The following is a 224,661-nucleotide window of genomic DNA, read 5'->3' on the forward strand; positions in this document are numbered from 1 at the left end:
AAAGAAGGAGAAAGAAAGCATCTTTTGTTCTTTCCAATGTCTGAATTTATCTATATCTATTTACCTGTAAAAGTGTGGATCACTCATTTGTTTTCCGATTGTGAAAAGACACAAATGTCTTCTTATTAATATGAATTCAAAAAATCATATAAGGATATATATGTAAAATTGTAACAAATGCTAATAAATTGTCATTACAACATACATTGATTGTAGTAATTTATATCATTTCAATAATAAAATGTAAATCCTACATTAATTTCATCATTATTAATAAAATCTTTGTATGTGACAATTGTATATTCATTATATAGAGCCTTATAAATAATATTCAAAAATTGTTGTTAACCTTTCATTCAAAAATTGATATTACCCTTTCATAATTGTCATTTAGAGCCTCTTGAGTGTCACCATTGGATTAAAGATTTTACTCACTCTGAATATTCTTTTAGCAATCATTATTACTTTTAAATTAAATAAGAATTGAAAATAAAATTATTTTTAATCAATTCAAATTGATTTAAAATTATAGTTTGACAAAATTGATTTAAAATTTTGATTAAATATAATTTTATTTTCAATTCAATTTTTGTACAGTTGCTAAAATGAGAAAGAAATATATAGAAAATCAATCGATTTTTTCATTAGTTTTTTCCCACTAATATTGATAATAAATAAAAATAAATTGAATTATTAATTGTTTTAATTACTCTCATAGATTCTATTTTATTAAAGTCTCCTCGTATTTATATATTATCAAATAGTACTCAATCATAACAATAACGACATGACATTTTATTTGTATTTGTAGAGTTATTTACATAAAAGTATATTATGAAAATTATATTGACAAAAAGATAATCAAACATTAAATAAAAAAATCAATAAACACTTATTTGAACAAAAAAAATATCTTGAACTTATTCACATATGTTATCACGATTGATACTTTTTCAGCTTATTTCTCTAAAAAAAATCAATGACAGTATCTATTATATAAAGAAAAAAATATAGTCAAATGGTACATAGATAAAATTATTATGAAATTGTTTTAAAAATGACACAAATGAGTCAAAAAGGAGTGAGAGCAAGATATTCCTACAAATAATTGTTAGTATAACGTTACCATAACTAAATTGGAAGTTATGTTGGTGTAGAGTAAGTCTCTTGTGAGACGATCTCACGAATTTTATCTGTGAGACAGGTCAATCCTACCGATATTCACAAAAAAAAAAGTAACACTCTTAGTATACAAAGTAATATTTTATTCATGGATGACCCAAATAAGATATTTGATCAACGAAATTGATCTGTGAGATCATCTCACAAGAGATTTTGTGGTTGGTGTAATGAGAATTACCAGTTATGCAAATAATATATACAAATTAAAATTTAAATGAGAGGGAGAAAATAATCTATAATTAATTTTCTATATTTTATGTTAAAATTCTAAATTTCTATTTTTGTGATGCCTTTGAATTTGTACAGAGAAATATATAATTATATCTATTTACAATTGTAAAACAATTAAGTTAAGACAATTATATCACTTAAATTAATATGATATAATAAATTTTAAAATATGAAAAAAAATTAGACCATTATAAATATGACATTATCATCATTCATCTGGCACCTCTAAAATATTTCTTATTATCATGAGTCGCGATTTGACCATCCTGATTAATAATTAATAAGAATTGATTATCCATTGTTATTACTATCTCATTATTATTTATTATCTCATGCATCACCATTTTGTGATGTTGAATTTAATTGTTTTTAATTAACAAAAAAAGAAGAAAAATTTGAAGAAGTTAGGCACGATATTAATCTAATTTATTGATAACATTCTAATAATAATCAATTGAATTGAAAAATATTATTATATTTAAGTAATTATAATTTATTCTAATTCAAATTTATTAATGTAATACACTTGTCCCACATCTGAAAAATGAAAGATTTAAAATGAGTTTATAATGACTTACAATGGACTTCTATAGCAACTTGGGTTAATCATTTTCGTAAAGCGAGGACGAATACGAAGTAGTTGCTATAGGGGTCCGTTGTGCAGTCACGCATCCGCGGGCCCGGGCTCTGGGCGTGACATAATGATATCAGAGCCGGTCACCGGCATGGAACACCGCGTTTGACTATAGTAAGAAACTAAAGATTTTAGTAGCACTTTTAAAAAAGATTATACATACGACAAATTTATAAATTCAGCACACACAAATTTGGTGATATTCGAAATATCTACTAAGATTGATTAAGATTTAGACATTAAATTAAATGTCTAAAGCTAAACCTGACAATGGTTCTCAAGAACAGTAGAACCAAAATCAGACTAAATTTTTTCTTAGTCTCAATTCCAAAATCAGTTATCATAATTTTGTAATTTAAAAATTCTTTAATAGAAAATTGTAAAATAAGAAATTTTGAAAATAATATTACATAAAAATTGAATAGATATTCGATAATAAAAAATATATTAGAGAAATAATATTTTCTTCGTACATAATTCTTACAAAAAATATTAAAAGAATAGCTTTTTTTAATAAAATATATATTTTTATTAAAAATATTAAAAGAATATATATTTAACTATTATACTTATAAAAGTGTAAAAAGAATAACAAAGTTTTTCATTGTAATTTTTCTACTATTCTCATAAATTGTGTGTTGTTAGATTAATTGTATGAAAAATTTTCTACACAATCATTAAATACATGAAGATCATAATAATATTTTTATTTTTTAATAGAAATTTGTAACAAAATAAATTTTGAAAATAATGTTACATAAAAATTGAATTGATATTTGATATAAAAATACATTAGAGAAATAACATTTTCTTGATACATAATTCTTAGAAAAAATATTAAAAGAATAGATTTTTTAATTTTAAAAAATAATTAAAAATATTAAAAGAATATATATTTAACTATTATACTTATAAAAGTGTAAAAAGAATAACAAAGTTTTTCATTGTAAATTTTCTACTACCCCCTTAAATTGTGTGTTGTTAGATTAATTGCATGGAAATTTTCTACACAATTTATAGGAAATCTATGCATTAAAAATGAATATATCTTTGATAAAAAAATATTTTTTTATCTATATACCTACAAAAGTGTAGATCATTAGCCATGTTTTTCAATTGTCAAAAAATAAAAATGACCTCCTCATCAATACAAATCCTAGATTCAATAAAGATATATTTGTAAATTTCTAATTGTTGCAAGTGTAAAAATGAAATATCAAAATTTTTTATTTATTCCGCCTAATATATAATTAATTAGTAGCCTAATTATTCCACATAATATATAATTAATAGTCTAACAAATGCTAATAAATTATCAGTACAATATACATTGATTGCAATAATTTATATCACTTCAAGAATAAAATGTAACTCTTATATTAATTTTCTCAAATATTTCATCTTTATACTAACTTTAAATATTTTATCCTTTTAATTTTCTTTCTACATGTTATTTTATGATTTTAATGCAATTTTGTTATTATATTTTAATGTAGTTTCTGATTAAATAATAAATCATAGTATCACAAGAAGATATAAGAAAAAATAATTATATATGCAATAATACAATAACATGATAAGTATATAATAATATAAAATTTAATAATAATAATATATTTATAATTTTTTTACTAAGAATTGAAAATAAATAATTTAATAAATTTTTTAGTATAATTTATATCAATAATCATGAATGTTAATATACTAATAATATCATAAAATATGAATCTGATAGAAAAATTAAGAGAGCTAGCTATAATAAAAAATTTAAATATTTTAGTAGCAATTTTTTAAAAAAATATATATATCAGACAAGTGTTTTAGTGGAATCCTTCCTACAGAGGAAGAAGGGGTATGAGTGTTTTTCTCCGAACATCCATAAAATTCTCGTGTCTTTACTTTTCACAAGTTTTTACATTTCAAACTATATCTTGTTGTTTAGATTGCCAACCGGTTGAAAATATTAGAAATATTGAATCGTCTTTCACACTTTTCACGTGGTTCATATTCTAACCGTTTGAGAAAATCTTTCAACCGCCTAAAAACGATTGAAGACAAATTTTAAAAGCAAATATTTTTAAAAGAGTTTATTCACCCCAACTAAATTCTTTTCTGATCCCAGTAATATACAATCACTAAACACATACAAATACATAATATATATATATATATATATATATATATATATATATATTTGTAATTGATGGCTTAATGAAAAATATAAATTATATACTTTTAAAAAAATTATTTATTAACTAATGTATATGAAAATTAATTTATCTATAATATATAATTCTAAAGCAAAAGGTAAAAAAATTCAGTATGAGGTTAAATAATATTTAAATTGAATATTATGGGTTATATTTTATTATCAATATTATTATTTCATTAGTTTTGATAATATTTTGATGAGTTAGTCACAAATATTTTAAATTGATAATTATTTGTCCTTAGTGTGCTTCACTTATATAAATTATTATATATGTATTTATAAAATCCATAATTTGATTGATTTTTAGGTTATTATAACTTATACGTGATGCTTAGATATATATTTTTTCAAAATTTGTTTCAGTTAAATTCGTTCTATATATTATACTCATTATAATTTATTATATAACATAAAATCAATTGCTTGAATTTTAATTTGAGAAACAATTTTGAAAATAAGGTATATACATTCTTAATTAATTTATTCGTCTAATATGACAATAGACTAAACCAATATGTTAAAACTCATAAGAACATTTCTCAGAAAATGAAGAGGTTTCATTGTTCGGTTTACCACGATAAATGAGCTTCCAAAATTGTATCCAAAGGAAGAATGAACTATTTATACTAAACTAAAAATAAGAAAAATGTGTTTTACTAAAAACGTGTTTTGTGAATCTTATTCTACCAACACAATATAAATTTTAAAAAAATTATTCAAATTATTTTTTAAAAAAATCAAATTTTAATTTTTATTAAATAATTAATATTCATGTGCATCGCACGTGCTTCTTGCTAGTTTCTGTAAAAGGCCAAATCATTAACATACAACTATATTTACTTCGTCTTTTGGGAAAACAATGCTGCAGTTTCATGAAGGAATAATTTATGGTTTTGATAATTATCCTAGTTTCCAATGATTCATAAGTATTAAATATTTAACTTTCTGTTTCCAAAAATAATAATGGTGGTGATGTCCTGGAAAGAGCACGGGTTATCTTTAGATTCGGACAGAAACGGAAGACCAAAACACAAACAATCCAGAGTTGGTCTCAGGAAGCCAAGAGGAGACCGGGTGGAAGTGAGCCCAAGTAAAGAAATAGTAACATGTTTAAACAACATCGAGCATTCAGCAACTCGAGAAGCATATCAAACCATTGTGGACTCATATAAGACCAGATCGGTGCACATGACAAAACCAAATACAATATGGGTCTCCATGACTACTGTCAGAAGGCAGGGCATAGGTAGATATCTAATTAAGAACATTGTCCAGGCGCTGCAATCGAGGTCATTTTCTTCACTATAAATACTCGGGTTTGTTCATTCATTTGAGACATGAGATATTGCATTCTACTGAATTCAATAAACTCTCCCTCTACTTAGTGTACCATGTACTGACTTGAGCGTCAGAGTGACCACGCCGGAAACTCTATCGGCGCCCACTGACATTTTTTGTTGAGTGTGTGCATATCATCTGACCTGAGCTCAGCCTACCCGGTAAAGAGTACTCAAAGTACAGGTTAGGTCAGGTCACCCGAGCCCATCTTACCCAGTCCAGAGTACTTACAATACAAGCCATGTCAGGCCACCAAACTCATCCTACTCATTAAAGAGTACTAATAGTGCAGACCAGACCACCCGAGCTCATTTCATCAGGTCAAAAATATTCACAAGAAAAATACACGTATATGCCCGATAAATTGTTCACCCAGCTCACCCAATCAACTCAGACATCATCACATAACAATAATGATCTTTACTTAACTTTCTTGAAGGTTCCTAATTTTTTTAAACAAATTAGTTCAATAAAAAACAATGCATAATTATGCTAAAAAAATATGCATCATTAATTCTTACGACCCCGATACGAAATTGTCTTCTATGTTTATTTCTATATATCTTCTTATGGATTGTTTGATTCATGTGATAAAGATGATAAATGATATATAATATATGGATGATAAATCAACATATATAAATAACATAATGATGCATGAATCTAATTAATTATTTGTGAAACTCAAGTCAAACTTTAGATGAAATAAAAGAGGATGTGTAATAATTTAATGTCTTTTCATTCATACCAATTAGTTAACTTTAGTTGTGTTGGGTTAATAGTACATGAGTGTGAGTGGTTCAGAGATGAGTAACCTCATGAGACGTTCTCGTAAGTCAAGCTGTTGACGTTGCGTCGTTTGATTTAGTTGGCTATGTGGCCGTAAACAAAATGTATCGGATTTTAATGGATAATATTGTCTATGTTTGAGAGAGGGTCAGTGATAGGGAAATAGTAAGACTGTTCTCTAAGGGAATGAGACATCGCCAACAGATAAACACGTATGTCCCTGACTAATGAGCCTAACAACCCGACTCATAAGCACACAAGCATGTGCACTCTACGCTTGTGATTTGGTAACATTTATAACTTTTGGCCTAGTGATAAGCATTTGATCATAAAATTTATATCATAGACAATGTCACGAGTTCTATTCTAACTGATGACATATATTGCAATTATTGAGATGAAGATCGTTAGGGTGAAAATTGCTCATGCTGGGAGAGCAATCGAGACGTGACGTTTGGAATGATGTATAATTTAAAATATTTGAGTTACACCGTGACTGCCAGATATAGTTTTTGGTAAAAATACAAGTGTTAGCTCATGCAATTGGTATTAGAACTAGATTGTGAGTTTAAATCTCCCAATAAGCATATTTCTATATTTCTTAGGTTAAAAATGTATGAGTAAGAGTAATACTGATGTGAATGATATCTTTGGAATTTCTCATGTGTCAAGCTGTTGATATTGCATCTCTTGATCTGGTTGTCTAGGAGGGCCGTGAAAGAGTGACGACAAATCTTAACGGGTAATACTGTTTTTGTTGAAGATAAGGTCGTCGGTAAGGAAAACGACAAGACTGAATATAAAAGATATGAGACAATACTAGCAAATAGACACATACATCCTTGGACTCATAGACCTAACAGTTCGAATAATTGACAACCAAATAGACGCACTATGTGCTGTCATATGTATAAAAAATAAAGTTATATTTTATATAACAATTATAACTTTTTATCTAAAGAGAAGCGCTTCATCTAACATGTCAATATAATATCTTGAATCATAATCAATCCGAGCTCGAACATAATATTGCTCATCTCGATCTCAATCTACTCATTTACATCCATAACTATATACTCATTATATTCCTTACACAATGCTGATCTTCCCCCACTCATATATGATGTAACTTCTGGGTCAATATGTTCTGATTTGCTCTGATTCCATTTTGTTTATCCGGCCCGTGAAGCAAAGCCTGCGAGAGAGTATTCACATAGTGAACATCGTAAACTACATACCCATCCTTTCTACGAGTAAATGATTAATTCAAGTTTTAACATAATAAGAGTCAAGTTTTAATATAGTTTAACAAATACGAGTATCGTCCCACGGATATTGATATACATTAAATTTATGTTAAATATAATTTTTTAGTTAAATAAAACGATAAGTGAATAAATTAAGGGTAAATTGCTCATAAATCCCCAAACCCAAACTCAACTTTACCCAAACTCCCTACACATCAAAACCTTTCTTTAAACTCCCTAATACTTTAAAATGGATAAAAATACCCTTATTTCTATTTTAAGTTTAATTGATCCCCGAGCTTTCCAAATGGTATCAGAGCTTAAGGTTGATTTATTTTAAACACAAATTTTATTTTTTAATAGTAACTAATTGTAAGAGAAGGAGAATTACGAAAAAATTATGAATTCGAACTTAGGTTCGAGAAAAATGATTTACAAGATTTATTCCAATATTCTGGAATATACACAAGTTAATCTAACTATTGTTAGATATCAGAAGCAGAAAGGGAAACAACAGCACCCTCAGGTAAACTCTCAGGTAAACTTATGATTCAAGCAAATAAGTTTCTGGATATAGTACCAGACTCTTCTAAGCTCTCTTTAGATCTTAGAGAGATCCAGAAAACAGTACAAAATTATGGCAACATGCTATACTTTGTACCCCAACGAGTTGAAGAAATCCTTAAAACCCAGGAAGAAATTCTTGGAATATTAAAGGATATTCAAAAAAGAATTCGGAAACTAGAACAACAACCAAGTTCTAGTAGAAGAACTTCAGGAGGTTGGTTACCACCATCATTTGGCACCGAACCTTTGTTACATCAACAAGGGAAGGCCAGAGTGGTGTTAAAATCATTAACTGAAGAAGAAAAGATGATCAATCTAATTAAATCTGTCTAAAAAAAAAAAATTTATCTGATGACAACTTTAGAAAGGATTGGTCTAGAGGACCTACAAGAGCTTGCAGAATCTTTCGCAAATCTCAAAGTGATAGATCTAAAGATGAACACAGCAGGAGGAGAAATATCTGCTATAACCTGGTCATCTTCTCAAGAACCACCAAGGGAAAATGTTGGATCTTAGAATGTAAACATGAGAGAATCTCAATCTGATTTCCATACTGGTGGAGGATCACACCCTGCGAGAACTAGGACAAGGAGAAATCAAATTTTCTTGCACCAAACACCCTACGGGAAGACCGTTTTAGATCCGATACATCATTACAAGGTTATGCTTAACCTTGATGTATTAGATTTCAAAAACAGGGAAGATCTCATAGATGACTGGACATCTGCTATGAGAATCGCAGCAGGAACACTTGATTTCAACAAAGAAGGATTCATTAAACTTTTAGAAATGAGTCTAATGGGATCAGTGAAGATTGCTTGGGACATGACTTCATTAGAAATGAAAGAGTCAGTCCTGGCTGGAGAATCTCTGAGCGAGATAGCCGGAAAAGTGGCTACCCTATTTAAAGCACAATTTATAGGGGTAGACTATTTTAATAGTCAGGATATAGAGAAGAGGAAGAAATATACTCAGGCTCTGTATAGTCTTGAATTACACGATATATGTTTAGTGGATGAATATATTATGTTATTCACTAAATATCGATGGAATTCAGGAGTCGAGGAAGACATAGCTATGCAGCTTTTCTTCGTAAAGATGCCAAGTCCCTGGAGAGAAATGCTCATAAGGGAATACGTACCTGGAAATCCAGATACGTTGGCAAGAAGTGCTTTTTTCCTTAAAGGAAAATTGGCAGAATGGTGTCACATGGCAGCATTATAAAAGAATTACAAACGCTTAAGGGGTATTAACAAAAGAACTCCTCTGTGTTGTAAAGAAAATGATCTTCCAACAATTATTGGAAGTAAACCACAGAAGCATAAGAGGAAAAGTTTTAGGACTCATCCTTATGCTAGAAGCGGAAGAAGTTCTTGGAAGCCAAGAACTGTATGGTCTAGACAGAAAGCCAGATCTTATAAATCTGGACAAAGAAGCGGACCATCAAGGAGTAGGATATCATCCCAAGCATCGAGTACATCTAGAAGCACAGGAAGAACACCTACGAAGAAAACTTTCAGAATAGCTCATACTCGAGCCAATGAAAGTTTTAAGGATTGTAATTGCTGGACATGTAGAGCAAGAGGTCATATTTCAACCAACTGTCTAGAAAATGAGAAAAGAGGTATTAAATGCTTCGATCCTACCCCGGATATTGAAGAAGGAGTTTATTACCAAGATCTAATTCAGGTATACAGATTCGAGGACATTGCCTCGGATGAAAGTATATATGAAGAAGAAGTAGTCTTAAGTCAGGAAGAATCTGATGGAATAGAATCGGAATTTGACTGAGGACGAGGTGTTTCGACACGAAACACATGAAGATTTGTCTGGGTTTTTCAGTCAGACAACAATCTCTCATAATATGGTCCAAAGGATCATGAGAGAAAATCCTAGCCTACAGAGATATCAAGGATTCTCTGCAAGACAGGTAGAAAAGTTCTTAGGAAGTCTTGGCTTAAGGAACAGAAAGCATCATCTAATCTATAAAGTTTCTAGAAGGGAAATGGCAATCTCGATGGAACTTACAGGAAATAGAATGGAGATACAGTTAATTCCTTCCGAAGAAATTAAGGAGGAATTACAAAAACTCAAGATAGAAGTAGCAAAGACTATGTCCTGGATTCATATTGGAGCAATCCAAATTATGATAAAGGCTACTTTCAAAGAATGGATAGATTCACCTATTGATATTGCTATATGGGATAAAAGAATGGGGAATCTACAAGATTTAGTACTGGGAACAATCTCAGGAAATCTCTGTGCAGGAAAGATTGTAGGAGTAATCTATCCAAGGATAGCCTACAACCTGGCAGATCGAGATTTCAGCCGAGCCTTGACATTGCATCAGAACTTCAAGGAAAAAAAGTTGATGAAAGAAGTTAATATGCCATATTCTATTACCTATCAAATTTCATATGCTCTATCTAAAACACATCATTCTGAATTGTTTATTAGAAATGAGTTTATTGAAATCCCTGAGATATTCGGAAAAATTGCTCAGGCAATTTATCCAGAAAGAGTCGAGTTTCCTTTAATACAGGAAACAGATATCCAGATCCAAGACAAACCGATTCTACAAAGGAATCAAAGCCTTAGATTGGAATCAAGAAGACTATCTTTTCAAGGAGATAGAATTACAAGTTACAGATGGGGAAAAACGCCTGTCATAGAAACCCAACAGGAGCCGAAAAGTTTTTCTATAATGGGAAAACTTAGATGCCCAGAAGAGTTGAAGGAAGTCGAAATAGTATTTGATATTACTAAGCAAAGGAATCAATTTTCTTGTAATTCAATATACTATTTGGAACAACCTATGATAGGAACTTACCAATGACTGATTAATATCGGAGAATTGGAAGTTCATATTCAAGGAATTCCAGGGAAAGAATCAAATCGACTGATTCTTGGACTGAAGTTTCTCGAGGAACATAAACCTTGGAGACGTCTAGAGTATGGAATGGAGTTTATGGCAAAAGATAAGATGTGGAAAATCCAATGACCACAAGTCCATTTTCCATATACATTCCAGTACGAATGTTGTATGAACAATATAAGGCAGAATACTTTGCTGCTTATATTGATTCAGGTGCTTGAATCTGTACAGCAAAAAGAGGTGTTTTTCCAAATAATTTGGAAGAAGAGTTACCTAAGATTGCTGGAAGAGATTTTTCCAGAAGAATCTTAATCTTAAGTAAAGGGATTAAGATGACAGAAATCATGATTGGCGGTGCTGGACAAACACCTTGGTACAAGGTAAAGATATCACCAATTTATCTTCATGATACAGGAGCTGACATTTTGTTAGGAAATAATTTCCTACAGATGTTAAAGTCCTATACTCAAGAAAATGAAACTAGAAGATTAATGTTCACAACACCATGTGATCACAAAATCATAGTCCCGAGACTAAGAGAGGCATTTTACAGAAAATTGCCAATCCAGTTTCGCAGCAAGCGTGGTGATTCATGACAACTTCTGAACCCAAAAATGAAGGATTCTAGACGATTTGGAGAAACAATGCTCCAGTTAAGAGCAGATCAAGTACTCCAACAAGAATATATAGAATGCCTTAAGATAACTCTACAAACAAATGAAGTAGAGTTTGAATCTAAGGTATCATTGGAAGATGTCAAGAAAATGATCAAAGAAAATTGCAACGAAGATCCCTTGGCATGGTGGGACAGAAATCAACTCAAAGCTTGCCTTAAGATTAAGGAAAGCAAAGAGTATGAATTTGTCCGTTGTAAACCTATCCCAATGAATATCATTGATCAAAGGGATATGCAGATTATAATCAAGGAACATTTGGACCTTGGTTTAATCAAAGCAGGTATGTCACCATATAGTAGTCCAGGTTTCCTGGTAAGAAACCATGGTGAGATAAAACGAGGAAAACCCAGATTGGTTATTAATTATCAAGAAATTAATAAAATTCTGGAGTTTGATGGGTATTTTATACCAAGCAGAGAACATCTAATCAGTTGCATACGAAATGCAAAGATATTCTCTAAATTTGATTGTAAGTCCGGATTTTATCAGATTCGGATGGAGGAAGGAAGCAAGAATTTTATAGCTTTCTCCACACCTCAAGAACATTATATTTGAGAAGTGTTACCAATGGGATTGGCTAATTCACCTCAGATATTTCAAAGAAAAATGGATAATCTTTTTAAAGATTATTTTAAGTTCATGTTTGTTTACATTGATGATGTTTTAATAGCATCTAAAGATATGAATGAACATGTTAAGCATTTGGAGATTTTCTCTAATGTTTGCAAGAAAGAAGGACTGTTTTTATCTGAAAAGAAAGCAGTCATTGCTACAAAAAAGATTGAATTCCTCGGAATTGAAATCGATTAGTCAGGAATAATTCTGCAAGAACACATAGTGGAAAAGGTGCAGAATTTTCCAGAAAGTCTCAAAGACAAGAAACAACTTCAAAGTTTTTTAGGAGTTGTTAATTTTGCTGGGATGTTTATAAAAAACCTAGCAAAATACAGGAAGTTGTTCAGTCCATTATTGAAAAAAGATACAAGATTTATATGGACAAAAGAACACACGGAAGGACTTGTCCAGTTGAAGAAGATTTGTAAAGATCTTCCAAAAATGGCGATTTCTCAAGATGAAGATGATCTGGTATTATACACAGATGTCAGTGATCATTGGTGGGCAGCAGTTCTTACTAAGCTCACCTCAGATGGAGAACAACCATGCAGATACTGCAGTGGGTTATTCTCAGATGCAGAAGCCATTAGATGACATATCAACGGAAAAGAATTTTATGCAGTAAAAAAGGCTTTTGAAAAATGACTATTATTTTTAATTGCTAAGAAATTTACTTTGAAAGTTGATAATACACAGGTGAAAGCTTTCTTAAGGAATATAATTGAGTCTAAACCGGAGAAGGCTAGATTATTAATATGGCAGGCACTATGTCAGAATTATATTTTTGATATTGTGATAATAAAATCTCATGAAAATGTTCTTGCAGATTTTTAACAAGAGATGGACAACATTGATATTAATGCTATTATCAAGATGCAGAGGCATTTGAGGGAACACCTTGAAATGCTTCAAACCGAGTTCAACAAGTTGGCTGTTAACGCAGAAGTTGCGGGAAGGTTACAACAAGCCGATAAGAGAATTGTCTCTGATCGAATTACAGGTTGTTTACAGGCATATACTCAGTTATGGTCTGTAATGCAAAGACCTATCCTCCTAGACATTGAGAAGCCATTGGTTTCCCAAATGAAGAGTTTTCGAGTACAGGACTCTATACCTGTAGTGGGGGATTCAAATACCCCTTGCACAAGTGTTAAGTCGGGATCATCACTAGATGAGTCGGCTGAAACAAAAATTGAGACTCCTGATCCTTATCTTGAGCCTTCAAGTCAACCCTTCACCTCTGGGATTGAAGAGGGAGATATCAACCTTAGGTCTCGTATTGACAAAGTCAAATCTAAGGTTGGTACTAACAAAGCAACAATTTCTCCATTTCAGGTTTATCAACAGAATTGGGAGAAATTAAAGACAAGAATTGGCATTAACCCAGCTACCAACAGGGTTGATGTTTCAGGAAAATATCCCAGGGTACGGATGAAACCAAATTCATATCCAAAGGAGATTAAAGCATGGTATGAATTCGGGGCTCTTGCCTCAGTTTATACTACGTCACCTAGCTTTCCAGAAATCTCAGGTCTACCAAAATGGATCCAAGAAGCTGTTCACGAGACTTGGGCGAATAATGATTATTTGTCCAGAGGAGATGTTTTGGAGCTATACTTCTTTAGTGCAGCACCAGAACCAGCAGGAAAAGACTCCCATGAAGCCTTTCATTTCATTAAGTTAAGGAGGCCGGATACAAATGTTCAAAAATTTATCAAGGACCCTCCGACAGAAGAAACACCCCTGGTTGCTTCAATTTCTGAAGACAATATGTCTACCAGAAAAGCTTGGGGTCTATGGGTCTGTCTCACTGAGATGGACAAAGTCAAGTTCCCGTTCAAATTTTATAATCATTCGGTGAACGGATCATTCCTGTTAAACACTATGACAGGAAAAACCACAAGTTTTGCAGAAGACTTATTCGAGAAAAAGAGAAATCTTTTGTGGAACAGCAAGCTGCCGGCTAGTAAAGAGACTCGCCGAAAATTCTGTAACATGGCACATATAGGAAGATGGTCAGAAAACATCTGCCTTGAATGCCAGAACCAGAAGGAACCTGAATTCGGTAAAGGATTCAAACCGAGATCTGATCGGAAACACTTTACCGACACAAGCACAAGTGGGGATGGACCACCTTCACGTTTTCCTCGATGACAACGAAAACCAAAGATTCCTCGACAAAATTAAAGGTGTACATGTGATCAGCCCACTAGCAAAAAGAAAACCCACCATGTGAGTTGAAGGACAAGGACCACCAATAATAGGTGGAAGATGACACAAAAAACCACTAATAATGAGTGGTAAAAGATAAGGATTATTGAATATCTAATCTAAAAAGGGAATCCAATGAATAAAAGCAAGATAACTGGTCCCGAAATTTTCGTCTATAAATAAAGATAGATGGGAACCAGTAAAACACGACAGACTTAAACCAAAACTGGAAACAAAAGATAATGTATTTTTCATATCTCAAAGTTTCCAGAAGAAGGATTAAGGCAACAAGAAAAGAGCTGAAAAATTCCAAAGATTATTATAAACGGCTCAAAGAAACAGGAAGGGAGATACAAGCTGATCTGATCCAGATGCATATAAACTATTTATGCAGGCAGATAAAAATTCAAGAAATGACTATCTCTAGATTGATGATCTAGAAGAAGACAAATCAAGAAAGGTGGAGGGACCATTCCAATGGACCACTCAACCACCATCTCAATGGACCACTCAATGGTCCCCAAGCAAGCTGTAAAGGCTTATGAAGATTTGAAGTCCGAGTTTCAAATCCGAAGGAAGCCTTCTATAAATAAGCAGGCAGAAGGAAGATGAAGACATCGATCAACCTCTTCGTTTTTTTTCAAATCATTTGTAATAATTTTCTTTCAAGTATATGTGTGTAGTGAGTTCAGCTATTGTGAGTAGTTAAACAAGTTTCTCCTCCTCTACAGAAGATTACTATGTATTAATAAAATGTTGGTGTTTGAATAAAGAGATCTTCGCTCTTAGCCCCTCTCATGTATTATTTTCAAAATTTTATCTTCTACTGTACACTATAAGGTAGGAAACGAATTAGAGTTATGCCAAGTACTGTTGAAGGAATCTACGTCGGTAACCATCGGTTGCAATCGCGTGGTTGGGCTGTGAGGAGCAGTCTGTAAAATACGGTGGATATAACCCGGTGGTACTCCGGTCAAAGAGGTAAAAAATTTAATTTATTTTACGGAAGCATGATGGGCCATTATTTACATAAGAAAAACCAATTATTCAAAATATAGATATAAGGGTAAATTTGGAAATTTAAAAGAAATGGGGAGTTGAAACAAAGTTTTAGTAGGGTAGGGAGTAAAGAGAAAGTTAAGAATGGGTATAGGGATTTTTTGACAAATTCCCCGTAAATTAATAAACTAAATTAAAATAAATTAAAAACATGAAACAAATACATATAAATAATTTAAATTAAAACGATAAGTGAATAAATTCAAGTCTTCTACTGAGATCATATCGACAACTTTAATCGTGATATAAAATCATATTTTTTAGCTCGTATTTATGGCGTGAACAGAAAACTTTATCTTACAATAAAATCACACAAAAATGTGTCAATTAAACACGTTGATGTGTATTTTATACCAAGCAGAGAACATCTAATCAGTTGCATACGAAATGCAAAGATATTCTCTAAATTTGATTGTAAGTCCGGATTTTATCATATTCGGATGGAAGAAGGAAGCAAGAAATTCATAGCTTTCTCCACACCTCAAGAACATTATATTTGAGAAGTGTTACCAATGGGATTGGCTAATTCACCCCAGATATTTCAAAGGAAAATGGATAATCTTTTTAAAGATTATTTTAAGTTCATGTTTGTTTACATTGATGATGTTTTAATAGCATCTAAAGATATGAATGAACATGTTAAGCATTTGGAGATTTTCTATAATGTTTGCAAGAAAGAAGGACTGTTTTTATCTGAAAAGAAAGCAGTCGTTGCTACAAAAAAGATTGAATTCCTCGGAATTGAAATCGATTAGTTAGGAATAATTCTGCAAGAACACATAGTGGAAAAGGTGCAGAATTTTCCAGAAAGTCTCAAAGACAAGAAACAACTTCAAAGTTTTTTAGGAGTTGTTAATTTTGCTGGGATGTTTATCAAAAACCTAGCAAAATACAGGAAGGTGTTCAGTCCATTATTGAAAAAAGATACAATATTTATATGGACAAAAGAACACACAGAAGGACTTGTCCAGTTGAAGAAGATTTGTAAAGATCTTCCAAAAATGGCGATTCCTCAAGATGAAGATGATCTGGTATTATACACAGATGCCATTGATCATTGGTGGGCAGCAGTTCTTACTAAGCTCACCTCAGATGGAGAACAACCATGCAGATACTGCAGTGAGTTATTCTCAGATGCAGAAGTCATTAGATGTCATATCAATGAAAAAGAATTTTATGCAGTAAAAAGAGATTTTGAAAAATAGCCATTATTTTTACTTGCTAATTGAGCATGTAGGCCGGCAATGGCCGTTCACGAGATATCAATACTAGAAATGTAGGATTCTTCGAGTTATGGAAGCTGAGTATTGAAAAGCTCGAGTGTATCAACATTACTTCGAGAAATAAGCATAAAAGAAGATTTCGAGGGAGTGGAAAATTCAGGTGCACACCGCAATTAGAATCAGCAAGCAATTGTTTCCGTTCCCCTCAGCCAATTGCAATGGCGATAAACTAAAACAGGCTCTCTCTTTTTTTTTTCCTGAGTAACGCGAAACGTACACAAATCGATCAGAAATATTTTTTTTTTAAAAAAAAAAACTACTGGGAATTTTCCACATTTGAATGGCAATTGCCAAGAGAAGCTAATCACCATAATTACTATCAGAGGAAAAAAAATTACTCCACACAATCTACTTCAAATTACAGCCAATAATGAGTTGAAAACGACAGTACGAATATAAATTCCAAACAAACACACCACGAGCTGTATCCTTCTAAGAACAAAACGCCAAAAGAAAAAAAAATCCGAATCATGAATGAACAAATAAAAGATATGTCTCACAAAATACGATCTGTGAGATCGTCTCACACAAGTTTTTACCATAAACAAATTGAATTGAGTCGAATAAAAAAATTTAAATTCATATTTGACTTGAATTATAGTTAAATAATCAATTCAAACACGATTCCGATCTATTGATAAAAAATAATATATATATTTAATATAAAAATTATATTATATTAATAAAATATTAAAACTAACAAATTAACGAATAAAATAATTTGATCGATTTATCGAGTGGTCTCGATTTGCTTATCTCTCTGATCATAAGCCATTTGGAAGACTGTCGCTTTTACATGTAGATTATAAAATTATAATAATAAAGGAAAATTGGTGCTCGGATGGTGGAAACTAGCGCCGATCTCTGTGTCGATCGACATGGACAGTAGATCTTCCCTGTGTTAAGATTGAAACTTGAACCTAACTCAACCCCAAAAGCTAGCTCAAGAGGAGAGGATTGTCCAAGCCCATATGTACAACTCTCAAGTATTAAATGCCACCGATATGAGACAACTAACACATCCTCCTCACGCCCATGAATGAACATCTGGAGCGTGAAGTTTACAAATGACCCAATTATGGGCAGAACGGGTGTCCCAACTATGGACAAACACACTCCTCTCACGTCCAGGAATGAACATCTGGAGCGTGGAGTTTACAAATGACCCAATTATGGACAGAACGGGTGGCCTAATTATAGGCGGTCCAACACACAACGGTGGAACCCGGGCTCTGATACCATGTTAAGATTAGCACTTGGACCTAACTCAACCCCAAAAGCTAGCTCAAGGGGGGATGATTGTCCAAGCCCATATATACAACTCCCAAGTATTAAATGCCACCGATGTGAGACAACTAACACCCTGTGTATCGACCTCTATTCTTTTTCTTCTTCTTTGGTCAAAAAAGGAATATTGAAAACAAAATTAATAATCTTTATTAGAAATTAATTCTGAAAACTTTAATTTTGTAGAGCATTTATTAATTTTGCCCATCTCACAACTATAGGTGTGTGGTCTAATGGTTGATATTGACCACATTCAAACCATCTCAAACTTGCTTAAATCTGTTTTTTTTTTATATAAAATAAATAAATTTGCTCAAACTTTATTTTTTCACATGACCGCCTTCATCTGCGCCATCACTCTGCATCACCTCTCATTTCTTTAATCCAAGCACATGCATACATATATACACACGCTCTCACTGTGTGAGAATTTCACGGCATTCTTGTGGTTTTCTCTAATTCTCCATTTCTCCATTTTCTCAAGAAAGTAGAAAAGAAAAGAAAGGAAAAGAGAAGAAAAGAAAAAAAAAATCTACAGCTATATTGAATGAAATAAAGGAAACCCACGAAAAGATCCAACCTTTTTTGCTGAATCTCGCGCATTTCTGTTATGTATGTATGTGTAATAATGATACACATGGAGAGATACCCACTTTAAATAATTGCACACATTTCTTGAAACCAAATCCTTTGATCTTAGTGCACGCAGTGCGTGTTGTAAGCAGAAAATGGGTCAGTGATCGAAGTTCTTGTAGCTGAATTGGATTTATAGCGAGGATTAATAGAAAGGTAACTGAAATCCCAGCTGCTGATTCGTTTGTGGGTTCGTCCTTCTTAGCGTGAATCTTGAATCTGTTATTGTTTTGTGGCTCATGTTTGTTAGATTTTTCATCAGATCTTGTTCTTTGTGTTGTGTTCAGATTTATTTATTGATTCAAGTGTGATGCGTGTTTGGGATCTGGGGTATTGATCAGTTAGCTCATAGCTGTTCTTCAAACAAGATTGGTTTGATTTTCAGATGCTCAAGGGAGAAAAATGTAAATTTAGCTACGGGATCTTTAGGCGGCAAGAGTAGAAGTAAATGCAGTCTGATTCCAAACAACTTTCTTTTTTGTTTTGTTTTTTTTTAAATTTTGTTTGTTTTGTTTGTCTTTTTTCATTTTCTCACATTTGTGATGATTTGATCTTGTGATGATGTGGTATTGCTCTCTCTCTTTTTTTTCTTTATGTAGTCTATTAATATGGTGCAATATATACTGACTTGCTTTAATGAGATCATACTTTCTGTCAGGAGTTATAGTCTCATTTTATGGAGAATTTTAGTTATGTCATTCACACTTAGATTGGTAATGTTCCGTCTCAAGCGTGATCTGCCCCTGGTTGTGTGTTTAAATCATAGAAAAATATCATACAGATCACATGTGATGGCTTTTAATCCTTTTCATTTCGTCTAGCAAAACTTTTCAGACTTGATTTATGCAAGGATACTTTCCTTATTTGGACACACCTAGTGATAACTAATCTTGTAATTATTACGAATACAAGATGAGATCCGATCTCATGATTTATTTATGATACATACAGGTGTAGAATAAAACCGGGTGATTGACACGTGCAAGTTAAATAATGGCTTTAGGAAAATATTCTAGAGTTGATGGTCGAAAATCGTCATCATTAGGCTACTGTTCAACTGTCACAATAGTAGTTTTTGTAGCCCTTTGCTTTGTTGGGGTATGGATGATGACATCATCATCTGTCGTCCCTGTTCAGAACACCGATGTTTCAAAGGAGAACAAGAATGAGGTGAAGACAAATGATGTTGAAAACAACGTTGATACTAGCAATGAGAGTGGTAATAATTCAGGTGATGACAGTGGGGCAACTGATGCGGGAAAGTCGAAGCAGTTTGAGGACAATCCCGGTGATTTACCTGATGATGCAACTAAAAGCGACAATGATGGGGGTTCAAACAATGAGGAAACGAATAACAGTCAGCCTAAAGATAGCGAAAAGGTGATTGAGGAGAAGCGGGAAGACAAACCGGAAGAGAAGTCTGCCGAAGAAACCAAAGAAGATGGTCGAGAAGATAATAAGGATGACGGATCGAATAAGGAGTCGGATAATGAGGATGAAAATCAAGAAAATAAGGAATCTGAGACTGACAATAAAGACTCTGAAGCAGGAGAGACTGATGAAAGTAAATCTGATGATAATGAGAAAAATTCTGAAGAAAATTCAGGTGGGAACAATGATAAGGAAAATGAAGATGATGAAAAGAAAGATGAATCTGATCAAGATTCCGTTGAGAAGAAGGATAAGCCAAGCGAGGTGTTTCCATCAGGAGCTCAATCTGACCTTTTGAATGAATCAGCAACTCAAAATGGGTCATTCCCAACTCAGTCAACTGAGTCAAAGAATGAGAAAGAAGCTCAAAATTTGTCTCAGCCAGAGAATCAAAATGGTTATAGTTGGAAACTGTGCAACACAACTGCCGGGCCGGATTACATTCCATGCCTCGATAATTTGTTAGCCATCAGGAAACTTCCATCAACAAAGCACTATGAACACAGGGAAAGACACTGCCCCGAAAATCCTCCAATTTGCCTCGTTCCACTTCCTGAAGGATACCGACGCCCTATTGAGTGGCCAATTAGTCGAGAAAAGGTAAAGTGGCAAAGAGTTTGTGTTCATTTTGTAGTTTAGGTTCTGGTCATTCTTAATTATTCTTCATTACTTCGTTTGACAGATTTGGTACCATAACGTTCCTCATACCAAGCTTGCAGAAATTAAAGGACACCAGAATTGGGTTAAGGTTAACGGTGAATACCTCACCTTCCCAGGTGGTGGCACTCAGTTCAAGCATGGCGCTCTTCATTACATCGACTTTATACAACAGGTAAGATGCTAAAAGTGTCCTGGATCTGACTTTTGTTTGGAACTCTGGTGGCTGCTACATTGTCAGTTTTATTCATGGCCTTTTTTGGCTGTTTTGTGAAATTTTTAAATGACTAAATATATCTTTGTGGCATATGTTTACCGTGTTCTGTAGTCCATGTGAAAAGGTAATTCAACGACATTCTACCCTCTTCTTCTACTGTCTCAAATATTACAGTTGTCAAATTTGTTAAAATTAGTCATTGTATGATAGATGAAATGCTAATTAGTATAAATAAGTTGTCTCATTCTTGATTATTGATTGTTGTATAGTCTGTTCCGGATATCGCATGGGGAAAGCACTCCCGAGTCATATTGGATGTTGGATGTGGAGTTGCTAGCTTTGGGGGATTTCTCTTTGAAAGGGATTCTCTGACCATGTCATTGGCTCCAAAAGACGAGCATGAAGCTCAGGTTCAGTTTGCACTTGAAAGAGGAATACCGGCTATCTCTGCTGTTATGGGTACAAAGAGGCTCCCGTACCCGGGGAGAGTTTTTGACATTGTTCACTGTGCACGCTGTAGGGTCCCTTGGCATATCGAAGGTACTTCAGATATTCTTGCTACTTTAGTTTAACAAAATCGGACTATTCCACGAGTATTTGACTTAAAACTAGTAAGAGAAGCGTTACTTTGATAATTAAAGAACCTTTTTGATAACTATGTAGTTATCATTAGTTTTTTCTTTAACATGTTACATGTTTAGGTGGTAAACTTCTCTTGGAGCTGAATCGTTTGCTAAGGCCTGGTGGTTTCTTTATTTGGTCTGCAACTCCCATTTACCAGAAACTTCCTGAAGATGTAGAGATTTGGGAAGGTACTATCTCCTGTTCCTTGATACTTACATGGTACATTGGTTCTTACATATTATACACTTTTATGGTGATATTGACAGCCATGAAGAAATTGACAAAAGCAATGTGCTGGGAAGAAGTTTCAATTACCAAAGATACAGTGAACGGAGTAGGAGTTGCAGTGTATCGGAAGCCTACTTCAAATGAGTGTTATGAACAAAGGCCATCCAATGATCCTCCACTGTGCAAAAACTCTGATGATGCAAACGCTGCCTGGTATGTTCGAAGCTCTTAATTCTTCTTGAAAGGTTCTAATCATATAGCTTGCTACTGAAAATTGAAAATGATACAGTATCATCATTAGAAAATCTTACAATACTGCATAAACTGGTAATGATTCATTGCTGTCAAACTTAAAACTTGTCAAGCTCTGGGCCCATACACTACTAAATGTGCTTCACTAGCAAATTCCTCTGCATATATTTATAAACCCCTTTACTCAATTCCCGCAATTTGATGTGGGATGAGTATTACAACCCATCTGGACTTCCTTTGTATGCAGTAATTTATCAATTACCATTCTGGCACACCCAAATCCTGGGATTCTTGCAAAAGAGAGTATTCAAAATATGCTTTAGTAGCAACTATTTCGCAATCTTTCTTGCTTTACAACATGATTAATTAAAGTTGCTCAAAGAGTCCATTCATATATTTATTAACACCTATATATACTATTCCTACAACATGATACAGGGAGAAGTGATTACAAAATAGTGGTTGGGGATTGTATATGGCAAGTTTGATTTTAGTTTATCTTGATATGTTCAGGAATGTGCCTTTACAAGCTTGCATGCACAAAGTTCCTGTTGCTCCATCCGACCGTGGGTCTCAATGGCCGGAACAATGGCCGGCGAGGGTGGAAAAACCACCTTACTGGTTGTTGAGTTCACAAGTTGGAGTTTATGGAAAACCGGCTCCAGAAGACTTTGCTACAGATTTTGAACATTGGAAACGTGTCGTGAGCAAATCATATCAAAATGGACTTGGGATAAATTGGTCTACTGTCAGGAATGTCATGGACATGCGATCCGTCTATGGAGGGTAAACAAAAGTATCCATTTCTTGTCATTTTGTCGAGGAATGATAATTCACTCCCTCCCCCTTGTAATCTTTTAAAACATATAAACTCACTTGTTTCACTGCTGACCCTTTTTTCAAATTAGCCATGGCTTGTCCTCATCGATGACTTGTTTTCAGATTTGCTGCTGCTATGAAAGAAATGAATTTGTGGGTCATGAACGTTGTCTCTGTAGATGCTCCTGATACACTACCAGTTATTTACGAACGAGGGCTATTTGGAATTTATCACAATTGGTGTGAATCATTCAGCACTTATCCAAGATCGTACGATCTTCTCCATGCAGATCATCTTTTCTCCAAGATCAAAAAGAGGCATGTCTCGTATTCTATATTTCCATTGATATAATTTGAACACTTTCTGTCCTCTTACCTTTCTTCATCTTGGATCCAACAGATGTAACTTCATGGCCTTGGTAGCTGAGGTTGATCGGATTTTGAGACCCGAAGGAAAGATTATAGTCCGAGACACAGTTGAGATCATTACTGAACTTGAGAACATCTTCAAGTCCATGCAGTGGAACATTCGTATGACGTATTCTAAAGACCAAGAAGGATTATTGTGTGCCCAAAAGACCATGTGGCGTCCTAAGGAAGCAGAGATGGTTCAATATGTCATTGCTTAAAAGAACTAGAAAAATACATGGGGTGAATTCTTGAACTTATGAGCCGCCAGCCATGGAGTTTAGGTATTGTTTTGGTATGGACACACATATATAGATGCGTAATATCTGTATTTTTCCTATTGTTTTCGAGCAAATTAGTGTAGTTGTGCTCCGCATTTGTTTTTAGAGGTTTGCTTCATTGTGATGTTGTATTACTAGTAGATCATTATAGTCATTCACACACACATTTCAAAGTGTAAACACTCCAGAAATCAAAACTGCTGAGATTCTCTATACAGACATGTCTTCCCATTTTGAATCTGCAAATGTTATCTCAAATACTTTAATGTATCAATGTCTTGGTTGCTTTGTTTGGCCATCATATCGCGACCTGGCGGAGGAAGTTAAAGCTAGCTAAAACTTGGGTATCTCAATCTGGGTTGAACTTGGTTAGCATGTAGAGTCTCGTTTGCATGGAGATTCCGGGGCATAAAATCTAAATCAGCGCCATCGAGTGACCTCAGGTTTTAGTACCAAAAAGTCAAAAACTGATAAAATTAGTCTTTGGCCAGGATAATCTAGTTATATATATGACACCTTTAGTGATAGTCAAAAACTCAAAAACATGCAAACATATTTTGAAATTTAAGAATTTTAAACGCAAACAAAATAAGTAACTAGTTTCTTTTTATTACAACATAAGGACAAAGTTTCGTTGGTTTCTAAATCCAAATGCATTCTGTTACAGTATAGAAATGCCATTATATTTTATCACTTCACCTTGTGAAATTACTTGAATACCCTTCATGGATGAGAGCGAGTCAAGGGGACTCGTTGTTAGAAATGATACAAGCCATTTACCTTGCTATTATTGTGCATATTTTCATGCTTCTCATGCCATTTATCTCAACCCTTGTAATAAAAAAAAACCCAAAACTTGGAGAATTTATTTTAATCATCCTCTAAAAAACATGAAAAGAGTTAGGGACAACGAATATGAGAGCCCTCCAAATAGACCCTTTAGAATCAACCAAGAAACGACAAATTCCAACACTCAAAACATCACCACTTTCCCCACAAATATCAGTAGTAGCAATGTTTCAAATGCCAACAAATCGCCTAAAGACACCAACAACATCAGCAACGACAACAACAATAACAAAGAACAGGACCGATTCCTCCCGATAGCCAACGTAGGCCGCATCATGAAGAAAGTAATCCCCGGAAACGGTAAGATCTCTAAGGATGCCAAAGAAACCGTCCAAGAATGTGTCTCCGAGTTCATCAGCTTTGTCACGGGGGAGGCATCCGAGAAATGCCAACGTGAGAAGAGAAAGACCATTAACGGGGACGATATTCTTTGGGCGATCGTGACTCTTGGATTCGAAGATTATGTAAACCCTCTAAAACTATATCTCACAAAGTATAGGGAGATCGAAGGAGAGAAACTTAACGTGCCTAAACAACAACGTTTGGAACAACATGATCCAAAGTCAAATGTGGCGTATAATAACAGTGTGTATGGTTCGACAAATATGATCTCTCAACCTCCATTTGTGTCGAATGATCCTACTTTTCCCCTGTCCTTCTCTCAAAATTCGACGTTGCCTCAACAAGACAACATCGACGGCCCTTGGTAAATTTCATGAAAGAACAGTTTTGTGCTTTGATTTTTTGTATTTTATGACATAGGATCTGAGAATGTTTGATTTAATACAATGTAGTATATACATACAGGACAGTATATAATATAGTTGATTCATTTTTATCACATGTGTTTGTGCACAATCTTGCTCCTCTTTGCACATTTTTACGAATGAATGCATGGAACAAATACTTGGTATGAAGAATATGGATTATATAATATAATTCATGCATAGGAATTTAATTTATTTTTAAATTTTAAATAAATATAATATACATGGATTGTAGAATATAATTTGTCGATTCTTGAGGCAGTTTCAATTAATTAACAATGATAGATTTTGGATTCTGGTCACTAATTTGGATAGCTTTGATTTTGAGCTCCATATAAGTTATTATCTTTGATTGAAATTGGCTTGAATAATTTATTTTATTTATTCAAATTTCTACCTTTCCATGTTCAGATTGTCATGTAAACTGTGTGATGCTTCTGTCCCACGAGTTAGAAAAATATGTTGAGAATTTTGCCTATATTTATTTGTCGTATTTGTGCATATATACTTGGATTTATTATTTATTATGCTATCTTTTCAAGAAAATTGACGATTGACCTATCGTATTCGCTAGTCCTATTGAATAATCCCGACGACCAAATTCTCGACGTTTATAATTCGTAAAACATAGCTATGCCAATGTAGAACAACAATATGTCACAAAAGTTTAACTTGAACCAATATTACAAGGAAAATCCATGGTTGTGTTGCGAAATAAAAGAGAAAATAATCAATTTAGTCTTCTAAATTGTCGTGTTTCCTGTTTTGGTCATCTAATTTTTCAAATTTGTGAGGTAGCTAGTCATGTTTGCTTATAATACGTCGCCAGACACATCATCAATTTTCCAATGTCGCATCAATATTTTACAATGTCACACCAGCACATTATAATTTAGAAGACTAAATTGATTATTTTCTCGAAAGTAAATTTATAAATGCGTTATTTGACATGAAAGATGATGTTTATGGTTGGAATGGAGCCAATTGATGAAGTTTTGGAGGGTAGTAGTGTCCGCCCTATAATGATTTTGTGTGAACTCTCTCAAATCCGAGCTTGTGAAATCTGGGTATTGCCTTGCCTCATCTCTGCGAATCAGATCTTTCGGGGGCCTCACAATTTTGTCCTCTCTAGGGTTCACAAAGAACACTAACGATCTTCTCGCTCTCTCTTTGTTCACCACTGCCCTATGCAGGCAACTCTTGTATCTTCCATTACATAAGGCCTATACATACATACAGTACATAATGAATTGGTTTAGGTACATGCATGCAAAATATCAGCACAAGTTCGTGTTCTCATGCATGCGAGTACAGTCGATAGTCGATACATAAAAAAAATATGCAAGTGTACTTGGAGGTTAACTAAGCATAGCCATAGAAATTTTAGTAAGAAACATGACTCAAATGTATTTTTAAAGAAAGTAGAAGAAATTTATTTTTCAAAAATACACACATTGTGGATTAAAGAATGGACAAAAAGCACTATATAGATCCATTTTGAGAGGATGGCTGAATATTCTAAAGCCCTCAATGATTCAACATAACTAGCTAGCTAGCTAGCCAGCCTATTTTGTTTTATTTTCGAAACTTTATCGATATATATATATATATATTCTGTTATTGATTATGATTATGTTCTGTCTTGTTTGATCAAAAGAAATAAGCTTGTTGTCTGTTGTTTTCATATCACATACCTAAAAGGATGTCGTTTGGTGTAGAATTAAAGCATTAATCGTACAAATATATGGTGGGCTTTATTTTCTTTGGTCCTTTCAAAATTATAATGTGTAATCATATATTGTAATAAAAGTTAAGTGTAGATGGTCCCGTCCCATCTTTGTTTTTTAGCATCTAATAATACAAGTTTGTTATATATACGTATATGTGTGTGTGTGTGTGTGTGTAGTGTATATGACAAGGAGATTGCAATTTCAGCGGGCCAATATTTTATATGAACCTTTTAATCCCCTGATAGAGCATATGCATATATACTATACACATGTTGAATAGAATTCAAGATACGATAGTAGGATAAGTGCTTACCATGAAAGTGTCGCCGATGTTGACAACAAAGGCGTCGGCCCTAGGCCGGACGGTCTGCCATTTGTTGTCTGCGAAGATCTCGAGCCCTCCAACTTGATCTTGATGAAGTATTGTTATTGAATTTGGATCAGAATGAGGCCCCGTGCCGAAGGTGAGGTCAGCTTCTTTACAAGGTGGGTAGTTGTTTCCCCTCATTATAGAGTTCCCGTCTTCGAAAAAATCGCGATAGTAAAACCCTTCTTCTAGCCCTAAACTAATCGCAAGCAGCTCCAAGATTATGAGGGACAAGTTTTCCATTGCCTCGCAGTATTTCTGATAAACCAACCTGAGAAAGAAAATGATTAAAAGAAGAAGAAGAAGAAGGTTGTAATCCATTAATATATTGCTATATATATCATGCAAAAACTCATATATATTATATATATAAACTTATCTAAAATCTTACCCTGCTTCTGCAAAATCTTTTCCCAGTGCAAAGTTAATATAGCTGACAACATCACAGCCAGGGCCATTTGCATGCTTATATTCAAAAGAGAATGTCTCCTTCCACGGCAACTTGGTCGAATACCTATCGGCATGAGCACCCGAGTATCCGCAAAATTTACCTTCCTTTCTCTTTACACTTAGTTTTCTGCTCGAAGGGAGCTTGAAAAAGGCATCCATATGTTCATACGTCGCTCGAATCAGACGCTCGTCGACTCCATGGTTGATGACTTGGAAGAAGCCGTGTTTCAGACATGCTTGTCTGATTTGTTTGGCCATGAAACCGACCGATTCTTGATCATGATTGAAGTAGCCATTCAGGTCTATCGGTGGATCTTTGAGTTCATCTTGAGAGGCAAAGGCTAAGTCTTCATGTGGCCAGAGGAATTGTCTGGGGAAGTTTGGTTGTTTTTCTGAAAGGGATGTGTCAAAAAGTAGAGCTTCATTTTCTCTATTAATGGTTTTGAGGCTTAATGGGGGAGTGAGAATGAGGGTGGAGGCACTTGAATCCATTTTGGCTTTGTTTGGTTCATAAGTTGAAGTTGGAAAGATTGTATTTATAGTAGGAATATAGGTTTTTTTGGAGTTAGATTTATTTTAATTCTCATTATTATTATTTATTTTTGCATTTTTTTTTAAAAATGCATAATATCAAGGAGCCGATTGGTGGGGTGAAAATAGTAGCATCAGTCGGTAAATTAAAAAAAAAATCGATTTGAAATGTAATTTGAGCTAAAATGGATCGACTTTTTTCTCCCGTAACATATAAAGTTATTTTATGAAAATTGTTTTTTTCATTAACTTGTCTAATCTTGAGTTTCGATCTATTGAAAATTGCATGTCAGCAATTTGATTAAAATAGTCGAAAATTAAAAGTCAGTGTACCGAAACAAAATTTTGAAATTTTAATAAATCAAACCCCAAAATTGAACAAGTCACTTGAACTAAAAAAATTATTTTTATTTATTTTATACTTACACATAAATAACGATTAATATTATGTCATTATCCCTATTAGCTAGGCCCTACTTTGGCACAATATATACACACAATTGAGCATGACTCCCTTAATCATTTTTAGTGGTGACAAAATTGAGACTAATAATTGAAATCTCTCTTATCCAAAAACCAATATTACGTATTAAATTAGGATTTTAGTGAAATAGAATGAGGTAGACAGGGAGAGGACTATATATATACACACACACACAAAGTAATGCCAAAGGCCGTCCATTGGGATGGTCGAAGATTGTGTTGTGAGCCAACAGCTGAGACGAATGAGGCCTACGTCTCTTTATCCCTTCCCCTTGTGTCACTTTCTTCAATATAAATTGAATTTTGTTTTGCATGAAGAAAGTGACACAAGGGATATATATATATATATATATATATATATATATATATATTATAATATTCAATTATTACAAACTTTTTTGACAATCAATGATATGCAATTTTTTTTTTACGATGTTGTTTGATTATTATTCTCTTTCATGTAAATTGACAACAATATCTACTGGATGCTTTTACTTTCCTAGTCACCTTTAATTTATTAGACATTTATACTTGATAACATATAAACTACACATTATTATTAGGGGTGAGCAAAATTTTGGTTAAACCGAATTAACCGACCGAACCAAGTCAATTCGAAAATTCGGTTCGGTTATTTCGGAAATTCGGTTTTCAAATTTAAAAAAAATCGGTTATATCGGTTAATTCGATTCGGTTATAGTTTTCTTAATTTTGAAATCGGCTAACCGAATTAATCGATATAATAAATATATTATTTAATAATTTTTTATCATTTATCATTTTAATATATTTTTTAAATTTTAATATTAAAATCAGCCCTAAATTCTAAAGAAAAATTTGTGATGTATGTGATTTTTGTTTTTATGCATTTGTGTAGACTATAGTGTTAAAAAAAACTACATATGTAATTAAAGTCAAATCACAATTTTTTTTAAAAAAACTAATCGGTTAATTCAGTCACCAACCGAATTAACCGATTTTAATTCGGTTCGGTTTTCATCGGTTATGAAAATTAATTCGGTCAGTTCGGTTATTGCTAAATATTTCGGTTCGATACGGTTATGACTAATTCGGTTCGATCGGTAACAAAACCGACCGAATGCTCACCCTTAATTATTATAGCAATCTATCATCACATAAAAAGTACTGATAGATTGATTTGATGATAGATTGATTTTAAAAAAATATTGATTAAATGTTGTCATTTATTTGCAATTTATAATAATAATATTTTTGACAATAAATCATGTTTTTACTGACTTTTATGACACTTTTTTTAATATTTCATATTAACTCATAAGTATAATTAGCACAATCAAATTACTAATGTCATATTGGTATTATCTCCAGAAAAATAATATATTTAATTTTCCTATTTGTTTAAATATCTTAACGGGAACATTTGTATACCCTTATCTTGAGAAAAATTTATTGCATTTATAAAGTCGGTAAATACATCTTTATAGAATACATTTAATTTGGAAACTGAATTCATTGTATGATAAACACTTCTTCCATTTCTATTTTTTTGTGTAACCCAAAATAGTTAATAATTTTTTCTCTTTTATTTTCTCCAATTCACTGTAAAAAGTTCTAAAAAAATATTTATATCTGGAAAAATATTTTTATTTATTGTTTTTCTTGTATATATATTTTTTTATACGTGAACATATATTATACTTCATTGTATTAATTTCCATATATCTTTACTATATAATTTGTGTACATTGAAGATGAATAAGTTCATTTTGTAGTTTTTTTTACCTGGACTTAGGTTGATATATTAATATGTGATGTACATAGATATAAGAATTTTCAAATTCAATTTATTCACGATGAATTTTCATAACAAAGACCAACTCAAAATAATAAAAATTAGGATTCATAATTATTTTAAATATGATATAAAAATAATACGTGGAAACTTTTTTTGATATTTTAGTTGCAAAATACAGTGATAAATACATGTAGGTGTACTATTTCATTGTGGCAATTATAACTTTATTTAAATATCTTATTTCTCACTCATGGATCAAAATTTGTTTATTTCTTATTTTGATTATCGACAAATCAACATTTCATTTAAATGTTTTTGTTAATAATTTTTACATGAGTTTTATTGTAAGCAAAAACTTGTGTGAGACGGTCTCACGAGTTATCTTTTGTGAGACATGTCTCTTATTTGGGTCATACATGAAAAAATATTACTTTTTATGCTAATAGTATTAATTTTTATTGTGAATATCGGTAGGTTGACCCGTCTCACAGATAAAGATTCGTGAGACCGTCTCACAAAAGACCTAGTCTTTATTATATATTATCCAATTTGAAATGGATAAATTATAATTCAATATATAATAATAATAATAATATTTGAAAACTGTAAAATGCTTCTAAATTTAAAAATCGAGTAACATGTAAGGGATCAATTCAAAACTAAAAGTTGATGCAACATGTTTCTTCTAACTTTACAATCGAATAATATAAGATGGAGCGTTTGTCGCTTTACCAAAAGCTATAACTGATGGTAACTATATAAGTCAAATCTTTAAATCATACAACAACTCAAACGTCTGACCATCGTGGACAATTATTGTACCAAACAATTTATTTCCTAATAATTGCACCAATTGCAATCAATGAAAATCAAAGTCGCGATCTTGGCTCTGATACCAATTGTAGGCTCAAGCGTTTACTGTTTTATCAAAATCTATAGATTATGGTAACAGTGCAAATCAAATATTTTAAATAGTACAACAGCTCAAGCACAACATTTCAATTACTCTACCTAACATGATCAATTATTGTACCCAAACAAATAAGTTTATGCAAGTAACATTTTATTATATCATATGAATTTATAAGTCATTTGAGTAGAATATATAATTGATATTCTACATAAGTAGTAGAGAAAAAAAATCATTTTTCATTTATTTGAAAATTTATATTTTAAAATAAAAGAAAAATCATAATATATATATATATATATATATATATATATATATATATATATATAGACACACACACACACACATAGCATGTTGACAAAATCCCGAGACCTAAATTGAAAGTTGAATTAATACATTCATATTCATCATTAAATTTTACTGTTTAATTTTAATAGATTTAACATGTTTATCTACTAAAAATATTGAAAGAATTGTTTATACAATTTAATAAAAAAGTCAAAGTACATCATTTTTGATTCCGAATAACGATCACATTATTATTACGTTATACTGATAAATTAATTATTATTTTTAGTTTATCATCATAGTCTTTACCTCAATAAACACATTTTCGAATGTAAGATGTTAAATTTAATATTGACATTAGATAACTATAGTATTAATTCTAACATTCCTTTTTTATTCTTCTCAATACATTATTTTTTTTATCTTAAATATATTGATCTATTTATTATTGTATACAAAGTATAATAATTATTTGGTTAATTGATCACATTTAAAATTATATTTTTAGAAAAAATTCTAATATATCTTTAAAGACCAATAAATAATGAAATTAAATTTGAAATCAAGAGAAAAAATAAAAAAATGTAGAACACTACAGTGCATAAACTTTCGCTTTGTACAGTGACAAAACATAAGGTGAGACTAAGTGAGATATTTATATATATGAGTCTCATTCAACTTAGCCCATTATAATATTTTTATTAACCCACTTTGTCTTTCGTTTTTAATTCACTAACTTTGCAGTGTGACTCATGCAGGCATTAACTTTTTATTTTTTTAGTACATAGTTGTCTTCACTCTCACCGACTTTAATCTTTAGAAATTGGTATTAGTAATTTATAGGTAATAGACAATTATTTAGTTTTTATTTTCTTTTTTTGATTAAATGTGTAATTTTTATGTTCTACCTAATTCATTTTTAAAATTTTTATTGAATTTGTATAATCATGATTAGAAGTGTTGCACGCATACAATATAAAATTAATATATTTTAAAATGTTAATATTGAAGTGTCGAATAAATGTATTAAATCATTATTTAAGAACTTTTAGAAAAACAATATACATCATAATTCAGATTTAAATATTAATATACAAATAAAAAATTGCGATGAATATCTTATAAAGTAAATGGTGAGCCCAAAAAAATTAAATATGATTATTGTAAATGAATTTTTGTTAATTAATTAGAAAATTTTCAGCAAATGCACTGAATTAATAAAAATGTTTTCAATATAGTATGTCGATAAATGTTTTTCCATGTAAGTTAGTGATTGATTCCTTATGAACATTTTTAAAAAATGTGTATTTAGTTATAGTAATGGTGTCTTATAATTTAAAATATTAAATGAAACAAATTATCAAGATAAAAAATTAATTAAGAAATTCAGGAATATGTGATTACTCAATTAGTTTAATTGACACGCTCTTTAATTTGTTGATTTAATAGATGTTAAATCCACAATCATTGAGTTTGACAAGAATTCTTGTAGAATAAAATACAATTATAATAAATTACTTGATTATATATGTAATAAAATTTTGTATATTTCATAAATGTTTGATTTATTTCATTTATAAGGTTGAAATTTTATATATTATGATATAAGATTTGTTATACATCTTAACATCGATAAATTCACTAAAAATTTATATATTAATTTCTGCTACCATATAATTCTGGTTTCATCTTAGATCTTTGTGTATTCGTTCGTTTGAATTTATTATTTCTCATTTTACCAAGACTCATATTATGACAAACATGAAAGTGAATATTAATTTAAAGAGATGATAATATTTATATATTGTAATAAACATATTACCCTCATGATACTGATAAAACTAACTTAAAAATAATATGTTGACGGACATATTGTCAGGAATCCAAAAATATAACTCAAATGTCAACTTTGACACTCAATTTTGAGTGACTGCCAAAATATCTCAATAACCCATAATTTTTGGACAAGATAATAACATCACAATTTTGAAATCAAACTGATATTTTCCATTTTATATCAAGAATTCATGATTGAAAATCGATAATATTATATATATAGATATTTAATATAAACTTGTGCGAACTCATTTAGACTCACATTTTAATGAGTCGACAAAATTTCAACTCAACTCACTTAAACTGTTTGGCGGTGCAGGCCAAACCGACAGACTCAACCCAAATTGACGGCTCAAATCACAACGATCTTTTATCGTGGTTTATTTAAATTAATTATAATCACAAACAGCAAAAAAATTTCGGTTGCAAAAAACTTTAATTTAAACACATAAATTCTAGCAAATGTCTGTCACTTGAGGACATTAAAAAAATTAATAAGACACCAAAGAAGTTATTTCTAAATTTTAATTAATTTAATTTAATTTACATAATGAAAAAATAAATAAAAAATCTAAATAATTGGATTAAAAATAACATATTATAATGTGGGTAGGCATAAAAATCAAATACTAATTTACATAATGAAAAGATATCATTAAATAAAAATAACATATTATAATGTGGGTAGACATAAAAAATTAAATACCAATAATCACATATATTTAAAATATGAATAAGTAGAAAGAAAAGACACAATTAAAATAAGCAATTAATGTAAAGTAAGTCATTAATAAAGAGAGAAATGAAAATTCACGTATAATATATATATATATATGGATAATACATAAGATATTCTTTGGAGTGTTTATAGGTTGTGTTTCCGCGAACGATCATTGAATCCTTTTTTTTGTTGTCGCTGGAAAAAAAAAATACAACGAGACTTGCTGAAACTTTGTTGTGAAATCAAATATGTGAACAATTTGTTGTAATATTCAAAAAGGATATCTTATGACATTTTGATTAACCTACAAATAACATCATTAGATTTTACCATGAAAAAAAAGTGACAAATTGTGTTAGAATTGTGATCCAATTAATATACATGTAAAAATTACTCTATACAATATTATTTTTTTTTAGTAAAAAAAAATACTACGGGTCATATTCTCTGTGGCTGCCGGCTGTATTTCAAATCCTGTTCTTTTTAATAGAAAAAAAGGGGATAAAAACGTAGACAATATAGTACCATGTTATATGATATATATATCATCTATTTGTCTCTATTAACATTTCTTTGATTTTTTGTTGTCTTGATATGATATATATACTCCTAAATCTACATTTAGGAGGGATGTTGTATGTGTTCAAAAGGAAAAACAACCATTTTGATCATATACGTTTATTGTTTGGCAATTTTATTCATTTATGTTGTCAAGTTTCAGTTAGGAATGAATTTTTTTAAAAAAAATTGTATACTGAACCAATATCGAATTGTATGAGGCCGGGCGTGCAACCGTAACTACAACCTTATAATTTCATAGTCTCCCTCAATAAATCAAATTATCAGGAACAAATTGTTTTTCGAATGATTATTAGACAAATAGGGAACCAACTAAGAATTTCTTTTGTTGAGTCAACTGTTGGAGGCCGGGTGGGGAGAAAGTGGCCGTTGCACTTATAGGCCTTAGTAGACTGTAATTGGATCAAAAAGAGAAGGGCCCCGATGTCTAGTAGAGTAGAACCGAAGCGTGAAACTCAATCGAAGATAAAATGCAAAGGTCCATCGTAGATTTCACCAACTTCAATTGAAATATCCCAATCACCTTCCGGAAAGGAAGCCATATGATGAGAAGAAGGTGGGCCACCCTATTTTGCCCAAGTTGTTTCGCAACCGGAACTTAGTTTCCATCACAAAAACTAGGGAGGGATGGTAGACTTGGTATTATTGATCGAGATCATCTTGAATCATTATCACTCTGACGCATAATTTGGTGCAAGTATTCCACGGATAAGAAAACATATAGAAAGTGAATTGTAGCTAAATCATCTTACGTTGACTTGTGACGTGTTTTAAACAATTTCTCTTCTTACCAGTGTTTTATTATGAGACCTCGCTCCTCTGTGGTGCTGCAGCAGTTTCCACCACCATGATTTTTTCAAAGTCTTCTTCCTTCCCAGTTGCTTTGTAGCAATCTTAGTAATGGTCTCTTTTCTTGTTTTTTGACTTATTGGAGAGCTCCAAATATGCCTCAAGAAACCTCCTACAAGCCCATGGAAATAATCCTTCAGTTTTTTTTTTTCTCATGGACCATAGATTTCCCCATCTTCTCAACCACCCTTTCGGTTATAGGCTTCGTAGACGCTTCTTGAATGAATTTTTTTCCCCTTTTTCCTCTGTATAAATGTGTTTCTGCTCGCTCCTCTTCGATCGACGATTACCATTATCGCCTTCATTATTAGTAGGATAGTGGTGGTGAAAATATATAATAGCCAACCTGTCAGGTTCTTCCTCATTCCATCACCTGATTTTGATATCCAACTAGGAATATATGTGATCAGATCCATTCAGTTATTGGAGAAAATCTCATTGGTTTACAACGAAAATCACATAATGCACAAGATACGAGCAAAATAATACGAGCGAATATACCTGTTGCAAGTCTGGTAGTCATCTGCAACCAAGGATAATTTCAAATCATTTTATATGAAGCAAAGTTAATCTTGACAGGTGGCAATTCGTTTTTCGGCACACCCTTGGAGATTTTTATCATTTCCCTTAACAACCATATTACTGGATCTGAATTTGATGAAGATGAAAGTGACGCAGATAGTTCTGTTTGAATACCGTGGAGTAAAACCTGTGAATTATCTGCAACCCATTTTATGTGTTCTGATGCCAATGCAGGCTCTCCATTGTTGGCCAAGTATGTCAGCAAAGTCACATGGGACTCTATACATTTCACATCACATATAAGACCACACAGTAACTTAGACGCTTGATTACAAAAACCTGCAGGTGAATTTTACGATATTAAAGGAAATGCAGAATTATAACATAAAAAGCACATGACTTTTAGTAAGCAATCATATTTCAAGATGGCAAAAATTTAGTGTTTATACAAGTCTAGATCACCTTCTCTACAAAGGCAGAAAACAAATGTATTCAGTAAGGTAGCTGCGAGTGATACATCCTGTTCAACTGACTTGTTGAAGACTTCAAGAGCTTTTTCAAGATCTTTTGCCCGGCAAAGGCCTTGTAGCAGGAACAAGTACGCTGTAGCATCAGGAACCAGCCCTTTTCCAAACATGTGGTTGAACATGTGACACGCATCTTCAATCTGGCCAATTTCTGAGAACTTTCGAATAAGAATATTATAAGTCTCCAGGTTACCACCACAACCACTAGTAAACATCTCGTCCCATAGGCGTTTAGCGGGACGAACTAGATCCTCCCTGCAGCACGTTTCGAGAAGCAAATTATAAGATGAAACATCCGGGCAAAAGCCTTTCTTCTTCATCTCCTGCAGAACCGAATAAGCTTCTTTAACCCTCTTAGCCTTGCACAGGAGTGAAACCATAATATTGTAACTCTCAAAACTCGTGAAGTACTCTTTTCCAGACAAGAGTTGGAAAATATCAACCAATTCATCTCCTTTTTCATGCTTACCAAGATTCTCACTCAAGTTTGTCAAGGTAAGTAAAGTTGGCATTCTTCCTTTCTCAAGCATGAACTTTAAAAACGAGACAGCACACAGAGGGTCGACAGTTGATACAGATCCTATTAAGACATTGAGGACATCATCCTCGATTGGAAAGTTCCCATCTACAATTACTTCCCCCAATTCCTTTGCTTCACGGATCAACCTTTCTGAAACCAACCTAAAAATAAATTCTTTGTAGTCATCAGCCCTTGGAGCCACTCCTAATTTACGTTTCTTCTTTAAAACCATATGCACATCTGCCACACTTCCCATCTCACGCAACATCTCAGCAGCAACCCTGTAAGCCATAAAATCAGGCTTACACTCTCTTTTCCTCAACTCTTCCAAAGCATGAACGGCATCTCTACCTTTAAACTCTATGCACAATCCATGAACCACCAACAATGCAATAACTGACCCATTAATCCCTGAAAAATCAACCTTTTTGACTTCATCTAACAAACTCAAAACCTCATCCAATCCATTTTTTCTAGAAACCCACCACACAAAAACACCAAAACCAAGAGTACACAATCCAACACCTCCCTGAATCATTTCATCAAACACTTTTCGTGCACTCTTCATACTCCCTTCAGAAGCCAGAGCCGCGAGAAGTGAGTTACAAATTTCTGGTCCCACCAACAAAATGTCAGGAACATATTCGCAGAAAACCGTAAATGCCAAGTGGACTTTCTTCCCCGCAACAAACGAAGCGATGATCGAGCCATAAACAGACGGCTCAAGAGGGACTTTCTGAACTCTGACCTGCTTCAAAACCTTGTCGATTGAATTGAATTGCCGGGAAATGGAGAGGGACTTGAGGACTGATTGGTAAGTGGCGGAGGTATGAGAAAACCCCGGCTGTTGGGAGGCCCAGTTGAAGAATCCGTAAGCAAGAGAATGGTGATGTAGGAGAAACGGGTCGATGACCCTTGCCACTAGCGTCGGGCTGAGTGATTCCCGGCAACCGAGTCTGTGGAGGGTTTGCTCCAGAGCGGGAGTCCACGCCTGCGACGAAACCTTGTGATCTGATGAGGTGATAAGCGCTCGGCTTATTACAGTCGCCAACTCAGAAACCGAACGCCTCATAGGTATCGGGCGGTGGTTAGACTTCTAAAAGAGGCGTCCACATCCCGCCATTGCCCAAATACGACTTCTATAAGAAATTTGAAATCTCTACTCTAAGCTTTACAAAACCGACTCACTCAGCTATATAAAAAAATCAACTCTGCTATGTTTTCAGGGAAAAAGAAATCTGCATATGAAATTAAAAAATCCTTCGACTCAATAAATAATAAGCAAACCCAACATCATTAACTCAAGAAAATGTGATTATCATGATCAAAGTTCTGTTTTTTATGTTGTATATGGTTCAACATGTTAAAAGTATGTTTGGTGCCTGTATGAAGTATAAGCAAGTTTCTGCATATTTTACAATTGTCTCTATATAGAAGAGGTTAAACGACTTGAGAAATAATTAGAACCTTGATTATTGAATTTTCCTTAAAATATTATCTCCTATTAGAATAAATATTGGTTACCCAATTCCAAAATTCATGGAGCTACTGGGCCACCAAGTGCTTATTACAATGGCAGTTCTGGAACACGAAATCACTGGTTTTTTGCCTGCTTTAACTTGTTATTTACACCGTGGCACATCACATCTTGTTTCCCTGGCAAGCAATTAGCATGAGTGCTGAATCATCCCTGGTACAGTGTCACCTTTTAGCGTGCTTCAGGTAGACCAACACGCAAACACCAGTTAAAACGATCGCCCCTGCAAAAATGCCGGTGCGCAGAGCGATAGCTCCAGCTTTTTGTGCAGTTTCTGCATCAGAAGAGGGATTCCCCTCACTTGCATTGGAGTAATCCACATGCAACCTCAAAACCTGGGAAATTTTCAGATTGGTTCAACTATGAGGTATAACCTTAACGCATAACTGAAAGGATTAAATAACAAACAAACAAATCATCAAACTATGAATACATTCTCAGTTTTTAAACAACGAATTTCTTTTTACAAAATGTTCCAGGGAAGGTACCATTCTCGCACCTTTAGTCCGGCTGATTTCGCGTAGTTAACAGCATTAACAAGATCTCCATCCATGGTGAGCAACACTTTATCGCCTTCATCATCCTCATACTAAAAAAGAATTTAAAAAGAAGACATCGAGAACAATATTTAAAGCAAAACAATTATGGGAATCATTTAACGTATTTGCACTCACCAAAAGTTGAGGGCGACCATGATCGTAGGATTCATCCACACCCATCCTTTGCATAATAGCAGAAACAAGATCATATAAATTATCTGCACCTGAATCAGTAGAAAATATAACAAGAAGCCCTGGTTCTGCGTTTCAACATGCCATAAATTTCATTTACTCTCTAATTTAATTGAAATCTAAAAAACTCTGACAGACCACCGCCACTTGATACTGATATTATTAGCATTATCAATCCAACTTAAAAAGAACCGATTTAAAGCAAATTTTTTGGTTTACACAGCTAACAGATGACATTAAATATCTCATCCGAACAGAGAAAAACTTTCTTTAAACAACAGACAATGCACAACAAATCCAAGTGCTTGAATTTTAGATTTTTGTCAAGATTGGAGCTCAAATGCCAACTCATGTCTCCGAACAGAGAAAGACTTTCTTAAAACAAGAGACAATGCACAACAAATCCAAGTGCATGAATTTTATATTTTTGTCAAGATTGAATCTCAAATGCCAACTCATATGTTTGTCATCCTCACCAGAATTCAATCGATGTACATGTCCTTGTTGATCCTCGAATTTGAAAGAAAATGAATTTCCAAGACCAAGAGATATGTATCTAGGCTTTACTTGTTCTATTCCATCTGATGCCATATAATGAGACATTGACGTCTCACTGTATGAAAAACACACAAGTGTAGCAGCCATTCCTATGGGTCATTCATACAACGGGTTTAATCGAAACCATAAAGGAAGACCTGTGAGTGTCATAATCATCTGGTGGCTCTAAACTTAGGGCTGAATCCCAGAACTTTTGCATCACCGTGTTTGCAATGTCATTGGCAGCACCAGAACCGGTGTTCGCCTTCATAAAAGATAAAACTTTTTATTATCTACACAATCTGAGAGAGCATATTAACACATTAGCATGTTCACTAATTCTAGTTTCTACTCATTTTAAAAATTGCATTCTCACTATTGATAAAAGTAAGCATATTCAAGGAGTTCTAAAATTCATGATGACTATAAATATCCACTTTCCACAGGCATTGAGAAAAAAAGGTATAAAATGCACTGGAAACAGCAATGACTCCACACAATTCAGAGAGAAGAACTTTACCAGAGAAATTGCAGCATGAGTTATTTGCAGCACATCTAAGCATGCAGCAATACCTCCATCTGACCCAGAAAAATAATATTAAAAATTCAAAGGTGGCAATAACATCACTGTCGTGAAAAGAGGTGATCACCTTTTTCCACCACTGGAAGATGTAAAAATTTCCCATCATGCATTACACGCAAGGCTTCAAGAATTGTAGTCTCCAGAGTTGCACATTCGGGGTTCTGGGTCATTACCTTGAGAAAGAGAAGTAGCATAAAACAGGATAAGTCAAAAGAAACAGACACTCAAGAAACACATTCCACTATTAACTATTACTTTTTATCGGACGACATAAGAAGAGTCCCCAATCAAGGACTTACTCCAAGAATAATTCAAACACAAAATTCAGGAAAGCAAAAAGTAAAATCAATTGACCGAAGTTCGGATATGAGTCTTTTGTTCATCGTGTGTTTCGGTTACTAATTTAAAAAGGGTAACAAACAAGACACCAGTTGAAAAACTAGAAGAACCGGCGGAAAGAAACTTGACCACACTAACTCTACATTACTCTCATTGATATCTTTATAACCAAGGAGCAAAAGGTTTCTCATGATATATGTAACATATTATGATAGTTTTGTGTGTGTCACTTGATATGAAACAAAGAGTACACTATTTAAATTATACAACTTTATTAAAATGAACTTTTAACCTTTTCCACCTGGGTGAGATCCGATGAGAGATTTCGAGCCACAACTCGCTTGAGTATGTCCCTTGAACTGCAATAAATACCCAAAAGTAACTACGACGAATGATAAAAAAACTCGGTTCAATTATTATCTACACCACATGTTTCTTCGATGTTACAAAACAAATTTTATTTGCGACACAAAAAGGCATACGTTAGTATTCCCTCAACTTTTTCTCCTGTCATTATAAGAACAGAATTGACATGAAATTCCTGCATCCTTTGAGCAGCATCATAAACAGAATCTGAAGGAGATACTGTTGCAACCCTGAAAAGTGATACTATGAAGTTAGTACTTAGTAACTTCAAACCCAGTGTCAACGAAATAAAAAAGGATGCTCTACAAGTTCCATCCTACCTATGATTTTCGGAAATGATGGTTGATAAAGAAGGCTTGAACATGAGCTCCTTCAATGTTTCTACAAAAGCTAATGGCATAGAGATGCAGAAGAAAGAAAAGAACAAAGAAACTTCTGTCGACATCAAGTTGGTATTGAAATCGAAAAACATTTCAGACAAGTAATGCAACATAATTAACAAGATGTGAGAAAATGTTCTCTGAGTTGATCTTACAAAACTAAATGGACATTATTTCAAACACCAATAGCTGTCATCTTGGGTTCAAGCATCAGATGTAGTGATAGAAACAGACAAAAAGAAAATTAAACAAGTAATGCAGTATAAACTAACAATTATGAAGTACAAATGACTATATTTCCAAAACCCATACCAAAATGGTTGGAAAAGTTAGTGTGAAATGATCATAGGATCGTTTCCATTAGGTATACTATCTTCTAAATGGGAGATAAGGGCTTAAACATTTCGTACTCTCAGTTAAGGAGTTCAGCTCTAACATATACAAGATCAGATAACTAGGAACAAGGTTGTTCCATCGGTCAATTACAAAATCTACAAAAACCTTAAATGTTGCATAGAAATCCCAACTGGGTGACACTGGGACGATTACAGACTTGTGAATGCTCTCATAATGGGCTAGACTAAGGACGTCGCCATATTTTTGGAAGGGTTTGTTGGAACCTGTGCATGGTCTTTGACCAAGTAAATTTAAGTTTCAACAGCCACAAACTTCACAACTTGGACTTAATTTTCTCAATGCCAAATTCAGAGTTCATTGGCCAACTGCCACATGATAAACCTAATTAGCCATTAAATAACTTAGTCAAACACCCCAAGCAGACAAACTGCTTCTTCCTAGTGTATCAAATATACTCAGCCGTAGTCATAAGCGTATTCTAAAAACTGGTAAATGAGTGTAGCACTCTAAATTTTGCTTTATCAACATTTTCTTACATTGACTACATGACCCTGCAACAGAAATACTAGACACTATTTCATTGATGATAACCAATTCATAATTCCACTTTAAGGATTAACACTCACTGCAATAAATGGAGATAAATGGCAGAAGATATTTTCAGATCCATGTCAACCTTTCTATGCAATGTCAGAAACTATAGACATGTAAACAATAATTAGTTTCCTTACACATGATTATCGATATGTTACAACTATTAGATACGGACCGATAAACTAACCAGAGAAATCACATCCAAATTGATGTTCAACTCCTTCGATTGCCGCTGCAATGGCGCTTCCCTGCTCTGCAGCCTTCTCCATTCTTGATATGGCATCATAAAGGCATTTTGTGATATCTAATAAAGCTATAACTTCCCCATTCTCAACAACAGGAAGGTGCCGGAACTTCCCTATTGAAGGAATAAAGGACAAAACAATGCACTTAGAATTAACTTGTAAGAATAAAGACATAAAATGAAATAGATCAGGAAGATCATTGAAGCACATCCAATGTTGATGAAGAATGTATTATTCTCTAAGAATAACATTTTTCATAAATCTAGCTAGAAAGACAAAATAAAAGAAGTCTAACAATAAAAACTTGGCAAATAGTGTAAGAAATGTAACAGAGTATATTAGATAAAAAAAAAAGAAAAAAGAATTAATTTGGGTTCTAGAAGAAATGAAAACAACGCAATGACATTTGAGGACTTAATGTAAGACAAACTTACAAGTTAGAGGGGTAGCACCATTACTATGTGATTAAGAAAGTAATTTTTATCTCGTGATAAGTCTAAACATCATATTTTATCCCATACAATTACAGATTTCCCATCGCTGAGCAAGATTGCCTTTTGCCTTCTTTATTATATTACAATAAAACCTTTGTGCAGCTGAAACAGCTTTCGTAAATCCCCAATCTAGTACAGTAGAATTATTCTGCTAAAGCTGCCAGTTCTTTATGCGTCATGTCAGTTATTTATGTAGATTGTCCATAAAGCTTCAAATTTTGATTTTTGTTTTTTACCAACAACCAAGGCAAGCTGGGTGCATGAAGAATCCAACGAGCTAAACAAATTGCACAGAAAAAGCAACCTTGCACCATCTTCTGAAGAGCATCAATAGCCAACGTATCTGAATTCACAAATATTGGGTTCCTTGTCATCACTTTTGAAACCATTGTCTGCTCTGGCCTCAACTCCTCAGCTATGACCTTAGTCACAATATCCTATGCACAAAAGACCAACATTAGAATATAAAAAACCACGGTCACGATAAAATGCAGCATATCACTAAAATTTTTAGGCGCGGAAAGATGATTAGTTATGTGACAAAAAATTGCAGTACTTCAGCAGTATTGCATTATAATTTGCCTTCTTTCAGAAAGATATTTTCATTGCAGTGATATCAAATTACATATTAAAAACCAACCTAAGGAAATATCTGAACAGAGTAATCGCAAATTCAATGCTGGTTACATTAGGACCTTATCAGTTAGGATTCCCGAAAGAAGGCCATTAGCATCAGTAAGCAGCACAGCATCGACACGCCTCGCTGCCATCCTCTTACAGGCATCTAACACAGTGGTCCCTTCAGAAACCGTAAGTGCCTTAGATAACCTCAGTTTCTTCACCGTCCTTTCCCCAACAACAGTGCTACATATATAAATGTACATAATCAACAAGCGTATAAGCAAACAACAGTCTACCCTGCAGTAAAAGAAAATGGAGTCGCAATAAAAAAAAATTGCACCAGAGTTAGTTGTTGTTTAAAAAAAAGGATCGAAACTCATTAAAACACAAAAACATGAAAAAAAAATCAAAATTATTTAAATTTGACAAATTTCAACTATTTGACAGCAGGGTTCCAATTTTTTTTGACAAAATTCCCCAAACATCACAGAAGTGACTAAACTGTGGCATTTTCGCATGCATGTACACTGTCGACTTCCATAACCGGAAACCAAGCTGCAGCAATAACCCAGGCTATAACTGCAATTCGGGATGAAATATACCACGTGCAATTCAAGCCTTCGGATAACTTAACATGCATGGATCCGGCTTAAACTTTATTTGATATGCGTGTAATCAGTTGATAATCCAAGAAGTATCTTTTATATGGGAAATATTTAAATTCGTGAAGCATAACCTTAATAGGACATCCGTTGATACCTTAAAAAGAAAAAGAAAGAAAGAAAGAACCATCATTTGATCAAAAAAATTATAAGACATCACGTGATCCCGTTTGAGCTCAAGCTGAAGAATCCCACCTTCAAGATCCAATTTTTACTCTTTCTACATTCAACAATCCATATCAATTCTTAAATCTGAAGCAGCATGCAAATGCAACACAAGAACCCAAAGAAAATAATAAAATAAAAATGCAAATTTGGGGAGCTTACGCTTGTGTTGGCGACGTGGACTTCGGGTAGGACCCATCGGTAGCAGTTCCGTTCTCCGATGGCTTAACGGGGGACGAATGGCGCTTTTGAGCCGCAGTCTTGCGTTTCGGAGCTGGAGGATCCTCTTGACCACTCATTTTCCTCAATAATAATAATTATTCTCTTCTTTTCTCATCTGAATATCAGCGCTGATTCACCAGTTCCATCATCGAACACTGCAATACATCACCAGCCTCGATGATCTGTCATGGGAGAATTTAAATTTCAATACTATAACATAATTTTTTATAAATTTTTATAATAATTTGATAAACTTTTAATATAACATAATCATGTATAAATTTCGATTCATTCAATTACTTATTTTCTAATAATACTTCAAATAGTTTGAAGTATGTTCAAATATTTCGAACCGAACCGAATTCGAACTCAAGAGTTAATTCAAACTGAGTTCAAATCAAAATTTTTAAACTTCGAATCGAGTTCAAACTCGAATAAAAATAATTCCAACCTAAGTTGAATTTTCAAATTTTCGTTTACATCCCTGTCTATTACTCTTAAACGCCACTTTTATTTTTTGAAAATTATAATAACTTTTTTTATTAAAAAAATATCATTGTATAATAAATTTAGGCATGTTTGATATGAAATATAAGACTACGTGTTCTTTCTACGGTTCTCTTTTTTTCCCGAAACAATCCTAGATCCTTAGAATTCACTTCACAGGCATTCCATCTGCCTGGGAAAAATATACAGAAGTATAATAATATAATATTAATATGCTTGGTAAATGTGAATGACTGCGGTAACAAAATAAGAATAATACTAAAAACACAACAAATATTTCGTATAACCATGTTTAAAATAATTACATTGTAAGATTTTGTTATTATATAATAAGATTTTATTATTATAAAATGAGATTTTGTACTGAATTTATATTGATAAATTGAATTTTGCATTAAATTTTTTATGTTGTAAGAATTGTTGTACAAATTTGATTGTACATGTAAAATTAAATATTCCTAACTTCATTCTTTACAAGGTGGTACACACATGAATAATGCTAATGAAATTATATGAATAGTCATTCTATTTTGTTGATATCAATAACATAAATAAAATAAATCAATCATTGATTCACATCTTTATTTCATTTCGACATATATTTTTTATTCATGTCTTATTTTATTGTTAAGTACCAAACCATGACCTCTTAGAAATTTGGTGTCATGAGCCCCATAATTACGTGTTGGACATGTGAGACTTTTTCTCGGCGCAAGTGTGCATATTGAGGGAGATTTTCACAAGTGGATCTTTTGCAAAACTAGACCTCTTAGATTATACTCCATCCCTTCTTCCGTTCCATAGACTTGAACGACTTTCTACATATATTAAAAAAATTATTAAAAAAGTCAACTTCACAATGGATTTTTTAATAGAGAAATTAATACTTAATATGAAAATCGCAAAATTCCTTTTAAATTAATAAGGTATATATCCATTTTACAAATTGTATCAGCACCGAACACCGCTGTTCTGAATAATTACAAAGATTAGACCTTCTTGATATCAGAAAATCATGCAACTCCGGACCCCTCTTTTCTGTTGAAAAACTGGCATGCAATGATAACCGAGTGATCCACATTCGTAGCTTTAGTGCATACTAGCAAGAAGCACGTGCGATGCACGTGAATATTTAAAATATTTGTGACTAACTCATCAAAATATTATCAAAACTAATGAAATAATAATATTGATAATAAAATATAACCCATAATATTCAATTTAAATATTATTTAACCTCATACAGAATTATTTTACCTTTTGCTTTAGAATTATATATTATAGATAAATTAATTTTCATATACATTAGTTAATAAATAATTTTTTTAAAAGTATATAATTTATATTTTTCATTAAGCCATCAATTACAAATATATATATATATATATATTATGTATTTGTATGTGTTCAGTGATTGTATATTACTGGGATCAGAAAAGAATTTAGTTGGGGTGAATAAACTCTTTTAAAAATATTTGCTTTTAAAATTTGTCTTCAATCGTTTTTAGGCGGTTGAAAGATTTTCTCAAACGGTTAGAATATGAACCACGTGAAAAGTGTGAAAGACGATTCAATATTTCTAATATTTTCAACCGGTTGACAATCTAAACAACAAGATATAGTTTGAAATGTAAAAACTTGTGAAAAGTAAAGACACGAGAATTTATGGATGTTCGGAGAAAAACACTCATACTCCTTCTTCCTCTGTAGGAAGGATTCCACTAAAACACTTGTCTGATATATATATTTTTTTTAAAAATTGCTACTAAAATATTTAAATTTTTTATTATAGCTAGCTCTCTTAATTTTTCTATCAGATTCATATTTTATGATATTATTAATATATTAACATTCATGATTATTGATATAAATTATACTAAAAAATTTATTAAATTATTTATTTTCAATTCTTAGTAAAAAAATTATAAATATATTATTATTATTAAATTTTATATTATTATATACTTATCATGTTATTGTATTATTGCATATATAATTATATTTTCTTATATCTTCTTGTGATAATATGATTTATTATTTAATCAGAAACTACATTAAAATATAATAACAAAATTGCATTAAAATCATAAAATAACATGTAGAAAGAAAATTAAAAGGATAAAATATTTAAAGTTAGTATAAAGATGAAATATTTGAGAAAATTAATATAAGAGTTACATTTTATTCTTGAAGTGATATAAATTATTACAATCAATGTATATTGTACTGAAAATTTATTAGCATTTGTTAGACTATTAATTATATATTATGTGGAATAATTAGGCTACTAATTAATTATATATTAGGCGGAATAAATAAAAAATTTTGATATTTCATTTTTACACTTGCAACAATTAGAAATTTACAAATATATCTTTATTGAATCTAGGATTTGTATTGATGAGGAGGTCATTTTTATTTTTTGACAATTGGAAAACATGGCTAATGATCTACACTTTTGTAGGTATATAGATAAAAAAATATTTTTTTATCAAAGATATATTCATTTTTAATGCATAGATTTCCTATAAATTGTGTAGAAAATTTCCATACAATTAATCTAACAACACACAATTTAAGGGGGTAGTAGAAAATTTACAATGAAAAACTTTGTTATTCTTTTTACACTTTTATAAGTATAATAGTTAAATATATATTCTTTTAATATTTTTAATTATTTTTTAAAATTAAAAAATCTATTCTTTTAATATTTTTTCTAAGAATTATGTATCAAGAAAATGTTATTTCTCTAATGTATTTTTATTATCAAATATCAATTCAATTTTTATGTAACATTATTTTCAAAATTTATTTTGTTACAAATTTCTATTAAAAAATAAAAATACTATTATGATCTTCATGTATTTAATGATTGTGTAGAAAATTTTTCATACAATTAATCTAACCACACACAATTTATGGGAATAGTAGAAAAGTTACAATGAAAAACTTTGTTATTCTTTTTACACTTTTATAAGTATAATAGTTAAATATATATTCTTTTAATATTTTTAATAAAAATATATATTTTATTAAAAAAAAGCTATTCTTTTAATATTATTTGTAAGCATTATGTACGAAGAAAATATTATTTCTCTAATGTATTTTTTATTATCGAATATCTATTCAATTTTTATGTAATATTATTTTCAAAATTTCTTATTTTACAATTTTCTATTAAAGAATTTTTAAATTACAAAATTATGATAACTGATTTTGGAATTGAGACTAAGAAAAAATTTAGTCTGATTTTGGTTCTACTGTTCTTGAGAACCATTGTCAGGTTTAGCTTTAGACATTTAATTTAATGTCTAAATCTTAATCAATCTTAGTAGATATTTCGAATATCACCAAATTTGTGTGTGCTGAATTTATAAATTTGTCGTATGTATAATCTTTTTTAAAAGTGCTACTAAAATCTTTACTTTCTTACTATAGTCAAACTCGGTGTTCCATGCCGGTGACCGGCTCTGATACCATTATGTCACGCCCAAAGCCCGGACCCGCGGATGCGTGACTGCACAACGGACCCCTATAGCAACAACTTCGTATTCGTCCTCGCTTTACGAAAATGATTAACCCAAGTTGCTATAGAAGTCCATTGTAAGCCATTATAAACTCATTTTAAATCTTTCATTTTTCAGACGTGGGACAAGTGTATTACATTAATAAATTTGAATTAGAACAAATTATAATTACTTAAATATAATAATATTTTTCAATTCAATTGATTATTATTAGAAGGTTATCAATAAATTAGATTAATATCGTGCCTAACTTCTTCAAATTTTTTTTCTTTTTTTGTTAATTAAAAACAATTAAATTCAACATCACAAAATGGTGATGCATGATATAATAAATAATAATGAGATAGTAATAACAATGGATAATCAATTCTTATTAATTATTAATCAGGATGGTCAAATCGCGACTCATGATAATAAGAAATATTTTAGAGGTGCCAGATGAATGATGATAATGTCATATTTATAATGGTCTAATTTTTTTTCATATTTTAAAATTTATTATATCATATTAATTTAAGTGATATAATTGTCTTAACTTAATTGTTTTACAATTGTAAATAGATATAATTATATATTTCTCTATACAAATTCAAAGGCATCACAAAAATAGAAATTTAGAATTTTAACATAAAATATAAAAAATTAATTATAGATTATTTTCTCCCTCTCATTTAAATTTTAATTTGTATATATTATTTGCATAACTGGTAATTCTCATTACACCAACCACAAAATCTCTTGTGAGATGATCTCACAGATCAATTTCGTTGATCGAATATCTTATTTGGGTCATCCATGAATAAAATATTACTTTGTATACTAAGAGTGTTACTTTTTTTTGTGAATATCGGTAGGATTGACCTGTCTCACAGATAAAATTCGTGAGATCGTCTCACAAGAGACTTACTCTACACCAACATAACTTCCAATTTAGTTATGGTAACGTTATACTAAGAATTATTTGTAGGAATATCTTGCTCTCACTCCTTTTTGACTCATTTGTGTCATTTTTAAAACAGTTTCATAATAATTTTATCTATGTACCATTTGACTATACTTTTTTCTTTATATAATAGATACCGTCATTGATTTTTTTTAGAGAAATAAGCTGAAAAAGTATCAATTGTGATAACATATGTGAATAAGTTCAAGATATTTTTTTTTGTTCAAATAAGTGTTTATTGATTTTTTTATTTAATGTTTGATTACCTTTTTGTCAATATAATTTTCATAATATACTTGTATGTAAATAACTCTAAAAATACAAATAAAATGTCATGTCGTTATTGTTATGATTGAGTACTATTTGATAATATATAAATACGAGGAGACTTTAATAAAATAGAATCTATGAGAGTAATTAAAACAATTAATAATTCAATTTATTTTTATTTATTATCAATATTAGTGGGAAAAAACTAATGAAAAAATCGATTGATTTTCTATATATTTCTTTCTCATTTTAGCAACTGTACAAAAATTGAATTGAAAATAAAATTATATTTAATCAAAATTTTAAATCAATTTTGTCAAACTATAATTTTAAATCAATTTGAATTGATTAAAAATAATTTTATTTTCAATTCAAATCGTTTTATTTAATTGAAAAGTAATAATGATTGCTAAAAAAATATACAGAGTGAGTAAAATCTTTAATCCAATGGTGACACTCAAGAGGCTCTAAATGAAAATTATGAAAGGGTAATATCAATTTTTGAATGAAAGGTTAACAACAATTTTTGAATATTATTTATAAGGCTCTATATAATGAATATACAATTGTCACATACAAAGATTTTATTAATAATGATGAAATTAATATAGGATTTACATTTTATTATTGAAATGATATAAATTACTACAATCAATGTATGTTGTAATGACAATTTAATAGCATTTGTTACAATTTTACATATATATCCTTATATGATTTTTTGAATTCATATTAATAAGAAGACATTTGTGTCTTTTCACAATCGGAAAATAAATGAGTGATCCACACTTTTATAGGTACTAGTATAAAAGCACGTGCATTCGCACGTGAACCCATATTCTAAATAACTAAAAAATAAATTAATAATAAAAATATTTTTAATCCTTGCATAACGTGATTCAATCTATCAAACAACATTTAATTCGGAAAAAGATAGATTAAAACAAATTATAAGAATTTGGAATAATGATTTATCAGATTAAGTAATAAATTAAACTAATATAACAATACAAATACAATGATATGAAAGGATTTGAATTGATTAAGCAATATAAGAGTGTACATAGAATTATATGAATATATTTTAATTAATTACTTCGGAGATTAAAAAATACCCGATCCCAAATCCCAACCCGAAAAAATCGGGGTTCTCGTCCCCGTTTCGGGTTATCCCCGCAGGCCGCAAGGTCCCAAACCCGTGGGGAAAGTTGTCATCCCTAACTCCTTCTATGTCCTAGATATATTTGCTTAAAGCAGTGAAATAAGAAAACTTCATTTCCAACAATGTTATTAAATGGAGATTCATTTCATTAAATTAATAATTGAAATATCACTATTCTATCTCAGAAAAGAGAAAAAAATATCACCACTCTAAATTAATCTTCAGTGTCATGTATCATCATAATCATTATCCTCTCATTTTTTTAGAATTACATTTGCTAAGGTTCGAAGCTATTAACTGAAAATTTGAATTCGTTTTCACTATATATTTATATTTTAAGATGTTTCTTACTATCGTTTGAAAAGTAAAATCATGTACCCTACTAATGAATTCTATATATATTGGACATTAAAAAGTTAATAAATTTGAATTAGAATAAATTATAATTACTTAAGTATAATACTATTTTTCAATTGATCAATTGATTATTATTAGAAGGTTATCAATAAATTAGATTCATATCGTGCCTAACTTCTTCAACTTTTTCTTCTTTTTTTGTTAATTAAAAACAATAAAACTTAACACACAAAATGGTGAGACATGAGATAATAAATAATAATGAGATAGTAATAACAATGGATAATCAATTCTTATTAATTATTAATCAGGATGGTCAAATTGCGACTCATGATAATAAGAAATATTTTAGAGGTTCCATAAGAATGATGATAATGTCATATTTATAATGGTCTAACTTTTTTTCATATTTTAAAATTCATGATATCATATTAATTTAAGTGATATAATTGTCATAACTTAATAATTTAAGTGATATAATTGTCATAACTTAATTATTTTACAATTGTAAATAGATACAACTATATATTCCTCTATACAAATTCAAAGGCATCACAAAGATAGAAATTTAGAATTTTAACATAAAATATAGAAAATTAATTATTGACAATTTTCTCTCTCATTAAAATTTTAATTTGTATATTATTTGCACAACTGATGATTCTCATTACACCAACCACAAAAACTCTTGTGAGATGGTCTCACAGATCAATTTCGTGGGTCGAATATCTTATTTGGGTCATCCGTGAAAAATATTACTTTTTATGCTAAGAGTATTACTTTTTTGTGTGAATATCGGTAGGGTTGATCTGTCTCACAGATAAAATTCCGTCTCACAAGAGACTTACTCTACACCAACATAATTTTCAATTTAGTTATGGTAACGTTATACTAAGAATTATTTGTAGGAATATTTTGTTCTTACTCTTTTTTGACTCATTTGTGTCATTTTTTAAAACAATTTCATAATAATTTTATCTATTTACCATTTGACTATACTTTTTTTCTTCATATAATAGACGACTTCATTGATTTTTTTTAGAAAAATAAGCTGAAAATGTATCAATTGTGATAACATATGTGAATAAGCTCAAAATATTTTTTTTGGTTCAAATTAAGTGTTTATTGATTTTTTTATTTAATGTTTGATTACCTTTTTGTCAATATAATTGTCATTATATACTTGTATGTTAATAACTCTACGAATACAAATAAAATGTCATGTCATACTGTTATGATTGAGTACTATTTGATAATATATAAATATGGGGAGACTTGAATAAAATTGAATCTATGAGAGTAATTAAAACAATTAATCATTCAATTTATTTTATTTATTATCAAAATTAATGGGAAAAACTAATGAAAAAATTGATTGATTTTCTACATATTTCTTTCTCATTTTAGCAACTGTACAACAATGTCATGACATTATTGTTATGATTGAGTACTATTTGATAATATATAAATATGGGGAGACTTAAATAAAATAAAATCTACGAAAATAATTAAAACAATTAATCATTCAATTTATTTTATTTATTTTCAATATTAGTGAGAAAAAACTAATGAAAAAAATTGATTGATTTTTTACATATTTTTTTCTCATTTTAGCAAATGTACAACAATATTTTTCTAGTATCATATCATCCTATGTATCTGGATGAACAATTCATTTGTCCACACTTTTATAGGTTATTCTGATTCAAATTTATTAATTTTTTTATTAATATTATTTAAATTCATAATTAAATTTAGATTTATAATATCTTATATTTGTTCATGTATTTAGAAATTAATTGTTTGACAAAATAGATTTAAAATTTTGATTAAATATAATTTTATTTTCAATTCAAATCGTTTTATTTAATTTAAAAGTAATAATGATTATTTTTTTTAATTTTTCATTTGTCAATATTTAATTTAGAATATATTTGAATGACTCTTCGTTCAAAGTACGCAGATACTTTATCATGGGTCCTTTATATATATAATTTTTTGAAGTTTTTTTTAAAATCTAATTACATTAAAATTTATTTTTAATAATTCATTGAATGTATTCAAATGATAGTGAAATAGAACAATAAATAAAGTAATTAATTTAATTTAGAATTTAAATGAAAGTCCAAGAAAATTATTAAAATGGAAAAAATAATTGATATTAATATTGAGTAAATTTAATAGTATATTTTTTAAAAAGTAGTTCAAACATTTAAGAACATGGAGATGACTTGTTTGCTACATATAAATTAAAATATAAATATAACTCAATTTTATTTCTCACGCTTATTTACAACAATTAAAAAATTTTTCTATCATCCACATTTATATTTATATATATAATGAAATAATTTTTGTAAATGAAGTATGACTTAATTAAATATTATTAGAATGAAAGAAAGACAAGGGAAGAAAGTCAAAATCACAAAATCATAACCATAAAATGTGGTTAATTAGTATTAATTATTAGACTAAATGTGAAATTACCACATATGTTACTTAATAATGAAAATAAGTAAGCATGTAAATGATAATTATGCCCGTTCACAATTGGAAAAGAAGCTATTAACATAAAATTTGAATTCATTTTCACTATATATTTATATTTTAATTTTTTTATTATCATTTGAAAAATAAAATCATGTATACTACTGATGAATTTTATATATATTGAACATTAAAAAATTACTAAATTTGAATTAGAATAAAATATAATTACTTAAGTATAATAATATTTTCCAATTCATTTGATTATTATTAAAATGTTATCAATAAAATAGATTCAACTTGTGCCTAACTTTTTCAATTTTTTCCTTTTTTTGTTAATTTTTTTAAAAACAATAAAAGAAAAAACTAATGAAAAAATTGATTGATTTTCTACCTATTTTTTTCTCATTTTAGCAACTGTACAACAATATTTTTTCTAGTATCATATAATCCAATTCATTTTTCCACACTTTTATAGGTACTTCTTATTCAAATTTATTAACTTTTATGATTAATATTATTTAAATTCACAATTAAATTTATTTTTATAAAATATTATATTAGTTCATGCATTTAGAAATTAATAGTTTATCAAAATAAATTTAAAATTTTGATTAAATATAATTTTATTTTCAATTCAATTCAATTCGTTTTATTTAGTTTAATAGTATTTTTTTAAAAAAATTAGCTCAAACATTTAAAAACATGGAGAAGAAAGTCAAAAGCACAAAATCATAACCATAAAATGTGGTTAATTAGTATTGATTATTAATTAATAGATTAAATGTGAAATTACCACATATGTTACCTAATAATGAAAATAAGTAAACATGTGAAGGATAATAATGTCCGTTCACAATGAGAAAACATTTCTATTATTCACACTTTTACGGGGATATAGATATAGATTATTGCATAAGTAATGGATCCCTCGCCGCTTATTGCAAATGCTCGAGGAATGGTTTCCTCGAGGGGGGTATGTCCACCAAGTGGTTGGCAAAGAACCAGCTGTACGCCTGTACCTTTAGACTTCACTCGCCGCCATGTCATTTCCGACCAACAGCAGAGTATACGTGGAGAATGCACTCAGAAACATAACCCAAGAATGCGATAATTTCCAAAAGTTTTTCGAGTATTGGCTCGTCGAGCAAAGCCAGCATCTTGAAGAACTTGTCTCCGCCTTGAGGGAGTACGAGCAGCGAGGGCGGGGGAGAAATAACCCACCAGGAACGGGAGAGGGACGACGAGAGGATCCTACGCCCAGTTATCGAAAGTGTAATCCAGCATTACGAGCATTACTACAAGGCTAAATCGATATGGGCGAAACTCGACGTACTGTCGATGTTTAACCCCTCGTGGAGAAGTAGTCTTGAGGATGCTTTCCTATGGATTGGCGGGTGGAGGCCCAGTATGGCCTTCCACTTGCTGTACTCCAAGTCCGGGCTGCAGTTTGAGGCCGGGCTCCAAGAACTGATGCGAGGACTCAGCACGGGTGACTTGGGCGACCTTTCGCCAGGTCAGCTATTACGAGTGAATGAACTGCAGCAGGAGACTATACAAAAGGAGGAGATAACTGAGAAGCAAGCTAAGCTGCAGGAGACGGTGGCTGACTCGACTATGGTCGAGTTAACTCATTCTGCTACAGAGCTGACGAGGAAGGGGGAAGGTGCATTGGATGAGGGGTCGCATTGATGCGACTTCGATACAAGGAGGCAGGCCTGGGCAGACTCCTACAAAGGGCAGATAATTTACGGTTGAAAACTCTGAAAGATATAATGGGCGTTCTGAGTCCTAAACAGGGTGTGCATTTCTTGATTGCTGCTGCGGAGTTGCACTTGAGGGTTCATGAATGGGGGAAAAGGCGGGATGCAAAAAATCAGCAGCAGAGAGAAATTGGTAGCAGCTAGGGACACTAGGCGATGATAGCTAATAGATGTAAGGATAAGTAATGTGGCTAGTAGGATTCACAGTTTTTCCCTAGAATGGTAATAATCTACAGCAGAATGTAGTTGTCGAGGTTGTTTGCAGATGGAGTATTTGGTTGCCGTTCTACTGTTTTGGCGAATATGGAGATCTTGGTTTTTGAATAGCACTTAACCCAGTAACGTGAAACTATATTTGCCATGTGAAACTATGTTGTCTTTTGAATGGTCCTCTGCCCGGATTTCATCTTGGTCGAGTAGTGGTTAACATAAACCTTTTTTCCAATAAAATAAGCCTTCTATTTTAAGATCCAATAAAAATTCGAGGATACATAGAGTTTCTTTATGATGGAATAATCTGAAAATTGATGATAAATTATGTCCCATTACAGAGATGGTACATGATGGTTAACCAGAGAACACCGTAGTTCTAACTTCTAACTTCCACTAGCAATACAACTACTTAGCTCATACCATTTTATTTAAAATAGAAGGAACCCGCCGAACAAAGACATCATCAGTCCGCCCCCCTGTGGTATAGTCCTCATCTTCGCAAACCCTGGCGTCAAGATAGCCTAAGATTTCAAATACAAGAACTTCCTTCAGAATTAATCAAATTCTCAAAACAAACGGAGTCTAGAACACTATGAAATTTAATGTTTTTTCCACTGAAAATGCATTGCTTGCTTAATGAGGAACGAATTTGCTGCAGAAGCATAACATTATGTGCTTTTGGTTTTGCTGCAGAAGCAAAACACGAGCCACCAAGTTTACAGAATAAGTACCTTCTCATAACTCATCCTTGACAGAAGCTTCTTTTGTTGACTCAGATTTGATAGTCTCTGATTCAGTGGAGGTCAATCCGGCAGGCTTATCCCTATTATTTTGAATAAACTGTATTATGTCCTCTTTTGTTCTATCCCCGTCATATTGCGACAGGTTACCACTTGCTGATCTGAAGTAAATAGTAGGGAATCCTCTAACTTCAAAGGAGTCATTTGGGACATCATTAACAGTCGCATCCTGAGAAGAGACACCATAAATGAATCTATTTTAGTTGACGTTGAACTATATCTTCGCCATTTAAAAGGGTGGAGAAATGTAGGAAGTGTTTACAGAACGAGCAAGTGTGAAAACACATTTTTCATACCTAGTCGAAATGAACTTAAAAAAACTTTGATTGAAACCACCAATTTTCCCATGGTATATTGGCAAGTGACTGCCAGCGAGTCAGTGAAATCACGCATGCAACCATTACACTACTGCATGCTTGGAAGAACAGGTCAGGAAGACGGGGAATCTTACTAATTTAGCAATCAGAACATCAGAATCCTTCTCAAACGAAATAGCAACTTCTTCCAAAATTGGCGCCAGCTTCTGGCAGTGCCCACACCAGGGTGCATAAAACTCGAGCAGAACTGTATTAAAAACCGTAAGATGATCATGATTTCCGACAACGTAAAATTGCTTCATTATTGCTCAAAGGCATTCTTTATCTTCCCAGGAGATTAGTTAAGTGTTCAAACTATCGAGGAAGGTATTTCCTCATGAATCAAAAACCCAAATGACAGAACTAGATGACAAATTTTTCGAATTTCTTTTTAAAGACCAAATACTGAGTAGCAGAGCTAGTATGAAACGATAGAGGTATGAAAATCAATTTAGATGCCGATAATTAAAAGGTCATATACAAACCATTCTTTCCAGAATTAAAAACCATGTCCTCTAGACTGGCGGTAACAACCACCTTGACTGGTTCATCATTGACTTCAGGGATAGGTCCTGATTTGATGAAAGGCTTCACTAGCCCATTCTGTCAGCATTGGAAGAAAAAAAAACACAAGCATTAATTCAACGATTGATTTAATGATGTATATGCGAGGAGGTGGAGATCCCCAATCCAAACCAGATTTCTATCACTATAGGCTACCACCAAAAGGCAAAATAAATACCGCATAATCTTTCACCCATGACCCAATTTGATCGGGCTTTATGTTTGCGTTGAGATACTTCTGTCCCTTGGCTTTCTGTATGATAAGCAAAGGTGCGTGCTCCAACTTAAGCCCAAAGTACTGCCATCCAGAATATAATGATAAATACATTTAATCTTTAACTGCTTATGTAAGAAGAAAAGGAGAGCCAAAAGGTGTATGGACAGAGTGACCACCTCGAAAGCTCCTTGACCAGCATCAATGTCCCCCAACAGAAAACTTATGCCTTTTCCTTTGTATGAGGCAGCAACATCCTTGTAGATTGACTGGAAAGCATCATGCTCTGTACTGAAGTTGACAAACAGCATGGCCTGTGCACATAACATCGCTTTTCCATAAACATAAAACCTTCGATAATGTCCAGAAATTGATCTGAAGCAGCAGAAGATGCTTCCAGGACAAATGAATTAGCATGTGGATAAAATATTACACAATATTCCCCGTTGACGCTTACAACAATAACTTTGGATGAATACCACATTTCATTCAAGTATTAATTATGGAGAGATTTTTTCTAAGTCAGCCACATCGAGGAAAAAATTTCATGCATATTATCAATTATCAAGCCGCTATAAAAAAAAGAATTTTACCTTGTCGTTGCCACCGTTGAAGAATTTGCTAACATAGGTGTGACTGTTTGGATCACTAGTCCAGAGAGTTACAATTGGAATGGTAGATTCTTCAATGAATTTCTCCATACCATCAACTTGAAAATCCTGCAAATCGTGATTGAAAGAATATTTCACCATTGAGGAACTCTAATGAAAGTCCGGCGAAAAATCGTTTACTGGAATTACAGCATAAAAATTACCTGGAAATCAACGACTAGTTCATCAAATGGCTTAAGCAAGCGAAGAGTTGGCTTGCTGACGGATTCACCCCGCGGAATGAATTTAGAGGACAGAGTATGACCAAATGCATAATCAGAGCGCAGCTTCTCGGATAAAGCCGTGAAATTCTCAAATTCCTCCCCAGAAAATTTGGGAAACACCCCGACCTGGTAGACGACATTAACAAACTTATAAGAATTGGATCGTAAACCCCGAAAAAAGATGTTTTTAAGGAAAGGGTATATACAATGAAAACACTCTGGTCATCGATAAGACTTCCAGCATCTTCCACTGAATTAATTTCAGCAGATGCAGGACCAACTTGTTTCTTCAAATAACCAACAATGCCATCTGCCTCACGCGGGCCTTTATACTCTTGAATGCTTTTCCCACCATTTCTTAAGATTTTAATGGTAGGAAAACCTTGGATCTGGTATTCAGTGGCTAATTCCCTGTTTGATTCCTCACTGGCATCGATTTTAGCAAGGACAATGGGTGGTTCATGGCTGCTCAAAACAGATGCTGCTTTTTCATACTGAAAAAAAGGTCATCAACAAGAAGACATTACAAAAATTAACTAAAAATTCAGCATAAAAAAATAGAAAACAGGAGGCAAAAAAAAAAGCGCGACAGCAGAAATAATTACCTCCGGTGCAAGAGCCTTACAATGTCCACACCTGTTACAGAAGTAAAGAAAGGAAATTATTATAAACATGTAATCAAAGCACACAGATACAAGCATCAGTCCGAAAAATGCCAAAAGCTAACGTTGAAAAATCAAAATGTGTCCCACAATATGTATATATGATTTCTGCTCGACCAAAATTAAGATAAAGATCCCTTGCTATTATAAAGGGAGAAGATAAAGATATTTAAACACAACTTCAGTTTTTGAGATTACAAAGAACAAGCGCCCTTCTGATTTTGCACAGACAATTTTTTACTGAACACTCACTGAAAAGATTTGTACTCAAAATAACGACAAACATAAAAAAAAAAGTACAAATCATCAGTGAATAAACAGAAAAGTGATCTATCGCTGAATTCCTTTTTCTTCCGATGAAAAAACAACAAAGTTAACTTCTTTTCTCCACATAGTCAAAAACGATGCAAGATCCGATTACATAAACAACGAAAAACAATAATCAAGATCAATATAAGAAACACAAACAAAAACACATCCACGCGTATGATATACCAAGGAGCGTAGAACTCGACGACGATGAAATCGTGTCCCTCTACGACGTCAGAGAAATTCGAGTGGTCCAGAGTCAAAACTTTCTCCACTTCCGCCTCCACCTCCGCCTCCGCCTCCGCCGCCGCCGGAGACGAGCACAAAAGCACCACCAACGAGATAAATAAAACGCAAGCCCAAACCCTAGCCTCCATCACCACCACCTTGTTTGTCAATTCCACGGGCAATTCTTGCGTGAGAATGTGGGGAAGACGAGGAATGGAAATTTCATGACAGTAGGAGACTGTTATATAGAGTTGGCACGGAAGAAACCCACGTGTCAGTATTCATGACGTGGACGTAGATGATTGGATAAAGGGACGTAGAGATTTTGAATATTCGTAGGGAAGATGCAATATAATAATAAGTAAAATGGATTTCCTGGTATTTATAGTCAAGATTTTATTTTTGACTCTTGTCCGATTAATTTTGGTAATTTTATTATTCATATTCTCACAATATTATAAATATATGTATATTTCAGTATATAATATTATACTTTCCATATGAATTCGCATTCTTAATTTTAGGGAGACATACAAAATTATAAAAAGTTAAATTGTCTGGATTTTATAATAATTTTCCATCTATAAATTATGTATGTATATGACGTAAAATATAAGCATAAAAAAATTTGGTACGATTGGGGTAGAATTCCAGTTTGACGTGGCGAGGGGATACTAGTCTTCTTATTGAACTATTCGAACGTGGAAAATTGTAGAGTATTCTTTCGTGAGACGGTCTCACAAATTTTTATGTATGAGACGGGTCAGTCATACCGATATTCACAATAAAAAATAATACTCTTAACATAAAAAGTAATATCTTTTCATGGATGACCCAAATAAGATATATGACTCACAAAATACGACTCGTGAGACCGTCTCACGTAAATTTTTGGCGTGAGACAGATGGCTAAAGCTATAGAATAAGAACAAGGTTGTAATATTAAGAAGTAACATAACTAATAAAAAATAAATTTTAGACAAAAAAATTAATATTTTTATAGATAGGTCGGGTTGAATCAAATATCAAGTCTGACATGAGTTTTTATGTTATTAACAAATATCTCCTCCAAAATTAATATTTTTTTACAAAAAATCAATGGTGGGTTTTATACCAGAGAATTTTTATTTATTTGAATTTTTATGAGTCAGCTGGAGCAAAACAATTTTTGTGATTTATGAATGGTGCTAATTCTGCTTGTCACGGTAGTTCTCTATTGGATTTTGTTAATCTCTGCCAATGACAATTCGAGCTGACTGTTAGTGTTCATCTTGACAGTTGGCACTCATCTTGACAGATTAATTCAAGTAGTATTAGTTAGTTTGTTTTTTAACTTGCACATATAAATAGGTCAACTCTTGTATTTTTGGGACAATTCATTTTTCAATAATATCAGATTCATTTCCTTCTTCTTCCCTTCACGGCAAGCTCCTCATAACCGTCAATGGCAGATTGATTCAGATTGGAAGCATCTTCAAACATGGTATCAGAGCTTTGATTGCTTCCGCACCTGATCGTCTTCATTCATGGCTGTGAATCCGCTCAACATTAGCTTCAATGATCCTCTTTATTTGCATCTTTCGGACACTCCTGGAGTTTCTCTTGTACAAGATCCATTGATCGCTAATGAAAATTATGGTGTGTGGAGTCGTGCAATGTTACTTGCATTGCGTGCTAAGAACAAGCTTGGTTTCATCACTGGATCTTATCGAAAACCAGCAGAAAATCACCCTACATTGCATCAGTGGGACCGATGTAATGCTATTGTTCTGTCATGGATCATGAGCTCTGTTTCAAAGGAAATCTTCAGTGGTATTATATACTGTACAGAGGCTGATATTGTTTGGTCGGATCTACAGGAGAGATTTGATAAAATTTGTGGATCAAGAATTTACTCGCTTCATCGTGAAATTTCACTTTTTTCACAAGGTGCTTCCAATATTTCTACGTATTTTTCGCATCTGAAGAGGCTATGGGATGAATATGCTTCACTTGTTACACTACCGTCTTGCAGCTGTGATACTGCCAAAGCTTATGTTGAACATGATCAACATCTCCTTCAATTTCTCATGGGCTTAAATGAAAGCTATGGACACATTCGGAGTCAAATCCTTCTAATGACTCAATTACCATCAGTCAATCAAGCTTATTCAATTCTCAGCCAAGAGGAATCACACAGAAATGTTCTCTCATCTCCTGTTAATATGCATACAGCAGCTTTTTATTCCTCATTGAGCAGGGGGAATGACTCAATGAAATGTGAGAATTGCAAAATTCCAGGTCACACAAGGATCAGTGTTTTCGTTTAATTGGCTATCCTCAAGGACATGACTCGGTGAAATGTGAGAATTGCAATATCCCTGGACACACAAAGGATCAGTGTTTTCGTCTTATTGGCTATCCTCCTGGCCACAAGTTATATAAAAGGTTTCCACAAAATAAAAATAACAAATTCAACCAGAAACCTTTCAAGGCATCTGCAAACCACACTGTTGCAAGTCCTGCTGCTTCTGATGTCTCTCATGAATGTTCTAAGGATGTATGCACTATGGCTCATACATTTACTGATGATCAGTATCATCAAATCTTACGGCTACTAAATCATTTTCCTTCGCCTACGGAACCTACAACAAACTTGGCAGGTAACTTTACTAGTCTAATGACACTTACTGAACCTGATGAATGGATTTTGGATAGTGGTGCAAATGCTCACATTACAGGTACTTCAAGTGTTTTGCAAAATCCTAAGCCATGCGATTCATCTACTAGTTCTGTCAGACTACCGAATGGTAAAACCACCATCATTCTCTCTACTGGTTCTGTTAAAATTTCCCCTTCTTGTACTCTTCCAAAAGTTTTACATGTCCCTGACTTTAGCTTCAATCTTATATCCATCTCTCAATTTACCAAAGACCATCAATGCTTTGTTGTATTCTACCCAAATTTTTGCTTATTTCAGGACCTCTTAACTGGGAAGATCATGGGGACTGGTAAACAAAAGCATGGATTATACTACCTTGATCAATTCCCAGTCAATATAGCTTCTGTAGCTCACTCACCCTTAAGGCCCTGTATTAGTTCTTGTAATAACTCGTGTCTGTCAAATCCTTGTGTTTTTTCTGCTTGTAAGGATGATGATATTGATACATGGCATAAAAGATTTGGCCATTTGTCTATTTCGCGTCTACAATGCTTACCTTTTATCAAAGACAAATCTCTTACAATGCATTGTCCTATTTGTCCACTAGCAAAACAAACCAGAAATCCTTTTCCTACTCGTGAACGATCAAAGTCTACCCGTATCTTTCAATTACTCCATGTCGATATATGGGGTCCCTATAGAACTCAGACTCACAGTGGGGCACGTTTTTTCCTCACATTAGTTGATGACTTCTCGAGATGCACATGGGTTTTTCTCATGCAATTCAAATCTGATACCCTACAGATTTTAAAAGGCTTCATGGCCTTTGTCTCAACTCAATTTAACCAGCAAGTTCAGATTCTTAGGACTGATAATGCATTAGATTTTTTTAATAATGATTGTAATTCTTTTCTCACCTCATTGGGGATCATTCATCAAAGCTCTTGCCCGTATACACCCCAACAAAATGGCCTAGTTGAACGAAAACATCGGCACATTCTTAACATAGCTCGAGCCATCAAGTTTCAAGCCTCAATACCTGATCCCTATTGGGGTGACTGTGTTTTACATGCCGCCTACTTGATCAATCGAATTCCAACACCGTTGCTAGGTAATCGAACTCCCTTTGAAATATTATTCAACAAGTCTCCTTCTTTTGGCCACATCAAAGTGTTTGGATGTCTCTGTTATGCTTCTAACCCCAAACCAATTGATAAATTTGATGTGCGTGCAAAGCCTTATGTCTTTCTTGGCTATCCCCTTCACCAAAAAAGATACAAGCTTTTAGATAAATCGACCAACCAATTTGTTGTGTCTCGAGATGTCATCTTCCACGAGGATATTTTTCCTTTTTCAACTGCTCATTCACCACTTCACAATGTTCTCCATCCATATTTTTTTGATCATGATGATTTGTTCTTGTCCTCGTCATCAAATTCTCCTACTGTTGATGATCATCCTTATGTTCCCATGCCATCTCCAAATTCCCAGGTTGGCATTCCATCTTTAAGACAGTCTACTCGAACCACCAAACCTCCTATTTGGACCAATGATTACATATGCTCCACTATCTCCTCAACCTCATGTCCTTCCACAGCTCACAACATCTTTAAATATCTCTCTTACAACAAGATATCCCCATCATACCGATCCTTCTTAGCCTCTGTTTCTAATCTCACTGAACCACAATCCTACCACGAGGCAGCTTCTGATCCGAATTGGCGTGAAGCCATGGCTAAAGAGATTGCAGCCTTGGAGACTAATAACACATGGGAAATTGTTCCTTTGCCCTCTGGCAAAAAGATGATCGGTTGTCGATGGGTTTATAAAATTAAATACAAAGCCGATGGGAGCATTGAACGTTTTAAAGCCCGCCTTGTCGCCAAAGGCTATACGCAACAGTACGGAATTGATTATGAGGACACTTTCTCACCCGTAGCAAAAATTGTCACTGTTAGGTGTCTTCTTACTGTTGCAGCAGCCAAAGCATGGCCGTTACATCAAATGGACGTAACAAATGCGTTCTTACAAGGTGATTTGGATGAAGAGATATACATGTCCATACCGCAAGGATTTGATAGACAGCCGGGGAATTTTGCTTGCAAGCTTCGTAAATCGCTTTATGGTTTAAACCAAGCATCTAGACAATGGAATTCAAAATTTACTCAAGCACTGATACAAGGTGGTTTCACTCAATCCATGTATGATAATTCACTCTTTGTTCAGCAGCAGGGGTCCTTGATCACTGTACTTTTAGTCTACGTCGATGACATCGTTATTACTGGAAATAATGAGGATGTCATCGCAGCTCTTAAGAGTTATCTTCACGCTACTTTTGACATCAAAGATCTTGGGCTCCTGAAATTTTTTTTGGGCATTGAAGTGGCTCGTTCTAAGGCTGGAATTTGTTTGAATCAACGCAAATATGCTCTTGAATTACTGTCGGAGGTGGGCATGACTGGGTGCAAGCCCTTTGACACTCCTATGGAGCAACACCTGAAACTCACCACACTTGAATTTGATCACTCTAAAAAATCTGCTGGATCTTCCTCTGCATCTGATCCACTATTATCTAATCCCTCAAGTTATCAGCGCTTGATTGGTCGACTTATTTACCTCACCATTACTAGGCCTGATATTTGCTATGCTGTGCAAGTTCTCAGCCAGTTCATGCACGCCCCAAAGAAATCTCATTTGCTTGCTGCTTACCGCATTGTTGGATATATAAAGCGAACTCCTGGATTGGGTTTTTTTCTATCATCTACCAATGACCTTCAGTTGTCTGCATTTTGTGATTCTGATTGGGCCTCTTGTCCCATGAGCCGCAAATCAACTACCGGTTATGTCATCAAACTTGGATCCTCCACCATTTCATGGAAGACAAAGAAACAACACACTGCTTCCCGTTCATCAGCTGAGGCAGAGTATCGTTCCATGGCCATGACAGCGTGCGAAATCGTTTGGATTCGAGGCCTTCTTAGTGACTTGGGAGTTATTGTGAACACAGCTACGCCTCTTCATTGCGATAATCAATCTGCTCTTCATCTTGCTGCCAATCCAATTTTTCATGAAAGATCCAAGCACATTGAAGTCGATTGTCACTTCATTCGGGAAAAGATTAAGAGCAATGTAATTCGTGCTGTTCATATCTCCACACGGGTTCAACCAGCTGATGTATTTACCAAAGCTTTGGCCTCTGATCAGCATCATTTTTTGATCTCCAAGCTTGCAATGCTCAACCTATTCCAAGCTTGAGGGGGGCTGTTAGTGTTCATCTTGACAGTTGGCACTCATCTTGACAGATTAATTCAAGTAGTATTAGTTAGTTTGTTTTTTAACTTGCACATATAAATAGGTCAACTCTTGTATTTTTGGGACAATTCATTTTTCAATAATATCAGATTCATTTCCTTCTTCTTCCCTTCACGGCAAGCTCCTCATAACCGTCAATGGCAGATTGATTCAGATTGGAAGCATCTTCTAACACTGACCGCCTTCTTTCTCCTTTCTGTCTATTATTTTGCAGAAAGCTGCCAAGAATGGCCTTCATATTCTTGTCGGAGGCATCTGTGCATTGACAGTGGTGGTTTTCTTTCGTTTTGTAAGTTCATGTACCTAGGATTCCCTTGAATAGAGTTACTCTTTGAGGAGTCATTAAAATGCATTGCATTTGAGATATATTCATTATTCTGCAGTTATCATCTGGCCAAACAATGAAAACAAAGGAATAATCGAATCAAAAATAGAAAAAGAAAAGGCAATATCATTACTTTTACTCCCAAAAATGGTACTTTGGTTTATGCGATGTATGTGGAAGAACGTGTGATAGAAGCTCAGTAATGCTAATGTAATTGTCCGAATGTTATTACCTCCCTGTCCCTTCATCTGAACCCTTCAAATATGGGATCAGTGTGGCATGCTTACTTTCTTCTTATCCATAGCTTGATCAGGTTAAAAATGATCTGGTACTCCATCGGACTAGCGTGTTAAATTTGCTTTTGGGCACCGTTGGCAGGACATAGTTTCCAAACAGACAACTTCTGTAAAATTATCTTGGAAATGAATATGTTCAGTTAATACTGCTGTTTGCAATAATTGGGAGCCTGAATCAGGCCAGTAGATTCAAAAATTCTTGATCATAGCAAAAAAATATGGCAATGGGTATTCGTATATCCATGTATTTGTCAAATTTTACAGCTTTGCTTCGATTGTTGGTAGTTCAGCAGTTTTTGTGTCTTCAAGCTGATAAACATTCTCTCTTCTTACATCTGCAGTTTGTGCTGACACGAATCAAATATGGGCCTGCACGTTACTGGGCAATCCTGTTTGTTTTCTGGTTTCTTGTCTTTGGGATATGGGCTTTGCGAGCGCATGACGCTCATGCAAAATGATCTTCATTAGCCCCTTGTTGCATTTCCCCTTTTGCCTTCGAGTGAAATGCATTCCTTTGTATTCGTGTATTAGTAAATATAGAATCTAGTATTGTATTTGTTTATGGAAGTTGAAGATTACATGTCACCTATATTTCATTATTGTTATTGAAATCTAACTAACTTTAGTCACGGCTGCATGCAAATCACCACCATAAACATGATAATAGGCAGATATAAAATATACCAGCATATAAATAAGGAGGCAACAGAAACCAAATAACTGTGAATACAAAATAACCCACTCACCTAGTTAGCCTAGGCAAGATAGAAGATATCATCAGTCATTAGAATAATGTACTGCAGAATTCTTAGAGGTGCATTTCTGAAATCCAACGGCGGCAGCCTCAACTCCCTGACTCTGCAACTCTCCCGAGAATCCCCATTTACACTCCGCTGCTGTTTGGCAAGACAATATTAACAGCACAGATATGGGTGCACGATGTTAAAAGTAGTATTCAAAGCGTGCTTTTAACTGTTGATGACATACCGTGGAAAATCATTTTTCCTGTAGTGTCCATTCAAATCTGCCTTCCTATACAAGTAAACTTCCCTGTTCAAAGAAATTTGGGAAGAATTTTCATTATTATTAATCTTGAAAAGGGTCCATCCCATCCAAAGCAACGTCTTAGAAAATCCATCCTCGACTCTATTTTTTCACCTGTGCGTGTAAAAATCAGTGAGACTGAGGTGCAGTGCCAATTACTATTGCTCAAAGACTCGACTTTTTCAAGCGGGCAGCAATCATTTTTCAAGAAAACCAACTTGAAACAGCCTTTAGAGAGATTGGCGAGGAGGAGCAGGTGGGAGAGGAATGCAGTAGTGAAAGAGGGAAAAGGTAGTGGAACACTATCATTTGCCAATGACCAACAATGTGATGATGATGATGTCGATGCACATGATGAGGATGATGACGAGGAGGATTGAGATGATGGTGGTGGTGATGGTGCTGGCCATGAAAAGATTACGTGAGAGATAGACGGATTAAAGTTGAAATCCATCCCAATGTTTCTAGCAATCTTGGCCAATCTGTAAAAATATCTTTAACCAGTTCTTGTGTCGGAACAAATAGCATCAATGGGATTCTATTTCTCGAATGCGCTGAAACGTTGGTGTTACTGGGATCATCACCATTATCATCAAGATTGAAATTTTGAAGAAAAATAATGGTTTTGGCTTGGAAGAAGAGGGTTGTCACCGAACACTATGGATCTCACGAGTTTCAGCGGAAACATCTTCACTCGAGAAATAAGGTCAAACCCAACTTCAGCTCTTCGAAGTTGAAACATCCAGAACGGAAATGAATGAAAAGCAAGGAAAACGCTAGTTAAAAAACGCGACTTTGCACCAAGAACAAAAGTTGGAAGTCGCTCGATTTAAGTTAGTTATTTAAACTTTTTTAATAACAAAAATAAAAATCCATTATATTGTCTTGGAAGTTCAATGTAATTATTATTAAAATCTTTTCATTTGATATAAAAATGTATTTAAAATTCATTTCAATTTTATCGATCCACACAAATCAAAGAATTGAAAACCGATAAATTTGAAATACATCGTCTCAAATCCATCTTTCTGATGATATAAACTTAATTATTCAAACTTGAGAAAGAAAATGGAGCAAAGGCCAATGACTCCTAGGGGGCAAAGTTTCTAAGAAAGTGGGAATGTTCACACTGATTTTTTATTCTTGAAGTTGATGACACGATTAGCACAAGTAATATAATAATAATAGATCGGCTCAATAATCATCTAGATCCAATTTTGTTTTTTAAATAGAAAGAAATAAACTTTGTACATACACGAAATTATGATTTAATTTAGCTCACATTATCGTTTCATGGTTCTGTCGTCTAGATTTTGTTCTAATCTTTTCGTGGAACGGTCAGACACATCTATATTTATGAGATTGGTCGATCTGATTCTTATTTGGACTAATAAATAATATTTTTGATGTAAAAGTAATATTTTTTCATGAATCAGATCGAGTAGAAAATTCATATCACAAAATTGACCATAAGACGGTCTCATAAGATCTTTTGTTTAATACGATTTAAGAGTTACAATCGTAAATCAATTAACACTTTACACTTTTACCAGCCCATATCTAATTTGATTATTTCCTTTTATAATTTTAAATTATGAACAACAGCATGATTTCTGGTGGCTCTCCAATATTATCAATTGGACTCAACAATTTTGATCAAATAAGGTATGTCAAACTACCATGTAAAAGTAAAATTTAATATTGAAAAACACTTCCAATGCTCAACATAGATTATTAAATTTTGAAGCCCCTTTCGAATTCACCGTAACAAAGATCCATTTCACTCATGTCTTGACTATTTTCAACTAAAATTATATTTCAAATTTCTTGTGCCAATAAGAACACCAATTGAACAATTTAATCAATGCATAAAACTAGAGCTCATCATTGATTTCTCTTCACTTCACACCATAATATATTCCAACTTGACAATACATTTCCTTGATTATTCATTACATGCTGAAAATAAAGCTTTTAGCAGATAACTTCCATCTCTAATTATTACAAACAGCCAGCATTTGCTACATCTACTAAGAAGGATGGAGTTTGATTCACAAGTTTTGGTTATCTGATATCTTCATCCTCTTCACGTCGTAGGCAGGGACATTTACGTCACTTATGTTGTGGCCAAATAGCCCAGCTTGCTGTTCTTGAACCTGCACAAGAATGATACTCCCTCAGAAACTATTTTCATCGTCCAAGAAACTCTAGGATTTTCGATTGTGTATCCAGTTGGTGCATTTTTCTTCCATGTGTTATAGTGTGAAATAGGATTTCTACACTTTTATGACCAATGCAGTTCCAGGTAATTTAACACCAAAAAGATATTCATGTGACTTACATTTTCATCAGGAACAACTGCATATCTCTCTGTTGGGGAAACCCAAGATTTTTCTGACCAAAAAACTTTGGTTACTACAAGATTATGCAATGGATGAAAAGATAATATACAATGAGGTACAAAACAGGAAGTGCATACGGCACCTGATGATGCGTCGACTTTTGAGATTTCTAAGTGTTGTCCACTTGATCCATCTCTACTTAAGGCCACTAAAATTTTTGGAATATTTCTACAAATTTCATATGGTAGCTATGAATTTCAAGATTCAATCCATTTTGTAAGTTATGAAAATCTCAGCAACGGAACATAAGTTAATAGAAGGGTGGATGATATGATATTACAAGTCAACAGAGTCGCCATGGCCGAGTTGACCATTAGTACCCCTTCCCCACGAGAAGACATTTTGCCTTTCAGTGACAGCAAGGGTATGCCTCCAACCGCATGAGATTTTCTCAACTTTCTGCAATGATCAAGTAGAACGGGAAAAGTCAATTAAAAGAGAATTTGAAGTAAAGCTTCACTGTGGAAAGAGTTCAGGAAAATCGCAAGGTGAAAAGTTGAACCAGTGAATATTGAAGGAATTGAGGAACAAGAAATTAATATATGCCTGATCAAGTGGAAATGTGACTTGTACGGGTGAGCAATGGTCTATATTGTCGCCAACGCCAAGTTGTCCAAACTGCGAGGCAGAGAAGTATAGCTACGCATTTAAAATAATTCCAAAGACCATGAAAGTTCTGATTTACTAATTATTATTAAGATGAGAACTAGAGCCAAATACTATTATAAAAAGTGAAGTCACATAACCAATATGGATTTGAGTGTCAATGTATACTTAAGCATACTAGCAAAAAAGCACGTGAACCCATATTCTAAATAACTAAAAAATAAATTAATAGTAAAAATATTTTTAATCTTTGCGTAACGTGATCAAATCCATGAAACAACATTTCGTTCGGAAAAAGATAGATCAAAACAAATTATAAGAATTTGGAATAATGATTTATCAGATTAAGTACTAAATTGAACTAAAATAACAATACAAATACAATGATGTGAAATGATTTGAATTGATTAAGCAATAAAAGAGTGTAAATAGAATTATATGAATATATTTTAATTAATTAAACAATATAAGAGTGGAAGAAAACATTTTAGTATATGATGTTGATATTTATCTACTCATTAAATCAATTAATTGGTAAATATGTTCCTAAAATGTAAAAATTACATCTTGAAAATCTAAAATAGTACTTGCTTATAATTTGGAATAATTAAGAACATATGACAACAATTTTTCATTTTAAGTTTTATTCTAAGAATATTAATTTTTATTGTGAATATCGGTACGGTTGACTCGCCTCACATATAAAAATCGTGAGACATTAATCCACACTTTTATAGGTTCTTTTTTTTCTTATTATCGTTTTCATTATATATTTCTATTTTAAGGTTATTTTTTTTCTTATTATCGTTTGAAAAATAAAATCGTGTACTCTACTGATGAATTCTATATATATTGGACATTAAAAAGTTACTAAATTTGAATTAGAATAAAATATAATTACTTAAGTATAATAATATTTTCCAATTCAATTGATTATTTTTTCAAATTTTTCCTCTTTTTTTGTTAATTAAAAACAATAAAAAAACTAATGAAAAAATTGATTGATTTTCTACATATTTCTTTCTCATTTTATCAACTGTACAACAATATTTTTCTAGTATCATATCATCCAATGTATGTGGATGAACGATTCTTCGTCCTCACTTTTATATGCACTTCTGATTCAAATTTATTAACTTTTTTTATTAATATTATTTATATTCACAATTTAGGTTTATAAAATATTATATTTGTTCATGCATTTAAAAATTAATAGTTTGACAAAATAAATTTAAAATTTTGATTAAATATAATTTTATTTTCAATTCAATTCATTTTATTTAGTTTAAAAATAATACTGATTATTTTAATTTTTTTGTTTCTTCATTTATTAATATTAAATTTAGAACGAAAATTATTAAAATTTGAAAAAAATAATTGATATTAGTATTAAGTAAATTTAATAGTATGTTTATTTAAAATTAGCTCAAACATTTAAGAACATGGAGAATAAAGTCAAAAACACAAAATAATAATCATAAAACATGGTTAATTAGTATTAATTATTAATTAATTGAATGAATGTGAAATTACCACATGTGTTACCTAATAATGAAAATAAGTAAACATGTGAAGGGTAATAATGTCCGTTCACAATGAGAAAACTTTTCTACTATCCACACTTTTATAGGTATATAGATTTGTGAATAAGCTCAAATTTTTATTTTTTTTTTTCAAATTAAGTGTTTGTTGATTTTTTTTATTTAATGTGTGCTTATCTTTTTGTCAATATAATTGTCATTATATACTTGTATGTAAATAACACTACAAATACAAATAAAATGTCATGACATTATTGTTATGATTGAGTACTATTTGATAATATATAAATATGAGGAGACTTAAATAAAATAGAATCTATGAGAGTAATTAAAACAATTAATCATTCAATTTATTTTATTTATTATCAAAATTAGTGGGAAAAAACTTATGAAAAAATTGATTGATTTTCTACATATTTCTTTCTCATTTTAACAATTGTACAACAATATTTTTCTATCATCACATCATCCGATGTATGTGGATGAACGATTCATTTGTCCACACTTTTATAGGTTCTTTTTTTTCTTATTATCGTTTTCATTATATATTTCTATTTTAAGGTTCTTTTTTTTCTTATTATCATTTGAAAAATAAAATCATGTACTCTACTGATGAATTCTATATATATTGGACATTAAAAAGTTACTAAATTTGAATTAGAATAAAATATAATTACTTAAGTATAATAATATTTTCCAATTCAATTGATTATTATTAAAAGGCTATCAATACATTAGATTTATATTGTGATTAACTTTTTCAAATTTTTTCTCTTTTTTTTAATTAAAAACAATAAAAAAACTAATGAAAAAATTGATTGATTTTCTACATATTTCTTTCTCATTTTAGTATCATATCATCCAATGTATGTGGATGAACGATTCTTCGTCCTCACTTTTATATGTACTTCTGATTCAAATTTATTAACTTTTTTTATTAATATTATTTATATTCACAATTTAGGTTTATAAAATATTATATTTGTTCATGCATTTAAAAATTAATAGTTTGACAAAATAAATTTAAAATTTTGATTAAATATAATTTTATTTTCAATTCAATTCATTTTATTTAGTTTAAAATAATACTGATTATTTTATTTTTTTTGTTTCTTCATTTATCAATATTAAATTTAGAACGAAAATTATTAAAATTTGAAAAAAATAATTGATATTAGTATTAAGTAAATTTAATAGTATGTTTATTTAAAATTAGCTCAAACATTTAAGAACATGGAGAATAAAGTCAAAAACACAAAATAATAATCATAAAACATGGTTAATTAGTATTAATTATTAATTAATTGAATGAATGTGAAATTACCACATGTGTTACCTAATAATGAAAATAAGTAAACATGTGAAGGGTAATAATGTCCGTTCACAATGAGAAAACTTTTCTACTATCCACACTTTTATAGGTATATAGATTTGTGAATAAGCTCAAATTTTTATTTTTTTTTCAAATTAAGTGTTTGTTGATTTTTTTTATTTAATGTGTGCTTATCTTTTTGTCAATATAATTGTCATTATATACTTGTATGTAAATAACACTACAAATACAAATAAAATGTCATGACATTATTGTTATGATTGAGTACTATTTGATAATATATAAATATGAGGAGACTTAAATAAAATAGAATCTATGAGAGTAATTAAAACAATTAATCATTCAATTTATTTTATTTATTATCAAAATTAGTGGGAAAAAACTTATGAAAAAATTGATTGATTTTCTACATATTTCTTTCTCATTTTAACAATTGTACAACAATATTTTTCTATCATCACATCATCCGATGTATGTGGATGAACGATTCATTTGTCCACACTTTTATAGGTTCTTTTTTTTCTTATTATCGTTTTCATTATATATTTCTATTTTAAGGTTCTTTTTTTTCTTATTATCATTTGAAAAATAAAATCATGTACTCTACTGATGAATTCTATATATATTGGACATTAAAAAGTTACTAAATTTGAATTAGAATAAAATATAATTACTTAAGTATAATAATATTTTCCAATTCAATTGATTATTATTAAAAGGCTATCAATACATTAGATTTATATTGTGATTAACTTTTTCAAATTTTTTCTCTTTTTTTTTAATTAAAAACAATAAAAAAACTAATGAAAAAATTGATTGATTTTCTACATATTTCTTTCTCATTTTAGTATCATATCATCCAATGTATGTGGATGAACGATTCTTCGTCCTCACTTTTATATGTACTTCTGATTCAAATTTATTAACTTTTTTTATTAATATTATTTATATTCACAATTTAGGTTTATAAAATATTATATTTGTTCATGCATTTAAAAATTAATAGTTTGACAAAATAAATTTAAAATTTTGATTAAATATAATTTTATTTTCAATTCAATTCATTTTATTTAGTTTAAAATAATACTGATTATTTTATTTTTTTTGTTTCTTCATTTATCAATATTAAATTTAGAACGAAAATTATTAAAATTTGAAAAAAATAATTGATATTAGTATTAAGTAAATTTAATAGTATGTTTATTTAAAATTAGCTCAAACATTTAAGAACATGGAGAATAAAGTCAAAAACACAAAATAATAATCATAAAACATGGTTAATTAGTATTAATTATTAATTAATGGAATAAATGTGAAATTACCACGTGTGTTACCTAATAATGAAAATAAGTAAACATGTGAAGGGTAATAATGTCCGTTCACAATGAGAAAACTTTTCTACTATCCACACTTTTATAGGTATATAGATATAGATTATAAAAGACTAAGAAGTCAATAAAAAATGCAAAGAGTTCTTTGAAGCTAGTTGGCGTGACATGATAATGTTCTGGCAACATAAAAAAGAACTAGATATCCGACCTTATTCCAACCCCAACCATAGAGTTTTCCATCTGTTGCCAGTGCCATCGTATGTCTCCAACCTCCCGATATCTGAAAAAATAACAGCCACCAGAGAAACATATAAACAATAGTATAAAAAAAATATCCACCAGTTGTAGTTACATATTCCTTGAGCTTTGTTGGAATGAGTCCATTTTAAAAGACTATAAGAAACAGTTTGTTTCAAGTTAACCGGACGACCAAGAAATGCGAGGAACCTACAAGGATCCACATCGGCTGTTTCCATTTTACATTGGATTAAACGAAACAAAAAAAATCAACAAAAAGTTTTTCTGCTTCCTAAATTATGGCAAAGAGAAAACTTACTTGAGAAATACAATTTCCACCCAAGGATTCCAGCTTATGAGGGATTAAATGATCCTCAAAATCCCCGTGTCCGAGTTGTCCATATTTGCTCCATCCGTAAGTATACAAACTACCAGAAGAGGAGACTGATATAGTATGTCGCCATCCACATGCTACCAAAACCATCTTTTCACCCTGCAACATGGTACTACTATAATGGTGAGGGAAAGGAAGAGAAAAAACAGTCAACTAAACTTAGAATTAAAAATGATATTTGACCCACGATTAGCGACAATACAGTAGACCCCCTTTAAATGATGAGCAAAAGAGACTTCTTTGTGCATGCAATTATGTCTCAGGCACTTTTCTTTATCAGCGCAACATATGAACCTCACACGACTTTGATGGGTTTGTCAAGTATTTATTTATTCTTACAAGAAGTTACGAGGAAGGACAAATTATCAAGCCTCCAAGACTTTCAGGAACAAAATATATGGTGCCATAATTCCAAGCTTCCTTGCAACATACATACAGGTATTAGCAAGTGACTCTTAAATAACTAGATGTCAGACTTATTTCCATGGACAAGTTGCTCACTCACTTTCCCAAAGCTGAAAATCTATGTTGAGTTACATTGGGTACATTATAAAAGTTTTCCTCTGCTAGTTCACTTCCTTTCAGTGATAGCCTTCTTTGCGAAGCAAAAACTCAGAAACTGGGAGATAAAAGTATGCCCTTTTCTGTCCTCCTAACATTTTGCATGAATAGGACTAAGACATTAAGGCAACATCTAATTAAGAGTCAAGGTTAGTAAGAACCGGTTTTCTCAACTTACACATTCTCATACTCTTTACACCTTCAACTGTGAGAACATGTGCATACATAGATATTATGATACTAGAATGAAAAAAATTATGACAACATTAGTCAAGAGCAGTAACATACCTCCACAGATGAAACTATCCCTGGTACTAAACGGTCATCTCTATCACCTAATCCCAAATTACCGTATCGACCCCAGCCCCAACCATAAAGCTCACCCTCTTCTGTTACTGCAGCTGTATGTTCAGCACCAGCAGCAACCATTTTAATAGATATTCCCTACAAAATGCGTAAAAGTTTTCTTTTATCTCTAAATGAAATAATCAAAATGTTTGCAACATTAAATATATTAATTTGGTTTTTCCCAAGATATAGTTTGAAAGGAATATTAGGAAGTGAAAAAAATACATATATGCACGAGTCCTAAGATCATGGTGCATTTTTCGTTAAGAAGACCAACAAAGGAGGAACAAACAATTCCATTTTGTAGTTAATACATAATATTATTTAATTAAAAATACCTGGAAAGCTTCAATCTTCCTGGGTACAAGTGAATCCTTTGTGTTCCCGAGCCCCAGTTGACCATTTTGATTCCTTCCCCAACTGCAGTTGAGCGGAAGTAAGATCCAAGCCCAAAACTAAGATATAAATAAATCTTTGTAGGATAAGTACTTTAAACTGCATATGGCAAAATTTTTTGCAAATCGTATAACAATCCTTAAATAATTTATGATATTTTCATACGTTTCATGGAATAATTTAATATATGACTTACCATGCCTTGGACTGTATCTCACTCAAACCTTTAACCCATTGCCCAAAAGATTATTCCCCACTTGGTAGATTGATAGTTTTAGAAGAGTAAAGTGGGAACAAGCATTTGCTTCTAAACTTTTAGAAAGTAAAAGAAAGATTTTGTTCAAAAGGAATATACAAAACATTATCATCAGTCATAGAAATTCTAACTTTGTCATCTCATCCGGGACGAAAGCGACTCCTGTATAGGAAATTGAGCATCTTAATATCATAGAGGTAAGTGACACTAAAAATAGATATTCTGAAGTTAATTGTAACTCATCAACATTTATGAATTAAGCTTTCTGTAATTTTAGATTCTTATCGAAGCTCATAAGAATTTCGAGCAAATAAAATATATCTGGCTAGTGAATAAATACGAATGTGAAAATGCACAGAGTCCACGGCATTGGAAACCAACCTCTGAACCTCGCCTTCCATTGTCACCGCCAAACAATGGCTGTCCCCACAAGCAATTTGCTTGATCTGTAAGCCTTGTAAGGCTTTGATTGGTTGAGGAGAAAACAAGTCGCTCGAGTTTCCATGGCCTAACCTTCCAAAATCACCCCTACATTTTGTATAGTGAATCAGTACCAATGCAATCATTTAAGACAATTTAGAAGCATTCTTGGTCTCAAAACTCCCAAGAAACCAAAGATTGGGCAGCGAGTGAAAGTAAACTTGCTAACAACATTAATAGTTGACTACTAAGTTCCATTGCAAGTAAAAACTAAAAGACAGCATTCTTGCACAAGTCAAAAAAATCTTTTAAACACAAATATTTTGCTCAACAGAAGACATACCATCCCCAGCTATATACTTGTGTTTGTGACTCCGAGTAAGCAGTTGTATGGTCAGCTCCACAAGACACAGACACAATTTCCTTACCATCCAATCCAATCAAGTAAGTGGGAGAAAACCGATCATCTGCATCTCCATGCCCTAACTGTCCATCTTCACCTCTTCCCCATGAACAAACGGCATTACCAGCTGCAACATATGAATAAATTAATTATTTCACTGCATTCAGCCCCTACCATCAAGACTGTTAATTTAATGCAATATAACCAAGTTTTTCATCACTTTCCAGTCCCATGATCCAAATTCAACAGATAAGAATAACATGAAAATGCTCACCAACTACTAGCAACGAAGTTCATACGTGATCCCTCAAAGTTATATTCACAAGGGGTAAATTAACATATCAAATCCAGGACTAGCCAAATAAACCAACTCCTTTTATCAGCTTCATATTTGAACATTTCTAGTCCACGTCTGTTGTTCCTAATATCAAGAAATTCAAATTATCCGAAATGTTCATTCTGAACTTCTCAAGCACACATCGAAAGGAATTCTGACATACTTGAAAGTTGCCGTACAAATAACTTGCTTTGAATTTTTGGAATACTGTTAATATAAATGCTATTACAGTTAACCGAGTCTGTGAATAAATTGTCAAAGGCATACATATAAATCAAATCTTTTGTCAGTAATGTAATTATAAATCAAGAAAGAAGTTGTACTTATGATTCAGTCAATCTGAGAAAAAACTATAAGAATCCACCAAAAAATTGGAATCATAAACTATTATAAATATCTGTCACTACAATCCAGAAAGATTATACCATTTTAAAATTATATTGTATATCATACAAATCCAACAAGTTGCAAAGTTTTTAATTAAAAATTGAGAAACAATCTCCTCAAAATTCACCCCTGGTCCAAGAACAGCATTAAGTGGAGTACCCAAGTCCATGAAGAAAAATATCTATGAATTAAATAAGCATTTACATCAAATCAAAGTCTTATCTTGTATTAAAGACTAAATAAATGAAAAGCCAATGTTCAACCGAAGATTAATAGCAGACACAAACCTATGTACATCAATTTATCAAGTAAAGCCAAGTGGGGACCGAACCGGCACATTTGTCGACTGGTTGTCCTCTTAACTGTGTAAAAATGCTAACAAATTCTACATACAATTGTTCCAAATACATTTCGAACATGAACCCAATAATGTAAATTTTTTCATTGATTCAAACATGGATTTAGTGCCAACCATCTCTTAGATGGATTGGCATAAACCTCTCCCCGAGGGAGAGGCCACGTTAATAAAAAATAGTCCCCACCCCATCCCACCTCCAATTAATTGTAATAGTTATACTAAAAAAAACATGGCTTTATTCCCCGTTGGCATGAATCATCTGCAGAATCGTACAAGATACTTGAACTTGAAATAGTAACCATTCATAAACGTGTCGCCCCAAAAAAAAAATTCAATTTTCCCCCTAAAAATACAAACTTCAACCCAAAATACACCAAACAGCTCAGTAGCCTGGTTTTACATATGAATATGAACATACACATACCGAGTACAGAAACAGAGTGACTTGCGCCAGCAGAGATGAGAACAACCCCGAGAATCGGCCCAGAGATCTCCTCATTCCCAGAACTACCGCCACTATGCATTTGCCCGTCTTCTTCCATTTCTCCAAAAAGAATTTTACGCGTGGGTCTTTTTCTGTTTCTGTTGAAACGCTTTCCTGGGATCTTGAATGGAAGAATTTTCTCCAACTTCCACGCAAGAAAGTCAAAGAAAGTGGGAAGAAAGAAAGTGTAGGGGTGTGCTTAGGAGTGATGAAGTCAGCATCTGACAGTGAATTTGAAAACGAAAGAGATAACTGAGGAAGAGTGCGGTATGGAGTATTTATAGTGATGACTGATAGTGATTGAATGAATGCATGTGCCCCAGCCAAACCTCTCTTGATACATTAACATTTGATGGCACTTGAATAAATAATTTGAATATGATTTACCAATTAGTGATATTTTATCTACGAATATGGATACGATCACGATAAATATATAACATATCGAAATTATTTATATATTTTTTAAAATAAATTGGTGTTAAAATATTTTGTTAAATTTTTTTTCGCAAACTTTTGGTTACAAGATTTACAAACCGATAAAAAAAATCACCAGACTTCTCAACAAAAGAAATTTGATGGATAATAGCAAAAGACATCGGTGAATTTACAAAGACGTTCGATGTACATCGACTATGGTTTAAAGTGGTTTTGCTATATTGATTCAAATATCTTGTGATATGTAAAGTATATATGATAGTATTAATATTATTTGTTATATTATCAATTATTTTGGTTCTGACTTGGTCTAAAATGACAAATTAATAGAATATTAATTTTTCTATAAACTCTTGTTTGACTCCATGGTAGGTATTATTTACTAGTTAATTAATTAATAGTGTAATAAAGATTATAAAAGTATTTAATCTAATATTTTTAATATACTGAATCATTATTACTTAATTTTTTCCCGTAAAATTTGATCTAATTAGATTCCATATCTAATTTTTCATATTACATTTACAGTTTTTGGAGTTTAATTCTCAAATTGTGACAAGAAACAATCGAAAAAAATATTGTTTGGACTAACAATTATTTCAGTCAGGAGAACAAAATATCAAATAGAAAAATTTAAGGATTTGTATTATTTTAATCGGCTCACAAAAAATTTGCAATGAATTTCTAACAGTATGAATGGTATAATTCGTATTTTATTATTGAGTAGGTCTCTTGTAAGACGATCTCGTGAATCTTTATCTGTGAGACGGGTCAACCCTACCAATATTCACAATAAAAGTAATACTCTTAGCATAAAAATTAATAATTTTTCATAGATGACCTAAATAAGATATTTGTCTCACAAAATACGATCTGTGAGACCGTCTTCCACAAGTTTTTGTATTTACTATTCTATGGGTTAAATCGGTTATTAAAATGGTAATTTTAATCTTTATTATTGCTGTCAATTCATATATTGTCTTTTCTTCGTCTACGTGAGATAGATGGAAAACAGACTTGTTTTCTTTTGTTTTTAGAGGAGAAAACACATTTTTCAATATACCTCAATATTAAATATGTATCATTAAAAATATATATATTTTTTGTCAGAAAAAAAAAACCAATAATTTTTTTTATATAAAATTGTATCTTTGTTGAATATATATATTATATACAAATGTTTAGGTATTTAATGATCTGACATCAGTTAGTTTTTACGAAAATACAATGTACATTTAGACAAACAATATTTTTCATATAATTTAGTCATAATTATAATATCTAATTCAATTTACAATTTTAATCATTTACATATTATCTCTCAAATTATTTATTTAATATAAATATATTATTTTTATCTAAATAATAATTTAAAATTATAATAAAATTTTTATTAATCAACGTGATTTATTAATACTCATGGTAATGATTCATATTTTATACACGCTTATCTTGACAAAAATTTGTGTGAGACAGTCTCACAAGTCATATTTTGTGAGATGGATCTCTTATCTGGGTCATCTATGGAAAAATATTAATTTTTATGTTAATAATATTATTTTTTATTGTGAATATTGATAGGATTGACTCGTCTCACATTTAAAAATTCGTAAAATCGTATATTTATTTTTGTACGTTTGACCGTTAAACAATTTTATTCAGAAACTGTAAACAATTAATAGCCTGCTGCCTGCATATGCGGCAGTAAGGTTGGTACACTTCCTTGATCCATAAATTTATCGTACTTGGTTAGGTTAGCTTCTTAAAATTTCTGAAAATTTAATTATAAAAAAAATAAAAATATTGAAAATAGAGTTGAGCTTTGAAAAAGGATTTTTTTTTTCCTTCAGAAAAGCACCAATTTTAAGTTTTGATCGTAGTTGTAATAGTAAAAATTTAAACACAAAAGCTTTTACGATACAATCTCAAAATTTGTCATGAAACATATATCTTACTTAAACACAAAAACTCATATGATATCGTTATACAAATCAATTTCATGATACAAGTCTTTTATCCGTATCGATCAATTAAAAACATATTATTTTTTTACTTTATATATGAATCCAGTCGAAATAACTCACGGATAAAAATCAATAAAATCGTGTTATAATATAGAGTGTTAATTTAAGTATATCATCATGATATTTCAAAACATTTATGTCAAAGAACGTCCTTTTCATAAAGGATGACTTGATTGTTGCTAAGTTAATATAATTTATGTTTTCCTTTATAAAAAATAAAACATTTGAAACAAAGATATAGTAATTGTTGGCGAAATAAATAAATAAATTTTGGGAAATGGTACAATATGAATTCGATGAATGGAAGAGGAGTCACGTGGGATACTGCTAAATTGTAGTAAATAGCTAACCCAGGCACCAACAATATTTTTGTAAGTTAGTGTATTGAATATTCAATGCATGTAGTAAATAGCTAAACCTGACGTCAATAATATTTTTTCATCATTCAAATAGAAGATTTGTCTCACAAAATTAATATATAATATTGTCTCATTGGGATTTTTTTGTCAATGCATGTATTGCACAACATAATTATTATATTTTGATAAAGTTTTTTCATATATATGAAAAATGAAACAATTGTATATAACGAAATGATTTTATGTAAGAAAAATAAAATCGGAATAATTTTCCGACCCACAATTTTGATACCGGCAAATGAACTCCGGTTGACGGTAAAATCGGAATCGAACTACTTGAAAGCAATTCCTGAGGGCCTTGATTATGGTATCTCATGGCATTAGGGAAATTTTCTCTTTTTCTTTTCCTTTTTTCATTTTATCTGTTTATTTTTTTGCGATTTTGATCGATTATAATATTAAGATAGAGTGATTCATGTAGAAGGACGAATGGGTCGGGTTATACGGGCAAAGCTGGGCAGTTGCCCGGCAGGTTTTGCCCCAATCTTGTAATACCCGTTAGCGTTTTGGTTTTACTGCACGGCTACACCTCCACCATTTTTGTATTTTCCTTTAATTTTTCTGGTGTTGGTTGAATTTGCATGTGAAACATTAAATGCTTGTTGCCCGTGTAATTAATTACAAGCAAATTTGTTCATTTTTTAATTAAACTTCAAGAAACAAAATTAAAATATGTTGGAATATAAAATTCGAGAGCAAAGTTTAGAATAATATATTGATAATACCGGTTATAACATGTATTTTTTTATTTTTCGCTTAAATTTAATAAAAAAATTAGGTTACTATATTAAAGACAATATAAAAACAAAACAATGCACAATATTCAATATATATTAGAATTGATTAATAAGATCAAATATGTTTAAAATGATCACTAAAAAATAACTAATATTAGAGTTTTAGAGCTAAAAAGACTAATCAAATTATTAAGTAATTTTTTTTTTCAATTAAAAGCATAACCAATGTATTCAATATTTTTTTGCGGTATTGTTGATTGGAAAGAAATGTTTTGATGAACTTCAATTTTGAAAAACTTCGTTTTGCGCTTACTGCTTTAACCAGAAGATTAAAGATAGCCAATAAGAAATTATAAGCAATGTGAGTAGTTAAGAAATATTCATCTATTTTGTTCAATTAATTCACTACAAAACTCCTATGAGTAAAAAAAATATGTTTTTATATTGGTCTAATTAAACTATTATGTAATAAATTTATGAAACAAAAAGTTTTTTTTTTGTTTGTATTAAATTCAGGAAAAATAATTTTAGTTACTATCAGAAATGTAATACATCTAAAAAATAAAACACATAAATTATTTGAAATTTCGATTATTACATATTTTATTCCTGTTATAAATGTATGTAAAGTTAAATTTGTTTTTTATTATATGTTATATATATATATTCACGTGTTGCCAGACATGTAGTTCTTGCTAGTAAAAAAGAAAAATATCCATTTTGTAAAATTTTTTCTTAAAAAAAAAAAGCATGTTACCCGATCACCCCCACTCTCGAACATCTAACATCTCGAAATTAGCAGACACAACAAATCTATCGATTTCTTGAGATTTTTATCAAAATTTTGGATTCGACGAACTTTGAAAGGCCACTGAGGTGGCATTAGTCTGCTTGTGAGGATGAAGCAGAGGCACTGGTTTGTTTCATGCACGAGGATCAGGACATAGTAGAGGAATCAGATGCGGAGTCGAGAAGGTTTCGAACATCATCAAAGAAAAGCTGGCTAGTGACAATAAACTAACATTCAGAAACAAGTCACCAAACTTGGAAAAGAAAGAACGAGATTGCTGAAAATGATTAACAAAATAAATAAAGTAAAGCAACTCTTAGAAAATAAAGGGTTGTTGGACACACTGAATATCTGAGCAAAGACTTAAGTTTCAGCCTGTATGATGATCTGCTCAAATCCCAAAATGGAGATCGAACTGTGCTGCGGTTTCCTAGCTTATCTCTTTCTTGGATTCAGCTACTTCGCTGTTTTGACTGAGGCCCAATACTTTTGGGTACGCAACATGCTGTAGATGTCAAATGTTTGCTATATGGTGGCTCAGGCATGGATTGTTTTGGACCAATCTTCCTGTTTCCATTCCAGTATTTCTGGGGGCATTATAGGATACTCGAGGAGTCATTTTGAAGCTTCGTTTGTTTCTTCAGCCTCAGGTAGTGTTCTTTCTTGCAAGCCTTCCTTAATAACAACGTAATTCTCACTCAAAAATGTGGCATCATCTCTACTGGATATTCTGCATCTACTAGTTATGCTTCCTTTCCTTCTGCTTTCTTCATGTTTGCAGGTTGACTTTTAATCCTTCTAATTATCAACTCTTCCCACCCGTTTTGACTCGCCCTCACTATGAACTTTGTCCCTAGAGTTTGTTTTCATGCTTCTGGTGAAGTCAATTACTTCCAAATAATATCTATATAATTCGACCATAATCTCTACAATCATAAAAATTGGGAATTTCGGGGATCTACAGAAAAGGAAATCGCCATGCTGTAATCAAATTATTTGCATGATAACTTGAGTGCCAATGTTCACCTTATGAACCTCGACCCCTCTTTCTTATGTTTGGTTTTGTAGCAAGCTTATGTGCTCTTTCAAAAACTGGGATCCATGAATACAACTGGATAACTGTTTACTCCAAGTAGTCAGACAGCGGCACCTCTGGTCAGCAAAATAACAAGGCAGACATGATAATGCATGTCTAGCTGTTAGGACAGTGAATACATTCTCTCTGAACCGATGAATCGATGATGCTAATTTCATTCAAATTCAATTAAGTTCAAATTCAAATAATACGATACAAAAACAAAAACCCTTGGCAGACAAGAAAGAATGCTAATTCAACTTTAACCAAGTTGCTCAACCAAACCGAATTTCAATAGAAATTTCTTCTGGTTACAGTCCAGCATTTCACTCAAGGTACAATGTACGTGCTTTTGCTTCAAAAGTTTTTGCCTCGACTCTAATTTCTTCTTCAAACCGTGCCTAAAGAACTCAGGATAATCAGCAATTTCGCTAATTTGCCTCCCCATCACCTGCGCCAAGAAATTGATCCTTGGTCCTAAAGAATTACTGGCGCTCTTAACCAGAACTGGAGGATAACCGGCCACCAATGCTGCTATCTGGCTCGAATTGAAACCACATGATTTGAGGTATGTGACATTAGGTCTAAGAGTCTTATTGGCGTCCCGACACAGAACCTCCGGGAAATTAATTGCAAGCCTTTGGAGGTGAGTTTCTGTAAGGCCTAATGATTTCAAGAATTCCGAAGTTGGACGGAGACGTTTATCAACACTGTAACCCATGATAAATGAGTGTTTGACCAAAACTTTACCAATAATCCCATCTTTGGATAGACCGAGGCTGGCTAGAAAATCCACTATCTGTGATAGCTTGAATTCGATGCTATAACTGATGATTCTGGGGTTTAACAATATCATTTTTCCAAGTAGCTTCTCAGGTGCACCAAGAGCTTCAAAAAAAGCAAGGAGCGGACAGAGTTTCTCCTCCACGCTGTGCAAGAGTATGTGCGGAAATTTGGTTATGGCAGAAGCTACCTCATTTGGTTTTGTCTCCAATGTTAAAAGGCAATGAATCACTGGAATAATTCTGTCGTGCAGGTCAAGAGTAAGAATTTTGGGGCACTTTCCAACAAGGGCAGGAAGTTTCCTCTCTTGAATACCTATACTTTTCATGTAATCCCAGTTTTCTGAGGCTTTTTCCCTTTCAACACCCTCAAGGCGCTTGCACTTCTGAAACATTTCACGAATACTTTTGTCATCAAAGCCCCTGTCTTTGAAAAACCACATAATGGAACTACTATGGCAACTTGTTTCCATGTCTCCTGACAGAATTTAGAAAAAATCAGAGGGAAACTTGAAAAAATTAAGATAAATCGTCGGGCAAGATGGCTAATTTCAGATTACTCACACTATATAATAAAAAATAATTCATTTGACAAAATATCTCAAGCATATCCATATCCTCTATTTTTCATCAGTCTATCTTCTAAAAATATTACAAAATACTCTTTTTTTTTTAATTTTCAAAAAAACACACATATAATTATATAATTACATTATGTATTATATAACCGAACTCAATTAATTCGATAAACATAATACAATAAAAAATCGACGTTTAACTTTATTGTTGTTTGTGTTTTTAAATTGTTGGTGATGTCTTTTAATTGTTTGTGATGTCATTTAATATTGTCTACTGTTTATCATCTAAAAAAATCGCATGTTTATCAAGTTAAATAAATTAAATAGACAATAAGTGTTTCTAATAAATTATGTTATTAATTTTTGTGATCATTATCTTGTTTATTATTTCTATTTCATGATAATAATAAACAATTAAAATAAATTAACTAAGTATAAAAATTATTTAACATTAAAATTAATTAATTAAATAATTTAAAATATAATAATATAAAATGGAGCAAAACAAATACATAAAAATACAAAAGAATTATTTTGCAATTGTTATGATGGCATTTCAATAATTTGGTACAATCTCTGTATGGTTGCAATCTCCATCATTTCGAGTTGGGTTGGAGCACCAACCCGTACTCTGTTTTGGAGATTTAGAGTATGGGTGCCAAAAATGTTGAAGCAACGGCAGCCTCCTGAGGAGGTAATTCTTATTTCAATTCTAAAACTTTCTGCTTAAATCCTTGACAACACGAAGAACAACACTCCAAAACTTTAAATTAATCAGACCAGCATTCTACTCTAGATAATCAAATTATCTGTGACAAACTCAATACAAGTACAGAAAAAAATATATAAAATAAAGCAAAAAAACTTGATCGCTCAAACATAATCAGAGAAGCATTCAACAGAAACGAAAATAGAAAAACTAGAGAAGGAATCAAACCTTATGAAATTTGGTTCGGTTTTCCAAGTGCAGTAGAAAATTTCCCGAAATATCACCTAAAATCTCTTATCTTTCTTTATCCACGCTCGTTTCTCTCTCCTATCCATTTTCATTCCCTAAGAGAAGTCGCATTTCAAAGATTTCACACACATAAATCGTTTTCATGTTTGCTTAAAAGCGTGTGGAGAGACCGAAGGGTTAGTCCAGTGGGCAGATGAACTAAAATTTGCAATTTTGATACATAATCTTTTCATTTTTATATATTTTAGAAAATAACATTTTATTAATATATATTATATATAAGAAATAAATAAAATAAAGTAATAAATGATACGGATTATTTTAAATAATTATTGATTGTTACTTCTTTATAAAGGAGATAAAAGTTTAAAATAATAAGGGCAATTTAGATATGATAATAAAAATTTACAACACACACCAAAATTAATTATTCTTTAAGAATCTATCACTTGATAGATAGATTTTAAGAGGGTTGATGGTTGTATAACGAATTGGACAAGTCCATTAATATGTGTGATGTTGTTTTTTTAGAATAGATTGGTCTATAGTTGATCGTGACCATATGGAGTAAATGTTCTATCGAAATCATGTCAAATTAAATAAATTTTCTAATTTCTTTAATCTTTTTTGCATGATTTAAATGGAATAATCAAAAGCTAGCATTTTGATCAACATGTATGTGTGATGTGTATAGAGACAAAAACATCAATCTAAGAAAAATAAATCTACCACAAATCTCGTATAGTTCGTTCGATATCGATATAAGATAAATATATTATTTTTATTTAAAATAAAACTGTTGGATGCAATAATTATCCCTGCTTGGTAGAGCGATCGAACCGTGGTGTTTGAACTGCTGTGCGGTTTAAAAGATTTGAATTGGACCATTACCACCAGTTATAACATTTGGTAAAGCGGCAAGCGCTCGGTCCTACAATTAGTATCATAACCAAAGTCACGAGGTTCAATTCTTATTGATTGCAAGGAGTGCAATTATTGAGAAGTAGATTGTTGTGTGCAATAGTTGTTCATGCTTGGTAAAACTATCGAATGATGGTGTTTGAGTTGTTGTGCGGTTTAGAAGATTTGAGTTGCACTGTTACCACCAACTATAATTTTTGATAGAACGACAAACGCTTATAAGTTATTCTATATTATGATTTTTGATAGAACGACAAACGCTTATAAGTTATTCTATATTATGATAGTCAATGGCCTCAATTCCTAGCAAAAAAAAAAAAAAGAACAAAAAACAATCATCATGTCATTAGAAATACATAATTTAATATACAATATATCTTCAAGAAAAAATCAATATACAATATGTTAGAAAGGGTAAAAAAATAAAGAATAGTTTAATGTTGTCCGTGTCAAACGTTTTTCATTATACTTACGATAATGACTCGAAGGTTCCAAGTCAAAGCAAGTTGGTAGCATGGATGACGCAACCACCTCTTTCCGGCTTCCCATTCTTCATTTACCTCCTCAGCACATGATTCTTGCACAAGTATTTGTAATGTATTCGCTGGCAATTGTTTTTGGGTAGATAAAAATCGGTTCTTGGCTTGGTGTGGACTTTTGGCGCGATCTGTTTCCGGGTATTTTCTCAATTTTCAAATGCGAAATTCGTAAACCCATCTTCCCAATATTGCCGTTTCTCATTGCGGATCAACAAAATCATTTTGGGAAGGTTTTTTTCCCCTGTTGAGTTTTTCTGTAGTTTTCGTGAAATATTTTGCTGTGGTTTTTGTGATAATGTATGAAGTTTTGTATTGGGTTTTGCTTCAATAACAGAAGTAAAGATGGGAGGGCGGAGTTCAAAGCAGTCTTCAAAAAAAAATCCTTACGCAGGCAGTAACACAGGTCAAGAAAAGCAGTATTCTCTGAGGCAGAAACGGCGAAATACAATGGAGGAGGGTCAAATATTAGTGAAAGAATCCGAGAAATCGTCAGCTACACATGGAAATGTCAGTAATGAAGATTTTTATGATGGGATTCCCCAGTATAAGAGGAGTAGTTTATCCCACAAATCAAGATCATTAAGGGTAAATAATTTTTTTTGGTTTCTGTTACTATGAGTTGGATCAGAGTTGATAAATTAAGCTTTTCTTACTTTGTTTCCCATTATAGTGATGAGGGTGAATGTTGAATTGTCACGCTATGCGATAAAGCTTTCGTACATGAGAGCTATGCTTGACGTGAATTGATTGGTTCTAAGCATGTTTTGATGTATAATATTAGAATTCTGGAAATAAGCTACCTGTCAAAATTTCTTGTTGGCTACTTCCATATGGGTATGCCGGTGTGATGATTTGTATAAATCTTAGTCATTTAGTTTGTCCAACGCAGTGAAATAATTGTTCAAAAGATCCTACTTTTACTAAGCTTATCCATAAGAAAGTAGGCGAAGATGATGTTTGTTCATCGTACTACTGTGTTTAAAAGAGGAGGATTCAAACTTACCATTCCTGTGCTTCAAGCTTTTTAGTGCAATTTTAATTTTTCTGAAACGAACAAAAAATCGCAATTTTCCGAAACGAGAGGATAAATTAGTTTAAGAATTGTCCTATCTTGTAATATTTCTTTCTCTATTAAGGTTATCAATACCAAACGCAGGTTTCAGAAGTGAGTTCTCTTTTGGGTAGAGCAGGCAGTGTTGGCCTTGGAAGGGCTGTTGAAGTTTTAGACACACTAGGAAGTAGTATGACCAATTTTAACTCAAGCCACGGTTTTGTTTCTGGAGCATCAACCAAAAACAATGAACTCTCAATCCTGGCATTCGAGGTTGCCAATACGATCGTTAAGGGATCAAACCTTATGCATTCGCTTTCAAAGCGAAGCATACGAAAACTAAAAGACTTAGTGCTTCCTGCAGAGAGTGTTCAACATTTAATATCAACAGACGAGGATAAACTTTTGAAGATTGTTGCCGCAGACAAGAGGTTGGCTACAAAGAAACATGAGTGCTATTTGTTAATTTTGTCTTCTTTGATAAAAAGAGAGCGTGTTGAAGTTTACTTTTACATAGGGAGGAGCTGAAAGTTTTCTTGGAAGAAGTAGTTCGCTTTGGAAATCAATGTAAAGATCCACAGTGGCATAATTTGGACCGCTTCTTTGAGAAGTAACCTATCTTGTATTTATCTACATATCAGTTTTATGTTAGATGTTAGTTTTGAATTTTTTAATGGGTGGATGCTAATTACTTCTTCAGACGTAGCGATCGTAATCCCCAGAAGCTCTCGAGAGAAGTAGCAGAATCTGTGATGCAGCAACTGATGACTTCAGTTCAACTTACAGCCGTTAGTATTATCTTTTTTTGCATCATATCTAGAATGACAACTTCCAGTTCACTGGATTTCAACCCTTTGTTGTGATTAAGTTTCTTTTGATTTTTCTTTGACCTTTAAGTCCTAAGTAGCATCCCGCAGGTAGCCACTTGGGACATAATTGCTTCAACATGAGAATTATCAAGGATTCATGGAGACCCATATATGAAAATCCTCGTTTTTACAATCTGTAACTTGCCATACTTCCCAGTTTCTTAATTTTCAATCATGATATTTGAACAAAATTCCAATTTATGAATCTGTTCGTTCTTTGATATATTCCCAGTATAATGCTTTGGCAATCATGTCTTGGTCATGAACGGATATTTGAGAAATTAGCAATCAAAACTTGTGTTCATGTCTGACAGTTCTTAGAAGAATTTTTATTTTGCTTTATCTTGAAAAGTAAGACTTTATGAAGTTGACATTAATTGATTACTGGATAAAAATTATTCTACTCACATAGACTATTCCGTTGCACTCATATATGTTTTGTGATACACGACCGGATAACATGCAATAGACTAAATTGATGTCCATGAACAAACTCCAGATTTTTGTCCAGGTGGGGTGAGATTCAATGTATTTTTTTTGGGTCTGTGAGACTTCAGTTTTGTTAAAAAATACCATAAACTTCGAATTTTTGTTATTTGAGAGGAGCAATTGCCTGTATTCTTCCCCTATTTAGTCTGCCTCTGTTGGTGTTATGGTCACAGGTAATGATAATTATTGATTGCCGATCAATATAAGAATATAAGTCATTCGTTTGAGTTGCCACCGGAAAGATTGAACAAAGCACTGCCTTTTGTCAGCAGGAGCTATACCAGGAACAGCATGAATTAGAAAGATTTGAACAAGATTATCTTCACAGGCGTCTGGAAGAGCTTAAACACAGTGCTTCACAAAAAGGTGGTTCCTTGATCCTCAGTGCATAATCCTTGTACATGTTCTTTTATTCTAGCTTTACTTTTTATAATAATTTTCATTCGTTAATCACAGTTGGGTTAGAACTGTGAACAGTTTGAACTTATGCTGTTATTATGTACATTACAGGGGATAGGGACTACAACCTAACAATTATGGCAGCAGAATTGAAAAGCCAAAAGAAGCTAGTGAAAAATTTAAAAAAGAAGTCACTTTGGTCCAGAAGAATGGAAGAGGTAATTAATCCTGATCCTTAGCTCAGAAAAAATGTCAGTTTAAGGGAGCCAAGATTAAGCGTAGAAATTTAAAAATTTCCCACAAGTTATCCTTATTTGATGGCAGGTTATGGGGCAGCTTGTAGATACTGTGCTATTCTTGAACAATGAAATAAACAATACGCTGGGCAATCCAGGTACAAGTCCAATCTTGAAGCATGAGACAAGTATCTAGGTTGCGCTTAGATTGAAGAATTTGATCTAGAGAAGGGATTCGATTTGGGAAAAGATGTGAGGAGTTGATTTCAAATGACACCCATAAATCCACTATAATTACTATTGAAATTGTTTAACTTGATATGAAGTGGATTTGAAATTCACTTGAATTATGTCCATCCATGTAAGATAAAGAATTTGAAATCCCTTATTTCAAATCCATCAATCAAAGGACAACCTAAGATTTATATAAAAGTAGTTAAACAATTTGAAATCCCTTATATCAAGGACAAAATAAGATTTATATAAAAGTTAGCCCTTCTGGGCGTCCCAAGGAAGAAACTTTGAGATAAGTTAAATGGTTTTTCCGACTCTTATTTCTTTTTGTAATTTGTGAACATGTCTTCTTTTGATCAGCAGTGGCAGAAGGCGGAGGACCAGAAAATGTGTCGCGCAGTAGCCAGCAGACATTGGGGGATGCTGGAATTGCGTTACATTATGCTAATATAATTCTCCAAATTGATTCGATTGTATGCTACTAATTGTTATTTTTCCTTTCAACTTTTTTCTTGTATCAGCATTTCTTAGTTCGTGTCTTGCATGATCAGGTAGCTCGTTCGAGTTCGATGTCTCCAAACTCCAGGGACACTTTGTATCAGAGCTTGCCACCAAATGTCAAAACTTCTTTGCGATCCAAATTACAGTGTTTCAAAATCGAGGAGGAGGTATTTGTTCTTAAAATAATGACTGGAATGAAGTTCTATACGTATTTAAACTCTTTAGTATCTTCTCCGCAGCTCACTGTGACAGAAATCAAAGATGAGATGGAAAAGATGTTGAGCTGGCTTGTTCCTACTGCTACAAACACAGCCAAGTAAAGTTCTAGACCTTGTAAAAACAATTCTTCCTCGTTTTTCCCATTTGACCACAGTTTTTAACAATGTCTCGTTGATTTTGTTTCATAGAGCTCATCATGGCTTTGGTTGGGTTGGAGAGTGGGCCAACACAGGGTGAGTATTTTGATTATGTCTCGAATCTAACGTCAAGTAGTGTCTTATCGAATGCACCCTCGCCTTTTTTGTTCATTCCTAGCGCCTTTGCCATTGAACTGGAAAAAACTTATGGTTATTCTGAATGCAGCTCGGAACAGAATCGCAGGACAGCTGCTCCAATCGATGTTATGAAAATCGAGACACTACAGCACGCAGATTGGCAGAAAACAGAAACTTACATTCTTGATCTCTTGTTGTGGTTAAATTATTTGGTTAGCCGATCCAAATCTAGGCCCGAGGTCATTGGCATCGCAAAGATAACCCCTCGCGATGAATCAGAAGAACAAACAATTCACATGAAAAACGATTCAGTTTCATCACCATCTTTGTGCAAGGACGATCAAGAGGTGATACTTGACAAAAATGACATTGGACTTGGTGATGATATACATTTGGATGTGATTGATAGAGTTGAGATCGAGTTATAGGTAGCAGATGTTGATTACGGTGGTTCTTGGTCATAAATGATGGACAATAGCATCTATCTTTCAAACAACTGGTACTTGATCGAGTGGTACGATTTGGTTTCATGTAATGACTTTGCAGCGAGAATAGGCAATGTTGTGGTTTGTACAGCATTGAATCTTGTAAAGAAGCTATACTGTCAATAGAAGGATTTTTTTTTTATATTGTTTCCAAGGTTGATACGTCTTTTGTATGTTTTCTTGTTCTACATCATACTTCGGAGTGGTGAAATAATTTATTCGTCTTCAATATCCTAGACCAAATTCTCTATAAATCCAATAAAACTAAAAACTACAAACGCTAATATCCAAAACAAATGAATCAATCAAATCCCAAGATCAACCTAAACACCAAATATCAACAGAGGAAAAATTAATAATAATTTCAGATCATAAAGAATTCCCACCGCCAGAAGTTCCTGAAGACTCTGCAACATCCTTCAGTCTCAACACTTTTTCAACCATTTTCCCCTTCTCAACCGAGCTATCCACAACTCTATTCAGCTTCTTCAACCAAATATCGTAGTCGATTTTATATGGTGTCCCACACAGATTATCCACATAATCTGTGAATGCCTTTAACAGAGGTGAAACCTCGCCTAGCTTCTGCTGAAATATACGTTTTGACCAGCATTTCTGCCGCCATTTCAGAGCTGATTCTATAGAATCTTGCTGTGGCATGGCTCCACCGGAAACAAAGTAAATAAGGTAAACGAGGCTCTCCAAATCTGATGAGGGGCAAAGTTTACCATGCTGGAGTGCATGACTAGAAGAAAACTGTAAGTTTAATGAAGGGCTGTCTTTATCCTCCAACACGGCATGTCCCCATGAAACTGTAACAAACAAGCTTTGTTTTCTTGAATCTTGGTAATCAAGAATACATAATATATTCTCCGGACAAATATCACCGTGCATGATGTTTGCGGTCCTTGCACTTCTTAAAGCTGCAAGACAATCTCGACAACAACGTACAGTTTCTTCTGCCGAAATTGGGCCATTATGGGCTATGATAGAAGAAACCGGCTCCCCCACCGGACACATGACAAGCATCGGTGTTCCACACCATGTATTGTCGCAACGCCCCTTTGGGCTTTGCTTTTCACATGTGCCAGAATGCACTATTCTGCCTGTTGCTATTATTTCAGGTAGATGTTTGCTTGAAATACCCTGTTCTTTAAAAATGTTCAACACTTTAGTTTGCCTTTGGACTTGATACCATAGTTTCATGTCTTCCCAAGATGGCTCCAAACGAGAGCTATGAACACCAATGAACAAATTCAACAACTGTGAAGGACAGTCGTCAGAAACAACGATATAGAACAATCCATTCCCGTCTTCTATAATTTCTTGAACTTGGAAACTTTGAAGTCCTTGGTTGTGATCTTCAAGTAATACTATTTCACTCCGGCTAAGCCTCAAGCGTGATCCTCTGGATGTAAAATTCTGATTACTTTCACTGCTCTAATTCGATAATTTCTCTATGATGGTTGTGATAAACATGATAAGGGGCTGGAGGGTTTTCATTTTTGTTAGTGCAATCCTCCATTCTGCGTTTTTCTAAACGGAGACTGTGGTTGCCGGCAAGTGAGACCATTGACTTTCTTGGAGGACCATTCCACTGAATAATGGAGTTGAAAATTGCCAAAAGTAGTTGCATTGTTCCCAAATCAGCCCAATTTACATTCCCAAGCTTGTTCCATATTCGGTCGACTGGGGAAACACTAACTTCTGCATGGTATACTATCCAATCTGCTATAGATTGATAAGGGTTATTTAAGTCTATCTCAAGTTTGCGAAGGTCACCACCGAGTTTGACAATCCCTCCATATTTCGAGTCCAAAACAGATACAAAAACATGATTACTTTTAACAGTATTGGACTTGCTCAAACTCCGAGAAAGCAGTATATGAACGGCATAGAAAAGAGCCTCGCAAAAAGCAGAATAGGAAAATCCAAATTCCTTTCCATTTGTAATGTCTTGTCTGAACAACACGAACTTTACTACATCATCCCAATGAGCAGATAAACTTACCTTATTATTTATCATCAGAGCAGCACCACAGACCCGATTAAGTCTTCCCCTCGATATTGCTTTCTCAACGGTGTAAAACTTGGATCCATGATCATAAGGACACGACACGAAATATGGAAACGGTTTCCTCTTATGCCAAAATACATGCCAAAGTCCTTTAGCAGCAGTAAGAAGAAAATCTTCAAGTGCCGAATACTCATCTTCCTTGAGGTTGTTGGAGGAGTAAGGTGGGCAAGGCATGCGCATTAGTCGCTGAAATAAAACTCCTTCCAAAGCAAAATCAAGCGTACGTATCTCATCCAACTGGAAGAGGGTGCTAAACCTTTTTTTGCTGGGATTTGTTTTACCGTGTAAATTATCTGTCACCCAATCCTCCAGATACTTTGTGAAGATATTAAGGTCTACAAGTTTTCTTGTGTATTCCTTGAGTACTTTGTATACCCTTTTTGAAGTGGGGATGAACTTGCTTGATGGGCTAGATGTAGTTTGGATAGAAGACGCTGCAGTCACGTTATTTCACATAGTTGTTATATGCGATAATTAAGAAGGAAAACAACCAAAAGACCGAGTGAAGTTCAGAAATGCAGGTTCTCTAGTTAATGAGATATCTACACGAAAATATAAACGACATGACTTTCAATGAAGTGTTAAAATGAATAGGCCAAATCCATCATAATTCATAAAACAATTGAAGATGTGTTTTCTTTTCTTGCCTTCCTCGCAGTTAAGTTTAAAACGGCAGATTGAACAAGCTAATGCAAACAAACCACAAAAGTCAATCAAAGTAAACAGCAGAGTTCCTACCAGGCATCCTGAAACTTCCATCGAAACTTGGGCCTGAGGATGATGAATCAGACTCATTTTTCTGAATACCTGCTCGTTTGAACAGAGACCGTTACAGGTTGCAAAAACCATGAAAACGACAATTTTATCAGTAGATGAGGAGTTCATCTCTAAAAATTACGATGGTTTAGCAATTAACATCCATCACACAACATTTCTAGCTTAAACCAAGATGCATCTTCTTTCAAACTACTCAGATTAGTCCCGAATTCAATGCCGTCAACAAAAGATGATTCTCATAGCCACGAGCTCACTGGATGCAATACGTAAAGAACCAAATCACCAGCCTAAAATTCAGCTGTTTCTACCAACAAAAAAAAAATTAACTGAACGTGTATCCAAACTGTTACTCTTTAGTCATGCCTGGAGACCATTGTATAATACAATTCTTCAGAGCACCATCATTAAATAGCAGCTCCTCATGTGCAGGAAACTTAAAAAAGAAGAACCTTTTAGATTATCAAAGCAAAAAATAAAAACCCATTAAGAAAAGTGAACAGCGTTAAAAATATATAACAAGAAAATGAATGAGTTCTGTGTACGTATATGTTTAGTTATCTAATGCACTTAGATTCTACACAACGGACGATTCATCACCTGGCCTCATCTTGAACGTTGCTCAGATATACGCAACACAATATTTCCTTTTTTAATACAAATCAAACCAAGAAATCCTTCACATTACATGGGCAAGAAAATCCTCAAAGATACAGTCTGGACCAAACCACGACGCACGAGAAAGTTAGGAATGGGCAGGAGAGACAGATAGGCGGAGAAAGGAGATAGACTTGCTTGGTAATGGAAATGAATGCATTGAAAAATATTCCGAGAGTGGGAAAATGATACAAATTCGATTTGTTCAAGGGTTATAATGATGATGTTGATGGTGCCTTCCACAAATTTGATGGCATTATCATTAATTTAATTCGGGTTTTTGTTTTCTTGCTCTCTTTCTCCTTTGTCTGCTCTGTTTTGCCAACCGGTCCTGATACTAGAGAATATATGAGCAAGTGGTTGACGGAGATTCTTGAAGACCACATTAATGAGTTTTAGATAATTGCACTTTAGACCTTCACATGTATTGCTCATTTTACTGTAACGACCTGAGTAGGGGTGGGTACGGTACGGTATACCGTACCGAACTACGATATCGTATACCGTACCGAATTTAAATTTAAAAAATAATAATAATAAAAAATTATTTTCGATATTTCGATATATACCGAAATACCGAAAAAAAAATATTTCATATCGATACCGATACCGGAAATTTCGGTACGGTATGATACCGTACCGAAAATTCGGTATACCGATTTTTTCGGTAAGTTCGGTATTTTTTTCTGTACGATTTTTCGGTATTTTGATATTTCGGTATTTTTTCCCACCCCTAGACCTGAGTATCCCCATCTTGGGTTTTTCTGGGGATTTTTTTTTTGGTATGGACTTTCTCTGAGATTTTGTTTATCGTAAGATTTTATGTACCATCACTTACAAAATATCTTTATCTTTGCAAAATGGGTCCTTTCACTTCTTCCAACACTCAGAACTCACGACTTCCAGACTCAAACACTTAGACTCCTGGAATGTTACCAATTGAGCTACTAGGTTTCCCATAATGGCACTCTTTGTTTTCACCAAGTAAAGATCCTATTTCAATACATAAGGGAATACTATATGATAATGATCGTATGAACAAGAGTAAAATATGTTAAAAATGGGCATTAATAAGACGGTATTGTCCTTTTGATAGTCATTGAAAAATATTTTTCTAATAATATGATATAATATAGGGGTGAGTAAAATCTCGATTTAATCTCAATAACAAACCAAACCGAATTAAATCAAAAAAATATCGGTGTTTTATATTGATTTACATGAATATATGCGATATGTTTGAGTAATTGAGGGAAATATAAAAATATATGCTTCGACGAAACTGAAATGACGATGGAATAACCAACCTTCACCTGATACTAAAAAGCATTGTTGTCAGCTGCCTCTATGGCTAATTTTCTACAATTACTGATGCATTAACTCTCTTAAAATTTTCATTTGCTAATTCTAAACAAGTGTGAATATGTTGCGATATCGGGTCGACAGAAGTTTGTTAGTCGTCCTACATCGATTGGATAAAATCCCTAAGAGTTGTATATAAGGACTTGAACAATCGTCACTCTTGAGCTAGCTTTTGGGATTGAGTTATGTCCAAGTCTCAATTTAACATGGTATCAGAGTTCAAATATTTCACGCTCCAGATGTTCATTTATGGGCGTGAGTGTATGTGTTAATTGTCATCAACTTTTATAGTTTACAAACAACTTTAAACTGACTATAAGTATCGAGTAGAGGTTGGATACTCACAAACCAATTAAAATTTGATATTCTGACATTGAATTCAAACATCATTTTTACATCAGTCTAGTTAAATAACACATGATTGAATCTTAATTTGTATATCTTGAGATATAATCATTTTAATTGACGCACAATAGAATTAACGTTGATCATCAGTTGTTAGATAGAGTACGATAAATATATATCAATAACACAATAATAATTTATCTCATTCTCACGTCAATCGACTCCGATTGGGTGTTGGTAGATATATTAGGGTATGGGCCAAGAGAAAATCTAAGAGAAAAGTTTGTGAAGGAAGATGGGGAATATATATTTGCGAGGTATTTTGGAATTTTTTGGGTGACATGGACTGATACTTAAATAAATTCAGACAGGGAAGAACTCAAAATAATAAAGTATGACACACGGACTGATCTTTAATTCGAAACCTTTAGAGATTTATTTAAAGTTTCCATTAAATTAAACCACTTCTTCAATAATAATAATAATAATAATAATAAATAAATAAATAAATAAATAAATTAAACCAAATAAGAATTTCAAATATATTTTTAATTACCTTTTAGTCCGAATTATTTTTAGATGGAATTTATGAAATTTAATGAAATCCCATCGAATTTAGATATTGTTTTAAAATTTTATTTTAACAAAAGGATGAATTCATATATATTTTTTAAATATTTATATTTATAAATAAGGGTTAGCAAAACATCCATTTAACTTGAAACAACCGAGCCAACTGAATTAAATTGAAAATTCGGTGAGGATAAATCGTTTGATATTTTTTTTCCTGAGAATATCAATTAAATCGTTTTAATCGATTCGATTTTGGTTTTGAATTTGAATATCGGTTAGTCCAATTAAATCGATATATATTTATATATATTAAAAAAATTTATAAAGGTTAAAGCTCGACTTTCATTGTGAATTTTTTTTAAAGGATAATTTGAGAAACAAAATATGGTGGCATATATTTTTTTATATAATATTATAGATATATAACTATTTAAAAAAAAAGTATGTACGTGGCCCGGCCTCTTGCATTATTTCTCAATATTGCCACTTTTCAGCTTAAATTCATAGCGCCAAGACTGCACCTTTACAGGAGAAAATAATGGCAATATCAGACGATAATTTGTGTCCTAATTTACCCTTTTCACTTCCAAATTCATATGGATCAGTGGTTCTCGGCGGAACCTTCGACCGCTTACACGATGGTCATCGCCAATTCCTGAAGGTGCGGGATCCCATACCCGTTGCTTGAATAATATCTCAATCATCGGAAGATGATCGGAATTTTGGTTTTGCAGGCTGCGGCGGTGGTGGCGAGGGATCGGGTCGTGGTTGGTGTTTGCGATGGTCCTATGCTAGCTAAAAAGAAGGTACGGTACGCAGATTAAATAGTCGATAATCATGTTTTTTTTCGGGGTGGGGTGGGGTGGGGTGGGGTGGGGGGGTCTTGAATCGATTTTAAAAGGATATTATTTTGGGTTGGAAATTTAGAATTGAGAAAATGGGATTTCAAGACATGTATAATGATTGTTAATAATGTGCCGCATGATTTATAATTTTAGAAAGAAAATTTTTCTTGTGACTAGAAAGTGTGAAGCCAGAACGTGAACTTTATAAAGAAAAAGAAAATCTCGGTTGGATAAAAAAGTTTGGAGTCCAGCTATGATTTACTGTTAAATGTGAATGTGATGAAGTAAATGAGTGGAATATTGTTGTATAACCTACGCTACGTTTGTTTTAACAAAGTAATCAATAAGTGGTGAGAAAATCTTTGTTGCTGTCATTGTGTTAATATTAGCTGAATGCTGCTGGGAGTTGCAGTCACAGTTGTGACACCTTAGCATGTGTTGTGGATAAAAGATAATGAATTTCATTGCCGACGAATTTTGGGAAATAATCAAGTGTCGTAACAAAAGTCTGATTTGACTAAAGCGCACTTTTGTTTATCTCATTTACAGTGGTTCGGTAAGCTAGTTTTTATTTGTATTCATGTATCATCTTAGAAAGCTAACAATGCCATGTAAATCAGTTACGTTGGGTTATCATGTTCTTTATTTTCCTCTTGATATACACATGTATGTTCTTTCTATTCAATAGCAGTTGACAAACTTGTGATGTTTTTAAGCACTGTCTGCAGTATGCTAATCTAATAGAGCCAATTGAACAAAGAATGAAACACATTGAGGATTACATAAAGGTGCGCATTACATGTGAAGAAGATGGTTATAGTCAGCATGACATGAGTTATTTATTCTCAAGCCAGCAAATAATAGATTTCCTTATCTGCATTATGATCATAGCTGCATGATTGATGGCATATACTAGTGGATGCTGGAGTTGAGTTGTTTGCATTCTATTTGATATACTTTCTGTTTGTCGAGATACTAACATGCAGCATCTAATCTAATTAGAAAGCATGCTGCATTCTACTTTATGAAGGCTCTCTTTTTATAAATGTGGAATGCACAAACTTTGGTTGTTTACACAAAAACCGCGAAACACATTATTGTATCATTTTTCTGTATATTCAGACCGCAGAGATGTCAACTTTTGATAAACATAATGCCTATTTTCTTTCCTTAATTTTTCCCTTCAGTCAGTTAAACCAGGGATAATTGTGCAAGCAGAACCCATTGTTGATCCCTATGGCCCTTCAATCGATGATGAGAATTTGGAGGCTATAATTGTCAGGTCCATATTTTTTCTCACAACAATTTGATTTACACATTGTTCTTTCTGTTTATTACTCCCGGGAATAAAAGTATGACAGTTCTATCATTTTTATTTTGTTTCTTTAGCTTTACTTTGTGATGATCCAAGTATTAAGGGTACGCCCTACCACTTTATGAACTTGGACTTGTCTTGAAGGCCTATTATCCTTATAAATCTTGCTCGAGATAGATGCTTTTGCTTAGAATTTATGTACGGATTAGGCCCTATATATGCATGGTTAAATTTGTTTTTGTGTCATGCAACGGTTATTAAAGCTGCTTGGTAACAGCAAGGAAACATTTCCTGGTGGACTATCTGTTAATAAGAAGAGGGCAGAGAGGGGCCTTTCCCAGCTAAAGGTTCAACTTATCAAAACCGCAGAAGTTATGTTATGTTATTATGTACTTGTTAAAACTAAAATGTTGTACGTCTCCTACAAATTGAAGTAGTAGATTTAGTCCCTGGAGAATGTGGTGGAGACAAATTGAGTTCTACAGCATTAAAAAGACTTGAGGCCGAGAAGCTGGAGCTTAAAGGTTAGATGTGATACGCATTTGAGTTTACTCGTTTTTTTTCCAGTTTTCTTGCTTCTGCTTTACCAAAAACACTTTCGATCCATTTGCAAACGACCATGAGCTTCTGCTTTCAAAACAACTATTTAAGCACTGAGAAGTTGGAATCAACAAGCATGTAGAAAGGTGTTCTATTTAACTTAGGCTTATTTAGTAAATATGTCGACATACTCTTTCACATATTTGTTCTTCATATTTATTCAACATTTCTAAAATTTCCCAACTGCATATGAAAGCTTATATATATGGTGTATCATGCACGTGTGTGCATGTTGATTCATTTATTTGCAAGTGTGTATGAATATATTTTTGTGCACGTTACTTTTTTATTCACTTGGTACTACTCATGCAAGTATTGTGTGTGTATAAACAAAATGTGCATATAATATATAACTACTCGACTTAGAATATCAAATTTGATATACAATAAGAAATCGCAAGAGTCACCGCTTACTTCTCTCTACGCCCAGTCGCCTATTTCTCAACTTTTAACCAAGTTGTCTAGATTCTTACTTTGTTAAATACTCACTTTTATCACTTGCTCTAAAGCAAAAGCATTGGCAAAAAGGTTATCAGTACTTGATCGATTCCCTGGTCATGACATGGGTATATTTTAATTGTGCAGAGGTGAGCAGCTGATGGATTATGAGACTGTATATATATATATATTTATATTTACATAGATTGAGTATATTTTTACTTTGCATGCTAATTTTCTTGTATAAACGACTTTGAAACTGTATCATGGTCTCCTACTTACCATCTCACCAATTACAAGATCAACATTGTCTAGCTGTGTCGGTAGGCAATGGTCGGAGTAGGGGTCATTACCCGGCTTCTTGAATTTGCATGTTAACACAGATTTAATCTCTACAAAAAGAGAGAACATCTTTGTTTCTCCTTTGTATATTTAAATGCTTGTTGAGTCGAATATGCAGTCGCTTTTTAGTTTCTCCTAAGCTACAACACACGCATTTCGGGTAAGGAGATGCTCTATATGTGGTGTACATTTAATCAATATAGAGCACTGGAGACTGGAGACACCATGTGAAACTCACCCCCTCCTATATTTGTGTACTACTACTTTTCATCGAATGATGATGTAAATTTCAATAATGTAATTGTGGTTTTAAAAGATATCGAAATGAAAATCCAAACAATAATTTTGTATAAAATAATTGCTCTAAAATCTTTGTACTTCTAAATTTGCCATTTATATATACATTTATATATTATATATGCTTATTAAACTTCAAGAGTATGTCTCTTTTGAGACGATCTCACAAATCTTTATCTGTGAGACGGGTCAATTTTACCGATATTCACAATAAAAAGTAGTGCTCTTAGCATAAAAAGGAATACTTTTTCATGGATGACCCAAATAAGAGATTCGTCTCACAGAATACGACTTGTAAAATTGTCTCACACAAGTTTTTTTCAAACTTCAATCACAATATTAAAATCGTGAAGTCAGTCTGTGACAAGAAAGTGGTAAATCAGGCATATCCCAAACATCATGTAAAATATCCGTTCGCTGCGTTAATTACTAATATATAAATATACATCATGAGCTAATGGGGTATTCATAGGTTATATCAAATATACGCTGGCATTGAGAAGGCACAATGTCACTATTGTTTATAGCTGTCGAAAGCGACGACAAATGAGGATGAGTAGACAATATTTTCATCTCCAAATAAAATTTTAAATATTTTAATTGTAATTTTTATACAAATATATATTTGAAATCCTTAAAACGACGTGCTTGGATCGAAATATTTGATAGTGATGAATTTCAAGTCCATACGTTTCTTTGTTAATTTATGTAGATGAAGTAAGCTTGCACGGCTGGCTCGTCTCACATCAATCCGTCAAATTAGACACAAAATTGATTAGGTCCATCGAGCTGGCTTGTTTGTCATATAAAATAAGTGGATTAAGTTATTAATTCATCAACCCGCCAAAAAAAGCATGTCGACCCACCCTCTTAACCATTTTGACATGTTTAGAAAATATAAATATACATGATTTGGGGCCGTGCCATTTTTGTGACTGGCATGATTCCAGATATGGCACACTTTTTAGTGGTACAATGCAAATTTAAAACATAGGTAAGGTAGGTAAAAATTTGTGTGAGACGGTCTCACGGATGGTATTTTGTGAAACAGATATCTTATTTGGGTCATTCATGAAAAAATATTATTTTTTATGCTAAGAGTATTACTTTTTATTGTGAATATCGGTATTCAGTAAAGTTGACTCATCTCACAGATAAAGATTCGTGAGACCATCTCACAAGAGACCTGCACGATAAAGTAAATGTTGAGAAATGAGCTAACAGTATTTACCAGCACAAATAAATTGTAAGTATTTAAAATATAATTAAGATGCGTACGTATCCTTTCAAATCCTAAATGCATATTAAATCTATTGGATCTATTTTGCCTCAACATTAGAATGAATCATTTGAAATTCAATGTGTTACCATTATTCAATTCCAAATCAACTCTCAAACTTAATTATTTGAAATTCTTGCCACTAAATCGAACATCCCGACATCTTGAAATTTTCAACTATTTTGGGTAAATTTATATAATATGTATGCTAAAGTTAAGATGCGTTAGAAATTGCATTAAATTAGATATATTTTTCGTCTCGAGTTCATCGATGCATAGAAGAAGAATATATGACAAGTTATAACATATTTTATTTGTATATTCATTATGAAAAAAAGCTAAAATGGAACAATTTTTTAAATATTATTTTCATTAAAAGAGAAATAAAATCGAGTGTTCCAAAATTTTCGCGTATTAAAAAAAACATTGATGTTACTTTCGTTCATCTTGATTATGAAATAAATACTCACAACCATTGAAAATGTCCAAACTTGTAAGAGTAGATCTCTTGTTAGACGGTTTGACTAATTTTTATCTGTGAGACGAGTCAACTCTTTCGATATTCACAATAAAAAGTAATATTCTTAGCATAAAAATTAATATTTTTTTATGGATGACTCGAATAAGAGATCCGTCTCACACAAATTTTTATCATCATTTAAATTCAAACCTAAGGTCACACATGACATAACTAATCATTTGAGCTTCAAAAAGGAATAACAAAAAAGGGAAATTGTGATCATACCAGATTGTCTCTTCCTTTTTTTAAAAAATATATATATATATATATATATATTTATTTATTTATTTATATTTACATAAAAAAACCATTTAAAATTGAGAAAAAAGTAGAGACAATTTCAAAATTATCTTGGAAATAATTATCAAATTAATTTTTAAACAAACTACTCCAAACCAATTGGATTTTGATTTGGGCTCTACAAAATATTTTCAAGTAAATCAAATATATGAAGTGGAAACTAAGATAAAATATAATAATTTTTCATAAATTGAATCTGATCTCTCACAGAATTAATAACTACTAAATAATAAGTAAATAGACGAGTTAACGTAAGATTATTCCCTAAAATGCCATCATTTCATGTTTATTATCAATAAGTATATATCAAAAAATACAAAAATATTTTGTCGATGTGTTATTTTAAAAGGATTATTTTATTGAGGTGATTATAATTCATAATAATTAAATATTTCTCTACGTAATCACATATAATCGAATTATATCATTTTGAGACAAAAAATGACTTTAAAATATTAAAAAAAAATATTCTGGTATATTAAGAAATAGTGTTTTAGGTTACCATTTTTTATTTGACAAAAACTTGTGTGAGATAATTTCACAGGTCGTATTTTATGAGACAGATATCTTATTTGGGTTATCCATGAAAAATTATTACTTTTTATGTAAAAATTATTAATTTTTATTGTGAATATCGATAGGATTGGCCCGTCCACAAATAAAGCTTCGTGAGACCGTCTCACCAGAGGCCTATTCTTTTTATTTTCTCTAGGATTTTTAATTCAATTTATTCAGATTTTATCTTAAAATTGTACAATATTTTCATAATGTTGATTAGATAAATCTAAAAGTTTGAAAGTGTCCCTAAGTCTAGCTTTTTCTGCTACGAACTTTAGCGATATTTTATTAATTTTACCTTAAAATCTATACTTTAGTAATATTTTCTCGTCAAAAAAAAAAAAACTTTAGTAATATTTTATGAATTTAACCATTGATATATACGTACAGCTGAACAAGGCGTGCAGGTGCTAAAGAAGAGACTCGCTACATCACTTTCTTGAAAAGGAGCTGTTGTCTTCTATGCACTCCCATATCCTGGTCACCGCTTGCTTTCCTCTCCGGCGGGAAGGCGTGGAATAAGGAGGTTGGCGGCGGTCATTTTTTTTGCGGGGTGGCGAGAAATGTAGATAAATCTGTGAAGCCAATCTGGGGTTACATTTGCCCATTTGGCGCTGATCTGTTCTGCCCTTCTCCGATCTTTGGATTTTCAAGACTCCATCTTTGGTTCTTCGTTTTTTTCTCAAGGTTAGTGTGAGTTTCTTGGATATTTTCTCTGGGTTTTTGAGAAAAAGTTGGCTCTTTTTGTGTTGCTTGGACATTTGAAAGCTTGTTTCTTATTTTTTTCCCTTAGTGAACGGTTCTGATTTGGAATTTTGTGGTGATCTGTTACCTTTAATTTGTTGTCTTTGTTGTAGATGTTGATTAATAAATGAATGATGAAATTCCGTAAAGTTGTGGGATTACTTTTAGTGTGATATCATTCAAGATTTGCATTTGCCCTTTTCTGGGATCATGTTTCTCATCGGTTTTTGAGTAGTTAGCATTTGATCTGTTTTTAAGTAGTTATAAATGTGTGATTTTCTTGGTTATTTATTGCCGAAAGAGGTAGAAATAACTTAATGGGATCTGTTGTTTTGGATTTACAAATCAACTACCAAAATGGAAGAAATTAATGTTCGATTCTTTTTTTCTCTGCCCTATACCCCTATAGAAAGAACACCATTTTTTTATCACTTTCATTTAATCTGTTCTAAATTAAAGTCCGATACTATCTACTTATTCGAAGGGTATAGTATAATAAATGATTAAGATGCCGCTCAAGAGCATTGTACGGGAGCTAAAGGAGGTGAAAGATGGGATTGGTGGCATATCAAGGAGAGGGATTGAGGCGAAGCATTGGAGCAGCTGCACCAGATCATTTGTAGCTTCTGATGTAGGTCTCTCTGAGGCAATGCAGGAAGGACAGTGGGCAAATTTACCGCCTGAGTTGCTTTTGGACATCATTCGAAGGTTTGAAGAGAGTGAGACATCTTGGCCTGCTAGGGCTGTCGTCGTCTTTTGTGCATCTGTTTGCCGATCTTGGAGGGATATTACAAAGGAAATTGTGAAAACCCCTGAAGAATGTGGGAGGCTCACCTTTCCTATTTCTTTAAAGCAGGTCTTTTTGAACATCTGTTTAGTTTTTGTTTGATTTGGTTTTTTATTATGATTATTTTATCGTATTATGATTTTTCCCGTTCTTTGTTTCATTTAGCCGGGGCCACGGGATGCTCCAATACAATGCTTTATCAAGAGGGATCGTGCAACTTCCACATACCGACTTTACTTTGGTCTGACCCCATGTAAGTCATCTTGTTTTTTATTTTCCTGAATATTCTATAGCTTGACGTCCGAGTTTGATGAATTCAGTCTTCAGATGAATCATAAAATTTTACAAATACGCATTATTACATTGGCATTCTTGCTTGATTTGGAAAAGTACACATTTAATGTACCGATTGTGATTGATTTTTTATGAGTTTTTTGTTTTCACCTCCCTATACTCGATGCATTTGACACTTAATTTATGAGCTCGATAAGAAATGTAAGTGTTAAATACACTAAAAATAAAAATAGGGGAGGTGAATACAAAACTCTCGATTTTTTTACTTTGATATTTATTATTTATTTATATTTCAAAGCTGGCCTTCTCGAGCAAAATTTTATGCGATTCAATCCTTCAATCCGTTTATATGTAAATGTAGAGAGCCAATTCGTCTAATTATTGTGTGATACAATTCCAGCTGAAGATGAGAATGATAAACTACTGTTGACTGCAAAAAAGATCAGAAGGGCAACAAGCACAGATTTTGTCATCTCTTTGGTTGCTGATGATTTTTCTCGAGCCAGCAACACCTATGTTGGAAAACTTAGGTAAGTCTTTTTCTGTCACTTGTCAAATATATATATGTTAGATGTTTGGTGTTAACTGAATGAAAAGTGATGAATTCAGGTCTAATTTTTTCGGGACCAAGTTCACCATATATTGTAGCCAACCTCCAAATGATGCTTCCGTTCAGCCTAATACTCAACAAAGCCGAAGATTCCATGCTAAGCAAGTATCTCCAAGATTACCTGCATATAACTATGCTATAGCCTCCATTACATATGAACTGAATGTTCTTCGCACTAGAGGTCCTCGAAGAATGAACTGTGTCATACATTCTGTTCCTGTCACTGCAATCCAAGAAGGTGGGATGGCACCGACACCAACATCTTTTTCACAATGTGTCGATGACAAGTCTCCCTTCATACCAATTTCAAAAGGAAAGGAGCCTGTTGCAGATTTCAGCTCACCCAGTCTCTCAAATTTACCTGTATCAAAACCACAACCTGTAGAGGCTCTTGTTCTGAAAAACAAGTCGCCTAGATGGCATGAACAGTTGCAATGCTGGTGCCTGAACTTTAAGGGTCGTGTCACTGTTGCATCTGTCAAAAATTTCCAGCTTGTAGCATCTGTTGAACCTTGGCTTAACGTGCCTGCATCTGAACAAGAAAAGGTCATTTTACAATTTGGAAAGATTGGGAAAGACATCTTTACCATGGATTATAAGTACCCGATTTCTGCGTTTCAGGCCTTTGCAATCTGCTTGAGCAGTTTCGATACTAAACCAGCATGCGAATAACCTGGTGGACCTTGGTGATCATGAACTTTTTTAGTTCATTTACAGTATGGAAGGTAACTTCCACACTGCATTGGCATGTTGTAGTTGAGAGCTTAGCTGTATAGAGTTGTTAAAACTGTTGGCAGTTCAGAGAATTTGTAGTCCATGACTAGATGTTGAGGCCCATGAATAAGACCAAGACTCTGACAGGAGCTTGTGTTATGTATACCTAACTAAACTCGTCTTGTGCAAAAAAAAAAAAAACATTTTTCTTGTTGCCATCTGCCATCTATCTGCTGCTGATTAGCCCTTGCTTTTCGTAGAAATATTGATGGATTCATGTATTACATGCGTATACATTTGATATCATATCCATTTGAAGATGGACATTGTGGGTGTGGGTGGGTGATGTTCGTATAAACCGAGGTATTGCAGTATTTCTGGATGTTTTGGTCATAAGGGTAATTTGGAAATACCATATTACAAATTTGTGAACAGATTTTTTGAAACAAGCCCAGCTATTTTGGGAAATGCATGAAGGGTATAAAAATAGGTGAAATTCCAATAAAAAATTTGCATTTTCTTCTCAAAATAAAATGATGATATCATTGCGCATAAAAATCATGGTTCTCTAACAAGTTTGGGTGTGTGGTCACATGCAACACAAGAAGTGGTGATAGTGGTCCAGTTCAGTACTCCAAGTGCTAAGAAAAAGATAATTGATTTAACAAGCAACAAATAAAATTTGCCCACTTGACAATAACTACTCCAAATTTTTCTTCTTGCCCACTAGCAAACTTTGATAACCTTTTTCTGCTCAACACAAAAAATATAACGTTTTTATGTTAAAAATATTATTTTTTACTCGTAAGTATATGTCAAATTGACACACTATCATAAATATAGATCCACAAGACTGTTTATTATTTTCTCAAATTTCAGTATGAATTTTGATTCATGTACAAAGGTTAAAAAATAATATAGAATAATGATATGATTTTATTTTTCAATGAATGGGTACGTACATCAAGTTATGGACTAATGGATGTGGTAGTACATATGGTTACATTTATGTGTAACTTTGATATTTGGACAATACAGACATACTAGGAGAGAGGTTGCCTGTGAAAAAGATTGTCTGTGCTGCAGCTAACTAATATTCTTCAATTCCAGTGAGATCAAACCGGATCATCTGGAAATATTAACCTGTTTTCGCTGGAGACTTGTTTCGTATCCGAATAGGTATGGGAAGCAGAGATAATTGAGCTGGTAAAAGAAGCCAACTAGCCAAGAAAACCATCTTTTTAGCTAATGAAAGCCAACATTGAACATATTTTGCCAATCAAAATCCCAACCGGGTAGCTGTTGTACGTGCTGCAAATGAAATGATGTCTTTAATTCTTGTGTAAGTTTAAACCGAAAACTAAAATATTCTTTTATAATATGATAATATTGATAAGCGAGTCACAGTTAAAGAAATTACGTACGGGGATGCAAGAAGAATCGAGAAAAGGATCAGGGAATATCTGAGGCACCATTTGAGATTGATCCGGTGCCATATCTGTGCCACGGACACAACTTGTTGCTCCCTCCTGTTGCATTGGATGACCATAATCGAAGCACGTCGAGTTGGAAAATAAGTCATCGATTCCCGAGTCGAAACTTGGATTTGAAGTAGCCAGTTTCATGGAAAGAAACTGCAAGACGCATTGAAAATTAATACCGATAGATCCAAGAAATAACCGAAAATTCGAATTTTTTTTATATAGAGAAAACCGAAACATGATCTGATGGTAATTAATGTATACCTCAACTTGCTTTTGTAGAGACTGGACGTAGTTGATTATTTCATCAAGCATGCCAGCTTTGCCAGTAACTTTGTTGCATCCAGGGATTAAATCTTGCAGACACTTCATTTTCTTGCTGATTTTTTCCCTTCTTGCCTGTACAATATCAGTAAATATTGTTCAATCAAAACATGAAGTTATTGAATCATGAAATCCCAACTCAAATTTGCTATCTATATTTCAAGTACTAATACATACTCTTTCTGCTAAGCTATGGCTATCGGTAGCCTGCCCGCGTCGTGCCCGAACATGAATATAATCATGAGGTTTCTGAGCCTCGGAAGTCTTTGAACTTGCCTTAGAACAAGTGTTTGCTGAAGTTTCTTTATCAGCTTTCGCAATGATCTCTGATTTCACGTCACCCGATTCCTCGACATCAAACTGCAACTAACATAACAAAATTTAACATTTTTGAAAGATTCCCACAAGCAAAAAAGTACCAAAAAATACAATACAATACAATACCCCGGCAGCTTTTCTCTTCTTGATTGAACATGAAGCAAACGCAGCATGAACGGTGGTTGCATCGAACGATTCATGGTCAGGCTTCACTTTCTGCCAGCAGTGGGATACCATTTCTCGGTGATCAACGACACAATTTATGTTCATCTGATCATTTTCGGGATGCAACCAAGAATTATTCGGCTCGCGATAAAGGCGTTGGACCGTCTTCTTTTGTTTTTCGAGCACGCTCAAGTCCATGAAACTTTCTGGGGTTTTCTCGGGAGATGGTGTTGCTATAGAGCTGGAGATTGTTGAGTTTTTGGCGAAGTGTTAGTAGCTCGACGGAGACTGGTTATGTGTGGCACGTTGGTATCTGAGGCTAAAATGAGGGGTAAAGGGATATATAAGTGCTAAAATGAGACGTCACACGTTAATACCAGTATCTTATACATTATAAAATTTATTTATTTTAATTATCCCGGAAAATAAAAAATTTAATGGCTTGTGTGGGTTTTTGAGTAAGATATTGTTATTTTTTCAATTTTTTTCTTGAAATGTCAAATATAACATGTATAGTAAGAACTTCATTAATTTTTATAAATATTTTATTGAATTTTTAAGAATCTTTTGTTTCCGCAAAATGACCAAAAACGGATATTGCTGACATATCCGATGTCACTTCACCACTATTTGAAAATGACTAAAACAGAAGGAAAAAGTAGAAATTAGTGAATTAAGACTGTAAATTGACCGATACCATATAAAAAAAAGGCAAAAATTTGTGTGAGACGGTCTCACGAGTCGTATTTTATGAGACGGATCTCTTATTTTGGTCACCCATGAAAAAGTACTACTTTTTATGCTAAAAATATTACTTTTTATTGTGAATATCGGTAGAGTTGACACGTCTCACATATAAAGATTCGTGAGACCGTCTCACAAGATACTTACTAAAAAACTTGCTAAGTAATATAACCAAATTATAATTTTCCCCAACTTTTGAACATATATGGATAAAATGTATCGATAATAATGTGAGAATAGAAGATAAATTTTTATGTAGAATTTTATTTTTATCCAAAACCAACACACAGATCGGTGAATATTAAAGATTAATCAAGTATATTGATATTTATGTAGTGCATATACACACAATAAATTAAAAAATTGTAAAAAAATAACAAGTGGGATGGCAAGATTCCACATGCCATGTTGTTTACGGGTGCAAGAGAATATTAATAAATTCAAATAAGCTATCAAAAACGAAATATAAATTCAATTCTTACACAGTAAAATCTTTTGGACCAACATCAATATATTAACGTTATATGTTAAACATGAAAACATAGACATGTGATATAGTGTATCAGGAGAGGGAGAATATATATATATATATATATATATATAGATGGCTTACTGGAAATGGTGTCTGACATGTTCTCTAGAGTTATATCATGTCATTCAAGTCTGCTAAATATGAGAAATTAATACAAATAATATTCACAATTATAAATGAAATTCGACTAAAAATTTGAATAGTTTTGTGTTCAATTCATCTTTTTTATTCGATCTCGAAATAATTAAAATGCATGGAAAGGAGAGGGACAAGATCACTTTAGGTTGATAGTGAAATAGGCCGAGAAAGATTTAGGGGCCATAGTCTTTTCAGAATACTTAATTTCAAATTATCATCAAATGTCGCATGAGGGAGCGAGCGAGCAATAATGGAGAATTTTATATGGAATATATTTATTTTTATTGGTGTAGACATGACATCCATCCATTTTTCGTTTTGTATATTTTGCTTCTTTGGTCCTCTATGATAGTGAATTTCATTCTGTATTTTTTGATTTTTGAAAATTTTAATTATTATTTTTTATTAAGAATGTTGATAAGACATTACACACATAAACATCACATCAGAGTTGCATTGATGTCACATTAGCACTACTAAGAAAATGTCAAAAAAAAATGACTTATTAGAAGACTGAAATTTGGCAATATAGATGATCAAAATCGCAAAATGATAAACATACATGATTAAAAATACAATTTTTCCCATAACTTATATCTCTTGTATCAATTAGTGATCTGATTTTATTAAAAAATAGTGTGTATGTGTGTGTGTGTGTGTGTGTATATATATATATATATATATTCAATGTATGTGTGTGTATTATGTTGATGTCCTTCTCAACTCTTTGTTTTTATGGACATAGAACATACTATGTACCTAACAGATAAGCCTTAGAGAACCCCACAAAAAAATTTGGGCTTATGGATCCACCCACCATGTTGATTTTGGATTTGATCAATTTCATTTTATGATAACTGATAGCCCCACCACATTGTTTTACTTTAGTTACTTTATTCATGCTTGATGCAATCTTGGGAAAACTAAACCTATTGGTTGAATTACAAATAATACACAAGAAACTATCACCAAAAACATTATAATTTTCGACTATTTTGATCCAATTGCTGATATTATATCCAAAAATACTAACATAACATCTAAAATTAACGATTTTTCAAATGCGACGTAGTTAATTAGACCAAAATAACCGAAAATTAATGTTTAGTGGATCAAAACAGAACTTTAAAAACTTAATAGAATAAAACCTAAAATTGAATGTATCTATCCATCCAGCCTGGAATCTCAAACCCATGAATGGAATTAGCTAATTTAACGATTTATGTTCCATTCTTATTAAATGGTATAATCAGGATGAGGAATTCAATGAGGGAAAAAATTTGTGTGAGACGTTCTCACGGATCGTATTTTGTGAGACATATTTCTTATTTGGGTCATCCATGAAAATTTATTACTTTTTATTGTAAGAGTATTACTTTTTATTGTGAATATCGGTAGAGTTGACATGTCTCACAGATAAAGATCCGTGAGACCGTCTCACAAAAGACTTACTCTTCAACGAGAAATGAAGATTTTATTTATTGTATAATTGAAAACTTGGTTTATGTGGCCGCATTGATTAATGACTCCTAAATCATGTAGAAATATTTCTTTTTTGCAACTGTGATAAGACATTGTCTATATATGATAATCACATGGGATTGCATTATTTGTCTTTCAAAACATTCACTTGAGGGATATCGACAGACATTCCCAACGTTAGGTCAATGAAATAATACAAGGGCATACATAAGATTTCATACAAAATCCGCGACTACACATCATAAGTTTTATTATATTTTAAAAATCCATCATTATTTTGATCACTCGCACATCATGTGTGCTACAACCGCTAGTATATATTTAAGTAGTTTCGACCGTTGGGTGTACATCTCATAAACTATTCTTTAATATTTAATTTGTTTATAAAAATAGCTCTATCCATAAAGACAGAGAATTCCTAGCTACAACATGGATGAAAAATTGTTAGTGGTAGAAAGTGACCCTATTTGTGTCAATGTTACATCAAGTTCATGTAGTCAATATCCACATTAATTAACGTGAAATTCATCGTCCATTTGAGCAAAAAAAATTTAGGAAAAAAAAAGATTACATTTTTTTGTCTGGATTTGACAACATGGGGGATGAATCATAAATAAAATAACAGAATTTGGAGCTTATTGCTGAGAAGTTGGCCATCATCTTTGGCCATTTGCCCTAAAATTTAGGGTTAAAATAATACAAACAGTTTAGGGTGTGGTGCAACATGAATAGACAAAGGCTGTAATAAGCAAGGACTGCCGGTTGAACTTTTGCACAGAAGCAAGTCAAAGAACATGCATGCACCACAATAAATTAATATATTAATTTCTTTTTTTATTTTTATTTTGTACATAAGTTTTCGATGGAAGGATTTGAAATGAGTGGATTTCAAATTTTTAAAGAATTTTCCATTGTCTATGATGTTCTAAGATATATTACACGATGATTTAGATTTGGTCGTGCAATATATGTTTTTCAAAAACAAATTAAGCTAGCCAAACATATGTTTTATTTGTCAGTATATTTTTATAAAATTCTTCTTCTCAAAAAAGACATCCGAAAACATACCCTTATTTAAATTTCATCGTCTCCATCGAGTTTCTCCAGCAAATTTTGCGAAAAATACACAGTGAAGGAAATTTAAATTCACCAATTAAACCATTTTTGCACTTCTGATAGATTCAAATCTGGTGTTCATCATTTGAACATCAATTTCTTTAATATCTTGATTTGATTTTAATTGCAAGTTCATGAACCATGCTAGGTAGTAGCCTAAAATTATATAATTTGGGCCTTAGCTTGCTGATTATATAAAAGACCAAGGCTCCCAAAGAGCACTGCATTAAAAATGCACAACATCAACATCAAGTGCTGTGTTTTCAGCTACAGCAGAGGATCCAAATCCGTCAATCTAATATACATCCGATATGACTCTTACGAAATTCCCTTTAAAATCACTTTACTGTATTTCATATTGTGAACCGCATATATAATCGGATTTTTGCTGTGAATTTCTAGTCTTGATAATCCATACGTTAATAATTTGTCATTAGATATGATTCGTGATGGCCTATGATTACTTTGGCAACCTAAATAAAGTTTAAAAAAATATTTTTTTCCCGATGCAAGTGTTGATCTGAAATCGGTTGGAAGACCAGTAACGATTTAAAATGAAAAACTACTGCAATTCACAAGAAGTTTGAATCTTTTATTCAGGGAGGAACATTGTTTATTTATTTATTATTATTATTGCAACACGCAGAGGAGATTTGTTGTCAATTGGTAAATTATATGGAATTGCATGTGTCCCAAGTATTGAATATAGATACAGATCAATCTTCTGGATTTCTAAAAAGAATCAAGGAAAAACACAACGAAGAAGCCCGTTATTGCTCTGCATGTCAAGTTAATGGGACAAAAATAGAAAACACGTGAAACCACACATTAGCGTTGAGACTGAGGCTCACTTCATGCTGCAGCCGATCAGCGCGAGTGAAAACAAATACCAGAATCTCGTACTTTATTAATTTATTAAATTACATTATTATGCCGACTCTGTCGTTGGCAACAAAATCTTCCCTGTGCTTCAGTACACTCGAGCTTTTGGTGGGAATGTTTCGATTTCATCGTCCAGTGTGTTCATGTGAACAGGCCTGTAGTCCAGTCGAACTTTCTCATTTTCCCAGTATCTGCAGACCAGAGAACAAGCTATGTTAACGCGAATGGAAACAAAGCAACTTGTAGAATATGGTATACCATAAGCATCTGGAGATGAGGGGGTGGAATCTAAAATGAAATTCTTGGAATTTTATTACTAAGATTTTTAAATGGCATAAGTTTCCGTCCCCTCCCCCATAAAAGATTTCGCGTTTAGATCACTATGGTTTACATAGTTCATCAAGAAACCACAAAAATTTGAGGACTCTGTAGATAACCTAGAAAGTGTAGAAGAAACCCACATTAAGAGCAAGAACCTCACCCTAATGTATGTTTCATCCAGTTCTCATCATCTCTTTTCTGCGAATTGGCACACAAGACTCAGTTATTCTAAAATGATGAAGAAAAGGGAAAGATAAATGCAGCAAAAGATTTAGATTAGAACTAACCGTAAAATCCTCACGTGCATGCGCTCCTCTACTTTCTTTCCTGGCTTCAGCAGAGTGCATGGTGATGCATGCATTGATTAAAAGGTTTTCCAACTCAATTGTCTCTATTAAGTCCGAGTTCCTAAAAAGGTTAACAAAACCGGACGTGTAAAACATCAACATACTAGTGTCCGTTACAACATGCAAGATAGGCATATTCTCAAAAATTTATGTACCATATCAAGCTTCTGTCCTTCAATTTCACATCATGAAAACTCTCCCATGCCTTATCGATCAACTGACAACCTGGAACAGACAAATTTAAGCAACAAGAAAGAGGAGTTCAATGTTCTTTGTATTTGGGATTGCACGTGTGTGGAACCGTTGGGAGATCTTGGATACCTTCCTCCAGTGTTTCCTGAGTTCGAAACACAGCAGCGTTGTTTTGCATTATCCGCTGCATGTTCAGCCGAATTTTTGAGGTTGGGATGGAGCCATTTGAATTTCTAAGTTTGTCTAGCCATGCAATTGTCTTCTGTCCTGCGTCGTTTTCTAGTGGGCTTTGTTTCTCTCCTACAACATTGAATGCATCTCAATATTATAATCATGGAGCACAACCAATCGACCAATAGATCAATGAAAGTCTGGGCACCTGGCCTGTGGATCTCTGCAACCCTGTTTGCACAAGCCCGGCCAAAGACCACAATGTCCAGGAGTGAATTTGCTCCAAGTCGATTGGCCCCATGCACTGATGCACAGGCAGCTTCCCCAGCAGCAAATAGTCCAGGAACCACAGTATCAGGATCATCACCTTTGATGGTAACAACCTATAAGACACCAAAAAAAATTATACAAAAAGTTTCATACTGTTGATCAGTTATTCAATGTGCTCCAATTGTACCTCTCCATGGTGATTCGTTGGGACTCCCCCCATATTATAGTGGACAGTGGGTAAAACAGGAATTGGCTCCTTCGTAACATCTACACCAGCAAAAATAGCAGCAGTTTCGGAAATACCAGGAAGTCTCTCCTTAAGGACCTCAGGAGGTAAGTGATTCAAGTGGAGGTAGATGTGATCTTTCAAGGGTCCTATTTAGAACAAGGTCTTACGTATCAGAACATATAATGGAGGTATATGGAATTCAAGGAGTATCAAATCACACTTCCGAAATCATAAGGAATGTGCAGCAAAATAATAATCTCCAATACAAGCACCCAAAGGAAAATTGTGCATGCAATTGTAAAACAATTTTTTTTAATCAGCAATTGCAGGGTCAGAGGTGGGCAGCAGCCTTCAAAACAGAGAACGATCTATAAATTTGTATAATGACTTGTAAGGTTGATAAACTTCAATAGGGAGTTTAGCACCTAGGCTTTCAATTGATAACCTGTACAAGATCATTTTGTCTTTCTTGTCTAGTATACTGTATAAATAAAACTCATTGTGCAATTTCAGAATGGAAATTGCATCCTCTACATAAAAGAAAGAAAAGAAAAAGTACTTGTAGTTATCATTGAAAACCTGAAGCAAACCATTTGAGAATGTAATCTAACACAGATATGAAATTGTTATCCTGGTATAACATTAAAAGCATTTAATCAGATCTTCTGCACAATAACAATAACATACCAACACCACGCCCTTCTCTGATCTCCATAGTCATAGATCTTGATACAACATCTCTAGATGCAAGATCCTTGGCTGTTGGTGCATAACGTTCCATGAATCTCTCACCTTCACTATTCCTAAGTATACCGCCTTCGCCTCGGGACCCTGACCACCGTATGGACAAGGTAAATGACTAAACTTTGAAACGTGAGGACAGAAATAATCTGTGATTGATACAATGGAAGGATTATATTTCAGACAAAAGTAACAACATATGAACCTTCGGTTATGAGGCACCCAGCACCATATATACCAGTAGGGTGAAACTGAACAAATTCAAGATCCTGCAAGCGAAAAGCCATAACTATAGTAGTTAGAGTCTTAGAGATAACTTTAATTTTTTCACATGAAGCTCCATTTCATTATCCTTCACACCAGGATGGCATCCATAACAAACATTTATACAGACCTCAAGAGGCAATCCCGCGCGTGAAACCATAGCATTGCCATCTCCAGTGCAAGTGTGAGCAGAAGTTGCAGAGAAGTATGCTCTGCCATAACCCTGAAAGGATTACAACAAAAATAGTTCCCGGGTGGAGTAATAAATATCATAAAAAGCATTTATTATGTATAACAATAATGATAAATATTCTTCCACGAAGACGTACCCCAGTAGCAAGAATTGTGGAGGCAGCACGGAACCGGTGTAAGGTCCCATCCTCCATATTTAAGGCAATAACACCCTGGCAGCTACCTGATATACATAAAATTAGAAGCCATAAAGTTACGGACACATTAATAAATAAAGAAATGAGTGTTCATGTTGATTTCTTCAAATAGGATCAGAAGAAATTAGAGGGAACGAGGTCATGTTATTGTATTAAATTAAATGAAAAATTCTTGGAATAATTCAATGCATACACAATATGACAGACACAGAATAGCCCTAGGTGGCGTGGGATAGGTATGAAAGAAGGAAACGAGCAATTAATAAAATTAATGGACTAGAGATACATGTAGAAGGAAACTGGAAAACCTACCATCTTTGCTGATGAGTAAATCAAGGGCAAAATACTCCACAAAAAATTGGGTATTATGCTTCATAGCCTGGCCATATAGTGTATGCAACAAAGCATGGCCAGTTCGATCAGCAGCACAAGCACAACGATATGCTTGTCCACCTAAATAAAATAGAGATTGCATTACTGGAAGAAAATAAAATCCTTAACTTTGTTTCAGCTGTAGTTTTCTATCATACCTTTCCCAAAATTCAAGCTTTGACCACCAAATGCCCGTTGATATATTTTACCATCCTCGGTGCGGGAGAAAGGTAAGCCATAGTTCTCAAGCTCTATAACTGCTTTTGGTGCTTCCCTACACATGTACTGAATAGCATCCTGATCGCCTAGAGAAACATAATAGCATTTGTGTAAAGATAAATAACGCATTGGGTCCTGGGTTCATGTCAAACCGAATGTCCATGCATATTAAAAAGACATTGAAATTATTATTCATCTTGCACCTCTTATGAAATTTTGGTTCCTGTCAAACAAGAATTAAAGATATAACGAAGGACAAAATAATTATTCATTTATCAGATTTTCTTCCAAACAAGACCCTTGCCTTCCTTTTCCTTTTGACTTATTCCAGTCTAGGATGGTTTCAAGTATGGTTATATCACTGTGGACCATCGTTTCTACACTCTTCTCATAAAAAATGACGCAGACATAAAAAATTGTTCTGGAGTAAAGCAAGTCGAAGAATAAGTAATATGAAGAAACCGTACCCAGCCAATCGCTTCCCTTTACTGTATCATACATGTGCCACCTCCAATCATCCTCTGTCATATTTCCCAATGCAGCGTTTATACCGCCCTACACAAAATACAGATAAACATATATTAGAATCACAAAAGACGAAGGGCATAGAAGCTTGTCATTGACAGGAGGAGCAGAAACTTTGTTCGCACGATAGCATAACACTGTCAAAGAAATCTATATTGTGAATGAGATCAACACTTCTTAGAAGCAAAGTAAACAATTCAATAATTTACAAAGCATCATGCATGCCAGGACAAAAGAAATAAAACAATAACATCCCTAGGTCTCGAACTAACAGCAATAAACAGTAGACTTCTCTTTTGTATTACTCTATGGCAAACATAAACAAAAGACACCATCAAAAATTGAGAGAAGGATTGGAAAGAAAATATTTTTAGGCTGGAAAAGTAACATTGGCTTCAATATACATACTACTGGTCGAATTTCAAATCGAGCCAAAATACAGTACCTGAGCGGCAACTGTGTGGGAACGAGTAGGAAAAAGCTTGGTAATGCAAGCTGTATTGAATCCATGCTCAGATAACCCTATTGCTGCCCTCAGCCCCGCACCTCCTGCACCCACCACCACCGCATCATAGGTGTGATCCACCACTGTATAGGATGGCCCCCCATCTTTCTGTTTAAAAAATAACCTAAGAAGTCAATAAAAATAACACAACAAAAAGAAGATCTATAACACACCAATCCAACAACCCCAATGAACTGAAACTCGGAATCCACCTAAAGTAAAAGAATAAGCTCCATCTCGAACTCACAGATTGCAAAAATAAATTTTTCTTCACGAAAAATAAGCATCAATCAGAAACGTTCTAAAACAATCAGACACCAATTGAATACTCCCCAAAATTAATCAGATACGAGCTGGACAATAAACAACTATCGCAATCATTGCTTTCTCAAAATTTGTTTCTATCGCCAATCTGAAGTGAGGACATCAAGCCAAAATGGACAGAGCAAGCAATCGAATTCGAGAAAGGTGATAAGAAAACGTACCGACTCCGTGGAGAAGAGACGGCGGGGTGAGGCCGCGGAGGCAGAGGTGGATCCCCGAGAGGGAATGCGGAGGCCACGGGACACGAACCGCCACATCGCCGTTCAATTCCGGTAACTGTATGTATCTATCTACTTTATTAATCAATGGATTGATAGGTTTCAGTGTTCCAACAAAATTCGTAATCGAGATTTTTTTGACGTCACTAAAAGAGGAGAATAACGAACAAATGTATTATGGCCAAAAATGACATTTTATTAACATATATTAATTATTTTATTAAATTTTTACTCGGATAAATAAAGTTTTATCATTAAAAAAATTCAATTTGTTTAAAATAATAATAAAATATTTAATACAGTTGCCTCTGATCAATTTGATTTTTGAAAATTTATTTTTCAACCAATAATTAATTAAAAAACTAGGGGTGTCAATTCGGGTGGGTCGGGTGGATTAGGTTGGATCGAGCAATAGTACTATTTAAAAATTGCTCAACCCGAACTCGAGCCAACCCGAAAACCCTCAACCTGAATCTGAATCCGAATCAATTCCGATCAACTCATCAACCCGTATAACCCAATTTTGAATTTTTTTTAAATAAAATTAAATAAAATTCAAAATAATAATAATAATAATATTTTAATTTAAACACATAATAACAAAATCTCCCTCATATATATGATTTAAATTTGAAAGTCTAATCGTAGAAAAATAAAGTATATTTACTAAATCAAATAAACAATTATTTAAAAAATAAAAATGGTTCAAAATAAATATTAAATTATGAAAATTTATGATATAAATATACAATAAATATTATTTCAGACTTAAAATATATAAAAAATGTAGACAATATTTATTAATTATATATATTTTTAAAAAAATGGGTCGACCCCAACCCAACCCAACCCAACTCGATCACTTTTTTTCGGGTCAGCTATCGGGTCCAACCCGATATGACTTGAACCCGAAAACTCCAAACCCAAACTTTATTTTTTTCGGGTTGAAGCGTGTCGGATTGATGAGTCGTGTCTAATTTGACACCCCTATAAAAAACCATAAATTTTCGTCCATGTCTTTTTTATCGAAAATTTTTATGCGAGTATATCACACGTGGATCGCAAAATAGTCACAATTTATTTTCGGGATGGAACTGATGAGAGAAGGATAAAATTTATGAGAGAAGGATAAAATTTTAATCGTCACATATTTTTTTAAATTTTAAAAAATATTTATTTATTTATTTATATTTATTTATTGCTCAAAAAATATATATATTTATTGGATTTCTAGTTAATTTTCCACTCTCTTTTTTTGTTCCGCTCGATTTTTCCTTTAGGCTTTCCAGCCCACGACTTTTGATATGAGCCTTACACGTGTTGGGCCACAGAGGTAATTCATGTGGCCAAGTATTGACCGCTATTAGAATTGGGCTTAGTAGACAAGCCCAATAAAGTTCAAATTGAGGGGTAATAGAGGTCCAATTCTTTGAATAATATATGATACTAAATAATACAACCCAAATTATATCTAAATCTAAAAAATTACAAGTTTACTTAATAAACAATTAAAATTTATTTATACACAAAAACTCTTATGAAACTTTCTCACAAGTTTACTCCAATGAAGAATGTTATTTTTTATGATTGATGTGAAACTATAAAATATCCTCATCAAACTCTTCTATTGATAGGAAAATGACATGGGATTTTGGCTTCATTATTATTGACCCAATAATTAATCAATAACACATAAAAATTAACACAAGACGGTCTCACATATTGTAGGACTGAGCACTTGTCGCTTTATCAAAAGCTATAACTGGTGGTAATGGTGCAACTCAAATTTTTAAAACCGCACAACAGCACAAGCATCATGGTTCGATCGCTCTACCAAGCAGGGACAATTATTGCACATGGTGCGATCGAACCATGATGCTTGTGTTGTTGTGCGGTTTAAAAGATTTGAGTTGCATCATTACCACCAGCTATAGCTTTTGGTAAAGCGGCAAGCAGTCGGTCCTACACATCATCAATTTTGTGAAACGTATCTCCAACTCGATCTGATTCACGAAAAATATTATATTTTATGCTAAAAATATTAGTTTTCATTTTAAATATAGATCGAATCGACTCGTCTAATGAAAATAATTCTATAAAACAGTCCAAGAGACCTATTATATTATTTCATAGTCATTTACGTGCCTTTACATTTAGCAAGCTTTAAGAAAGCTACAATTTATTTTTAATCCTATATAGGCCTGATCAAAAGTTAGATCTATATATTTGTGTGGATTATATTTTACATTCTCACTTATACTAACGGGAAATTTAGGGTCCGATTCCTGCAAGTTTCACTAGTTCAGACGCATGTTTTGAAATTGTCATGAGCCTGAAATCACGAATAAGACCGTTATAAGGAGCCATAAGTGTGTCCCGGCGCAATTCCTCCGACGCTCAAGTCAGAGACTGAGGATATAAGGGGGGCAGCTAAGAGTGCTGTTGAAAAATAATATATTGAATGAATGAATCAGACACCCAAACTTCGTATTTATAGGAGAATACTTGGACCTGTGATGGGCATTCTACCTTGGTTGAGATGAGCCAGGAAGTTTGGGTTTGAGTGACTTAATGGCTCATCCATGGGGTATGACTCATGATTGTTATGAGTCATCAGCTAGAATTTATGTAAAATTTTTTGCCATACAAACATACACTACTGTGTATATATATACACTAGGAATGTACATGTGCGATGCACGTAGATAACTAATAATGAAAAATATAATACCGAGAAATTGGATAATAGTTTAAATTCGTTTGAATAACATCATGTTTACAAGTATTTATCAATCTAAATATATCAAAACACAATACATAAAAATACATCATGACAATAAATCATATATATTTACTTATTTATATGACATTTTTCAATCCGCGACATAATACGTCTCTCTTAAATGATAAATCAGCAAAAATATTTTTCATTCAAATATCATTCAAAACGGAAAAACAATAAAAATAAAATTAACAGGATAGTGAATTTTACCAAAATCAAAACTAAAATTTACTTAAATAGAGTACACATAGACAATGAACAATGAATCACAAAAATTGACTAAGAAATGTAAATAATTAATTTTTTTATATGAAATTTTAAAAATAAAGAAGAATGTGAATTAATGTCCAAATATATCTAAGATGAACAATGAATCACAAAAAAACCCTTAAAAAGACATATTAATTTAATTTGCTAACTTAAATGAACAAGTAAATGTAAAAAATTAATTTTTTTGGCATAAAATTTAAGAAATAAAGAGGAATGTGTATTAATGTCCAAATTTATTTAAGATGGACAATGAATTACAAAAAAAAAAAACTCTTAAGATAACCTAATAATTTAATTTACCAACTTAAATGAACAAGGACATATAAGAAAATTCACAATTGAAAGTGATATATTTATATGTATGTTAGATTTACTTAAATAGAGTACACATAGACAATGGACAATGAATCACAAAAATTGACTAAGAAATGTAAATAAATAATTTTTTTACATAAAATTTAGAAAATAAAGAAGAATGTGAATTAATGTCCAAATCTATCTAAGATGGACAATGAATCACAAAAAAATCCTCAAAAAAACATATTAATTTAATTTGCTAACTTAAATGAACAAGTAAATTTAAAAAAATAATTTTTTTGGCATAAATTTTAAGAAAAAAAGAGGAATGTATATTAATGTCCAAATTCATTTAAGATGGACAATGAATTGCAAAAAAAAATAAAAAACCTTAAGATAACCTAATAATTTAATTGGCCAACTTAAATGAACAAGGACATATAAGAAAATTCACAATTGAAAGTGGTATATTTATATATATGTTAGATATGTTAGATATATATTAAGAGTTCGTTGAAGAACGTTAAGTTTAAAACTTCACCTCCCTATTAAAACCAAAAATAACCTTTGCACTAGAGCAAACCTCTTATCATTCAACCGTCGAGGACATGGTTGGTCCGCATAGAGTACATACTATAAATTTAGTAACATATATCGTAAAAGTAGAAGAAAAATAAGATAATGCAACTACGAAGAACACAGATGTTGGCTCAATCTTGTTATTGTAATCTAGGAGGAAAAATGAATCTGGACTTTGTTAATCGATAACTAGAGTGTCGTCTTAACTTCATACAAATATAGAATTTCACAGGATACAACTGAATGTTCATGTCGGCAAACATTAAATGCGGTGGGGACAAAAAGTATTAAAACGTTTTTTTTGCAGGTTTGGAAAGTTGGCTAATAATTCAGACGGAATTTGAATACGCGTATTCACACGGTCAAGAGGCTCTATAAATAGAGCCCCCCCTTCATTCTGAAATCATCCCTTCTTCGAGTTTTCTCTCATCTTATAAGAATTTGAGTGCTTAGTTCTATAATATTTGTGAGGTGTTTTGTTATCCTGTATTAAGAGAGCGTGTGTTCTCTTTGGAAACACAGTGAGTGAGTTGTACACCACAAAATATTATAGTGAAAATTCTTTTCATCTTACCCGTGGTTTTTACCCTAATAATTTTTGGGGTTTTCCACGTAAATCTCGGTGTCCAGTTTATTCTTTATTTTCTGATTTTATTATCTCAAATTTCGCACGTGGGACCAACAAGTGATATCAGAGCCTTGGTTTAAAATTTCTTAAAATTCTGAGTATGCTCTGTGGTTGCAGCCTAGACTGATCTTCCACATCAGAAAAGATTTTTTGAGATTTTTTATTTAAGGCGGGATTATTTTGTTCGGTCTACTAAAATTGTTGTAGACTAATGGCGGGAAGGTACGAGATAGCAAAATTCAATGGAAGCAATTTTATGTTATGGAAAATAAAGATACAAGCAGTTTTAAGAAAGAAAAATTGCTTGACGGCTATTGGAGATAGACCGGTGGAGATTTCGGATGATGGAAAGTGGAATGAGATTAATGATAATGTTGTTGTTAATTTACACTTAGCTATAGCTGACGAAGTTTTGTCAAGTATCTCTGAGATAAAAACAGCCAAATTTATCTGGGATACTCTGACAAAGATGTACGAGGTCAAGTCGCTACACAACATGATTTTCCTAAAGAGAAGGCTTTATACTCTTCGGATGGCAGAATCTTCATCGATGACCGACCATATCAACACACTCAATACTCTATTTGCCCAACTCACTTCCATGGGGCATAAAATAGGGGAAAATGAACGTGCGGAGCTTCTACTTCAAAGTCTACCAGATTCATATGATCAACTTATCATCAACATAACCAACAATATTCTTATGAGCTTTCTAAGATTCGACGATGTCTTAACTGCGGTTCTCGGGGAAGAAAGCCGGCGCAAGAATAAGGAAGATAGGTTGGTAACCTCGAAGCAGGCAAAGGCGTTACCGATGATAAGAGGAAGATTTATGGACCGTGATTCCAGTGAGAGCCAAAGGCGAGGTAGATCAAAGTCAAGAAGTAAGAAGAAAAATATTTACTGCTTTAAATGTGGCAGTAAAGGGTACTTCAAGAAAGAGTGTACGAGTATCGATAAAAGTTCTCAAGGAAATGTGGCCAGTAATTCAGGCAGTGGTGAAATATTATTCAGCGAAGCAGCAACTGTTGCAGAAGGCATACACAAATTTTGTGACACATGGATTATGGATTCAGGAGCGACGTGGCACATGACGTCTCGGAGAGAATGGTTTGATAATTATGAATCAGTCTCAGGAGGATCTGTATCCATGAGAAATGATCATGCCTTGAAATCGCTGGGTTCGGTACTATCAAAATTAAAATGTTTGATGGCACCATTCGCACCATACAGGAGGTACGACATGTGAAATGACTGACGAAGAATCTCTTGTCCTTGGGGCAATTGGATGACATCGGGTGCAAAACTCGTATCGAGAACGGGATCATGAAAGTTGTGAAAGGCGCGCTTGTGGTTGAGAAGGCGGAAAAGGTTGCTGCAAATCTGTATGTACTTTTGGGAGAAACACACAAAGAGGCAGAACTAGATGTTGCATCAATTGGTTCAGGAGAAGAATTAACGGTGTTATGGCATAGAAAGCTCAGGCATATGTCAGAACGAGGGTTGAAAATTCTCTCAGAACGGAAGCTGCTGCCGGGACTTACAAAAGTTTCACTACCCTTTTGTGAGCACTGTGTTACCAGTAAACAATACAAATTAAAGTTTGGCACTTCTACTGCCAGGAGCAAAAGCATATTGGAGCTGATTCATTCAGATGTTTGGCAAGCACCGATTGTATCCCTAGGAGGAGCGAGATACTTTGTCTCGTTCATTGATGATTTCTCTAGGAGATGTTAGGTGTATCCAATCAAGAAGAAATCAGATGTTTTCCAGATCTTCAAAGATTTCAAAGCGCGGGTTGAACTTGATTCTGAAAAGAAAATCAAGTGTCTGAGGACTGACAATGGAGGAGAATATACCAGTGACGAGTTCGATGCATTTTGTCAACATGAGGGCATCAAGAGACAGTTCACGACGGCTTACACACGTCAACAGAATGGAGTGGCGGAGCGGATGAACAGGACCTTGTTGGACAGAACAAGAGCTATGTTGAGGACTGCGGGTCTAGAAAAATCATTTTGGGCGGAAGCAGTCAGAACCGCTTGCTATATTATCAATCGTTCTCCTTCAAGTGGCGATTGATCTGAAGACTCCGATGGAGATGTGGACTGGGAAGCCGGCGAATTATTCTCATTTGCATACATTTGGAAGTCATGTGTACATTCTGTACAATGAGCAAGAAAGATCGAAGTTGGACTCAAAATCCAGAAAATGTATCTTCTTGGGCTATGTTGATGGAGTTAAGGGGTTTCGCTTGTGGGATCCTACTGTTCACAAGCTTGTCATCGGCAGGGATGTTATCTTCGAGGAAGATAAAGTAAAGGGAGACAAAGGCACATTGAATTCAGAAACTACTATATTTCAGGTGGAAAATAAGACGGACAAAGGTCAGGTTTCTTGTGAAGCAGTACCAGAGCACGAAGAACAAGAGCATGTTGAGTCTGAGGTTTCCAATGTGAGACAATCAACTCGAGACAGAAGACCACTAGGTTGGCTTTCAGATTATGTCAGTGAAAACAACATTTCATATTGTCTATTATCAGAGAATGGTGAGCCATCGAGTTTTCACGAGGCTACTCAAAGCTCGGATGTATCTTTGTGGATGATAGCAATGCAAGAAGAGTTGGAGGCATTAGACAGAAATAAAACTTGGGATCTTGTTACACTACCACGAGGGAGGAAAGCCATCGGTAACAGATGGGTCTATAAGATCAAGCGAGATGGCAATAACCAAGTGGAGCGGTATCGTGCTAGATTGGTGGTAAAAGGGTATGCTCAGAAAGAAGGCATTGACTTCAATGAGATATTTTCCCCTGTGGTTCGGCTTACAACAGTCAGAGCGGTGTTGGCATTGTGTGCGGTGTTTGACCTACATTTAGAACAGCTAGATGTGAAAACGGCGTTTCTTCATGGAGATCTTGAAGAAAAAATCTATATGCTCCAGCCAGAAGTTTTTGCGGAAAAAGGCAAAGAGAACTTGGTTTGCAGGTTGAACAAATCTATGTACGGTCTCAAACAGGAGCCGAGGTGTTGGTACAAGAGATTTGATTCCTATATCATGAGCCTTGGATACAACAGACTGAGTGCAAACCCTTGTACATATTTCAAGAGGTCTGGTGATGATTATATTATTTTGCTGTTTTATGTGGACGACATGTTGGTAGCAGGCCCCAACAAAGATCAGGTCCAAAGATTGAAGGCACAGTTGGCTAGGGAATTTGATATGAAGGACTTGGGACCAGCAAACAAGATTCTAGAGATGCAAGTTCATCGAGACAGAAGTAACAGAATGATTTGGCTTCCCAGAAAAATTATTTGAAGAAAGTCTTGCAACGCTTCAACATGCAAGATAGTAAGTCAATATCGACCCCTCTTCCTGTTAACTTCAAGTTATCCTCCAAGATGTGTCCTAGCAGTGAAGCAGAGATGATGTAGATGTCTCGAGTATCATATGCATCAGCAGTGGGAAGTCTGATGTTCGCCATGATATGTACAAGACCGGACATTGCTCAAGTAGTGGGAGCAGTTAGTCGGTATATGGCGAATCCTGGACGAAAGCATTGGAGCACTGTTAAGAGGATCCTTTGATACATTAAGGGTACCTCGAATGCTGCATTAAGTTATGGAGGATCGGATTTTACACTCAGGGGCTTTGTCGATTCAGATTATGCAGGTGATCCTGATAAGAGGAAATCTACTACTGGTTATGTGTTTAAACTTGCAGGGGGAGCAGTAAGCTGGGTTTCAAAACTGCAGACAGTTGTGGCGTTATCTACAACAGAGGCAGAATACTTGGCAGCTACTCAAGGTTGCAAGGAGACAATATGGATCAAAAGGTTATTGGAGAAGATCGGGCACAAACAAGAAAATGTTTCTTTCTTTTGTGACAGTCAGAGTGCCTTGCACATTGCAAGGAATCCAGCCTTTCATTCCAGCACAAAACACATTGGAGTACAATTTCACTTTGTTCGAGAAGTAGTAGAAGAAGGAAGTGTGGATATGCAGAAGATCCATACAAAGGACAACATAGCTGATTTTCTGACCAAGCCAGTGAACACTGATAAGTTTGAGTGATGTAGATTCTCAAGTGGCCTAGCAGAGACGTAAGCAGCAGGTAATGGCAAGATTGAAAGGATGTGTGGATATGTGTTTGATTCTCAATCAAATCTCCAAGTGGGAGAAATGTCGGCAAACATTAAATAGGGTGGGGACAAAAATTATTAAAACGTTTTTTTGCAGGCTTGGAAAGTTGGCTAATAATTCAGACGGAATTTGAATACGCGTTTTTAACGCGTATTCACACGGTCAAGAGGCTCTATAAATAGAGCTCCCCCTTCATTCTGAAATCATCCTTTCTTTGAGTTTTCTCTCATCTTATAAGCATTTGAATGCTTAGTTCTATAATATTTGTGAGGTGTTTTGTTCTCCTGTATTAAGAGAGTGTGTGTTCTTTTTGGAAACACAGTGAGTGAGTTGTACACCACAAAATATTATAGTGAAAATTCTTTTCATCTTGCCCGTGGTTTTTACCCTAATAAATTTTAGGAGTTTTCCACGTAAATCTCGGTGTCCAGTTTATTCTTTATTTTCTGATTTTATTATCTCAAATTCCGCACGTGGGACCAACAGTTCAGACTGAAGAGTATGATTTCAAATAAGTCAATCTTGAGGGCCAAAAACTAGCCGATTTTGCAAAGACAAAGCGTACAGCGGTGTTGTCGTGGAGTGCATAAACGAAACAAAACAGAAACATTTTCTTGCGTAAAGCTCACAAGTTCGCCTTACCTGAGTTTGCAACTTTGACATTTCAGCAAGCAAATACAAGCGATTTTCGGCAAGGCATTTTAGATGAAGAAAAGTTTGGATTTTCACACACTGATTACATTTGATGTCTTCAAATTTGCATTATCTACATAGGTAAGAGCTTCTGGTCTCTTTCATTTGTTAATATCATTTGTTTTTTTTTTTAAATATAAATTGGAGGCAGACATATTTATGCATTTAATGATTTAATCGTAGGAACTTGTGTCTGAAAAGAAATTGACTAGAATCAAATAATTTTGAACCAAATGTTTGGAACGTGAATTCCAAACTTTGCGAGATCTAATAATCTTAATATATTTTGATATGGTGGGAAAGTATTATTCTGTTATTTATACCTTGACATAGTGGATGAAGCGTTGTTGGGACCTCTTTGAGAGATAGGTTAGTGTGTGTATATATAGTCCTAAATTAGTTTTTGAATTATGTGAATATATGTATATTTTTTTCATAATTTTATGATGCTTTGACTTAAATTTTTTTAAAAAAAAACATTTAGTAACTTTTGAAATATTAATATTTGTACCGAAAAATTAAGGAGTGTCTCAGTAAAAAAAAATTTATAGAAAAAATTACGGTTATATTTTAGACTTTTCCTACTATGAATTATTTTAAATTTTTTTTGCCTCCTTATTAAAATATCTATTAGCAGCCCTCACCTCGAGGAAGTTTTTTTTAATACATTATCTAGTCTCAATTTTCATGTATTTTCTCCTAATTTTTATATCAATAATTTTAAAATTAATATATACATCACATCTATTTAATTACTCCATTTTTTTTCTAGTTTTTTCTATTCATTACAGTTCAAAATCCGGGCATACATTATTTCTCATTAACAATTAATTCATACATACACTTAATTATGTTCGTAATACAAAATAGAATAATATATATAACATGATATGTGAAGAAACCGAGCGAGATTTCAAAAAAAAAAAAAATAGAGTTAGACCCAAAACATGAATGACTAATAAACAAAATAAAAGGATCATCAGAAAAAAAACACGCGAACATCAAAGGTATTAATCAAAATCAAATACGACGACGAAAAAGAAACATAAAAATTAGATATGATTGCTGAATTTAATCAAAGAAAATAACATGAAAAATAAAATAAAAATATGAAAAATATACTGAAAGATATGAAAATCATATAAAAAAATTATTGAAAAAACTAAACCATTGTTATTTAAAATGATAGACAAGCTGTGAAATAATATTCGTGATGGAATAATTTGTCAAAAAAATTATGTGTCTACAATCATTTGCAAATTTAATATCAATATTTATAATATACTTAAGTTCGATAGTCTCATGTTTTGCTACTAGTTATTTGAAAATTAGAAGACAGTATTAATTATTATGTGCATAAAAATTACAATTTATAAGCATTTTTAAATTTCAATAGTACTCAATGATACAAACATTAAAATTGAAATCGTATGAGATATAATTAAATAACTAGAAAATATTATCTGAAATTATTTAATAATACGAATAAACAAAGCCGGCCGGATATGTGTATGTGTTGCCACTAGCCCAGGGTAAAAATTTGAGGCAGTCATCATAATACAAATACAACATTTTTTTAGTTAAAATCGTGAATTTGAAATGAAGACAATTTATACCTCTTTTTTTTTTTTCTCAAGTGGGCTTTTAATCATTTTCGAATACTACAGGAGAGAACGTTTTCAAAATAGACCCAAAAATTATGGAACGTGGCTGCAATTGATATGCTAATAGCCATTTACCCCATCTACACAACTCTGGGCAGATAGAATTTTGTCTATCGATTCCTAGTAGACATTCCTCTCGACATATTCGACAAAAATGGGAGGAAAGTTGATCAAACACATGCACTGAACATATTCTGCATTTTCCAAAAAACAGAGGTGATATACCCATAAACAACCAGTGTTCAGCTGCTGAGACTGGAGAGCACTCCTCCAGTTGCGGTAGGAATGACCACCTCCCAGCCAGGTCCTTTAAGTGGAGTGACACTTGGTTTTGACTCGAAATTATCAGTTTCCTCTGAAGAATCAGAAATTAGTAAATCACTACGGTCCAAAACTCTATCCAAGTCTTCGTCACTAATGTCCGTCTGAATCTCTCTTTCCACTTCATCTTCTTCATCACGAAGAAGAGCTATCAGTTCCTCTTCCTGAAACATGCAACAGAATGTGAGAATGATTTTCTCTTGATAGCTTGGTTGTGAACGTCATACAAAAATGACGACTTCAACCGAGGACAAAGTATAAAAACATATGCAATAGCAAAAGATTGCACGTAGCACCAACCGTCATGGAATCAGTTGCATCAGCCTTCGATCGTTCTTGCTTGAACTGTCCCTTCCCAATCACCACATGTTCAAGCCTCAACTTGCTAAAAGCTCGCCTTAACATTCGACCCTGATGGTATAAAATTTAGTTTCTTCAATCAAAATATACGAGCAAAAAAAAATGAACGACATTTGGAACAGATGGAGACTGTGAATTATGAGGCACCTCCACAGATTGAGCAGTAGCCAGCCTGTAAACATGAACAGGTTTTGTTTGACCAATTCTGTGACATCGGTCCATTGCCTGTAAATCCATTTGAGGGTTCTGTAATGCAAGGGCATGTAAATTAATTTTCCTAGGACAGCACTTTATACATAAAAAGAGTAGATGATGTGGAGAAACAGACAAACATAAAGAAAAAAAAAGGAAAACAAAGAACAAGTGGCATGCTTGGAAATAAGTGTGTGTGTACGTCTGTGGTGGGGATAGATATGAAATAAGAGTTGAAGATGGGTACCCAGTCGCTGTCATATAAAATGCAAGTATCAGCAGAAGTAAGATTAATGCCTAGTCCCCCAGCCCGAGTGCTAAGGAGGAAAATTCTATACTCGCTGTCAACGTCATTAAAATCTTGAATCTGTATGTCAGATCAGCAAGTAATCTTAGTTTATATCAATTTCAAAATGTGAAGAGAATAAGCAACAAGCAAAAACATAGAATATCATGAGTCCATGATCACGTTATATATAATCAAGCTTCAAATATTATGAATGACTTGTGATACTTCTAGATGGGATTTCGCTGTTTTCAAACTGCAAATTCCACTCAACACAAAAGTCGGGGAAGAAAAAATCTAATTTCAAAAAACAGAAACAAAAACACATGCGGTGTCAACCAAAAAAGGTGCGATTGCAATTCCAAATGTCCTTGATCACTAGAAAAGAAATGCATGAACCCATAACAATGAAGATAAAGCCAAATTGACACTCATTTAGCACCAGTAAGAAATAGTATTACCTGTCTTCTCCGCTGTTCCAATTTAACATTACCATCAATCCTACAGACTTGAAATCCTTTTTCAGCAAAATAGTAGTCCATTAAATCCAACATTTTGGTCCATTGCGAAAATAATAGAACCTGTTATCCCAGATTGAAATAATGACTAGCCATTTATCACAAAAACTTACATCCACATTAAAAAAGTGGTTCAATTACTTTGTGCTTGCGAGCAAACAGCTTAGTCAGCAATCTGTCCAATAAACGAAATTTGCCACACTGCTCAACTAGCTGTTCCACAGGTGGATAAAAATCTAACAAAAAGCACATAAACTAAAAGATTAGAAATGGATTTTAAACTAATTAGATCATTAAAGTTTTACGAGATAGATAACATACATGAACCATCAAATGCGGACTCCAAAAGGTCAGGGTGGTAGCAGTTCTTTCTAAGTTGAATCACCAGATTATTTAGCTTCCCTTTCATACCATATGCTGCATGTTCACAAAATTTTTCATCAGCATAGATCATCCTGATAAGTCAATTTAATTAGAATGGCCTATTCATCCTTCAAGAATATTAGCCTATAAATAGCATGAGAATGGAATTTAATTGTGTAACCAAAGATGTATCAGAACAAACATGCCAGTGCAGGTTAAATACAAAAGTAATATCGTATAATCACCTCGCTGCACCTAGACAAATTCATATTTCAGTTTTTTTTAGAGAGATCCGAGGCTTGAACAAGAAATAAATAAACAATATTAAGAAAGTTATTATACAAATCAGTCATGTGGAGATAAAAATGTAAAGAGATTAACAGTTAAGATAGGTGTTAGGGAAAATTTTGGTGTAGCACTTATTAATAGGAAAATGAAGAGGTTATTACGATATTCTGATTTCTCTCTCAGGTGACCTTCAAGCGTCTTATCAATTAGATGATTCTGGAAGTTCTTCTGATACTGGGTCATCGTGGCGTACAAGATAATTTCCTTTTTCCGTGGGAGCATCTGCTCCACATCTGCTTTCAATCTGCGCAGGAGAAAAGGACGCAATATTGTATGTAGTTTGGCCACCACCTGCAGTGTTAGAAAGTCTCAAATATGATGCTAAGAACATTAATATTCTTCTTTGAAGCTCAGTAGGTTTCCATTAACATACATGTGCCCTTCGTTTTTCTTCCAATTCTTCCTTGATGGCTTCATCACTAGACTTTCCTGACAAATCAAACCTGAAAGAATTCACATCAAAGCAAAAGAATCAGGCAACAAAAGCAGTTTTCATCCATACATAACTTACTGGAATACCTCAGCATAACACTGACAAACATCATAAATTTTGCAAGCTGAAATATTTGTGTTTTGCGTATCAAAGACATCGACTCCAGTAAAACAATGACTTGGATGCAAATTCCAAACCTAAGTAATTTGTATTTTAGATTTTTAGTTTCAGGGTATTTAATAATTGTAGTCTGGCAGAACTCAGCCTCCATACTATAATATGCAATAAAATCGTAAAATCATAGCTTTGCAACTTCATGATCACTTATGGTGTGTATCGTGCTAGTTCTTCCACAAAACAATCCTATTCAAGCTATTTCTCCATGAAATTAACCTTTCCACCGCTGACAATTGATAAAAGAATCCCATGTCACATAAATAACAACTACCAACGGCACAACAGAGATTAAATGCAACAGATATTAAATGTTCAGATGAACTCGATCCCTTTACCAATCATAGGTATACAATGAGTCAACGGAACACTTATCAAAAGAAAAGAAATTAAGAAAGCAATTACCATTGCAACTGTTTATTTCACAGTTCTCAAGGAATACTTGCACTTGTAAAGAATATAACGATTAAAAGGTTAATACCAGGATTCAAACTCTTCGTGGGAAGAAAAAATATCAGGAAGAATAAAATTCAGTAAAGACCAAAGCTCCGCTAAGTTATTTTGCAGAGGTGTGCCAGTCAAAAGAAGCTTATTTTCTACACTTAGGTATTTCAGCTCCTTCAGCAACAAACATTTAGAATTCTTCAATCTGTGTCCCTTCAATAAACAAAAATTGGAGGATAAGCAACACTTAAATATCTGGCACTTGCACAAAGTTCAGAAAGGAAATTTTGAATTGTCACAAGTACCTCATCAACAACCAAATATTTCCAGCTGTAATGCCTTAAATTTTTTCGGGCATCATTCAGTGCAATTTCATAAGAAGTAATGACAACAGGAAACTTGGGACCGAGTGTTCTAGGCATGTGATTTCTTCTAATTTCATCCCTTGCCTTCCTGTCCCCATGATAAATGATTGCATCCATCGAGGGCACAAACCTGGAAAACTGAAGCTGCTTAGCATACTCAATAGGCGTAGAAAGGGTATTAGCTACAGCTATGACAAACTACAAAAGTAAATTAAATACCTATTTATTTCACTCATCCAATTTGTGAGGGTGGAGAGAGGAGCTACAATCAAATAAGGTCCATGCAATCCGTTTGCTTTTAGATGTGCAAGGAAGGAAATAGTTTGAATTGTTTTCCCAAGCCCCATTTGATCAGCGAGTATCCCATTTAGTCCATTTTGCCACAACGAAATCATCCACTTCAAGCCTTTAATTTGATAATTTTTCAGCTTTCCACCAGTTAAAGAGGGTACCAATTCATGTTGCTCTTTTTCGGCCCTCTCTTGTTCTGTAAGAGTATTTTCACAAACACCATCTTTAGATCTAGTAAGCATGGCTGCGACAGCTCTCGTGGCCTTTCTCTACAGATAAATGGAAAATATGTTGGCTAAAACGAACACAAAACAGCAATAAAAAAATGGCATACATCTGACAATGTAGACACTCACGAGCACCTAACAAAATCTGGTAACATATTGTCCTCAAAAGAATATGTATTATACCCATCAAACGCAGATACCATTATGAAAAAATAAAAGATCCGCACTGAAATTTCAATCAGAATTCAAATGGCTCAATCACCAAACTACTGACTAGCTGCAAAATCCAAAAGGAAATATTGAATATTTAGTTGAATAAACACTGATTCCTGGTAGAACAAGAAGAAAAAAATTACAGTATTATAACTTGCAGCTGCCTTTCTTTTTGAACCACGGCCTCTCTTGCTTTGAACAGCTTTTTCATCATCCTCCATCTCATTCTAAAATATCCAAAAACCAATTAAAACAGCAAAATATCATTGCAATTCATATTTTTAAATTCCTCAACAAAGAAACCTTGGTGATATCCTCCATATTTTCCAGTAGAAACTCAGAGTAAAGTTGGGTTTGTGTCAGAAGCTCATCCAGTTTAGTGAACTGGATATCATTCAAGGGAGGCACCTCTTTAACCTCGTTTCCATCTTCCTCTTTTACTTTCTTCAGCCTAGCTTCCAGAAGCTTATCTTCCTCCTCTTCGATGATTTTTGAAAATGGAGAAGAATCAGTTGTGTTTGCGTCAGTTTCATCCTTCAATACAACACCGATCTTCTCGGTGCAGTCCTTCAGCTCAGAATAATATCAAGAAAAAAAACTGATAAGCATCAACTGAACATTGACAACAAAGTCATAGGACCAAAAAGAAAACAAAGGCATGTAATATCCCCAACTCAAAGGGTGTCCGAAGCCGCAGGGCAATGATCCAACTCACCAACAAATAAACACTTGCAAAAAATAAAAAAAATTCAAAATTTTCATCAGAAACAAGAAATGTGATGCGCTCTAAGACAACAAATCTCCAACTTCAAAAAGCATCGACATTTAGCGACCACACTACCACCGCCACAACCCCAACTACCAATATCAGACTTTCTTCCATTTGCCTTTGAAACCCCAAAAAAAAAATCAAGCATTTTGATAGCTTTCATACTACATTCTTCCTCGATAAACAAAAGAAGACCACAAATACAATCGAAAAAACATACAGATAAATTATTTACGCACCTCGTCTTCGAGAACCGAGGTCGGAGAATCTGCAACAGGCTCGGTCTTCACTTCTTTATCAGCCATCTCACTTTAAACCCTAACCCCTTGAATCATTCAAACCCCAAAATGAAACACTTCAATACAGAAACAATTACTCCGAAAATATGGAAAAAAAAATCTTCAGAAATCGTAATCAAATAATCACTACAAATCCGAAAACTAAAATTTTCCTAAAATGTGAGGAAAAATTCGTCAAGTGCTGTGGAAATATAAATACTTGGGAAAAATGAAAAATGGCTGCGCAAATACTCAAGAAATCTGGAATACGGTCGGATATTGGCGGGAAAGTGGATCTTCATTTTTACCCCTGAAAGCCTAGGGTTATTTCAAAAGAGCCATCGTATATATGGTGCGAAACTCAAAAATTTCGCGAACGATTGCACTATATTCTGTCTTCCACTATAAAATATAAATAATTATTTAATTATTTATTGGACCCAACAAAAAAATATGTAAAAATAAATTGCTTAATTACAAATTAAATCAAATATTATATATATATATATATATATATATATATACACACATTTTGGTAAAATATAAGATTTTAATATATAAGCACATATTTGACATATTGACTTATGATCTAGCATTAATTTCCTAATGGTTGTATCACAATAATGGAAATTTGCTAATGAGATGTTAGTATTATATGTTGCATTCAATAGTTTTTATTCATTTTCATATGAACCTCTAGTTTTACGGGAGAGGATCCTCTGCTGTAGGGTGAGAAACAACATACGGTGCTGTGCGCGTGTGTTGTCAAAATTTCTTTTTTAAAACTTTTGTTTCTCTTATTTTGGTTTGCTCAATTAATTAAATATGACAAGATAAATAAAAATAATTATTATATATTAATTTTTAAATATTCAATTAATTCGTGCAAAATATATTACTGTTAAAATTTTAAAAAACTTACAGAAAAATTAAATTAAACCAAAATCTCCAAATATAATAAATCAGTGATAAATTAATGATTAGTTTTACTTAAAAAATAAATCTAAACCAAAAATTTAACTAAAGGGTAAATTTTTGTTAAATTTATTTTGTATGAAATAATATATATAGTTTAATTTTATTAAGTTTAATTATTTTAAATTGTATTATATTAATAATAATATTTTTACTAGTGGTAACAATCTTTTCGTATCTTTTTTCTGAATTAAATGATCTAACAATTTTGATTTAACAATAAACAGATACACAATACAAATACATCATTAGTTTTCATATATTTCATTTTTTCAATGCAGTATAAAGATGAGATAATTATTAATTTAACTTAATAGAATTAAACCATATATAAATATTATTTTATACAAAATAAATTTAACACGAATTTACTATATATAATTATTTAAATTTTTTGTTCATATTTAATTTTTTAAGTCAAATTATTCATTAATTTGTCATTGAATTATTCTACCTAAATATTTGATATGATTTAATTTTTATTTTTTTAATTTTTAATAGGATCGATACACTTTACATCAATTAATTGATTATTTAAAAAATAATATATAATTATTATTTTCATTGTCTTGTCTTAATTAATTAATTAACAATCCAAAACGAGGGAAATAAGGAAATAATAATAATAATTTGATAACACGGTGTTGTTTTGAGTACACATTATCATATGATGTTTCTCTCTCCACAGCAGAGATCCTCTCCCGAGTTGTACAAAATAAATATGGATATTTGGACACAAACAACATGGTTTGAATTACGTGATTTTGGTTGGTTGAATTATTACACTTGAAATTTTAGTTGATATACATATATATTCGCACATAAAAATATTATTTTATCCTTTCCTTTTAAAAATATTTGCAATGAATTCAATTTCCACGAAATTAGTCTCATTATAAATCGGCAAAAAAATTTATGTGAGACTGTCTCACGGATCGTATTTTGTGAGACAGATCTCTTATTTGGGTCATCCATGAAAAAATATTAGTTTTTATGCTAAGAGTATTACTTTTTATTGTGAATATTGGTAAGGTTGATCCGTTTCACAGATAAAGATTCATGAGACCGTCTCGCAAGAGACCTACTCTTATAAATTATGAAACATTGTATAAATGTCCATGTACTTGTAAATGTGTGCATATATATCAAGAAAATTAATAGATGAAAATTTTCATGTATATAGCAAAACTACATATATATCCTCGAACGATTCCTAAAGGTTAACTGTGCTAGATGTATGAGATCTAGCGATATGATCAAGTCAAGAAATTTCTATGGTTTTGACCCGTTGGGGTCAGGAGTTGTGACGTCTCCCAATTCTAGTCGTTGCTGCTGGACGAGGAAGGGTTCAACCCGTACTCACTCGTGACTCCGCTGCTGTTGCAGTCCTGGCTCGTCATCACCATCTTCCTGAATTTCATCATGTCGGCATTGTATGCGCCCGTGTCGTAGCTCTCGATGTTGCCTTTCGGGTTAAAAGCAGCGCTTTGTCCAGGTTTCACGCCTTCGTTCAAGTCCTCCAGCAGCGAATTACCATCCAAAGAACGTACAATCTACGAATACAGATGTTTATGATTAAGTTCATGTTATTGTAATGAGAAAGTTCTATATATATATGGGACTTTTCGGAGCTAAATATTGTTCATCGAGTGATGGATCATTTTCTTTTCCATAATCTCCATCATGATTCACGTGTTTAAACTTTTTAGATATTTGCATGATGATAATAAGTATACTGGTGTTATATTCATAGTTTACCTGGCTCATCTTGGGGCGTCTTCTGGCAGAATGGCGTATGGAAGCAGCTGCGCAAGAAACCATGCGAGCCATCTCATGGGGGACATAGTTATCTTGGAGGCGTGGATCCACTAAAGCATCGTAACTCCCATCTTCCAATGCTTTCGAAAGGAGTGGTCTCGCCTGCATGCATGCATGTAAACTCAATAAAGACGAAGTTGGAAGCAACAAGTGTGTGTATATATATACACACACACACACGTACGTACCCAGTCGACTAAGCTGTCTTCCATGGTTTTATTAGTATGGTCTACGGGTTTCCGCCCGGTTATGAGCTCCAGTAGCATCACCCCGAAGGAGAAGACATCCGACTTCTCCGTTAGCTTTCCGCTCGATGCATACTCCGGAGCCAGATACCTACAGTATATATACAAATATATTTTGGATGGTTAAAACTTCATTTTATTTTTTATTTTTTAAAACTTTAATATTAGTTATATATATTTGCCTGATTTTGGTTATTTATGCTATCTAAATTCAATTTTGGTCCGCTATTTATGTTATTTTTATAATTTTAATCATTTTTAGACGCGGCCCTGATGTGACGCTTATGTGACGTTGACACGATATTGATTTATAAGTGTCACATCCGTATTTCCGATGAAAAAATAATTAAAGTTGTCAAAATTAAAATATTCATGAGTAAAACTAAAATTGAACAATACAGAGAACCAAAGTTGCAAAATAACAAACACATAAGTCCAAAAGTGCAATTTTTTTTATTTTATTAGACAAGATTAAAATGTTCGATAACATCCATGTACAATAACAAAATGAGTAAAATAGTTTTATCAATAATTATAATCTAACATATTTAAACATCTCACTTTTTTAAGTAAGGGTAATTATTGTTTCAACAATTTATTCTATCATGTCAATGTTTTAATTAGGCTGACAATAGACAAAACCCAATAAACATAAGAAAATATATTTATATATAAATTAATAACTAATGAAAATTAAATAAAAACAACAATAATAGCCCTTAAACAGAATAGACAACGATAAAATTACCCGAAAGTTCCTATGACACGTGTGGAAACGTGTGTGTAATTTTCACTAGTCAGTTTAGCCAATCCGAAATCAGCCACCTATATTATAATATATGTAGGCCAGGAAACAAAATTAACATCGGTAAGCATGCAGATATAAAAAGTGATGATTCTTGGAAATTATTTTGAAGATTTCAGGGATACCATGGCCTCAAAGTTGAAGTCAAGTAGTATATTTGCTGTCTTGATGTCGCGATGGATGATTCGAGGGTGGCCTGCAATTACGCAGTAAGATTGAAAAACAAGAGTAATGTGCTAATCGTGTGCCCGACTAGTTATTTGTTAAGAGTATGAACGTATATGTTTAGAAACTTGACGTCAATTTGAGTTTATATATTATGAAGAAAATGTGAAAAAAGTTGTGGTTCCTTTTTTGTTTTTCCCATAATTCCGTATACGATTTACCTTGAAAAGTGCAGATATATTAACAAGCCAAGAATTCTTACAATCTTCATGCAGGTAAGCAAGCCCCTTGGCCGATCCCACCGCAATTCGAAGCCTACTCGCCCAGTCCATGACTGACTGATCTTTTGCTGTAACAACAAACTCACATTTTCACCATCAAGAATCCCTGCCAGGGGCGGAACTACATGCTCTTGTATCCGGGCTTTAGCCCGAGTGGCCCAAATTTTTTTAAAAAAAATTTATGTGTTAATTTTTTAATAATTTTGAAATAATATGATATTAGCCCGGTTAATCAATTTAAAATATTAAAAGATTTTAGAGTTTAAAATTCTAGACCGTACGGAAACTTATTCACTGATCCCTACCACAAATATACAAGACTTTCAAGATTTGAAATATAGCAGGAACTTAGAATGCAGTACCATGAAGATGGAATTCTAAGGTCTTGTTCGGCACGAACTCATAAACCAACATTCGCTGCTCTCTGACAATGCAATATCCAACGAGAGACACCAGGTGCCGGTGATGAACTCGGCTGATAATATCAACCTCAGCTTGGAACTCGCGTTCGCTTGCCCGCTATCGGCCTTGAGACTCTTCACGGCAACCTCCCTCCCGTCAGGTAAGACTCCTTTGTGCACGAAACCGAACCCGCCTTGGCCTAACAAATTGGAGCGAGCGAACCCACCTGTTGCAGCTGCAAGCTCTTCGTAACTGAACTGGCTTCTGGGACCCATATTGCCGCCCACGTTTGGAGATGGAGGTGGCAGGGAAATGGGATGTTGCCCTGAATTGTTGTAGCCAGGGGAACTCATGAACTCGTTGCTTAGGTTTGCATGGGGCGGGGGAGGAGCTGTGCCCCAGCCGCCGTGGGCAGCGGGGGTCCCCACTCCCCATGACGCCGGGTGGTGGAGGAAGCTTGACGATGTGATCCATATTCTGAGGGTTATGCCAATTTGGGTTGCTGCCGTTGTAATACGGCGATTTCTTCCTCCTCTTCGCACATACCAGACAGATAATCAAAATGGCAAAAATCAATATTCCTCCAACAACAGCACCTGCAAAGACCGCTATACTCTCTGTGGAATCAGATGGTGAAGACGAAGCATCCGTCCCAGATGATGCACCCGAATTCCCGTTTGATGGCCGCAAAGGAGATGGAGGAGCCAAAGCAAATGGTGTTTGCGACCCACCTGTTGGAGATAAGTTAGGTGACGGAATACCGCCGCGAGAAGTAGGAGGCGTGCGGTTGTTGTTCGATGAAGCCGGCGGAGATGGAGACGATGATGGAGGAGGCTGTGTGACTGAATCTTGAGGTGCTGGCGGGGTTTGGGGTTCGGCGGGTGTGGAAGGTGTAGGGGCTGAAGAAGGGTCGTCTCCAGGTGTGGAGGAGTCTGGAGGAGGAGGGGAGGAAGCTGGAGGATCCGGCGGTGATGTTGTAGGGGCCGGAGAGAAAACTCCTGCTGCTCGGGTGGAGAGGGTGGAGGAGTATCTGCGGGAGGAGCTGGCGGAGATTCTCCAGGTATAACACTTGGCGGAGCAGTATCAGGAGATGAAGCCATTTATAAATAACTTCCCGGCGAAGATTGGCCTCGGTTTCACCGCCGGAAGGAAAATTCTCCCACGGCTGCTCTTCAAGGCAATGTAACGCCATGCACATGAATATTACAATACCACACGCTCGAAATTTCAAAATTCACACAGCATTGTATTAAAAAATGACTCTTTTCCATCCTGAGATATTCTTACAAGCATGCACCTTAAATTTATTTAGAGATTATAATGAAGAAAACAGTTTATTTTTGAATCGACCCTCACGAAATAATGTAACATAGTACAAGAAGGATGAAATTATTTTTAGTAACTAATTTAGAACATGTCAATTCGTTGTGTATATATGTTTAATGATCACACAAATCAAGATTCCAACATTAGAGGCATAATTAAGAGAGAACAAACATACCAGAATTGCAGCAGTTGAAGTTTCCTCAAATGTAAGAGAAAAGGAGAGGAACATTATTGATTTGTGTTTTTTCATGTTATTACAAAGAGCTTAATCTCGACCTTTGATTTCCTACAAACAAGGAGACACTACTGTGCCTAAAATTATGTTTCCTGCCACAAATTTGGGCCCCAATGGCTTGTGTTGGGAACCCGCGACACATTTGGATAATGGGAATTTTGTACATTTATGTATTATATGTATAATTTTTTTTTAAAAAATAATTCTTCTTTTTCATTGCAAAGTAATGCAACACTAGAGTCGTTGCAAACGAAGTATTCGTTATACACAAAATATTTACAATTTAAATAACTCCACGAGGACAGTAACATACAAAATCGTGAAAAAGTATAGCTCCGATCGTCAAATTACCACATTTGCTGAACTTTTCATTTAGATAATGTTGCATAGGTTGCTTATCTACCACGTCGGGGGATATCTTCGCTGGTTGCACAAATTGAAACAGATGGAGAACTTGATGATGGCACGGGTGGGCGAAACGGCCAGGGAAACACGCCGGTACCCAGAGAAGGGAGCGTAGGGAATTAAACCTGTCTCATCGAACTAGAAGAAGCAGACTTTACATCTGTATCAACCCTTTTTTCCTCCCTCGTCTCGTACTATAAATCGATCTCCCTATTCTGGGTCGAGGTTTGCTTCGTGTCTGGGGCTTGTGGACAGAAGAATTTCCACTCGGAACCTGTGGTTTCCAGAAGGATGGTGGCGATCCAAGAATGGCAGAGTTATAAGCCCTGTGGAAATTATCTTTCTCGGCATTTTCTTTGCCTGTGTTTTGATGGATGCACTCAAGATTTCACTTGGTTTTGCATGCTTGTCCTTGTCTAACACTCCGACTAGATCAGCTTTAGATGACGAGAGGCTGACAGAAATAGAAGCAGTTGGAAACGCTTTCTCTGGAGGGACAACTGGATTATAATTTGATGGAAGAAGGTCATCCCAATTTTCCAATAGCTCCTTGTTCACTTTGCGCAGAGTTACTTCTGTTAGGCCAGTCACTTACAGATTTCAGCCTGTGTTTTGCGTTTATCTTCTAACTGGCAGGGCCAAATAAATGGCAGCTGCAGATATGCTGATAGGGTTTCGTCGGGTGCAGAAGCATTTGCATTTTATAACTACTCCTATGTGTGTTGCGGTTGCCAGCTCCTTTGATCAATCATCACCAAGAAATTACAGACAAAAGTGTTATGAACTCAGTGAGTGCGGGAACATTTATCGACCATGAAAGGCGATTGACAAGTACCTGAGCAGATTTGTTGAGTTGAAGAAGTGTGCAAAACCGTGGCATGTGCACAGATATGCAGTTGTTATTGATGGGCTGGCTTAGTTGTAAAGCTTCTCCAAGAATTTTGATGTACTTTCCTATCTCCTTTCGGGGTAAATCTGCAGCAATGGATATTTCACAAGGGATACGACAAAGTTATTTGAGCATAGGGTGATAATCCATCAGTTACCTTCAAATACAGGAGTTGGGATGGAGAGGAAGGTGACCACCTGTATTTTGTTTTTGCACACTCACACAGAACTAATGTTTCATACTACCAGTTCTTTTGTTTATTTATATTGCTGCAGGTTATCCAGGTGATGTTTCTCTCACTGCGACCTAAACACTTACCTCCAGGACTACACTGAGAATCGACATGGACGCCGTGGCGGAAAACAAGCAAACATTGATCACATAGGCAGTGTCTGCTTCCTACTATGAGCAGACACTACAAAATAATTTTGACGCGCCCGCTATGTCGCCACCGTTCACACTATTTTTTAAATTATTTTAAAAAATAAAAATTAAAAAACACTGCAAAACTGAAGGATCCCATTAGCTCGAGGACTCTGGACTGATGCTCCTGGTATGCAATTTTACACTGCAATTTACGTTAATGGAATCGATTACTGGCAAAGGTGGTGCAGTGTATAATAAACATGCTGCTGCGTGCCTCGAGACACAAGGATTTCCAAAAGTTTTCGAATTTCCTTCACTTTGTTCCTGGACGTGCTTTTGCCTGATTCGGTATCGTTGTTTCTTGGATTCTTCAGATGCTATAGGAACGTGCGTCTAAGGTATTTAGTATAATATTTGTGTTGAACGTTCGTCCACCATACGTAGTGAGCGTCTCTGGGTCTATTTCATATTAAAACGAAGCCCCCATCCCATGGTAATAAAAGAACATTTATAATGATGAAAAAACACAACACCCTTGTATTATTTATGCTACTAGCCGCTGCAAATACTTTGCATGCGTATTATAATGCCTAGAACATTATTTTACATTTTGATTAATTACGATGCTTTTATGATGGGCGACGAATGTTGAGGAGTCATCCGTATAAAAATGTGTGATTCTGAAAAATGGCTTTGGCCAATTCTCACGCTGCCTTTGATTGATATGAGAAAATTGAAAATTTTGGCCAACGCCAGCCATTATGTGTTCAATTGGGATGGCTTTAATCTTTCCCCAAGCTTCATGTTCGTAAATCAAAATGTGATGTTTGGTCATTTAAGCTACTTTACTGGTGATAAAGATAACTAATTTACCTTAATACACCTCCGAAAACTTCCCCCCACCCCAGCACCACCTTCTTCCCCCTCCATGTTTCAGCTACACAGCATCTCTCTGAGCACTTCAACTTCCACATACTATTTATTTTCTTCTTGTGCTGTTCTGCTAAGTTATTAAATTTCGGTTCGGAATTCCATATTCCTGAAATACTCTTTACCTTCACACGAATACCACATTTGGTTTGCTGTAAACACAATCAAATGATTTTGGTCAAAAATAAATAAAGCATCGAAACTCACAAGCTTGAGAATTGAGCAACCAAATGAAGTACATGGAGCCAACAATTCCACCCATTGAACTCATTCAGGCATCTGAATGAAAACGTGGGACTAATAATTATCAACATTAATAGAATCACTATCAACTCAGAGAGGAACACTGTCTATGTTCTGAGAGTCTCTCTCCTTTAACTAGTAAACAATGACAATGAAAATTTCTAAAGGAGCTACCTCATCAATATTAAGAAACTTTGAACTAAATTTTCTATAGAAAGCTCTTGATATCCGTTTGTCGCATTTATAAATTTCAAACCAAAAAAGGGAAAGAAGACATTAAAGCACAACACAAAGTGTACAGACTCTGGATGATCAATGAGAACTTCAACTCGGTATCATACATTCAATTCAAATGCGAAAAGTTGCAATCTCCATCTCAATAAAGCTACAATGCCACAGATCCCCGCAATTTGCGAATTACAAAATCACAACACATGTATAATACGCAAAATGATACTCCCTTGAGTAATAGACGAAATTTGGGAGAATCTACCTATTTTACCTACCAGTGCTGCATAAGACAAAACCAGCAAGGATATCCTCTTCCTCAATCCCAGAAACCCTGACTCGCAAATTTTCACCAGGTCCTGCACGACCAACTTTATCTTCATCACAGAAGATGGCTAGAACTTTCACCTGGACCTGAAAATTATCAAAGCATAAGATTAAACCCCTAAATGCTTCATGCATTCATAAAATAAAAATTTTGTGCAATAACAAAATAAGGGGAAATAACACCTTATTTGGCATGATCAACAAACTATCTCCTTCACGAACACTCCCGGATTCTACTTTGCCCATAATAACAGTTCCCATGTCTTTGAATTTGTCAATAATGGGCATTCTGTCACAACAAGCAGTCAAGCACATAAAATTAGGCCGAATATGTCATGATTACAATCCCAAGTAAATCAAGAACAAAGTGACAAATTAAAACTTTCATCTAACCAGATAACCAAAGAGGACAAAGGTATAACAGAAATTATTATATTTATACCTAAATGGACCTTTTGGATCACGTGTAGGGACTTCAATAGCATCAAGAGCTTCAAAAAGGCATGGACCCTTCCACCATGTGCAGACATTTCTGTCCACTCTTGTCTTCATATTTGTACCCATAAGACCAGATATGGGAAGAAATTGTACATCTGAAACAAAATTATAAAATAATTTATGACCGATATATTAATAAGGATACCGACAGATATTATTTATGTTGAATTCATTATTTAGTAGAGCATCAGAACTCACGTTGAACAACATTTTAAAATTCTTTCCTGAAATAAGGCTTCACATTTTGTGAAGTCTTAAAATCAACATGACAATTCAAAATAGTCTTCAGGCTACAACAAATGGACACAAACATGGACATGGACATGGACACAAGCAGGCTACATGGATTTTTAAAAAGTCAAGGACACGACGATAAAATTTTGGACACATAAATATACGTATGTATACCTACATATTACATATAAAGGCCTGTAACTTACTGAATATGAAAATAAAAACCAATTATATCAAGTGAAGCTATCAGAATTAAAAAGACAAGCATTTTGAATATATTTTAAAACACAAAAGCTATCTCATTTTAAAATAAAAAATATAGTCCAATAAATAATAAATTGAAAGACAATTATTTATTCAAGTATTAAAATTAATTTTCAAACATACAAAGAAAAGATCACTAAAAAATGAATAGGTTTGACTGATTGCTCTAAAATTTTGAGAAACATTAAAAATTAGTACCATCATCTCAAATTGTGTCCAACACTCATTGTCCTGCCCCACTGTGTCCAATTTTTTTTCCTATTAATTTATCATGTGCCTTGGCATATCCGGCACATATTTGTGCCATGTCAAAGATGTTCCCATTTCCCAGGTATGTCCAGCCCGGCATGCGTAGTTATTTCAAGTGTTTGTGGATCATATATTCAAGGTTACACACAAGTCATGTCATGAGGGTGAAGTTGAATTCTGTTATATTGAGAGCATATGTGGCCTCATTTCTATAAAATTTGAATCCTGAACTAAACAATTTCTTGCCACTTCAGCTTCATGGTTCAGACAAGGAACCAAATTAATCTAGTGAATTCAAGTCCAATTAGGAACACAGTGACACAACTCGATAACACACACACACACTAGTAAAATAAACAAATAAAAACAAAGTCTCAATCGGATTCTCCATGTGAAGGAAATAATGCATCATCGGTACGAAAATGTATGCTCCAACAGGGAATTTACCTTTCTTCACATTGTAACCTGAAGACTTCAGAAATGGTGACATTTTTGACTCAACCTCATCATATCTGCAATTACACAACAGCATCAACTCAAGGCAAAAACAAAATACAGCATTTTCAGATGCTCGCTCAACTCTCAGACAAAGGCACCTCTCTTTTGACCAGATAACAGTAGGATCGTCCATTTTGTTCACAACAACAAGAAGCTTCGAAACACCCAAAGTCTTTGCTAATTGAACATGTTCGCGTGTCTGTCCACCTCTCTCATAACCAGTTTCAAATTCTCCCTGCCTGGCAGAAATTACCTGTGACGGTAAGATGATTAAATAAATGGAAGAGAGCAAGTCAAAATCTGACCATTTAAAATATAAAATTTAATATTTATACGTGTACTTACCAATACACCTATATCAGCTTGAGACGCTCCACTAATCATGTTGGGTACATAGCTTTTGTGACCCTGAAGTACCAAAGTTTAAAACAAATGTGTTAAGACCACGAAGTGCAGATAAATCAACTGGTGTGTAAAATGATAACAGAATTGTCTAATGAACAATGTTGAAGCTTTTGTGACCCTGAAGTACCAAAGTTTAAAACAAATGTGTTACACCACGAAGTGCAGATAAATCAACTGTTGTGTAAAATGATAACAGAATTGTCTAATGAACAATGTTATAAATGGCGGGAGGCAGCGGCGGGGCGGTCGGTGACATCCTATCGCATCCCTCGGCCACCTAGACGGTTGAATTTTTTAAATAATTTTTTATAGATAATCATATAAAAAGTTTTTAAAAAAAAAAAGAAGTGAGAACAAAAAGTAAAAAGAAAAAAAAAAGTGGAGTGTGATTTAAATAACTAGGGTTTTGAGATTTAAAATTAGTTGACTTTGACTAGGTTTTAAAATTTGTCGACTACAACTTAAAAATGTCGACTGCCCCCCGCCTGCTCGCTGCCTCCACCTGCCTATCGCCACATAGCTTGGGCCGCCTAAAACAACCGTCTCATGCATATGGAGATGGCAGGGCGGTCGAGGTGACTAGGCGGCCGCCTCAACCGCCATTTAGAACACTGCTAAACTTTAAAAGACTTATCTTATGATTCAACGCAATTCCAATCTCCCTCGAGAACGAATATAGAACTTTTCTTATCAGAAATCCAGATCAATTTAGAACAGAGGTGTAATCAAAATTTAAATCTTTAAACAATACAAATATATGCAATCAAAATTTATTACAACTGCAGAACTTCTACAAGAGAAATCACAAAGCAATGAATAAAAGGAAAAATAGAAATTACCGGGGCATCCAATATTGTAAATCTGGTAGTTTCTGTTTCAAATGAAGCTCGACCAACTTCAACTGTTTTTCCCTACGAAAGTAAATTAGGGCAACAAACCACTCATCTCTTCACACATGCAAATGCATTTGGAGGACAAAGAACGCCAGACATCACTCAGTAGCCAAATTTACAGATAAGTACCTTAACCCTCTCCTCTTCATTTGTGTCCATGATATAAGCCATGTACCTAGTTTTTTTATTAAGTAAAGGGAATCAGTAAAACCAAAGCTAGATTAAGCAATGATATTCAACAGGGAGTTGAATGACTGCAAAAATTATCCCACCATCACGAAAGTAAGTGGCAAAAAATTCGAACACATGGTTTAGAGCATCTATTTATAGATTTGAGGTCGGAAAAACCTTCCAATATGTTCGGGAATTAGTAAGAGATTGATGCAGAAAGGACTCAGGGGATTACAGAAACAAGACACCAAGAGGGGAACAAGCCAAAATTCATTTGAGCTTCCACCTACTTTCGCTACAAAAATTTAGCACAAATTTTATAACATTTTTTGTAAGAAAATTGAATTGGATAGAGGCTTCATAAGATAATCGTATGTGAAATGAATTTGACTAACAATTACAAAAATGTGAATGAGGTAATGATTGGTTGAAAACAGCATAAGGAAAGAATATAATTGCATAATGGTTTGAATAGATTTGAAGTACAAAATAATGTATTGTCTGAAATAAAGTATTCAATATTTAATATACATACATGTCTATACTCAAAACACTTCAAAAGTTTAAGAGAGCAGGAGAATGTATGATCCAACATCCCTAGCGGATATACCATATTAAGCAACATATTATACTGATGACAGCAACAACAGATTAGATGAAGGTCATCACTAATGCACCGTTATGGTATAGATCCATCCAAATATACTCCGACAAACAAAATCAACTACTCATGAACATCATTGCAGTAGATGAAGCTGCAGTTCAAAGATGAGGCTTCTGTTATCCTACACGAGGTGTTAAAAGTATCAATTTTTCAGTAAATGCTAACGAGTATTTTGAACCAACATTGGATGTAAGTTGTAACATTTCCAAGTTAAAATAAGATGCAAGTAGCGCTCACCAACTCTCTCTACTTTTATCTTTTGCCTCTTTCTCATACTTTTGGATAGTTCGGTCATCAACTTGACCACTGAGAAACAATATTTGCCCTCCAGTTGTCGACTTGCCAGCATCTGCAGAAACGATGAATAATGTTGCTCATCATAACAAACTTTGATTATTGATATGTTAAAGAGCAGCGACAGTCCAATCACAACCCAAAGTCCAATGCGTTCAGATTAAGTTCTGTTCCTATGCTAAGAAAACCCAGTGAATGATGAATACAACAATTTATATGGATCTCTTCATTGAAGAAAAAATCACTTACCAACATGACCAATGAATACAACATTCAAATGTCTCTTTTTATTCTCCACCTCATTCACAACATCCTTCAGAGAAGAGATTTCCTTTTCTTTGACTGAATAGACCAATCAAAAGTCAAAACATAAAATAATATCCTCAAAATAAACTTAATTTTAAAAAAGAAAAATCACGATTCAATTAGCATCCACTCGAAAACAGTACCTCTAACAATAAAATAAAATCACAGAGACCTTTCAATTTCATGGTATGGGAACTTCAAAGCAAACGAAAAAAAAAGATTGAGGATGCAAAAGGGGAATAATCTAGCATAAGGCAGCATTAATGGTATTTTAACATAATATCATTGTTTTATTTTATCTATGATATGCAATAAAGTGGAAAAATAAATAATTTAAGGTAAAAAGTTATCCCTCATCAAGATTATGACATTTAATTACAGAAAGATGTGACCTTTAATCAGGCCTTGTTCTTGCTTATAGGGAATATGAGCTTATGGTTATGGAATTAGGTCGTGTTGAGGAGTTATTATTATATCAATTATTAAATGATAGGTTAGCATTGTTGTTCATTATGAGTGCAAAATCAGTATTAGCGCAAACAATTTATCACGTCAAAAAAATTATACTCTAAAATGCAAGTAAATTAGACAAACAAATAGAAGATGAGAACAAAACATAAAAATGGGTATTTATAAATATAAAATGGGATATACAAATTCGATCAAAAGGTGATCATTTAAGACATTATCTCTTGATATTATTATACATTTTTATATTTAAACTTTTTTACAATAAAAACAGAACAAATAAAGCAACGGTTATGCAACATAACATGCCATCAAAATAAAATTTGGCAGAGATGGCATTTAAATGCTACAGGAAGAGGAGACAATGTTATCAGTCCACTTGCAAGCCATTCCAGGGACACAATGCTGATCAAACACTAGATTCAGCAATTACCTACCTTCAGATACATCTCTTTGCTCTTCTTGCAATGATTTGGAGTTTGTACACGTTGTGCTGGCCAAACCTAAAGCTATCAGCAAAATAAACACCTTTTATACATGATAACAAAGATCACTAAATAATAACAACATCTTTTGATAAATCCATCGGAAAAATGAACACCTTTTATACATAAGAATAAAGATCAATAAATTATAGCCTTATTCTTTTGATAAAGCCATCAGCAAAATGAACACCTTTTATACATGAGAACAGCGATCAATAAATTATAACCATATTCTTTTGATACCAAATAGACGTGTAAAAGAATTGAAGATAAAAGTAATAATAATAAAAAATTTGGGTACATAAAAAATCTTCAGGTGATCTTTTCAGTTTCTTAGTTTCAGATTCTCTTGTCATGATTACAAAGCAGCATATAGTAAACCGGATATGAGTTCTCGTCTCAGAATGGTAAATGTCAGACGTTGAGGATAAAAACAGAAAGATCATTAAAAGCAATCCTTGTGACATAATCCTCAATCTTCAAGCATAAATCGCAAAGTTATGTCGTCAGGTGCTAACAAAAACACATAAAATCTGGATGAGAAATTTCCTCCGGTCTACTATACACATCATATGTGACTTGACCTACCATTATCCACCTCCAGAATTAATTCTACATCTATCTTCCCATCTTTCTTGTCAGCAACAATAGTATCTTTTGCAAACAATAAATTACGACCTTGTAAAACTTACAGTGACGACAAGAATACTTCGATTAGATTCTGATGGATCCAAGGATTTTTTTTTGAAAAAATGGTTATTAATCCTCAATTTATAAAAGAATATAAACAGATTCTTGAATCCATTCTCATATTTTTCGTTTTGTTAAGATATTAGTAAGTCTCAAAACCATGAAATAAGCAACGGTTTTCAAACTCAATGCAAACTAGCCCAAATTCTTAATCAAAACACAACCTTCATTATCTTAATTCTTACACGTAGAGAATAAAAGTAAAAATCATTAAAAAAAATTAACTTTTTAACTTCTGAGAAGTTAAACAACAGTAACAATAAGAATTACATAAAAAATTAAACCTAAAGGACATTTATACCTGATGAATCAAGTTGCAACGCCTTGATATCCTCCTCGATATCTACATCAGTTAACAGCACAAAACAAGACGTCAACAAAATAATGGGGCAATTGAAAAATGCACACACCACAATTATCGACATATATAACTTCAACAAAAAAGCAATCACTCCACTCCTTTCAAATCAAATAAACGATAAGGGACAGTTGATAAAAAATGAATGAAAATGAATTAAAAAAAAAACGAACCCACCAAACCATTGCAAGAACAGCAAAGAGATGCATCTGAAGGTAGGTCATTGCTAGCATTTAAATGTCATCTCTGCCAAATTTTATTTTGATGGCGTAATGATGTATTATGTTGCATAATCGGGGCTTGATTTGCTCTGTTTTTATTGTAAAAATGTATAATGATATCAAGAGATAATGTTTTAAATAACCAAGACAGTATGTTAAAATGAATATACCCTCCCCACCCCCTAATTATCAAATCAATGATTATTTCGAAGGCTTGAAGCAGTCTCAAGAAGTAAAAGTGTAAACGAAGCCTATATCAGATGCGCCTTCGAACATATAACATAAGTGGTGGAAACCATCATTAATCTTTTATCGATGAAAGAAACATAGCAATAATTAGTCGGCTGAAAAAACACTCGAAAACAAGAATCAATATTTGAATAAATCCAAAAAATACCTGTGCCACCATCGCCGTTGAAGCTCGGGTAATCCACAGTCTGTCGGTTCGGCAAAGCCTGAAATCACAGCTAAGATCAACACAAATATATACCTACTACACGAATCTAAGTATGAACATTTACCATGTGTTTTTCCTGCGGTTTTCAACAAAAGCCGATGCTCGACAGAGAGCGTAAAATCTGCGATTTAGGTTTTTGAGTTTTTTGCTAAACTGAGTAGCTTTAAGCTGACTCGATGATCGGAAATTGTCGCCTGTTATTGGGCCTATATTTGGGTCCAATTACCAAAAAAAGGTACAGGCCAATGGCACACTTGTCCAAATTTTTTATAGTTATGATCGGTCTGAAATTTCATTTGAGATTATTCGTTAAATTTTATCGAATTGAGTTCGAACTCGACAATTTTATCGAGTCAAGCTCGAGCGTAATGGTATTCGACTCGTAAGCTCGTTTATGTGGCCCGAGCTCAAGCTCGACTAATTCGTTGAACTAGTTCAATTGGACAGTGAATTTAGCAATGTGCATTGTTTATTTGTTGTCATGCATTATTTTTAGTGAAATAGATAACATGTGAATGCTATAAAATGAGAAATCAATCCTTCGATTTTTCGTAAATTAATTGATATTTTGGATAGAATGCTCAAAGAGCTCGAAAATGAGTTTATTTAAGTAGCTAAAAAACTAGCTTGTTTAATTATTTGAGTTCGAGACAAACTCGTTAAACATGATAAATGGACTACTAATGAATCGAGCTCGAGCTGTAAGCGAATTTTGTGTTTTTCAAATGAGCTGAATTCGAGCCTAACGATAAAAACTCGAATCGAGCTTGGATCTAACAGTATTCGGCTCGGCTCGATTCGTTTGCATCCTTATACGAAGTCCACCAAAAGTAGATAACATAGAATTAGTTCTATAAAATAAATAATGTGCAAGACTTGATGCATATATCAATTTCTATATCTCTAGAGTTTATAAACTATATTCGTTGATGAAAATGTGATAAATTTTATTTTGTTAAAAGCTATTGAAAAATTAATTTAATTATGACTATGTTAAATGGTTTAATGGATACATATTAGGTGAAAGTTGAAGGAAAAAAATAATTAATGGACGAATTACATCAATATCTTGATTTTAAATGTACATACAAACATAATAATTTTAAAAAATAATATCCAGTAGTCACTATCATTTAATGTTTATGGGTAAAATTTCGAGTTAATCTCCAACTCGTGAGGTGAATTTTAATTGGATATTTTATAATTATTCGAAATTTTTAAGGAGGTAGTCGATAGAAAATCTCAAAATAATTTTATGTATTACCTCGATCATATATTTAAAAAAAATATTTAATAATATGGATTTGGAGCTTTGCATGCTCACAATATTATGTGTTTGAAACTGAAATAGACAGCAAAATAACTGTATCATTCCCATAATTCACAATTTGTGTTTCATTTGTGAAGTTATGATGTTTTCTATCAAGGCTCGTCATGGCTTAAACTATAAGACACAGTTTGATATACATGATATGATAAACATATGATATATAATATACGGATAAGTTAAGGGTAAATAAGATGTAATAATTATATTTAATGTTTGGTATGATTTTAATAAGAGTGATTAAATTTATATATTAGATTGTAATGACAAAATTAATATTATCATATTAAATTTTATAATTTCAAAGTTATTGCTTGAGTTCATATTTCTTATATGTTCATGCGCCGACAGTGCTTGCATGATTTATTTATTTTTACCTAATTTTATATATTATATAAATATGATAATTGAGCCATTGATTTTGTGAGTCAAGTCAAATATCAATTTTTTAAGGTTAATCGAGTGATACTAATAATTTTATTGAGATCATAAAAATCATTTATATAATTATTTCGAGTTCATTTATATAATTATCATATTATATAATATATAAAAATAAATAAAAATATTTATTTGATTTTAATTTTATATTAAGGTCGAAAGGCAAAGGCTTTTTACAAGACAAAATTTTAAATATTTATATAATTATCTCGAGTTCAAAACACCATTATTTTGATAATATATAAAAATATTTGATATGGTTTAGAATTTTTATATATTGAGGTCAATTAAGTCATTTGTGGTGTTTTTTATTATTAAATTAAAATTATCACATCTCATAAAGTGGTTATTTTATCTTTGTATAAAATTATTTATCACTGGGCTTTCTAAAAAAGTACGATAAAGAGGATTATTTATCAATCACTCTATTATCCAGTGTACCAAATTACAACCATGTAATGTCTGGTCAATGGGGCTTTCGATGTTTCTTCATGTCTATGGAAGTTGTAATTTTCAAACTTAATGAATATTTTGTCCATTTTTAAGTTTTACGGACTTGCGGTGTCTTGAAATTAGGAGAAATCCGTGATTTTATTTTTACATATCATGTGCCAGAATTCCTTTTATTGCAACTTAAAGCTGGCAGTACAGAAGAAAGATGGTGCTGTCAAACAAGAAAATAAAGCAAAAGCTGCGAGCTGCTAAAGCTGAAATTGTTGTGGAGTCAGATGCTCGGAACAAAGATGCTGAAAAATTCAGAGCTTTGGATTCCGAACTCTCTGATTCTATAAAGATGATTTATAATACAGGATCTCACAAGCCAACATTGTCAAAACGAGAAAAGAGAGACAAAAGGTAAAAGAAAGCTCTGATGTTCTAAAGCATATAGAATTAATTGATGACACAGATAGTGAGAAAGATGGTGAGTTGAAGTCGGCATAGTTAAATCTGATGATCATGAAATCTCTCTCGTTACTGAAGGTAACAATAATATTACATGAAGGAAAAACAGAGGACAGTGAAGTAAGTGCGGCTAGTTCAAAGATTAGGAGGCGGACATGTTACGAGTGTGGAGAACGTGGCCATCTCTTTTCTTCTTGCCCGAAGAAGCCAGCAACGGATTCGACGAATCCAGGTGTAGTATGAACGTCGAATGGTCAAGAATCATTAGATTTCTGTCGGTAATATCACACCTTGTTTCGTATCCTTTGAGCGCCCCAGCTTAAATCACCCCACTTGAGTTAGAAATTTTTTGTTTTCAAATTTTTTATTAGTCATTTAGTATTTCTCATCATCTTAAAGTTATTAATCAATCATTCTCTCACATTATCTCACATACTATAAGAATACCATTGTTACATATTTTTGTTATCTTGTCACATTAAGTTCCATAGCACAAAAGTCACAGGATCAGTGTTTTTTGAGTGTTTTTTGTGTATTCATTCATCTTTATTCTTATTTTATGTTAAATAAACACATTTTTAATATTATTTACAATCTTTAAATGATTTATATTTTACAAAATAATAATATTTTTTAATATATTTATTACTTAAAATTATTTATTCTTATTTTAACAAGGTCATTTATCTAAATTAAAATTCAATTATAACATTAAAATGAAAGCGTACAATGGAGTGAGCCACCCACATTGATTTTTCACCAATTGGGTGCGGTGCTATAACACCTCCACTGGAACAACCAATGCAGATGCCCGAAGAAGTTGATAAAACATACAACAAATACAATTCAAGCCAACGGGTAAACTGATGATCAAAGTTAGTTATTATTCATGTTCTTAATAAGCCTATTCATATGGGTGTCCTATTCTTTAGGATTAGTTGCAACTTGCCATGAAATGTGGCTTTTCTGTTTTTCCTCTGTACATGGCTATAAATGCCTTAGTGTCTTTTTTTCAGAAATAAGACTTCATCATTCTCTTCCATTTCATGTGTTATTTCGCTTTAGCATCAATATTTGGTATCAGAGCCACGCAAGGGGCCTGATTGTGAGTGTGAAGTGTGTGAGTCTACAGACAAAATGTCAGAAAAGTTCGTGCAACCAGCTATTCCAAAATTTGACGGTCATTATGATTATTGGTCAATGACGATGGAAAACTTTCTGAGAAGCAAAGAGATGTGGAGTCTTGTAGACGAAGGGGAATACCAGCGTTGGCAATTGGAACAGCACCAACGAGTGAAGCACAGAGAAAAAGCGTGGAGGAAGCCAAGCTCAAGGATTTGAAGGTTAAGAATTTTTTATTCCAGGCAATTGATAGAGAAATTCTGGAGACAATTCTTGACAAAGGGACATCGAAGGCAATCTGGGTGTCAATGCGGCAGAAATACCAAGGTTCCACGAAGGTGAAGAGGGCACAACTTCAAGCTTTGAGAAAAGAGTTTGAGCTGCTTGCTATGAACGAAGGAGAGAAGGTGGACAGCTTTCTGGGAAGAACCCTCAGTGTGGTGAACAAGATGAAATCAAATGGTGAAAACATGGAGGAAAGTACGGTGGTCAGTAAGATACTTAGATCATTGACTTCTAAATTCAATTATATTGTATGTTCGATAGAGGAGTCAAATGATTTAAGCATCTTAATCATTGATGAACTTCATGGAAGTCTTCTTGTTCATGAACAAAGGATGCAGGGACATCAAGTGGAGGAACAGGTGTTGAAAGTTGCTCATGATGACAGTTTTGGAAGAGGAAGAGGAGGAAGAGCCATCTCTAGAGGTGGAGGTGGAAGAGGAAGAGGACGTGGAAGACAGTCCCTAAACAAAGCAATTATTGAATGCTACAAGTGTCATAAGCTTGGACATTTTCAATATGAATGTCCAGAATGGGAGAAAAAGGCAAACTATGCAGAGATGGAATAAAAAGAGGAACTTTTGTTGATGTCACACATGGATATGCACCAAACCGGACAAGAGGAGATCTGGTTCTTGGATTCAGGATGTAGCAACCACATGACTGGAAACAAAGGTTGGTTCTCTAATTTAGAAGAAGGTCTTTGCCAAACTGTGAAATTAGGGAATGACATGACAATGAATGTGGTCGCAAAAGGAAGTGTAAGAATGCAAGTTAATGGTGTCACTCAAGTAATTTCAGATGTCTACTTCGTTCCTGAGCTTAAGAATAATCTGCTTAGCTTAGGACAGCTTCAAGAAAAAGGATTGACAATTTTGATTCAGAATGGAACATGTAAAATATTTCACTCTAGGAAGGGTTTAATCGTGCAAACTAATATGAGTGGAAATAGAATGTTTTATGTATTAGCCACGGCAGCACCAAAGGAGATCATGTGCCTGCAAACAGAGCTAGAGACAGAAAAGAAGTTCACTTGTGGCACTGCCGGTTTGGTCACATTAATCACAAAGGACTCAATACATTGTCACAAAAACATTTGGTAGCTGGCTTACCAAATTTGAAATTCCCAAAGAAGACTTGCACGGTTTGCTTAATTGGAAAACAACACAGAAGATCAATCCCAAAGAAAAGCATGTGGAGAGCCTCAAAGAAACTACAACTCGTACATGCTGACATATGTGGTCCTCTCAAGCCTCCCTCAAACAGCAACAAGAGATATATCTTAAGCTTTATAGATGATTTCTCACGTAAAGCTTGGGTTTATTTCTTACATGAGAAATCTGAAGCATTTCAAAACTTTCAAGAACTACAAAATTAGTGTTGAAAAAGAAGTTGGTGGGCACATTGCTTGCTTAAGAACTGATAGAGGTGGTGAATTCACTTCACATGAGTTTGAAGAATTCTACAAAACTCAAGGCATTAGAAGACAATTAACAGCGGCTTATACTCCACAACAAAACGGAATCGCTGAGAGAAAAAATAGGACGATCATGAATGGTGTGAGAGCTATATTGAACGAAAGGCAAGTTCCAAAGGTATTTTGGCCAGAAGCTGTGAAATGGTGTGTGCATGTGCAGAATCGAAGTCCAACTTCAGCAATAGAAAACACAACTCCCGAAGAAGCATGGAGCAATGTGAAACCTACAGTGGAATATTTCCGAGTTTTCGGGTGTGTGGCTCATGTTCATATACCAGATCAAAGAAGAACCAAGCTTGAGGATAAGAGTAAGATGTGTGTTTTCTTAGGTATCAGTGATGAATCAAAAGCTTACAAATTATTTGATCCTATTTCCAAGAAAGTAATTATAAGCAGAGATGTGGTGTTCGAAGAAGAGAGAAGCTGGGATTGGGGCAGAACCGATGAAGAAAAGAAAGTCGATGTATTAGTGTGTGAAGATGAAGAAGACAATCTTACAGAAGAAGAAGCTGAGCAAGAAGAAAATGAAGATGTTGATGGCAGCTCAAGTGGAATCAGATTTCCTGAAAGTGAGGAAAACATCACAGAAAGTTCAGTTCAAGGGAGGGCCACAAGAGCTAGAAGAGAACCAATATGGATGACAGATTATGTGACAAGGGCTGATTTGTCTGAAGAAGAAGAAAATCTCATGATACTGATGGCTGAAAGTGAAAATGATCCATTCTCATTCGAAGAAGCACACACAAGCATAAAGTGGCAAGAGGCAATGAAAGATGACATGAAGGCTATAGAAAAGAACAACACATGGGAGCTAACAGATCTACCGAAAGGAGTCAAGCCAATTGGAGTTAGGTGGGTTTTCAAAACCAAACTCAACGAAAGTGGAGAAATAGAAAAGCACAAAGCAAGATTGGTGGCAAAAAGATATGCACAACGATATGGAATAGACTACACAGAAGTTTTTGCACCAGTGGCTAGACTTGATACGATACGTCTAGTTCTTGCACTTGCAGCTCAATATGAATGGGAAATATTTCAACTTGATGTGAAGAGTGCATTTCTTCATGGAGAACTTAAAGAAGAGGTTTTCATTGAACAACCAAAAAGGGAAAAGAAGACAAGGTTTACAGATTGAAGAAAGCATTGTATGGCCTTAAACAAGCGTCAAGGGCCTGGTACAGCAAGATAGAAGCATATTTTATGCGTGAAGGGTTTGAAAAATGTTCTAGCGAGCACGCCTTATTTACCAAGAAAGAAGGAGGTAACATACTTATTGTTAATCTTTATGTAGATGATCTCATCTTTACTGGAGACAATAAAAGTATGTGTGATAAATTCAAAAGTTCAATGATGAGAGAATTTGATATGTCTGATTTGGGAAAGATGAAATACTTTCTGGGAATTGAAGTTATACAGAATGAAGCTGGAATATTTATCTGCCAAAGAAGATATGCTCGAGAAGTCCTTGAAAGATTCGGCATGGGGAGTAGCAACTCCGTGAAGAATCCTATTATTCCCGGAACACGATTGTCAAAAGATGAAACAGGAGATGAAGTAGATGTCACTATGTTTAAACAAGCAGTTGGAAGTCTCATGTACCTCACAGCCACTCGACCAGATCTGATGTATGGAGTAAGCTTGATTAGTAGGTTCATGGCAAATCCAAAATCATCTCATTGGCTTGCAGCAAAAAGGATTTTAAGGTATATAAAAGGAACCACTGATTTTGGCATACTCTACAAAAGAGGCAGTAGAAATGCAGGTCTCTTGTCTTATACGGATAGCAACTATGCTGGAGATTTGGATGATCGTAAAAGCACTTCAGGTTTTGCTATCATTATGGGATCTGGAGCAATTTCATGGGCTTCGAAAAAGCAGCAAGTAGTGAGTCTATCAACTACAGAAGCTGAATACATTGTTGCTGCACTTTGTGCTTGTCAATGTATTTGGCTTAGGAGAATCTTGAAGCAACTTGGAGCTGAAGAAAGAGGAAGCACACAAATTCACTGTGACAACAACTCTACAATTCAGTTGTTCAAAAATTCTGTTTTCCATGGACGAAGCAAGCACATTAAAGTAAGATTTCATTTTCTCAAGGACTTGGTAAATGATGGAGCTGTGAAACTGAGTTTTTGTAGCTCTGAAGAGCAGATTACTGACATAATGACAAAGCCTCTCAGTTTGGAGAAATTTGTGAAGCTTCGTGGGATGCTTGGAGTAATTAATGTAGCTGAAGTTTAAGCTCAATGCAGATGCATTAGCTTAAGGGAGGGAATGATGATCAAAGTTAGTTATTATTCATGTTCTTAATAAGCCTATTCATATAGGTGTCATATTTTTTAGGATTAGTTGCAACTTGCCATGAAATGTGGCTTTTCTGTTTTTCCTCTGTACATGGCTATAAATGCCTTATGTCCTTTTTTCAGAAATAAGACTTCTTCATTCTCTTCCATTTCACGTGTTATTTCGCTTTAGCATCAATATAAACTTCCTATGAAACTCGGTCAAGAAATTGGCAAGAAAGATTGACAGTACAAAAGGTAGATATATCACATGTTTCCACGATATTTCTCAAATATTTGATATCTAAATCTTAATCTCTAACCAAAATTTCATGAATTCTTCAAACTTAGTATGTGAACTTTAACAAGGTAAAATATTGAAGAAATCCTATCAATTTACATTTATCCTACCAAAAATGACCGAAGAACTTATACACAATAAACCTAACATTCCAACTCATGCAAAAGTACATTTTGACAGTAATATTTATCATTAGGCCACGTAAGAGAATCTGCATTGTACGTTGAACATCATGGTTCATATTGAAGCAGCATCAGGGAGGCCTGAAGTATCTAGATTTCCAAATGCACGTCAAAGTTCAAATTTAATTGGTGAAAGAAAACTTATCGTAAGACCGTTCTTTCACTCTGAACATTATAACTTCGAATGAAATTATCAAGCTGTGAAACAGTTGGCATGGAAGTGTTAGAACAGGGCCGCACCTGCAGAACAATTTGGTTACTATGGTTTAAAAATGCAAGTGGTGAATAAAATTGGCTGGTGGAAGTAAGAAAAACTTTGGCGGGTACAGCAAATGCCCTTGATTTTCAATTTTTACTGAAATGCAATCGCTGAAACAGAATTTGGGGGTGGGGGTGCGGGTGTTGGTTATATCTAGGTCCTGTCATGATAGCTAGAGTTTAGGTGATGTCGAAATTAAATAAACCATGTCAATGGAGACAACAAAAAAAACCAACGCTGAGAGCTTTCTGGTTATGATCAATGAAAATCTGGGACAACGATTCATATTCTAGTCCTAGTGTAAATATTGCAAACTTGCCTCAGGGACAAGGTACCTTGATTGACAATGCTCTCAATTAACTCTAATTAGTTTGGATGAACTGAGCCATCAATCACCAAGCCAGAAAGTATTATTCTTGCTAGCATCAGGTGGGACATCCTACACAGGAAACCGTTATATCAGCCAGTAGTCAAAGATGCTATAAAACAATAAGGGGCTGCATAAGTGCTGCTACTAGAAAAGCACAACGATGATTGTGAGGAAGAAACAAAGGGTGAGAATCAAACTCAAAAAACAAGCATAGAAACTAACGATCTACATGTTCAAGCCATCAAGTGTAACCTCCAACAACAGAACCAAGGCTTGACTGATCCAATTAGCATCTAATAAAAATCAAGAGAAGTTTTTTCATGCGGGTGGTCCATGATGAAAGTTATCAACTAAATCAATTTCCAATTCCAGGTTTTTCGATAAGCAGTTGGAATGATACCAATAGCAAATGCTTTATGAGAACAAGTTGCATCCCATCCTTGTTCAAGTAAAAACTTGATTAAGTAAAACTAAACTCAGTCAAATAGTCTAAATCGACATCCACAGCTTCGGTGCAATTAGGAACTCAATTAAACGGCCAAAACAACAATCTTCCTATTTTATAGAAATTAAACAGTGATCTCTTAAATGAGTATCTCGGAAAGCGTACTACATCTATCCGCACATACTGGAGTATGAATATGCCAGCATAAACATCAATGTATTGGGTTTCTGTCACCACTCCTCAGTACCCAAGCAGAAGCTTGAGATATACACAATTCCTGCAAGACCTGTACATCAAACCCAGAAACAAATGACAAATATTAAATCGAACAATAACACTTGGAGGAATTGAGAAAACACAGAAGCCTTGAGCCCTCTGAATGTCAGCAGTTGGCAGGTAAGAAATGTGCTTAGAAAGTTGAGTTAGCTAAAAAAGCTTCAGCATTTTGCCATATGCAAGATACAAGACATTTCCTTCTTTTCCTTTTCAGTTTTGAAAAAGTTGTAAAGGATGACAATGAAGGAAACTTCACAAATAAAGAAACTCCAAAACAGAGTTCAAAAGTTGCCATCAAATATAAGGAGCCAAACAATTTTTATCTCTTCCCTTGACATATGCAAGCTATGTCCTTGTTAACATCAGCATAAAATACCCAAAAAACAACAACAACAAAGCTCTCTTTGCACACTTTTGTAACTCAAACATAAAATAAACCTAGTCCCATTGCCAGTGAAAAAGTTTGACATAAAGAGCAGCGGAGAGGAGAGTATAATCTTAAACCTGAATATACAATCATCATTGCCATTATCTCACAATCATCAATTATATTACACATTTTGTACCGACCTTATTATATTCGGTGGTAGTTATATCCCTCTTAAGTTCCATCTTGGCAGCCTCAATTATAGGAGCCTTTTTAAGCTTTGCATTTGGTCCTTCAGCAACAAAAAGATCAATGACAATTTTCCTACAAAGGCAATAATCACACATTAATTGATGACAAACAAGAGATGTTTTTTTAATAAAAGCAAGTTGAATGTTCTTTAACAGAAAAGGGTAGTATCCAAATGGAACCTGAATGGGTCATACTGTGGATGATCTGGTGATGATTTCGGAACGCAAATGCCATGAATATTAACGGCTACTTGATTAACGATTGCCTGAAGCTCAGTCGGAAAAGAATCGATACTGTTCGCTGCAGCTACAGCCTCTTTAGCAAATCCCGTCGAGCGTGCAGACTCAGACACTGCCATGTCCCGTAAACGTTGGCTAATTTGTTGAAAACTGTCATAATATAGCATATATGCATGTAGTTTAGCCAAAATAAAATTAAAATCCCTCAGGAAAACCTTCTTCCTACATTAAGGTAAAGCAGATAAGCTCAAGAGTCAGGTTAACTCAATAAAAGTAAGCAAGAGCTAAATAGACTTGATTTGAGAATCTAGTCCACCAACATTTCTCCCAGTGCTCAGTGAAGTAAATAATAATGAAGCCTACATATAAGCCCTCAGTCTGAGAACAAACAAATTAGTGTCTCAAATTCCACTCAATTTGCTCCACCAGCTCTACTGTCAACATCATTCTCATTCAAATGTCCATTATAGAAGGCAGACGGCAGAGAAGAAAAAATATATCGACTCAAAGCACATATTATGTCAGAAATTGTTGCACTTCAATCACTTTTATCCATCTAGTTATAAATAAATTAGCATCTGTATCAAACAGGTAACAAGATGTTACTATCTAGAAGATGGCATTTACAATCACAAGTATAATTAACATCTTGAGAGAAATAACTCATATAACAGAGCAACTCACCCGCAAACTTTGACACTTTTAAAAAGTTTTTGAAGGGCTTTTGCAATAGCCTCTCGAGCTTCTTCGGACATTTGGATCTTTGAGTTTGTTCCAATCAGAGTCCTCGTACCGACTATATCGGAACTTTTCGCGATCGAATTGTCTGTGGTGTTAGACTTTGAAGAAGCCGTCATAGCAGGTCCAGTTTTTCCTCCAAAAAGAAGACCGTTGATTTTAGTCTCTAAGCAATCCCACTCTTCTTGTTGTTTTTTTACAACAGAGGAATTAAGTTTGATGAAACTAAAATCTGGGAGCTCTTTCAGTTTCCAGTCACTGAAGGCAGGTCTCTCCACAGACAACACTTTCAGGACATCTTTCATTGCTTTAGCAAGTTGAGGTCGTCGAGGCAATTGAGAGCTGTTAATGAGGGGATTCTTGGTAAATAAAAGAAGAACATAATCCCTGGCTAAAACTTCTATTCCTTGATCGGTTCCATACACCAAATAACTTTTAGGAACCCAAAGTCCCTGAACTAATCGGGCATATTCCTGCAAGACTCCAAAAATTTCTTCGACGGATTCATCCAAAGCTAGGTACTTCAAAGCGTCAAATCGATGAATTGGAGGGCCCTGTTCCAGCAATTCACAAATCAATTGGAAGAAATATTTAAACGTCACCAGACGTCCCACAAATACCAGAGCTAAAAGAAGACCTGAAGGAAGATAGATTCAAGGAAATGGTGGGTGATGATGAAGACAAACAAGACCTGGAGTGCGCCAATAAAAAATGAAGCGCCGGAGAGAGGAAGAAGAACATAAATCTAAAAGTGAAAGGATATCACCATTCGCCAAATTGTCTAAATCATCCGTTCTCAGAACAGATGCAACCAACTCAGTGTAATGCTTCATTTGCAGGGGAAAAAAAGGTTTTTTTTATAACAAAAATAAATAAATAACTGTCCACCTAATTCACGGAAAGCAAAGCAAAGTGGGTATGAAAAGATAGGAGACATAAACACTTGATAAAGACAATAAAATCACCGAAAATTTTTAGCAAGACAGAACTTCAAACACGAAAAGCAGTAACAGACCTCAAGAAGCCAAGTTTTAAACCGTTCTTTTAGCGGTAGAGTCAGTAACAGCCTGAAACACCATCCAGAAATAAGTTGACCATCAATATCCCAACACAATGAACCACGTAGCAGCGAATAATACTTGGAAAAAACACAAAAACAAATAAGAGTTTGTGCAACACGGGAAATGCTAAAAATTAAAAACTTGGGAAAAATTATATATGCGACTATTTCTATGGCTGCATTCTGATAATGGAGTAGAGCAAAAAATAGGAAATGACTCCAAAGAAGGGCAAGGGATTATATCTGAAGATGTGCTTCAATCAATAAGGATTAAGGTGATTTATGATAATACATATCAACATCAGTGAAAATGGAAAGAAAACATGCAACGTCAAAGCAACACATCTAGGGAGCTCATCAGTAAGAGAGGACAAATATTATTAATATTATCACAAAGTAAAGATCCGTCCCTCCATTTATAAAGATAATCTACCGAGCTTAGAAAAGTTGCCTGAGACATTTCAAATAATGTCCATACCAACTTAACATTACATTTCGTATTTACTAAAATAAAGCTACGACAGAGAGTCCAAAACAGATATACAAGGGAGGATTTTACTATTCTTTGAGCACAATAAGAGATTAGAACACAATTTTGGATTCTCTCGGCAGTAAAAGCAAAGAAAACAAAACGATGTATCTTTCATTCAAAAGCTAAGGCAGTATGATTGGATACCTTCTTGGAGGACCACTGATCTGGACATTGTCATTACATGTGCCAGGATACAAGCTATTCAGATAATCATACCTTCAAATTGAACAAAGAAAAATAGATATATGTGAAAACATACATACGATGAACAATGTGGGAACAAGTAGTAGCAGCATTCAAAAACATACGAGCTCATGGAAAAATGAATAGGTGATCCTTCCTGAGCCACCATTTTTTGCGAGTATCTTGATGCCATGTCGCTTCTTGCACTATGGTATGTCATAGGAATCCAATCCTCAAAAATAGCAAAAGATTACGGAACACTTGAAATCCAATTAAAAGAAATGGTAATCAACTCTACAGAATTAAATCTTGGCAAAGAGAAATTTATTAATCACATAAATGGGGAGAAAATAGCATTGAAAAAGTGGCATCTCCGTCACTCCATGCAACACGAAAATACAGGTTATGTAATGTCTGCAAACCATTGGACTTCTTCCACTTCACTTTGAAGCAGAAATTGACAGCAAGATACTAAAATGTTAAAGACTCTATAATCCATGCTGAATACACCTTCAGAGCCCATCCATCAAATTCATGGTTCATCATGCAAAATCCTAGCGCATTCTTTCTTTCATCTTATGTGCAATAGCTTCACCAGTAAGTTGCAAAAAGCTCTATGAAATTAATTTCCCTGGCTCGTTAGTATAGACAAAAGTTCTTTATAGCAACTCGAGCAATTTAAAGCCTACTGAATAGATAATATTGTGACTATTCAAACAGTATTTATAAACATGATCCTTAAGAAAGTAGATAGACTGCCACAACCAAGGGCATTTTTTGGTATCTATTAGAAGGATGACTCCTTGACAGAAACCCTACACAAAAGGCCAATAACCTTCTTCCACAAAACGAAAAAACTGCAAATGCATTTTGACCTCAACATTCAGTAATATCATATATAAGAGCACAATTTGCAGCCGTTTATTTGTTAATGTTAAATTGAAGTTCCTTGTTTTTGCATAGTAACACACTGCTATTGACAGCACATAACCCTCAAAATAATAAAACACAATAAATTAAAAATAATATATTAGATTTCAGATGCTACACTATTAGGGGTAAAATTAATATATGGTAGTAAGAGAATCAGGAGAGCCAAGGTGTGCATACTTCTCCAATATCCTTTTCCTGCCCTGATGGTTTGATCTGCAAGGAAGTAGGGTCTTGATGTAAAAATTGAATCTTCCAAAGATGTAACAAATAAATGCCTAACACAAAACATTGGAACAGAAATTGCTTCGACGTCCACTTAACTTAAGAGACAGGCATTTGTTATACACATATTTTTTATGCCCATGTACCCACCTGTTTAAGATGGCTTTATATTCCAGTCCTAGTTGATAATCAAGAGATGGTGCATGCTAAGATATTGTCATAACTAACTCAGCCACTTGTTTAGCATGCCTAGACATGTCAACTAAGTAAAAAGAGGTGTAATAAAGAAATGTCATATTAGTTGAAGACAGTAGATGAGTCAACTAACCAATTGTTTTGATGCAATCGAAAGTTTTTCCTGCTTGATCTCTTCTGCCTTCACAGAATCTTCCACACTGGTAACAACCTTCCTTTTGGATTCCCTAGAATCAAGATGCTCCATGGAAGGTCGAAGTTGTACAACTGCGTGGATAGGGTTCAAGTGTAACTGCATGACAAACAACAGATTGTGATTGTCCAGCTAAGGTTTTAGCATCAGCAGCCCACCCGCATTCAAAATGAGCAACAGAAAGATTCTATGAGATACGAAAGCATGCCTTGTTTCCAGTTAGAACCCCAACAGCATAACCACTTGCCTGAGGTGGCTTCCATGATGAAGCAAGAGTCTATAAAAGGAACAAAAAAAATAGAGAATACAAAGTTTACTCCCTAAAAGAAAAATGAGCTGCTAAAAATGTGGAAGTAGAAGAAAGTCTGTATCAATGTTCATTAACACAAGAACAATACCGACATCATGTTAGATTATGACTGTCATTGATTCTATTAAATTAAAACTGATCCCACAACGCCTTCTTACTAGAATTTAAACATAAATTCGAGAGTTAATAGAAGTCATGCACCAAACCTTTATAGAAACAAGTATAGTGCATTTACCTTATCTCATTAACTAACTGAAACATTTATCGTACAAATAGAAGAGTCATAAAAAGCAAACCTGTTTTTTCATCAAATCTCTAGAATCAGCATTTCTATCATAATTCTTGGATTCAAAATCGATAGCCAAATCAACCTCTACTTCGTTACTTGCAGGTTTCACCCTCACCTGAAAAATCAACACCAAGTCTCACAATATGTAGAGTTCTCAACTTAGCCTAAGACATATTTTCTTTTAGCACAAAACAGTTGCCAGATCAAACTTGTTAATAAAATGCTTCACCAGCAAATGGAAAATATGAATATACCTCTTCACATCTTTCTTCCATTTCATATGGCCGCCACATTGGTCTGAGCGGGTATTGCAACACAAACAACTGAATAGCAAAAGAGAAAAACAAAACCAAGTAAAAATGTTCCACTATCTCGTGCTCCATGATCGTTCATTTAATCAACTCACAAAATTCCTACAAAAAGATTTAAAATTAAACACTCATTAATACCCGAGTATTAGGATCCAGAGAAGAAGTTAGATAGACATCAATTTCTCGAACAACTTCGTCCTCTGCTTCCCCTTCTTCCGTTTCCATTAAATCTTCATTCTCTTCTTTTTTCATTCCGTTTTCAACTATCCCCCCACACTTCAAGTCAATGTCCATCTCAGCATCATTCGCAAATTCGGGTTTAATACCAGGTTCCTCCTTTTTGGGCAAGGGAATGGAATCCGATTCCTTTCCCATCAGTTCAGCAGAGTCAAATGAAGATGCTGGCGGGTGTTGAGATGGCTCGGTTTTGACCCTCGGCTTGAATTTTGAGTTCTTGGGATTGAAGCGTGTGGATCGAACGGGGACCTGCGTGGGGCCGTCCAACAGCTCGTCCAGGTCCAAATCAAGGTCCGCCATCTATTCTTCCCCGATTCTGAAGCGGAATCAAATATCGAAGAACACAACAGTTTACTTCTTTCTCTCTGAAAATTCACGGGTAGGTTTAGGGTTTCAAACAAATAATTGAAACCGATTCTACATGGGCTAAACACAGCATTTAAGTACCCAAACAGAGACAAAAACAATGCACAGCTCCGATAAAATTAGTAGCTCAAGTTTCTTAAATCAATACACCAAATTTGTTAATCTTGTATTCAAAATTCATCTAATAAATGATACACAAATTTATTTTTGAAATATATTTATTTATTATTTAATATTTTGATAAAAAAAATAATATATGATTTTAAAATAATTTTTTTTATAATTTTTTCAATTTCATACTCAAAAATATAAAATATAACGTAACGACAGAATATTGTTATCCTCTTTTGAATAGTATTATTTCAACAAAATTATTTTTGATATAATATTTAAAACTTAAAATATTCATTATATTATTATATTAATAATTTTAAATAAGTATTAAATACTAATATCCACTGATTTTAATCATTGATTATATAAAAAAAAACATTCCGTACATATCCGAAATGAAATACTAGTCAAGGGCAAGTATGAAATTGAAGTTTTTACACGTGGGAATGGTTGCCATATCAGCTCATTTGAAACTATGTGCAACCACTTATATCTTGAATGTTGATTTAATTTTGCAACAAAGAGGCAGTGAATCTCAGTTTCTTTTCGATGATTTTGGCCTTATCAGAAGAAAATTTTGAAATCAAATTATTCACACCCATCATTCAAGTGCTCAATAAGCTCTGATGCACACACACAGCTTGTCTTCTTGCAGCGTTCCACCTGGGAACGAAGGCATTGATCATTTTCTAAGATATCTCGTGCAATTTTCTTATTTTTGGTAAATTTATATGTGAACGAGCCAGAATACTAGAACTTAAGAAGTTTTTGTACAACACTTGAGCATCGAGACTTCTAAACCAAATGCGAAACTGTTCAGACACCACTCACATGCAAAAAGGAAATGTCGAGAAGATCATGGCTTCAAAAGAGGCATTCATGAAATACAATTTACTTCAAAACACAGAAAAAATCTATCTGAAACTCTCTTTTTCCCTACTGGTATTAATGCCCATCTTTTACCATTCCAACCTAAACTTGTATGCTTGTTCTCTGTCGCCTCCTCCCCCATGGTGACTTTCTGCTTCTTCCGCCTCCTCCCATCGTCGTTCCTCTTCAGCTGCCCGTTCTTCCTCACTCTTGTGCTCCTCCTTTCCTAGCTTCTTCTTCTTGTCTTGCCTTTTCTTTTTCCTCTCTTTTCTCTGCTTCTTTCCTCGCTCTCTCCATTTCCCTTCTTTCTTCCTCCTCCCGCTCCCGACGAGATTCCTCCTCCTCTCTTCCCTTTTCCTCTTCTTCTTTCTTTCTCGCTTTCTCTTCCTCCCTCTTAGCTTCCTTCTCTTCTCGTGCTCTTGCTTCTGCTTCCTCCTCTTCCCTTCGTCTCCTTTCCTCTTCTTGCCTTTTCGATTCTTCCTCTTCTTGCCTCCGTGCTTCCTCTTCCCTTCTTCTCCGTTCCTCCTCCTCCCGTTCTCGCCACTCTCGCTCTGCTTCCTCTCTCTTAGCTTCTTCCTCTTCTTTCCTTTGTGCTTCCTCTTCCCTCTGTCTCCTTTCCTCCTCTTCTTCTTGTCTTTCTCGCTCTGCTTCCTCCCTCTGTCTCTCTTCTTCTTCTCGCCTTTTCCTTTCTTCTTCCTCCCTCTTAGCTTCCTCTTCTTCCCTCTTTCTTGCTTCCTCTTCCCGTCTTTTCTCTTTTTCTTCCTCCTCTTCTTCTTCGCGCCTTTTCCTTTCTTCTTCCTCCCTTTTAGCTTCCTCTTCTTCCCTCTTTCTTGCTTCCTCCCTCTTTCTTGCTTCCTCTTCCCGTCTTTTCTCTTCTTCTTCCTCCTCTTCTTCTTCGCGCCTTTTCCTTTCTTCTTCCTCCCTTTTAGCTTCCTCTTCTTCCCTCTTTCTTGCTTCCTCTTCCCGTCTTTTCTCCTCTTCTTCCCTCTTTCGAGCCTCCTCCTCTTCCCTCTTTCGAGCCTCCTCCTCTTCCCTCTGTCTAGCCTCCTCTCGTTCTTTCTCCATCTCCTCCTCCAGCACCCTCAACTCCTCCTCCGCACACGAGGTACAACCTACTATCACAGAGTCTCTTTGTGGAGCCAAGAGCTGATCCAATGTGGCCTTAGTCACATTGAAGGAAATAGACACAACCTCTCTATCCAAGGTTTTGAGCACAGAAGCCTGCCCTGCAAAAAACTGAGGATGGTTCCTCTTTGCCGAATTACTAAATCCTGCAAAAACAAATGTATCATTCTCGAAAGCCATCTGAGCCATCAGATGCAACCTAGGAACCGCAAAGACATCCCCTTCCTCAACCTTAAACCGCACATTTTCGCACCCTGTTTCATTTGCGGTGCTTGAACACACAATCCGCACTATTCCCCGCCCTTGCCAGACGATCCCAATTTCATTAGCCACGGGGTTCCAATGCGGCCCCATCATTGATCCCTTCAAAGAATTTTTTTTTTATCAAAAAAGAGTCAAAATTAGCTACAATACCAAGCCCATACCGTTAAAACCATCTGGTTCTCGTAACTTACTCGGGTCAAGTTCACCATGTATAAACCAATGTTGATCTCCTTCAATGCAGATAACTTTTTCCCGGTTGCGGTTGTGCTCCACCCATGGTCATTCTCGAAATCTTTCTTGTCCTCGAGAAGGTTGAATAATTTCGCTTTCTCCCTCTTCTTTTTGTTAACTTGGATGATATTATGCCCTCTGCTTCTCACAATGCCACTAATCAATCGAACTTCCATCTCCAATGCCTTCCTAGCTCTTGGAATTCCATGAACAATGGCAGGTGGCTTCGCTCCGTTCAACAGTTCATCCATCAGTTCTTCAGTAACCTTAAAAAATTAAAATCACCAGTTTGAATCCCATAACATGAGCTCGAAATCGTAAATTTCAGAACCCACGCACAAAAACTAAAAACGATGACGGAAAATAACAAAGTGGATAGAAGGAAATTATAACCTTAAATGCCGCCTGCAAAACTTTCTTGTCAAAACCTAGAACCATGTCTCGGATACCAGAGTAAGGCCCAGTTGTTGATTCCTACGAAAATCACAAATATAATTTTTTAAAAAAAATAAAGACTGATTATGAGTAATGAGAATTGAATAAAAACTTAAAATGTGAATCAAAATACTCGAGGTTCATCGTTTGAATCCGCAAAAATGGCATGAATCCTGAGTTTTTGTCTCTCGTCTTCGGTTTCCAAGTTGCTCTGTATGAAGAAAACAGTTCCAGCCTGCAATCTGTAGACATCTCCTGGCCTCAAATCTATGTCCTTCGAATCATTTTCCTCCGCCCAGCTCAACTTTCCACTCCCTGCAGTTAATATTTTAGGATGAAACAAAAAATAAAAACGTAAGACTGGTCAACTGGCTAGAACAAAACAGTAAACGTAACTTATCACCTAGAAAATTTGTATACATTCGAAGAACAAAACAGTAAATCAAATTTGAAAAACGGAATATACAAGATCTGTGTATTTCAGGTAAACCAGTTTTATGCAACACGTGATTTTATGCAATGGATCATAAAAAATGGTCAATTAATGGCCATATTAACATAGCGAGCAAGACATAGTACCTGTTTGGACATAGAATACCATATGCTCATGCAGAAACACTGGGAGAAACAGAGAATTGGGCTCCAGAGTGAAGAAATGAACAAGATAAGTGGCCCCCACTGTCTTTATCGCCCATTCGAACCGCCGAGATCTCTCCATATTCACTGGAAACAAGAGCTTTCCTATCTTCCCTTTTCACCAAAAACCCCGAAGCCAAAATATCTCCGTTCTCTTCTTCTGCGCACACCACAGTACTGAAACCTGAAAACATAGGCAGAATCACACAGCAATGAACTAAGAGCAGTACGGGTAGCAAGTTGAAAACGGAGTTCAATTTCTTCGCCATTTTCTGATCTTGCTCATAAACGTACGTACTTGGGAGAAATTGGGAGTGAAATTTTATAGTAGCCGTGGAAAAGGATAGGAGTGAAGTGTCAGTGCGGGGTACGTGGCATTTGCATGGAGTGAAAATGCGACACGAGTAGTGCTGGAGCTGCATGCATGGGATTTCGTGTATATATATATATATATATGCATGGGATTTCGTGTGTGTATATTATATATATATACAGTAAACTGTCGTAACGTATATGTTAGTGTGATCTAAAAAAAATAAAAAGAAATATTCTTTTTTAAAAATAAAAATTACATTAAAGCTAAAAGTTATCCACTTCAAAATTAAAATGAGAAGATAATCGAGATCGAAAAAGGACCTGTAAAGTATGAAATTAATTAGTTAAATGTTATTTTTATAGTTATGAAAAAACTTCCAACACATAAAAATATTTAGTACAAGGAGTTTAATTTTAAGCAATTATTAATAATATAAATATGTCTAAGTTTTGGTAAAAAAATTTATTTAATTCTTGAGCTTCAAATATTAAAGTTTAGGTATATATACTATAGATCACTTTTTCTTTTTACATTTTTTATATTTTTATTATGATTGAATCATTAAGTAATTTTTTTACGTGAACACAATAACTTACAAATTACACTAATTACGTAAAACATATTGAACGAGCCTAAAACCCTACGTGAGATACTTAGATCGAAAAAATGTTAGTCATGAATCGAACTCATAACAATTAATAAAACACAAACATAATCAACTCGTGCGGATGAGTTGCCTGATTAATGAAATGTGAATCATGTTTTTTTTAAAAAAAAAAACCATACAGCATTCATTTGTCAAAACAAAAAAGATCCGAGGAAATAAGAAAGTACTAAAAATTACAACATTACTAATTAGAAAATGATTAACTGACAAGTTCATATTTTATAATAAAAATAAACATGTAAACTGCTTTTTTTGATTTCTAATAATATTTGTAAATCAATGGAAATAAGCCTCATCAAGACTCTGTTGGCAGTCCATTTTGTACCCAAGCTGCATATCCTCCAGCCATGTCCGTTACTCCACTAAATCCCTATAATTAAGTTTTACCTTTTTAATTACTTTCATGAAGAAATACAAATACAAGCGCCCAAGTCGACAAAACTTAAAATTCAAATACATTTGTTTCATTTCTTACAAAAAAAATAATAACGAGCTTTTGTCATTTTCTAATGCTGGACAGTAATCATCGTTTAATTTATTTTTTAAAAAAAAAGAATTAAAATTTCATATCTCTTTAAATATAAATATAAAGCAACCCCTCATAGATTTCGAGAACAATTTAGATTACAAGATTGTGGAAAAGGGAAGAACTTACAGCAGATAATAGCTCAGTCGCAGCCATAAGAGACCTTTTTCCTAATTGGCATCCCTGTCAATTAAGCCAAACAATACTCAGAAAGTGTTTTGATTAGAAGATTTCTTCTTTTTGTATAGAAATATTTGACTTGGACGTAAAGGTTTGATCAAGAAAATATAATTTGATGTCTCCCCACATCAAATTATGATAAAAGGATTTAAAATTCTCGATTTCAAATGTCTTGATCTGTTAAGATTGGAACTTGAACCTAACTCAACCTCAAAAGCTAGCTCAAGAAGGGAGGATTGTCCAAGACCGTATATACAACTCATGTATTTTATCCAACCGATGTGGGATAACTAACACACCCCTCACGCACAGGAATGAACATCTGGAGCGTGAAGTTTACAAATGACCCAATTATAGGCAGAACGAGTGACCTAAACTATGGGCAATCCAACACATAACATTGGAACCTGAGCTCCGATAACATGATAAGATTGAAATTTGGACTTGAGTCAACCCCAACGCTAGATCAAGAGGGAGGATTGTCCAATGATCATATATACAACTTCCAGGTATTTTATCCGACCGATGTGGGACAACTAACACACCTCTCTCACGATCCAAAAGCTAGACGAAAGAACTTACAACGAGGATTTCATCATCTTTTCCACAATGAGACTACACTTCCTCCAAAAATTTGGGATTATGGGTCATACCTATTATAGTGATTCAAACAAGTTAGTCGAGGAACTTTACCAGATCAAATAAACCCTATGACTACCTTATCCAGCTTTTCAAAAATTGTACTAGCTCGTATGTTACTTTAACCTGGTCCAACTCTCAGCAAGAAAGGGACATTGATAGCACCAGCAACATGTCCAGTGCTAAACTCCTCGGCAGTCCTACACGAATTCAAGCCATGAATTTTACAAATTTTTGTAATGTAACACAAAATATCTCACTTGTTTGATCGAAATGTGCAGGCTGATTGAAGTCTAATTAAAGATCACCTAACATCAATATAACGATGGCCTGCTAGGAGAAGGCACCGACGTTGGAACACCTGCAGAGTGCTCCTCCACGCTTCTGTTTCCATTTGCTATGCCAATACTGAAACATATATATTCCACAATCTAATGGATCACTATTGTATATCTTTTATTGGACCTTTCGATCATTTATATTTTGTACATATTAGCTTGGGAGACTATAACAAAATAACAAACATTCAAATTTGTTATTCATTTCATTTGAAATCTTAAACCTTAGATTTTTCATTTTTTACACGCAAGCGCGTTTGCACCTGACACGCGCGCATCTACGCAAATTTTGTGCAAACAGCTTTATACTACACAAGACAATGCAAAATACAGTCAATGTCGTATTTAGAAACCTAGTTGCTAGATTATTTATATATATATATAAATATTAGTTCAGTTCTACATTAATTAACATTTTTCCTTTTTTCCTTTTTAAGAATATAACTCTATCAATTAAGTTTTGGCAAACGTAAAATCATTTTTGAATATATATATATATAGTTCAGTTCTACATTAATTAACATATATATATATATATATATATATAAATGATTTTACGTTTGCCAAGACTTAATTGATAGAGTCATATTCTTAAAAAGGAAAAAAGAAAAAATGTTAATTAATGTAGAACTGAACTATATATATATCTATATATATATATATATATTACTATTATTAAGAATCTTTATAATAGAGACAAAATAGTGTCTTAGTCTGTTTTTTACTCTTCCAATTTTGCCCTTACTTGGTAACAATATTAAACTTTTATTTTTAATTTTTTTAATTTCAACAAATACTTTTGTTTTTTTATTTTTTTTAATTACAACAATTCAAATAACATTTTAGTTCCTCGATAATTTTTCAAATTTCACTTTAATCACTCGATAATTATAAAAGAAACTGTACACACAAACACGACATGTACACCGTAGCTAGTATATATATATAATTCAGTTCTACGTTAATTAACATTTTTTTCTTTTTTTCCTTTTTAAAAATATAACTCTATCAACTAAGTTTTGGAAAACGTGAAATCATTTTTGAATAAATTATATATATTCATTTTTTTTGAAAACGTGAAATCATTTGAAGGATAAACTTTACGATATTCTAGCTTGTAACAGGAAGTAATAGTCACCATTAATGATAAATAAAGTAGATTAAGTGAGATTTTCAACCAAAAAAAAGTAGATTGAGACAATGCAATGGTATAAAGGGAAAACAATGTAATTAAAAAATTGATTGGATGGAGCAAATATACCTAAAACTAAGTCACTCATATCCTAATACCAAAGGTATTCCACGCAAACGAGGAAAACATAAATGCAAAGATAGGGTTTGGAACTTTCACCGCAAAAGAATTAATAAATTAATACACGGCACAAAATTCAAAATCCAATGTTAATATAATTAAATTCCTAATAGTTCGGAAAATTAACTAATTTCACGCAAAGCTGTCCAAAACCCGAATTTAATACACATACCCACTTACTATAAACAAAGTTTTAACAATTATGGATAAACATCTGATTATATTCTGAAATTGAACATGACCATCAAATTTATTACGATTAAAATCACAATCTACCGATTTAAATCTAGGGTTCGTTCCCATGGCGGCTTAAATCAATGCAGAAAAATCATGATTCGAAGTTCCTAAATTTAACGATTACCTGAAGCTGGAAAGTCTACCGATAGAGCTGGAGCCATTGTGATAATTTACTCTGCTCACCCAATTCTGAGAACAATGCTTTCCCAGCGGTATCGAAGTAGACATCGAAAACCTTTGATTTGAATCCTCCGCCATTGACGAAGCGGGAAAGGTAGCAGAGATAATTGGCCTCAACATCGATAATGGGTTCTTGTTTTCTGGGTTTCTACCTCTTGAAATACGCTGAGATTTTCGGGAAGGACACATAGCGAGAGAAATTTATGGGCAATTTCATCTGATTTTGTCGCTGTCGCCACCGATAGATAAGAAAAATTCTTTGAATATATTTTTGTTAGCAGAGATAGATTAGTTAATTTATTTTTTTGGTTTATCTTAGCTGTATAAATATATTATTTTATATTTTTTTCTCAGTTTTATAACACTTATGCTCTCTATCTCTTCCTAATTGACTAGGAATGAGTCACGACACTCGCGTGGATAGAAATGAAATCTGGAGTTAGATCACAATTTTCCGAGACATTTAGATTTAATGTACAAATAGGATATGATCAATATTAAAATAATATCGATGTCTACCTTAAGACAGTGTCTTAAGACATACAATACATAACATGCTATATTTTATGCACGTGATTAATTATTTGTGTCTCATTATAAGAACTTTAATGAATTTTATTTTTGATGAATGAAAGGAATTGATTTTAGCATATATGTAAACTTTTCGATTTTAAATGCAATACATCTTAGACGTATTTCAAATTAGGGAGGATAATGAATTGGATTTGAGTAGATTTTATATCATCCTTCGTTATTCTCATATTTATTCGGATGATTGAATACTCATTTTCTACCTAAATATAATATTATCACTTATAATTGTATTTTTTTACATTTGAATTATTTCGAGTAAACTATGGATATTTACTAAATTGTTGAGAACAACAAGGAAAAAATGTAAAAATTAACAAATTAAACATCATAGAAAAATAACGAAATATTACAAAAAATTTATCTTAACATCATTATTTAACAAAAATAACATCGACTCTATACTAAAAAATTTCTTTATTTCATACAATAATATCATTTTAAAAACACATATTATAATTGACGTCATAATCCGAAAAATCATTATAATATATATATAATTAATATGATCGAGAAAGTAAAACTAAATTTATTAATTTCAACTGATTTTAACCAAAAAAAACACAAATGTGGAATTTGCGTCGAGGTCATGTTAACAAACGCGGAAATGCAGCAGAGATAATTTTATCCACAGTTAGTTACAAATGACTTGGTGTTTATACAAGAGTAGGTCTATTGTCAGACGTTCTCACGAATTTTTATTTTTGAGACGAGTCAACTCTATCAATATTAATAATAAAAAATAATATTCTTAGCATAAAAAGTAATAATTTTTAATGGATGACCAAATAAAAAATATGTCTCATAATTCATGAGATCATTTCACACAAATTTTTTTCTTTATTCCAGCGAAGTAAAATAGATTATTTTTAAAAAAATTGGTCATGTTTAGATATGTACAAGTATTACAACATATACCCAAATATAATATAATATAATAAAATATTGAATAAATAACATGATTATTTGTTGAACTTTACACCTGATTAAATTACAAGACGAATCTCAATGCTCTTATAAAGATCAGAATGCTATAGTAGTACCCCAAGTCTGTCGTCTCCACCTCCAGTTTCAGCGGACGGCAACCACAGATTCATGGATCAACTGAAGCCCAGCTCTCCGAATTCCAGCCCTCTGACGCCGATTGGCTTCCTTGAGAGAGCCGCCACAGTCTACGCTGATTGCCCTTCCATCGTTTACAACTCCATCTCCTACACATGGTCGCTAACCTATCGCAGATGCTTGAAAATGGCGTCCTCGATTTGTTCGTTAGGCATCATTCCGGGAGACGTGGTCTCTGCGGTGGCTCCGAATATCCCGTCTCCACCTCCAGTTTCAGCGGACGGCAACCACAGATTCATGGATCAACTGAAGCCCAGCTCTCCGAATTCCAGCCCTCTGACGCCGATTGGCTTCCTTGAGAGAGCCGCCACAGTCTACGCTGATTGCCCTTCCATCGTTTACAACTCCATCTCCTACACATGGTCGCAAACCTATCGCAGATGCTTGAAAATGGCGTCCTCGATTTGTTCGTTAGGCATCATTCCGGGAGACGTGGTCTCTGCGGTGGCTCCGAATATCCCGGCCATGTATGAGCTTCATTTCGCCATACCCATAGGCCGGCGCAGTGCTCAACACCATCAACCTGCGTCTTGATTCCCGTACGGTCTCTGTCCTGTTCCGCCATGCTCGACCAAAGCTTGTTTTCGTCGATCATCAATCGGTATCTTTGGTTCTTGAAGCGTTGGCTCTGTTCCCAAGTGATAATCGGCGTCCCTTGCTCGTGATTATCACAGAAGGTGAGTCGGAATATCCGATAGCGAAAGGGGATTTTCATGGTAGTTATGAACAGATGATGTCGATGGGTAGTTCAGATTTCAATTGGGTTCGTCCCAAATCTGAATACGATCCATTGACTTTGAACTACACGTCTGGAACTACCTCTACGCCGAAAGGAGTCGTCCACAGTCATCGGGGAACATTCATTGTCGCCATGGATTCATTGCTTGAGTGGTCCGTTCCGAAAGAGCCTGTTTACATGTGGACTCTGCCCATGTTTCACGCCAACGGGTGGAGCTACACCTGGGGCATGGCTGCAGTCGGCGGAACCAATATCTGCCTCCGCAAATTCGACGCTTCCGTTATCCTACGCCAACATACGCCAACACAACGTGACCCACATGTGTGGGGCGCCGGTGGTGCTCAACATGCTGTCGAACGTTCCAGATGGAAAGCCACTGGAAAGGACTGTTCATATTCTGACCGCCGGCGCTCCTCCTCCTGCAGCGGTGCTTGCTAAAACAGAGTCACTCGGATTTGTGGTATGTCATGGATATGGCATGACGGAGACCGGAGGGCTAGTCGTTTGTTGCTCGTGGAAGCAGAACTGGAACAGATTTCCAGCGGCGGAGCGGGCCCGGCTGAAGGCTAGACAGGGAGTGAGAACCGTAGGAATGGCAGAGGTGGATGTAATCGATCCTCAATCAGGGAAGAGCGTGGCTCGAGATGGAAAAACTCTCGGTGAAATCGTGTTGAGGGGTGGATGCATAATGTTGGGTTACCTTAGAGATCCCGAAAACACATCGAAATCCATGAAAAACGGCTGGTTCTTCACCGGCGATGTCGGGGTGATGCACCCAGACGGGAAAAGACAGATCAAAGGACGTAATCATCAGCGGTGGAGAAAATATGAGCAGCGTGGAAGTGGAGTCCGTGTTGTACACGTACCAGGATGTGAACGAGGCGGCGGTAGTGGCGCGGCCGGACGAGTTCTGGGGCGAGACGCCGTGTGCGTTCGTCAGCTTCAAGGAGGGTGTCCAACAAAAGCCGACGGAGAGCGACGTCATAGCCTTTTGCAGAGAGAAACTGCCGCGCTTCATGGTGCCGAAGACGGTGGTTTTTATGGATGAGCTCCCAAAAACCTCCACTGGAAAACTACAGAAATTTGTGCTTAGGAAGATGGCGGCGGCCATGGGGGCTTCGAAGATGAGCAGGCTTTAGTGGGTTGGCTCGGTCCGGAGAATTGCCAATAACTTTAAAATTTATGCAACTAAAGAATTAATGTTTGGTCTAATCGATAACAAATTATATTTTAATATCAATAAAACTTGAATGTGTTAGATTCTGTGATTGATAGATTTAGAATAATTTTCTAAACATATTTGTTTATTAAAACAACTTTTAAAATATAAATCTCTTATAAAAAACACTTCTGTAAAATTATTTTATAAATATTGTTCAAAAGGAGCCAAAGATTCATAGGAAGTCTATAAATATATATATACTAAACTAGTTGAGATACAAATAAGCTTCTAAACTTTATTAAAAAGACAAAAATTTGTATGAGACGATCTCACGGGTCGTATTTTGTGAGACAGATCTCTTATTTGGGTCATCAATGAAAAAATATTATTTTTTATACTAAGAGTATTATTTTTTATTGTGAATATCGGTAGGATTGATTCGTCTCACAGATAAAAATTCGTGAGATCGTCTACTTCATTGAAAAAAAAGAGTAAAAAGTTGGGCCTCCCACCATTTTCAACTATAGAGATACCAAAAAGAGCATTTAATAAATTGTAAAAGAGTAAAGATTTGGATCGAAGATAGCACAAATATTAGAAATTATATTTTTCATAAATTATTATATTTTAAATTATATAAATATATATAATAATTTTTATAATGAACAGGAATTGTGTGTGCTCAATGATGCTGAATTCCAAAATTATCTTTTTAAAATCTTTGTATTACTTGATTTGTTTATATATATATATATATATATTCCAGATTAATTTTTTAATTTTTTTTAACTATAATGGTAATTATTATTATTTTAACTAATTCTCATTATTATTAATATTTTAAATTTATATTTTATTATTTGTATCCATATAAATTTATTACTAAATCAATTATTTATTACAAAAAGAAATAATGCACAATGAACTAATTTTATTTCAATTATTTTTAAAAAGAAATTTTTTCCCCTAAGCCATAGTAATTTTTGGATACGGGGAAAAATAATAAAGAAAGGTTTTTTAGGATTATTGGATCGTAAAAGGCTATATTACATAATAGTTAGTAAAGAAGATATTTTTAAAAGCACATTTTGACATTATCTAATTCTTAACATATTTATATACTTACTTTTTTCTTTTTTCAAATTAAACTAATTATATATGATCAAAAAATAATAATTATTATTATTATTCAATTTTTCCCCAAAAGCAAGCGAATGCAAAAACTGAACTGCATACTAAATACACAAATGATAAACAATTATTAATACTTGAATAAGAGACGATCGTTATTCCTTTACCCGCCGGGGCATTGTCACGATTTGAAAAAATATATATGAGTACGTCTCACAAGAGACGGTCTCACGAATCTTTATGTGTGAGACGAGTCAATTCTACCGATATTCACAATAAAAAGTAATATTTTTTCATGGATGACCCAAATAAGATATTCGTCTCACAAAATACGCTTCGTGAGACCGTCTCACATAAGTTTTTACCGAAACATGTTGAGAAACAGCTCAGTAAAAATAAAAACAAAGAATATTTTGAGAAGTTAGAAAAAAATAATTAAATAGTTTTTTAATTTCGAATTCTTTTTTTTAACTCAACGTGTAACTTCATATAATCCTATTTTAAATATTATAATAAATATTTAGTAACGTGAATTCGCATTCCATACCAAGTGAAAACAAGTTTTTTTATTATTATTAATTTTATAGAAAGATTGTGAGCCATTTTGGTTGAATCAGTTAGAGTCTGAAAAATTACCAATATTTTACTTCTGATGCTTAGAAATTGACTTATGCATTATTGACTTATCGGATTCGCTCACAAGTGACTTCGGGGTAAAGCTTTCGCCATATCTCTGAGAAGAAATTTCTGGATTTTACCAGTCGAAGTCTTCGGAAGCTCTGCCATGAAAACCACCGTTCTTGGTAGTGGGACCATATAAAGCGGCATCCTCGCCTTGCAGAATTCTCTTATCTCTTTCTCCGTTGGCTTGTCTTTCACGTCCTCCTTCAAACTCACGAACGCGCACAGGCGTCTCGCCCCAGAAAATATCCGGCCGCGCCACCACAGCCGCTTCTTTCACCGCCGGTTGGGAGTAAAGCACAGACTCCATCTCAACACTGCTTAGATTCTCGCCGCCGCAGATGATGATATCCTTGGATCTGTCTTTCACTTCTAAGTATCCATCCTGGTGCATCACGCCTACATCTCCAGTGTAAAACCAGCCATTATCTTTCATGCAATACGAAGTTCCTTCGGGATCTTTGAGATACCCAAGCATCACGGATCCACCTTTTAACACGATTTCTCCGATTGTTGTTCCGTCCCTTTTCACGCTTGCCCCAGTTTCGGGATCCAAAACGTCGGCCTCCGCGAATCCGATGGTTGCCACTCCTTGTCTTGCTTTCAGTTTGGCTCTTTCTAGGGATGGCAGATTCGTTCCATTCTTTCTTCCACGTGCATGATACCACGGGCCCGCCGGTCTCCGTCAACCCATAGCCATGACTCACGATGAAACCTAATTTCTCTGCCAGGCCGAGAACAGCCGCGGGACTCGGGAGGCGGTGCACCTGCGGTCATGATTTGAACTGGACTATCAAGGTGTTTCCCGCCAAGGTAATTTGTTATCATGCTAAGCACCACTGGTGCGCCACACATATCTGTTACTTTATACTTGCTTAATGCTTCACAGATGGAGGGTCCATCGACACGGCGGAGGCACACATTTACTCCGCCAACGGCGGCCATGCCCCAGGCGTAGGACCACCCGTTGGCGTGGAACATAGGAAGTGTCCACAGGTACACAGGCTGCTTTGGAACAGACCAATCAAGCGATGAATCCATTGCTATCAAGAATGCTCCTCGGTGGCTGTGCAGCACTCCTTTAGGAGAAGAGGTGGTGCCGGAGGTGTAATTCAATGTAATCGGTTCCCACTCGCTGTCTGGTCTAATCCATTTGAAACCCGGTCACCAGTTCTCGACCATTTTCTCGTAAATCATCTTGTAATGATCATCGTTCCCATTGATCTGATTATCATCTCCATTATCTTCTGTGATCAGAACTAAAATTGGTGTCTGCAGATTCGGAGGAAACAAAGAAACAGCTTCCTGAACTGACGAAGATGCATATAATCAACAAACACAAGCTTAGACTCGCTGTGCTGTAGCAGATTGGAGATCGCTTTTGCATCCAGCCGAAGATTAACATTATTAAGAATGGCGCCAGACATAGGAACCGCAAAATGGAGCTCACACATTCGCAGGGATATTGGGTGCCACTACAGAAACAACGTCGCCTTTCTTGATGCCTAGCGACACAATCGAAGAGGCCAATCTCACACATCTGGCGTGAGTTTCAGACAATGTATAAGTTTTCTCGTTGTGAATAACAGAAGAGCAGTTTCCATAAACAATAGCAGCCCTTTCCAAGAACCCTATAGGAGTGAGAGGCGTCGAATTCGCCGCAGAAGATCTCTGCTTCACCTTGTGTTCTGTGAATCGTTCAGTTTCTTGAACGACAGATTCAACAGATTTTTTGTTCATGAGAGGCACGGATTCTGAAGGTTGAATGATGCATTTTGTTGCAGCCCTGGAATTAAAATTTTTACAACTCGGTTTCCATGACTTCTTCCACGGGAGGGTGTGAGGTTCTTGGAGATATGGTGACGAAAGAAGCCTAGAATTATAATTTGCAGGAGATTGCTTAAGTGGATACATGGTTCTGGTTTGCCAGCTGCAAGCGCTTGCTCTTGAAATATGAATAATATAAGCTTTGTAAAAATATAAGATATGTTGGATTAATGTAGCTACTTATTAGCATTAATTGATAGCGTGCATCTATTCAAGGGAAATTAAATAAAAATTTAGGTATATTAAATTTATCTTCTGATTAATCAAATATTCAAAGTTTGATTTCATAAATTAACTTTAATTTTTTTTAGTGATATTTCATTAAAATGTTAATATGATACCGAAAAATTCTAAATGATATCAAGATTGCTAATGTGACATGAGAAATTATTCATATGTCAGAAGTCAAATAAAAAATCGAGTTATGCTATATGTACACCTAGAGTTATACAAATGATTACACGTTACTTTTGAGATTACAAAATTACCCAAAATAATTACACATTGTGTTTGAAAGTTTGACGAGTTAAGGTGGGGGACTGCGCTCGTAAAGTTTGGCTCTTATATATTTGTTCAGTTATGTAAATTTGATAGTATTTATTGAAACATTTCATGTTCGCAATCTTGATTTTTGATGTTAAAAAAACTTGTTATTGTGTTTCTAAAATATTTACTCAAGTGTGAATTTATTAGCACAAGAAGCAAACTGAAACTGAATTCTGCACAAACTGAATTTTTGGCAAGCTTCGGTATTTTGATGATATCTCTCAACTGGACGATTCAAATCCGCCAACTTTCTTGATCTGATAACGCAATTTGGAACAAGTCGTATTTCATGTCAGTTGGGCAAATTCGCATGTTATCAAGGTCTAACTGATCGCTAAATTACCGAACTGATTGCACGAAAGCAGCAATCAGTTGGGTATGAGCATTTGTGGTATGTTGGTCATATATCTCAGCTCGGTTATTGGAATGAAGCGATTCAGTATGCGTTGAAAAGATAAGATAATGATCTACAAATCATCTTCAGAAGTCAAATTCTGAATCGAAGCTTAAGATGCTGATAAATGACGATGAAGCTACTGGTTTTGTACAAACTGAAATCGGCTAGACTGATTTCAGCACACCAGCTGAGCTGAACTGAACTGAACCAGCTGCTACTGACCAACTGAAATGAATTGAACCAGCAGCTGACCAACTGAACTGAACCAACTGAACTGAACCAAACCAGCTGAAACTTAACCGAACGAGTTGAACTGAACAAGCTGAAACTGAACCAGACCAGCTGAAATGAACCGGACTAGTTGAACTGAATTAGTTGACCAGAGTTGACCACTCGAGAAAATGTCCAGCAAGGTGAATTTGACCGTTGCAATTTCAGAAACAGTACAAAAACTTTCCAAACGATCATATTCTTGTATCTAATGTATATATCATTGTTGGAGCATATAAATACAACATATTAAAAATCAAACGAGAGCTTTTGAAGGGGATTCAATGCATGTGCAATTAGCATGAAGAAATCAGTTAGTTGAGAGCACAAGCCCTTGTGTGAGGATACATTTGAGATGTACACTGTAAATGATAAATTACTCACACACAATCACTCACACATATACAAGAGAGTTGAACTTCAAATATTAGTTGAGTGAGTCTTGCACAAAGACAATAAACTTGTGTATGTAGTCTTTGCAAATGAGACATTAAACAATATGCTGATTGTGAGGTGCTGCCTGCAATCTTGAGTGCTAGAAGTTTCAATTAGGCAAGATATAAGTCCTAAGTTGAAATGAGTTTGTACAATTAGTTGTATAAATCAAATTCTTCTAGTGGATTCTTCCCAAAGGGAAGAACATGTGATATAGGAGCATTTGAAGTCTCCGAACATCCATAAAAAATTTGTGTCTATTTATTTATTGCATTTACTTATCATTTTCATAGTTGTAAAGATGCATTATTGAAGCATTTTATGTGTTATTCAAATACCAAAATATTGCATTCTAAATGTTTGATAAAGTGTTTCAACTAAAATATTTTTACTCATTCAACTTGCATATATTTTAAATGCTTTATAAAATATTTAATTGGTTTCTACGAATAATTATTTCGAGTATCTTCCGCTTGGTTTGAACACCAAACTCGATTTAATTCATCGGTGTTTAATATTTTAAGAACCGAGCAATTGTAGTTCAACGATTTTCCTCCAAATCGATCTTGTCAGTATTTTTATGTGTATTTAAACCTATATATGTAGTTACTTTTATATAAAATGTAATTAGGTTGATATTGTTGAAGTTGTAAAGGAAGAAGAACCGCAATGAAGAGTTGCTCTCCAAAAGAGAATATCAGCCCTCAAGTTCTATTATTGTTTTGTTAACTAATACAACTGTCAAATGTTCTATTTATATACAAGGATAAAAACGCTATATCAAAATGCACTTATTGTAAAATGAAACACAACTTTAACACTCCCCCTCAAGCTTGGAATATGTTCATCATTCCAAGCTTGAACAAGAGATTCTGATGTTGAGTCTTCCCCAAGGCCTTGGTGAACAAATCAGCTGGTTGTTCCTCGGTCTTGATGTGTGACGCCTTGATTAACCCATCACGTATCTTCTCTCGAACTAGATGACAATCGATTTCTATATGCTTCGTTCGTTCGTGATACATTGGATTAGATGCAATGTGTAAGGCTGCAGTACTATCACAATTTAGCATCACAGGGAATGTTAACTCCAATCCCATATCCTTCAAAACACCGACTAACCAAACTACTTCACAAGTTGTGTTGGCCATTGCTCTGTATTCTGCCTCGGCAGAGGACCTTGAGACAGTAGCTTGTTTCTTAGTCTTCCATGAAATCAAAGATTCTCCAAGCTTAATGCAATAAACAGTTATGGATCTTCTAGTCATGGGACAAGTTCCCCAATCAGAGTCGCAATAGGCTGTTAACGATGATGACCACTGTGCCGATAGAAGAATTCCTTTTTCCAGGTGCAGACTTTATATATCTCAACACTCTAAATGCTGCTTCCAAGTGCGATGTCTTAGGATTGTTCATGAACTGACTCAATGTTTGTACCGCAAAACAAATACCAGGCCTTGTCACCGTGAGGTATATAAGTCGGCCAACTAATCTTCGATATGCACTGGCATCTTCCAACAGAGGATCAATTCCCATGTCTTGACCTGTACTATCATCAAATTCTTTTGATGTAAGCCTACCATTTTGTTCCATAGGATTTTCACAGATCTTCGCACCAGATAGGCCTGCATCCGATATGAGTTCAAGAGCATACTTTCTTTGGTTTAAACATATAGTATCTCAGTGTTCCCAAATCTTTAATTTTAATGTGCAGATTCAAATGCTTTTTTAAGTGCTCGGATTGATTCCTCGTGATTACCCGTGATCACTATATCATCCACATATACTAACAATAAAGTAACAAACTGTTGCTATTTCTTAACAAACAATGAGTGGTCATGCTTTGATTGAAGGAAACCAGCCCCTTTCATGATAGATGTGAATTTCATATTCCATTGTCTCGAAGCTTGCTTGAGACCATAAAGAGATTTCATCAACTTGCACACCTTATTAGTTTGTATTTTCTTGTTGTGTCGAAGTCCCTCATGAAGCTCCCCCTGACTTCGAAAGCCCTGAGGTAATAGCATGTAAATATCTTCATCAAGATCACCCTGGAGAAATGCATTTGTGACGTTCATCTGGTATAGAGGCCAGTTAGACATGGAAGCAACACTGAGAAGACAACGAACCGTGGCAATCTTAGCCACTGGTGAAAAAGTGTCATGGAAATCTACTCCATAAGTTTGAGTGTAGCCTTTAGCCACAAGACGTGATTTGAACCGATCCACACTGCCATCCGGATTGTGTTTGATCTTATAGACCCACTTATTGGCAATAGGAAGTTTCCCGTGAGGGAGGTCCACAATCTCCCATGTGTGATTACTCTCTAAAGCCTGTAACTCGAGGTCCATGGCAGTTTGCCAACGGGGATCAAGAATTGCCTCATGGTAGGTGGATGGTTCTTTTATGGCTGAGAAGGAGGAAAGGAAAGCCTTATATGTAGGAGACAAACCAGTGTACCGAACATAATTGGAGATAGAATGAATATGGGAGGAAGAGGACTGTGAGTTAGAACAAATGTAATCATGGGACCAAATTGGTGGTTTGGAAATACGAGTGGAGTGTCGAATAGGACGTGGGACAGAAGCAGGAGAAGGAGGATGTGGTGAGGAAGAAGCTGGGATAGAGTCAGGATGAAGAATGGGCACAACTATGTTGGGGAAAATGGGCTCAGTAGTGTGAACTTGGGAGAAGGGAAAAACAGATTCATGGAAAGAAATATCTCTGGAAATGAAAATTCGTTTAGTGGTGAGATCTTGAACCATGTATCCTTTTTGGTTACTTGGATACCCAAGGAAGACACAAGCACTCGCTCGAGGGGCAAACTTATCTTTCTTGGGCAAAGTAGAGACATAACACAAGCAACCCAAAACCCGTAATTGGAAATAAGAAGGCGAAGAACCAAACAAAGCTTCATAGGGTGTCTTATTTGATAAAAGGGGGGTTGGTGTTCGATTGATGATGTAAACTGAAGCAAGCACACAATAACCCCAATAGGGAGTTGGAAAAAAAGCTTGAAACATCAAAGAACGAGCAACATTTAGGATATGTCTATGTTTACGTTCCACTAAACCATTCTGTTGGGGAGTATAAGGACAAGAGCTTTGATGCATTATACCCAAGGTATGGAAAAGGGCAGTGCATTCCTGCTGAAAGAATTCCATAGCATTATCAGATCGGATGATTTTAACAGTGGCCAAAAATTGAGTCTTAATGAAGGTCAAGAATCTTTTAAGTAAAGGAAGGACATCTAATTTGGAATGCATAAGGTAGACCCAAGTGGCACGTGTAAAATCATCAACAATTGTAAGAAAAAAACGCTCCCCATTATAAGTAGGTGTATTAAAAGGGCCCATACATCCATATGAATTAACTGAAATGCCATCTTGGTATTACATGATCTCTTCTGTGGAAAACTCATACGAGTTTGCTTAGATAAAGGACAAATGGAGCAATGAGACAACTCAAAAGTAGCAGGTAAAAAAGGTAACATTTTCATTCGAGACAAAGAAATCTGACCAAGTCTTTGATGCCAAAGATTTTCTTGTGATACAGACGCATATGGTGTATTATTTACAGCAGAAAGTGACGACTTATTGAAAGGAAATGTAAAAATTGGAGATGAAGAAGTTTTTGGTACACTGCTGGGTTGTAAACTGGAACTTTCGAGGTAGTATAGGCCATGCCTCTCTTTACCAATCCCCATTATCTTCCCACTGGATAGGTCCTGAAACACACAAAAACAGGGGTAGAAAGTGACAAAGCAATGATGTTCCTTGGTGAATTTAGAGATGGACAGTAGATTGTGATGAAATTCTGGAACAAGGAGTACATTTGATAAGGTGATGGCTTTGTTGATATACATGGTTCCTAAACTGGTACGTTTGGTGGTACTACCATTAGGCAATGTGATTGATCCCGTGGCATGTGCACAGGACTTAAAGTTTCCAAGTAATCCATTACCCCCAACCATGTGATCATTAGCACCGGTGTCAAGTATCCACTCGGTGTCAATATGAGAACAGGTTTGATTATTACCTGCCATGTTCGCAGAGAATGCAGATTTGTGAGTTGCAGTATCTGGTTGATCCTTTGCAAGAAGCTTTAGAATTGCAGCATACTGTTCAGGGGTGAAGGTAGAACCAGCGGTCTTTGATGGCATAGATTGTTCAGCCTCTCCAGGATGAACCACAGATACATTAGCTCTTCCCATCAGTTTACCTTTGAAATCTCCTTCCCTATTAAATTTTTGACCATCACATTTCCATTGTCCTTTATAGAATTTGTGTCCAGGGGGATATCCTACCAACCGAAAACAATTTTCTTTGCTATGACCAATCAATCTGCAATGCTCACAACGAACATCATTTTTCTTCTTACTTTGAGCAGAAAAAAATGCAGCAGATTCCAATTGTTGAGGAACAGCACTTAACAGACCTCGATGTGATTCTTCTTGGGAGATGATGGCAAATGCATTATTGACAGTAGGTAAGGGGTTCATCATTAAAATGTGACTTCGAATATGAACAAAGCTTTCATTGAGTCTCATGAGGAACTGAAGCAGCTTGTGCTGTTGATCAAATTCTACATATTTCCTCGAAGATTCACATGAGCACGTAGGTAATGTGACTAGAGATCCGTATTCATCCCACAATTGTCTAAGTTATGAATAATATACTGAAATCGAATTGTTACCTTGAACATGGCAACCTATTTATCGATGAAGTGCGAAGATCCTTGAGCCGTTCACTTTGTTGAATCGTTCACGCAAATCATTCCAAACCACATCGGCGTCAGTTGAATATACAATTCCACAGAAAATCTCCTTCGAGACAGCATTCATAATCCATGACAAAACAATAGCATTACATCTCTCCCATTGTAACACCTTATCTGGATCAGATTCTAGCCTTGTACAGCTTCCATCGATAAATGCAAGTTTATTCTTGGCTCGCAAAGCAATTAACATTGCACGACTCCAGATCCCATAATTCTCAGTACCGATCAGCTGTTCATTTATCAAATTGAGCCCTGGTGTATCGGACGGGTTGATAGATAGTGGATCCTGAACATCAATCGTAGCAGAGGCCATCGCAATCACAAATAGATTTTTGTAGCTATAGCGAAGAAAGGAGAAATTGAAGGATCTGCAATCAATTACGATTAAGCAGCAGGAAATCGAATCCAAGAGCATTAGGCTCTGATACCATGTTGAAGTTGTAAAGGAAGAAGAACCGCAATGAAGAGTTGCTCTCCAAAAGAGAATATCAGCCCTCAAGTTCTATTATTGTTCTGTTAACTAATACAACTGTCAAATGTTCTATTTATATACAAGGATAAAAACGCTATATCAAAATACACTTATTGTAAAATGAAACACAACTTTAACAGATATTACTATTATCGAATTTAGTTTTTCACATAGAGCTTTGATTAATTGTTGGCGGAGGTTTGGTTACGCTATCCCTAATTTCCTAAACAAATATGCAGAGCTTCATAGCGTTGGTTTACAAAATATATCTTTCAAGTGCTTAATAATTTAATGGATGAAATTGGACCATTACTAGTTTTTAATGGTATTTGTCACGTCCTAGGCTGGGCATGTACTTACACAATTACACAATAGATTTTTATAATAATTATTTTGTATTCGTCTTTATTTTAAGAAAATGATTAATCTAAAATATTATAAAAATTCATTGTAATTTATTATAAACTCATTTTAAATATTTAATTTTTACACAATCGATATCATGATATACATGTAAAATATAAGTAATTTGAATTTCATGCATGCATTTAATTAATTAAGGGTAAGATTTATTTGATTGAAAGTATGAGTCATTGGATTGGGTGTAGAGCACACCCGATATTGCAGCAAAAACGTATCACATCCAAAATTTTAAGCTTTTGTCACTTACATAACAACTTGTGTCTGAATTATCATAAAGGTTTGGTGATATTTCTAAAAAGATAGTTCAAACAAGAAGAGAAGAGTTGTATCTAATAATTTAAAAACATGCGAGTTTGGTTTTGATTTTATCAATCGCAATCACTACAATGGAGATAACATTTCATGTTACGAGTATTATTAATCGTGATTGAATGAGAGATGAATACTTGAATGATTGTTTAATTAATAATATTGAAAATAATATATTTATAGCTTGACGAATGAAGTTATTTTTTTTTCATCCAATGAATTCTAGACAAGTTTGAATGAAGTATTGTAATGCTATAAGCACACCAACAAGTTTGGTCTAAAGTTAACTAGAGATTATGAAGGAAAAAGAGTTTACAACAAACTCTACAGGCAAATTATGGGAGGTTTAATGTATTTAACAGCAACAAGACCATACATTATATATTCTATAAGTCTCATTAGTAGGTATATGGAAAGTCCAACAGAAAGTCTTCTAGCTGCCAAGAGGATCTTAAGATACTTGCAAGGTACTTCTGAATTCGGATAATTCTACAAGAAGGGAGAAAAATCAAATCTGTTGGCTTTTGCTGATAGTGACTATGCTAGAGATTTGGATGATAGGAAGAGCACCTCGGAATATGCTTTCACGTTGGGATCAGTAGTTGTTTCTTAGTCTTCAAAGAAACAACCAATCGTCATTTTATCAACTACAGAAGCAGAATTCATAGTTGCAACTTCTTGTGCTAGCCAAGCTGTATGATTAAAAAATTTACTCGAAGAGATGAACTTCAAGCAACAATGACCTATTGTAATCTATTGTGACAGCAACTCTGCGATCAAGCTTTCTAAAAATCCAGTTCTTCATGAAAGAAGCAAGCATATATATGTAAAATATCATTATATGAGAGATTAGTGAAGGGAGGAGTAATTGATCTTCTTTACTGCAGGATTGAGGATCCAGTTGCTTATGTTTTAACTAAGCCCCTTAAACTAGTTCCATTTCTGAAGCTGAGAAAGCTGCTTGGAGTATGCGCTTTGGGGAATCATGTTTGAAGACTGGAGTTGATTTGCTCCATATAAACTTAAGTTTCACAACTTAAGGGAGGGATTTTAATTTTTTGTTATATGATGATTTTATATATATCTTTGATAACTAATTATCTGCCATCCACACTCAATTTCTGGATCTGTCTCTGCTTGAATTTATCTCGAATAAAAAAAAAATTCCAGTCAAATTCGTTCATCCAAGCAAATGTCTCTGCTTGAATTTATGTCCATTTTAACACCGAATTTGACGAGTGACCATTTGCTAAATTTCTTAAAAATTAAACTTTGACCCAACTTTCTAAGAAATAAATCTTTATATTTTTAAGAAAATGCTTAAATTCAAGATTTAAGCCCAAAAAAAAAAGAGAATCTGTAAGTAAACCTTGAAGACCAAAAAAGTTTTCAATCTTTTGTCGATTCATGATATTCCGAAATTTATAAGTTGCTATTATTTTGAAATCGTGGTCGTTATAAATTTGGAGATAAATTTTGTTATGTGTACATAAGCATTCTTTGTCATTGTAAGAAGAACAAGATTTGCTCTCCCAAAAATTACATTTGCATGATATTCAGGAAATAATAAAACAGACATGCACCCCAACTTTGTGAAACCAGCCTTTTTTCGTGACCAAGAAACCGGTAGACTGCAAACTATATATGCATGCAAGAATACTATGATTTATCACGAGAATAGCGTAAATATTCCGATGATGCAAAGCACGACTTTAATGATCCAGATAACGAAATTGGCCGGGGAGCAGAAAGCGTCAGTGCGTTTTTCATATGACTTCCGAGCTACAGAGAAACTCCAAATTAAAAGTGTGTATACATGCATTCAACTACCTAAAGTTTGTACATGAATGCTTGCATTTTTTCTTTATTATTATTCTTTTTCCAAATTACATTAACATGATCTTTTCGAATGAATAATAATAATAATAATAATAATTTGTTCGCGCCAGTGAGAATTTCGATTTAACTAGCAATTAGAAATCTCTCGTCACGCACATAATGAAAACATGATAAATATAATATGAGTGAAATTTTAAAATTATATAATTTGACTGCAGTCATAGTTGATTTAGTTTTTGCAAGATCATTTAAGATATTATAAAGTTGTAAACATAAGAATAAAATAAGTTAAAATATACTATCTTACGATCACATCCATAACACCAACAATATCCCAATTATATATAAATTAATACCGTTGTGTTGAAACGGGAGAGTTTCACACCAACAGATATATGCAAAAACATGTTCGCAGAGAAATTATATTTTAATTATATGGAGCAGGGGTTTTTCGATATCATCTAGGTTCGAACACATGGGTTTTTTTATGCCAATTCACCAGCAAAGTTTTGGGAAATTTATATTTTTGATCGTTTTTTTTGTGATTTTTGTATTTTATGTTATCAAATTTTAATCTCAATCGTGTATCTTCAATTTTTTGTAATTTTAATCATTTTTTTGTCATGAGTGCTTATGTGATACTACACATATTAACATTGTATTGGTGCATATTTGCGCCACATTGAAAATGAATAAAATTACCCAAAACCCAAAGATAACACATTAAAATTTAAATTTCAACAGTATATATGATCAAAATTTTAAAAAGAACAATATACAAAACTAAAAAATACAATGTTTTCGCGAATTTTATACATACTCATTTGTGTGAAATTAACTTGTTTTTTTTTTATGTTATGTGTTGATTTTTAAGATATTATGAATTGAGTCACATATTATCAGTTGGTAATTGATGTACAAAATAAAATAAAATCTTTATTTTGTCCACGTATATTTTTATTTAGTTAGACACATCGATATCAATGAACATATTATATTGAGTTTATCTATTATTAAACTTCATTTATATTTCGGTTGAGATATGTTATATCATAATATATCGTGTCTTGGAGATTTTTGGACATCAGACATTCGGTCCAACTTAGGCAGTTGCCGGCATAGAGAGTGAGGCCATATCCCTTGGCACGGTCCACTAAGGCATGTACCAACTCGAACATATTATGTATGATTGTTGAGTATCGATAATTTGACTACTAATATCTCGATATCTTGTACATGTTCATGCATAAACATCATTGCATTTTTATGTTATATTTCGTGATTCTTGATGTCTCGTACTAGAGTTATGACCCACGAGAGAGGAATGTCGTATCTTTTGTGTGTGAACATAATAGGTGGTACATGTGATTCGACTTTAGGTATTCAAGAGGAAGCATATGAAAGTACCAGAGCTCCTTGAGAGTGTGATCGCATATATTTATGTATTGTAGTGTTGTCGCCTCCCAAATAATATACGTACATATTACAGAGTTGTATTTTTACCGGAGTTATGTCTCAAGTAGCGTTATGATGTATTTAGTGTAGGATCTGGTTTTCTACACGCTTAAACGCATCGTAAGTTTTTTAAAAATTTTAGATCTTGACATTCAAGATGTGTTTTGATTTGGACGCTCGTATGATTTTAACAAAACATACATAGGATGTTAGAATCGTTATACCTTTGGTGAATAAATCACTGGACACCAACTGATCCGGTATTAACGGATTAGCTCTTGTTGATTCCCTACGAACTTTCTTCGATGAAATCCTCCTATCAAGTCCACGACTGAATTGTGTGTTCCTCTTCCAAATTGCACTAGAAATATTGGAAGAGATTTACGTTGGAGATCGAATATCGAGAGACGGCTCAAACCCTAAAAATAATTCAAGGTGGCCGAAATATTTGAGAGAAGAGGTGAGGTGATTTTCGAAAATCACTATGAGGTGGTGGCTAGGGTTTCTCTTCTCTACTCTTATTTATATTAACCAATGACCTAATTATCATAATATAATAATTGGGCCCTTTAATTAACATTAATTGGCTTGATTAATTAATTGGGCTAGTCACACTAGTTTAATCCATTAATCAAGGCTCATTAATAACTTTAACTATTTAATATGTTGGACTTGTACTCTTACAAGCCCATTAAACATATTATCCATCATATTTAATTTATTAATCAATAAGCTCAACTTTTGAGTTTAATAAATTAAATCATTATAAATTCAACATTTGAATTTATTATTTAAATTATAAATTCAACTACTTGAATTTTCATCACCTCCAAAATTTAATATTTAATAAACCCAACATTTGAGTTTAATAAATTAAATTCTCAAATTTTATAAATTCAACCCCTTGAATTTATTCTCTCAAAATTTAATTATCATAAATTCAACCCCTTGAATTTACTATATAATATAAATTCAACTTCTTGAATTTATTCTCTCAACGGGAACAAACAATCCAGTACTTGTGTGACCCTCAATGGTTCAGGGATTCAGCTAGCCGTGAGTTCACAACTCTTTGTGATTCAGGACATAATCCTTTATTCGGGCTTACCCTAGTTAGCCCCATTCTTTTCATCAACACCTTGATCAAGAATGTCAGAACTCATTTCTGATTGCACCCATCGGATCATGGTAAGAGCGTCTAGTAGCATCGCCCCATGATCCCCTAGGTATCACTGATAGTGCCTGCAAGAAACAGTCGATTATGATTAACGTACAGTACGGTCCCTTCATCTCATATATCCCGATCGAATCTGCAACCATTGGTTCATCGAGGGTTGTATAATAATTCGATAACTATGTGATAACTTTAATAGTGGCATCGCGTGTACTATTGGAGAACTCTTTCTCCAACGTACATCTCATACTCTGGCCAGAGATTCCATGCACTATTATTACATCATATCACATAGGATATCCACACCCGCAGGTGAGCGGTGAATCCTCGACTACAATGCACTGGCTCCTATATGTGTCGCAACTGTACCCAACCTCGCCACCTGATGACTCTCCTGGAGCCGGTAAACGAGTCAAAGCACAACCCTAGCATATAGAGCCTCAGTGTTGTCCCGGGTCGTAAGGACTAATGGTGTACAATCATAACCACAGACTTATCCTCTCGATGAATGATAACCACTTGGAAAGTCCGAGGGAGGGTTGTTCGGTATAATCATCATATGACTACCCATCTGCATGTTTGAACATCTCTATATATGCCCTTACCAAGAAACGCAGTACACAACATCACAGATGTTAGTCTCAAGTTCAAACGACCTTTATCCATGTTTTAGGCGGCTGAATCGACTAGGAACGAATTTAGATTATACAGTGTTTACAAACGAGTTTCAACATCGAATTACGATTCATTTGTATTAAAGTATAATCAAGGTCTTTATCTATTTTTGATAACATGGGTATACAGATAAAGAAATAACAAACCATGAAATAATGAATTTTATTAAAATAAAGATTGTTAATTACAACTGAGTCAATAAAATCTCCAGCCAACAGTTGGCTTGTAGGGCATATACTCTAACATTTAGAATATTTTGACGATTGTTTTATATCATTATCGAGTCTTGCCGGTTCTATGATATTTTTGGTTTGTTTATGTTATGCTTGTATATGACCGACACTTGTTTATGCTAGTCAAGTTTGTTGAAGGTGTATGTTGATTATTTTGAGTATTTGACTTTTGGTTTTTTTTATTTACGTGAAAGTCATTTCGAAATTTTTATAGGTCCAAAAACGATCTTTAACTAACTTTTCCGTTATTCTATTAAGTAATCATAATTGCGTGTTAATAAATTGTGATTAAAATAACTGACCCTCGTACTAAATGTGTTAATTAAATAGTTAAAATCGAAAAACCGGACCGAACCGCAAAATTTGGTGGACCGAACCGCAAAATTTGGTTTAAACGGTTAAAAAAACGATTTTGATTTTGAATTCTCGTTATTTCGGTTCGGTTCGGTTCTCGGTTTGTAAATTTAAAAATAGAAGAAAAAATCGGACGACTATTTTACATATGTATTAAAATATTTAAATTTTGTATATATAATATATTCAATTAAAATAGACAAAAGGATAATATTTATTCATTCAAGAGATCATGAAATACTAAAATATTGATGATTTTAAATCATTTTACTCTATTTATCATATATCGTTATATTTTGATTATATTTATTTTAAATTGTTAGTTTTATTAAATTATCAAATCGTTCATTTTTAGGTATTTTAAAAGAATATTTAAATATTTACTGACAATTTATTCTGAAACATAGAAGTTAATTTATTATTTAATATAGGTCTATGCTATATTAATATTTAATATAAAAATAAATGTTTCAAATGCTATTTGGTTTATAAGTCGTGTATGCATTTAACAAAGGACTCATATACATATATATCAAGTAATGTGTAACAACCAAAAATCCTGGTATTATATATTAAAGACAGTTAATGAAATATTTTGGTTATTTTCAGTAATTTTAAAACAACCTCTAACAACACATATTATGATTTAAATTAAAAAACATAATTTTTATAGGTAGTAAGAAATTAGATAATTTAGAGAGATATATGTTACATATGTTAAATAAATTGTTGTAATTTTACTAAAAATTAATTTTTGACGCAATTTTTGCATTTTTTATTTCCGAAAACTTTGCTTTTGATTCTCATTTCTCACGCACTTCTTTACAAGCAATTGAGGCACACACGTTGCGTGTAACATAATATTAGATATTTGAAGTATTATTTAATCAATTTATAGAATGAATATTAAATATTTGTAATTTGATATGAATATTATAATTAATGTGTTCGTCACATTGTTGTGTATGTCAAAAAATTTATTTTATATTAGATTAATTTCAATAAAAAATAATAATAATATTATGGTAGAAAAAAATGTTTTTTGGTATTGAAAAACAGGGAAAAAGGGAAGAAATTTTGTTGTCCTACTCAAATATTTTTTTTAATCCTCTCAACTATTATAATATAGAAAAGATAATCTCTAAAAACATCACTTCAAAATAACTAGAAATTCTTTCACATACTCCTTAAGTGAAACTATTAATAAGAAATAAATTAAGAATAATATGAAACCAGATTTTTTATAAAAAAATTATTATTAAAATTAATAAGAAATATATTATTAATAAAAGTAACTTATAATAATAAAAGTAACTTTAATGAATTAATAATAAGTGTAATTAAAAAATATAATTTAAGATTTTTTTAAAAAAAATTATAAGAAGGGGCCGGGCTTATAAATCCCGGTCCTTAGGAAGCGGGATTTTAAATCCGGTTTATTATAATTTTTTTTTTGTTTTTTAATAAACAAAATCTTTTACTATTTATATTATTTAATTTCAAAAAAAAAACCACAAGAAATCAAAAAATTGGAAAACGGTCACGTCGGCGGCGGCGGGATGAGGAAGATGGAGTGGGCGGCGAGAGCGGACCACCTGGGTGGAATACCTCGGAGGATAGTGTTCTTGGCCGTGGGAGCACTCTCTAAGGCAGTAGTAAATCTGTTCAATACCACCACAGTTTACAACGTCGAAACCCTCCTCCGCCTCGTCCGATCCCGCCCTTCCGGCGTCCCGTTACTCACTGTCAGCAATCATATGTCAACGTCAGTCATTCTCTATGTAATTTTCTTTTCGAAATAAAGAAAGTACCCCTTTCGATTTGAATTTGATCCTGCTTTCTCAGGAGTCGAGTTTTATTGAAAAAGCATGTTAATTTTTGACAGTTGATTACTTCTGGTGGTAGAACCACTGGATCTTTTCATTCATCGAGTTTTTATTACTATCTTCATGAATTTTTATTGAATAGCCTTAATAACGACGACCTCTGGGGGCAAGAAATCTAGCAATCAGCTTACAAGTCTCGTTGAAAGATTTGTTTTTTTTGTGTAGTGTTCTTCAAGAATGTAATGTTTATGTTATTTAATTGAATTTTACAATGCAATAACAGTCGTATCTCGAATCATGTAGTGAATGTCACTGAAACATTTGGTTTCTTTGCATTTTGTATCTTTAGAATGTAATGCTTATGTCGTCTTATTGGATTTAACACTGGAATGATGTTCTTATCTCGAATCATGCAGCAAGAATCAAGTTCTCAACTTATTACAGTTTCTATTGATTCAGGATGGATGACCCGTTGATGTGGGGGCTTAAGGATTTCCCAATCACGGACCCAAAGTTTGGTAGATGGGTACTAGCTGCAGAAGACATATGCTTCAAAAATTCCATGTTGTCGTATTTCTTCCGACTTGGTGCGTTTTTTCATGTTTCAATGGTTCCTTGATTGATGAATGAGTGACGTGGCTATTTATTATATTTCATGCCCACAACTACATCACAACGACTGTTATATTGTTCTGATTCAGTTTTTTTACAAACTCAGTTGTGAATGGTTCGGCTACTTAAATCAAGAACTTAAACTTGTAACTGAAGCTCACCAGAGGGAACTGGAGATTTGACTTTAGGATGAATATATCAAAACATCCCGTGGTTCTGATTTTTGAAAACTGATGTCTCTTATTCAAGATTTTACTGCTGGGTTGGCTGCGTGTGACACATATACTTTGACACTAGTCCATCTTAACGATTAAATGGCATATGTCTCTTTTTTATTATTTTCTATTAGGTTTAATTGTTTAAGATATTAATCACCATGCATATTATTGTTGAAGCCGGACATTTAAGTTGAGAATCAATCCCACCAGAAACTCGAAATTACGCACGCAAGGTTGTTTCTGTTGTTATTTTATCTTATTTCACTTTATTCTAGTGGTAAGTTGTTATTGATTTCTTCAAATTTTGCGATCTGAACTCGAGTTTGTCTAATTCATCGAGTGTAAACTTTATAGGTAAATGTATTCCGATAACAAGGGGAGGTGGAATCTATCAGGAGCATATGAATGAGGCTCTTGACTACTTGAGAGATGGATCCTGGGTTCTCTATTCACTCAGTTCTTTTTCTACATATTTGAAAATATACCTCCTGTACTTGATCGTACAAACTCACACAAGGTTTCCTGAATGCAGAAACATTCATATGTGAAACAACTGTGATAAATATCTTGGATTTGCGCATGAAATGTATATACTATTGTGCAGGGATTAACAACTAAAGAAGTCAAAGCTAGGCATTTCCTGTTTGTGACTACTTAGTATATCTTATAGCTTCAACTGCTAAAATTTTATCTGATGATGACGATTTTGGTGAAATCTGTAATGCTCAAGTAAGGGAATGATTTGGAGTGACTCGTGTGTATTGTCATACTTGATGTTTGTTTTGCTGTAAGTCTGGCATGTAGTAAGCTTACACGAATCCATGGAATACAAATACCGTGGGCACAAAATGAAATTATTGCCCAGTGTCTGTTCTGAGCCTTTCGGTTAGTGGTTTGTCTGGATTGAGTTGTGGTTCTGAAGTTTTTCTCTCTCAACTCAAACAAACAGTTGCATACATTTCCAGAGGGAAAAGTGTGTCAAGAAGATGCACCTATACGAAGACTGAAGTGGGGGGCTGCCAGTCTCATTGTTCGAGCCCCCATAACTCCAATAGTTTTGCCTATAGTTCATAATGGCTTTGACAAGGTAATCCTTCTTGTCAAAAGTCTAAAGTAAGTGATCCCTACCATTGAAAAATTTGTGCCTTTTCATTTCTTACTTTGTATAACGATCATGCTTTCCTTTTTGTATTAAAATTGGTTGATCTATCTTCTTTGCATGAGGCCAACATCATCTTAGTCCGCTGGGTATTGAGGTTTGGAGGCAGTTTTTTTTTTGTTTTAACGTCTTATCAATATCAACTATGATGACTTGCTTGCATACTGATCAGGGATGTGAATTTCACACGTTTCATATTGTTGAATCAATGAGGAAAGCATTGAATTGAGATATTATACCATGTAGTACTGAGATGAACAAACTGTTGGTGCATCAAAAGTGATAGCTGAGGAAACAAAGGACCGGGTTTTATAATAATAATAACAATAATAACACATGTAGATTCTCCGTGAAGGACTACTTATTTATATTTTATGTAACAACTGAACATAATTGGAAAATATAAGTTATGTTAGAAATGTCTTTCAAATCACGTCCTTAGTTTATCCAGGAGAATGCCTTTTATTTTGTGTTCGTCTTTGTTTTGCTTTCTATATGGAACCTATTATTCTGTGTAAATGAATGCCATTCACTAATAATACCCACTCTATATCTGAGTCACCTATATAGGAGTCAGTTTAGCCTACGTAAAATTTTGAGTTCCCATGAAAAACAGGGTTGGGCTTTCTTGGCATTCTCGAGAGTTGCAAATAAACTTCTGGCAATAGATATCGTATGTTTTGGATTTGAGACAGTTTCGTATGTAAGGTGGACTTCACTATTAAAACGCTGTATATAATTTTGGTACTTATGCTAGTGATTCGTTTACAAACAGTCTGGCTCATGAGAGTGTGGTACTCAAAACTGATTCTACACTTTTTGAATGATAATAGCACTGAATTTATGAAACGTTTTAGATTTTATCGAACTTTTCATGGTGCAGGGCAATTAATCTGTGTATCTGATGGTTGATATTTGTAATTACTCCTAATTTATCTCCTCTCTCCTCTATTGTATTTACAGGTAATGCCCGAGAAGTATATCTTTGGAAGACGACCTCCTTTTCCCTTGTGGAACAGGGAGATAAGAATAGTTATCGGTGAACCAATGATATTCGACATCCCTAAATTAAAGCCGAGGGCTGTAGAGATGTCAAGGGATTTATCGTTTTCTAGTGTTGGATGGCCCAACACTACTCCTTGTGGACTCGATGAAGCAGCACAAAGATGTCTGTATAAAATTATTTCAGAACGCATTCAGGTGGTCATGGAGGATTTGCGGAATGCTGCTTCTTCTGCTGGTAAAACATTTAAAAAGGCACGCAACTGAGTCTTGATGGTTTGAGGATGGAACAGCATATTGCCGAAGTTTCGAGTTCGTTTTTCGTCCAGAATCTCGGTATATTTTTAGCTCGGGGATTTTTCCATAAACTTGGAGGTCAGTTTACCTTTTGATTTTATTAAGTTCAGTGATTATCTTTTACTGTAATTTTTCTAAAATCCAGGCTTCTTCTGAAATACATTGAAATTTCGAGTGCTAGATCCATGTTTAGTGTTGTAACTGGGAAACATTTTTGTATCATGGCAAAGTTATGATCATTGCTAAACCCGTGGCGCTTCCGGCTTTAATGAGGGATTTTAACGTCAGGTGATTGACAAGTTGTATAAATATAATTGATGGTATAAATTAGTTAAAGTTAAATACAAAATTTTATTTATGATACTAATTATAATTTATCAGATAGTTGAAATATTCTCTATTTTTATAGAAATTGATATTTGATTTATATTTTTTTAGCTATGTTATTTTAACTAATGCTTATTATATATTCATTTTTCTCTTTTTAAAAGTTGATAAACTCAGAGAAACAATTTAAAGGAGTTTTTATTTACAGTAAAAACTATTAAATTATTAATGTCCACAATTAATCGGACTTTTTAAGTATTGTTATAAATTTATATAGAATTCTTAATTAATTAATAATGTATAAAATGAACCTTGTATTTTTCAAAAAGATAGTTTAAAAGCATGGTGGCGGCGGTGCATGGCATAAGTGATACTAAATTAAATTATTAATGCCATGCTAAATTTAATAGTAATCTAGTAGACGTTAATAATTTTGTGATATGCTAAATTGTAATACATAGAGCATAATGTCATACGTGAGACTTTGTACAAAATAAAGTGTTGTCAAATTTTGTGGTTTGCTTCTCGAAAAAAAAAAAGTGGTTTGCTTTACTTGCCAAAAAAAAATAAGGCAAAAACTTGCGTGAGACGGTCTTAAGGGTTATATTTTGTGAGATTGATATCTTATTTGGATCATCCATAAAAAATATTATTTTTTTATTGTGAATATTACTTTTTATTGTGAATATCGGTACCGTCTCACAAGAGAACTGTTCAAAAAACAAAGAAATTTGTAGTTTGCTCTCAAATAACCTTCCAATATTGTTTCGTGGTAAATCCAACTGGGCAAACACTGCTTTGGCAAAATTTACCTGAAAATGAAATTTGACAGGTGAAAGAAGTAAAAAAATAGCTGATACAACTCTACAATGGACACAGCAGTACAATTGCAAGAAGTAGGCTAGTTGAATCTTGAAATCGATCAAGCAATCAAGTTTGAATTGGCAACCAGATTACCTCATTTCCCAGTTGTTTAAAATGAGGCCCATTTATGCCATTAAACTTAACTTGGAACGTGTAACCCGCACAACCAAGGGGCTAGTAACCCAAGATCTTTTGTTCCTCCATGACAAGGACCCGAAAACGTAATCTTCAACCGGACCTGTTACCTCAAACCTCACGGTGAAATTCATCTTCTGCAAATACCTTGTGAAGACAAGTCTTTTGGGCACTACGGTAACATTTATCCCTGCGGGAGGAAACACTACTGCTCTGTAGATACTTCTTGGGCCTCCCACATTAGTCACCGTTCGACTGATCATAAACGTCTTTTTCAGATTGGGAACCGTAATTGAGGGATAGTTAAGGCTAGATGGTGTTGCGAAGGTTGGACTGCAAGTGCTATTGTCTCCTGTGATCATACGAAGAGATCTCTCGCTATAACCGATGGAGCAGAGAACCTCTTTGTAATCTGTGGGTGTTGAATCATAAATTAGACCTGGATCCAGAACCGTTCTTGGGTTTATAAAACCAGAGCCTAAATCAAATGCATTTGCCTTTCGTCCATCTGGGCCAGCTGTAATTGGTTTCCGATGCTTGTCCAGCATAGTAGCTGCACCAAACTTTGTATACTAAAGATTCTTCATTAAAAAATCGTGACGCTCACACATGCATCTTTTAAGCAGAAATTTGCTTTAAGCTTTTCTTTTTTTACCCGTAGTCATGAGTGCAGATTTGATGGCAGATGGGGACCAAGACTTGTGGATGGCTTTTATCAAGGCAACAATTCCGGTTACATGGGGACAAGCCATTGAAGTTCCAGAAAGTATGTTGAAATTAATTTTCGAAATTGCCGGAGACCAGGATGCCAAGATATTCAATCCAGGTGCCGCTATGTCAGGCTACAAATTTGGTACACGTGCAAGGCAGGAATGAGAACCGGTTAAAGGGAAACCTTAAGTGTAACATTTCTTGCTTCATGATTGACAAACTAAAGGGCAGTAACTTGGTATTTCTGGTTATACAAAAAGAGAACGAAAAGAGAACGTGGAAAAGAAGAATCTTGAAGAATGAATGTTACCTTAAGAATTTCAGGAGTTAATGTATTCGGACCCTTTGAAGAAAAGGTTGCTACTTGTGGAGCAATATGGGATCCTAAAACAGTCTTGGCAGAAAGAATCATCGAGGTAGCATTCCTGTTTCCATAACTCAATCAGTGAAAAGGGATTTAGAAATTCAAGAAAATCATTAAGATTCTTTGGGACAGAACAAACCTTGTTTTATTTATGTATGATAGAATCTTGTTTCCAGTTTCTTCTCCAACAATTCCTGCTGGAATTACAAAAGGGACAGCAACATCTTTATCCTCTTCATCTATAAGAATCATTCCAACTCCTCCAGCTTCTTTAACAACCACGCTTTTTGCCAGCTTCGACTCTGTTGAGCTCCCAGCATGTCGGCACACCAGAACTTTATTTTTGGCCTTCGTACTATTCAAAGAGCTATCCAAGCAGTAGCTAGTATGATGAACACGAAAGACTAATATAACTTGAGATTTCAGATGGAGGTTTAATATCAAGATTGAACACGAAACAAACTACCTTTTGATTCACCTGGATTGATAAGGAGTGAAGTATCCCGCATAAGCTTCAGAAGCGGAGATGATCCTTCTTGAGATATTCATTTTCGCTAGACTCAGACTTTCACCCTATTTGAGATTAAAATGGTTGAAATCACAGAGTATCAAAGATTTAACTTCGCTATTACAACCAATAAGGGTTTTAATCTGGTTACCAAGATATGAGCTCCATTTCCGAGAAAGATATCCGATGCAAAATCCCTATCTGTTGAGCATGCTGCCACAGTGATCAACCAAGGAGCAAGATTTGTTGCAGAACCCGGATTTCCTTTGTTTCCAACTGAGGCAACCACAGTTATCCCATGGCTAACAGCGTGAAACGATCCCACAGAGATGGCATCACTAAAATAATCCATCGGAGGTTCATCTGACCCCAAGGAAACCGATAAAATATGCACGCCGTCTCGTACCGCATCATCAAATGCAGCCAACAAATCAACATCATAGCAAGCCGAGCTCCAGCACGTCTTATATACAGCAATTCGAGCCATTGGAGCTCCACCTCTGGCTCCACCGGTTGCCAGCCCTTTGTAATTCATGTTAGCAACATAACGACCAGCAGCAATTGAAGCTGTGTGGCTCCCATGGCCAGAGCTGTCCCTTGGACATTTGTAAGATATAGTTTCATCCGATTCTTCTTCGGCTTCGTAGCCACTCAGGTAGTATTTGGCACCAATCAATTTCCTTGAGGAAGACAAAGTCATCAGACCTTCAACTCTAATTAATGAATACAAGAAATCCAATAATATGTGACGGTAGGATTAAAATGATATAAACCTGTTGCATGCAGAAATGTTGAATGCTTCCCCTGCTTGGCATTGCCCCCTCCATCCATCCGGCACTGGGGGCATGTTAACATCACTAAAACTTGGGGACTCTGGCCAAATTCCTGAGATATAAATGGCCTTGTGTAAATCCCAAGATTTAATTTTTAGATTACAAGAAAGGGAAAGAGCAAGAGTGAATTTTGATCATCCAAGAAAATTTACTAGTTCTCTGTAAGGAAAAAAGAACTAGTTCTCTGTAAGGAAAAAAGATGCAATTTATATGATATCGGATTTTTTCAGCAAGGCAACACACAGTAGCAAGGATCGCGCAAACCAAGTGATATAATTATGATATCAGATGAAAAATAAATCTTTCGGAGTAGAGTAAAGATAGTTTTAAAACTACATTTACTAGGTAAATTTAATTTAATTGCCATCTCTCAGTAGCCTTTAACTCATTCAATCATGGCAGTCAGTCAAACAGACAATAATGTAAACAATAAAAAAAAAAACTAAATTTAGCAGATGCTTTGAAACCACAAAAAGTAAAGCATAAAAAAGCAAGTGTTTGTTCCATACTATTCTGTAATGCATTTAAGAACTCACCAGTATCAATAAATCCAACGATGACATTAACTTGGTTCTTGGTAGAATAACCTGGGATCTCCATAGTTTCTTCAGCATTGAGTCCCATGAATTCCCAAGAATGTGTGGTGTGAACACTCCTTTTTGTATTGGGAAACACAGATACCACTCCGGTCATTTCTGAGGAGCAACGATAAGATTAGTACTGAATTGAAACATGTTCGGTTAATTATTGTGACCCCATGTATATTTCGAATCACTAGCCAATCTTTTCACCAGGAATTTAACAAAAGTTCCATTTAGTTGCAAAATAGAGCGCTTGCCTGCCACTTCAGAAGCTTGTTCATCAGTCAACTTGGCAGCAAAGCCCCTAAAACCATATCTATAACTGTAAACATGAGAAGCCTTAGCTTGCTCCACACTGCGTTTTGCAGCAATTCATGTATTGGCATCAAGAACAAAAAAGCGATCAATTAGTCCAAAGATGGGGGAAAATACCAAAAAATCGAGAGACATAGTACGAAAACTAACCTTCCTCCATGAACAGCAGAAAGAATTTGATGGTTTTGCCTTAAAATATCATCTGGGTCGGCACTACCTTTGCTGCCTATGTACACCACATACAACTGTAGAAAACAGACACCATCACTTTTTAACATCTTCAATATCAATACATTTACAATCCCAGATTGGGAAAACTTGAACAAAATTTACCTTAGACGAACAAGATGAGCTAATTCCTGCAAGGAAAATGAATAGCAATAGATACAGTTCAAAACCAGTCTGTTTAATATTTGTCAAAGAACCCATTTCGTATATCCTTGCTTATGATGAACGGATGGCGGAGAAAGACGCAGATTAATCAAAACAGCATCAGAGCAAAGAGAAAACGCAGGAGAATGGAGATAGCAAAATTTTTACAATGGTGAAAAGCTGGATATGGACATAATAATGATGATGTATCATGATTGTAAAGGTATTTTCACTAATGAATTGTATGATTCGGATTGAAAGTTAGTAACACTGGAAAAAAAGGGAAGAAAACAAAACGTCAAGGAAGGATGAAGAAGGTGGCGTTTGCTTTTAAGTAACTGAAACAACCCCCACCCACGAGGTTGACACCCGCGCCGTTATCCACATCACACCGTTTGAAAAGTATTCCTTTTGCTTAAATTTCTGCCAACGTTACACTATTTTATACCTTGCTTTTCCTCAAAATTCGCCCTTGTTTCAGGTGAACAAGGAGGAATGTTGTTGGGGTTCGTGTCTATCATTTTTTATTTTTATTTTACAAAGAAGACTCGAACCTAGTAGACCTGGGGGAGGGGAATGGTGAGATCGACCAACTGGGCGTCTCGTGTCTGTATTTTTGGCATACCGGGAGTCTATTTGTGTGTTTGTTCAAGATGAATGATCTATATATCATTTCAAAATAAAAAAGTAATTATCGATTTTAAATTGAGTAGACTCTTGTGAGACAGTCTCATGAATTTTATCATGGAGACACGTCAACCCTACTAATAAAAAGAAATACTCTTAGCATAAAAAGTAATACTTTTTCATGGATGACCCAAATAGATACCCGTCCCACAAAATACGACCCGTGAGATCGTCTCACACAAATTTTTGTCTTTTAAAATTTTCATTTTCAAGTGGCCGATCATCTTATATAAAACAAAAACTAAAAGTTCTACTCTCAGTGTAGCATAGACCGACTCTGATTATGCTAACATAAGTTGAGGGCCAACATATTTTTTGTTCCAATGAATGACCTTTTACCTCCCCACACGTTTGAGATACAATCCTAGGTCTTCCGACAATGACAGCATGAATTGTTGCAACTATTTCGTTTTCCTTTTCATTATAAAAAAATCTAACTATGTATTCATCTTTATTAAAAATTTGTTGATCGAAGATGCTATAATTTATTGTAAACTCTTATAAACTAGTAAAATCACTAATTCTTCAAAACTCAACGACCTGGTCGCAACACCACTCATCAATGATCGATCCAATTATCAAACAAAATTATAGCACAATGCCAAATGTGTTTGAATAAGAACAACAAACTGTTTGAAGTACAGTTTTTCATTAATGTTCCCCTTTGTCGGAGTTTGAGAACATATAGTTATTGTGTTCCACTTATTTTACAAAGTTCTATGGTCGGTCTGTGAGCGATATGGTAAACCAAAGATTTTTCTGAGTAAAAACCATTGTATCATCAAGTATTCCATTAATTAGATAGAATGACTCGAAAAAATCTTTTTAAAATTTATCACTCGATGTTTCGAATTACAATCATTTTTGATACCATTATCTCGTGATTTAGGCCCAATCTCATGATTATATAATGAGTTTATTTAGCAATATACCTAATATTTTGTATCAATTATCGATATTGTTCATGATAGTGGAACAAAATTAGTCTGATTCTATCAAAGCTCGACTAATTTTGATTGATCTCTTAATATTTATAATTTTTAGGCATAGTTTGGTACACTTGAAAAGTGAGTTATCGATAAATTATCATCCGACATCTCATGCTCGGTATATTTTTAAAAAGCCCATTATAATTCAATAAGCATGTGATAAATGCTTCTCCATGTGGAGAAGACATCCTTTTGAGTAGGTGTGATGAGCTAAGGATACGAGAAAAAATACCACAAATTGACACAATTACCCTCCATATTTAAAAATGTCTAAACCCTAAACATACCTCATTCTCCTCAAATTCGTTTGTCATAGGATGTGAACGAGTCAAGCCGAGACGAGACGAATCAAGCTCGAGCTCAGCTTGTTTAAGGTAAATCTATGCTCGACCTCGACTTGAGCTCGATTCGAGATTTTATCATTAGGCTCAAGCTCGGATCATTTTGAAATTACTAAACTCATGAATAGCTCGAGCTCGGTTTGTTAGTAACTTGTTTATCGTGTTTAATGAGTAGACTCGAGCTAAGCTCGTTAAGCGGGATCATTTTCTAGTTCTTTAAACAAGCTCACTTTCGAGATCATAAGCTCTTTTACGAGTCCGTCGGTCATTCTTAGCCTAAGTGCTGACTATGATATGGGAATTTAAGAGGGTATCCTTTCATTTTATAGTTTTTCAATTTCTTCTTTTTCACTTAGATATTGATGTGGGACAATGTAAGTTATTTTCCAATACTTAAGTTATTGTACACTCGCGATCCAACAAATTAGCCAAGCTCTAGCTAGAGCTCGAGTCACATAAATAAGCTGAGCTCGAGCTCGCGAAGAGTCTCGTGAGCTAATCAGCTTAATGTCCTTAAGCTCGAGATAAACTCGATAAAATTGTCAAGCTCGAAATCGAGCTCGAGCTCAGTTCAATAAGTTTAATGTATGACCTCGAACGAGTTTTTTTATCAAGCTGAGCTCCGAATAGTTCGCTAGCATCTTGGTTCATTTACATCCCTAGTTCGGCTTTTGCAGCTGCCGAAACCTCTCTACATTTGGCGGCTGAGGAATTGTCTTGACATACTTCTCAAGAGGTCTTCGTACAAAGATCTTCACTCACTGAGGTGAAGATACATTAAAGGACCACAACCTATTAAATACATTAAATTGTATTTATGTATCTACATATTAAAGGCCAACAACCTATTAAATACATTAAATCCAAATAGCCAAAACTTTAACTAATCACTTTAATTTTGAGCTTTGACTTAATAGACAACCCACAAATCACATATAAACTCATATAAATAAAATTATATATCCAACATTTTAGCCATGTGCTAACAAGTGTTTTAATCTTCTTGGATACAAAACTGGTGGCAACTACGATATTTTTGACAAAACAAATATAAGAATCCTATAACATGTGTGAATTTCTTCAACAAAAGGAGCTCGAATGTTAGATCCTTGTGTGGCTGTCGATGAAATTAGCCACACGATCTGCTTTTGCTCTTGTCTTGTGATCATAATACTCTGTCGCATGTAAATTGCTCCAAGAAATATTGTCGAACATATCCGAAGAAAATGATATCGCATAAACAATTGTGAATTAGAGTCTTCCTTAGTCTAAAGAAAATTTAATGCATAATGGCCCTCTGTGCCTCATTTCAATCTGTTACTGATTTTTGAACATATTTTATGTGATTTCTCGTGTGTAATGTTCCTCAAAACTCACCACACTTCAACTCTCTTCTTCCCCACTGAGCCTATATATACTTCACTTAGTCACAAGTGTCGGAGAAACTAATTAGCTTTCTACCTCTGTTCTTATTTGCGTGCTTTAGCTGATATCTTTTTCTTCTGTTATTTTGTCTAGAAGATGATTATGTAGCTATTTAACTTTCTAAATTCATTGTGTTTTGAAGATAATATATATTTTTAAAATTTATAGCAACATGTTCCAATTTTCTAAAGTGTTTTATTTATTAAAAAAATTATTCAACTTGATTTGTTTTGAGTCATCCTCTTCTTTTCCTAGAAAAATAAAAATATCTATAAAGAATATGAAACTGTAAAATAACTTCTTCTTTTTTTTTTTAATCTTAGTTTGTGATTTTTTTAATCTAAAAAACGATTTTTAGATTATTTTTGAGATAGCAATAGTAGCAAAGTTTATTCATTATGCTGATTTGGTGATTATTGTTTCATAGTCAGTGAATTAACATAATGTTCAATCGTTATTATAGTTTGGAATGAAACTGAAAAAATATCCACAAATGAAGCACGAGAACCCCTTGAGAACGTAAATATGTAAGGCAGATCGATGGTAGTATTAACTTGGAGTATGTAAGCTGCCCAATTATTTTGTAAAAACAAATTTAAAAGGCCTCGATCGAGTTTATATTTCCATTAAGAGCTGATCATGATCCTTCGAGGCTTCAACGAAAAAAAGCAGCCGTGGATGCATGTGCTGCGTATTCATGATAAATTCGCTGGTGGAGTCGTGGCTCCGGCTTATTGGCGATGCATGAAGAAGAAAGAAGTGAAATATGGAATATTTGTCGGATCTTTGCTGGGCTCCTTTTATTAAGAAATTGGGGTAGATAGTGATATATTTAACTTTGGAACGGACTGTACAGCAGGTATTTATATATATTCTTTACGTATTCAATTGCTACTCCCAAAGAAAAGCTTCCGAATAACAAATCTGTTGCCACTGTTAGTATTTATTTCATCTCTCCGATTGAGAAAAAAATCACGAGAACATGGTTTGATTTTACTATGTCGTGGGAAATTTGCGTAGGTTGGTAAAGCTGGTTGGCGACAAGTGGAAATCGATGTCCGATGATGTATACTTTCGCTTCAAATCTAAATTATTCAGTTGTTTCTTCTGTTTTTGAACGGTAGTATGTATCATTATTCGTTTGAAATCGTTCCAGGATAAAGCTCCCTTTGTCGCCAAGGCTGAGAAGTGGAAGGCTGAATACGAGAAAACCCCCAGGCCTACGACAAGAAAATCGTAATTTCTTGATTCTTTAGCCACGAGTGAACTATCGATTACATCTACGTTTTCATCTACCAAAGCGCTTTAAATCATTACTCAATAGGCCGAAGGAACTGATGCTGAAGAAGAGAGCGACAAGTTGAAGTCTGAAGTCCATGACGACGAAGACGACGACGAAGGCAGCGCAGAGGTATGATGGGTTGTTTTCAGATTCTTTCCCTCACTCTAATTTTCAATTATCAATATACTTTTTGGAATTTTAACACTTCATTTGGGTAAAATTCTTAAAATATTTAGGATGATGAATACTAATCCATGTTATCTCGTGATGAAGTTTGGGTTTATAAATTATGCCATAAACAATTTCCTCTGAGCAACTATGGACAAGCAAATTGTATTTGGTCCGAAAAGAAACGAATTTAGTTAACTCCTCACTCGAAAGGTCAGATGGGATTGTTTATTTTGTACTCCATTGTTGTCTTGTGCTCCCCACTGCTGCTTTATGATAATCCACTCTTTCGTTCTTCAAGATTTAAACCATCTTATGATTAGTGTACACTTTTATCATTATTCAGATATTCTGTGTATCATGTTTGGAAATCATTTGTGCAAAAGTTGCAAAAATTACCAAGATTGATTGAAGATAAATTGGATCGGATTTTCCTTTTTTTCTTCTGCAGTACCTCGCGTGACATGAGCGTAAAAGGGATTTAACAATCAGTTTTCTTTTTGTAAGGACTAAAATAACTTATTTTGGCTTTTTTACCCCACATTGTAGGGTGGATCTCGAAAGATATGAAAGATCTCCCTCTAAGCCGTACATACGACTTTAATCGAATATGGCTTTCCGCAAAATTCTATATGTATCTATGAGACCGAGTATGGAATTCTGTTTACTCACTTTAAATTGAGTATTTGTTTCCCTCCCTTTCTTGCTAGAATTGGAAATCCTGTATTTTACACTTCCATACGATTGACTCCTTGGGTTCCCGAAATAGTGTAAAAAGAAGTGTTTCGAATCATTGCTATTTGACTCGGACCTGTTCTAAAAAAGTCGAGGTATTTCGAATTGTTTGTTGACACGGACAAAGTCAGGGACAACCTCTGAAATTATTTCAATATTGAACCTTAGACATATAGGAGTTTCGAATCGAATCTCTTTAGAAAGAAAATCTTTTGTCTCATGGTAGCATCCTCCGGTCTCCTTACGAAACTTTCATTATTGGGTTAGCCATATACTTCACATGTTTCTAGCAATTCACATGGAATCATCAAATAATACGAGTCTTGGATAAGAATCTACAACGCACTAGAACGCCCTTGTTGACGATTCTTTACTCCGACAGCATCTAGGGTTCCTCGAACAATGTGATATCTTATATCGGGTAATAAATCCTTAAGTACCCTTCCCCCTCTTACTAAGACTGAAGAATATTCTTGTAAATTATGGCCAATACCGGGTATGTAAGCAGTGCTTTCAAATCCAGAGGTTAATCGTACTCTGACAACTTTACGTAAGGCAGAGTTTGGTTTTTTGGGGGTGATAGAGGAAAAGATAACAGATAAGTCACCCTCTCCATGAATCTAGGAACTTTTGTTTGCATTGTATTATTTGGTCTATGTACCAAAACTGACAACATTCGAGATTATGCAGGATTATACACGAAAGATCCTTTTTGACTTTCTCTTTAGCCCTATATCTCTTATCCCTATGAGGTCTTCCTCCACTAGCAGGTTTTTTCAAAAAAATCTTATTTATTCTGGTGTGGATGGCAGGCAGGCCTATATTCCTTGGTTTTAATATGACTCCTTACAAGCGTTGTTTCTATCTAGTATTATCTAAAAATAATCAAGTTACTAATGACCGGACGAAATCAAGAAATCACCCCTCACGTGCAAAATTATAGAAGATCTCCTTTAAGATCAAACAATTCCATCGAATTGAGTATGATTGTATGTGTGATAGCATCTAATTACAAATATTTTAACATGCTTATTATTTATTTTCGGATACAAATAATTGTCTTGTTTATTTTAATTTTTTTTTTGACGTATTATCAAAAACAAAATTGATATATTTTTTACACAAAAATTTATTTAAAATGAATGAAATTATTTTCAATTTGATTATTTATTAATATTGAAAATTATTATTATGTATTTTTTTAAAAATATTAATTATTTAAATTGACTTTAATAATTTAATTTTAATTACAATTAATTTAGTACTGACTTATTTGTTATTTTTTTTAAAATCAATATGTAAAAAATATTATATTGAAAGAGAGAAATATTTCAAATTAGTAAAAGTTATCCACGTTCAATTATTAGTTCAAATAAATTTTAAAAAATCACAATAATAAATTATAAAATCCATAGGGTTCTATGAAAAAGTTTACAAATGTCAATAAAAGTCATGTAAAATATGAAAAAAACTTGTGTGAGACGGTCTCACGGATCGTATTTTGTGAGACAAATATCTTATTTGGGTAATCCATGAAGAATTATTACTTTTTATGCTAAGAGTATTAATTTTTATTGTGAATATCCGTAGGGTTGAACCGTCTCAGATATAAAGATTCGTGAGACCGTATCACAAGAGACCTACTTATAAAATAAATTTACAAGATTTTTCTGTGAAAATCTTTAAAATATTATGAGATTCCGTAAAAATTAATAGAAATTTATAAACTTCACAAAATTTTATTTTAAAAAATCCAGCAAATCTCTATAATGAATATATTTCTTTTAATGTCTGTGACGAGAAAAAAAAACTTATGCGAACTGATTACTGGTTGGTTAAATAAATGATAAACCACGTACTATATGTTAAATTTGGGCCTAATTAATGAATCGACATGTTCTTTACTAAAGACCCTATTTATTTATTTTTTTAACGTGAAAAATTAGATTTATGTAAATTTGTTGAAAAAACTTATTAACAATAAAAAATAAATTTACTTTTAATTTTTTTTTAAAAAAAAATAACTTGTTTAAAAGCATGCAAAGTTGCGTGGAATTAAAGACGCAGTGATGCGAATAAAACAAAAAGATGAATTACGCTGTAATGAAACTATGGCAAAATTGATATTTCGGCTCCTCAATAATAACAAATTGAGTTATTGCAAAAGTTGGACACGTAATTAATAATAAAGACACAAATGTTGCAATAAAATAATAATGGAGATTATGGGATCAATTATCAATTAATTCAATTTGCCACCTGCTTTCGTTGGGCAACAATTTGCCTTAAATGTTGTTTTCTTCCGATGGGAATTCTGGAAATCACCTTCAAACCGTGATCCTTCTCGATGTGATTCCATTAATGAGGCTAGAGAAAGAACCCATGGCGTCTGAGTAAGATAAAACCCAACCTGTACACCCAAAAGTTGTGCATATCCAGAGAGAGATACACAGGCATGGAAGAGCTGAAGCGAAGCGCCGCAAATTCATGTCCGCTAACCCCTTTGACGTTTCTTGAGAGGGCAGCGAATGTGTATGGCGACTGCATCTCAGTTATCTACAATTCCATGTCCTACACATGGTCTCAGACGCATGAGCGGTGCTTGAGAATGGCATCTTCCATTGCTTCTCTCAGAATCCAGAGAGGTCGCGTGGTCTCGGTAATGGCGCCGAACACTCCCGCCATGTACGAGCTCCAATTTGCGGTGCCGATGGCTGGTTATGTAATCAACAACATCAACACTCGCCTGGATTCCAGGACGGTCTCCATCATTCTACGCCACAGTGAATCGAAGCTTGTTTTTGTTGACTTCCAGCTCCTGGGTGTAGTGTTGGAAGCTATTTCTCTGTTCCCTCCCAAAGTGAGGCATCCATTGATGATCCTCATCGAGAAAGATGAAGGCTTGGTGTCAATGGCAGGAATTCATGATACGTACGAGGCTATGGTGCGGAAAGGCACTTCGGAATTCAAACGGGTTTCGCCGGAAAATGAATGGGATCCCATGACCCTGAATTATACCTCCGGCACAACTTCGTCGCCGAAGGGTGTGGTGCACTCTCACAGATCCATTTTCATAATCACCTACGATTCTTTGATCAATTGGTCGGTTCCGAAGCAGCCGGTTTACCTCTGGACGCTGCCCATGTTCCATTCCAATGGCTGGAGCTACACTTGGGGAATGGCTGCCGTTGGCGGAACCAATATCTGCCTCAGAAAGTTCGATGCCCGCGTGGTGTACGAGTCCATATACCGCCACAACGTTACGCACTTGTGCGGCGCGCCGGTGATACTCAACATGTTGGCAAATTATCCCGGCGCAAGGCCACTGAAGAGCCCAATTCAATTCCTGACCGGTGGAGCACCACCGCCGGCAGCTGTGGTTCTGAGGACTGAATCATTGGGATTCGCCGTGACCCATGGATACGGGTTGACGGAGGTCGCGGGAGTGGTGGTTTCTTGCGCGTGGAAGTCAAAGTGGAATGCATTCCCGGCGACTGAGAGGGCTAGGCTTAAAGCTAGACAAGGGGTTAGGACACTGGGGATCACGGCGGCGGATGTGGTGGACCCAGAAAGTGGAATAAGTGTGAAAAGGGACGGATCAACACTGGGGGAAATCGTGCTCAGAGGTGCCTGCTTGATGCTGGGTTACCTTAAAAACCCCGAAGCCACTTCCAAATGCATGCGGGGAGACGGGTGGCTCTACACCGGAGATGTGGGAGTGATGCACCCAGATGGGTACCTGGAAATAAAGGATCGCTCGAAAGATATCATAATCTCCGGCGGGGAAAATGTGAGCAGCGTGGAGGTTGAGTCAGTGTTATATTCCAATCCGGTGGTGAATGAGGCGGCGGTGGTGGCTCGGCCCGACGATTACTGGGGCGAAACCCCGTGTGCATTCTTGAGCTTGAAGGAGGGGGTGAGCAAGAAACCACCAGCGGAAAATGAGATGATAGAGTTCTGTCGGGCAAAGCTCCCACATTACATGGTTCCGAGGACGGTGGTTTTCATGGCTGAGCTCCCAAAAACCGCCACCGGAAAAGTCCAAAAGTTCACTCTAAGAGACATTGCCAACAAAATGGGTTCCATGGCATCGGCAAGTCGATTATAGTTTGTCCGACTACATACATTGCAATATCTGTTATCTCAAGGTATAAATTTTTTTCATACGATCAATTCATATACAATAGTTCGATGTTGTTGAAGCTTCCGTTTGCAATGTTCTTCCCGAAATTGTTTGTACAACCATACAAGTTTTACTAGTTTGTTTTAGTCATTCAACATATTCGTCGATCCATTCAGTTGTAACTTGTATAATTCATTTAATTAAATGATTTATCGATTGTATGACTTTTTTCTGAAATTATTACAACTTCGTCAAAGTGGTTACGCCTCGCCAGGTTGTCCCACGCTTTACTCCATCAATTCTTGGTCTTCCTTGCATTTGCTACGCTCTTTTATTTCCATGTTATAATAAAGAAGGCCCTGTTTTATTAAGATTTAGCAGACTTTTATATGCATGATGGATTGCCATTTAACTAGCTAGTTAAAAATTAATCTAGAATTATTAGTTCATTAATTCAGTATTGCATGCAATTAAAGTATAGCACCCACGATCGTTAATACGGTTGAGAAAAAAGAGTTGTACAATTTGGGAATTGACTAGCAAGTTGACTAAAAGTAATATTGAAAGAGAGACTAGCCATTGGAGATTTCATTTGTCCCTCTTTTGGAAAAACCAGCTGTCCCTCTTCTGGGAAAAAATACTTGAATATATTCAAACTAATCTAACCACAAACAATATGACATTCAAAAGTTAAGAAACGAAATCCGTATTCGAAATTATCAAATGAGCTCGAATTTATTTCACATTTTTCCGAGTCAAATTCGAACTCAAAGTTATTTTGTCCGATAGTTCAGAAACGACTATTTTATTGATAATTTAATACGATATAATTATGTGTTAAATAGGCATTTTGAGTCTTTCGAAAAAATTTCGAGATATAATTGAGTAGCTCACAAACAAACTCGAACTCAAACTATACTTGGAGCCGAAATGTATTAACTAGAATCGAGGTCGAACTAGAATGTACTTATTCATCGAGATTTCGCATAATTCAAATATAAGGTTCATAATCTCCATAATATACGTATATATATGAGCACATAGTTGTTCATAGAGCCAAAAAGAAGGAGTCAACATCCGATGGAGCAACACAACGTGTTCAAAACAGGATGTAGCAAATTTGCCCGGGCGACATTAATAACGAAGCCAAGTTCCAGCTCAATTGTCTTGATGATGGCATTTATGTGCGGCATTGAAGCGTAAAGTTCCAACTCCCACCTATAAATTATCAAAACTCGAGTCAGCCAAAAAGTCAAATGACCAATCAAACAAATAATTAGTACAAGTTTTTATATATATATATAAGTTAGTTTATCTTAGCCCAAATTAACTATATTATTTCCACTTGTCATCGTTCCCTTTCTGGTGCCCATTTCCTAAAAAGTGGACAAGCTCTGATCAATGGCTTACTTTTAATTAATTAAAAGTCAAATGTGGCATTCTTTTTTCTTTGTGTTTTGGGAAATGTTGCTGCATTGATGAGCAGATGGACGGGCGTTTGCGATCGCACGCCTCGGTATTTATTAAGTTCCACTGGCATCCTCGTACCAATGTTAGCACCACCCGTTGATACCCAAAGACAGTGTGATAGTTCCATTCACTCTTCTTGGTTTCGATTTTACAAATAAGGAATTGAGATTTTGTACTCAAAACATTAATCTGTTTGTCTAGTTTTTTGTAAAATAACAGATCCAAAAAGCCTCGCTTCAACCAAATGTGTAAAATGTTCTAGCCGCAGACTAAAACTAGAACTAATAGTACTGAAATATTGATGATATTGATTTGACTGTGTAACTGATTATGATTTTTTGCTGATCATGATCGAATGTAAATAAGTCAAATGCCACCTGAAGAGAGAACAAATCTAAAGCAGGAGCTGAAGTCTCTAAAAATGGAGGACATATCTTCGTTCATGTAGTCGTTACCGCCGTCATGCGAACTGAGTAAGGATAATTCTGTTTCTTCAATTCACATTACAAGGAATTCAGGTATGATTCGACTTTTTCCCTTCATATTCAGCGGCCTACTAAGGACTTTGGTCAGAAAGTTGGGTGCTCCTCAAAGGATACGCTTATCGGCTTATCCTAAATTTGCAATACGTGGTCTCTCTCAAGATGCCAGTTTTGTATCAGGGGAAAACTCGTGGTTAGCTTGATTGATAGTGTGTCTGCTTTCTTATAGGATAAAGAATGCTGGAATGAAGTGAATGTACACACTCCTTGATATTTAACAATTATATTACATATGGCGATTGTGTATTCATCTTTAACAAAAGTTATCAGCAAATCTTAAGGCGCCAAAATATTTGCTTTATGGCGATTGTTGAACTTTTCTTGCACCGAAAAATCTCCAAAATAAATTTTAAGCTTTGTTGTTCGAAACAATCGAAAGTGCACGAATGAGGTTATAGAATAGTGTACTGAGTATGAGTATCGTTCCTACAGAGATTGTATACGCAATTATTATTTTCATAAATTAAAATGTTAATCAAATGTAAATTATTATTAATGTGAATTTATCTATTAAAGACATATAATTCGATAAAATAATAAAATCAAGTCAATAAAAATCTTAAAATTAAGTGAGAATGAATTTGTTGAGAATCTCACTTCACTTATTATTTCAAATACTTAATCAAGACTATTACTCATGTTTTTGACAAGATTTCATAATTTATCAACACATTTTCTCAAGCTATGTTAAACTATTTCAACATAACAATTAAACGTTTTTAATTATTTATTAGAGGTGATTGCATGCGTGATTTATGCAAACTATTCTTTCGAACTCAATGTCAATATAGGATATCATAAAAGTTAGCTACACTTTAGTGATTTAAATAAAAACAATAATATAATTAAACATAAAGCGAAAGTCGATAATCAAATTAAATAAAACATTATCTCGAGATAGGATCCCCTTAAATCCCAAAAAATATATAAATTAGCTAGTAAACATCATCATGAAAATCACAAAACAATAGTTAAACAATGGTTCTTAAACTAGAAATACTAAAAGAAATGAAGGAGAAAGAAAGGTTACGAGAAAATCTCGAGTTCTTTGTTTGCCTCCTCAATTTCGGGAGTTTTTTCTCCACTTCCTTGCCTTGTGGCAGCTGAAAAATTCCAAGTCTCTTCCTCCCCTCTCGTGTGTTAAAGGTATTTAACCCTACCTCCAAAAATCTATCCGAAGAAGGAAAGAACTCGTCCACCAAAAAGGTTCCATGTTGAGTCGTGCTGGGACGGTCAAGAATACTGCCCTACCGTGACATGTTATGTCCGTGCTCTTGCAAAATCCCTCGAGCGCGTTGGGGCAGTCAAGAATTATGTCCCAGCGTGACATGTTCTGTCTCATTATTATATTTTTCCTCCTGGTGCATGGGTAGACCAAAATTACCGTCGTAGCGCGAGCTTCACTGCCTCAACTTTTAAATTGCTTATTTCTCGTGCTGGGGGTCTAGAATTACCGTCCTGGCGTGCCTTGCACCGTCCAGCTTCTTCAAATCTCCGAGATTTTCATCTTCTCCGGTAATTTTTCTTAGAAGTCAATAAATCTAGGTGAGCCGTGATCAAATGCAACATTTAACGGCCAAATGAAGGAAATGTGGACTCAACACACCCATACTAACGCAAACATAAACTAAAAACAATGCACTAAAACACGTAAATACAACCCCTATCAGGCCACGCTCGGTGGGCCTTGAAGAGAGAATGCCACAAATTGAATCAAATCTTTTATGGTGGGCACCCCTTAGGATGTATACTTTGTTCGGTCCTGGATGGTGCAAGAACCAGGATGAGGAAACTACGCAACTTGGGGGGTGGGGACATTGGTTGTAGTTTTCATATTGGTCGAGGGAAGGAACTAACCACATGTAAGTGGGCAAAATAATTCTCTAGGATGGGTGGCCATGTTCCAAGTGGAAGAGTGTATACTAACTACTACAGGAGAATATTATCAGAGTCTCGCTTACAAGCACTGCCTGGGACCCTGTTGTGATCAGGTATTGAAATATCACATATCCAGTGTTAAACCACTAAACCGGTATCCTCTTATCTCGGATATGATTGAAACCCGGTCTTCCTTTACGAGATATCCTTCCGAATTTGAGCTTTGTTTTAAAAAAATTTGGAAAAAAATCGAATGTGTTTGGATGTCCTGTGCTCATATTTTACTATTAATGTACAATATGCAGGATCTGCTGTGTTTCTTGTTTTCAGATTTAAGTCAGCCGTCAATATATACAACTGAGGTTACTTCTAGGTAAGCAAATTTGCAGTCTTATTCGCCTAGGCTTATTATTCTCAGAAATAATTGATTTGGTTGCTTACATGGATAACATCAGGCACGCATTAGTTGCGAGACTGAGTCGTTTCATTTTGTCACTTGGAGATCTGGTCCATTGTTTACGTCCCTCCTGATGGTTGCTCCTCAAAAAATGTTGCCTGGGGGTGTCGAAAACGGGGGGAGGTGGAGTGACAAAGCAAACCTCAATATGATAATTGATGTAAGCAAAGGGGTTTATGCACAACTTTGTAAAAATATGACGGGATGTGGAGCAAGAGTTTTATTGAATTCATACTCGTTTTTTACTATATGGTATGAACTATGAGCTCCATCACATTTGCGTTGTACATGATGACTGATTACAATTGCTTTGTAACATGGTGTAAGATATGCATATTTCCATTCGTTGCAAGAAACAACTTAGCGAGTATGTTTGTTGTCAAGAGTGCTGCGCAATATGCATGAGAATATTCACTGCTAACGAAGTCAAGAGATGGCGGGATGGTAGTTCACAAAGATGTGCCAGCAGTCGGGATCGCTAATTGTCGGGATATTTTGAGGAAGTTCAC

The 224,661-nt window shown here is 34.1% G+C and overlaps 24 protein-coding genes and 7 pseudogenes across 57 annotated transcripts; 11 read left to right on the forward strand and 20 right to left on the reverse strand.

Moving 5' to 3' along the window:
- Positions 1-18,541: 18,541 nt before the first annotated feature.
- On the forward strand, positions 18,542-23,997 carry LOC142539723 (putative methyltransferase PMT26). Of its 5 annotated transcripts, XM_075645370.1 has the most exons (11): positions 18,542-18,996; positions 19,128-19,284; positions 19,499-19,553; positions 19,792-20,871; positions 20,954-21,103; positions 21,415-21,685; positions 21,847-21,957; positions 22,036-22,210; positions 22,763-23,035; positions 23,192-23,386; positions 23,469-23,997. In XM_075645370.1, exons 4-11 carry the CDS (start codon positions 19,834-19,836, stop codon positions 23,695-23,697), a joined length of 2,442 nt encoding a protein of 813 aa, XP_075501485.1. In that variant the 5' UTR covers positions 18,542-18,996; positions 19,128-19,284; positions 19,499-19,553; positions 19,792-19,833; the 3' UTR covers positions 23,698-23,997. The 5 variants fall into 5 exon arrangements, with proteins under 5 accessions (XP_075501485.1, XP_075501486.1, XP_075501484.1 ...); XM_075645371.1 differs by lacking the exon at positions 19,499-19,553; XM_075645369.1 differs by lacking the exon at positions 19,128-19,284.
- Positions 23,998-24,631: 634 nt separating this feature from the next.
- On the forward strand, positions 24,632-25,486 carry LOC142538898 (uncharacterized). The gene has a single exon (XM_075644187.1). It carries the CDS (start codon positions 24,648-24,650, stop codon positions 25,314-25,316), a length of 669 nt encoding a protein of 222 aa, XP_075500302.1. The 5' UTR covers positions 24,632-24,647; the 3' UTR covers positions 25,317-25,486.
- A 555-nt stretch (positions 25,487-26,041) lies between these two features.
- On the reverse strand, positions 26,042-28,446 carry LOC142538899 (gibberellin 20 oxidase 2-like). The gene is made up of 3 exons (XM_075644188.1): positions 27,862-28,446; positions 27,417-27,741; positions 26,042-26,596 (listed from the first exon to the last, which is right to left on the reverse strand). Exons 1-3 carry the CDS (start codon positions 28,410-28,412, stop codon positions 26,303-26,305), a joined length of 1,170 nt encoding a protein of 389 aa, XP_075500303.1. The 5' UTR covers positions 28,413-28,446; the 3' UTR covers positions 26,042-26,302.
- Positions 28,447-35,296: 6,850 nt separating this feature from the next.
- On the reverse strand, positions 35,297-38,678 carry LOC142539725 (pentatricopeptide repeat-containing protein At5g14080). Of its 3 annotated transcripts, none has more exons than XM_075645376.1 (3): positions 36,879-38,678; positions 36,396-36,755; positions 35,297-36,284 (listed from the first exon to the last, which is right to left on the reverse strand). In XM_075645376.1, the coding sequence occupies exons 1-2, from the start codon at positions 38,533-38,535 to the stop codon at positions 36,436-36,438; spliced, it is 1,977 nt and encodes a 658-aa protein (XP_075501491.1). In that variant the 5' UTR covers positions 38,536-38,678; the 3' UTR covers positions 35,297-36,284; positions 36,396-36,435. The 3 variants fall into 3 exon arrangements, with proteins under 3 accessions (XP_075501491.1, XP_075501490.1, XP_075501488.1); XM_075645375.1 differs by having other exon boundaries at positions 35,303-36,267; positions 36,879-38,676; XM_075645373.1 differs by lacking the exon at positions 35,297-36,284 and having other exon boundaries at positions 36,296-36,755; positions 36,879-38,677.
- Positions 38,679-38,924: 246 nt separating this feature from the next.
- On the reverse strand, positions 38,925-45,507 carry LOC142539726 (CBS domain-containing protein CBSCBSPB3-like). Of its 3 annotated transcripts, none has more exons than XM_075645379.1 (14): positions 45,237-45,507; positions 44,322-44,490; positions 43,931-44,063; positions 43,075-43,245; positions 41,877-41,946; positions 41,673-41,786; positions 41,483-41,549; positions 40,919-41,024; positions 40,789-40,847; positions 40,427-40,533; positions 40,208-40,344; positions 39,675-39,763; positions 39,489-39,589; positions 38,925-39,335 (listed from the first exon to the last, which is right to left on the reverse strand). In XM_075645379.1, exons 1-14 carry the CDS (start codon positions 45,371-45,373, stop codon positions 39,329-39,331), a joined length of 1,467 nt encoding a protein of 488 aa, XP_075501494.1. In that variant the 5' UTR covers positions 45,374-45,507; the 3' UTR covers positions 38,925-39,328. The 3 variants fall into 3 exon arrangements, with proteins under 3 accessions (XP_075501494.1, XP_075501493.1, XP_075501492.1); XM_075645378.1 differs by having other exon boundaries at positions 38,934-39,335; positions 39,500-39,589; positions 41,877-41,937; XM_075645377.1 differs by having other exon boundaries at positions 38,936-39,335; positions 39,500-39,589.
- A 9,956-nt stretch (positions 45,508-55,463) lies between these two features.
- On the forward strand, positions 55,464-56,676 carry LOC142539728 (protein DELAY OF GERMINATION 1-like; annotated as a pseudogene).
- Positions 56,677-56,809: 133 nt separating this feature from the next.
- Positions 56,810-60,792, reverse strand: LOC142539727 (protein disulfide-isomerase-like). 2 transcript variants are annotated; one of them, XM_075645381.1, is made up of 11 exons: positions 60,491-60,792; positions 59,939-59,969; positions 59,540-59,827; positions 59,274-59,459; positions 59,053-59,178; positions 58,639-58,773; positions 58,424-58,543; positions 58,167-58,284; positions 57,777-57,889; positions 57,257-57,494; positions 56,810-57,030 (listed from the first exon to the last, which is right to left on the reverse strand). In XM_075645381.1, exons 1-10 carry the CDS (start codon positions 60,679-60,681, stop codon positions 57,261-57,263), a joined length of 1,542 nt encoding a protein of 513 aa, XP_075501496.1. In that variant the 5' UTR covers positions 60,682-60,792; the 3' UTR covers positions 56,810-57,030; positions 57,257-57,260. The 2 variants fall into 2 exon arrangements, with proteins under 2 accessions (XP_075501496.1, XP_075501495.1); XM_075645380.1 differs by having other exon boundaries at positions 56,810-57,046; positions 60,491-60,779.
- Positions 60,793-62,058: 1,266 nt separating this feature from the next.
- Positions 62,059-62,841, forward strand: LOC142538342 (uncharacterized). The gene has a single exon (XM_075643684.1). It carries the CDS (start codon positions 62,059-62,061, stop codon positions 62,839-62,841), a length of 783 nt encoding a protein of 260 aa, XP_075499799.1.
- A 4,606-nt stretch (positions 62,842-67,447) lies between these two features.
- On the reverse strand, positions 67,448-70,168 carry LOC142538343 (uncharacterized; annotated as a pseudogene).
- Positions 70,016-80,201, reverse strand: LOC142539729 (ultraviolet-B receptor UVR8-like). Of its 2 annotated transcripts, none has more exons than XM_075645383.1 (12): positions 79,885-80,201; positions 78,319-78,505; positions 77,937-78,083; positions 77,242-77,323; positions 76,844-76,999; positions 75,920-76,093; positions 75,572-75,643; positions 71,099-71,170; positions 70,833-70,951; positions 70,635-70,720; positions 70,492-70,544; positions 70,016-70,306 (listed from the first exon to the last, which is right to left on the reverse strand). In XM_075645383.1, the coding sequence occupies exons 1-12, from the start codon at positions 80,000-80,002 to the stop codon at positions 70,202-70,204; spliced, it is 1,371 nt and encodes a 456-aa protein (XP_075501498.1). In that variant the 5' UTR covers positions 80,003-80,201; the 3' UTR covers positions 70,016-70,201. The 2 variants fall into 2 exon arrangements, with proteins under 2 accessions (XP_075501498.1, XP_075501499.1); XM_075645384.1 differs by lacking the exon at positions 79,885-80,201 and adding an exon at positions 79,390-79,456.
- Positions 80,202-85,583: 5,382 nt separating this feature from the next.
- LOC142539730 (transcription termination factor MTERF6, chloroplastic/mitochondrial) lies at positions 85,584-87,872 on the reverse strand. Its single transcript, XM_075645385.1, has 2 exons — positions 87,725-87,872; positions 85,584-86,687 (listed from the first exon to the last, which is right to left on the reverse strand). Exon 2 carries the CDS (start codon positions 86,680-86,682, stop codon positions 85,690-85,692), a length of 993 nt encoding a protein of 330 aa, XP_075501500.1. The 5' UTR covers positions 86,683-86,687; positions 87,725-87,872; the 3' UTR covers positions 85,584-85,689.
- A 1,276-nt stretch (positions 87,873-89,148) lies between these two features.
- Positions 89,149-94,105, forward strand: LOC142539731 (protein PSK SIMULATOR 1-like). Of its 5 annotated transcripts, none has more exons than XM_075645387.1 (13): positions 89,149-89,435; positions 89,540-89,790; positions 90,362-90,687; positions 90,774-90,866; positions 90,957-91,044; positions 91,887-91,983; positions 92,125-92,231; positions 92,338-92,407; positions 92,844-92,956; positions 93,035-93,151; positions 93,224-93,300; positions 93,392-93,436; positions 93,567-94,105. In XM_075645387.1, the coding sequence occupies exons 2-13, from the start codon at positions 89,548-89,550 to the stop codon at positions 93,904-93,906; spliced, it is 1,716 nt and encodes a 571-aa protein (XP_075501502.1). In that variant the 5' UTR covers positions 89,149-89,435; positions 89,540-89,547; the 3' UTR covers positions 93,907-94,105. The 5 variants fall into 5 exon arrangements, with proteins under 5 accessions (XP_075501502.1, XP_075501501.1, XP_075501504.1 ...); XM_075645386.1 differs by having other exon boundaries at positions 89,149-89,343; XM_075645389.1 differs by having other exon boundaries at positions 89,150-89,343; positions 92,847-92,956.
- On the reverse strand, positions 94,081-97,811 carry LOC142539732 (uncharacterized). Its single transcript, XM_075645391.1, has 3 exons — positions 97,415-97,811; positions 96,779-96,847; positions 94,081-96,474 (listed from the first exon to the last, which is right to left on the reverse strand). Exons 1-3 carry the CDS (start codon positions 97,422-97,424, stop codon positions 95,396-95,398), a joined length of 1,158 nt encoding a protein of 385 aa, XP_075501506.1. The 5' UTR covers positions 97,425-97,811; the 3' UTR covers positions 94,081-95,395.
- On the reverse strand, positions 94,333-95,169 carry LOC142538345 (calcium and calcium/calmodulin-dependent serine/threonine-protein kinase-like). The gene has a single exon (XM_075643685.1). It carries the CDS (start codon positions 95,167-95,169, stop codon positions 94,333-94,335), a length of 837 nt encoding a protein of 278 aa, XP_075499800.1.
- A 2,401-nt stretch (positions 97,812-100,212) lies between the features above and the next one.
- Positions 100,213-103,386, forward strand: LOC142539734 (phosphopantetheine adenylyltransferase-like). 6 transcript variants are annotated; one of them, XM_075645392.1, is made up of 7 exons: positions 100,215-100,412; positions 100,486-100,557; positions 101,313-101,384; positions 101,784-101,878; positions 102,189-102,258; positions 102,339-102,435; positions 103,097-103,386. In XM_075645392.1, the coding sequence occupies exons 1-7, from the start codon at positions 100,290-100,292 to the stop codon at positions 103,108-103,110; spliced, it is 543 nt and encodes a 180-aa protein (XP_075501507.1). In that variant the 5' UTR covers positions 100,215-100,289; the 3' UTR covers positions 103,111-103,386. The 6 variants fall into 6 exon arrangements, with proteins under 6 accessions (XP_075501510.1, XP_075501507.1, XP_075501509.1 ...); XM_075645393.1 differs by having other exon boundaries at positions 100,224-100,412; positions 101,325-101,384; XM_075645394.1 differs by lacking the exon at positions 101,313-101,384.
- A 3,234-nt stretch (positions 103,387-106,620) lies between these two features.
- On the forward strand, positions 106,621-109,541 carry LOC142539735 (tubby-like F-box protein 5). 4 transcript variants are annotated; one of them, XM_075645402.1, is made up of 5 exons: positions 106,621-106,932; positions 107,481-107,845; positions 107,942-108,029; positions 108,471-108,600; positions 108,680-109,541. In XM_075645402.1, the coding sequence occupies exons 2-5, from the start codon at positions 107,489-107,491 to the stop codon at positions 109,350-109,352; spliced, it is 1,248 nt and encodes a 415-aa protein (XP_075501517.1). In that variant the 5' UTR covers positions 106,621-106,932; positions 107,481-107,488; the 3' UTR covers positions 109,353-109,541. The 4 variants fall into 4 exon arrangements, with proteins under 4 accessions (XP_075501517.1, XP_075501515.1, XP_075501516.1 ...); XM_075645400.1 differs by having other exon boundaries at positions 106,621-106,938; positions 107,474-107,845; positions 108,680-109,540; XM_075645401.1 differs by having other exon boundaries at positions 106,621-106,938; positions 108,680-109,540.
- A 997-nt stretch (positions 109,542-110,538) lies between these two features.
- Positions 110,539-112,014, reverse strand: LOC142538900 (transcription factor bHLH63-like). 2 transcript variants are annotated; one of them, XM_075644189.1, is made up of 5 exons: positions 111,644-112,014; positions 111,377-111,565; positions 111,140-111,274; positions 110,819-111,028; positions 110,539-110,705 (listed from the first exon to the last, which is right to left on the reverse strand). In XM_075644189.1, the coding sequence occupies exons 1-5, from the start codon at positions 111,878-111,880 to the stop codon at positions 110,640-110,642; spliced, it is 837 nt and encodes a 278-aa protein (XP_075500304.1). In that variant the 5' UTR covers positions 111,881-112,014; the 3' UTR covers positions 110,539-110,639. The 2 variants fall into 2 exon arrangements, with proteins under 2 accessions (XP_075500304.1, XP_075500305.1); XM_075644190.1 differs by having other exon boundaries at positions 111,377-111,559; positions 111,644-112,013.
- Positions 112,015-116,344: 4,330 nt separating this feature from the next.
- Positions 116,345-121,842, reverse strand: LOC142539736 (succinate dehydrogenase [ubiquinone] flavoprotein subunit, mitochondrial). Its single transcript, XM_075645403.1, has 16 exons — positions 121,607-121,842; positions 121,062-121,229; positions 120,559-120,646; positions 120,031-120,177; positions 119,809-119,953; positions 119,441-119,522; positions 119,242-119,334; positions 119,053-119,116; positions 118,794-118,937; positions 118,065-118,252; positions 117,816-117,990; positions 117,566-117,736; positions 117,400-117,469; positions 117,185-117,305; positions 117,058-117,095; positions 116,345-116,767 (listed from the first exon to the last, which is right to left on the reverse strand). The coding sequence occupies exons 1-16, from the start codon at positions 121,700-121,702 to the stop codon at positions 116,665-116,667; spliced, it is 1,893 nt and encodes a 630-aa protein (XP_075501518.1). The 5' UTR covers positions 121,703-121,842; the 3' UTR covers positions 116,345-116,664.
- A 10,832-nt stretch (positions 121,843-132,674) lies between these two features.
- Positions 132,675-138,526, reverse strand: LOC142539737 (ATP-dependent DNA helicase DDM1-like). The gene is made up of 15 exons (XM_075645404.1): positions 138,263-138,526; positions 137,558-137,821; positions 137,398-137,481; positions 136,743-137,083; positions 136,464-136,653; positions 136,196-136,371; positions 135,481-135,550; positions 135,209-135,398; positions 134,718-134,813; positions 134,538-134,632; positions 134,340-134,459; positions 133,840-133,959; positions 133,548-133,646; positions 133,341-133,451; positions 132,675-133,204 (listed from the first exon to the last, which is right to left on the reverse strand). The coding sequence occupies exons 1-15, from the start codon at positions 138,326-138,328 to the stop codon at positions 132,962-132,964; spliced, it is 2,265 nt and encodes a 754-aa protein (XP_075501519.1). The 5' UTR covers positions 138,329-138,526; the 3' UTR covers positions 132,675-132,961.
- A 1,908-nt stretch (positions 138,527-140,434) lies between these two features.
- LOC142539738 (proline-rich receptor-like protein kinase PERK5) lies at positions 140,435-144,074 on the reverse strand. Its single transcript, XM_075645406.1, is given in 9 exon segments — positions 140,435-140,829; positions 141,035-141,196; positions 141,283-141,430; positions 142,088-142,164; positions 142,270-142,340; positions 142,572-142,658; positions 142,953-143,102; positions 143,105-143,435; positions 143,437-144,074. Coding segments are annotated over 9 exon segments (1,290 nt in total). The 5' UTR covers positions 143,467-144,074; the 3' UTR covers positions 140,435-140,595.
- Positions 144,075-144,791: 717 nt separating this feature from the next.
- LOC142538346 (plant-specific TFIIB-related protein 1-like) lies at positions 144,792-147,143 on the reverse strand (annotated as a pseudogene).
- Positions 147,144-147,318: 175 nt separating this feature from the next.
- On the reverse strand, positions 147,319-155,375 carry LOC142539739 (uncharacterized). Of its 4 annotated transcripts, none has more exons than XM_075645408.1 (16): positions 155,221-155,375; positions 155,097-155,154; positions 154,422-154,469; positions 153,959-154,024; positions 153,323-153,388; positions 152,361-152,453; positions 152,055-152,166; positions 151,112-151,157; positions 150,929-151,000; positions 150,030-150,092; positions 149,783-149,937; positions 149,634-149,698; positions 148,384-148,534; positions 148,125-148,230; positions 147,893-148,028; positions 147,319-147,422 (listed from the first exon to the last, which is right to left on the reverse strand). In XM_075645408.1, exons 1-16 carry the CDS (start codon positions 155,221-155,223, stop codon positions 147,415-147,417), a joined length of 1,248 nt encoding a protein of 415 aa, XP_075501523.1. In that variant the 5' UTR covers positions 155,224-155,375; the 3' UTR covers positions 147,319-147,414. The 4 variants fall into 4 exon arrangements, with proteins under 4 accessions (XP_075501523.1, XP_075501525.1, XP_075501522.1 ...); XM_075645410.1 differs by having other exon boundaries at positions 147,320-147,422; positions 154,422-154,463; XM_075645407.1 differs by having other exon boundaries at positions 147,320-147,422; positions 153,959-154,027.
- Positions 155,376-163,264: 7,889 nt separating this feature from the next.
- LOC142539740 (uncharacterized) lies at positions 163,265-171,347 on the reverse strand. 3 transcript variants are annotated; one of them, XM_075645411.1, is made up of 15 exons: positions 170,786-171,347; positions 170,591-170,659; positions 170,344-170,451; positions 169,946-170,014; positions 169,678-169,836; positions 169,305-169,340; positions 168,320-168,426; positions 168,156-168,227; positions 167,435-167,486; positions 166,366-166,973; positions 165,622-165,831; positions 165,394-165,514; positions 164,732-164,833; positions 164,068-164,171; positions 163,265-163,713 (listed from the first exon to the last, which is right to left on the reverse strand). In XM_075645411.1, the coding sequence occupies exons 1-13, from the start codon at positions 171,182-171,184 to the stop codon at positions 164,759-164,761; spliced, it is 2,085 nt and encodes a 694-aa protein (XP_075501526.1). In that variant the 5' UTR covers positions 171,185-171,347; the 3' UTR covers positions 163,265-163,713; positions 164,068-164,171; positions 164,732-164,758. The 3 variants fall into 3 exon arrangements, with proteins under 3 accessions (XP_075501526.1, XP_075501528.1, XP_075501527.1); XM_075645413.1 differs by having other exon boundaries at positions 164,716-164,833; XM_075645412.1 differs by having other exon boundaries at positions 164,713-164,833.
- A 714-nt stretch (positions 171,348-172,061) lies between these two features.
- LOC142539741 (vicilin-like seed storage protein At4g36700) lies at positions 172,062-175,229 on the reverse strand (annotated as a pseudogene).
- An 835-nt stretch (positions 175,230-176,064) lies between these two features.
- LOC142538902 (uncharacterized) lies at positions 176,065-179,587 on the reverse strand. Its single transcript, XM_075644191.1, has 5 exons — positions 179,265-179,587; positions 177,380-177,453; positions 177,197-177,267; positions 176,564-176,617; positions 176,065-176,278 (listed from the first exon to the last, which is right to left on the reverse strand). Exons 1-3 carry the CDS (start codon positions 179,507-179,509, stop codon positions 177,230-177,232), a joined length of 357 nt encoding a protein of 118 aa, XP_075500306.1. The 5' UTR covers positions 179,510-179,587; the 3' UTR covers positions 176,065-176,278; positions 176,564-176,617; positions 177,197-177,229.
- A 1,326-nt stretch (positions 179,588-180,913) lies between these two features.
- On the forward strand, positions 180,914-183,035 carry LOC142539742 (2-methylpropanoate--CoA ligase CCL4-like; annotated as a pseudogene).
- Positions 183,036-184,754: 1,719 nt separating this feature from the next.
- On the reverse strand, positions 184,755-186,781 carry LOC142539743 (2-methylpropanoate--CoA ligase CCL4-like; annotated as a pseudogene).
- Positions 186,782-201,421: 14,640 nt separating this feature from the next.
- On the forward strand, positions 201,422-205,472 carry LOC142539744 (N-acylphosphatidylethanolamine synthase). Of its 6 annotated transcripts, none has more exons than XM_075645416.1 (5): positions 201,422-201,696; positions 202,217-202,344; positions 202,942-203,027; positions 203,537-203,674; positions 204,710-205,472. In XM_075645416.1, exons 1-5 carry the CDS (start codon positions 201,491-201,493, stop codon positions 205,013-205,015), a joined length of 864 nt encoding a protein of 287 aa, XP_075501531.1. In that variant the 5' UTR covers positions 201,422-201,490; the 3' UTR covers positions 205,016-205,472. The 6 variants fall into 6 exon arrangements, with proteins under 6 accessions (XP_075501531.1, XP_075501534.1, XP_075501533.1 ...); XM_075645419.1 differs by having other exon boundaries at positions 201,461-201,712; positions 202,174-202,344; XM_075645418.1 differs by having other exon boundaries at positions 201,461-201,712; positions 202,202-202,344.
- Positions 205,473-206,169: 697 nt separating this feature from the next.
- LOC142539745 (subtilisin-like serine-protease S) lies at positions 206,170-210,474 on the reverse strand. Its single transcript, XM_075645423.1, has 11 exons — positions 210,017-210,474; positions 209,834-209,928; positions 209,626-209,723; positions 209,324-209,482; positions 208,728-208,839; positions 208,106-208,634; positions 207,925-208,019; positions 207,586-207,828; positions 207,393-207,507; positions 207,027-207,213; positions 206,170-206,924 (listed from the first exon to the last, which is right to left on the reverse strand). Exons 1-11 carry the CDS (start codon positions 210,110-210,112, stop codon positions 206,362-206,364), a joined length of 2,292 nt encoding a protein of 763 aa, XP_075501538.1. The 5' UTR covers positions 210,113-210,474; the 3' UTR covers positions 206,170-206,361.
- Positions 210,475-214,263: 3,789 nt separating this feature from the next.
- Positions 214,264-215,107, forward strand: LOC142538347 (high mobility group B protein 2-like; annotated as a pseudogene).
- Positions 215,108-217,951: 2,844 nt separating this feature from the next.
- LOC142539746 (2-methylpropanoate--CoA ligase CCL4-like) lies at positions 217,952-220,020 on the forward strand. The gene has a single exon (XM_075645424.1). The coding sequence runs from the start codon at positions 218,138-218,140 to the stop codon at positions 219,788-219,790; it is 1,653 nt and encodes a 550-aa protein (XP_075501539.1). The 5' UTR covers positions 217,952-218,137; the 3' UTR covers positions 219,791-220,020.
- Positions 220,021-224,661: the final 4,641 nt, after the last annotated feature.

Source organism: Primulina tabacum, chromosome 3, assembly GCF_025594145.1.
Source record: "Primulina tabacum isolate GXHZ01 chromosome 3, ASM2559414v2, whole genome shotgun sequence".
Taxonomy (NCBI): Eukaryota; Viridiplantae; Streptophyta; class Magnoliopsida; order Lamiales; family Gesneriaceae; genus Primulina; species Primulina tabacum.

Bases quoted from the DNA above. Each gene is read 5' to 3' on its own strand.
- LOC142539723 (XM_075645372.1), top strand. From the start codon at position 19,834: ATGGCTTTAGGAAAATATTCTAGAGTTGATGGTCGAAAATCGTCATCA. The intron at 20,872-20,953 runs GTAAAGTGGCAA...TTCGTTTGACAG, and splicing joins GGCCAATTAGTCGAGAAAAG to ATTTGGTACCATAACGTTCC. The intron at 23,387-23,468 runs GCATGTCTCGTA...TGGATCCAACAG, and splicing joins TTCTCCAAGATCAAAAAGAG to ATGTAACTTCATGGCCTTGG.
- LOC142538898 (XM_075644187.1), top strand. From the start codon at position 24,648: ATGAAAAGAGTTAGGGACAACGAATATGAGAGCCCTCCAAATAGACCC.
- LOC142538899 (XM_075644188.1), bottom strand. From the start codon at position 28,412: ATGGATTCAAGTGCCTCCACCCTCATTCTCACTCCCCCATTAAGCCTC. The intron at 27,742-27,861 runs GTAAGATTTTAG...TTTCTTTCTCAG, and splicing joins AAAGATTTTGCAGAAGCAGG to GTTGGTTTATCAGAAATACT. The intron at 26,597-27,416 runs GTAAGCACTTAT...ATGTATGTATAG, and splicing joins ACATCGGCGACACTTTCATG to GCCTTATGTAATGGAAGATA.
- LOC142539725 (XM_075645376.1), bottom strand. From the start codon at position 38,535: ATGAGGCGTTCGGTTTCTGAGTTGGCGACTGTAATAAGCCGAGCGCTT. The intron at 36,756-36,878 runs GTGATCTAGACT...ATTCACCTGCAG, and splicing joins TTTCTGCCTTTGTAGAGAAG to GTTTTTGTAATCAAGCGTCT.
- LOC142539726 (XM_075645377.1), bottom strand. From the start codon at position 45,373: ATGAGTGGTCAAGAGGATCCTCCAGCTCCGAAACGCAAGACTGCGGCT. The intron at 44,064-44,321 runs GTCCTAATGTAA...TTTTGTGCATAG, and splicing joins CGGGAATCCTAACTGATAAG to GATATTGTGACTAAGGTCAT. The intron at 40,848-40,918 runs GTGATCACCTCT...TTTCTGGGTCAG, and splicing joins TCTTCCAGTGGTGGAAAAAG to ATGGAGGTATTGCTGCATGC.
- LOC142539727 (XM_075645381.1), bottom strand. From the start codon at position 60,681: ATGGAGGCTAGGGTTTGGGCTTGCGTTTTATTTATCTCGTTGGTGGTG. The intron at 58,544-58,638 runs GTGGTCACTCTG...TCTGGATGGCAG, and splicing joins CTGGTCAAGGAGCTTTCGAG to TACTTTGGGCTTAAGTTGGA. The intron at 57,495-57,776 runs GTAAGATTCCCC...GTCTCTTCTCAG, and splicing joins ATGTTCTGATTGCTAAATTA to GATGCGACTGTTAATGATGT.
- LOC142538342 (XM_075643684.1), top strand. From the start codon at position 62,059: ATGGCTGTGAATCCGCTCAACATTAGCTTCAATGATCCTCTTTATTTG.
- LOC142539729 (XM_075645383.1), bottom strand. From the start codon at position 80,002: ATGGAAGAAGACGGGCAAATGCATAGTGGCGGTAGTTCTGGGAATGAG. The intron at 70,545-70,634 runs GTGCCGTATGCA...TTTTTTGGTCAG, and splicing joins AAAAGTCGACGCATCATCAG to AAAAATCTTGGGTTTCCCCA. The intron at 70,307-70,491 runs GTAAGTCACATG...ATTCTTGTGCAG, and splicing joins CAGTTGTTCCTGATGAAAAT to GTTCAAGAACAGCAAGCTGG.
- LOC142539730 (XM_075645385.1), bottom strand. From the start codon at position 86,682: ATGGAAACAAGTTGCCATAGTAGTTCCATTATGTGGTTTTTCAAAGAC.
- LOC142539731 (XM_075645387.1), top strand. From the start codon at position 89,548: ATGGGAGGGCGGAGTTCAAAGCAGTCTTCAAAAAAAAATCCTTACGCA. The intron at 92,957-93,034 runs GTATGCTACTAA...TTGCATGATCAG, and splicing joins TTCTCCAAATTGATTCGATT to GTAGCTCGTTCGAGTTCGAT. The intron at 93,437-93,566 runs GTGAGTATTTTG...TTCTGAATGCAG, and splicing joins GGAGAGTGGGCCAACACAGG to CTCGGAACAGAATCGCAGGA.
- LOC142538345 (XM_075643685.1), bottom strand. From the start codon at position 95,169: ATGAAACTATGGTATCAAGTCCAAAGGCAAACTAAAGTGTTGAACATT.
- LOC142539732 (XM_075645391.1), bottom strand. The intron at 96,475-96,778 runs GTAGGAACTCTG...ACGTGACTGCAG, and splicing joins TGGAAGTTTCAGGATGCCTG to CGTCTTCTATCCAAACTACA.
- LOC142539734 (XM_075645392.1), top strand. From the start codon at position 100,290: ATGGCAATATCAGACGATAATTTGTGTCCTAATTTACCCTTTTCACTT. The intron at 100,413-100,485 runs GTGCGGGATCCC...TTGGTTTTGCAG, and splicing joins GTCATCGCCAATTCCTGAAG to GCTGCGGCGGTGGTGGCGAG. The intron at 102,259-102,338 runs GTTCAACTTATC...CGTCTCCTACAA, and splicing joins GGGGCCTTTCCCAGCTAAAG to ATTGAAGTAGTAGATTTAGT.
- LOC142539735 (XM_075645402.1), top strand. From the start codon at position 107,489: ATGATTAAGATGCCGCTCAAGAGCATTGTACGGGAGCTAAAGGAGGTG. The intron at 107,846-107,941 runs GTCTTTTTGAAC...TGTTTCATTTAG, and splicing joins TTCCTATTTCTTTAAAGCAG to CCGGGGCCACGGGATGCTCC. The intron at 108,030-108,470 runs GTAAGTCATCTT...ATACAATTCCAG, and splicing joins TTACTTTGGTCTGACCCCAT to CTGAAGATGAGAATGATAAA.
- LOC142538900 (XM_075644189.1), bottom strand. From the start codon at position 111,880: ATGGACTTGAGCGTGCTCGAAAAACAAAAGAAGACGGTCCAACGCCTT. The intron at 111,566-111,643 runs GTATTGTATTGT...TTGTTATGTTAG, and splicing joins AGAAGAGAAAAGCTGCCGGG to TTGCAGTTTGATGTCGAGGA. The intron at 110,706-110,818 runs GTACGTAATTTC...TTTCATTTGCAG, and splicing joins TCGATTCTTCTTGCATCCCC to CACGTACAACAGCTACCCGG.
- LOC142539736 (XM_075645403.1), bottom strand. From the start codon at position 121,702: ATGTGGCGGTTCGTGTCCCGTGGCCTCCGCATTCCCTCTCGGGGATCC. The intron at 119,954-120,030 runs GTATGATAGAAA...TATTTTATTTAG, and splicing joins AAGCTTGAATTTTGGGAAAG to GTGGACAAGCATATCGTTGT. The intron at 117,096-117,184 runs GTTAGTTCTAAT...GCCAATTCGCAG, and splicing joins ATGCACGTGAGGATTTTACG to AAAAGAGATGATGAGAACTG.
- LOC142539737 (XM_075645404.1), bottom strand. From the start codon at position 138,328: ATGGCTGATAAAGAAGTGAAGACCGAGCCTGTTGCAGATTCTCCGACC. The intron at 136,654-136,742 runs GTATTTAATTTA...TCAGTTTTCCAG, and splicing joins TGGATGAGTGAAATAAATAG to GTTTGTGCCCTCGATGGATG. The intron at 135,399-135,480 runs GTATGTTAATGG...CTAACACTGCAG, and splicing joins AAGAAAAACGAAGGGCACAT to GTGGTGGCCAAACTACATAC.
- LOC142539739 (XM_075645407.1), bottom strand. The intron at 152,167-152,360 runs GTAAGTGATTTT...TCGTTTCTGCAG, and splicing joins TGTATTCATTGGTCATGTTG to ATGCTGGCAAGTCGACAACT. The intron at 148,029-148,124 runs GTGTTATTTCCC...GATAATTTTCAG, and splicing joins TGTTGATCATGCCAAATAAG to GTCCAGGTGAAAGTTCTAGC.
- LOC142539740 (XM_075645411.1), bottom strand. From the start codon at position 171,184: ATGGCGGACCTTGATTTGGACCTGGACGAGCTGTTGGACGGCCCCACG. The intron at 170,660-170,785 runs GTATTAATGAGT...TTTGCTATTCAG, and splicing joins CTCTGGATCCTAATACTCGG to TTGTTTGTGTTGCAATACCC. The intron at 170,015-170,343 runs GTTTGCTTTTTA...TTCCTTTTATAG, and splicing joins GAGATTTGATGAAAAAACAG to ACTCTTGCTTCATCATGGAA.
- LOC142538902 (XM_075644191.1), bottom strand. From the start codon at position 179,509: ATGTGTCCTTCCCGAAAATCTCAGCGTATTTCAAGAGGTAGAAACCCA. The intron at 177,454-179,264 runs GTAATCGTTAAA...GAATTCGTGTAG, and splicing joins GGTAGACTTTCCAGCTTCAG to GACTGCCGAGGAGTTTAGCA. The intron at 177,268-177,379 runs GTTAAAGTAACA...TCACTATAATAG, and splicing joins CTTGCTGAGAGTTGGACCAG to GTATGACCCATAATCCCAAA.
- LOC142539744 (XM_075645416.1), top strand. From the start codon at position 201,491: ATGAGGAAGATGGAGTGGGCGGCGAGAGCGGACCACCTGGGTGGAATA. The intron at 201,697-202,216 runs GTCAGTCATTCT...CTATTGATTCAG, and splicing joins GTCAGCAATCATATGTCAAC to GATGGATGACCCGTTGATGT. The intron at 203,675-204,709 runs GTAATCCTTCTT...TTGTATTTACAG, and splicing joins TTCATAATGGCTTTGACAAG to GTAATGCCCGAGAAGTATAT.
- LOC142539745 (XM_075645423.1), bottom strand. From the start codon at position 210,112: ATGGGTTCTTTGACAAATATTAAACAGACTGGTTTTGAACTGTATCTA. The intron at 209,483-209,625 runs GCAAGCGCTCTA...GTTGCTCCTCAG, and splicing joins ACAAGCTTCTGAAGTGGCAG to AAATGACCGGAGTGGTATCT. The intron at 208,635-208,727 runs GTTTATATCATT...GTCTTCCTCAAG, and splicing joins AACATTTCTGCATGCAACAG to GAAATTGATTGGTGCCAAAT.
- LOC142539746 (XM_075645424.1), top strand. From the start codon at position 218,138: ATGGAAGAGCTGAAGCGAAGCGCCGCAAATTCATGTCCGCTAACCCCT.